Here is a 233,290-nt window from a genome sequence, read left to right on the forward strand (position 1 = left end):
GATACTTTTAATGTTTGTCAGAATGGGTAAGAACTATGCCATCAATTTTTCAGCCACAGCAGCCAGAGGAGTTTGCAGATGTCAAAGAAATTCAGGGATGCAGTATGCTCACCCCCAGATTAGATACAAAGCAGAAAAAAGCAGGGAAGAAGTTGCAACATGTGGCACAAAGGATGAAATTTCTAATTTTATTGGATTAAATGACACCTAAAATTTGTATAGCACCTAGGAGAGCATCATCCAATTAACTCTGCAATCTTCATTTACATTTTAAGATTAGAACTATTTGAAGCATCCATCAGTCAAAAGTCATCAGGCAATTATTCTGTCTTTTGGTTGCTGTCAATAAAATGAAGGAAATAGTGGGAAAACAATGGGAGACATTACAAGAAAGACAGTATTATCTGAACCGAATCAAATTATGTGAAAAAGCTAGGATTGTTTGCTCAATAATAGTCTTATCTAGAAGCAGCCTGTGATCAGATTAATATACTGGGATTTCAACAGCAAATTTACCTTGTTTTCCTTCTCTCCTCATCCTTTGCATTTATTATTGAGTTTGGTAAAGCTTTATGAAGACCTGGAAGCTTGCTTAGTATTCTGCAATCAGCCAAATAATTTTACAAATTTTTACAAACTTAAGGAGGGGCTTATATTGTCTGAGGAGCTGTGGTGGCGTAGTAGTTAGAATGCAACATTTCAGGCTAACTCTGACCACAGCCAGGAGTTTGATCCTGACCAGAAAAGGTTGACTTGAGGTTGGTAAAATGAGAACCCAGATTGTTGGGGGCAATATGCTGACTTTGTAAACTGTTAGAGAGTGCTGTAAAGCGCTATGAAGTGGTATAAAAGTCTAATGCTACTGATGCCCTCGCCGTGATGTCCCGGTGCCTGGAGGCGGTCCAGGTCTGGATGGGGAGAAACAGGCTTCGTCTCAATCCCGCCAAGACTGAGTGGCTGTGCATATCGGCATCTCGGGTCAACCAGACTATTCCATCTCTAACGATGGGGGGTGAGGTGTTACCCCCCGTTGATAGGGCTCGCAACTTGGGCGTCCTCCTGGATTCACGACTCAATTTTGAAGACCACATAGGAGCCGTGACCAGGGGGGCTTTTGCCCAGGTTCGCCTGGTGCGCCAGTTGCGTCCCTATCTGGACCGAGATGCCCTACGCACAGTTACTCATGCGCTCGTGACCTCCCGTTTGGACTACTGCAACGCTCTCTACATGGGGCTGCCCTTGAGGACCACTTGGAGGCTTCAACTGGTGCAGAATGCGGCCGCGCGAGTTGTAATGGGGGTCTCCCGATACTCCCATGTAACACCTCTACTCCGCGAGCTGCATTGGCTTCCGGTTGCCCTCCGGGTGAAATTCAAGGTGCTGGTCATTACCTATAAAGCCCTACACGGCTTGGGTCCGGGGTATTTGAGGGAACACCTGCTGCCAGCATCAAATGCCCTTCGTCCAGTGCGCTCCCACAGGGAGGGTCTGCTCAGGGTCCCACCGGTAAGAGATTGCCGGCGGGTAACACCCAGGGATAGGGCCTTCTCAGTGGGGGCGCCTGCCCTCTGGAACCAGCTGCCAGTGGAGCTGAGGACTGCCCCCGACCTCCGTTCATTCCGCCGGGGCCTGAAGACCTGGCTCTTCGAGCTCTCTGGCCCAGGCTGAGGAGTAATTTATTTTAATTGGGGTTTTAATTGCACAGGGTTAAGTTTAATCTTTTTTAAATTGGTTTTAACTTTTGTATTGTTGGTTTTTAATTCCCTGTAAACCGCCCTGAGTCCTCAGGGAAAGGGCGGTATATAAATGTAATAAAATAAAATAAAAATAAATAAATATATTTGATATATTTGGATGTTCATTATCCAGTGGTAATATCTCTCTTTAAAAGAACCCATTAGATCAGATATAAAAGTGAGATACTAATAATGTTATATTTTGTACATTAAAACCATGTATGTAAAGTCACAGATCATTCACTTGAGTCAATAAACATATTTGAAAATGTGTGTTTGTGACGGAGATAGTTATCAAACTGGGCTAGATTAATAAAAAAAAATCAATTCAAAAGAAGAGAAAATGTCCTATCACTTTTCACTGATTCTCTAAGACACTAGTGCCTACTATTCCAGTTTCCCTTTGTATTCTTTTCTGGACAGGTATATCTAAGCAAAACATTTGAGCTGCACTACAGTAATTCTCGACTTATGATCACAGTTAGGACCAAATGTTTTGTTGCTTAGCAAGGAAATTATTAAGTAGATCACACATTTTTGCCATGGTTCTTATGTGAATAAATGCAGTTGTTAAGTGAATAATGCATAATAATGCATAATAATGATAAGCTGTTATCCATTTGAGGCACTTTCACCATAATATTCCTTGGGGAGATTATATGTTTTATAGTAGGATCTTTAGACATTTTTATGAATGGCTAAACATGTTTCCTAAAAAGAATTAGTCCAAGACCAAATGCTGAATTGGAAAAAAAAAGATAGACACCATTGATAAAATTCTCCATCCTATGAGTTTATGCTCCCCTGCCCATTCTACTAGCTAATTTTGCTAAAGCAATAGACCTTAGATCTGTCAGGTTTTCTCTTTATGTTCAATGTTGCAGAAAATGCAGGATGGCTCCTCTCCTTGAAATTAAGCAACAGCTCAATTATCTATTACCTTGATTACAAGGAGCTTATAAAAAAAAAGTGACCAGTCAAAGATGAAATCTAGTTTAATTGCACTGTGGGAGAGATCATTAAAGTGGCAACATTGGGGAAAGTGGATGGTGCAGACAGAGGAGCACTAAAAAAAAAGAAAAAAAGGAACAGTTTATATGCACTGATCACATAGAGAGGCACACTTGCAAATGTTGAATGTCTCCTCTGGGCCCAGTTCTGACATATACAAATATTGTTACACAGAGATATAGGAAATGTTAACTAGGTGCATTTCATAAAGAGGACAAGCTGAACAAATTTCTCCATGATCTGTACAAAAAAGTCCAGTTTGTGGACTGCTAGAATTTTACTGTTAGAAGGTGTTATCTATTTTTCCAGATGGTCACTCACCAGCAGAATCTAAATTTTTGTTCAGTTAATGAATCCAAAATAAAGCATTTCTGATTTTGTGGTGCAAGAAAACTCCTGAAATATAAAATAGAATTGAACTGTCCAATTATTTTCATATTACAAATTCAGCAGAGTTAAACTGAGATACACAATGTTCTTGGAATGTAAAACCAACATTAAGAGCCTTGGTGGAGCAGTAGGCTAATGCCTCCGTAAGTAACACCAGCTGCCTGCAATTAGTGCAGGTTCACATCCCACCAGGCTCAAGGTTGACTCAACCTTCCATCCTTCCGAGGTAGGTAAAATGAGGACCCAGATTGTTGGGGGCAATAAGCTGACTTTGTAATAATGCTGCTTGGCGGGGGCCGAAAGCCCTAATAAGCAGGCATATACATAGAATGAAGGCTATTGCTAAGCACATTGGTTTGTGCTTAAATTGTAAGCCGCCCTGAGTCTTCGGAGAAGGGCGGGATATAAATGGGATTAAAATAAATAAAAATAAAATTAAAAATATTCCATAAAAAGAATTTCCTTTCAATTGGATGGTATAAAAAGTTTGGTCCTGGTTGCTTTTTCCAGAGAAGGGGAATCTGTGGAAGGCATGTGTATCTCTAAAAATCAAGACTAGATGTGAATGTGCAACACCAGACCTTTTAAGTGTACATTGCATGCGTTGCACAAACATGAAAAATGGCGGAGTTTCATTGTGTGGTTGCATCTGCCATCTTGACTTTTTGAATCCCCCTGCAGATGTCACTGCATGATAAACGCAAAAATATATGGCTAAACAGCTTATTATACCTCTGGAATTATAATAAAGTAGAAGTGCTTATAGAGAATTTTTTCTTTTATTCAACTCCTCTGCCCTTTTAATAGTCCTAATATAATAATATAGTTGTTAAAACAATGATAAAGGTTTTATTAGTTAAGGAGGTTCAGCTAATAATCTGGACATACTTCTTTTTAGAACTGGATTGTCACAATACAAATTTATGCCCAAAGTCCTACTAAATTAAATAGCCATATGTACAGTACATGTAAAAAATGGGATAAATGTTCACCTATAAATCACAGTTACACAGATAAGCTTGCATTTTTCCTAGCAGGCTTGCACCACAGTTGTATCAGGGCTGTGAGTTTGCTTATGCATTCTGTCAGATGTGATTTAGACTTTCCTCCATTCTCTTCTTGAAGAAGCAGGGAAAGCGTGTGAATTTGGCTAAACTGTGAAATATGCAAGAAATCCAACAATTGTTTCTTACTATGGACTGAATCAGCAGCAAAGCATTTCTCAACCTTGATAACATTAAGATGTGTGCACTTAAACTCCCAAAATTCCCCATCCAGCATGCTGGCTGGGGAGTTCTGGACGTTGAACTCCCCACATCTTAACATCATTGCCAAGACTGAGAAACACTGAACTAGATAATACCCCTAGATACAGCCTTAGGAGGTTGCTGGAATATAAGAAAATTGCTCATAATTAAACAGAGTTCCACTGGAACTACTGGATAGTATTGTAATCCCTGCAGGCCATCCAACACTGATTTGGTCCTTTGGAGAAGCTCTTTGTGGCTACAGAGACTTATAATGAGAAAGAAGTGCTAGATCCTTTTTTTATAAGAGGTGCCAAGTCATTAAAAAAAATCACAGAGTAAATGGATTATCAGTGTAAGAGAGAAGAAACCAATTAGGTAGAAGGCTAAGACAGAATGCAAGAATTCAACACACTGGGAAATATTAACTTAGCTTTTCCAGCTTAGAAGTAGACACAAAGGAGCCGAAAGCAAAGTGAGGTCCTGAACCATGCTAATGAGGTTGAGTAGATGCTCACAGTTTATCCCAACAGAATTCAGAAAGTATGTGCATTAAAAGCACCCTGCATGCGTCTGTTCACCAGTATCAGCTAAAGTTTTACTTGACTTACTTGTGGGTGCTCACATTCTCCTTTATTTCCACTCCGTGATTGAGTTTCTTTCAACCGTCTTTAGTTTTTGCTCTTTTGATTTTTCCCCTTATCAATTGTTTTGGAGACAACGGAAAAAAGCGTGACTACATTAAGACTGCTGCTTCCTTCTTTTTGGGGGACTAGGAAACAGAAGAACACAAGCACACAAACTGTGAATACTCAGGGCTCTTTATAGTAACAAAAAATATCTGGTGACTATTAAAACTATTGCGATCACTTGCCTGGTGCTGAAAAAAAACACAAAAGGCAGCTGTTTATAGGAACTTTTTGTGGAAGGTATTCAGAACATTGCCTCCAAAAATTGGCTTACAAGGCAAATTGGACTGATTAGGTGTGAGATGCAGAAATTTCTGAATGAATGCTAGATGACAAATGTCCATGGAGATTCTCAGTCATCCAGGTCATAGTCATAGTCTTCAAAGAAAAACAACTAAGTCCAGTTGCCTTGTGAAAAAGCATCCTTGGGATGCTAGATGGCAGCTAAGATACATACACTAATTCTTTGCTGCTATACAGATAATCATCAAGTTACAACCATTCATTTAGCAACGGTTCAAAGTTATAATAACACTGAAAAAAGTGACTTAGGACTGGTCCTTGCACTTACAACCATCAGAGCATCCTCATGGTCATATGATCAAAATTTAGTTGCTTGGCAGCTGGGAAATCAATTTTTGCTTCCCAGATGTAATGACACAGAAGAAAGGATATGGCCAGGACATGCTGTTCATGGTCAAGTGCAAGTGGAAAAAAGCCTTTGGGGACATAATCGAAGAATGATAGGGTTGGAAGGGACCTTGGAGGTCTTCTAATCCAACCCATTGCCCAAGGTAGAAAAAGATGATGATGATGATGATGATGATGATGATGATGATGATGATGATAATAATAATAATAATAATAATAATAATAATAATAATAATAATAATAATAATAATAATAATAGGAAATGTTTTAACCTTTGGAATGCTTGACTTTGTTCTAGCCTTGGAATGCTTTAATGGCTAAGAGACATAATTTTGTTTCCTCAATGCTCATTTTAAAGAGGATGCAGGAAGTATGTGTGTCTATTTGGGCTGTTTACTATCCAATTCCTGCTACCTGATTGATAAGATGAATAAATCACCCCTGCATGTACAGCTTGTAGTCTTCCTAATATCACAACTAAAGCCATTAACTGCTTATCTATTTATGGAATAAGGCCTGTTTATCTGAGGGACTAACTGTCTACCTATAGTGTCTGTCTCTCCTGTTCAATCCAACCAAGTTGATATCTTTTGATTACTCATTGATTAAACATTCCTATTTAGTGGGACTCAGGAAATAGGCCTTTTCCTGCACTGGTCTTCTGGTAATCCAGAGAGTTGCATTGCTTCTATTTGGGGCTTGTTCAAAGCTCTTTTGTTTGGGTTAAGTTGGGTGATGAACTCCTGTGGAAAAAAATGTTGTGGTTGAAATGATTATTTTCTCTGGTTATTTACTTTTTTGATTCTGTTATTGCTGTTAATTTGTGTTTAATATTGTATACTGCCCCAAACTGCTAAGGGGTTTGTGAGGCCTTACACACATGATTAATAGTAGATAGACAGACAGAGGATCTAAGCCCTTTAGAGTTTAGTAAATTAAATGTGTACTCATCTAGTAACAACAGGAGGAAGTGGAAGAGAAATCACTGTTGGCTTTTCCTCTAATAGCATCACTGGAGAAATAAAGTGAAAGAAGCAGAAAGCTTTTGTGAAGGAAGAACTCAGTATTTGCTTAAATGAGATTAGATGAAAGGGACAGACTGTTGCTAAGGAGAAAGAAGGGAATTGTGTGCAGTAAAATCCTGCTTTGCAGATTTCCAGAGACCAACAGCCAATGTAGGGATCCTGCTGTCTCTGTTCCATTTGCTTATTTTCTATTTTCCCTGCCTGTAGTGACGTTTCTGACATGCTGGGAAGTAACTAAGAGGTGCTTCTTTAGCTATCTAACTAGTGAGGGGAAAAAGGGAGTTCATCTCTTAAGCACAAATTAAAAAAAAACAACCTGTTTTTAGACCCAGAGACATAATCTTCTCCAAAAAAATTTAATCATTATTTCCTGCAAACAGTTGCTACATCACATGACTTTAATTCTGATTTTATTGTATTGAGCAATCCATGTGGCAGGTTATTACGTTTTGGCATTTTAAATTACAGACTTACAATTTGGTATGCTTACTTGCTGGATTGTTTATGATGTATGATGAATTATGAGTAGAAATATTTGTATGCTGTTTACTCATTCAAGTGTGGCTTAATCTGCAACCTTGGTTAAATAAACTGTGGCTTAGTGCAGTGTGTAAGACCATTTTGCCATATATTAATTGAATTCAGAAGCCAGTATTCAGTGCCATCTTGGCAATGGTGACAAAACACTGACGGAACTCCTTTGGGCATTTTTTTTTGGCAGTGACTTTTGAAGCACACCACGTAGAAGGTCCTTCATTCCAGAAGATGTGCCCAATATCTGAGCCACCCAGAAAGGGCCTTTCCAGTGATGAGGGCATTTTATACTCTTTAATGTTACTGCTATGCTTTCTTTTTCTCACAATTGTTTGTTTTGCTCTTTTTGTTCCTTTAATTGTTGATCTACTTTTATTTCCTATTTTTCTTCTTTTTGCTTATCTTGCTGGTAATCACCCTGGGAAGCAAGTGACTGATGAGATACATACAGAAAGTATATACATTGTGTGAAAGAAACAGTCAATTTTCACTATTTAATACCATCCTAAGCCTGCTGCCATGGCATTGTCCACATCTCTTTTCTTCTAGATCTCCCATTGTGATCAAAGCTGGAAACATACAACTAGCGTTTTCCAACTGAGCAATTTCCAGATGTGTTAGAGTTAGACTATAATTCCCAGCCCCACTCTGAGATATAACAAATTAAGGAAGCTGCTTGTGATAATCCATTTTCAAGGATCAATGAAAGGGATGTCCTTCCTGTTATCTTTCATTATGATTCTAAAGGTTGTTTCGGTCATGTTTTGTTCTGACTGCTTAACAGAGAAATGCCTTTTCTTTTTTCTTTAGTTTTCCAATAGAAAATAATTTCTTAAAATAATTTGAGAATGTTTGCTTTCATGTTTGGCTGCATGTTCAGGTCACATCTGCAGCCTTTCTGGATAGATAGGTTTATTCAGTAAAAACGTGTACATAAAGAAATTGTGGTGACTGGCATAGAGGCAAAGTGTTTTTCTTAAAAAAAGGCATATATATATATATAAAGGTAAAGGTTCCCCCGCACATGCGTGCTAGTCGTTGCCAACTCTAGGGGCCGGTGCTCATCTCCGTTTCAAAGCCGAAGAGCCAGCGCTTGTCTGAGGACGTCTCTGTGGTCATGTGGCCGGCATGACTAGACGCCAAAGGCGCACGGAACGCTGTTACCTTCCCACCGTAGTGGTCCCTATTTTTCTACTTGCATTTTTTACATGCTTTCAAACTGCTAGGTTGGCAGAAGCTGGGACGAGTAACAGGCGCTCACTCTGCTACGCAGCACTCAGGATTCGACCCGCCAAACTGCTGATCTTATATATATATATATATATATATATATATATATATATATATATATATATATATATATATAATGGTGTATATGTCGAAATATGCATGACAAATTAATATCAAACTATATGTGTCTAAATCACATTATTTTTAAATATATAATGCATGAATGCCATTAGCAAAGCCATTTTAGAGTGGAAACTCTAAAGTACTTGTTGATGGACATTGTTATTGTATTTTATTTGCATATCTGACTCCCTCCCGGTTAATTTCTGCTTGGTGAGAGTCAGTAGAGTAGATGCTAAGCTAAATGAATTTTATCCAGAGGGAATTTGTGTCATTTCTGGGCATAGAAACTGAACAAGTGAAAACGGAGAAGTTCTCCTACAAACCTGGGAATTTTCGTGGTAATGGTGGCTGTGAAGATGAACTTGAAGTCATGGAAAAACTGCCTGTTACAAAACTGCTTGTGGTGAATTTCCTAAAAACAATCACAACCAAATTCATGGTTATCACTTACTATTTGTTTAGTGCTTTATATGCATTATCTAGTTATAACCCTTACAACAATCCTGTAAGTCAAAATCATTATCCCCTGTAAGTTATACTGCAGGGATATACACAAGAGGAAAAATGGCTTGCCAAAGGTTAGTGAGTCCCTCAACATAGGTGAGATCTGAATTTAGCGTATTTGCAGTGTTTATATGCAGCACAAATAAAAAACAAGTGAAGGTATCTTCAACTTTTGACCTCACATGGTGGGCACCCCTATATGAACCAAGGATAAGGATCATATTTGGGCTGCAAAAACTGGGTCAACATAGTAGGGAGGACTAGATGTTTTAGTTATCCCTTATTGTCTTCTAGAACGGGGTGCACAACTATGGTAACTTTACAACCTGTGGACCTCAACTCCCAGAATTCCTGAGCTAGTCAGAAAGATCCAGGAAAGTTGTACATAGAAAGCTGCCTTATGTGAGCTTAGAGAATATATATCAGACTAATCTAGAATTTTTACTTTAAGCTGCAATTGCAGTAGTCCAGGCAACTGTACTACTGTACAGTGGTACAGGCAATTGCAGCATTAATTTCCAGAGATTCTTTTAACTGGAACTTGTTTTTCTGTCAATCAGAAACTTGTGGTATCTCTGCATGGCCAGTTTCTGATTTAGCAAGCTTATTTGATTCTAAGTTGGCAGACAGTGTTTCAAATGAAATCCTGCCACTTTTGTACCTGTTATGTTGCAGCTTGTATAACATGGGTTCAAAATTCAATTAAAACTCACACAAGCTTGTAAGCCGCCCTGAGTCTTCGGAGAAGGGCAGGATATAAATGGAATTAAAATAAAATAAAAAAATAAAAAATAAAAATGTGAAAAGCAGAGGGTCTTGCCCTGAGATCGTGGAACATAGTTTAGCACAGGCTATGTTGCCTGCCTGAGCTGAGGTTGGAATTTGTCTGAACCTTTTCTGTAGCGAGTAGCACTTTTCATCTAAGTTTCAGGGAACAGTCTCCAACGAAAGTAATTTTTAGGGTTAAGGTAAGTAAAAAATAATTACATTGCTGCCAATCCCCTCCACATACATTTTGAAATATTGTGCTTTTCTTGATTACTTACGATTGTAATTGAGCCCGGAATTATGGTTGCAAATTATGTCATTTGTTAATTGAATCGTCATGTGACCACATTTGATTCTAAGAACATTTTTTGTGGCCGTCGTTAAATAAACATCAGGGTTGTTAAGTAAACCCATTTTCTGCAATGGGTATTTTTTTTGCCAGAAACAAGAAGTAATTGCCAGTTTCTGGCAAAAATGTAATAAATCATGCTCATGTGGGCATAGGATGCTGCAAAACAGACGTAAATGCAGGCCACTTGCTGAGTGTCCAAAATGCAATATCTTGACGGGGCTGGGTGGTGATGGGGAACAGTCATAAGAACTTCAAATCCGACTTGTAAGTTTGTGTAACTTCAAACAGTTAAGTCATAAATTGAGGACCACCTGTACTGATTTATCCCATGTTTTCCTTATAGCAAGCCACACTCCCACTTAAGAGCTCCTATCTGCAATGGGCAGTTAAAACACATCTTAGATAACCTTACAGGTTTATTGTAAGTTTTCCAACAAGATAATTTTGTGAAGTGCTATACAAATGTTAAGTTCTTTTGTAGGACTTGCCACTGATTTTCAAATCCAGATATTGCAAGTATCTCAATGAAAAATTCTCTTTCTCCCAGTGTTGCTTTTTAAATGCAAAGAACAGAAGCTTGCTAATAGACGTCACCAAATGGACAACGTTGTGGCTATTGTACTGAACATAAAAGAGAATGTGAACATCCTTACTGAATTTGTCAGAACTTTTTTATACCACACTAAACTAACAGACTGAAATTTAATTGCATTAAAGTTCAAGTAAGTAATTTAATTTCATATAGGGCATTCACGCTAAACTGCAGTCTATTGATTATTGTTTTAGTACCAGGTTGGTTTATGGTTTTTTAAATGTTCTACAGGGCAATCTTACTGTAATATGTTTGCTTAATAATCCTGCTCTTCTTAGTAGAGCTTAGTTTAATATTTCCTTAGTACAGTGTTCATCAGTCTGATCCCCTCCAGATTTACTGGAATTTCAATTCCCATGCTTCCCAGCCAGAGTGAAGCACATTAAATTAGTAAACTTTGTCTTTAAGAACTCCAGTCTCTCGTATTTTTTTATTTATGTAAAACTACATTCCCTCCACGACAAAGAAGGCTAAAATGATATAGCTTCCTTCCCTCCTACTCTACACCCCCCACCTCTTTAGAGTAACTTTATCAGCCATATATGTCTGCAGAGATGTCTTCCGGCTGTCAACATCAGCCACGACAAGAAAAAGTCCAAATTCCATTGAATGAGAAATGGCATTTTGTCCCTTTTTGTTACAGCAACCAAACCATATTAAATTGATTTAAGGAATGTGAGAAAAGACTGCTGATTTCTAGAGTTACTAGGTCCATCTGAACTGGTCAATTTTATTTACCAAAGGTTTTTTTTTTTTGCAAATGTGTCCAAATGAGCTATTGGTGACCCAGCTGCAGAGTTGAAGGCAATTATAGCTTAGCTATAGCTTTTTGTTACTGTAATAAATAAAAGCTGACTGCTTCCCATGAAGCTTTGCTTAGTAAACTGCAATGAACATGCTTTGTGTTGGTCTAAAGACAAATACTATGCTTGACAATATTGAGGGAAATAAAAGAAAGGCATGGCACCAAATATATGGATGAACAGGATCAGGGAGGTCACTGGAATGTCCTTGGCAGAGCTACAGATTATTGCTTGGAAAAATCAAGTTGATGGTCCATAGAGCCTCCATAGATCCAACAGGATTCAATGATATTTTACTTTCAGTACTTTGGACAAGTCTACCAAGCCAAACTACGATACTCAGATTCCCATGCTTACCCATTTTTACAAAGCCACTCAAATGAAATCAGCATGAAACCAATATTTCTAGGTAGTCATTAATTTCTTCCCATTTCATCACCCTCAGATTCTCAACACTTGCTGGAGGGGACACATGCCACAAGAAAAGACAAACATGGGAACTTCAAAGTTTCAATAGAAGAGAGTATATGTAGCTCAGGACTGAACTATAGAGTCCTTGGTGCTTTCTGAGCTTATGCTGCACTGATAATGTTACCTACTCAGGTAATGAAATGTCTGCAAGCAAATAAAAATCTCAGAGAACACCAAGGACTCCACACTTCCATGTTTGTAGGATGAAATGACCCTGTTCAGGTAGAATGTCTTCTGTGGTTTCATTCCCAATTCCAAGCAGACACCCTGTATGCTTAGTCACTGAGCATGTTCATATCTCAAGACTCTGTTCAGTGATTTCCTCTCTTTTAAAAAGGCGATTACTTCCTCTTTTGTATACTACTGTGGTGGTTCTACACCACAACCATAATCCAGAGGATATGTCTGGTGTACAGAGTGATGATTTATATAGCACCCCTGAGTAGTCAGTGCTTGAGATATACTGCTTTATCTTGTTATCCTTTCAACAACCCTGTAAGGTAGATTATTGTTTCTCTTCCCATGCTGACTCTAAGTGGCTTTCCTAAAACCATCTGTATAGATGAAAGCATAGCTAGCAATTGAACTGAGAACCTTTGAGATCATTGTTTAACCAGCCCTTGGCACTTCTGTTTAAAATCCAACATTTTTTCCCACCAGTTAACAGTATTTGTGAAAAATGAATGAATCAGCTCTTCATCTTGAAGAGCTCTGAAATTCAACTGACTGAAGTTTTGAGTGGATTTTAATTGACAAGTAACCAGTATGCATTTGCAGCCAGTGTGCTAAAATAGCTAGAGGTAATCTTTGGTGCCTCACATATGAGCCTAATGATTTCATATAATAATCCTAATCAGATCAAATGAAGATTAAACATACTAAAAACATTTGCAAACCCTAGTTATTATCAAACTAGGCTAGGGTATTTTTCGTGGTTTAGCATATTGTGGAAACCTAAGTCATTTAGTTAATATTTAGTTCTTAGTATCATGCAAAACTAAAAATTAACCAGAATTACTTCAGTAATGCAACTATGGTATAATAAATTTCTCCCTATCATTTGTAAGATGAATATTTTTATATGGAGAAAACTGGTTGCGTATGTTGTTCTAATATCCAGATAGAAAATTTTGACTTTTTTCTCCTTCCTGGACTATCAAAGTACTATCAAAGAATAGTAAGATCTTCTTCACTACAGGATTTGGCAGGATGATCCATATGACCAATTTACCAAATGTCTACAGATGCTTCCATTCTTCTCCAGGCTTACCTGGAAGTTCTTGGAGTTTCACCCTTATAGGTCTCAAAGCTCTCTGATTTCAGAAAATCCTTCATTTCACTATAGGTCATTTTAGGTTTCTTCTCAAGTCTTTGCCGCTCATCCTCAGTATATTCTTCATCAGGGAAAACCAAGCTCTGACGAGACATTTTTGTGGTCTCTGGCAAGCGCACTCTTGATTTTTGCTTTGGTTCCTTCTGTTTTTGTTCTTGCGCCTTTGAAAATGGAGAATCTTTAACATCTTTATGGAATCTTTCCTGGAATCCTTCTTGGGATGTTTTTGGGACTTCTTCTTGTAATCCTTTTGAGGATCCTTCTTGGAATGTTTTTGGGAATCCCTCTTGGAATCCTTTTGAGAACCCTTCTTGCAATTCCTTTGGGAATCCTTCTTGCAATCCTTCTGGAAACCCTTCTTGAAATCTTTCTGGGAATCCTTCTTTATATCCATTTTTGCATTCTTGCTGGAGTTCTTCCTGGAAATTGAGGAAATAAATAAGAAATAAAAAGATCGTTACATCTACCAGAAAAGACTGGAGTGATCTATACTGCTAGAGAATTGCTAACCTGCCTACTCTAGTAAGCCTTCATGAAAGAATCCTAGCTGGAATTTCCTTGGGGGATTTATTAATGAATTTCACATACTTAATAAAACCAAAATTGAATGTGAACATTATCAGAGGTGTGTTATAGTGCAAGCCCCCCCCGGCACTTACAAGACTGGTTCCAGCAACTGGCATCAGCAAGTAGAGAGGGCCAGTTTCTCAATATACCAAATAATATGTGCTTCTGCCTTGCTACAAGGAAATTATAGACAATTATTTATTGTACTGCCCTACTTTCACTTAAGCAAGTGGAAAATGTCTGGAGCCCCTCCTTATATGAAAATCTTTTTAGCATTATTTATATAAAATTGAATATCTAATGAATTTAGACGTGGAAATTAGTAAGCTTTGCACATGCTCCTGCTAAACAGAAATAATATTTTATCAAAAGATCCTGATTTTTTTCTTATATTTTACTTGCGGTAATAATGCCAGAAATTCTGGCGACATTGTGGCCAACAAATTTGGAGAATCAATATGCATATCAACTCAGAAGAAAAGAGATTTAACAGTGATCAAACTGTTGCACAATATTCTTAATTTCATGTGCTAAGAAAATAAATGTCTAGGATTGTCCAATGCAAATTAGAGCCCTATATGGAAAAGGAGATGCCAGATGGTCAAGTTAGTTTTAGAAACCACAAGGAAAATGAAATATTATAGCTGATGCATGCTGGGTAATGGAGAAATTACCCAGCATTACAAAAGTGCAAAGAATTCCAAAACAAAGTCAGTATATGTTTCATTGACTGTAGAAAGGTCTTTGACTGTGTTAGCCATGTCAAGTTGTGGAATGTCCTTAGAAAAGTAGGAACCCAAGAAGATCTCATTCACCTCATGTGGATTCTACATAAAGGGCATGAATCCAAGCATGGATCGATAACAGAGAAACAGATTGACTCCAGCCTGGCAAAGGACTAAGACAATATACTCTCCACTTATTTAACATATGCATTTATTTATTCAACTTATATGCAGAGTATATATTGAGGGAAGCTGGATTGGAAGAAGTATGGTTTTAAAACTGCAGGAAAAATAATGAACAACCCTGGCTGGGCTGATAATTCTGTTCTGATAGCTGTAAATGCAGATCATCTGCAAACTTTAATAATGGAAATAAAAATGTACAGTGGAAAAATGTGAAAAAGACATTTTTAACACAACTGATCTTGAAGATATCGAAGTGGTGGACACTTTTGGCCTTTTATGTAAATAGTAAAGGATTCAGCAAAAAATCAAGAAATACACTTCAAAATAGCATTTGGTGGAGTAATTAAAAAACATCCAGAAAATACTGATGGTTTTGAACTTTAGTATTGGAAAGGACTCCTGAGAATGCCATACAAATAAATAGATCGTTGAACAAACCAACCTAAACTTCTCACTTGAGGCACAAATGACCAAACTCAAATATTATGTACCTCGGAGGCATTGTGTGAAGATGTGATGTAGCTCTGGAGAAGTCTTGGAAAGGTGGAAAGAAAGAGAAGAAGAGAATGACCAGCAACAAAATATTGGACTCATTTACAACAATAATGGGTGTGCTTTTGTAGATCTGAAGAATCAGGTTGCAGATAGTGAAATATTCTTTAGGAGAAAATTTATATAGCAATAGCACTTAGACTTATATACTACTTCACAGTGCTTTACAGCCCTCTGTAAGCAGTTTACAGAGTCAGCATATTGCTTCCCAAAATCTGGCTCCTCATTTTACTGATCTCGGAAGGATGGAAGGCTGAGTCATCCTTGAGCCGATGAGAATCGAACTGCCGAACTGCTGGCAGCTGGCAGCCAGCAGAAGTAGCCTGCAGTACTGCATTCTAACCACTGCGCCACCATAGCTCATTTATGTGGTCACTAGAAGTTGACTCTAGCTTGATGGCACAACCTTACCCCCTACTATAATAGTACAAAAAATGGAAGAGGGCTGTGCTCATTTGAAAGTAAATAATTCTTGTGTTGTAACTTTCAACTCTTTTCTAATAAATATTATCAATCAGAACGTTGTAACATTTCCTTGGCTCAACTGTGCCCTGTCTAGATTGATAGGAAGAAAGAGTGATGATCAACTGGACATTATTCTTTCTACAGAAAGGGCTTTTTCCTATTCCATGCCCACACAATACTGTAACATTGCAGCCTCATTGGAGCTATGATAAAATTGCTTTGATTTTTAAACAGATGTTGGAACATTTTTAAGCCAGCCTTCTAAATTATTTTAATGTTCCATTTTTAATTCCTAATTTTCTCATTTTTAAATGTAATTTAAAAGGTTCGAGTACTTTTAAATGGAGTGAGTTTTAATGAAGAAGTAGTCTATTTTTTAAAAGTTAAATAAATTTTAAATAGTTTGTTGAGTGGCTCTCCAATAATTCAGCCAGATAGAGATAATTAATTTAAGATTCCTCTGCTGGAAACATTGTGAACTAAATCCAGGCTTTTGTTTAATTCTTGACCCAGTTGTAAGACGTTGTTCTCAGAACTCAGCATCCCACCATATTTCCATTGCCAATACAAGAAAATATTTTTAGCTCAGGGTTTTAACAGTGGGGTCTTTAGTACTCTCTGAGTTTGGCTGTTTTCCTTCCTTCCTTCCTTCCTTCCTTCCTTCCTTCCTTCCTTCCTTCCTTCCTTCCTTCCTTCCTTCCTTCCTTCCTTCCTTCCTTTTTCTTTCTTTTTGCAGATGTTTCATTACCAGACTAGAAAACATAATCAGACTAGCCCTGATTTGGTAATGAAATGTCTGCAATAAAACAACCAATCTGAGAGAGCATGAAAGATCCCATATTTTCATTGCCTTATGACTAAGAGGCCAAATTATGTAAGTCCATGTTTGTTCTTACAATTTCCTCCTCACTTGGGATGATTTGAATGCTTAGGCTATCAGTTACTGAGCAGGAGATGGGCTGAGCTGTGAAATAGCATGATGGAGGATGATGAAGAAGATAGACTAGTGATAACCAGCGTTCAAACAGAGCCTCTTCTTCCTTAGTAGATGCCTGAAACTGTAGGTAATAAGAGCGTCCATTGATCAGCTGGATTTTGATGAGTTGCTTCTTGGGATTGTAGATGGAGATCCGCACAAACTTCAAAGGGAGGAGTCTGAAATTATACCAAAGCAATAAATGCATAGAACTTTCAGTCTAAGCACTCAAAGAACTGTAGATGTATTTGCCCTTCATTTAAAATATTGGTCCAAACAAATGAACAATCAAAATATGTCAAATTCATCTATGCTATGCCATTAACAACCATATTACAATGAGCCTTGGTGGAGCAGTGGGCTAATGCCTCCTTAAGTAACACCAGCTGCCTGCAATTAGTGCAGGTTCGAGTCCCACCAGGCTCAAGGTTGACTCAGCCTTCCATCCTTCCGAGGTAGGTAAAATGAGGACCCAGATTGTTGGGGGCAATTAAGCTGACTTTGTAATAATGCCGCTTGGGTGTATGTGTGTGAAAGCCCTAACAAGCAGGCATATACATAGAATGAAGGCTACTGCTAAGCTTGTAAGCCGCCCTGAGTCTTCGGAGAAGGGCGGGATATAAATGGAATTAAAATAAAAACAAAAATAAATATTGTCTGAATGAGCAACATTGTATACAGTTCATGAATATTTCAAAAGTGAAATTTTATAATTTTTTAATGTTGGCAGATGAAAGTGGCTGGAAATTGCCATTGATTGAAAATGTGGTGCCCTAATTACTAACTAATGCAACATACATGGGTTACATGATGCCCTTACTGAAAGCCCTGCCCACTGAACAGAATTTAAAGGGCTGGGATTAGGGATTAGTGCCTACATATCTGTAGGTCCACCTCTCCTGCAGATCATTTTGATCAGCAGGACAGGCTCGTTAAAAATGCCACCCCCACTATATAGCTTCTCCTTTGTGTAAAGGAATTTACAACAATCTGGTACCCTTAATGGTCATAAAACATCCTTTTCTCAATAACATTTAATAATTACTTTGGTGGTGGTAAAGCTAGGTACAATATCTAATTATGCATATTTGGATCAATATCTGGGGCACTTTATGTTATATTATAACTCCTATCTTCTCCCAATCAGCATGTGATCGGCTATAATTCAATAGATCTAGGAGGGTCCAGTCTACAGAAGACTATAAAATGGTAATCTCTTTATTTCCTTTTCTCTCTAGCACTATAATCCTGTTACTTTTTATCCAGCTATTAGCAAATACAGACTTTAAATAGGTGCAGTTGGATGACTTCTGTAACTTACCTGGTGAGTGTCAGTTCCTCTGCTTGGGAGCCTGGCGAGGAGACCTGTTCAGCAACAGGACGAGCAATAAACATCACATTGGGCAATGGCAACTTGCTGTTGGTGGAGGCAATACCTATTATGGCTTCATTGGAGGAGTTGTGGATGAAGACATGTCTGCCTCTTCTTGTGACCTGGGATGAGGGAAACCAAAAGCATATTAAGGAGAGATTTTTTTCAAGGAAGAACATAAACAAAGGATATATGTGTGAGAAGGGATAATTAACAGCACCACTGAAGTAATTTGTTCTTCACTACTGCTATTGAGATGTATGCTATATATCATTTCTTTTGCATCATCAGAAGATCTAAAGAGATGGGTTTATTCTCTTGCTAAACTTTAAAGCTGGGTTTATAACATATAATTGCTAAGTTCTTCTAATGTGCTGTACCCAGCAATTTAAATACATTATAACTTAAATGTAATGGCCTGTTTTGTACAATATGTTAAGTCAGTGGCTGAAGCCCTACAATACTACTTTAATCTACTACAGAAAATTACATGGACCCAACCAACATTTTACCTGATTTATGGTGGTACATTTTTTTTCCATATGACATCCTCTGAGTGGGAGGATGTCATTGTGAAGTTAGGTAACTATTCTTGCCAATGCAAATTTTTCATGTAGATATTATTAAATTAGATTTAGCTACTGGTGGCTGCAGTATATTTGCCATCTTGACTTGTCTTTAGCAATAATTCAAAACTCTTTCAAGGTCTTTTCTGTAATTCCTTTGATCAAGCTAACCACATTCATTATCTTCACTTCCTTTTACTTCTCTAATATCTTGCTAAATATAGTCATTTGATTTAATCCATTATCAGCTTGCATCACATGAACAAAACAAGTGAGTTTCTGCTTGCTGGACTTTGCTTCAGAGGAACAGCAAGCCTTTATTTGTTATACAATTGATTAGTTGGTTATTCAAGTCTTCAGTAGTGGTAGTAATTATCTCCAAATCCATAATATGGACCATCCTCTTTTGCTTTTGTCAGTGTCCAATATTCACAGCCATGTTACTACAGAGAGTCTATTGCTTTCACTATAATGGCCTTTCTAAAGACTCACTTATTTTCCAGTTCTGAAGTATTTTGCTTCTCCATATTTAGTTTTTACGTAGGTTCTTGTTCATTATAAAGATTCCTCAGAAAAATAATCTGTACTGCTATATTCATTAGCCTGTTTTACATTCAAAAGCTGTGCTATACTAGATGAGCAAATATAAACCTGTTGTTATTAGCTGCGAAGTCGTGTCCGACCCATCGCGACCCTATGGACAATGTTCCTCCAGGCCTTCCTGTCCTCTACCATCTGCTGGAGTCCATTTAAGCTCACACCTACTGCTTCAGTGACTCCATCCAGCCACCTCATTCTCTGTCGTCCCCTTCTTCTATTGCCCTCAATCTTTCCCAGCATTAGGCTCTTCTCCAGTGAGTCCTTCCTTCTCATTAGGTGGCCAAAGTATTTGAGTTTTAGCTTCAGGATCTGGCCTTCTAAAGAGCAGTCAGGGTTGATCTCCTCTAGGACTGACTGGTTTGATCGCCTTGCAGTCCAAGGGACTCACAGGAGTCTTCTCCAGCACCATAGTTCAAAGGCCTCAATTCTTTGGCGCTCAGCCTTTCTTATGGTCCAACTTTCACTGCCATACATTGCAACTTGGAAGACCATAGCCCTGACTATACGCACTTTTGTTGACAGGGTGATGTCTCTGCTTTTTAGTGTGCTGTCTAGATTTGCCATGGCTTTCCTCCCCAGGAGCAAGCATCTTTTAATTTCTTGGCTACAGTCCCCATCTGCAGTGATCTTGGAGCCCAGGAAAATAAAATCTGTCACTACCTCCATTTCTTCCCCATCTATTTGCCAGGAATTGAGAGGGCCGGATGCCATGATCTTGGTTTTCTTAATGTTAAGTTTCAACCCAAGTTTTGCACTCTCCTTCTTCACACGTAACATGAGGCTCTTTAGTTCTTCTTCACTTTCTGCCATTAGAGTGGTATCATCTGCATATCTTAGGTTGTTGATATTTTTCCCGGCAATCTTAATTCCAACTTTTGATTCATCTAGCCCTGCCTTTCTCATGATGTGCTCTGCATATAAGTTAAATAGGCAGGGTGACAGTATACAGCCTTGCTGGACTCCTTTCCCAATTTTGAACCAATCAGTGGTTCCGTGTCCAGTTCTCACTGTTGCTTCTTGGCCCACATATAGGTTTCTCAAGAGACAAATAAGATGGTCTGGTACTCCCATCTCTTTAAGAACTTGCCACAGTTTGTTATGATCCACACAATCAAAGGCTTTAGCATAGTCAATGAAGCAAAAGTAGATGTTTTTCTGGAACTCTCTAGCTTTCTCCATGATCCAGCATATGTTGGCAATTTGATCTCTAGTTCCTCTGCCTCTTCGAAATCCTGCCTGCACTTCTGGTAGTTCTCGATCCACATACTGCTGAAGTCTAGCTTGTAGGATTTTAAGCATGACTTTACTAGCATGTGAAATGAGTGCAATGGTGCGATAGTTTGAACATTCTTTGGCACTGCCTTGCTTTGGAATTGGAATGTATGGTTGCAGTGTCCTGAGGTCATGTCATCACCTTTTACAATCTTCTGATAAGCCACGTCAATGGGGAAGCCAGATTCACTTAACAATTGTGTTACTAACTTAAAAACTGCAGTATTTCACTTAACAGCTGTGGCAAGAAAGGTCACAAAATGGGGCAAAACTCACTTAACAAATGTCTCAGCAACAGAAATTTTGGGCTCAATTTTGATTGTAAGTTGAGGACTACCTATAATCTTAGTATGTGAAAAAAAAACCTTAAATCTAATATGTTACTTCGATGCCTGGTGTAATGACTATTAAAAGGTTGGGTTTAGCTTCAAACATGTCTATAATCTTAACAAGATTTTTAGGAAGATAAAAAGGAGATTCATATACATTGCCTGAGTTCATTTGAATTATAAACATACTGTAGTATCCAAGTGATTAACCGTCTATTAAACCAAGTCAAGGATATATCTGCCAATGTATCCACTGTTCAGATTCACCTAGCATCTATTTATATTTCACTAATTTCCTTCCACGGGACATGGTGGCTCAGTGGGTTAGGATGCTGAGCTTGTCGATCAGAAGGTCGGCAGTTTGGTGGGTCGAATCCCGAGTGCCGCGTAACAGAGTGAGCACCTGTTACTCGTCCCAGCTTCTGCCAACCTAGCAGTTCGAAAGCATGTAAAAATGCAAGTAGAAAAATAGGGACCACTACGGTGGGAAGGTAACAGCATTCCATGCGCCTTTGGCGTCTAGTCATGCCGGCCACATGACCACGGAGACGTCCTCAGACAAGCGCTGGTTCTTCGGCTTTGAAACGGAGATGAGCACCGGCCCCTAGAGTCGGAAACGACTAGCACGCATGTGTGGGGGAACCTTTACCTTTTTCCTTCCAAGTGGCAGTACATCATGAAGGACCTGTAGATTTTGGAGGACTCTTCTTCCCCATTATGCTCTCACTTAGGTGTATTATACTTCAGGTCCTACCCCCAACTAGTCCCATTGGATGGGGATTGTGGAAATTGCAATAGTACACACCCAGAGGATCCCAGAGTGGGAGAAGTTGGCTAGTTCTTACCTGGACAAAACTGCTTTCAAACATGGCAATAGACTGAAATGAAGGGTATTCTCCTTTTTCAAGGTATTTCTGCAGAACTGCCTTGCCATGGGCGTGGCCCACAGAAGTAAAATCCGTACTCTGCTCAGTCCTGGGAAAGAGATCCAGGACCAGACCATCTGCAAATGAGACATAAGGGCCTGAAAGAATCATCTCACATACAAATATTCTACTTACCAAGCTAAACACAGAGGTTTTGTCCATACTCTTTTTGTTTTTAATATACAACAAGCATAGTACTAGTATATGATGTTAAGAGAGAGTATTTGACCAGTCTACTCTATAGTTCTGAAGAATCTGATTATCTTTAATAACATTTATAAAAGAATGGCATGTATTATAAAACCTTTTTGGGTCAGTGTATCTTTTAAAACAAGGGACGCGGTGGCTCAGTGGGTTAGGACGCTGAGCTTGTCGATCAGAAGGTTGGCAGTTTGGCGGGTCGAATCAAGAGTGCCGCGTAACAGAGTGAGCGCCTGTTACTCGTCCCAGCTTCTGCCAACCTAGCAGTTCGAAAGCACGTAAAAAATGCAAGTAGAAAAATAGGGACCACTACTGTGGGAAGGTAACAGCGTTCCGTGCGCCTTTGGCGTCCAGTCATGCCGGCCACATGACCACAGAGACGTCCTTGGACAAACGCTGGCTCTTCGGCTTTGAAACGGAGATGAGCACTGGCCCCTAGAGTTGGAAACGACTAGCACGCACGTGCGGGGGAACCTTTACCTTTACCTTTACCTTTATCTTTTAAAACACTTTATTTTACTTATTTTTTCTATAGATAGAATTTACCATGTTTTAGTTTACTATATGCCAAGTGATGTGAGTGGGTTGGGAATCTGATTTCCAGCACTGAATGATTGTCAATCTGACAGATACAAGCAGAGTAATTAGCAGGTCTATTGATGTCTAACTAGCAAGTCTAACTAGGCTTAGAACAGATAGAGAACAAATACAATTTTAATTCTGCTGCAAATGGTTTAAAGATAATACAGCTACTTTCCTCACTCGATTTATTGTAGAAATTTTTATTTTATTTTAAGTATTCCTAACAAATAGATCTTTTTTGTCCAGAGCCTTTTCAGTTTAGGATTTCAGTAAATTTCTGTGAATTTATTAAGATGTATTTGTCAGGTCCCAAAACCAAAACGGTCACATAATGAATCTTCAAAGCAGATTTTTTTTATTGTTCTTCCCTGATAAACAGAATTTAACACCCCCATAAGGCCTATAGGTAAAGGCTCCCCCGCACATGCGTGCTAGTCGTTTCCAACTCTAGGGGCCGGTGCTCATCTCCGTTTCAAAGCTGAAGAGCCAGCGCTTGTCCGAGGACGTCTCCGTGGTCATGTGGCTGGCATGACTAGACGCCAAAGGCGCACGGAACGCTGTTACCTTCCCACCGTAGTGCTCCCTATTTTTCTACTTGCATTTTTACGTGCTTTCAAACTGCTAGGTTGGCAGAAGCTGGGACGAGTAACAGGTGCTCACTCTGTTACACGGCACTTGGGATTCAACCCACCAAACTGCCGACCTTCTGATCGACAAGCTCAGTGTCCTAACCCACTGAGCCACCACGTCCCTATAAGGCCTATACTCTGGGAAGAATTATTTGGGAGGAATCATCTTCATCTCTGTTTTTCACACAAACTATCTGAACTCATTTGTCTCTTGCACCTCAGAAATGCAGTGTCTCTCTCCTGGGAATCCATTTCCTTACTACATAGGTAGTCCTCAATTTATGACCACAATTGAGCCCAAAATTTCTGTTGCTAAGTGAGACATTTGTTAAGTGAATTTTGCCCCAATTGATGACCTTTCTTGCAACAGTTGTTAAGTGAATCACTGCATTGTTAGATTAGTAACACGGTTGTTAAATGAATCTGGCTTCCCCATTGACTTTGCTTGCCAGATGATCGCAAAAGGTGATGACATGACCGTGGGACATTGCAACTGTCATAAATATGAATCAGTGTCCAAGTGGTTGAATTTTGATCACCTGATCATGGGGATGCTGCAATGGTTGTAAGTGTGAAAAATGAGCATAAATCACATTTTTCAGTGCTGTTGTAATTTTGAATGGTCACTAATTGAACTGTGGTAGGTCAAGGACTACCTGTATTACGATACTGGAGTGTAATGGCATTGATGTATTAGAATTTATAAGAAAACACTCTAATAAATGTAGGAAGAGTTTAGAAAGTTTTTATCTGTCATATTCCTTCCCACGTGCACCAGTCTACCGTTTCTTTGAGATTTGCCTCCCAAATTTATTTAACAGTTTCTTAAGGATGATGTACTGTTGTATTAAGGAACATTTAAATTTTAAGAACTGGTCCTCTTAGATTAGTTAAGATTTAATTTTCTGATGGCTATTTCACCCATCCTAGGAGAAGCAATTTAAAAAAAAAGAATTCTGAAACCCCCAAAGTAGGTATCTCATTTTTTCTATTAATTTTGTTTCAAAGCTTTATTTCCAATGCAGACATTTCATAGACTATATACATGTTTACATTGCCATTTTTTATTGTTCAGGTAACAAACATACCTTGCAAATAGGAATAGCTTCACAATGGAATTAAAAAAAGATACTGTAAGAATTAAAATTTTAGGCCACCTATTTGAGATTTTCAATGAATAATTAATAATTGTGTTATCAGTTGTAAAACTGTTATTTTTTAAAGGGGAAAAATATATTTTGAACACAAAATCTCCATTTCAAGGCCATTGAGCCAGTGCTGTCCGAAGACATTTCTGCAGTCATGTGGCCAGCATGATGCCATGGAATATTGTTACCTTCCCACTGAAGTGATACTTATTAATCTAATTGCATTTGCATGCTTTTGAACTGTTTGATGGGCAAGGACCTGGGGCAAGGACTGGAGTTCATCTCATCACATGGGACTGGGGTCTTGAACCTGGGCCGTTGCTTTCCAGCCAACTAGCCCAGCATCTTAACCACTGAGCCACCATAGTGCCCCTGCCATGTTCAGACAGAATAGAAATCCAAAAATGTAGCCATGAATTGGAAGTTAGACTTCTGTCTCTTAATATTATAGGAAAAAAATCAAAGCAATCATGCTATGTATAAATATTATTCATTTTTTATTTAGAACACCTGTAGAGTTGCCCATCTTAAATCAAACTCTGGGTGGTTTACAACCAAAAGTAAAACAACATACAGGTAGTCCTTGACTTATGACCACAAGAAGAACTGGTCCTAAGATTAAAAGAGTGGAGATCTCTTTCATCTCTTTGGGGAGAATGTCGCCTAGGGCAGAGATTGCAATGGAAAAGCCATGCTTCTGAGGAGCCACAAGATGGCAGTGTTTAAGGGAAGGGACATGGAGTGTGGCTACTTTATTTGTTCTGATGGGATAAGCAGGTATCCTCAGAGAGTGGTGGTCCATATATAACCTGGTTCTGCAGAATGTAGGGGCTTAAAGGTGATACCAAGTAGCAATAGCACTTACATGTCATGGTAGTTTACAGTTTACAGAGTCAGCGTATTGCCCCCGAACAATCTGGGTCCTCATTTTACTGACCTCGGAAGGATGGAAGGCTGAGTCAACTTTGAGCCAGTTCGGATTGAACTGCCAGAAGTCGGCAGAGTTAGACTGTAATACTGCATTCTAACCACTGTGCCACCACGGCTCAGTATTGCATCCAGAAAAAAACTGGGAGCCATAGCAGCTCATGCAATAGGGATGTAATATGACAAACCTAGGGGCTGCCCAACAGTGTTGTGCTGCTACTTTCTGGACTAGTTAAAATTCTTGGATGGTCTTCAAGGGCAGCCTCACATAGGCCATGTTGCAAGAATTCAGTTGGGAAGTGAACAAGGTGTGAGTGATTGTGAGTAAGGCTTCCTGGTCCAGGAAATGGTACAATTAGCAAATAAGACACATCTGTGCACATAAGACATGTCTGTGCAAAGTCTCTCTCTCCCCCCCCCAGCCACAGCTGCCACTTGCTCATCAGCAGCCATGAGTCTAGGACAGGGGTAGGCAACCTTGGTTCTGAGCAGCTGGCTCAGGAATTCTGGGACTTGAAGTCCGTGAGTCATAAAAGAGCCAAGATTGCTTACCCCTGGTCTAGGAGGACCTCCAAATTGTACATAATTTCTGTCTGGGGGAATGCTACCCTTTCTGGAGTTAAAGATGGAAGTCACCAAACCCCGAGGGGCTAAAACCCCACTCCATCTTGCCAGGCTTAAATTGAAGATGGTTCCTCAACATCCAGCCCCTTAGAGTTTCCAGGCTTTCAGTTAGTACCACAATAGTATTACCTACCCAGCCAGGGGTAGAAGTGTATAACTGGGTACTATCAGCTTACTGGTGATACTGCACCCCCTGCTGGTGAATGAGCTCACCCAGTGGTTTTATGTACAGTGAATGTTAACGAGAAGAGAGAGAACTGAGCCTTGGAGGCAGCCCACATAGCAGGGGCTTAGGGATCAACCTCTCTCCCTTCCAGAACAATTGAAACCAGCCATGGAGAAAGGAGGAACACAGCAAATCAATGCTTCCCACTCGAGTCCCTGAAGGTGATTCAAAAGGATACCATGGTTAATGGTATCAAAAGCTGCTGAGAGATCCAGGAGGGCCAGGTTGGTTGTACCATCCCCATCATGAACCATCTAGAAGCCATCTGCAAGCATAATCATTACCATCTTGGATGTGTATGCTGGCCTAAATCTATACTGAAAGATAATCTACTTTATCTGTAGCTGAGCACCTGCAATCTTTTCAAGAAAGGGAAGATTGGAGACTGGACAAGCTGCCTAAAATAGTTGAATCCAAAGATGGCTTCTTGAGAAAGGACACACTGTTAACTCCTTCAAGGTAGGCCTCAAATATCTGGATGAGCACAGCAAACGTATCTACGCTCTTAATGGCAATATTGGTGTTGTGCCTTGTTAATAGTCAGGCTGGTTTCTAAAAAGCCTTTCGGTTGCTACCAAAGAACTACAATGGAGATCAAAAACAGTTAAACTGCCTTGCTAATATAGATGACCCCAGACGTTATTTATGAGACTGTTTTCCTCTATTACTGCTTGTTGGACTAGATCTGATAAGGTAAGCATGCTCCAAGTCTCATTTATTAAGCAGTGTCATCTGGTAGAAACTTTTTGTGTAACAGCACCTGCCCTTTGGAAAAACCATATCCCCCAAAATTTGTTTAGCCATATCCCAGCTGGTGTTCCATAAATTCTCAAAAAAACTGGATTTTTTTCCAGGCTTGGGGTCTGTAATATGGTTGATCCCATCACTCTAGTTTCTTTGACGTGACTGACTGTGTGACTCAGGTTTGATTGCCCTCTTTGCCATTGTGCTATCATTGTGTTATTGTTCTTTATAATTATTATGTAATATTTTGTTGCTTTTAATCCTGTATTCAATATCTTGAGCCACTACTGTGAGATGAGTGGCTATAGAGATTAATTCAATAAATAAGTTAAATAAACTGCATTTATAGTTATGTCACACTATGCAAAGATTTTCATACTGAGCATTTTGGCATAATGTGCTGCATTATTTATAATGACTCTATAGCTTGTTATTAGAAATCCTATTTTTGTCTCTTGGAGATAACTGGCTATCATTGACTGTCTTGAGTAGCTAGTGAGATCTCAAAAATATATGTTATCCTATTTGATCTGGTCTGAATATTGAGATTTTCACTTCAAGCTTTTCTCTACCTTTAGGATTCTCTACAACAGGTTGCCAATTCCATTATCTTTCTGTGCTTAGACCTTCATGAGTCAATACGTTGCATGTTTTAGACCTATCCTTAACATTATTCTAAGCTATAGTTAATTAAATAAACTATACTTATCTGGAATTATACAAGTTGCTAAGCCGTAAATCAAGATTTACAGAGGCCCAGTTTCTACAATATGCTAAGCCAAAATCCAGCAAATTGCATTTTGGCTTAGTGAAATATGAGATCCCATCCTTAGATACGGACTGATGGTTTTATCTGGGTTATAAACACATTTTATTGCTCTTTTTATTTTCATTCTGTTCATCTACACTGTTTTTTTTAAAATATGTAACGATTAAAAATATGAGGGTATGCCTACATCTGAAAGAGTTTCATGAATGCTAAAACTAGTTAGGTCCATCAATAACATAGTTTATTGGATTAGCTCCACGATTAAACAAAGTGAGATGATTAATCTGGCCAACAGATTTAAAATAATTGGAAGGGTTGGCAAACAGTGAGCTATAAAATTTGATCTTATTGTTTTAATACTGCCAGGGCTGGAGGGATTTTTCCATCCAATGGGCCAAAATAACTTATCTGGTTTTGGGTATGCAGCAGTTTGCTTCTAAATTGGGGTGATAGGTGATTATGAGAAAGAAATTTGCTTGTACTGTTACCAATTGTTACTGCATTTTAATAGACATATTCCCTAAAAGAAAGGATTGCAGCTTAAGTTCTCTGGATGGATGGAGCATCCTTTTGACTCACCTGAAAGACCTTGATGATGATGACCTTTTTTTTTCTTGTGAACTTCTCTGTCTGGTACAGATTCACTGCTGGAACTCTTCTGAAAGCTCAGGACAAAATTTTGTCTTTTGATCCATGTCAAAAATCCCATCTATCCAATAGATAAGTCAGATCAGATCTAGTTAGCTTGATTGTTTAAGCTAACTAGAGGTTTTTTATCCTTGTCAAAGTTAATCAGAGTACATGAAAATTGGAGTGATGGAATGAATACAAAGTTTAATTGTGATGGGCCTGCTTTCAAGCCCTACCTTACTTGATCTACTATAACAGATCTCTGTTTTTTCTCTGCCAAACATTATAGGTTTTATTATGAAACTAAAGCAGCTGTCCTATATATGTGTACTGGAATCCCAATGAGCTCAGTGCAGCAAGTAAATGCCTTTGCCATGGAAACATAAAATCACAGACTTGGAAGGGACCATAGAGCTCATTTAATTCAACTACCTGTTCAGGAGCCATTAGACCATCCAGCTTTGTTTGGCGTCCCGTCATGATAGAAAATCCACCATGTGATATGGCAACCTGCTTCACTGGTGGATGGCATAGGAAGATCCTTTTTATGTTTGAACTGCTTTATTGTATATAATCCATTAGACCCTCTGCTTCTGTCCTCTGGGACAATCAGAATAAGTTCACTTCCTCTTTGGGGAGACAGCTTTTTAGGTTTTTAAGCTTACCATCCCATTTCCCCTCAGTTATCGTTTTTTTAAAAAATCCCATTTATATCCCGCCCTTCTCCGAAGACTCAGGGCGGCTTACAATCTAAAGCACAAATCAATGTGCTTCGCAACAGCCCTTGTTCTATGTATATGCCTGCTTATTAGGGCTTTCGCCCCCCACCCCAAGTGGCATTATTACAAAGTCAGCTTATTGCCCCCAACAATCTGGGTCCTCATTTTACCTACCTCGGAAGGATGGAAGGCTGAGTCAACCTTGAGCCTGGTGGGACTCAAGCCTGCACTAATTGCAGGCAGCTGGTGTTACTTAAGGAGGCATTAGCCCACTGCTCCACCAAGGCTCTTTATACACTAAATGTACCCAGATCCTTTAAGCATTCCTCATAGGACTTGGTTTCCAGAACCTTCACTATCTTGGTAGCCCTTCTGTGAACTTATTCCACATTATTGCTGTCCTTTTTGAACTACGTTGCTCAATATCGGATACTGTACTCCAAACGGAGTCTAACCAGAACAGAGTAGAATGGAACAGGAACTTCCCACAGTCTGGATTCCATATTCCTGTTAACGCAGCTCAAAATAACATTTGTCTTTTCAGAAGTTGCACCACACTGCTGGCTCATGTTTAATTTGTGGTCAACAGGGATGTCCAGATCCTTTTCATAGGTACTACTGTCAAGCCCACTTTTTCTCTATCCTATGTTTGTATGTTACATTTTCCCTATCCAGTTGTAGAACTTCAAATTTCAGCTTACTGCTCAAAGATGTCTGGAACTTTTTGAATATTCCTGTATTTGCCATCCTATCTGTTTTATTTTAAAACTAGTGAAGTTATTGGAAAAATAGGAATTGTGGTCTTTTTACTGACCTTTTGTCTCTGGGTTTAATTTCACCATGACATGCAGCAATGTGGCAGGTGAAGGATTTTTTTTTCTCCTTTTCCTGGCCCAGAGATATGAAAAGAGAAGCAATGATAGAATTCTTTTAGTCCAGTAGGCTTGGCACAGGGACCCACTTGGCCAGCAGAAAGTGTGGGGACCCACTTTGATAAGCAGCTATTCAAAAGAGACATGATTTTCGCTCAAGAATGGCTGAAAACAACCATTTTGTTGTGTTTTTTTTTAAAAAAGAGTTGTTCCAGTTGGGATGGGATAAAATGGCCAGATTAATGAACAGACCATCCACCAGGTCATTGCCTAGAGGAGTGTTTCTCAACCATGGTAATGTGTGGACTTCAGCTCCCAGAATTCTGGGTTTATAAATTCATGTAATATTACTATGAATTCAAAATTCAAAGTTCTGGGAACTGAAGTCTACATATCTTTAAAAAATTAAAAGTTGAGAAACACTAGCCTATATATTCAAACATATTTTTTTTCAACAGGACTTCACCTTGATCAGTGTTAACTTCCTCAGTGGAATCATCCCCAAATGTAATTGGCTACCTTTCCCCTCCTAGCACAGCTAACAGCAGGAAAACTTCTAGTTGGAATGGATGAGCAATCTTTTCATGTCTGAGTACTACAGTTAACTAATTTTGGATAGCCAGAAGCTACAATGTAAATTACTGTAGTGGTGCAAAGTAGGTAGATGGCTCAATATTTTCTGGAGAATTTTTCTTAAAAGGGAAGGGGCAGTCACACACTAAAGAGGGGAAGGCTTTGATCACATGGTTATGGCCTACATCTGGGTATTTTGAACCATGGATGGGGGATGGATTATGAGTTTGTTTATTAAAAATATATTAACCCTTATTTTGGGGTAGAGCTGCACATATTCTGGGGATTGAGGTTGCACATACTGTGGCTGGCAAATGCTGATACATATTTACCTTTAAGATAGATTCCAACTCTTTGAACCACTCACATCAGGGATTAGATCCATTCACAGAAAAGTGAGGCAGATTGTATTTTTTGTGTCTCCACAGTGAAACAAAATCTCCAGTTGAGAAGGTCATAAACACTTTTCTGGATATGCTGAACGCTCCTATTTGTTGAGGATACAGTATACTCTTAATCTGGTACTCTTACTTGATTGAATCTCACAGTAGCAGCGCTAATTATGGGATAGGAAAAATAGAATTTTCCAGAAACACCTAGCTGAAAACCACATGTTAGACCAAATAGCCTTTGACTTTGATTAAGATACAGGAATATTTTTATAAAAAGGTAACTAGCATGCCTGGAGGTTGAAGTCCTTTCTTGGAATTAGCACAATGCCAGGTGAGTGGGCTTCTTTTCAGCTCAACAGTTGTAGATGAGATGTTGTTATTGAGGTATCTTATAGTCTGTTCTTCTTATAAATGCAGGCAAACTGGTTATGTAAAACAACTCTGAGGTGGCAGGACATTGCCCCCAGCCTGTTATGATCCAGCCTTATGATGTCATTTCCCTGCTTGCATCACTGCATTCTAATCTATACTTGTTAGCATCTTATTCTGAGACAGTTCAAATTTTTGTTCATCATTTTTATTGTTCCCTGAATGTTGGACAGTCTTTCATCTGTGTACCTGCTAATCATTATAAAATTACAATAGCCCCCCCTTTTTTGAAGATCTCACTCACACACACACACACACACACACACACACACACAAACACACACACACACACACAGAGGTACATAAGAGTACTAATTGTAAGATATAGCACAAGCAACTTTGCAGAGAAATGCAACCAATGTTTTATGCATTCTGCTAAACTCATTGAGTAATCTGCATTTGCCCATTGGCTTTATTATATGTTAATAAAAGACTGTTTGAAAATAGACAATGATATGATGTCTTTGATGTGGGGCACTGAACATCCGTCCTTCTGTAGTCCACTTTGTATGTACTGTGGTCCAGGATACGGTAAGTTGAAGGGAATTCTGAACAAAAGAGTTCAGAGTTCCTAACTCTCCTTTCTATTTAAAAGCAAGATGCTAATCCTCATGATTCTATCCGATTTAAAAAGTATTGGCAAATGACACCAGAGCTCAAAAATTGTTGCTTCTATGGGATGCACAGTGTTTAAGAAGCTAAAAAGATGCTCTTGGTCCATTGTGTTTATTTATTTATTAAATAAAGTATATATCTGCTCATCTCCTCCAAAGGAAACTAAGATTTCCTTGCTGCACCTGGCATAGCTCTCCGGGCAGAAATAATTCATTTCATACCTGTCTTTCATTAATGAGAAACTTGGACTTTCTGCACACAAAGGAATGCTTAGCCACTGAGATCAGAATAAATTGGTCCTTGGGTTGCGCTGACAGAATGACTGCATTTTTAGAGATATTCCTTTCCACTTGCCTTTGCTAGGCTGTGTTTGTCATTTTGTAATGTGGGCTGTGGAAATAGCTGGAGCTTCCCACAGTCCAGCCATCTCCTTCTTGGGTCTCATTATCAGACCTTTCACCTCATAGCTCAGCCCAGACTGATACTGCTAATTGCAGGCAAATTCTCCCTACCTTAAGGAACAGCAGGGACTCCCTTCCATGGGGGATCATTTACATGGGTTGAATTTTTGTGCTTCTGCAATGAAGATTAATTATTCTTTGAACTACTTGCTGTGCAAAATCTGTGTGAGACAGACGTTTCTACACTTAGGTCCTCTGACCCAGGTTGAATTTTAAATATATTTTATGATGAAAAATGTCAATCTAAATTCAGTTAGACTGCTTCAAGAAGAATGGGTGTAGCTATTAGAGTCAATTCTGTGATTAGTTTGTGAGAGCAAAGTGTTGGCAAATAATGTTATTACAGGAGGGCGAAAAGTTTGCACTGTATTATCAATACAGGTACTTATTGTTTAACTGTTTACATTACTAATAAAACTGCATTTGTCATTTTTTTTCTGGCAATAGTTTAATCTGTCTACGTATTTATTCAGATGAAGAGATTTTGACAACTTTGTTCTATATTCCAGTAGCCAAGTCTGTTGTCCAAACAAGATCTTCCTTCCTTCCTTCCTTCCTTCCTTCCTTCCTTCCTTCCTTCCTTCCTTCCTTCCTTCCTTCCTTCCTTCCTTCCTTCCTTCCTTCCTTCCTTCCTGCCTGCCTGCCTGCCTGCCTGCCTGCCTGCCTGCCTTCCCCACTTCTTTGTTGAGAAGTGAAGCAGATTAAATTTCATGGGAGGAGAATGTATGTACATTAACCTTTTAGTGTTTTGGAATACTTCAAATTCTGATGTTTGAATTGGCCATTCAAAACACAGGATGCAGTCACACAAGCTTGGTGAATGTGAGGACTGATTAGGTTTACTATGGCAACACAGCTTGTTTCTTATTGGTTAGTTTAGATTTCAATGTATTGCATGCATTTAAAAAGGTTTAATTAAATAGCCAGATTAAGCAAATTGTGGAAAGCTGTCTGGGTTTGGATTGAAACAATTGACAATTAAATAGTGCACCAATTAATACAGTGCACTAGTGCTAAGTCTCATAAAGTTTTTAATTTTCTCTTGCGAGAGGAAATAAAGTTTTATACTGTTTGAAGCTGATTGTATCCACTGAATAACTTGCTAAAGCTATCCAATTTGGATTCTGTTGATTTTTTTTAAAACAAAATCTGATGTCCCATATGACATTATCTCCAATTTCATTAATATAAAAAGTAAATTTCCATCACCCACCTTCTTGGTTTTCTCTTTCCAGGAAAACTTTGTTTTATTAAGAATGGAGGTAACTTTAACTCCAGGTAGATTTCATGTTTTCAGAAATGAAAGAAGAGTCATGGTTCCTTGGCTTTTTTATCTTTACGGGTTTAAGTACCCTCTAGGGCAGGGGTCAGCAACCTGAAACAGTGAAAGAGCCACTCGGAACTGGTTCCCTCACAAAAGGAAAAACTGGGAGCCACAAAAAATGTGTGCACATGCGCGCATGCGCAGAACAGGGTTTGACTGAAGAGTGGAGCCAAGGCGAGATATGCACCTACCCTGCATATTTGAATTGATTGGTTGAACTTTTTTAGTCCCACTTTTTTTTTTTGGACTGCACATGGCAGAGGACTGGGAGCCGCGGGAGACGGCTGAAAGAGCCGCATACGGCTCCGGAGTCGCGGGTTGCAGACCTGTGCTCTAGAGAAAGATACAACCAAGGCCCATTTTGGTGGTATTTATTTAGTGATCCTGAAGGAAACTAGACATCACATGCATAAACAGAACATGGATAATATTCTTATTGGAGAGGGTAAGATTTGAATGATCATTCATCTGAACCTATAGGGCTATGGGACTTGTTCACTGCCCCTTCTACTCCATGTTCCTTAACTGAATAAACAGCTCCTATTAAGAACCTGTTAACCGGGGTATTTGCAGAGGGGTCAAAAAAGTCAAGCGAAAGCCTGCAACCACATATCTGAACCTCTGCAACACATTTTTAAAAAGGATGAGGTTTTCACTACATGGTCGTTGACATCATCTGATAAACACTGCTCTTCAACTCTTTCATTCAGTGCCATACCCAAAGAAATGTGATGCACCCTGTGTGGAAATGAGCAACAGCAAGTATAAGGAGGAAAACAATAGGAAAAAGTGAGGGATGGGATTCTACACCTTCTGAGGGAGAAGTGATAAAACCCTGTACATTCTGTTGTGGATGAAATCAAAATGCCATAGCATAAGGTAGACCATAACGTCAATGTCTCTCACAAGTGGACAAATAAATGAAAACCTGGCAGTTTGAATATCAGCTACTCATTTTTTCTTCTGCCCTAACTTCTAGATTGTTGGGTTTGCTGATTCCTTGCCAAAAGGTAATAACATTGCTCTGTCTACCATCAAACTTCCCTCCCTTGGAGTGGACTATCTTCTGCATCTCTCGGTAGATGACATAGCTGCCATCAGATTCCAGTAAGCCACCAATTTAAGAACTGACTAAGATAAAATGTTATGATTAACTCATCTTGCTATTATCCCACAATGCCTGCCTGCAGGAGATAACTTCTAATAAATATCTGTGAAGAGGACAACAGTTGCCAACTCTTTATAATCGAGTTTTTAATCTTGGTTTGTCCTTTTTTGACATTTGTAATAGAGCATTTCCTCTGGGATGGATATAATCCTTTCTCCCAAACCCAGGAGATTAAAAAAAGGATGTTAGTAATGAAATATAGAATATAGTTTTATGATTGTGTAAAGATTACCTGGTCCAGGTAACTTGAGGGTTATCTCTCTCTGTGTGTGCTCTCTCTCTGTGTGTCTGTGTGTGTGTGCGTGTGTGTGTGTGTGTGAGAGAGAAAGAGACATAGACAGACAGACAGTGACAGAAAGAAAGAGACAGAGAGAGATTTGGCTCATGTTTGCAATCATCACACTATATCACCATAAGAATTATTTCTACTATATGCCTGGATTTTTAAAATACTTTTCTTATTATACTATTATAAGTGATTATTTTGTTGTGCCAATTACATCTTAATACAGTAAGATAGAGTAGTCTGTCTGGTACTATCCTTCCCAGCTTGGTGTCCTATAGAGATATTGGTTGATGACTTTCAAAATTCCCACCCAACTCATTGCCAAGCATTCTGAGTATTGAAGTCCTATACTGCCATTTTGAGAACAATGTACTGTATTATGGGAGAAGTGTACTGTTTTGCTGGGAAAATGGGAGTTGAAAGAAAAACAGGCGCTTTTTTTTGCAGTTTTCTATATAAGCAACCCAGGAGAGCACAAGAAAACTGCATGGATGCAGCCTACAGGGGTTCAGTTTTACTTGAGGCAACCTAACTTTCCATAGCAGAGGGTGGGAAAAACTACTTGGTGCAATTTAACCCATTTATATTTGGAAGTAGGTCCCACTGTGTTCAATGGGGTTTCTTCCTTATTCAGTAAATTTAAAATGTGAGCCAAAATTCTTCAGCTGGCTATAAACAAGGAGATCCGCAAGTATGCACTATTGCTTTCGGAAAGACTTAAGTTAGCCGTAGAGCAATAGCAAAAGAGCTGCACTCATATAATGTGCTACATCCAAAAAATAAGCTGTAACTTGATATGATTCATACAACATGCTAAGATAATGGATGACTATTCCAATTTACCCAACCCCATTTTAATCTAATCTAGCAGGCTGTACAAATCTAGTCAAACTGTTTGAGAACTACAATTACCTGCTTCCTTGACTAAGTTCCCTTAATTTTTGTTTTCTATAATTGTAAATTAAGTAGAGAAAACTGTAGCTGTCCAGATACCAAATATTATTGAATTACAGCTCTCAACTTCCCTAGTAAACATGCCCAATAATAAAAAAATATTGCAGTTTTAATTTAGCAACAGTAAGTGGGTCACAAAATATCTATTTTAGCAATAAATTTCAATGCATATAATTTAAAGCAGACCAAACTCCTTCCACTTAGAAAATACGGTCCTAGGCATGCCTACTTCATATGAAAATCTTATTAACTTCAAGAGTCTGTAGTGAACTCCAGAGAAGTGAAACATAATTTTAATTGGTTGTAATAACTGTATTGCAACTAATTATATGCAGGTGTCCTGTTCCCATAGCATGCCAGTCAGCAGAGATTCAGTCAAATCTCTGTATTTTAGCATATAATTACTTTAACCAGTCAAAAAAAATCATCATTTGGGACACACAAAGTTCTCACTTAAGTGCTCCCATAACACAATCAATGAATGGTGGTAATTTAACTTGTTTTGAAATTAACTTTTGTAGCCTCTTTTCAGGTTGGCACATTTTATTAAAAGAAAAACGCTTTTGTTAGCTGGAAAATGTGCTACCAAACTTCTGACTTTTTTGTCACCATGGACTAACACTTCCTTCTACAATGTCTAATCCTTGGGAATTAATTGTCTAGGTTAATTGATCCATTTTTAGTATTTTCATGATGTCCTAGCTCCTTCCTTAACCCTGGTAGGCATATTTTCAAAATAGAGCTAGAACGTTGGGTTTGACTCAGAAGAGATTCAGTTCCCACATTAATATGTACTGTCAGATGCAGCTGCATATGTTGGGAGAGTGGGAGGAGGGATGAATTTTGGCAATAAAAAGGTTGGAATGGGAATATACTTGTAAACAAAAGAAAGAGATAGTAATAGAATATTAAAGTAAAAGCTCAGAAAAGAGCAGAAGATTGAAGTATCTTAACATGAACCCGTCTATAAAGAAAAATTTACATAATGATACATATTTGCATTAGCAAATGGGCTTACCTCAGACAATTTACTTTGTAAACAAAAAACATAATTGAAGACGAGACTGAAAGGAGATGTAATAGTATATAGGAATGACCCTGAGAGACAGGAAAAAGAGCTGCAGCCTAGACAATAATACATGAATTTTGAGGGGTAGGGTGGGGTAAGAGGGGTAGGGTGGAGATTGTATCTCAGAAGGGGTTCTCCTTAGTTTTTGGAGAGTAAAAGTAAGGGATGGGAGCAGTACATTCAAGCATGCATGAGTCTTTTAATGCAACCAGCCAGCAGTGTGCAGCAGCCGCCAAAAAAGCTAATCCTGGGTTGTATAAACAGAGGCATAGAATCAAGATCATGCAAAGTATTTGTACTGCTTTATAAAACCCTAGTGAGACCACACCCAGAATACTGCAACCAATTTGGGTCACCATACTACAAAAAAGTTGTTGAGACCTTGGATAAAGTTCAGAGAAGAGCAACTCAGATGATCCAAGGCCTGCAGACTAAAACATATGAAGAATGGCTGCAGGACTGGGGTTTGGCTAGTCTAAAGAAAAGAAGAAATAGGGGAGACATGATAGCAGTATTCCAGTATTTGAGAGGCTGCCACAAAGAAGAAAGAGTCACATTATTCTCCAAAGCACCAGAGGGCAGGACAAGAAACAATGGTTGGAAACTGATCACAGAGAGAAGCAACCTGGAATTAAGGAGAAACTTCCTAACAGTGAGGATAATTAACCAGTGGAATAGCTTGCCTTCAGAAACCGTGGGCGCTCCATCATTGGAGGTTTTTAAGAAGAGACTGGACAGTCACTTGTCTGAGATGGTATAGGTTCTCCTGCTTGAATGGGGGGCTGGACTAGAAGACCTCCAAGGTCCCTTCCAGCTCTATTCTATTCTAACCTTGTAATAAAAATAGAGACATTCATTGTTGTGCTTCTTGTCTATTCTATTTTAAAGAGCTAACAAAAGTTCATTCTACCTGCATACATAATACTCAAGAAGTAGACCGGCTCCTGGTGCAATCAATTCAAACCTATATTATTGATGGGATCCCAAGGGTGGCAATGAATCAGAAAAAAAGGAGAATAAACTACCAAGCAAGAATGACAGCCCCCTCGGGCTTATTTTGTTGGCTTGAAAATTGTTTTTTGTTCAGAAATGATGGAGAGCTGGACCTCAAATGGGTGCTATCTGTGAAATAGTTTTCTGGTAACTTTCCACAAACTGTTGACCTCAAATATGCAAGGCTACATCTCATTGAATTCCTAATTACCACCAATTTACTAGGTAGGATATTGGAAGTTCAGTACCTTTGGTGAGCATCAAATTAACGAAAGTTTTTTTTTTTTTTAGTTATGGGCTGCAAAAACCTAGATGACTTCTAAATGGCAATATTTTCCTCTCTTTACTACCATCTAGTGGTCCTCCAGATTTTTGCAGTCTAAATATGGCCCAGATTTTAGCATTGGAAACTCATATTTTTATCAGCTGTGCAACTGAAGCTTTAAGTCGTGATGAGAAAGCATGCAGCCATTGAAGCCGTGTCGATCACAATGCTACAGTAGAAATAGAAAACTAATTTATTAATCTTTTCTTTTTCTTTTTGCTATGTACAAGTTTAATGGAGAAATCTTTGTGCCTGAAATCAAAAGAACAGAATTTGTTTCCCCTTTTTAGATATTTAACATTCAATAATTAACAGAGGAAAAGTACCCAAGCCAGCTACATCATTTCTTTATCGATCATGCGTCTTGTCTGAAAATTGGTAGCAGGCGTCAGTGATGAAGAATTCACTTGCTCCTGGTCCTGGCAATGAATAAAACACATCTTTGAAAATGACAGCATGGAGACAGCAGGCTTGACAAAATACATGCCATGGAGAGAAAAAGAAAATGGGAAAATGATAATAAAAATCCACAAGTACTGCACTGCCAGATCAAAGTTGTCAACCCCACTGGGAAGCATATCAGGGATTGTTTTTTATTCTAGGTAAATCTCAGTTCTAAAAAAACCCTGAAGCCATAAACCTGGAGTTAGAATCTGGTTTCATATCCAGTTTTCCTAAGTGGTCAAAAACATCCCAAGGATAAATGCAAAGCAGCAAAACTTGGTCTTCTTTCTAAGGAATAGGCTGGTAGGATTGTGAACTGGACCCATGGAAACTGCTGGCGAGAATGAAGGCTGCATTTTTTGAAAGCCTACTTCCCCGATGGAAATTATTTTTTCCTAAACATAGAAAGGTAATATAACAGAAGGAAAGAGTTACCATTACCTGCTCTCTAACATGTTATCATACTAAATGTAGATATTTTTTTAAATTTTATTCGTATAAATGTAAAAATTGTGAAATATTATTACACAAAGCAATTCTGAATTTTATTTCAAAGAAAATAGACTTCCCTTCAGATGCTAAGATTGGTTGGCTGATCATTGACAAAACGGAATAGTACGAATGGGGGTTGGCTTCTTTGGCCATGGCAGCTCTGAAATCAATTCACAACATGTTTATAATCTGAGAAGGAAACGACAACGACAACAACGACAACAATCCAGGAAATGTCCATTTGTTTAAATCTCATTCTGTTCCTTCAGGTCATCGGCCAAGTCATCGTAGTCAACGGAACGTGGGGACATCCCCAGATACTGCTTCAGGAATTCACTGAACCTTTTCTGGTTGTGCCATTTCCGGGCTGATTTCCGAACACCAATGAAGCCTCCAAATCGTTTTTGGAGCTCTTGCACCTCAGGTTCTTCCATCTGCCCATAGTTGAATGGGCCACTCAGGAAATCACCTGCCCTCTTGGGAATCTTGAGCTGATCACGTAAATCCCCAGGTGGAGTTTGGCTTCCATCACTTGTGTCATCTTCTGCCTTTCGCTGACGGATGCGATCACTCAATTTGGATAGTTGCTCATCTTCCCCATTGCTGAGATCCACCATTCTGGTCAGGTCACCATGATGTTTTAGGTTACTTCTGCCTCCTTTCAGGCTGCCATCCCACATCTCCAGTGGCCATTTCATTTCTTCCAGGCTACTATGGTCTAGGGACAAAGAACCTTTTCCACTGATGGCTTTATGGCAGAGTCCCCAGGTAGCGCTGGAAAACAGTTTCCCTTCACACTCCATTACACAGATCTGTAGGGAGGAAACAAGGACAGTTAGTAATATGCCTCACTTTTTGAAGGAGAGGAAAGGTACAAATCATAATCTTTGTTGAAGAAAGTCAAAAGAATATATTACAGAAAATTATGTTTTAAATAATTCCGTTTCTGCTTTTTGTTAGACATATGGCTTAATTTACAAAGAATGAGTTTCAGAATCCCAAGCTGCAATAGAGATGGCAATTAAAATATGTTATATTCCTTCTGATTTCCTTTCTTGGAAATTCTTTATGGCTTTCTTTAAATCCTACAGGTTTACAGACTAATTCAGAAATCAAGACATCTGTTTGGATTTGGTCTTCGCTATAAATTGAAAGTGATAATCCAATAGTAGTAGTGGTAGAAACAGAAGACAGTTTCAAATCAGTCTCCTGTTATATGAATAGTGGCCACTGAAGACTGATCAGAACTTGCATTCAAAATGGAATTGTTCAATTGCTTCCTAGGATCTTGGGGAGCAAATGTCATCAATCTTTCAATATGCTACGGCTTTTAATTTTTGTTCTGGTCCTGTTCTGAAGTGTTAAAATTGTTGTTTTTTGGCTTAGTTCTGCTCATTCTTCTGTGGATTTAATTATGGAGAAGAAGATCTATATGCAGAGTTCTTGGAAGCCAGATGTTCAGGCTGTGTTGTTGTTGAATCAGCAGATCTGTCAGAAATTAGGAGTCTGTTCTCTGATAGTGATTATTAATAAGAACAGCCACCCCAGGATGCCTTCAAGAATTTTCAAATCTAGTTGTGTGCCCAGTCATATGGGATTGTGAAAACTACAGTCCAGCAATAGCAATAGCATAGCATTTAGACTTATATACCACTTCACAGTGCTTTACAGCACTCTCTTAAGAGATTTACAGAGTCAGCATATTGCCCCCAACAGTCTGGATCCTCATATTACCGACCTCGGAAAGATGGAATGCTGAGTCAACCTTGAGCTGGTCAGAATCAAATTCCTGGCAGTGGGCAGAATCAGCCTGCAATACTGCATTCTAACCACTGCACCATCTGCACAACTCTGTAAAATAGATGGAGGATATCAGTTTGTCTAATTTGAATTAAAATAGTTTTCTTTCTTTCTTAAAAGTTTGAAGAGACATAAAACATTCAATTCAGGGGAATGATGAGGTGGTAAAGTCTACTTGTCACTAATGGCATTGTTTCCTGAGGAGATATCTTGAAAAACTAAACCACGGTAATCTTTGCAACCATTTGAAACCAGTGTTCAAGTCTGTGCTCCTATAAACATTGTTGAATGCTGATTGTACCCGGTCCTGGCTACGCATTGGAGGATTGTTTCTCAGAATCAATCCCACATTAGTACTTCTCTCCATTAGTGTCTACAAGGAAACATGTATTTTCTTTGGTACTGATTCTCCAAGCGTTCACACATACAATAAGAATCCATATCTGAAATGCTTATTACCTCTCTAAAACAAAAATAGGGTTTCTGCTGTTTGTACCACTTTACCCAATAAAGAATTCTAGAGAACTCAGAAGCATGTATGTTCAAAAAAAGTGCTGTCAAATGATGGATTTTTCAGTATCCTTATTTTTTTTAAAAAATAATTATTTATGTATATTCATTATGTATATACCACCAATTTCAGAAGGAATTTTAACAAAGTTATGTAAAGGCACTATAAATACTCTTCTAAATGAGTGCATCAAATCAAATAAAATCTTAGGATTATCTGCCACTCTGGATAGGTTGTTTATCTAAACTCATGTCTGTGGAAATACAACCCCCCCACCCACCCAAAACATGATGAAAACAATAGCTTGTGTACTGTGAAAAGGCAGTTATACCAACTGCTAACAGAGAAAACAATTGCTTTTAGAAATACTAGCATAGTTGCAAATGTTCAGCAATCTGGGCATGGAAAAGGAAAGTGGGGTCGATCACACTTGGCTTTTAATAACCTCTTACTGTGAATTCAATTCCCTTTGAATGAAAGGGAAGTGCCAGCCCTGGTTGCCATCTCATAATTGGTTTCTGTTAGATACTAACAACCTCTTTAAATGACTATTTGTGATGAATTAGCTCTGTAGTGAAAAGATGCTCGAACAATATGGTTAGAGTCAGAAAAGGTCTACTCTGTCGCCATTACGAGAAATAACAGGCCTTATTTTTGAACTGGGATTTTCTGGAGTATGTATTAAGTGTCACCTGAGTGACACTTGAGTGAATGTCAATAACTGAGGGCATTTGTGCACCATGATCTTTTTCACTTCGTGATCTCTCAGATAGAGTTGAAAATTATCAGCAATTGTCTTTACTTCTTGGAGTTAAACAACAAGGAATGACCATCACTTCCTGAACCTGGGCTGTCTCAGATAAAGGATTGGAGAAAGAGAGAAAAAAAAAGATCTATAAAAAGGGAAAGAACAAGCAAAGCAACCTGGCCCTTTGTAATTCCTGGTCCTTTGTCAAAGGAAAGGAGCAAACTGTCAACCTCACCCACTTTATTTCATCAGGACTATTGAAGAGTAGAAATTATTAAGCCAATTTATTGCTTTTAAAGGTCTTGTTAGGAATGGGAGGTGGGTAACAGTTCCTTTCAAAAAAGGGAAACATTTCAAAACCTTACAGAAGCTTGCAATGTTTTTCGACTATTCTGTTGTCATCATGTGGTGACAGAAATCAGGAGCTGCTTTTAAACTAGCTCCCAAAGCATCAGTGGGAAGTGTCTTCAGGATTTCAAGCTCTTCATCCTCAACCTGTGTAGATTATACCTATGTCTGCACCGTGAACTCTTTATTCTGCCTTAGGCCGTGTCCTAATGCCACATACACAGAATAATTAGGATGTTCTTATAGGATTTATGGTTCTTCCAGAAGAGCACTACACAAGTCTTCAGAAATAGTCCAATTGTTATAAGCCAGACATGTCAAACACAAGGCCCGGGGGCCGGATCCGGCCCACGAAGTGGTTTCATGTGGCCCGCGAAGGGATCCTGGAAACAGTGAGGGAACGGCCCCCACTGCCTTGGCCCTGGCCCAGAGACCCTCCTTCTGCCAGAGACCCTCAGATCTGTCCCACTCCTGCCCAGGCCCCCATAGGCACCCTTGATGCAAAGGATGTAGAGCTGGCCATGCCCACCCAGTAGGCCATACGCACTCTAGCCACACCCACCCAGTAGGCCACGCCCACCCTGGCCATACCCACCCGGCCCCTTGAGGGCAACCGCAATGCTGATGCGGCCGTCAATGAAATTGAGTTTGACACCCCTGTTATAAGGGCTGTGAGGACCACTGGGAGAGATCCCTATCCTCTCATTTCAGCCCACTCCCATCTACATGATCTGTCTGGTGAATGTGGAATGATGTGAGAGGGAGCAATCAATAGATACTGCAGGAGAAATCAATTCTGAGGTTCATTTTAAGCTATAATATGGATTATTTACTGTATGTGGGCATAGCATGTTTTGTGACTACAACAGTACTAAGTGCTTAGAGTGTGGTGTAATCCCTGCCTCAGTTAGCACTGAAGGAGCTTCTCAGATGAGAATGTCTATGGAGATTCTCAGTCATCCAGGTCATGGTTGTCCCAAAGGTGCTTTCTTTCAAAAGGCAAGTGGACTTTCTTGTTTTGCTTGAAGTCATTTCACTTCTCATCCAAGAAACCTCTTCAGTTCTCCACCATCCAGTCAGAACTGAAGAAGCTTCTTATAACAATAACAATAACAAGTTGGAAGGGACCTTGGAGGTCATCTAGTCCAACCCCCTGCTAAGGCAGGAAACCCTATACCATTTCAGACAAATGGCTGTCCAGTGTTGGAGCATTCACCACTTCTGGAGGCAGGTTGTTCCACTGGTTAATTGTTCTAACTGTCAGGAAGTTTCTCCTTAGTTCTAGGTTGCTTCTCTCCTTGACTAGTTTCCATCCATTGCTTCTTGTCCTGCTTTCAGGTGCTTTGGAGAATAGCTTGGCTCCCTCTTCTTTGTGGCGGCCCCTGAGATATTGGAACACTGCTATCATGTCACCCCTCACCCTTCTCTTCATTAAACTACACATACCCAATTCCAGCAACCGTTCCCTATATGTTTTAGCCTCCAGTCCCCCAATCATCTTTGTTGCTCTTCTCTGTACTCTTTCTAGAGTCTCAACATCTTTTTTACATCGTGGTGACCAAAACTGGATGCAGTATTCCAGGTGTGGCCTTACCAAGGCATTGTAAAGTGGTATTAGTACTTCACGTGATCTTAATTCTATCCCTGTTAATGCAGCCTAGCACTGTGTTGGCTTTTTTGGCAGCTGCAGCACACTGCTGGCTCATATTTAAGTGATTGTCCACTAGGACTCCGAGATCCCTCTCACAGTTACTACTATCGAGCAAGGTACCACCTATACTATACCTGTGCATTTGATTTTTCCTGCCTAAATGCAGAACCTTACTTTTTTCACAATTGAATTTCATTTTGTTAGATAGTGCCCAGTGTTCGAGTCTGTCCAGATCCTCCTGTATCTTAAGCCTATCTTCTGGAGTATTGGCTATTCCTGCCAGCTTGGTGTCATCTGCAAATTTCATGAGTTCCCCATTCTTGGATGAGAAGCAAAATGTCTTCAAGAAAAACAAGAAGATCCAGTTGCCTTTTGAAAGAAAGAACCTTTGGGACAGGCTTAGATGAGAAACAAAATGTTTTCAAAGAAAAAACAACAGCCAAAAAGCACCTTTGAGGCTCTGCCTCTGTGGTGATATACAAATATTTGGGGAATTAGCAAGATTTGCTTGCATCTTTGCCCTCCCCTACATAGCTTGACCTGTAGTTGTGGGCAGTCTAAAAGCAAAGAATTCCTCTCATCCTCCCCCCCCAAAAAAATAAATTCAAGGAAACCAGTGCTCATCCTCAAAGGTTTTCTTGTGGATTTTGTGCACCAAAAGGTTGAAAAATAGAAGCTATTTTATGTTATTTTATTTTATGCTCAGAGGTGAAATTGAAACAGTAACATTTTCTAGATTATCTAGGAAAAAATCTCTTGTTGTTGGTAGGCTTTCAAAGAGAACCTGCCTTAAGATGTAGTTGCCTCCTCTAATCTACTGATCATCATCCACACTCAAATCAATAAAGATCAGGTATTTCTACCTCATCTAACGTGGTCCTCGTGTCTTTATTCTCTTGGGGACAGCAGCAATGGACAGCTTGCAAAAGGTCTGTTCCTTCTGCAGTGCCCTTGGAAGTTGACTCAAGGTGGAGCCAATCATGCAAATTTGTTATTGCTGTATAATGAGGAGGCCATGCGGCATGACACAGAGCAGAAAGGCTATTCAAATGAATATTAATGATCTGTCAATTGCATTTTCTAATTGTAAAGAGGTTCTACTGCCAGCAGGATGGAGAATGCTCTAGTTAGCCAGCTTTCTTCATTCATTCTGACTCTTAAACTGCCCAGCCATGTCAGTAGTTAGAAAATCAGCAATTGAAGTTACAGATGAAAGGCTACATTTCTTAATGTTGAGAACAACATTAATGACAACATTCTTACATCTTACTGATGTTAGCCTGAACTACAAGTAATGAATCAAAAGAACAATCGTAGTAGTCATATCTCAAGCCGCTTGCTAAAGGCACACAATATCTGCCTATCTGTCCATCTGTCCATCCATTTATCCATCTTGCAAATTATGGCTTTGGTGGCTAACATAAACTTAAAAACACAAACAAGATTAACATTAAATATAAACACCATGAAAGCAAAATATAAAGTAGCACAAATTTAGACGCTGAGCTTGTTGATCGGAAGGTTGGCAGTTTGGCGGGTCGAATCCCGAGTGCCACGTAACGGAGTGAGCACCTGTTACTTGTCCCAGCTTCTACCAATATAGCAGTTCGAAAGCATGTAAAAAATGCAAGTAGAAAAATAGGGACCACTACGGTGGGAAGGTAACAGCGTTCCGTGCGCCTTTGGCATCTAGTCATGCCGGCCACATGACCACAGAGACGTCCTCGGACAAGTGCTGGCTCTTCGGCTTTGAAACGGAGATGAGCACCAGCCCCTAGAGTCGGAAACGACTAGCACGCATGTGCGGGGGAACCTTTACCTTTACCTTATAATATATTCAACAACTCAGTTTACTGATTGGGCTCACTCTAAAGTCTGGCCCAGAACCTGAACAAAACAAAACTAAGCTAAAAAGGCCCTCAGGAAGAATAACAGGGTTGGGACATCTGAATCTCATGGATATGCTATTTCTGGAGGTAAAGGCAATCCTCCAGAATCCCATTAGATAACATTGTTTTTATTGAGTAGTGGGCTTCAGTAGGCAAGGAGCAGGCCAGCATAGTTACAACATTATTTATTGACTCAAACTAAAACTGGAGAACTGCAGGCAACTGCCTGTAATTTATACTCTGAACTCACAGGGTCTTAACCAATCATAATACTTGAAAAACCTGCCCAAATATGAATGTTCAAAGTTTCCCTCCAAAACAGTTGGAGTTAACAGTCAGGGTCATCTAAAGCAGGGGTGTCAAACTCAATTTCATTGAGGGCCGCATCAGCATTGCGGTTGCCCTCAGGGGGCCGGGTGGGTATGGCCTGGGTGGGCGTGGCCTACTGGGTGGGCGTGGCTAGAGTGCGTGTGGCCTACTGGGTGGGCATGGCCAGCTCTACATCATTGGCATCAAGGGTGCCTATGGGGGCCTGGGCAGGAGTGGGACAGATCTGAGGGTCTCTGGCAGAAGGAGGGTCTTTGGGCCAGGGCCAAGGCAGTGGGGGCCGTTACCTCACTGTTTCCAGGATGGCTTCACGGGCCGCATGAAACCACTTCGTGGGCCGGATCTGGCCCCGGGCCTTGTGCTTGACATGTCTGATCTAAAGGTTAGTTTCATTTTAGCTTCACAAGCAGTTGGAGTTAAGTTAGTTTCACTTTAGCAGGGATTAACACAACTTTATATATATTCAATACATAACAGTTTTATAAAAGAAACCTAATGCATGTCTACTCTCTCAGATATTATAGGACAGGTAGACACCTTTTATTGGGTGCAGAATAAGCCTATTTAATGGAAAGCCCCTCCCTCCCTTGAATTGACAAGAGTTCAGTCAGTTTACCTTCCCAGCCCAACCATGGGAAGTTTTCTTCACTTTTTTTTAAAAAAAACGATCCAACACTAGATAGGAAGGTGTCAATGATGTGGTGGAATCAACAGATGGATGTCATAAAAGGAATTTTAGGGGGGGCATATAATCATGGACCTGTCCACAGAAAAGAAGGCAATAGGAATTTCTTGTTGTGTTATTTAAGAATAGGAGAATCCACCAAAGCACAGTCCAGGCCATCGGGCATGGTGGAGTTGAAATCTGGAAATGGATGATTTAAGATGGTTTCATTCCAGTCAGGCATGAGAGTCAAAGAGGTGTAATGCTGCAGTGTAGAAAAACCTCACATCTTCCTAGATTATCCCTGGCTTCCCAGATTATCTCTTGGTTGTGTGTCTCATTTTTGATCGCAGTATTTAATTGATTGTGACAATATTATAGACAAATCTTTATTTCAGCAAAGGATTTAATAAAGTGCCCATAATCACACAGTACACCACTACCCTAATTAATTATGGCTTGCTGGCATGAATACAAGTCAATATATGAATGAGATGCCACAGGATTTGATGCATGGATCCTTTATTGTTCAACATTTAGGTGAGAAATTAAATCACCTTGGAGGACATATATAGGGTTCCCCTAACCAACTTGTTCAGACTGAAGAATCTACTTAAACAGCAAAATATTTCAAACCAAAAAGAAAAGCCTAGTTACCATGATTCAACTTCCAGATTACAACTTTCATGATGAAGTGGAGGGAGTGCTTATCAAATTTTGTGATACAACATTGGATAGGCAGCTAATATTGTAGAACAGTGTTTCTTAAACTTTTTTTCTGTAAAGACCCTTTCCCACTTTTAAAAATTATGGAGGACCCCCAAAGTGCTTTTATTTATATGGATTATATTTATCAATATTAACTATATTAAAAATTAAAATGGACACATTTGCTATCACTTCCCACAATTGTTTAATGGGATTCTAATATTGTATTATTTTTCAGCATAGGGTGGCAAATAATTTTGATTTTCTGGATCCCTGAGTGGGTCTTGGAGAACTCCCAGAGTACTAGGACCATATTCCAAGAAACAGTGCTGTAGAAGATAGAAATAGAATTCAAATCATCTTGATAGGTGAGGCACCCTTGAAAGAATGTTGCTTAGAAGAATGTCAAGCTTTCTATCATTTCAAAACACAGGACATGGAATAAAGGATTTAAATTATAGGAAAGCAGATTCCAATTGAACGTTAAACTTCTTCATAGTAAGGACAGTTTCACAATGAGGTCAATTATTCATAGAAGGTGATTGCCATATTGGATAAAAAATGGGGTTTGATGGCCTGGCTCTCTTTTCATTTCTACAAATCAGGATCCCCCTAGAAAGGTAAAAAATATTGATCGTATCTTTTCTGTGACATCACTTAGTGTCAATCCCTATGGCCCTTGGAGCTACATTAAGAAAAACAACAACCTTACAAAAAACTAGCCTAATTTAGCAGGGTTCTTCTTAAATTCCTAACCTTGTGTCTTCCCTTGATTTTTTTTTATAGATGATTAGGTGTACTCTGTATCCGGGAGAGGGTGCAAGTTGCTTCTGCTAGAATGCTTTTTCTAGGTGGTGATGTGAATAAAAAGAATTATACAGAAATTCATCTTTTGGGGTCTATTCAATATGAGCTGTGGTGGTGCAGTGGTAGAATGTAATTTTGCAGGCTAACTCTGCCCACTGCCAGTAGTTCGATCCTGATTGGCACAAGGTTGACTCAACCTTCTTTCAAGGTCAGTAAAATGAGGACCCAGATTGTTGGGAACATTGTGTTGTCTCTGTAGACCCCTTAGAGAGGGCTGTAAAGCACTATGAAGTCTATATAAGTCTATGTGCTATGTGCTATTGCTAAAACAAGCAAAACAGGGAATAGAAATGATCATCAAAAAGGAAGGGTGATCATAATAACAGAGAAAGAAAACACCTTTACCAAAATACTTCTGCTTTTAAGAAATTGAGGAGGAAGATATAATAATGTTTAGCTTTCCAGACAGAGGTCAACTGAATGATTTACCTTATTGGAAGAATATTAAATGGCTGTGGGGCATTAAATATGCATTTAGATAAATCCCTTTATTTACTCTGATGGGAAAGTTACACTGCTATGCCTACATCTTCAGCACTGTCTTCCCCAATAAGCTGGAGCCTTGTGGGGAACATCTGTGGTGGAAATTAATCAAAAGCAGAGTGTGAGGTTAAGAGTGTGAGCAAAGGGACCAGGGGAGGAAGGTTGTACATTTTCAAGCCTTCCTGCATCAATGGTAATTATTGTGCAGGAAAGTGTTAGCTCAAATGATGCCAGAGCCAAAATCAAAGGGTTCTGTGGGGGTGGGGGGGCAAGTCTCTGATGATGGCAAACAAGGGTGAATTACATATCTATGCCAGAGGGTCACAATGTCATGAAGATGTCATGTTGTAAGTTGTTACCATTTTGATATCATTGTGATTTGTTGACCACATGAAAGCCAGTTGGCTATAGTGGTGAAGGCACCAGGTTAGAATATGGGAGACTGTGAGTTCTAGTCCTGTCATAGGCACAAAACAGCTGGGTGACCCAATTATTCTCTCTTAGCCCTAGGAAATAGGCAATGGCAAACCATTTCCAAAATCTTGCAAAAAAACTGCATGAACTTCTTCATGTAATCACCAGGAGCCGAGACTGATTTGAAGGAACATTTTTTGTTGGAGGACAGAACACAGGAATATTTCAGAATTACCACAATGGAAAGCACCCAGTTACAATGTCATTTGTTCAATGAAGGGCAGGAGAGTTATCTTAACTTGCAACCAGGATGATATCCCTGTCTGGAAGAAACCCTAGTCTTTGGGATTTTTTTTGGGGGGGGAAATGTATACTGAGACCAAACTAGCTGCATTTCAAAAAAGGTTGCACTGCAGGTAGGACATATACAGAGCATGAACATGTAACATGTAAGCCAGGAATGGGGAACTATGGCCATTTTATGATCTGTGGACTTCAACTCTCAGAATTCCTGAGCCAGAATTCTGGGAGATGAAGTAGTGGTGGGATTCAGCCAGTTCGCACCAGTTTGGCAGAACCGGTAGTAAATTTTTTGTTGCCCAGGCCCAGAATCGACTTCCGGAAGCAGCATCCACACAGAGAACTGGTTGTTCACATATTTGAATCCCACCACTGAGATGAAGTCCACAAGTCATAAAGGGGCCATAGTTCCCACCCCTGATGTAAGCAAAGACAATTGCTGGGATTACTCACCAGAAGGCTGAAGTCGTCTTGGTGGCTGTACAGATGTCTATGGCAGTTCAGACAGTCCTTCCGGCAGTCACCGAGGGCATAGGCCAGCAAGCAGAATGACATGATCTCCCACAGTAGCATCCTCATGATGTCACGTCAGAAGCTACATGAGAAAAAATTAGAGAATGGTTATTGCCAATAAAAAAAGGCTTGGCAATGTGCTATCATAGGCAGCAACAGGGCTAACAGCCACCTTCCTGGATGCCTTCAAGGCAACTTGCTTTCTAGTTTTTATTGTTTTCATTAAAATATGAAAATAATAAAGACACTGGCCTGTAACTAAGTTAGGAACTATCCTTGAGCATCTTCTCTAGTTCAAAAAATGCTGCTGGTTCCACACAAAACATAGCATTTTTAGAAAATAAAAAAGTTGATAGTTACCAGAAAGTGTTTTGTTTAGAACTATGCCCACCACCTCAGAAAGAAATCCCTCAAAGTAAGCAGGAAGTGAAAACAACCATCTTGGGGGATTTCAGAAAATGACAGGATATAAACTCACAGGTTTACTTCCTCAGTAGCTATTTTGTGAACAGTCAAGTCTCTCTCCCCATAACCCCCAGAAACCATTTTGTAAGGGCAACCATCACCTGCTCTTAAAATTCCAGCTATATCTAGGAGGACCATCAAAAGTAAAGACATACTTCAGCTCCTTTGAAGTGAACTGAAAGCAAAAAAGAACTGAGATGTGTGTTTTGCTTCATCATTTGTCATTTTTCTGCTCAGGTTTGTTTCTACACTACTGAGAAAAAATGTGAGCACAAAATAATGATATATACTGGCTCATTCATATGATCTGATTATTGAATTAATCTATTTTTTCAGGGATTGCACAAACACTGAATGTTAAACTAATTTCCCTGTGTGCATGCCCATGTGCACATGCATGCTTTAAGTCCTAATGGAGGTTACCATGCTGGCCAAATTTATCTCCTAAGTGTTGATTAAGTGTTGATTTGATTAAGAGTATTGTGGGAATACTGGCAGAAAGTGAAGAAGAACTAAAGAGCCTCTTGTTGCGGGTGAAGGAGAGTGCAAAACCTGGGTTGAAACTTAACATTAAGAAAACCAAGATCATGGCATCCGGCCCTCTCAATTCTTGGCAAATAGATGGGGAAGAAATGGAGGTAGTGACAGATTTTGTTTTCCTGGGCTCCAAGATCACTGCAGATGGGGACTGTAGCCAAGAAATTAAAAGACGCTTGCTCCTCGGGAGGAAAGCCATGGCAAATCTAGACAGCACACTAAAAAGCAGAGACATCACCCTGTCAACAAAAGTGCGTATAGTCAAGGCTATGGTCTTCCCAGTTGCAATGTATGGCAGTGAAAGCTGGACCATAAGAAAGGCTGAGCGCCAAAGAATTGAAGCCTTTGAACTATGGTGCTGGAGAAGACTCCTGCGAGTTCCTTGGACTGCAAGGCAATCAAACCGGTCAGTCCTAGAGGAGATCAACCCTGACTGCTCTTTAGAAGGCCAGATCCTGAAGCTAAAACTCAAATACTTTGGCCACCTAATGAGAAGGAAGGACTCACTGGAGAAGAGCCTAATGCTGGGAAAGATTGAGGGCAATAGAAGAAGGGGACGATAGAGAATGAGGTGGCTGGATGGAGTCACTGAAGCAGTAGGCGTGAGCTTAGATGGACTCCAGAAGATGGTAGAGGACAGGAAGGCCTGGAGGAACGTTGTCCATAGGGTCGCGATGGGTCGGACACGACTTCGCAACTAACAACAATTGTGGGAATGCAAGGATTTGTTCATGCCTAAAAGGCACTGCTTTATAAATATATGTAAATATACATTCAAAACAAGTCTATTAATGTCTTATAAAACAGCATGACTCTAAACAAAAAAATAAAGGTAAATTTATCCTATTAGGGAGCTTTATAACTCATAATATTGAATTACTGTGTTTGCATAACAATTAGTTTTATTTAGAAATCTATTCCCATGGACTATTCTAAACAAATATTTTTCAAAACTGGTTAATTTTAAGTATGTGATGTTTAAATCAAAATGGTGCATTCTTAAATCTGTCAGTTAATAATATATTTCTAATTCAAACTCTATAAAATCACTTATTAGGATAAACATGATACAAAAAGTTGTTTTTGTACTTTTGTACATTGAAAAGTTAGTAATAAGCACCCAGATGTGTCAGACTATAAATCCCATCCTTCCTAACTAGCATGGATTGATTGTTTGTCACATAGCCAGCCCTATGTTCATTTTTATCTATCTATCAAGTTCTTCCCAAGGATCTTGGACAGGCAGATGTTGATGTTTGATGGTGTTACAGGTATTGATATATATCAAATTCTTCTTGATCATTATGTTACAGTCCAAACTGAGCTCTTAAATGCTGTCTGTCTGTCTGTCTGTTTGTTTGTTTATTGGCCACCCATTTTACCATAGCGTAACCCTCGTCGGCTTACATCTATCTTTATCATCTAGTTACAGCCATTCAGGAGCTCAAGACTCTGTGGTTCTTTTCCTTTCTCTCATTTTATATATGCACATGAATATGTTGTGCAAAACTTTTGAAATATTTGAAAAAGATACTAGAACCAAACGTAGCCCTTCCCTGCACCTGCTGTGTGACCCGGGAAACAAAGCAGCTGATTTAAAAGGGGCAGAGGGTTGTTACAATTGCACTTCATATGTTCCAAATCACCTTCTTAGAAACTACTGTGAAACATTACACATTATCGTTAGATTTTTCAATATCTTATTGGCTGCAATTGCAATAGCTGTATTGCAAAGATGTAATCTTGAAAGCAATTAAGATACTATAAAATACACTGGCAATGACATATAGAAACAGAAGTAAAAGAGATTAGCCCCTAGGAGTTTATAATTTATATTTTATAGAAAATAAGTCTGTAGACTGCCCTAAAATGGAACTGTGCATATTTTTGTATGAGTGATCTATAAATACTAGGTATAATAGATAAATGGAATGTTATTATGTAGTCACAGTATACCTCTCTATTCCAGAGGGAAAAGGAATTATTTTCACCTTAATATCATGTTAGTTATTTTTATTTTTTATAGTGTAAAATGCTCATATCTAACTGGGAATCAGGTGGCCTTAAATCTAATAAAATCAACCAGTTTCACTATTAATTTCTCAAAGGCCACATGGCTATCAGATTTGGGTTTGAGCAAGCAGACCTTTTCAGTTTCAGAAGACCCAGCAACTGCTCATGAACAGACCCCTTTTACAGCTTTCTACAAGCATCTCTTTTGCCACACCTGTGTGATGAAAAGGTTGACAACTAGAACATCAAGCTCTGTTTTATTGGTCAGCTGACTTTGGTCTGGGGACTCAAAACTTAAGCCAGAAAATTTTAGATAAGGCATCCTGTGAGGATGGATCTGAAGGATAAGAGAGATGTCAGCATTACTGCAAGCACAAGCAATCTGTGAGTAAGCTGTGCAAAGACTAACATTAAAATGGATGAATTGTATCCACTGTTAGGGAAAGCCTACCATGGGTGCTGAGGAGTGGAAGATGCTTTCCCTCCCTACTTGTTTCATTTGTATAACAATCCAGGAAGAAAGTGCTATGCAATTATACATTCACTTAATCTAGCAGAATACCCCCAGGCAATCCTTCCACCAAGACTGTTAAAAAGGCTAAATTGTGTCAAGTATTCATGAGAATCTGCTCTTTTCATTTCTCTCTCTGTCTCCTTGTCTCTCTCTGTCTTTTGTGAAACTTCTCCTCTGTGGTTCATTGAATAAGAGAACAATGACTCCCAACTAGGTTCAGGACCTTTTGACAGAAGACTGAAAAATGGTGCTGCCTAGAAGCAAGGAAATTCTTCTGATAATCCACAGATGATTTATAAACTCTTCATAATCCTACCTCTCTGCTGCTAAAGCTTTGAAGTGAACATTGTGTAAAGCAGCATGCAAATAACAGCAATGTTATTTGCTCATCTCCAGGGAAAGAGATGTTAACACTATTTTCTGAATACATCAGGAAATGTGCATTTTTAATAATATTCCTGGTAGATGATGGAGACATTTGAAACTAATTTTCTAACATAGCTGACTGCGTATCAGATATTCTTGTTCCAAAATTCATATTAGAACAATGACTGCATTAGGCCAACTAATGAAAGGTTGCATAAATGTGCAAGTTCTTGAAATGTACAAATCTGTTCATCAGGCAATATTCTGCAAAAAATCAAGTTGCAATGGGGAAAGATTTGGGAAAAAGTAGGCTTAAGGAAAAAAACCCCTATATTTTAAATGGAGATAAGAGATGGGGTTTTTTTTATAAGTATGGTAGTTCTATGGGAGAGAAAAAATTAGCCAAAAAATAAAAATAAAAATTGGAAAAAAGGTAAGATTACCAGAGACTGAAAACAGACAGAGGTCAACCCAAAGAAAAATAAACCAACAAACAAGATAGTTCTGCATAATTCTAGAAATCTAGCCAACCTGGTCAGACTTTATCTAGTTACTGAGAAAACTACAGGGACGCATCCTTGAGTCACCAGAAGCTGAGCTCACTTGAAGGAATCTTTATCTCCTTTATGGGGCCCGGAGGCCTTTCTGTAAATAAAGGCAATGCTTCATGTGGCTGTTTCTAGCAGGCATTCCATTAGTATTAGCTCTGCTGTCTGGACCAACACAGGGCAGACCTGTCCATCTTCTGAGGGATAGCCCTTCAGATATTAAGAAAATGCTATCACCTCCCTCTTTAAATCTCTCAAGAACGGTGTGATGTTCTTGAGATATTAAAAAAGGCTTAGTTGTTGAATATTACTGTGCCAATTACTGTGTTTGGCATAGCTTAGCCCTGGATATATATGGAGTTTATGGCACATTTTCAAACCACTGACATAAACATAAAAAAGCAGCAGTGTGATAAAACATAACACCAGGTTATCAGTGGCAGCAATATGTCCAATGAGATGTGTAAGCCGTTGAATGCTACTAAAGTATGCAATCATTAAAAATCATTAAATTATGTACAAAGTGTATACACATATACTGGGAAAGGATGAAATTCTCCTTCAGCTCAATCATTCAATCAATCAATCAATCAATCAATCAGTCAGTCAGTCAGTCAGTCAGTCAGTGAAAAGCACCACCAGGATGCCCTGCTTTCTGTATTACAAAATCTACCCATTTGTTCGTTTATTTTTACAGCAAACAGCGTGATCTCCTAATGTATTGATGTGGTACCATCAGAGCGTTAAAAAGGGTTGTTTGGGCCATTAAATTCAACCTTCTGGTCAGTGCAGGAATCCACATGAAAGCAGTCCTGATAGATGGCTGTCAGGTCTCTGTTTAAACCCATCTGGAGAAGAGAAATCTACTAACTCTGTGGGTAACTAACTGTGTTCCACCATCAAATTGCCATTATCATTAGGATGTTTTTCCAGATACTCATAACTGCCTTCCTGTGACTTGACTATTATTTTTTGCCCTGCAGCCAGGATGGCAGAGCAAGTCAACAGTTCGCATCTTGAGAAAGCAAACCATATACTTAGGATTTTTTTTTTTAGAGCTAACATTAATTGTGTTAAAATAGCCCATATAAATATCTTGCTTAAGCATATACTGTAACCATCACATGGACTTTTATTACTTCCAAAATTTGGGTTTCTCTTCACATAAGTCTTTAAAACATTAGAACTTATTTTATTATCACAAGAATGGACTTTTTAAATTTGATAACAGTTCCTACTAATTGTCTACTATGAATAATGATTCTTATTATGTTTGTCCAAGTGTGACCAATTACTCATTAAACTGATTTCAAGAACAATTTAAGACCATCCTATATGACGTTATTTTGAATATTCTTATTCAATTTTACACAGCTTATAAATCTTTTTATTCTTTTTTTTCTTTTTTGCTTGTCCTTTGTGTGCCATATGAATATAGCTGGTCATTCCACTCTAGCTCCTAATGTTTTGATTAATGACAATGTCAATTGTCATTATGATTTGGCCCAAGGCACTGTAATTAGTAAACTATGCCAGTTGCTCTGTAGTATATAAACTGGCCATGTTCAATTAATACAAAACATAGCTGAGTGTGATGGCATTAAGACAATGGCTTCTATGTCATAGAAAGTTAGGTATCATCAAGATCTTTTATTTCAGTCCATTTGAGGGTGCCTAACTCTCTGCTGGACAGTAAATTTTGCACTGGGTAGTAACATGCTGCTATTTCAAAGAATACTATTCAACCATTGGCTGCCTCTTAGCAACTTTTTTTTTTGCAATTGCTGGGAAGGAGCCTTGAGAGAGACAAGGTAGGATGAAAATTGCTCATAGTTGATTAGGAGCCATGAATTCACAGCCCTTTACTCCTACTTGAACTTCTTGATTTTAAGCAAACTTGTTCAATCATGCCATGAAAAGATGACTAAAGACTCCCTTTGGTTTATAGTGAATAGCCCAAACATATATTTGGTGGGGTTGATTAACAGCTTGATTAGGTGAAAACAGCAGGTGAATGACAGATGATAACGCATAGTGCAGCAGGCAATGGGGCCCTAATTTGGAAAACGAATTCAAGAGCTCATGGCTGGAATGCTCAAAGGTGCAAGCATGAAATGGAAGCTTTTATTGTTCTGTCAATCATGGGTGTAGGTGATTTAGCTTTGGAGATGATGGGTCACTGGTTGCAAGATTGGGTGACGATTATTGTCGCACACAGAGGAGTTGCCACTTAACTATGGTGGGATATGGGTGGCTCAAGGAGAAGGTTATCTTGGTGATATGAGAAATAGCACAATGGGCAACTTGTACAATACTTTTGGGCTGATGGGGGAGAGAAAAGTTGCCAATTTCTCTTTCTTCTCCATGTGAATTTATTTCAGTTTCTTTATGTATTGATTATGAAATACCTGCAGTTGTTCCTCCAACAAATTAGAAAGAAATTCTCAGCTTTTTGCATTGGTCAAATTCAATGGTTGTAGTTAAGGTATTTGTGTAGGACCAGAGAGATTGAAATTCAAATCCCCCCCACCTCCCGGTCATGGAAGCTCACTGGATGATTGTCCAAACTAGCCCGTGGAGTGCTTGTTAGGGGGGGGGAAATGGCAGAGTATAATCCTGAAAAGAGGAGGAAGAGAATCATCATGCTCATCATTGCCCCTCCCCACCATCCTAGGACATTCACATGAGATTTGGTAGCTTTTCTATTCAATCAGCAACATTTCGCAAGTTCACGTTCACAGTACAACTGGTTGTTCACTATCTAGAAAGGCTGCACCCATTCAGGGTGGTGCCAATCCAAATAGAAGAATATTATCAATTTTATAGAAAAGTTCCCAAGCCAGACTACAAACGAGGAGGCTGTGTGTTCTAGTTCCACATTAGTCATGAAAACTGATTGGGTGACTTTGGGACAGACACTCTCTTGCAGCCCAACTCACCTAACAGGGTTGTTGTTGTGGGGAAAATAGGAGGAGGAAGGAGTATTAGGTATGTTCTTCTCCTTGAATTATTTATAACAATAATAAGGTGGGGGGACAATAAGTTTTAGTCATGGATTGAAACATAGGATCTTCTGATTCCAGACTCTCTCCTGTCTACCCACTTTGAGAAGTGTAGAACCATTACAGCTCTGAATATTTTGTGGATAGTTAGTAGTACAGAAATAGTGGGCAGAGCAGAAGCACCACCCTCAGAAACATTAGCCCCATTTTATAATTCTAGCTCAAGTTAATTATTTTAAATCCCCATCAAGGAGACCTAATGCATCTACCTTTTTTTCCTGTATAATCTCAATGTGTAGAACATAGAATAATATCCAGGAAAGGAAAATATCTTTAGCTCAAGGTTAAACTGTGGAGTTTGGGGCAATCTGGTTTGCAGACATTTCATTATCCATATAGGTAACATATGAACAATCATTTTCTGTCTGTTTATATGCAGTAGCTTGCCCTGCCAGTTTGGGTGGTGGTAAATTCCACATTCCCTAGCATTGATGATATTACCAAATTGGATAATGAAATTTTCAAGCAAAAAACACAACCAAGGTCAGGGAGTACTCAGAACCCCATAATAGAATAATATATTTATTTCAGAAGGCAGTTTTTAGCCGAATGTTAGGAAAACCTTTACAAATCTGGAAGGCTGTCTTTCCACTTAATAAGACGGAGAGCAGGTTCCCCATGGTGGATATGTTTAAACAGATAGCTTGGAATGTTTTACTTGGAATTTCTGCACTGAGCAGGGGCTTGGACTTAGTGGCCTAAATGATCTCTTCCAAAAATATGATTTCATGACTCTGTTCCGTTGAATGTTTGCATCTTTAAAGAATCCACATTCCCAGTTTCTAAAACTGAATCTAGGAAGGTGTGCTTTGCTATTCAGATTAAAAAAAAAAGAAAGCACCTGATTGTGGGATGCTGTTGTGTAGCAGTGCTCCGTGTTCCTTCTGTAGCAGTGGCCTATTGTTTTTGTCAAGGAACACTCTTCCCTATTGGACAATATATATCCTGACAGCAAAGGACAAATGGTTTTTGAGCCATAGGATCATACTGACTGAGTCACGCTCATTTTGTGACCTGCTGTCCTGTCAAATCACTTCTCTGCAGTGCTGCTGTTTGGCCAATTAACCCCTTAATGCTATGTGTGTGCATTTCTTTCTCCTTTATTTCCTGCCTGCAACTCCATATATTCCTATCTCCTGAGTTCCATTTATGGCTCAGCATCTATAAGCACAGTGGGTAATGTTGCAAAGATATTTGACGGCAGGAGATATATTTGTTCAGCCTTGTAGTTTTTCATTTGATATATTGATTTGACGAAAGTGTTAAGTAAAGATACTGCAACTGCGTAATCTCCTGGAGGTACAGGATGGCTGGTTTGGTAATTTGAACAATCAACAGGAGACGAGAAACTATCCAGTTAGTGCTGAACTATAACTCCCAGCAACTCCAGCCTATAGAGAATACTGGGAATTGTAGTTCAGGGATACCTGTATAGCTTAATATTGATAACCTTTCTCCTACTTTGCTTCCATCTCTCCATTTCCTTTGTTTATGGATTGCAAGAAGATCCTTGAAAGCAAGTCCAGGAAGAACAGAAAAAGCCATCACAGGTTAGGTCAGGCTGTAGCCCAATATTCCCTACTCTAACTGTATCCCAAGTTTGAGTGATCAGGAATCACCATATTGGCAAGTAAGCTGAGGGCCTCAGTAGACTAATTTTGCATCTTATGATATAAAGTAGTTGGAACCTGGGTTTATTTTGGAGGTGGGTGAGTGAGGGTTCTTTTTGTCTTCTTTAATTGTGTATTTATTTAATTTATTAATCATATTTATATAGCTGCCCATCTAGGCAATGAAATTCTGGATGAAGAGCAAAGAAAAAGACAATCAAGAAAGCCAACACAGAAATCAAGTTGAGGTTCCTTCATCATAAATATTTTAGAGTACATATGTCACATACATCCACACCAAAGCTCCAGCAAGTGACATCATAGCTCCAAGGTCTGGAGAAGACCTAGCCCTTCAAAAGAGCTATAGGGTTGGGACTGTCCATATCTCTAGAAGTTTCTTCCATAAGCCTTGACAGAGAAGGCATGCTTCCTAGGACCCACCAGATAAAATAGTGCTTAACTCATCCCCGCTCTGCCAGATCTGCTGGGACAGGTGGAAATAAATGGGGATAGGTGGTCCCACAAGTATTCTAGCTCTGTGCCATGTAAGACTTTGAAGGTCACAATCAGCACCCTAAATTGCAGCTCTGAAGTGCATTCAGGAGGTGATTAAGGCGCGAGTGATTATGAGCAGCACCTCCTGATCTAGGAACAGCTACAATTGGTGCACTAGATGTATTTGTGCAAAGACCCTTCGGCCATTAGTTGCCACCTGCTCATTGACTAGGAGCTATGAATCTAGGACAAGCCCCAGATTGTGTGCCAACTCTGCTTTGCAGTATTTAAGTCTGTTTTAGAGTTTAAATTTCAGTTGTAGTGTATTTATTAACTCAGAATTGTGGGAATGGTGAGTAGCCTCCACAGCTCCCATAATGATTTGCTTGGCTTAAGAACTTGCATAATGGAACTATAGTCACAACTAGGTTGTGCCCCCAAAATATATTTATCTTTTTAAATCCCAAGAACAGTATAAAACCAATAAAAACATACTTATGCCAAATAAAATTAAAGACTAAGCCAGTCACACATTCATCTTCAACAGTGACCAGCAGGATTTTAGGTATTTATTATATATCCCACTATTTTTCTGGAAGTTCATGGTGGGTTCACCTTTTATTCGATCTCATAACAACAATCTTGGGCTGAGCTAAGAGAGAGTAACTAGTCTAAAATCGTCTTTTGAATTTCCATGGGTGAATATGGACTTGAACTTGGCTTTCCTTGCACCTGAGGACAATAACATCTTATTATTCCTTAACCTAGTTCCTTAACAACTAGTATGGAGAGGCATACTACTTCTGTCCCTGGAGTGAAGATATAGCCATTGTAATGTGATGCTGTTGATAATAGGACACAAATGGTCCTTAAATATTCACTATCAGATCTGTAGGCAAAGAAATTGGGTAGATGACTTCTCTCAACTTCTCCTGGAGAAGCATGGAAAGAGTTTCCTTATGACGGCTTCACTTGGGATTGAATTAAAGCATGAGAATCCTGATTGCTAGAAAGAAAGAAAAATACAATCTGGCCACATTGTAAATAAATTGCTTAAAAACTTCACATTGAATTCTTCTTTTTTTTCCTATGGAGGAATTTTAAAAGAAAATTATTTTTCACCAAAAAAAGTACTGATGTCTTGATTTGAGAATCACCATTGGGAGACATCAGAGAGAGGGCCACCTTATAAAATTGTCTACATTGGATAGATTTGATAAGGATTGCAAAGTCTACATTCTTTTTCTAATTAATATCTGTTGTTCCACTCCTATCCACTTTCTCTATGATACACTGTTTTGTACATTTCATTCTCCTTCCACTTCATTAAAATTCAGCATTACTCATAAGCTAAACCTTTTCTAAGAAAGAATCAATTGTATCTCCCACTTATGTGCCAAAAGAAATAATTGTTTTGACAACAACTGGAATGATCCAGAGAGGCAAAGCAATTTGTAAATGGGAGATCAAGTAAAGGATTAATTATAAATGAGAATATTGACAATCTGTGTTCTGGCTGATTTTAATCATCATCATCATCTTCATCATTTGCTGCTTGTGAGTTAAAGCAAAGTTTTGGGCACATGGGAAAATGTTTAAATGGCGAACAATAAAAAAACAACTAAAATATACACAATTCCCTTTAACTGCATTATCATGCAAAGAGATAATAAGCAAGACTATTATCTGCTGATAAATGAAAAAGATAATATTTCCAAGGAGGTTCATAGAAGTGAACATGTGTAAAAGGTCCTAATAGATAATTTAATTCTCAACAATGGGATACTTTATATATCCAAATTCCCTTCCTCATGGGGGTCTCCGTTCAACTCTCCATAGATTTCCTTTGAAGTGTTGCAGAATGTATTTATAATAAAACTTATCTCCAGCATTCCTAAAAGGTAACATCCACTGGTGTATTTTGACATGACCTCAAAGCATCCCACGAGGAGCAACTTATAGAATTTAGTATCTAAGCACCCCCTGCAATTATAAATACAGATAAGCATAGACTCATAGACTGCATGTCCTTCCAAAACTGTCTAGAATCCTCTGCCAAAATCTGGTGGCAATATGCCATAATTCAGTGACCTGATTTTTCAATTTTTTTTAACCAAAATAAGAAACAGAATAAGTGTGGAAAGAAAATTATCTCCCCTGCTCTCCTTTTTTTTTTAAAAAAAAATCAGGTTTGGAATATTCTTTTTCTGAAGACTTGAAATTTTTCAGTAATAGTTTAAGTGACATTGAACATTTTGGTAGATAGCAGGGAGAATGTTATGGTGAAACCAGTTTTCCTATATAGCCAGTTTCTTTTCTTTTTTTTCTTGGTTATGCTGCCTAGGGCACTCTAAGATTTATTATTCCAACATATCTGGAAACCATCAGATTGGAATCAGGCAAGGCTACCATGCTTGTACTGCAACATTTGGCAGCTTACTAAATGCCAGCAAAAAGATACAAAAATTAACTCCTTGATGTCATTGGATGGTTTTTCTGGACTTTTGCAGTCGAGTGGGTTATTTAATCATTAGTGATTAGGCTATCACAATCCTTTGCTTATCCCAAACCTTTGGGCTAAGGGAGGTACATAATAGGAAAGGTTAGTTGGATAGATTTGATTAAAATAGATTAGAAAGTAGTTATTGGGAGTAGTTATTGAATTTACTTTATTGCAGTTAATGTAATGAGGGGGGAGAATAAATGCCAAATGGATAAAGATCAATAACTTTGCTAGAGATGCTGAAGAATCCAGGAAACGCCCCATGTGGTCATGCATTTGGAGTCCACCAGATGCATTCGATTTTGCCACCTTTCTTACTGACAGAATTCCCATGTCTTTAATACAAAAAGTCAACAGCTGCAGCCTGCTATTATGATCCACTGAGATCATGATAACTACTCCTAAGGTATATTAAGTTTGATTTTTCTGAAGTCCTTTGTTGCTTTAAAATTCTGCTTTTGCAAATTGCCTTGAGGACCTTCTGTAGCAGCCATTCCCAGAAGTATTATAAAACCATTCCTTAGCATGATGGCCATCGTAATCTAACATATCAGAAGGACACCGGGTTGGGAACAGATTCCTATAGAACCCTATTATTGAGAAGTGTTTGGAGTTGGCTGGGATATTCCCATGATTGGAAGGTATCAACAAAAATATATAATATATTCACAAGACTTAGAAGCAAAAGAAATGGAGAAGGAACAGCTTCACATGTTAAAAATAGCTGTTCCTACTCAGAAAGCAAAATGAACAAATCTGGCAGATAGCATTTGGGTGAAAAATTAGTGCAGAAACAAGTCAAATCAATATTGTTGTTGGGATCTACTTCTGTCTACCCAATAAAGAGAAAAATGTGGACTTACAAAAAGAAACGGCAGATATTTCCAAGAGGCATGAGATTAGAGTGCAGGGAGGCATTTATAAGTAGATAAACTACCAAAAATGGACCTTCCAAGAAAGTCCAGACTTGTCATGTGGACACATTTCTCCTTCAGAGAGTGGAAGAGGCACAAAAGCAAAACAAAACAAAAACCAACCTCCCCCCTCCCATATCTAAAGATATAACAGGTACTTTGAATTATGCCTAGAAGCTTATCAGTAGCCAATGCAACTACCTCAAGATGGCCATAATATTGCAGTATAAGTCTAATTGTGGCATTTTGTATCATAGCAACTTCCAGGTCATCTTCAAAAGCAACCCCACACAAAACTCGTTTTCACTACTCAATCTGCAAGGTTAATAGCGCATATGTTACTGTTGCTAGAGCACTCTGATCCAGGTAGGGCAAAACTAGACAAATGTATTGTGGGCTATGGCCTCCACTTGCTGCTCAGGCAGGAACTCTGATTCCAGGAAGACTTTGCAGGTCACAGACCAGAGGAGTAGCCATACCTTATCAAAATTAATTATTAATTCTGACACCAACTAAGATGATTAAAGGCCTGGAGACTAAAACATATGAAGAACATTTGCAGGATTTGGGTTTGGCTAGTCCAAAGAAAAGAAGGACTAGCGGGGACATGATAGCAGTATTCCAGTATTTGAGAAGCTGTCACAAGGAGGAGGGGGTCAATTTATTTTCCAAAGCACCAGAGGGCAGGACCAAAAACAATGGATTGAAACTAATCAAGGAGAGAAGCAACCTGGAATTAAGGAGAAACTTCCTAACAGTGAGGACAATTAACCAATGGAAGAGTTTGCCTTCAGATGTTGTGAATGCTTCATCTCTGGAGGTTTTTAAGAAGAGACTGGACAGTCGCTTGTCTGAAATGGTGTAGGATGTCCAGCTTGAGCAGGGGGCTGGAGGTCTCTTCCAGCTCTACTCTACTGTCAAGGTGATGATTTAAGAGCTGACCAGCTGATGCAATGATGGGAATGTGTCAGCAGGGTCTTTGGCTGTTGTCTCTTTAAGAGCCTGTGTAAAAAAGGGGAGGCTTTGCTGGTGTGTTTTTTGTTCTTTTCCCTTTCCTGCTGTATCTGCTGTTTGTTGGATTCTGCTACGTCGCACATGTATGTATATTGTTCCTAGTGATACTTGAATAGCATTGTAGATATTGTAGATAAACCACCATTTGTTACAAACCACTGTTTGCTGTGTCTGCTCCTGGTTTGTCACAAGAGATAGGACTGTGCGCGCTCTGACATCTACTCTATGTTCCCTATCAGCTAACCCTGACATCTATAGATGTACAACAATTTTCTCTTGCAAGGGTTTAGTATGAGCTTCTTTTTTCCCTCTGGTCCCTCAAAGTCTCCAGACAGTTATAACAGCTGGGCAACTCTAATACAGTGCTACTGATCCCTGTGAGAATTTTTCACACAATCATAGCTACCTCTCCTGCCCATTGCATCATGGTGCTGGAGGACCTGAAATCCAGGGAGGCAGATTTCTCACAGGACAATATTGCCATCACTGCCCAAGCAAGGAGTACATCTGTTTTCCCTTAGACTGGGAGAGGGGGCATATGTTCACAGTTAGCTATATATTTTATTTATTTATTTATTTTATTACATTTATATACCGCCCTTTCCCGAAGGACTCAGGGCGGTTTACAGGGTGATTAAAAACAAAAATACAAAAGTTAAAAACAATTTAAAAATTATATCCATCCCTGAACAAATAAAACCACAGTTAAAATTAAAATTAAAATTAAAATTCTCAGCCTGGGCCAGAGAGCTCGAAGAGCCAGGTCTTCAGGTCCTGGCGGAATGAACGGAGGTTGGGGGCAGTCCTAAGCTCCACTGGCAGCTGGTTCCAAAGGGCAGGCGCACCCACTGAGAAGGCCCTATCCCTGGGTGTCGTCCGCCGGCAATCTCTTACCGGTGGCACCCTGAGAAGACCCTCCCTGTGGGAGCGCACTGGACGAAGGGAGCTTGATGCCGGCAGCAGGTGTTCCCTCAGATATCCCGGACCCAAGCCATTTAGGGCTTTATAGGTCATCACCAGCACCTATATATATGCTATACATGGCCATTTAACCTGCAAATAGCAGCTGTGGGTGGCTAGCATTGGGTTAAAAAATTCAAAACAAAATAACCAAAGACAAAAACACAGAAACATGTCACAATATAGCACAACCAAGGCCAAGCCACAGGCATATTCCAATCCCAAAACCATGACAGTACAAGCCCATCAATGCTCTAATCTTGTAGGAGAAGAGCAGGCAGACCTGACCGGGGGTGGGGGTAGAGTTAAATGCATCATCAGTTTAGAATTGTGTTCTCAGAAGCACTCCAAATCTGTTGACCCTTATCTGGTGCCATTTTGATGTTGAACTTTAGTTAGCCAGATTCTTGTGTCTAGGCTGGAATAAATAAGTCCAATGCTGGGGGAATAACCAGGTTTTCAAGTCTTTATGGGAAGCCAACAATACTAGCTGTATCGCCAAAGCGCATGTACTGTGACAGAGAATAATGATACTGATGTAACTGCTTCTCAGAGCCATGTAGGAAAAAGTGTACATCACAGAGCACTGACAGGTCACTTTAGAAAGATCCTGGGCTATTACCTTCTTTATCAATCTGCTGGTACTTTGATGATAGCAGACAAAGCAGAACTCTAATTTCTTAAAGCAGTGCCAAGGCCCTAGAGAAAGCTACACAGCAAGGCTCCTCAGACAGATAGGTTGTTATAGTGACATCCTAGTCTACCACTTCTTCTAGAGATAGTGGCCTTGTTTCTCTCCAGGTGTTATCTCATTCCAGCAGAAACAAAAAAGGTTGTACAGGGAAGTTGCAGTGTCTGATCAGCTGTGTTCACAGCAGTGAAAATAGCCAATAGGAGCTGGGCAGATTCCAGCCTCTGCAGCAATTGCTGTTAAACTGACAAAAATTGTATAGATGATATGACTTACAACAGGGAAAGATGGAAAAGACTAATTCTACTATGTCATATTGGAAAAACCCAGTTAGGCTAGGCTAAGACTGAGAAAAAGGTGCATAATTACTTGCTTAATGTCTACTCATTCAGCAACAGTGTTACAATGGCACTGAATGAGGAGACTTACAAAGGAATAATATGCATAGCTAGTTCAGAACTGTAGAACTGTTGTCAAGAAAGTTCAGATTGAGATAAGTTAGAAAATGATGCTAGGAATAACAAAAATGGCTTATTTAGATGTGTTCAAGAGAAAAACAATCTAGTGAATAAAAATGGAAAAATACTATCAAGCATAGAAGAAAAGGCAGAGCTATTCTACTCCATTTGTGGTTCTGTCATCTCCAACAAAAAGTTATGTGTTGCATCAAGAAATTGTGACAAGCAAAATGAAGGGCTGGATTGAGATGGGAACAAACAGAGTCAAAGATTATTTTTTTACTTCAAGCATCTCAAAGTTAATTTTATAACCTTCTTATGTAAATTTCTTTTAAAAAATCTTGGCACCATCTGGGGAACAAATGTCCCTATCTTTAAATGTCCACAGCAGCATCCATTGGGCGGGGAGAGTCAGACTGATGAAAGTGTAATTGCATCATTGTGATGCAAGCCCCACGCCTTTTCTAAGTGTATCACGATGTGCTTCAAAGAAGTGGAAATTGCACTATTACACTATGATACTGTTTATTGTGATGAAAGCATTGAGAGCCTTCAGAAGCTGAATGCCACCTAGGTTCAAAATGGAGGGAAACAAAAGATCCATCAAACTAAGCAGCCGACATCAATGTCTGGGTAGATTTTGGAGCAGATTATAATGAGATTTTATAAATAAGCACCTTGAAGAAAATTACTGGAAGTCAGCAGAGATTTGTCAAGAACAAATCTTGCAAGATCAATGTTATCTCCTGTGTGGTCAGGTATCATTTATTTAGCAGCATTTTTATATCACCCTATCTAAAAGAATCTGGGTTGTGTACAAAATCAATATAATTCTCTCATACACCTGCACACACAATATCTTGACTTCAATAAAGCATCTGACAAGGTATCCCATTACATTCTGATTAGCAGTTATGGGTAGGATGGTATGACAAATGTACACACCGCTGGCACAAAAATTGCATTCAGAATGCTCTTCAAGGATTTCACATCAGATTGAAGACTCAAAGAGAGCACCCCAAGATCAGCCAAGGTTCTCTATTATATTTTTATTGATGACTTGGATAAAAAGTTTTGTGTCACCACTTTCATGGTGACACAAAACTGAGTGGGATAACTAATACCTTAGGAAAACATGAATAGTACTCATAATATTCTTCACAGCTTCGAGAAATGGGCTTTGTTCATTTCGCCGGGACCTGAAGACCTGGCTCTTCGAGCTCTCCGGCCCAGGCTGAGAATTTTAATTTTAATTGGGGTTTTTATTTTTTTCAGGGATTACCGGTAATTTAATCTTTTTAAATTGTTTTTAATTTTTGTATCGATCTTTGTTTTAAATACCCTGTAAATCGCCCTGGGTCCTTCAGGAAAGGGCGGTATATAAATCCAAATAAATAAATAAATAAATAAATAATAAAACAATAGCATGAAATGTAACAGAGAAGTTTGAAGTTCTATACTTAGAAAACAACAAATACACAGGTATTTGTACACAGAGATACAAATATCTGGCTTGCTAAAACTTTGTGAAAAATGTTTTGGGATAATAGTTGACTGTAAGTTGAATATGAGATACTGATGTGAGAGAGTGGGGAAGAAAATACTGTATATGCAATTTTAGAATGCATCAGCAGAAGCATAATTTCCAAATTGAAAGAAATAATTGCATTTATCAGAACTTATCTTGAGAAGTGGGTTCAGTCTTGGGACCAAGAATTTTTTAAAAAAATTGGAGAAATTATGTAGGATCAGAAAATGGCAACTAGCATAATCAGGGGATTAGAAATGACATAGTATGATAAGAAATGGAAGGAAATTAGTATAACCTTGAGGAAAGATGATAAAGGTGAATTTAATAGCACTCTTCAAACTCCTAAAATTGTGTCATATAGAAGAAAATGAACATTCATTTTTTTCCTATTCCAGGGTGCATGACATGGAATAATGGATTTAAGTTACGTAAACACAAATTCTGATAAAATACTAGAGAAAAAAAAACTATTTAGTTTTTCAGTTCTTCTTTGGATATGCTCAGATAAAGGCTGAATGTTACATGCTTCCTATCATAGAAATATATCAAGAACACCATCATCATCAGCCACCGGGATTATTGCACCACCTGATTTTGAGAAAGAAAACTGGCAATTTGCACATCAAAACAATATCGCCTAGTGCCATTTTTATTTTGATTTGTTTACATGTATCAATTTTCTGTCTGCTTTTGGAAACAGCACGGATTTCTGTAAATTTCTTTGAAACTTCCCTAGGGCTTATTTTGTTACTCTTGTGGTCTAAATCTTCAATCTGAACCTCTTCAGAAGGTGCTGAACTCCAAGTTTGTGTAACCTCTGGAAGTGAGCATGACAAATAGTTAAAAAGCTGGAGGTTGCAGTTCTGCTCAGCATGATCTGGAGGCTCACAGGCTCCTCATACATGGCCAGTATGGTATCCAATTTTGTCTTTCTTTGAAGGCTTCCACTTGATCACACTTATGTCTCGAACTGATCTAGATCCTAGAAGGTGCCACCTCCCATGTTTTCATAAAATCCAACACCCAACTTTTCCAACCAACAAACATTCTATTTATTCTATTGGAGCTTAAATACAAGTAATTTTGACCTAGCCACATACTTTTCTCCTGTTTATCCCCAGCATTCCATTTCAATTTGCCTATTTTGGATTATAAACCCTTTGGGGTATTATATTTTCAGTTCATTGAAAACTGCCACGAACACTAAGGTCCGCCTGGTCCTCCAGCAGCAGATGGATTTTTGCTATTTGTTCCACATATCTGACATAAAAGCTTACAACGCAAGGTGAGAGTGCCCATGAAGCTTGATAGAGATTGTCATAAGGACATGCCAACCCATGTTTACCTTCAATTAATTTACCTAATATAATTGCTTGAATTTTTCACAGCACACCAAACCCTAAATTAGCTATAATTGTTGGATTTTGATAAACTACACTAAAATATTGGTGTAGGATGGTCAATCACAGGGATTGTGAAATGCTACAGTGAGACAACCCGTCCCCAACTGTTCTGGTCCCAGAAAGTTATTATCTTTGAATTCTGCTGAACTGAATGGGAGCATTTATTTGTTCAATGGAGCTGATGTAGGAATGACCATGCAGATTGGGCTAGGTCCATAGAGTAGATCTAATTTAATGCATTCTTCTCACCAATTCCATGCAAATCTCCCAATCACATTAAAATTTCTTACTTACATGTATAATATTTCATGGATCATGAAAATAATACCTTTTTAGAAAATATAGGTGTAAAATATAATATGGCTCTCCACAGCCCAGCCCTCCCTTACATTTATGAAATACGTTGCCTACTATTCATGGACTTCTTCAAATACATTTCAGCAGACAAGTTAATGTTGGCAGTGTAACAGTGAGGAGACTGGAATCGCAGCTCAGTTATTCACAGTCCTCTACTTAAGAAAAATAATTGGACACCCCTCCCTGCTGCCCCCAGGTTTGGCTGTACCAGTGCAGATTTTCTGGGAATAATTTTCATGGTTCTGCATCTCCATTTGTCAGCTACTTCGGAAATAACTATGCCACTGTAATTAGTCTGAAATTGAAGTATTGCTTTCCACTTGGGATTCTACAATCTGAGAAGACTATTTAACTGACAGGAAATATCTGAGGAACTGGGCTATTGCCTCTGCCTCTGCTTGAAACTGGCCCCTACCCTTTGAAGGTAGATGGCCGTCTGTGTCTATGCTATGAGGCTGTGTTTCTGCGGCATGTTTAGCTATGCTTAACTGAACCTCACATTACCAGCTAACTCGATTTTCTGGGTTGGTGCCAGACCCTGAACTATAAGCTAGCCATGGTTGGCTGGGCTAGGTCGGGAAGATTCCCCCAACACCCAAGCCTCAAATGTGGCTACTTAATTTGTGTTTTGGCATGTCATGCAAGCATGGCAAATAAAATATGATGAAACTGCACTGCAGTGCTATCTCATCCCGTTTTATGTGCAGCTTATTAACATTCTGCAATGGCTTAGCCAGTTGTTTGAGCACAGATAAACCTTATCTGCTGCCAGATTTCTATCCTCTGTAAGCCTAAACAACCCTTATTTCTGACTAGACTTATGGAGGCTTAGACTCCTTATTGCAATCCAATGCACTTACTTGGGAATAAGTCCTGTTGAAATAGATGACCAAAAAAAAATGCAATCACAAAAATGGCTATCCAGAACTGTGATCTTCAGCACTCTTGCTTTCAATAATGCCCTCTGGGTTTATGTAGAGTTGAGTAATCGTGATCAATGAACACATGTTCTTCCTAGAGCATTTTTCTGTATTTTTGTCCACAGTGACTTAACTATTTTTGTATTATTGCCAAGAAAATTGGATGGTTGTGTTCATGTAGATGGAACAAGATGACTACCAACTGAGAGTAAATTTATCTTTTCCTCCAAGAGCTCAAGTTGGGCTGGGATGCCTTGCGTACGGTCACTCATGTGCTCGTGACCTCTCGTTTAGACTACTGCAATGCTCTCTACATGGGGCTGCCCTTGAGGACTACTCGGAGGCTTCAGCTGGTGCAGAATGTGGCCGCGCAAGTGGTGGTGGGGGCTTCCCGATACTCCCATGTAACACCTCTACTCTGTGAGCTGCATTGGCTTCTGGTTGCCCTCCGGGTGAGATTCAAGGTGCTGGTAATGACCTATAAAGCCCTAAATGGCATGGGTTCGGACTACCTACGGGAGCACCTGCTGCCGGCATCAACTTCCCTTCGTCCAGTGCACTCCCACAAAGAGGGCCTCCTCAGGGTGCCGTCGGTCAAAGAGTGTCGACTGGCGGCCCCCAGGGGGAGGGCGTTCTCTGTGGGCGCGCCAGACCATTGGAACCATTTACCGGTTGAGCTCCGGATGGCTCCTGACCTTCGCTCCTTCCGCCGTGACCTAAAAACTTACTTATTTGTACAAGCCGGCTTGGTCTGATGGGTGTGGGGTATTTTAATATTAATTTTATTAATTTTTATTGTAATTTGGGGCTACACTATTTAATTCTTTCTTAAATTTTGTACATTGTATTTTTTATTGTATTGCCCTGTACACTGCCCTGAGTCCTTCGGGAGAAGGGCGGTATAGAAATTAAATAATAATAATAATAATAATAATAATAATAATAATAATAATAATAATAATAATAATAATAATAATTATTATTATTATTATTATTATTATTATTATTATTATTATTATTATTATTATTATTATTATTATTATTATTATTATTTTCATGACATTTCTTCCTCCTCCAATTAAGCTTTACAACAAATGCCCTGTTAGGTAGGTTTGACCAAAAGAAAAAGACTGATCTACAGTCATCCAGTGAGCAGCCATAGCTGAAGATTGATTTGAACCGGAATTTTCTCAGCCCCAGTTCAGTGCAGTGTATTGCATGAATCTCTACAAGCCTTTCCTTTATAGCAGCAGTCTCCAACCTTTTTGACACTAGGGACAAGTTTCATGGAAGACAATTTTTCCAGACCGAGGGATGGGATGGTTTCAGTTTTGCTTGCTCACCCACTGCTCACTTTCAGCTGTGCAGCCTGATTCTTAACAGGCCATGGATTGGTACCGGTCCATGGCTGGACCCTTGGGGACCCCTGCTTTATAGGGAAGCTTTTTGACTATGGATTTGCACACACACAAAAATTGACCCGGACTGCACAAACTGAAATCTCTCCTCCCCTGGAGCATGCAAAGTTAGCATGCTTGTTATCATAATTGGTAATGTTATAAACATAATTATGGATGAGAAGCATGGCTTTTTTATATCAGAGTGGATATACATATCAGTTGTATCATCGCAAAAGACAATTTTGGGTACTTTTGTAGATACACTTCTGTAGTTATCTTGGCAGCAGCACAAGATGGTTTGCTGGTTTGGCTTTGTTTGAACGTCTCTATTTAGTGTATGTCCCAGGGATTTCTGGGTGGTCTTCTATCCATGAATTATGCAGTTCCAACTTGCTTTGCCTTTTTAGCTACTTGCTGCCATGTAATATTTTTTTCTTAATTTAAGAATAAACTAATATGTATACATTGCAACATAAAGTACAATCCAAGAGCCCATTTTAAGAAGAGACCCCCCTTCCCAAAATGAGGTCTGAGAGCAATAACATTTGTAGGAACACTGTTTTGCCATTCCCATTGATCAGCTCAGGTTTAGGTTACTAAGGCTGTGTAAAGAGTTTTCCAGAGAAGATAAAATGGAGCTTAACCAATCTGTTTACTCTTCAACAGATGTTCTTCAAACACCCTTCTTTCTAAGTCTTCAAAAAACAACACTTCATTTCTACCCCTGTGCTATAATCTCTTCCTTTACTTAGAAAACATTAACAAAATCTGTTTATAATGTGTAATGCCTCATCCTGAAATCACCGAGCAAATTATGATTGTAGCAATTAAATCTTCATCTCATCTTATCTGCGATCACCATAGGACCGCCCTGGAATAAAAATAGTACAAGCTGCAAATCTAAACACATTTAAGAGAGAGAGAGAGAGAGAGAGAGAGAGAGAGAGAGAGAGAGAGAGAGAGAGAGAGAGAGAGAGAGAGAGAGAGAGAGAGAGAGAGAGAGAGAGAGAGAGAGAGAGAGAGAGAGAGAGAGAATCCTTTAGCATATCAGTAGGACTTTAGGTTTCACTTCCTAGTAAAAGTATGCAAAAGTATGCAAGACTACAGTTGCTATGCTACTTCATGAAGAGGAAGCCCAGTCTCTGGTTTGGGCAAATCTCCAAGGACAGATCATTTGTTTCTAACAGATCAATTGAATTCCAATTCAGCTTGTAAGTAAATGCTTTAGAAGAATAGAAACAGCTTACTTGGTTAGTGCTTTTGATCATCTCCACTCCTTTTATTTCCCCAGGAATACAAGGAAGTTTAAAGCATATGAAGTAAATAAACTTGAACGGTCTGAATCTACATTCACAACAATTGCCTTGCAAGTACCAAATGCTATTCTAACCCCTTTCAACACTTGCATTCATCTTCAGTCTAATTGCCAGCATTTAATAAATTGAGTTGAGTGACCTCCTGGGGGCCCCCTCTAAAATGCTAAAAGCATTGCCTTTTCTGTCAATCATTTTTTACCTCTCAAAGTCCACTTTCGCAAAATTATTTCCAATCACCTCAAACCTTTAGCTGATTCTTGAGCCCCATTTTTCTGACCTTCATTATAGACACAGCAGGACAAAGTACAAACGAAAAAGGAATTGCCAAAGCAGGGGTTGAGTCTGATATTTGCATTAAACATACAATTAATTGTGTACTGATTTTTCCACGTGAAAATAGTTCTCTTGTGATTATTCTCACTGGAGGGTGTATCACATTTCCCAGTTGTTAGGTGCTCAGGCAGTTTGCAACAAGACTTTTGAAAAACCATGCAAAGCAGCATATAAAAAAATCAGCTAAGCTTGTGAAGGAACAAACATGCACTCAGAGTAAAAAAGTCTGGAGTAAAAGCACAGTTTATGTGTCATGCAAAAATGGAGACTGAACAAAGAATTTTATTTCTATTGGATGACTAAAGTCTGAGTGGAACAAAATAGGAACAAATGAATTCCAAAATCTGGGGCCAACACAGCAAAAGGCCATGTTTGTAAAGGATAACTAGAGCATGGCACTGAAACCTTACAAGGATACAAGTGTATATATACGGCAGAAACCATGTATTAAATAGTCACACTCAAGCTGTTTTAAGACACTGAATGTCAAAATCTGAGTTGGGCATAGAGACTGGCTGACAATTTTTAGCACTCACATGGAACCACTTTCAGGCCTTCAGTAGTGCATGTTTGGGAAAGCCAATTAACACTTGTCAAGCATTGTGAACAAAGTACTATCCAGATCCTCAGTTCTCTGTAATGGATGCCAATGGAGCATCAATTAAAGTCCAAAGTAAGACTGTTCCTTCATTGCAGTTCTTGTCTAGAACCCTTGAAACTTAAGGGAGGAGGAAGACCTATGATTTTGCACCCATTTCTCAGCAATGAATCCTCCTTCATGATGTTTACTTCTCTTCCATTTCATTCCACACAGCTAGATTGTAACCTGTCCTTTTAAGATGGTTGGTGAGTCAGATTCTTGAACCATGCCTAGGAAGGTCTTAGCCAGGTAGTTTACAGTTTGGACAAATTAGACAGAACAAAGGGGCACTGCTGCCTTTGTTTCTTTGTCCAGACTTTTGGGGCACCCCAAATTTATGTCAAACAATAAAAAGGGGCATTGAAATGATACTTGATAGTAGCCATATCCTCAGTTTGCAGCCAAGCAATTTTTGCTTTTGTAGCAGCTCAGGCCACTGCATTATCTAGGAAATGTGACTGTTGCTCAGATGCTGATCTTACAACTGTCAACCAGCTATTGCAGATGTATGTCCATAATCATAGCTAACACATGTCTTAAGTGATTAGGTAGGAAATTGCTTTAATACTAATTCTATTTATTCCACATATCAAACTATTATTTGCTTAGCCATGACTTACTAAAGAAATCACTATTGACTAGGTTCACATAGTACATTAAGCTATTGAACATGACTTACTTACCAGGAATGGAGAATTCACACTAAGTGAAAACTAAGCATACCATGTGTTGCAGGAATCCTGCTAGGAAGTAGAGTAGTGACTAAGAGCTTGGTGTTGGAAACAGGAAGCCCCTGGTATGACTCCTACTTATTCCAAACTCACTTCGTACAAGTTAGTCTCTTAGTCTCACTTTCCATCTGCAGTGTAGAGTATAATAATACCATCTGATTGACCTTACAGGGTTGTAAGTGCTTTGCATGTTCTGAATATATGTAAATGCTATGCAAATATTAAGGGGTGGAGGAGCATCCATAACTGGAGAATTTATTGAACTGACCCAGAGGTACTAGAAACAAACATTTATTCCAAGAACTAAGGAGAATAGAATAGAATAGAATGGGCTTCCGGAAGCGGCATCCACACAGAGAACAGGTTGTTCACATATTTGAATCGTACCACTGAGGAGAAACTATACCGTCTCAGACAAGTGACTGTCCAGTCTCTTCTTTAAAACTTCCAGTGATGGAGCACCCAATATTTCTGAAGGCAACCTGTTCCACTGGTTAAAGTCCAGTTCTTAAGGTGAACCCAGCTATGGAGGAGAGGAATAATGCTTTATTTTGTCCTTAACATGATCTTTCCTGGTTCCACTTTGGCTCTGCCTCACCCAACAATTTGAAAACTGCTTTAAACCAAGTCAAACCTGGTTTATCTAACCTGGAGATTTAGACTGGAATCTTTACTAGCCTTATTTAGGAATATTTCAGGTTTGAGCTAGAGATACGAATTGAATTGGCATTAACAGCCCCTTTCACTGTTATGAATTCAGATCCTAAGGGTAAATGTCTCTCTTTGTCTTTGTTCATGGTTTGTATAGTAGGAATAACAGGAACTCTTAATGGAATTAGTAAAGCACACCAATAACTTTGCATATAAAAACAGCAAGGTGGTGGTAGGGGTTCAATTGCATGAACCCAACATCTTGCCTTCACCTCCTCCCCAATGTATGGCCCTGAAAATAATAGTAAGACTGTGTGTTAAAATTGTTAGTCACTTTGGTGAGAGCAGCTTTTCATAATTTGGTGCCCTCTAGGTTAGTTGGATTTCAAATGTCTAAATTTTCAGCCCATACAACAGCATTTTTCCCAGTATCCAAGGGAAACGTTGATTAGTGTAAGATTTCTTTTCCTCTTAAGGAACTCAGTGTAACTTAGAAATGTGCTTTGTTTCTTTCACTCACATCTGTTCACTCATCCTCAAAGAAGCAGCCTCTAAATTATTTTTGGCCCTTTCTTTTAAAACTTTTTTGTCTCTGAAAAGTGCCTACAGCTGAAGGCATAATACCAAAAAAAGGCATAATTTTCTTTATAAGACCGGAAGAGAGATACTGAGGTTTTGGTTTCTTTTTTACATTTTTCCTATAATTATATACAGTATATTTTTTGAGCAAGACAGGTGCACATAATTTTTATTATACATATAGTTCATTTACATACATTACATTTTGTAGAGACTCAAGACTAGTCCTTAACTAGGGTATAATGGTTAAAGAGTTAGACCAGGATGGAAACCATGGTTCAACTCTTTGCTAAGCCAGGAAGTTTTCTGTGTGTTCCTGAGCAAGGGATGTTATCTCTCTCTGTCTCTCTGTCTCTCATTCTCTCTCTCTCTTTCTCTGTCTGTCTCTCTCTCTGTCTCTCTCTGTCTCTCTCTCTCACACACACAGACACAGACATCCCTAACCTACTACATAGGGCTATTTTGAAGATGACACTGGAGATGTAGGGGACCACACTGACCTCTTTGGAAAAAGGGATCACAAACCAAATCAATACCAATTTGTTTGAGTAGGTGGGAAAAGCTTCAGAGAGAGGGAAGGAAAATTAAACAAGCATCAACTGAAAGAATTACGTCTTTGGTTCAATTACACATCCCTTTAGCAAGTGATGAAGGTGACATGGTTGTACCAAAATATCTTGAAATGACAAGAGATAACATGGGGGTGCTTAGCAAGTGATTGCAGGTGTAAGGGGGCAATAAGGAAGAATGGGCAGAGACAACTAAAGGAGTAGGAGACCTGTGGATGGCTGATGTTGTATAAAGAATGTGAGAGGAGCTGAACTGGATTATGAGATTGAAGAAGTAATAAAGTGACAGGGTGAGAATTCCCCCTTTCCTGGAAGTGAATGTTTCACCATAAAGACACTCATTTTTAAGGATATACAAGGCTGTTTGTCAAAACTGGCTGCATGTAGCCTCAGTCCTTTGGGTTTTTTTTAAATTGGATATGGGCTGCAAAAATCCAGAGGACCATTAGCCAAGACATAAAGAAGACAATGTGTCATGTGTTAAATGACCTGGTTAAGTGCATTGTCTCAACATTGCCACAGTGGGCAAATATAGAGATAACCATTTAAGAACATGGGAAATTCCCTTATACTCCAAAGTCTCAAGCAGTTAATTTGCCCATTGCCTTCTGCCTGATCCTATTTTATTTATTGTATACATCAGAGTTCTGCACCCTGGGTGATCCTTACAGATAGATTAGGCTTAAGTCCCCAGAATTCTCATCAATGGCCATGTTGCCTGGATAATTCTGGAAGTTGAGGTCCAGGCATCTTGGAGGATGCCCAGGTTAGAGCAGTTTGGTGGGACATTCTATATAGTCCTAGTCTGATGAGAACCTGCCTCTTTGACTTTCATGATTTTTGATTAAGTGCAAAAATGTGTGACAGCATTCTCCTCTTTCATTGGCAGGATAGTCAAAACACAAAGCCTGCATGCATGGCAGGTGCAATTAAATGGTTAGGCATGTCAAAATTTGTACCAATGATGCATAATTTCAACTGATGCTTAAAATAATTCTGGGTGCTTGCCTGCTCTTGGATGCAATGTTGTCAAATTAATTTGTCTTCTACAGGTGTAAATTATGCAGAAAAAGCACATAACATGGAAATAGTGGGAAAGAGAACATTTTTCTATCACCTTAATTCATAAGTGTATAACTTGAACCAATAAAGGTGGTGGCAGGGGGATTCAGGAAAAACCAAACAGTTTTCCCTCATCCAATGCATAGCTGGCTTATGGAATTTGCTGGCATGGAAAATTGGTAGTAAAAGGAATAAGATGATGAATTCAGCAACAGCATGATGCGTGCACTGTTGGAAGATTAGAAATACCAAGTTAGGGACAAATCATATAGATGCTAAAATCTATATGGATGCTAAAATATCACATAATCAGTCAATTCAAAAAAGGGATAAGACTGTTTTTGCTGGAAGAGTCCATCAGTAGCTACTAATGATAAGTGCAACATCCTGGATCAGAAGCAACATACTGTCAAAGAATTTATAGATGACTTGATATGAAAAAACTCTTGAGAAAGGATTTGGATAAGTTATTCCACAATCCAGAGGTTGAAGCAAGCGTGTGAATGAAACTCAGAATAACCCCTTCTTAATTTTGTTACATAAGAGGAGACAGAGAGAAACTTAGAAAAGCTTTCAAAATTCTATTTTTTTTTTTTGCCCTGCCACAATATAGTAGTTTTCCTGGAATCCCTGCAGTGCCTGCCTTGTGACCTGGCCTACCTTGAAGGGCTAGTAAAACTAATTATAAGGGAGGTCAGGAAGCAGCATGAAAGGAACTTTTCCTCCAGAACGCTAAAGTACTTTGAATTTATGGAAGAACTCAGCATGTAGTTTATCCTGCTAAAAGACTCAATTTGATCTAGATTAGGTTTTTTTCTTAGCACAGGAACTCCCCCCCCCCCCATGCAGTCTGAACATGAGATGCTTGGAAATAAATCATTCTACCTTCAGTCATATTGGAGTGCATTTGAAAAATAATCCTGCAATCTAGAATTATGTGTTTCTCCTCTCCTATGAACAATATATCAAAGTCTTTTGAAATATACATATTGTATTCATTCCATTTATATGCCAAATAACTGGAAGATAGAACTAGAACTTCCTTGGAAAAGAAATTAGATATTTTTGTCAGTAGGTGGGCATGATCCAACAATGTTGTTCAGAATAGATGATGCCAGTTAAATCCTCACCATGTTTAATCTCTCTCTCCGTTCTGTGCAACTGCAATTAGCTTTCCTGTCTGTCAGAGAATCAGGCTATCAACATGTCAAATGTCAATGTGTTTATTTGCAAGTTGGTGATGATGATTTCCTAGATGCTACACTGAGATGCCCTCAAAAATTGCAGATTGCAGATTCTGTTAAAAATTCATAGCAATTCAGATTTTTGTTTATATGTATATGGGGCTGGGAAGGTTTATTGGCTTCAGAGTATAATAAATGTGAGCTGCATTTCACTGTAAGGGCATTGAAACTTTTATGGTATTTTAATGCAATTCAGGAATGTGAGGATTCATCCTGCGCTGAAATTTGGGCAGGTACGGCATTCTTTGCATTCTTTTACAACAGAAAAAAAAACTCTGAATCTGTATTTGCCACACATTTCTCTAGAAACCAACAGAAATTTAAGCAACCCAAGGCTCACTGTGTTGTGAAACTGATAATAATGGCTTATATTACATATTGCAGAGAAAGTTGCAAGCCAGGATCAGAGACTGAGATATAGGGAAAAAAACCTCTTCCAGAAAACCAGAGGTGAGAAAGGGACACAAATGAAGTTTTGCTTTGCCTTGTAGACACCGCTGAGGGTCTGATTCTCTGGTTCATTTTACAGTATCTTCAAGCAGCAATCTCTTCTCTTTGGAGTTTTCTTTTGTTTTTGTTTTTTTTAAAAAAAGCTGTGTTCCTAGTTAAATCACTTCTTGGAATACAGCTTTAGTATCCATCCTAAAGTTTCAAAGTTTTGAGAAGAGAGGAAGGTAATAGTTTATATGTAGAATATAAACATTTGCTGTAGGAAAATGATAATATTGAAAAACTAAAGGAATCTATATCGAAGAGAGATTAGTAAATAACAAATCTACAATGGCATCTTTCTGGGGGCATTATAATCCCTTTTCAAGAGAAAGAAGCGAGGCAAAAGGGACCCAGAAAGCCAGCAAGCATCGCACATTTTCTCTGATCAGTTCAAAACAGATTTTCAGTATCAAATGTTTTGTAAAACAAATAGCTTAGTAGGAGCCGAGAAGAAAAGAGCAACAGAAAAGTAAAAGGTGGCTGAGGCAAGATAAATACACTTACTGAAAAAAGCACAACAAACATCTTCTTAGCAAATGCCTGCCACTACTTCATACATTTCAGTGCACACAGGGAGATTTTTTTCCCCCACTCTGAATTGATGAAATTTCTCTATAGAGATCCCCTATCCCGGTCCCTACTTTTCTTTTGAAAGGAAACACTGATTTGTCAAAGAGAAATTCTTTTTGAACCATCTTGGGCAGAACACATTCAGCTAGCCAGCTTTCTTTCAACTCTATTCTCAGACTAAAATATCTTGAAGAGGCTTAACTCCACGAAACAAGGATTTGGACACAGGAGGAAGTCATTTTAAAAAACCCAAAAGTGCACCCCCCCTCCCCAACAAATACCCTCTTTCCAGTCCGTCCCATTGAAATCTCCCAGTTGCAAAGAGCTGGGTTAGGGAAACAAGGCTCCTGCAGTGCTAGAAACTCATTTCCCAAGCTGTTAAAAGACACCCCAAGACAAAGAGAACACAGCAGCATGCTGGCAGTTTGGCTGAACAGCCACCTACCTGCCGGTGCACTCCGAATGCCAAGATTTCTTCCGATGTCCGAACCTTGCACTGCTTCTCTGTCAGCGTGGCCCTTATATATGTACAGGGAAGGCACACAGAGAGAGACACACAGACACCTCCCCAGCCCATTAACATGTGTATCGGTGAGTCCAACCCTCTGAAGAAGCCACCTGACTTACACACTGCCTAACAGCTGGATACCCCTTGGCACCCTCCAATGAAACCTTCCCAAAAAGGGTTTGTCACACTTCAAGCAACTGAAACAATGGCACATGTGCACACACACACACGCACATGCACACACACAAACACACACATCAATCTCATGCCAGCCCTATAGTCATATGGGCTGCCCTAAAGCAAGGCTTTTGCTGCACGCTTTGTTTGAGAGATAACACGCTCACACCTCTGACTGCAAGGATAATAACAGAGTGGCTCACTCAAGCATCCCTGATGAGATATCTGCCAGAATTTGATGCTTCCCGACCCCTTGGAAGCTGCCCTAGACCAGCCACATGGTTTCTTAAGCTAGACTGGGGCAGGCAATTTTTCAGAGCCCAAGGATTTACCCTTGTTTAAATCGTTGCAGGCAAAGGTTGCATTCAACAATCAAAAAGGTGACTGTGATTGTGGGTGTGGCTCTGACATGAAAATGGACACGATTAAGAAATAGTAAGAAGTATTTTCCCCACTTCATTCTCAAAGTCTTAAAACAGTGAAAGAATAAGAACAAAACATAATTATTAAAAGGGTCATTCATAGCTAAATTCTAGCAGCAAACAAACTTCTGAATTTCTGTGGCATGGTCTGGAGGCACTCCAAGGATGTGAGATGGCAGGCTGGGTGACCCCCTATGTGCTCTCTCCATTCCTGCATTGTCACAAGAGGGGCAAAATCCCTTCCTATAATCAGCTACACACACACACACACACACACACACACACACACACACACACAAACACACACACACACAAACACACACACACACACACACACACACACACACACACATATAACTGGAGACCCCAGGAACTGAGAGCTGGCATCTTCTGCATCCAAAGGATGTGTTATAGGAACCCTTATCCACTGAGGACAACAGAGTGGAAACTCTCTGAGCACAAAGAAAAACTACCTAATTCACCTATTAATAAGTGATCTCAGGCATATTCGATACCTCAGTTCTAACCATATACTGCAAAAAGAAAACGTTCCTGTTTTTTTCTGTTACCAGTTTAGTCCATTAACTATCCTTCCTTCCTTCCTTCCTTCCTTCCTTCCTTCCTTCCTTCCTTCCTTCCTTCCTTCCTTCCTTCATTCTATTCTATTCTATTCTATTCTATTCTATTCTATTCTATTCTATTCTATTCTATTCTATTCTATTCTATTCTATTCTATTCTATTCTATTCTATTCTATTCTATTCTATTCTATTCTATTCTTTCTGCCTTTGAGTTCATCTTGATTCCTGACAACTACATGGACAAAATCTTCTTGGGAAGATTTTCAGAAGTAGTTTGCCATTGCCTCCTTCCTAGGGTTGAGAGAGAATGACTGGCCCAAGGTCACTCAACTGGCAGGACAAGAACTTTTGGTCTCTCTGTTTTACCCTGATGCTTTAACCACTACTCCAGATTAGCTCATTCTTCTGTTGCTAGCATGTATTAACTCATCATACTTGTAATGTATTTTCCATATTGATCTTATCCTCCCCTTCATTTTCTCTTCTGCCTTGTTTTGCATTATACAATATAGCCTCCCAAAGTGAGCAGGCACACTTTGATAGTATTCATCTGGTCAAGGGATCTATTTTATTTATTTTTGCACCAGAAGGCCACATTGGATGTAACAGTAACAGAGTGAAGCCACAGCTGGAATGGAACAGAAATGTTCAGACTGGTGGGTTGTCCACTTTTAGAAAGAGGGACTTTGAGTTTTTTCAAATTAAAAATCAAGACATCGAGACAAATGAGAAATATAGTATTAAAGGCCTCTTTAAGGAAAAGGTGGAAGAGTCAGGATCAGAAAAAGGAAAGAAGGCGAGGTTGTCAGAATACAAGCTAACTTGAGGGCTAATCCACATGGAGCCCCATTTCCATCTGTCCTGCTTGCCATCGTTCACTCCCTAGAGACTAAAATGGACCATGTGAAATTTGAGCGGGCCCCGAACAAGGAGTATATATCGGAGGTGGTGACCCTTTGAGAGCTGTACGCAACGAAATTTCATTTTGATGTATGCCGATTGGTGTACATTCAAAGTGACAATAAAGTTATCATTAAATATCATTAAATATTTATCTTAGGGATCACAACTTTTTAAAAAATCCAACAAAACTTTGCCATTTTACTGTTAAATTCTGACAGCTCAGTCTGAAGTAGCTGTAGGGGTTACAAAAATAGTCAGGGGTCTTTTAGGTTTCCAGTGATGGGTTCACTGATGGGAAACTAGAAGTGCACCATGAGATAAATGGCAGTGTTCCTAATTTTCTTCCTTCCAGGAGTACTCAAGTCAGTGTTCTGAGTTCCCTTTGGCAGAGAAGCCTGGAAACAATCCCAACAGAAGGTCAGGACCATGGACAGATAGCTGAAGGGGGGTAGATTTGTTTGCTTTAGCTTCTTCGATTTGGTGCCTCCAGCAGTTTTGGACTACTATTCCCATCGATCATGTCAGTTATCTAAAATATTTGGTATGAAACAATCGAGGAAAGCTAGAGGCTTTACTTTGTGTGAAGCATTATTTATTTTTATTTATTTTATTTATCATATTAAATTTATTGTATTTAAGAAGTCCCCATCTCCCTCGGAGAAAAACATACTGGTTGTACTCTGGAAATACTGAACATCTGAAGTAGAAATGTGAACCTGTATAGAAGGGTCCAGTGATTTATAACTAAACCCCAATATAGAACATACAGTAGAATCACAGGGCTGTAAGGGACATCAGAGGTCTTCTAGTCTAACCCTGTGCTCAAGACAGAAGACTTCATACCATCCTGGTCAAATGATTGTGCAATCCAATTTTGAAAATCTGCAATGATGGAGCACCCATAACTCTGGGAGGCAATCTAGTTCATTAGCAATACAAATAACACTTAGATTTATATACCACTTCATAGTGTTTTGCAGCACTCTCTATTTACAAGCGATTTACAAATATCAGCAGATTTCCCCCAGCAATCTGGGTCCTTATTTTACTGACCTCAGAAGGATAGAAGGCTGAGCCAACCTTCAGCCGGTCAGGATTGAACTTCTAACAGTGAGCAGAGTCAGCCTGCAATGGTTCATTCTAATCACTGCGCCACCAAGGCTCATTGATTAATTATTCTTACTGTCAGGAAATTTCTCCTTATTTCTAGGTTGGATTTATCTTTAACAAGCTTCCAACCTTTCCTTTTTTCCAGCCCTCTGGTGCTTTGGAGAATAAGTCAATCCCTTCTAGATTTCTCCCCAGTTTCTGGCCAATATTGGGGTGATAAAGTTGGGGCAAAAGATTATCTAAAAATACTCTTCACGGTGGCATGTTTGTGGAATCAGTTTGCAATTAGAGTAGTCCCAAATAATTGTCAAGGGTTTTAGGAGGTAAAAAAGGTACACTTTGGCTTCTCTGGTGGGGTTTTTGAAATTCAACATTTGCAGCTATGAACATGGATTCCAAATGTCATTATCCCCACACAGAAAATTGAGCTGACAGAGTATTGCTAGAGCTTCTGCCAAAGTAAGCTCTGAGCCACTACTCTTTTAGAGCTCTTGGTTTCTTAGAATGTCTACAGGTATCTGAACAGAGGTGGAAATTGTTTACTTGGACTTTCAAAAATCTTACAACAATTTTTTTTACAAAGACTATAGTGCAAACTGAGGTTATGCACTAAGAAAGGTCCTTTAATTGAAAAAGAGATAACAGAGAAGAAAAACCAGTATGAGATAATGATTAAAATATTGGATTAGAACTGGGAAAATTTAAACTGAAGATCACAATCAGTTGTGCAAACTGATTGATTGACTTCAGACTTGTCATAATACCTTTATACAAATTTGTAGTGCAATGACTTTTAGATTGACATACCCAAGTCTGATTGACACCATTTACAAAGAATACTGCAGAACTGGAAAATATGTAGAAATTTGCAAGAGGGGAGGGGAGGGCCTGTTAGAGATGTAGACATTCTGGATAGGGGGTTCTCTCTTAGAACATGAGAACTCGGTGTAATCAGGAATGTATACTGTACATATGTACATGTAAATTTAGTTCCGGATAGTGTTTGATACAAAGAGCTGAAAACAAACAAAAAACCCAGGACTATGATTAAAAATATCTTTTTAAATGTAAAAGACTACAAAGCAAAAGTAACTGAATAGCCCCCATTTGCACTGTGTAGTAGATAAAACAGTGTTTATATGCGCTTTCCGTAAAAAGAACTTATGAAAGTGATGTCTGAGTGTTTAAAAAAAGGTGCATCATCATTAGATTTGGAAGGGACCTTGGAGGTCTTCTTCTTTCTTTCTTTCTTTCTTTCTTTCTTTCTTTCTTTCTTTCTTTCTTTCTTTCTTTCTTTCTTTCTTTCTTTCTTTCTTTCTTTCTTTCTTTCTTTCTTTTCCCCTTTCCTTTCCTTTCTTTCATAGGCAGTAGTCACTTGTTACTTTTATTTACTAAGAATGCCAGTGGGGATAATGGAAGTCCCCGGGGATTGACATTTTCTTGTCTGGCATTCCTTTTTTTCTTTCCTTCTTGGAAGATTCTTAAAAATTAAGAAGTCCATGGATGCATTATTGTTACTAAAATTAGGATAGGAATGCTATCTTTCAATTCATGCCATTCTGTTTATTCATTTCAGGAGAGAAAAATCCCTTTTCCTGCTTTGGATGCTACCAGAAAGAGCCTGATTCTGATTTATCTCTTTTAACCAGTTGTTCTCCAGCTTCAACTCTCTGAATTTCCTCTCTCATTCACATTTCACTGAATCAAATGGATGACTTCTGCACATCCCTTCCTTTGGATTAGTCTTTTTTGGGAGTATTTTTAAGAGACCATTTTCATTTTGTACTTTATCACCGTCATTTATTTACATGGTTTCCTATTTAGACAATCACATGTCGCTTTTATGGGAAATCATCATGTAGTATGCTTTAGAATCTTCATAATCCTTGAGAACCTTCAAACATTTTATTAATTTTTAATTCATTTTTTCTTTCTGAGTTTCTAAAGAGGTTGCAATGGCTAAGCTCAGGTTAAGACACAATGCCTGTATTCCTGTATAAAATGATATGCACACACAAATACATTGTACTGCTCCTTAAGCTAATCACTTGTTCAATACAACACACAAAGACCATGGGTCATTCTCTGTAAATCATTTGCTGTGTCCATGCAACTGTTATCATTGTGGATTTGCAACACTGGGCACTGGTGGATTTGTCCTGTAGTATCCTCAAGACTATGAAAAAGTTGGAGAACCACAGCATATCAATTATGTCGACTGGTGGCCCCCAGGGGGAGGGCCTTCTCTGTGGGCGCTCCGGCTTTGTGGAATCAGCTGCCGGTTGAGCTCCGGATGGCACCGGATCTCCGCTCCTTCCGGCGCGGGTTAAAGACCCATTTATTTGAACAAGCTGGCCTGGCCTGATGGGGAATTACTTAGGGTTTTAATATTTATATATATATTTTATTGTTTTTATTGTGGGCAATAATTTAATTCTTTTTTAACTTTTGTACTTTTGTAGTTTTAAGATATGCCCTGTTCACCGCCCTGAGTCCTTCGGGAGAAGGGCGGTATAAAAATTTAATTAATTAAATAAATAAATAAATATGTCTGTTCCAATAATTTTCCCAGGCTTTCTAGCTATGTTATGTGATTCAGTTGGCAGGTCTCCCATATAATATGTGGTCTCAGGAAACACAGGAGAACTATGTTTAAAAATCAAACACAGAAAAGTTATTTTATGTCTCTCTTTAATGCAGTATCAAGCTTCTGGTTGGAACAAAGTGTGTAGAAGGAAACACCCTGCTGCTAGAATTGTGTTGAGATATCCTATAAGCTGCAAAACAGAAATACTCTTATTGTTAGAATATTCAGTTGGTCAACTAATATGGCTTTCTGTAACTTGGTACCCTCTAGGTGTGTTATAATCAGAGCTTATGTCCACAGCATACTTTTTTTAAAAGCAAAAATGCCAGCTTTGATCACAGAACTGCAGACACCATCTTGACTTTTTGGACCCAACCTGTGGATCCCCTTGATTGAATTTAAAGCCTCTAACATTTTCAGCTATCTGGGCCATATTTATTGAGAGTTCTAGAAATTGTATTCCCCAAACTGAAATAATCCAAACTGAGAAATGCTTATCTAAAGTTTTTGAGTAACTTTCTTTAACAGCTAACAGACTGAAATCTTTATGTTCTTATCTTGCAGGGACTCTTTTTAGAAATAAGGAAGAAATGTGTGAGTCCATTTTTCATTGTCACCAGCCACAATGAGGTGTCCACAAAAGTCTGCTGGAAATTAACTGTCTATTAAAAACTTTGCACTGCTTTTTCAAAAATAACAACAATCAATCTCAAAACTTTCATTTGTTTCAAAGGGCCCATGACTTCCATTGACAGCAAAAGTACCTTCTTTGCCTCAACAAGTGAAATTGCACAATAAAACTGCTGGTAGCCGAGAGATTTTTATCTCTATAATTTCTTGGAACAATACCCAGAGAAAGTGTAGGTGTATAGGTTTTGCAAGCCTTTGAGATGTTATTTTGTTTTTGCTGCTGTATAAGTGATCACACCTTGACTGATTTTTGGTCATTAAGTCTTTTCCAAGAAGATGGAGTTTATCAACTTCTGTTTTGGGAGGGAGAAATAATAGAATTGTGGAGAGCTACAAATAGACTTGGACGTTCACTAGAAAAGCCATAACTATGAATTGCCTTCTTAGTTTTGCACCTGCCAGGAAAAGACCAGCAGGCATCAATCTGCCAATGTTCTCCCTAGCCATAACTTTGCTGGTCATTGGAAAGTTTACCACTCTTGACACAGAAGAAAAATGGAAATTTATCTGAAGGAATCACTACTAGTGAATCATGGAGAGAAAACTATGGGGAGTAGAGTGGAGGTTTTAAGTGACTAAACATGCACTATGATACCACAAATGAAACCCTGCAACTTATGGTTTTACATCAGATGTTGGGATACAAAGATGCAATATCCTTATGGGTGTGTCATGATCTCCCTGTGTGCAAAATGTCATATTTTCATTATTGTGACTAGCCGTGGATGCCTATGCCTAGCGCTTGCTTAACCTGGGGAGAGAAATATGTATAACCTCATTACTGCATATTTTAAAAGGAAACTCTGAAGATGTTCTTCTTCCAGCTGCTTTTAAATTATATTGTACCTGAGGCATATTTTAGCTGCTGTCTTTTTAATGCAATGCTTTCCGAGGTTGAAATAGGAATAATTGCATTTTAAACGTTGTGGGTGCTTTGAAAGGCTAATTAGAAATTTAATCTTTCTGTTCTCCACTATACTCCTGGCCTTCAGGCATTATCCATTTCCACTTACTGCCTGAGAACCAGTCTTAGCTGGAGGTGGCTGATCGTAAGCTCTATGAGACTTAAATGAGTGACCTGATCTAACACATTGCTGCTTCTGATTGGCAGAGATTTTCCAAGATGAGGCAAAGAAAAACATTTTCTGGGCTATAGCTTGTGGCATTTATTTTATTTTATTTTATTTATTTAAAACATTTATATAGCTGTTCACCATTCACCCAACTCTGGGCGGCTCCCATCAAAGACTAAAAGACACATAAACTAATTTTAAAAACCATAAAATACAACCATTTAAAATATAAAACCTTAAAAACAACAAAAACCTGGTGTGAATCCATGCTAACATGCTATTATCTAATCTTCTCCCAACACCTGGGGGAAAAGCCAGGCTTTAAAAGCCTTATGGAAGGCTAAAAGGATGGAGGCCAGCCAAACTTCAGGAGACAAGATGTTCCATAGGGCAGGGGCTACCACGGAAAAAGCATGCTTCCTCGTTCCCATTAGCTGACAATATTTGGAGGAAGGGATCAGGCACATGTGCCCACCTTATTTGACCTGGAAAGACTGGTAGATGTCCTTAGGAAAAGGCGATCCTGCAAATCGCCTGGTCCGGTGCCATATAGGACTTTAAAGGTGATAACCAATAACTGACATTGCTGGGATTTGAATGCAGTATCTTCTGCAGGCAGGTTACTTGAGGGACAGTCTCACCCCACTGGGATTGGCCTGTCCCACTCGTGCCGGCAGAGGAGGCACGCTGCATGTCCCGTCAGCCCAATTATTCTGTCTGGCAGGGTCCAGGAAGAAGGCCTTCTCTGCTGCTGCTCATGCCCTCTGGTACATCTTGCCCCCAGATGTGAGGTTGGCCCCAACCCTCCTAGCTTTTTGTAAGGGCCTAAAGATGTCGGTTTTGGGCCCCAGTCAGGGAACAGCAAAATGGAGGTGGTTGATTGAGTAATAACAGATTCCTCCCTCGACCCCTCTCCACCCCCACCCTCCCTATGTGTCTTTGGTTTTAATGTTTGATTTTAACTTTTTATCTTTTAACTTAGATGTAACTGTTGCCCAGAGTTACCCTATGGCAGGGGTAGGCAAACTTGGCTCTTTTATGACTCGTGGACTTCAACTCCCAGAATTCCTGAGCCAGCATAACTGGCTCAGGAATTCTGGGAGTTGAAGTCCACAAGTCATAAAGGAGCCAAGGCGGCCAATAAATTTTATGAATAAATAAATAGGCAAAGCAAATGCTCTGCCACTGAACTGTACCTCCAGCTAAATCTACAGAGTTCCTGCCAAAGTCTGTAGTCCTCTATCCTGATCACAGATTTGAAGATTACTTCACTGAGGGTCGTTCAGTCTCAGCAGTAGCAAATCTCGAGTGCCTCAGATCTTTTTCAGCTTTGCTACCTGGTGCCTTTTAACTGGACCAAGTAGATGGGGCAGAGTTGTGTGCATATATTCATTTCTCATCCCTCCCTGGTTGTGAATGGTTTTTGCGTGTCTGTTGCTATTTTCAAAAATGTAATAAAAATAAAGTCATCAGTAACGGCTCTGAGAAAACAATGATTTCAACAGCTTCACCTCGTTCCACTCCACTCCCTACTTCTCATTCATTTCCCATTATTCCTCATTCCTGTTTCCCAATAGCTGATGAGTCATATACATTCTGATAAATATCAGGGTCTGCAGTTAATGGGAGCCAATGATTAGAATAACCCACTAAGAAAAATAAATCAACCTTATTAGAGGGCAAATATTCTTCCTACCTCCCCGTCTTCTTTTCTATGAGTATTTTAGCAACAGATTAGGTGACAATCAAAGCCCTATTTACTCTTCTGAAGTTCAGCTGACGCTATAGCAAGTGAGTGGAAAAGAACAGAATCTTACAGTCGTATGGTATGGGTTATCTTTTATAATCATGTTAGTCACAGACAGCCAAGGAGACCCTTTAAAATGCAGAGTGGATGTGCTTTAGCAGAGCACAAATGGTATGAACATTATTCAGTTTGGAGGTCAAGGTGACTTTGATGCTTTTTGCAAATTTTGTGGACATGAGCTTCGTTTGAATGGGCTCGTGCCTAAGGCACCAGGCTGGAAAGCAGGTGAGTGTGAGTTGAAGCCCACCTTAGCCATGAGAGCCAGGTGGGGGATGCTGGGCCAGTCACTCTCTCTCAGCCCGACACACCTCAAAGGAGAGAAAGTTGGACTGGATATGTTCACTTCTTAAGTTATTTGTAAAAACAATAAAAGTAGTATACAAATAAATAAAATTTAAAATCTAATTTAAATGGTATAAGTAGCCTACAGCAGTACAATTCCAGAAATTATTTTTCATATCAGAAGCAGTGTCAAAAGCACATTTCTTCTGCCATAATTTATAAGACATGTATCCCAAGAACATCATGACAATTTCATCAGTGTTATTTAAAAGCAAGTTCTGAAGCAAGTTCTTTTTCTTCTAATTGAATAAGAACTGGTAGAAAACACATGCAATATTTTTTAATCTAGTATTAGAATCTTAGTTCACGTTAGGAGATGTTTGTGATTACAGAGGGCCCATAGTCTTGATGATTTTTCTCACATCAACAGCCATGTTTTAATTTATTGTGATGGAGTTCTGGCATTGCATCAGAAGATCCAAGCCCACTTAGCCAGGAGATAATGGAATGCTCTGCCTCAGATGAAGTTCTAAAGAAGACTGACTACCAAGTTTGCAATCCTTTGTAGAAGGGGTCCCCAACTCCTGGGCTGCAAACCATTACTGGTCTGTGCCTGTTAGGAACTGGGCCACGCATATGAGGAAACTTCATCTGCACATGTGCAGGATCTAGGTAGTGTGCGAAACCATTTCCAACCCTCACTCCCCCATCACTGCTGCCAGTCTGTGGAAAAATTGTTTTTCCCAAAAGCAGTCCCTGGTTAAAAAAAAAAAAAAGTTGGGGGCCACTGCTTCATAGGACAAATAATTAGGCAGAATTTTAGGAGCTGTGGAATGTTGTTTCTTTAGCATTTCTTAAAATTCCAGACTAAACCGCAGGCTACTCAGCCCCAACATCTTTCAGATTGTGTGACTACCTGCCTTGAAATAAAAGTACTCAAGCTAGCGTAATGTGGGCTGTTATTCCTGCACTCTTGCAAATGACACAGCAAGAGTGCAGGAATAGCAGTCCCCATTACACTATGACACACTAAAAGTTAGGAACTATTATTTGTTCTTCAAATCTTGTCTATATTGAAATCAACCTACTAATGAAATTGCTGCAAAACAGGCAGTCGCAAAAATTGAATGAATAAATGAATACATTTTAGTAAACTAAGGTGCTACATTCACACAACAACCTATGCCAAAGGTTTGAATGCCACTATCTTACTACTTGTGTTATGTCAGACTTTAACAAATGTTAAAGCAGCTTATTATACTGTAAACAGGCCAATGGAATTGCTATTTCAGGTTTATACAATTAGCATTTCTAACCTTTTTTTTAAAAATGGCTTGCAAAATCTAATTTTGCACAAACCATACTGGCAGCCTTCAGCAGGGTTCCAAGCCACCCAATCAAACTGTTTCCCTATTTGTGGGGTTGCTAGCTCAGAAAATCTTTTTGTAATGAGAGTGAGAGAAAATCCTTTTGTAATGTAGGAAAGGAGTCCTTTCTGCATCATGTAGTTAAAGCAAGTGAATAAAAAATCTCTTTATCTTCTCCCTTTTCCAAAGATATAATATGTTATCATCTACTTAGGGCCATAAAATAGTGTCTCCTGGAGCCATTGGACATGTTGCGGGCTGAGGTTCAACATGTTTGATAGTTCTGTTTTGTGGGAGCTCGATAGAGTTATTCCACTTCTAAATAAGCTACCACTTTTATAATATAGCAGCTCTGTGCCTCGGAATCTGGACCATAGTGAAAATGGAGGTGGGGGAAAGAATCCAATTTGTTCCCAAAGGTGGAGGTGGCTACAAATTAGAAGGTTAGGGGAGGGACTGATTCAGAGCTGGGATGCCATGCTCTATCACAGTGTTTCTGAACCTTGGTGACGCTAAGATATGTGGACTTTAATTCCCACAATTCTTCAGCCAGCATGGATTCTCCTACTAATGTAGGAGCATGACTTGCACTGGGCATGACTTGCACTGGAAAAGCCTGAGCAGAATCAGAGAGGTTGCGCCAAACACACAGAGTACTAAATCTTGTAAGGTAGAGCAATGGGTCTAAAGCACAAGTGTCAAACTTGCCACATCACGTCACATGTCTTGACGTAGCGTGACTTTTTTCACATTGCCAGAGCTGGGGTGGGTGCAGCCTCCGCATGATGCAACCGGCCCACAGGCTGGCAGTTTGACACCCCTGGCTTTGGAGATTAGTCCCTCCTTAATGCAGGTTTGCTTTCCACCCAACATCCTCTGAGCCACAGATGACTGAAAATGCCTGCACTCATGGGATGTGGCCTGCCTTTGCCTGTGGATCAAACTAAGAGGCCCAAAGGCACATGGAAAGTCAAATGGGGGCAAACCAGGCATTGTTTCCACACAGAGATATTTGACCCATTCATACTGTAGCTGGTGCAAATAAGAAAAAATTATGGCCCCAGGACAGTGATGGCGAACCTTTTAGAGACCAAGTGCCCAAACTGCAACCCAAACCCCACTTATTTATCGCAAAGTGCCAGGGGTGCATCAGCATTGTGGTGCCCTTGGGGGGGGGGCAGGGAGGTGCCTCTGAGTGCTGCCTTTGGCACGCAAAAACCAGGGGTGCAAAAATGGGCCAACCTGCTGCAAGGCGCAAATACGGCCGCCATGGCACCGCAGGGTGCAGATACAAGGCGCTGCACCTTGCAAGAATGAGGCAGGGCAAGTGAGTATCATGCAGGCACTATCCCTGCCCCATTTGCAGCACGTGCATGCTCACAGCCCCGTGCGTGCACACATGCATGTAAAATGCTTCCGCCTCCCTTTTCTTCCAGTCCGCCAATCGACAATGGTTGGTGACTTCTGCTCTACCACCCCTACTCAAGGTTGCTAGTCGGCCGCTTCGCCTCCTTTGTGCTGGGCAGGGCTCCTGCTCCAGGTGGCGGTAGCGGCCTGAGGGTCTTGCTGCTGGTGGCGGCACATGTGCCAACAGAGAGGGCTCTGAGTACCGCCTCTGGCATACGTGCCATAGATTCGCCACCACTGCCCCAGGATCTCTTCCTCCAAAGCTGCACCTTCTAACAAAGATACACTGCCCAAAGGCCACTTACAGTATGCAAGCAAGTATGCAGCCTTGGTATTCCTCTGAGGTGGGAAGTATACAGATCGACACAATAAATGCAATATTTTATGTTAGCTTTGCTCTGATGGTTTTTAGCCAATTGGTATTCTTCTATTGCAAAACAAGAAAATAACTTGTCAAATATAGAAGTATAGAAGTGCAATCAAACTGAAATTCTAAAAACAACAGAATAATCTTCAGTTTACATCTGCTGAAATGAAATGATCATAAAGTGAGATTGTTTAGCAAAAACCTGTTTTCCTTCACTTTCTTTCCAGCAAGGGGCCTTCATTCAGCTTTGCGGTTTCCAACAGGACCAAGTCAATTAGCTTCTGAAAGTTTACAATCAGAATAGGAAGGGCTTCATGTTTGTTGTTTCCGCCTTTGAGAAGACAGTCAAAGACCTAAGCTGGTCCTAAGCGAATGAGGAAACCACATTCACTTAACAATCATGTTACTAACTTAACAACTGCAGTGATTCTCTTAACAACCATAGTAAGAAAAGTCATAAAATGGGGCACAACTTAACTGTCTTGTTTAGCAACAGAAATTTTGGGCTCAGTTGTGGTCTTAAGTCTGTATGGAGTACAAGTAGTCCCCAGGTTACATCCATTTGTTTAATGACTGTTCCAAGTTAAAACAGCATTGAAAAAAATGAACTTACAACTGGTCCTCATACATACAACCATTGTCGTACAGTCTCAGAGGGCACGTGATCAAAATTCAAGTACTTGGTGACTGGTTCAAATTTACAACCATGGCAGAGTCCCATGGTCATATTTGTTCTGTACCAGCCTGCTACCAGCCTTGCAGAAAAGGCAACCCCTTTACAAACGGCAAGAGGCTGGAATGACGTCTGCCAAATTTATTACAAAAACAAACAAGACACGAACCAAGATACAGGAGCTTTGAAACACTATCTGAGCGGTTGCTTTCAGCAAACCAGCCCTCCCCACACAAGTCCTTTATAAAGAGTTCAGGGCGTGGCTTCTCTCTCCCTCCTTCCGAGAAGCCCCATTGCCTTCCTCTGTTTACTCCTACTTGACTGCCTCCTGCGTCGGGCGTCCTTGAACAGGGCCAGCTGTGGGTCATCTTCATCCACACTGTCAGGCTCACACAGCTGGGTCTCCATGGTGACCAAGTGGGAGGGGCCTGCCTGAGGGCTATCATCAGCAAGGTCTTCAACACCCCCCTCCTCCTCTGAGTCGTCCGACCCAACTGCCGAACCCACAGGCTGACCCTGAATCACAACAATATTTTTCTGCCTTGTACAAATTGCCTTCAACAATTCCCTTTCTACAAGGATCATGCATATCTCTGAACTGATTTTTTTTTATTTTGCAGAGCAAGAATCAATCTTTTATGTTCATACTGTAGTGGATTTCTATATTTGTGACTATTCTCAATTGTGAATCAGGGATGTGATGCAGAATACTCCTCTCCCCCTCCTTCTCAAAAACTACACTTTGCCTATGTGTAGAAATATTTAATCAAAGTGTGAGGTTTGGCTTTTAGTGATTTTAAGAAGGGTAACCCAAAGGCAAATTGTCAGTAGCATTAGAAATTTTCTGCTGCTTCTCCAAAAAATTACTTTTACTATTTCTGAGGATTGGCCAAGAATATTAGAATTGTCAAACTGATCAGACAATGATTTGAGAATCAGTTTCATGCCATGCATCCGGGTTACAAAAGTCCCCCAGGTGGGATAGAAGTAGATGTAGTTACAGGCATTTCCATTCTGTCTTAGGAAGCCCTCGGCAATTCTTGCTTTAATGGGCAAGTAAAGTGCAGGATATAAATTAATGTTATTCCATAAAAATAGGAATAATATTTTCTTGATATTTTCCTGATGCTTAGGACCTGGTTGGCCAGGACCTGGTTGGTCAGGATCTTCAACATCAATTATAAAATCAAATGTAGGAAGTTGTTTTTCTTTTAAAACACTGCCTCTAGCATTTTGCTGTTCCTTTGTTGCTGGCCCCAATCTTTTACTCTTCAGCAGCTCCTAAGGCACCATGACTTTCCGGCTGTATCGTCACAGAGCTAGATGAGAAACAGCTCCACCTTGATTTTGGAAAGGAAAGCAGGAAGTCACAGGGGAGTTGCTCTGTGTGAAGGTCTCCCATTTAGCTGAGCAAGGGATCATTGCTAACCCTGACACAGAATTATGGAAATGATTCTGGAAAAGAGGACGTACACATGACTCTGAAGGTGACGTTCCTTGAAAGTCTCTGTAGTCTCTACAGATGAGTGAGTGGGTTTGTAAATGTGGAATGGAATTTCAGACTCAGCCTGCATTTCAAATGCCTAATAAAGAAAACAGGGGCAATGGAGTCCCATCTCAGTGACATGCCTCAGTTGCCTTCTGTTATTCACTAGAAATGAGACATACCATGTTGAGCTAGCCTTTAGAAGCTGGATCTCTGTTGGGGTTAGATGGTAAATTCCCACATATTGTACAGTGCCTATTACACTGTCTCGTAATGTTACAGAGGCAGATAGAGCAGAACTCCATTTCATGTTCTGTACTACTTTATCCTGAGAGTCCAAAAATTTTGCTCTCAAAATTACGCAACATAACATCCTTCATTTCTGCATCACTTAATTGTAGTTGCTCCTGTTGAATGTGGAATTTCAAACCAGAATAGTGTAGCAGCATGCTCAAATTAGCCATATACTGAATAGTTGCCAGGGCTGAGGGATGGGGAGGAGCAGGGCTGCTGTTTTCTAATTAGAAGCAGTAATAAGCATCCCATTAATCTGAAAATGCAACTGAGTGCCTCAGGAGGTAATGGTTAATCCATCACTGCAGGTCTTTAAGACTGAGCTCAAAAGGATAGGCAATTTTCACCCGGGCTTTTGGTGAGGATAACTGAAGTCGCCTTTTAGCCTAGCTTGTTTTCTTTAGTTTCCGCTCAGTTTGTTATTCTTCCAGCTCTACCATTATTTTGTTTTGGATGAGTTTCCCCCCCCAATCATTTTTTTAATCCCATTTACATCCCGCCCTTCTCCGAAGACTCAGGGCGTCTTACAATCTAAAGCACAAATCAATGTGCTTAGCAATAGCCTTCATTCTATGTATATGCCTGCTTATTAGGGCTTTCACACACACCCCAAGCGGCATTATTACAAAGTCAGCTTAATTGCCTCCAACAATCTGGGTCCTCATTTTACCTACCTCGGAAGGATGGAAGGCTGAGTCAACCTTGAGCCTGGTGGGACTCGAACCTGCACTAATTGCAGGCAGCTGGTGTTACTTAAGGAGGCATTAGCCCACTGCTCCACCAAGGCTCATTTGGAAACGGCCCAGAATTTCTGGGAGTCAGGTAGTATATAAATTTAAATAATATAAATAATATTTTAGAGAAGGACGTTTGGAGAGTCTGTTAGTGTGTTCTTGTAAAATAGCTCCTCTGGTGAATGCCAAGTGTTGCATGGTTATGTGATGACTTTACAACCACATCACTTAGTGACAGACTCCCCATTGCCATTGTAGCTTGAGGACTACCTGCAATACAAGCACACTCAGAAAGGTGAGGCTAGAGACTGGATTTTACTTTGTAGCACAGTGGCTTAATTAATTAAAAGGGCTTATATAATAAGAGCAGCAATAAAGGTAAAGGTAAAGGTTCCCCTGCACATGCGTGCTAGTCGTTTCCAACTCTAGGGGCTGGTGCTCATCTCCGTTTCAAAGACGAAGAGCCAGCGCTTGTCCGAGGACATCTCCATGGTCATGTGGCCGGCATGACTAGACGCCAAAGGCGCATGGAACACTGTTACCTTCCCACCGTAGTGGTCCCTATTTTTCTACTTGCATTTTTACATGCTTTCCAACTGCTAGGTTGGCAGAAGCTGGGATGAGTAACAGGAGCTCACTCTGCTATGCGGCACTCGAGATTCAACCCGCCAAACTGCCGACTTTCTGATCGACAAGCTCAGCGTCCTAACCCACTGAGCCACCGCATCAATAACAATGCACTAATGATAGCTGTTTTAATTGGTATAGCAGGCGGACTCTCTTTTATCAATTCTAAAAGAGTTCAGTTGATTCTTAATTCACTTCTGAGCCCTGTTCAAGCTGCTGGTGCATACCTATTATACTAAATTATTTGAGTCCTAGTTAAGTGGTTCTTACAGGAAATTGTTTCAAAGGAAAGTACATTTGGTTGAAATAAGTGTAAATTGTGGCACTTTGACTTGTGACAGGAGTTTGGATGTAACTCCAATGCCAGACTTTTGGGCCCAGGGCCAAAGCATCCACACTTCCCAGACATTATAAATGGGGCACTATATTTTAACCTGCTTTGTTGTTTAAACGGTTGTTTAACTAGCTCTCAGCCAACAGGTATTAGCCTTTCACTCACCACAAAATGCAGCTAACAGAGAGAGTCAATGAACTGTCTGAATCAATGAACTGTCTGACATTTCTGATTCAAGATACGCCTATTCCCCCCAGAGAAATTTTGAAATGAGCAAGCTTACTTTTATTTTTAAAAATTAAAGTCAGTTTTGAATGCAAGCTTTGGATAGAACGGCTGAGTGTTTTATAATCCTCACTTTTGTCCATTGAAAGGTGTTGTGAAATGGGAAGGGGATAATTTAAAACCTCCCTGGTAGAGGTTTTCCAAGAGCTCCATCAGAAAAGTAATTACAATTGGTTGCCGTCAATTAGACTGAACTTTCTGACATGTTCTGCACTTCTGCATTCAGCACACTGTGTGAAAAATATGGGGGAAGATACTTTGCAACTTTCTGTCCCAAGCCAGCAACACAGGAGTTATTTGTTTAAGATTTGTATCTTATGCCAATTCTGGAACACAAATGCTAGCTTCAGAATTGTGCATACAGGTAGTCCTTGATTTATGAACACAAGTGAGCCCAAAATTTCTGTTACTAAGAGAGACAGTTCTTAAGTGAATTTTGCCCTGCTTTGCAACCTTTCTTGCCTCAGTTGTTAAATGAATCGCTGCAGTTGTTAAGGTAGTAACACGGTTTTTAAGTGAATCTGGCTTCCCCATTGACTTTGCTTGTTAGAAGGTTGCAAAAGGTGATCACACGACCCTAGGATATTGCAATCATCATAAATATGAATCAGTTGTCAAGCATCTGAATTTTGATCACATGACCATAGGGACACTACAACAGTCATGTATGAAAAATGGTTGCTTTTTTCAGTGCTGTTGTAATTTCAAAGGGTCATTAAATGAACTATTGTAAGTCTAGGACTTGCACACAGGAAAGTCATGATTTTTTTTAGTTAAAAATTTCCTTTTTAAGTCAATGAAGCTAAATCTACCTTCTTTCCTTCTTTCTTTTAAAAAAGGTTACACACAAAATCACAGCAATAATTCCAAATTTGATCATTATTGTCAGCCTGGCTAAATTACTGAGTTATAATTTATTAAGATCTTGGATTTCAGCACATGTTCAGAACTTATTGCAAAAGAGAATGGATGGAGAATCAGCTTCTAGATCAGATTAGCCAACAAGTCAGAAAATTATTGTGGTAATTATGAAATCTGGAGCCACCTGGATCCAGTCAGTTTCCTCTTTTGGTTCTGGATCGCATCACACTATCCAGGCAGAATCATGCAGAGTTTGGATATCTTCCTAGACAGATGTCTTAAAGAGCAGATGGACTTTGACCAAATCAATCTGGATCACCAACTGCACTTATTCCTGGACAGTCCTTCTCAGGACCTTATTACTGGAATGGACTCTACATGAGCATACATATCCCTGAAGGCTACTGCAGGTCCACAATGCAGCAGCATGAGTAGTTATGGGTGCACCTAGCCATAGCTATATAGCAGTTCTGTTCAGTGGCGTAGCGTGGGGGGTGCAGGGGGGGGCCGGCCGCACCGGGTGCAACATCCGGGGGGGGCGCGCTCGCACTCGCAGCTCTCTGCCCCTGCCTGGCTCACTCACTCTCTCACTGCAGTGCTGGCTGTGCGAATCCAAGCCGAGCCGCCGGGTCGCCGCCCACTGTGGAGGGGGGGTGCCAGGCGTGCGGTGCGGTGCTAAAATCCATGAGTTAGGGGGTGCAAATTGCCTTGCCCCGGGTGCTGACAACCCACGCTACGCCACTGGTTCTGTTTCATGAGCTGCACTGGTTACCAGTAGTCTTCCAGGGGGGCAATTGAAAGCACTGGTTGTGGCCTATAAAGCACTTACTGGTCCAGAGCCTTGTTTCTACAGGACCTCTTTTCTGTAATTATTTCTGCCCTTGGCAGAAGAGTGCATGGGTTCCAAGTCCCATCACTTATGCGTTGACATCAGATGAGATCCCACAGATATGCTTCTCTGTCAACATCCCCGTTTTATAGAACAGCAGTCCCTGTGAGATTTGGATGGCCCCAATTATACCTGCTTTTTCAGAGACCTGGCTTTGCTCCCAAGAATTGGCTTAGGAGGTTTTGTGCCTACCTTAATTGTTTTTGTTGTTGTGGAGTTACTGCTAGTAACTCCTCAAATTGTCCTTTTTAATTAGTTTATAATATAAAATACAAAAACACAAAAACAAATAATAGGAAAAATAGGGGAGGGGAAAGGGAAGGAAAGAGTGTATAAAAGAAGGGGAAAAGAAAAAAAAAGGTGTTGACTTCTGATTCCCTTTGGTGCAGTAGAACCTCAGCTTTTTATTTTTACATAATAGTATAAACTAGACATTTCTATATCAACAAATCTATCTAATCGGTAAAACCTAAAATCAAATTTCTTTTTTTTCCACTTCAAGCACAAAGTCCATAAGCATTTTCCAAGTAGAAGCAGTCAATTTAACCATCTCTGCTAACTCCATCAACTTTTCTAGCCATTCATCCATTCTGGGGATCGAAATGTCCTTCCATTTTTGTGCCTATAGTGATCTTGCTGCAATCAACATATTTAACATCAAAGTTCAAAAAAATAAAATAAATTCCAAGTCTTTTTCCATTAAACCCAAAAGAAAAGTTTCTGGTTTTATCTTTATATTCACTTTAAGAATCTTCTGTATTAGAATATGAATCCTACTCCAATATTTCCTTGCTTTATCATATGTCCACCACAAATGATAAAGAGTCCCTTATTTACATTTGTATTTTCCACATTCATGTGAAGTACCTTTATACATTCTTGATAACTTATCTGATGTTAAATGCCAATGATACATCTTTTTAAAAAATTTCTTTTAAATTGTAATTAATGTAAATTTAAAACTTTCATCCACAAATTTTCCCATTGTTCAAGCTTTACATTATATCCAAAGTTTCTTGCCCACTGAATCATACAATGCTTTATATATTCACTTTCCAAATTCAAATTCAATAATGTTTTATAGACCTTAGCAATACGTTAATCTCTACCACAGTAGAATTTCCAATTCAAACCCATAACTCTTTTTGTCTAATTTAAATCTTTCTTTCAATTGTAAATATGTAAGCCAATGGCAGACATGTCGTTCTGATCCTAACTCCTCCTTAAACTTGAGGATAGGATCACCAAGATTGAAAAATATTATTTTACCATAGGTCCACCAGTCTGGCTTTGCCACCATTTCTTTTCTGAAAAATGCTTCCTGAAGGGACAGAGAAGCATCTTCCTAGAAAACCATGTTTTATAATAATTCCAAACTCTTAGAATAGCTTATCTAACCTACCTTGATTGCTTTTTGATTATATCTGCTTGTACCAATTTCACTCTGACATAATATATTTCATTATACTGTAACATCTTTGATGATGATGTGTTGTTTTGATCTGTTGATTGAGCAACTCTATAAATAAATCAACAGCTAACTCTTAAATGATTATAGATGTTTTAATATAACTATGGTGTAGGTATATAGTAGTACATAAGTAATATGATAGTCTTTCTACATCATGATATACAAGGAGATAGACAGGTGTATGTGCGCCTGAGTGTACAGAATGGTCTGGACATTTAATAAAATAAAACAATTCAACAACTTAGAATGAATTTTAAAAGCTGAACAACATTTTGGTGGGGAAAAACTACATACATTGCTTTGAGCTCCTGTGGAAAAAGATAGGATATGAATCAGATAAATAAACAAACTCACAAAAATAGTGACTTGATTGTTTGAAAGTCCTCTTCCTTGTACATTTTTTAAAGATTTGCTGACAATATATGTATCAGCAATATATTGCTGTAATAAATCATAAGTATTGGTTTTCCAAAGATGTTTAATAATTTTTGGCCATCTTAATTTACAAAAAAATCAATTGTTGATAATTTCAAATATTGATGATATGAGGATTGATCTTACAGTTGCTTTTTCATCACTGTCAAAACTGTGAATGGTCACCAAATGAGGAAGTCACTTAATGAGGACTACCTGTACTATAATGTCAACATTAACTTCCACAGGGACAAAATGAAATTGCAAGCCACTTTTTGTGGCTTAGTATTATACAATATTGCCTAAGGGACAATTTGGCCCTATCAAAAGCCAGATCACAAATCTGTCGAAATTTCTCCATATCAACAGACCAGGGCAACTTTTCCCCAGAATTATTATAGTCCTGCCCCCTGACCAACTGTGTGTATTTTCTATATGGTTAACAACACACACTCCTAGTGATTTTCTGGGCACTCAGTCCACTTCTGCAGAGGGAAATAATTAAAGGACGGGCTCTCTAATTTTCTTTTAGATTGTTTGATTTATTGAAAACCTTTCTAACTGTCAAGGGTTGCTTGCTTGATGATTTCAAGCTTATTCTGAAAATGGGTCAAATTCCTCATAGAAAATATTGCCTTCTAGAATTTATCCAGCTTCCTTTTTTTCCTTTTTTGGCTAATTTTCCATCCTCTCCAAAATCTTTTGATAAGAGAGTTTGGAAGTTTCCAGATCCATTGAAATAGCCAAAAGTGTCCAATTCCAGTCAGAAAATAATTTCTGAGAGACTATTTGGTTACTAGCCTCTATAACAGTGGTGGCAAACCTTTTAGAGACTGAATGCCCAAACTGCAACCCAAAACCCACTTATGTATCACTGGGTGCCTGGTGGGCCTGGCCCGCTAGGTAGGCATGGCTACGGTGGTCATGCTGGATGTTGCTCCTGGGGAGGGATGCCTGTGGGGGCCAGGCAGGGTTGGGGGAGATCCAGGGGGGTTCTGGTGGGTGGGGCAGTGGGCAGGAGGGCGTCTTGCTCAGCTGATGGCTTGGGGGGGGCAGCTACACCCCCTCCCAAACACTGCCATCTCACGAAAGCAGGATGAAAACTCCCAAAAGCGATAAGGAATAAAACAGAAGAGTGTCTCATGATGGTTTTCTTCCGGGGGGGGCATGGGGGGAGGCTCCTTTGCCCTGCAGCTCTTCTGAGGGAGGGGAGGAGAGTGGGGAGGAGCTGTGCTGGGATTGGGGCTCCTCGTGCCTTCAGCTGCCCGCCTGCACTCTTCTGCCGCAAATGCCATGGCTCCACTTGCCTGGCTGGGTGGGGGCGCACTCGCACATGGGGACGTACATGGGGCTGCTGCCTTGCTTTCCGTGCCATGCTGGGGCTGGGTTGGCGTGGACTGAGCGCGGAGCGTCCTCGCCGCTTCTTCCCCCGCGGACATCAGGAGCACCCAGCCCGCCTCCTTTTGGGCTCCCTCAGCTCCTCCCCCTCTAGGCTGGGGTTGGTCAAATTCCCCCCTTGGGCAGTGCTACGCCCATCCCTGGCCAGCCCTCCTCCTCCATCCTCCTCCTCCTTCTGCAGGAGGACCGCGGCTTACTCCCCGCATGTGTCGTGAGGCGAGGAGCTGAGCAGCCATGGCTCCCGCTCCCCTCTGGCCTCCATCTGCTCAAGGCCCGAGCTTGGTGCGCCCAGCTTGCCAGCAACAGGCTGTAGAGCGCGGGACATCAACAGCTGTCCTGGGATGAGGTTTAGGTGGGGTGGATGCTCCCAATGTCCGCAGGGGAAGAAGCAGAGGCTCCATGCCCAGTCCAGCCCAGCCCTGGCATGGCATGTGAAGCAGCAGCCCCACATGCATCCCCATGCACGAATGCGCCCCTGCCCTTCCAGGCAAGCAGAGCCGTGGCATCTGCGGCAGAAGAGGATGCATGTGGGGAGAGGCACTGCCTGGCTTGGTAAGCCACGGTCCACCCGCAGAAGGAGGAAGAGGATCAAGGAGGGCTGGCCAGGGATGAGCATAGTGCTACCCAAGGAGGGAATCTGACCAGCTCCAGCTTGGAGGGGGGGAGAGGCTGAGGGAGCCTGAAGGGAGGCAGATGTGCTTGGGGATAGCCGCTCTCCTCCCTCCCCCCACCAAAGGGCTGGCTGGCTTGGGCGTCACCTGGGCAGGCTTGGCTGCACATCTGCCCAGCGGCGCTGGTGGGCCCAGCCTTCCTTTCTTTGTTTCTTCCTTTCCTTTCTTCCTTCCTCTTTCTCGCTGCCTTTCTCCAAAGTCCAAACTTATGTGTCTTCCTTCCCCCACTAGTCTTCTGCAAAGCACAAACGAAAACCGCGTCCTACTTGTCTTCTCCAAACTCACACCCACCATTGCTTCCAAAGGCCGTCTGCTCGCTCACTCGCGTTCTCGCTGCACTCCCGCCCAAACCTGCTTTTATAGGTTCCCTCTCCCCACCCTGCTCTCATAGCTGTTTCCCTGCCCTCTCCAGTTCCCACAAGTCCGGTGCATGTGGAGAGGGGGAGGGGAGTGTCCCTCTGGTGTGCATGCCGACAGAAAGGGCTGTGTGCCCAGTCTGGCACGTGTGCCATAGGTTCGCCACCACAGCTCTATAATTCATTCTTTGGGCAAAGGTGATTGAAATAGGCTAACTTACAAACAAAGGCCATTCCAGTTTTCTCAAGCAGTAGAATCATTCCACTTTAATTATATTGACTGTCATTTTGTTATAAAAATCTAATAAACTGGATTAGGCAACAAAGAGTGACTGTGAAATTAAATGGTGTTTGAGTCTTGCATTCTAGTTACTCCACCTCATGCTCTGTAGGGATAGCTGGCAAACCATAGTCTCCTAATGGTCACTAATAAAACAGATCTGACGTTAATTGAAGCAAGCAGAACTGTGCTTACGTAAACCTACCTGGAACTAAGTCCCATTAATTTAATAAGGCTCACTTCTGAATGGACAGAGATCTTTTTCATATGATGCATGCACTTTGTGTACAGATTTTTGAGAAAAATGAAACAGTAAAGGATTATTAATATAGCTTACAGCATCTATTGTCTCCATCCAGCATGGCTGATGTTGGAACTATAGCCTCAAGCATCTAAATGTTTTTTTTTCCTAGTTACATAAAGAAGAGCAGATACCTACATTCCAAAGGAGTAACTGCAAATCTGGAAGCAATGCTATTTTTAAATGTTTGGCCAGCAATTGTACAAGATATTAAAGAGAAAGGTGACTATTCTCAGAGAACAAAACACATATGTGTGCACGTTTACTTACAGGGACCCACAAAGAGCATTTAACACTCTGCAGTGTTATTAAAAAAGGATAATTCATTCAGCACCTGCTGCTTTGAGATAAGAGCTCCTGTGCATCCTTAACCATTTCCAAGAGAGATCAGTCACTTCATCTGCCAAAAAACACTCCTCTCTGGGTCAAGCAATTGGCAAAGCAAACTTCCCCAATTATTCTTCTGAGTGTTTGTGCAAACTGTTTAACGGAAGCAAATTTACATTTCTCTCCCTTTTTACAGTATAAGGAGAAGGATAGAGCCAGCACAGATATTAAAATAGGTTAAATGGGATTTAACGTCTTTGTCCATCAACGCTTGAATTTAAAACACCTGTACAAATAATGATTCTACCATTTTCAGTTGCATTTAGGGAAAACAAGAGGAGGCAAAAAAACATTTACTCTTCTTTGGTTGATCACATAAGCCAATTTAAGGACGAAATTCCCAAAGACAGAGCTGTGTAATCCAGTCAGCTTCTTGTCTAAACATGTCAGGCTTACATTCATCAAGAAGACATAGCAGGATCAGGGGAGAGAGCTCTTTTGTTTCATTTAGTTAAGCTGTGCTCAAAAATAATAAGAAGAAAAAAGTCCTGACAGTAAGATCAGTGTAAGAGTGGAATAATCTACTTTATCTATGGTATAAAGAAGCTACTTTACCAAATCTGGACATTTTTAAGAAGAGCCCAGTAAGACACCTATCGTATTTTTAACTTGATATTTTATTATTAAAATGGTAAAATACAGGCAAATAAGAAAAATAATTATTAAATTTTAATTAAAGGCATTGTGAAGACTTTTTTTTTCCCCCAACACCTCCTCCCCCTCCTTTCTGATTGTGTCTTGAATTGCTAACCGCAGTTAAGCTATCTGCATTTTACCTTAAGCATCAAAAATTGTTACTGGTTTCTAACTAAATGCTGGATGCCATATTCCAAATATTTGAAACCAGCCTTCCTTTGTAAAGTGCTGAATAGAGGGGAGCCATTCCTGCTTGGATTTGGTTCTTGTGAATGGTTTAATTGGTTTTCCTACACAATGCAGCACTAGCTCGTCCTTGTGGTTCCTTTCATTCTGACATTCTCTAAGAACTGTTGTACAGGATCTGATTTTGTTTCTAACAATGACTGATTACTGTATTCCATTTTATAGCAGGAAGGACTATTAGCTAATGATTACTATTCAAGATGCCAGTACGGTGCTGTAATGGGCTATAATAATCTTGGGAGACAGGAGGAAGATTCACAGCCTAGACCAGGGATAGGCAACCTCGGCTCTTTTATGACTCATGGACTTCAACTCCCAGAATTCCTGGGAGCTGAAGTCCATGAGTCATAAAAGAGCCGAGGTTGCCTACCCCTGGCCTAGACAAAGATCTGATAAGAAATATCCAAGTCCAAAGTAGGAAAGTGAAATGCAGGAGCATCTCAGAAGGGATCCTTCCTGCTTTTCTGGAAAGTAAAGGCAGGGAATGGGGGAGTGCTTTAGCTTCATGGCTGGGGTACCTCTGATAGGCTGATGAGATACCCATGGATTCAGAGGGGGAAAACATGCATTTCTGTCCTGCTTCTCAGCTGTGACTTGAGTTTTTATAGCAACCTGTTCAGCTTCCTGTAAATACTAGCATTGAATTTACAGTGTGAGTTCTCAATGTACCAAGTGATTTGCTCCGTACATTGCTTAAAATAATACTGCTTAAAATAATACTACACAAACATTAGCTGTTGTCATGTTTTAATAGAACATAAGATGGAAACATTCACAGTGCAGGGTGGAAAAAGTATGTGAACCCCTAGCCTAATGACTTACTTCTCCAAGAGCTAATTGGAGCCAGGAGTGAGCCAACCTTGACTCCAACCAGTGTGATGATATTGGATGTGTTGCTGACAGCTGTCCTGCCCTTTAAAAACACACACCTGTTTTGGGTTTACTGGTCTCAAGAAGCACTGTCTGATGTGAACCATGCCTCGCAGAAAAGAGCTCTCAGAAGACCTACGATCAAGAATTGTTGACTTGCATGAGGCTGGAAAGGGTTACAAAAGTATCTCCAAAAGCCTTGATGTTCATGTGTCCACGGTAAGACAGACTGTCTACAAATGGAGAAAGTTTAGCACTGTTGCTATTCTCCCTAGGTGTGGTCGTCCTGTAAAAATGACTGCAAGAGCACAGCGCATAATGCTTAATGAGGTAAAGAAGAATCCTAGAGTGTCAGCTAAAGACCTACAGAAATCTCTGGCACATGCTAACATTTTTGTTGACACATCTACAATAAGGAAAACATTAAACAAGAATGGAGCACATGGGAGGACACCACGGAAGAAGCCATTGCTGTCCAAAAAAAAATATTGCAGCACGTTTGAAGTTTGCAAAAGAGCACCTGGATGTTCCACAGCACTACTGGCAAAATATACTGTGGACAGATGAAACCAAAATTGAGTTGTTTGGGAAAAACACACAACACTATGTGTGGAGAAAAAAAGGCACAGCACACCAACATCAAAACCTCATCCCCACTGTAAAACATGGCGGAGAGAGCATCATGGTTTGGGGCTGCTTTGCTGCCTCAGGGCCTGGACGGATTGTTCTCATTGATGGGAAAATGAATTCCAGAGTTTATCAGGACATTTTGCAGGAAAACGTACGACCATCTGTCTGCCAACTGAAGTTCCGCAGAGGATGGGTGATGCAACAGGACAATGACCCAAAGCATACAAGTAATTCAACAAAACAATGGCTTCAACAGAACAGAATACGCCTTCTGGAGTGGCCCAGTCAGAGTCCTGACCTCAGCCCAATTGAAATGCTGTGGCATGACCTTAAGAGAGCGATTCACACCAGACATCCCAAGAATATTGATACACTGAAACAGTTTTGTGCAGAGGAGTGGTCCAAAATTACTCCAGATCGTTGTGCAAGTCTGATCTGCAACTACAGGAAACGTTTGGTTGAGGTTATTGCTGCCAAAGGAGGGTCAACCAGTTATTAAGTCCAAAGGTTCACATACTTTTTCCACCCTGCCCTGTGAATGTTTCCATCTTATGTTCAATTAAAACATGACAACAGCTAATGTTTGTGTAGTATTATTTTAAGCAGACTGTACTTTTCTATTGTTGTGACTTCCATGACGTTTAGAGCGCATTTTATGGCCAATTCATGCAAAACTCCATGTAATCCCAAAGGGTTCACATACTTTTCCTTGCAACTGTAACTGGAACCAGTTGCCCCTTTCAAGCTTCAGGAGGACATAATTAACTAAAGCCAAGACCTTATCAGCCCATTACATACAACTACAGGACAGTCCTGGAAGTGTGCATGTAATGCCTTAAAACAGGGGTGTCAAAGTGCCGGCCCGCAGACCAGATGCATCACAAGGAAACCACGCCCACTGCATTGCCAGCAATGGGGAAAAAGTTCCGACTTCACGTGATGTTGTGAGTTTGACATCTCTGCCTTAAAATGTAGGAAGGGGGAGAGTAAGAACAATAGGAAGCTGTAGGATGATGATATCCTAAAGCTCTTCTTTTTCTTATTTATGATCTGTGGGAGGATAGACCTTAGGTATCTGCTCTGTCCGTATAGTCCCCATCCTGACCCCTTAGAGAAGTATGACCCTGGCAGAACTATCTTTCTTCAGGAAAGGAGACCTGGAAACAGAACGGTACATAAATGTATAACATAAATAAACAATATGGGGCAGGCATTGTACAAAGGAAGACACGCCAAGCATTTAATTAAAAAACAGCAGCATCCCAAGACTTTTTGGCCTGGCAGGCTCCACACCTACCTGGAGGAACTGAATTTTCATAACCTTGGCATCTGGTCTAGCCCCTTTTCTGAATTGTGCTAATCATTTCTTGCTCTACACTACGCACTCAGTTCTGAACCTCTTTCTTTTTAAAATTAAGGTCCAGGTTGAAAGGCCATTATCTTGACTGGATATTATAGACTACCGGGCTTTAGCACAGAAAAAAAAGCAGAAATTGTAACAAGTAGCAAATCATGAATTGTTTCATTCTCAGCCCTGTGAGGCAAATCATACACAGCTAGAAGAAAACACTTCTTGTTGCAGCTTTTTATGAAACCTGGCAGGTGGCGCTTTAAATTACACAAGCAGGTGCCCTGTGCCTTGCTCCAAGGCTGACAGAAGAAGACTAGTCATTGCTGGTATTTTGAAAAGTTGAGAGCTATTTGGCTGGTTCAGGCATGCTTTAATTTTCTCCAATCTTTGTTGGTCCTACTGAAGCTTCTGCTTCCTACTGGGGTTCTTTTATGGATAGCTGGGAAGAGAAAGGCATTAATTGTTTGCCACTGCAGACAGTGGTTTGAAGTAGGATTATAAGAATTTCAGGATTTGCATGTAGTCATGGCAATTCTTTAAATCCTTATTAGCTAAAATAATTCTGCAGGCAACTACAACTTTGTAGCAAAGATATTTGTATTGTGCTTTCAAGCTCAACATTTAACTCAATACATTTTGGTCTGGATTTAAGAAAGACCAAATTCCATCCAGTATAATTTATGGAATTTTAAAGCACTTGAATGATTGTTCATTTAATCATAATCATAATAGTAAAGTTGGAAGGGGCCTTGGAGGTCATCTAGTCCAACCCCCTGCTCAGGCAGGAAATCCTATACCTTTTCAGACAAATGGCTGTCCAGTCTCTTCTTAAATACTTCCAGTGTTGGAGCATTCACAGCTTCTGGAGGCAGGTTGTTCCACTGGTTAATTGTTCCAACTGTCAGGAAGTTTCTCCTTAGTTCTAGGTTGCTTCTCTCCTTGACTAGTTTCCATCCGTTGCTTCTTGTCCTGCTTTCAGGTGCTTTGGAGAATAGCTTGACTCCCTCTTCTTTGTGGCAGCCCCTGAGATATTGGAACACTGCTATCATGTCCCCCCTCACCCTTCTCTTCGTTAAACTAGACATACCCAGTTCCAGCAGCTGTTCCTTAGATGTTTTAGCCTCCAGACCTCTAATTTTACATAATTCATTCAAGATTTTGGCTACTCATAGAGAAAATCTGTATCAATATTGGTATTTTATCAAATGCAAATTGATTAAATGCAAAGATCTTCCCTCTCACTGCTGCAAAGTTTACTCAGCAACCTTTGCTCACATAGTTTCAAATATCTCTGATTTTTTCATGTGGTTTATAAGAAATTTAACTCCGTGTCCACCACTTCCACATTTGCAAAATGGTCACAACTGAAAGTTGTATCAGTTGAACTTAAACAAGGGAATTTGGGGATTTTCACTTTGTTTAGGCACAGAATCAAGATTTGGGTTCTCTATTGGATGTTTTATCTTAAGGCAGTGTTTCTCAACCTTGGGGACTTTAAGATCTGTCGATTTCAACTCTCTGAATTCTGGGAGTTAAAGTCCATAGATCTTAAAGGTTGTGGAACTCTGCTGTAAGGGATCCTGTCTTGTTCCATAAGCACAGAGAGGAGCACACACATCATTCATCATACAAGCTCCCTACCAAAATGCTATCTCTGGCTTTGACTGAGATAGGTCCTTCACTTCAAACTTCCTTTGAATCCAACTTGATTCCTGGTGACTTCATGACCAGGTTAATGTGCTCTTCTTGACACTACAGCTGAAATTTGTACTGTCTCCTTTCCTTTTCTTTCCCCAACCCCAGAAAAACAAAAAAAATTCATTAGTGGTGACAGTGATGAAAATGGGAGCTTTTTAAAATTTATATTTGGCAACATGATCAAACCCTTTAAGGAACTGCTGGGTGAGACTGTGAGGAAATGCCTCATCTTTGCTCACCTACTCCCAACGCATGGCCTCACTCCACTGCCTTGAACCAAATGGCAACCTCGACATTCTGTAGGGAAGGAAAAGGATGCTTTCCTCTCGGCTGACTCCTCAATGGCAAACAGGTCAAAGCCCCATATCAATTACGCTGCAGATAAAGCCTTTTTCTTTATCAAGAAATTAGAAATAAATCAGGAAGGTGTTAGCTCTGGAGAAGCAAGAAGTAGGGGAAATGCAAGTCAGTTTCTTTCAGGGACTCAAGTATCTCCACTGAAGTTCTTCTAATGACCCTAGTATTTTTACTCAATTTATTGAGTAAATGTACAATAAACTCAATTTACTGGAGTTATTGGAAAGATCCTAGTGGAGATACTTGAGTCCCTAAAAGAAACTTGTTCCAGGGCCAGGTACCCACACATATGGCAGGCTATGGACACATCTGATGGTTTCTGAGAGGGAGTTAGATCTTTGGTCCATCAACCTTCCCAACCAGATATTCCACAGGAATTCTGGGAGATATGACTGCATCATAACTGGAGGACAACAGGATGGTAGAAATGTTGCTTGCAATATCATGGTGACCTCCAAGGTCTTAACAGAGAGGCCTTTCCCAGTCCATTGACCTGTCTTTCAGATTAAATATACTGCCAAGGACTAAACTCAAACTCTCCATGCAATTATTTTGAGGGAGAATCTTATCCTAACCAAAGCAAAGCCAAAGCAGTGAAAATCTGACATATTTTAGAATATTGACTCAAAGTTGAATTTTTGAATAGTTTACAGTAATTTCTCCTCATTAAGATAAATCCACCTTGATTCTGAAAAGATTTTTTAATATTTATTTGATTTTTATGCTGCTCATCTTGTCTAGAGGCTAATAGACTGTTCATTTATCTATTATTCCCTCCACTGGATTTTAAATACAGTTTAATGACTCTATAGTTTAATGCAGCATGGTGGACTTAAACGTTTGTGAACCACACTAGTGCGTAGATACCAGAGTGGTGGCAGATGCCAAAATAAGCAGTGAATTCAAAATCTGTGTTTAATTGGCAGGAGCAATTTTACTTTGTAGAAGGGATGTTGCCTTTTCTCGTGTATCTGCAACTAGGAGTATAAACTTTATCTATAAAGCCAGATATACTTTGAGAGTATCAAGTAAACAACTGAAGGTCAGGCTAACACTGCAGATACTAAAAGTGGCAAGTTTAATTTTGCACAAGAGCCAATTGTCACTTAACATTAGACTAAACCAAAAGAAAGCCCAATGCTATTTGTTAAAAATAGCTGCAGCTGATATAAAAGCAGTCTATGTTGCAGACACCTTATGACGCCATAGGTCTGAAACCCTGAAGGTTTCCAGGCTGTTACCCATTTGTAAACGATAATCAACCCTTTTCTTTGCTTGTTATGGAAAGGCCAACAAAATTCATTAGATGGATTTGAATGTGACACTCAAGAGAAATGTCTCTTTGATATCAAGTGATCTAAATGGACCTTGTTCTGCTAGTTCAGACAATGTTTGAAGTAGGGCCATGGCATCTCCATTCTGCTCTGGCCTTAATGGACAAATGTAAAGCCTCAGCAATTCTTCACTAAATGTCAGTCCAGTCTTTTCACCATATAGGGCCCTTCTAGTCCATAGCCCATCTTCCTGTAGTAATCTCTGGTACCCACACCTGCAAGGAAAAACAGAAAGACTCAGTCAAGAAACAACTTATGGAGAAGAATATGCCAATAGCCAGTCTTACTGGAAGATGCTTTGAAACTTATTTCAAATTACCCCTATTACATCTATTATCAGCAGCGAAGTATGTTTACTTTGAAATAATACAGCATCTGAATGTCTTCATATCTGTCTGCACACGACACCAAATAAGCTTGCTTCATCTTGCCTCATGCTTCTGTCCTCGGCTTATTCATCCCCAGTTCCCATGTTACAGGGACCCTCTTCTTTTTAGAGCAGAGGTCCCCAACCTTGGCTGCTTTAAGACTTGTGGACTTCAACTCCCAGAATTCCTCAGCCAGGCATGCTGTTTTAGAGTAGCATGTTCTTCCATTGATTCCCTCAGACGGGAAAACTTGCAGCTCTTGGGCTAATTTCATTCAGGATTAATTTTTAAAAACCTTACATAAACTCAAATTATTGATAAGAGTCATCTGTCCTTTATCTGCTGAGATGTTATGAAGAGGAAAATTTGGGTACCGGAGAGGTTCCCTCCTCAATGCACTTCCATCACGTTATTCAAGGGAATGGGGTTCTTGATGGGTTGCAAATCTGTGACTTAGACCAACCCTCCATTTCAGCTGCAGAGCTTTTTACTTATTCTGTGACCACTCTTTCCACACGATTAACTAAAACGTTCATGACTATTCTGTGACATTTGCTACATAATGATATTGTTGACAGTCAAAACATTTTTTTGTTTGTATTTATGATTATTAAACTGATCTAAAGCATTTTTCCCAGGTGCAGAACTATAACCCAGAGCATATGGTTTCCTCAAATGTATCTTGTGGAGACAAGAGAGAGACCATTAGCATATCTCCTTCTATTTTGCTGCTGGAAAATAAAGTTCTTAATCAGTGATTCAGCGAGGGGTGGAAGGTGCTGAATGAAAACAAGGAAATAGATGTGTGCAAGCTATAGATTTTTCTGCCAGATGGCTGGCCTACATGTTCCATTATTTTGAATAATGTGTGGGCTTTATGAAAATCATATCCTTTTTTACATCAGGCTCTCTTGCCAATCCAGAAGATCAAATATGAAAATTCTAGATCAAATATACATAAAAGATAAGATTTATAAGTTCTGAAAGACATACTTTTAAAATAAGAAAGGTGAACATTGAATCACCACTTTTACTTCTGACTGATATGTAGGATAACTACATACATAAACTGGAACAATATACAGAAACTCTTATTTGCCTAGTTGCAAAGGAAAAACAGATGGAGTAATAATACTTTTGGTAGATCAGGAACTATTTTATCAGATACTTGAAATATTATGCTGGGGAATGGGAAATGAAACACAGGCAGTACAAATAAGCTTATTAATACTGAATAACAAAATAACAGTTGGAAGGGACCGTGGAGGTCTTCTAGTCCAACCCCCTAATCAAGCAGGAAACCCAGCCTATGCCATTTCAGACAAATGGTTGTCCAAACTGTTCTTACAAAACTCCAGTGTTGGAGCATCCACCACTTCTGGAGGCAAATTCTTCTACTGATTAATTAACTGTCAAGAAATTTCTCCTAGGTTGGTTCTCTTCTTCATTTGTCTCTATCCATTGCTTTTGTCCTGCCTTCATATGCTTTGGAAAATATGTTGACCCCCTCTTCTTTGTGGCAGCCCCTTAGATAGTAGAACATTTCTATCATATCACTCCTCATTCTTCATTAAACTAGACATACTCAATTCCTGCAACTGTTCTTCCAGTCCCCTAATCACCTTTGATGTTCTTCTCTGCACTCTTTCTAAACATCTTTTTTATATCGAGGTGACCAAAACTGGATGTAATATTTCAAGTGTGGCCTTACCAAGGCATTATAAAGTGGTATTAATACTTCATATAATCTTGATTCTATACCTCTGTTAATGCTATGTTGGGCTACATTGGCTTCTTTGGCAGCTGCAGCAAACTGCTGGCTCATATTTAAGTGATTGTCCGCTAGAACTCCAAGATTCCTCTCCGCAATTACTACTATTGAGCCAGGTACCACCTATTCTATACCTCTGCATTTGGTTTTTTTGTGCCTAAATGTAGAACTTAACTTTTTTGCCACCGATTTCATTTTGTTAGATAGAGCCCAGCGTCCCAGTCTGTCAAGATCCTTCTGTATCTTGAGCCTATCTTCTGGAGTACTGGCTATTCCAGCCAGCTTGATGTCATCCACAAATTTGATGAATTCCCCTTCTATCCCCTTGTCTAAATCATTGATGAAAATATTGAAGAGTATCTGGTCATTCACAAAACAATTACCAATTATTAGCATACATTAAAACATGGAATATGCTACTCCTATATGGAATGCAGAAAGGTATTTCTAGCAGATGTTGGTATACATAATACTGGAGGATGGGGAAGTGAGCAAATGCTCTATATTCTTGGTGACCTTATATTGTCCGATAATAGCACTGCCACAAACTCTTCCTGGTTAAAAGATGGAGTTGGTATTTAGCTCTTTTGCAATTTCTGTTTCTTGGTTATTGTTCTGTCTGTTACAAGTTTCTGGTTGCTTCTGGGGGTAGTTGGCACTCATAACTACGGTAAGTACAGGGTTCCCACCCACAGGCTTGGAGAGGCAAATGATACAATTTAGGATGGGCTGTCCGTCACTTGTTATACTTTGAAATGACTTTAAATGGGACTTGCAAGTGGCAATAAACAAAACACTATTATTTTCTCTTCAAGGCTGGTCCTGTCATCTATTATTCTCAGCTATCTCCCCACTCCCTTTTCAGCTTGTTGAATGAGCATTGTTTGAAACTAAGCTGATGTAAATTCTTAAGTCAGAACTAGCAACCTGATGCTTTCTAAATATTTTAGACCATAGCTCTTATAAGCCTCAGCCAACATAGCAAGAGCTTTAAGAACTACAAAATGTTATGATCAGGACACAACTATGTTTTTGAATCAAATGCGTGGTATTGAAATTGTCAAGAAGCCAATTGTGACCACATGACCAGAGGCCCTTGAATGCAATTACACTTTATTTAAGTATACTTAACATATTCCCTTGTAAATAAGTAGAAGAAATTACCTTGATGAACAGGAAGAAGAACTGCTACCAAGAAAATGGTCAGATAAAAGAAACTGACTCTGGGGCAGAACTGTAATCTGAGAAAGCATCTCAGACAAACCCCTCCATAATTCTCATGAAGAAAAAGAGCAGGGAGGGAAGCACATCTACACTTGCAAGATTCTGTTATTATAACCTTATGTTAAAAGTAGTGTTAACCTATATGACTGTGATTTCCTTGCCTGATCAACTGTAAATGCAGATACACCTAAGTAGCCATTGCATATACAGTATACTGGAAGGTTTGTTCTTCAGCCTATAAAGTGTTCAGTCATCAGCATCTCATTTATTTTATTTATATCCTGCCTTTATAATTTTTTTACAAACAATCCAAGGAGGCAAACATACCTAGTAATTCTTTTTCCTCCTATTTTCCCTTGTGAGGTGAATTGGGCTGAGAAAGCATGACTGAACCAAGTTGGTTTTCATGGCTGGCTTTCATTTTCCAACCCATGCTATACCATTATAATTAGGCAGAGAGACTGTGAGTAACTCCCAAGTCACCTAACTGAACAATGTGATGAATGAACCATTTGTATCCAAGTTTTTAATTTCTCAAGCACTGCCTCACTGTAGCCCACCGAGAATTACCTTTTGCAGATGGATTTAATAATGGACTTATTAATTCATGTGATACTTAAATTCCTCTCTTTTGTTGTACATTTTTCTGTTTCTAACTAGAACTATGTTGAGGGTTGATTCTGCTTTTTTGATTTTGAGGATTAGTTCTTATTAAGGATAGGAAAATTTTCTACCACTTCTATCAATAAAATATACTGTTCAGTTCCTAACCGCTAAAACAAGGAAAGCCCAGATGATGCTTAGAAGTGAGTTGTTTTATGCCACCATCAACCCCTGCTGATGAGCACTGGTCATAAGTAAAGAATGATGAGGAAAAGCTATGTAAAAATGTTTAGAAGTGTCCAACCTCATAATCACAACAAAAGCAATCTCTGGTTCAAATCAAGCCCTAATAATTATTGAAAGATAATTTTTAAGTTCCAGCTGGAAAGCCAGCAGCCCATGTTTGAACCTGAGTGCCACACAACAGGGTGAGCTCCTGTCCTTGGCCCAGCTCCTGCCAACCTAGCAGCTTGAAAGCATGCAAACATGAGTGAATAAATAGGTATCACTATGATGGGAAGGTAACAATGCTGTGACATCACACTGGTCACATGACCATGGAAATGTGTTCAGACAGCGCTGGCTCAATGGCCTTGAAATGGGCATGAGCATTACCCCTTATAGACAGCAGTAACTAAGGGGGTAAAATCCTCAGTGATTCCTTTACCTTTAATTTTTTTAAAATAATAAAAACAATTGTGGGCACAAGTTATAGATAAACATATACCGGTAAGTATGTGCCAATTTTTAAAATTGTTTTCGCTTCTTTTTAAACATTGACTCCCACCGTGTGTTTTTTTGGGGGAGGGGACTACAGCTGAGGTTGAGGCAGAGCTGAAGTGCCATTAATGAAATATTGCCATCTCTGCAGGAGCTCAATGAGATATAATCACTCCATCTGGAAGGTCTGTGATAGTTCTGAGTCTGGTTTTAATCGCCCAAAGAAAAGCCTTCAGTCTAAAGGAGCTGGGACCTGCATTCACAATGATGGAATTGACAGATTTATCTACCACCAAATATTATTGTCATTATGTTCAGTCATAAGAAAGTAGAACATTCAAGGATAGTTTATTATTTCAAAATCTATATAACATGACATTTTTGTCATTAGCTCCTCTTGATGTCATATTGAGCTCGTGTGAATTTTTCTGCCACAGAAAAACATTTCTCAAGATTGTAGTAATCTTAGTATCTTGTCTGACTTTACAAACTTTACCTCTAGTACCTGATATACAAACTGTAAGTCAGCTTTCACCCCTTTTATATGGAAAGCAAAACTTTCCATATAATTATCTATGGAATACTGCACAAATCTCAAGGATTGGTTTTGGAAATGTAGAGCTGTGGGCTGCCTGAACAGGGTCAATACTGTACGTAATAAACTGCCCAGTAGATGGAGAATTAATGGAGCCCAAAACTTGGTAGTCAGTCACCAGGTTTGCATATAAAAAGTTTTAAAATTGGTCTCTGACATCATCAATTAAAAAAGGATCCGATGAATATGAAGATTCCTGCTGAGTCAAACTAAAAGTTCACCTAATACAGTATTTTCTTATCCAACTGGTCAATCGATACTGTTGGGAAATCCAAAAGGCAACATCTCCCACCCACAATTACTAATGACCAATATGCAAACAAGAAGTGATTACAAGAAGTATACATATATCCAGTATGACTAGTATCTGTGAAAAACTTATTATTCATAAGTATTCCTCATTCTTTAAACTCATTCTAAGTTGTGGCATCTTCTGGTAATGACTTCCTTAAGCTAAGTATGTGCTATGCAAATTGCTTACTTTTATCTGTCCTGACCCTCCCATCCTTAGTTACTTTTAATGCCTCCAAAATAAGCAAGAAAACTCTTTTTCTTACCACTGAGATAATGAAACATCATTCCAATCTAAGCCAACAAATTTGTGCTAGATGGAGAAACAACAGGCAGCTTCTTACACAGAATCTACAGGAAGGTGTAATGGGGATTTAAGAACGGACATCATGGGAGAATTTAATATAGAGAGACTGCTGATTTCCCAATGCAGCTTTTTTATCAGTTCATTCAGGCTATCAAATAATCCCAGTTTATACCTATGGAATAAAAATGGAGGACAACATTTTCCTGATTGAAATGAACCTGTGCCTCTTTCTTTCAGAGACTGGTATAAATGAATGTTCCCCTAGCTTTATTTATTCATTTTTTGAAAGGATTTTCCAAACTCATGAGTGAGGAAGGGAACTGAGCCCTCTATGCTGCTGCCAAAGGCCACTTTTGTCTTTTGCTTCTTACAGGCTACTGTGACGGGTCCGGCCAACTTGGATGCCATCAGTTCCCAGAAATGCCCCTCATCTCCTTCTACAGGCACTTCGGCAGCCGTGTGCGCTCAGGCATGCAACATTTCTGGCCTGTGTCCATGTTAATTTTCTACTTGATGGCACACAAATCGAAATCTGGTCTGGGGGAAAGCTGATCAACTCACTACATGGTAATTAATTCACTGCAAAGACAGGCCGTTCTGCAAGGTGTCACTGCCCCTCCCCTTCTCCCTCCCCTCCCCTCCCCTCCCCTCCCCACGCACCATCCTGCAGCAGAGATGTCATCATAACGTAAGAGATGTAAATTTGGGGCATTCTTGGCTACCTCCAAATTTACACACACAATAAAAATGCAATTCTTCCAAACAGAGCTGGCCTCGAGTTCCCTACAAGGGCATGAAGGTGTTTACAAACTGGATGAAAATCTCAGAGCCCCCTAAATTTCCTTTCAATGGTGAAAGGGGGGGGGCAGACAGGAGAACATTGCCTGATAACAGAAAAACCTACATTTTTTACTACATAGTTCTATATATTCGTGCTCTGAGGCTGGATAAATACCATGAAGAATGTTATCTTTAATCTTTTCAAGAAGACAGAGGTTTGGTGAAAGTGGATTTGGGAGATAAATTAGGTGAGCAAGGAGACAAGAAAAAATGAGATTGCTCCTACAAAGCTCCTCCAACTTACCCCAGTTTACTTGCTGGAGGGAATCTAGTTCCAGATAAAAAGTTAATAAAAAGAGTTTCAGATTCTGGAAATAGACTTTAAACTCTCAGATATTATTTAGCTATCTATAAAACTAATAGAAATAGAAAAGCATGCCTAATCCAACACAAACTTGTTTTTTTCTCTCAGTTTATGCAATGTTTCTGAAATATTCCGTACAGCTAAAACAAAGGATTTTTTAATTTTATTTAAGTGGCACTTTCCTTCTTGATTTTCTACGAAAAGTCAGAAACTGCCATTTTAGACACCCAAATGTTTGGAAACAGAAATTAATTTTGCTACCCGCAAAGGTCAAAAACAAAGCAATTCCCCCTGCCATGCTGGTACGTCACTCAATCTTGGAAGATCAAGCAACCCACTCCATTTATGTTCAGCTTTTGGAGACAAATTGCTAAGGAAGGAGAAGGAAAAGGGGACAGAGTGGGGAGGGATGGCTTTGGTTCCCAAGAACATACAACCCACCCTTGCAAATGAGAACAATAGAGGACTGATTGGCCAAACATGAAAGACTGAACAAGCATCTAGAATGTAAAATTGGAAAAAAAAATCTTTAGAAAATTGTTTAAATTGAGTCAGGGCTGCTCAGTAAGCTGCCTGCTGCCACAACAGCTTTCTCCTGTTCCTTCCACCATTACAGTCTACAAATGGTTCAGCCGCTGCCCAGGGTGCTGATTAATGGTCCAAGACCTCGCTTGTGTATGTATAGATAGATACAATATATTTGGGAGAAAGTTGTATGTACGTTCTGGAAGAACTGCAGTAGCAGCTTTTGCCAACCAGATGCCCTCCAGATAGGCCGGCATCACAATTTTAAGGCTTTCCAGTCAAATGTACTAGCCATCCTGGCTGAAGATTCTGTGAACTATGCTCATAGCATAACTGGACAACACCCAGATTAAGAAAGGCTAGTGACGCTAGTCTATAAGCAAAACCATGAGTTGACACAACTCTTCCCTTTCACAGTGCCCTTCAGATGTAGTCTAGCATCATGTTTCCCAGAGGGAGCAACTAGAAGTATTGGAAAGCCTACAAAGGAACTCCCAAAACGCTTCTCCTGTTGATGTTCCCAAGAAGTTGTCCTTCTCAGAATATAAAGGTTACACCTCATCATCACAGAGAGAGGACTTGGGACCTCAGTCTCCCTCATGTCAATCTTTCTCACAGAGCTGTTCTTGTGGGCATAAAGCTAGGGGAGACCATCAATATGCCACCTTCACATCTCAGAAAAAGAGGATATGAAGGTACAAGATTTAAGGTTTTCTTCTCTGAATGTGATTATTTTCTTTTCAAAGATATCAAAGTTAATAATACCCTTTGCATCTATCAGCAGAAAGTTATAATTACTAGCTGTGCAAAGAAAGGCTTCTGTCCTGAATATTCTGCCAATCACTTCAATGGATGAACCCCAAATTCTATAACCATATCTTATATAGGAGTAATGGTGATACAATTGTTAGAATGCAGTATTGCAGGCTGACTCTGCCCACAATCAGGAGTTCAATCTGACCGGCTCGAAGTTGACTCAGCCTTCTATCCTTCCGAGGTTGGTAAAATGAGGACTCAAACTGTTGGGGGCAATATGCTGACATTTGTAAACTGCTCAGAGAGTGCTGTAAAGCACTATGGAGCAGTATATAAGTCCAGGTGCTATTGCTATTATATTACTGTATGATAAGATGAAAAAGCCTTTTCTCCGGCCATTATAAAGCTCCATATTTCAGATGTCATATAAAACCTCATCTTTTTATTAGCTTCCATTGCCCATTTACTCCTCTTAATATTTTTAATCAGCTGCCTTTTTAATGATTATTGCTAACTGCTTTATAATTGGTGATGATGAGAAATGATATATACTATAAATACTTTTAATAAATAAATGTTGAGAATGCTGGAATATCATGTTAGCCTTTATGGACATATCTGCAGCTTTAAAGAGAGCAGCTACTGAAACTGCATAAAGATTATTTCAGTAGGAACCACCATCCGGAAGTTTTGGCTGTATCTGTGAAAAGCCCAATTCATACGCTCTCAAGATTCCTTGGTGGAGCAGTGGGCTAATGCCTCCTTAAGTAACACCAGCTGCCTGCAATCAGTGCAGGTTCGCATCCCACCAGGCTCAAGGTTGACTCAGCCTTCCATCCTTCTGAGGTAGGTAAAATGAGGACCCAGATTGTTGGGGGCAATTAAGCTGACTTTGTAATAATGCCGCTTGGGGGGTGTATGAAAGCCCTAATAAGCAGGCATATACATAGAATGAAGGCTACTGCTAAGCTTGTAAGCCGCCCTGAGTCTTCGGAGAAGGGCGGGATATAAATGGAATAAAAAATAATAATAATGGCAGAAGCAGGGTGATGTAGCGGTTAAGGTGTTGGACTAGAAGTAGGAAGGCCCAGCTTCTAGACTATGGTTTCAGTCCGCTAATTGGTGTCCTGAAGATTAATAATCTCATGCAGGCTCCCCACCTATGTGACAAAGAATGCTTCCAAAAGAGGAGGACTGGTTTTGGTTTTTTAAAGGGAAATACAGTTTTCTGCCAGATCACCTTAATTCTGCTTCAGTCTTTCACTGATGGTGATTCCATTTGAAGTCACATTCTCAAAAAATGGTCAGTAGGAAATATGGATACCAAAATGAGTTTGTGGATGAGCCCCATTCTCCAGGCATAATTAGAATTGGGAGAAGCCCAAGAAAAGAGAGAATTAAGAGTAATCTGAGAAGCTAAACATACATTGCAATTTGTGTATAATTTTATTACCTGATGCTTGTTATTTTTGACATTCCATTAAACATAATGTATCAAGAGTTTTGAGATTCTTTTAATGTAATGTTCTAACCTCACAAAACAGGTTAGATTTTCTTTTCCAAATGAAACAGTATAGCCTAAATACTCTCCTGTCCCCATCAACCACGCAATATCTTCTAAACACCAATCTTTAGAAGTAGCATCTGTGGACTCATTAAACAAAAGCTGCTCTAAAAAAAATAGCTCTAGTTGCTGGCAAATAAATTCAGCCTTTGTAAAGCTGACACGCAGGTGTGAAACCAGGCAGGTTACCATTTCCTGTGACCAATTCATTTAGGGTAGATAAAAAGGAAAACACCAGCAACTAAATGTGGGGAACAGCAAACCCAAAGAGAATATCCTGCACCATCAATTTTATAGAAGACTAGTCCACAGTGGACAGAGAAAGTTGCACTTTAGGTCCACAGCCAGCCAAAAGATATAAACGTGGGTGGGAATCAAAGTACAGTGACTTGTTCAATTTATTCTAAGCGTACATTTTTCTTAGCACAGACTCTTAAGAACCCAAACTGCAGCTGCATGGCAGGTGGCACAGACAGCGGCAAGATTTCATCAGTGACTGCCAGAAGCTTCCATCAGAGTGCCTGTGCTTAACTATCTTCTGATTTGATTCATTTCAAGCTCTGTTAGTGAGGTGGCAGGGCTATAATGTACTCAGTTGCTCCTTCGTGGCAGGATTCCTTAAGATCTTGTCTGTTCATGTTTCTCTCTCCCCTCCACACCCCAGACGATCTTGTCTGCGAGACTTGAGGAAATTTTAGACAGGTTTCTTGCCATCACCAGTGTAAGGGTTTGGGTGGGTGTGCTCCGGAATAGGAAGGGAGTTTAAGATGACATTGTTAAGGGCCTAATCTTGCATTATTTTAAAATGAGCTTATGGTCCAGTGAAGAAAACTATGGGAAGGTGAGCTTGATGGTGGATTGGGAGAGAAGAATTGCTTACATAAGAGGCAAAGGAGGAGGAGGAAGTCATTTACTAGCCCAGAATGTTCTGTCTCCTCTCCCCACCTTCTCAGGATGAGGGGGGGGGGGGGCGCTTCCCTGAAATATCAGAATCAGAATAGAACTGAAAGGGACCTTGGAGGTCTTCTAGTTCAGTCCCCTGCTCAAGCAGGAGTCTCTATATCATTTCAGACAAGTGGCTGTCCCGTCTCTTCTTAAAAACCTCAAGTGATGAAGCACCCACCACATCTGAAGGCAAGCTGTTCCACTGGTTAATTTCCCTCACTGTTAGGAAGTTTCTCTTAATTCCAGGTTGCTTCTCTCCTTGATTAGTTTCCATCTGTTATTTCTTGTCTTGCCTTCTGATGCTTTGGAAAATAAATTGACCCCCTCCTCCTTGTGGTAGCCTCTCAAATACTGGAATACTACTATCATGTCCCCCCTACTCCTTCTTTTCTCTAGATTGGCCATACCCAAATCCTGCAACCATTCTTCATATGTTTTAGTCTGCAGGCCTTTAATCTTAGTTGCTCTTCTTTGCACTTTTTCCAAAGACTCAACATCTTTTTTGTATGTGTTTACCAAAACTGGATGCACTATTCCAGTTGTGGCCTTATTAAGGCTTTATAAAGCAGTACTAATACTTCATGTGATTTTGATTCTATGCCTCTGTTTATACAACCAAGGATTGTATTAGCTTTTTTGGCTGCCGACGCACACTGCTAACTCATTTTTAAGTGATCATCCACTAGGACTCCAAAGGCCCTCTCACAGTTACTGTTTTTGAGCCAGATACACAACAGAATCAAATACCAATTTCTCCTTTACCTGGGTTGACAAGTGACTGCCAAGGAAGAGTACTAGATTGGTACAGAATGAAGTTTTAAGCAGTCAATGCATTTTTCAGCTAGCTTGTCAATTTTTATTTGCCTTTTTTAGGTATACAAAATATAGATATGCAATGGGCTGACAGAAAAGCTTACAGTCTTGTTGAGAAATAGATGTGGGTGAGGGAAGCATCAAAAGACAACTCTTTAAAGTGCATTTTGATTTCTGTTACATTTGTAACTATGGGTAGGCTACTTTAATGAATAGCAAAGGAGTGTGGCGCTCACATGAAGTCCAAAGTATTTCTTTTAAATCCTTTATGAAGTATGAAGAATTCTTTACTTCTACTTTACTATTAAATAGTAAAAAGTAATATGGTAACATAGAATTAAAGAGGAGAGTCCTGCATCCTCTATTTTTTTTGCAAGAGCAGAAAAATAGTAGTTATCCATCTAATAATATCATTAAGCTTAAAAAATCAAAACACACTGCTAGAGGTGTAAATGTTGAATAGTATGGTTGTGCATTCTTTCAAAATTATTTGGAAGAAATGTCAGCTGAGAATTACGGAGGTTGCAATCAAAGTGCACTTAGAAAATTTCAGGAGGGGAATGTGTTTAGTGGGATCTCGAGGCAGACATGACCGGGGCTTTTTTTGTCATAGAACGCCCAGAACAGAGTTCTGGCACCTTTTTTGGATGAAACCTTGTAGGGTAGGCAAGGCAGGTTGTATGACATGTGTGAGTTCTGGCACCTTTTTATTTTTTAAAAAAGCACTGGTTACATGTATTTTAATAGTCAGAGGTTGCCACTTTCCTTTCTTCTTTTGCTATTCTGGTTTTCATGGTTGTTTCATTGGTGAAAAGTTGTTTCCACCATCTATGGTGCCTCCATATCTGGAAATTCTCCATATTATGGGAGAAGGCAAGAATGGTGATATGGCACTAGGTAACACATCAACCCATCTGTCCCTCCTTCTTACAAAGACAAAGACGGAATTGATAACTCAGGGATTATAAAAGGGGAAGGATGGGGAAAAATTAACATTATCATTACTCAATAGAAAGAAGGGTGGAAAGCATAACTGTATATTTTTTTGTTTATTTTTTCACTTCCTTTCTTTTTATCTTACTTTCTCTTTTTTGCTTTGCATACTTTTATTATTATTTTTGCGTGAGAGAGCGAGAGAGAACGGGAGAGAGAGAGTTTTCATCTTGTCTGCAGCAAGAATCATTCCCAACTGAGGTAAAAGTGAGAGTCTGTATCTTCTAAAGTACATCTAGCTTTCCAAAGATTGCTTGGAGACTTCTCCACAATATCATCTCATGCTTTTCATGCTGGTTTAAAATGTGCTCTTAAACTGTCTTTAAGTGCTTCTTCTCTTTTGCTTCTTTGTAATGAAAATGAGAATAATCAACCAAAAAATAGCATTTCTTTGGTATATCTTAAAGAGTTTGAGGGTGAGTGAAAATGCGACCAAGAAAAAGTGGGACAAGTTGATAAAGGAAGTTCAGGTGGCCCAACCTGAGATCAGCAAAACATCTCTGACGGCTATTTATGCATGACGTTTCTTATCTGTGTCATGGACAAATAACTGGTCTACCTGAAAAGGCCAGGATGGAGAACTTGTCTGAAGCTGCTGGGGACTGTAGCTTAAAAGTTTCCTAGACTCCACACTCCAATTCCATGAAACCAAGAGTTTGACTTCCAAGACTGTAATAGTTTTCTCTCTAAGGGAGAAAACATTGCCAGATATATGCTTCCCTCCTTTCTTCCCAGTTCAAAACACCACCGTCCCTCCTGTGTTCTTGTAATGCCTCCCCAAACAAGGGCAGCAAAATTGCTGCATTCACATGAGGGCTGTGACTGTTGGAGGCTGCTGTGGAAGAAGCACTGAGGTGAAGGCAGGGCAGGGAGGCAAAACCTGTCTCTCTTAAGTTTTTTCTCTTTCCCAGCAAGATTCTACAGCTATTGGAGAAAGAAAAAACCAAGTAGCGGAGGTGACTGACTGGAATAACAATTCTCCTGAATTAATTTAAAGGAAGTTGCTATTTGTAATTGAAAAGAAAACGGATCTACAAATAAATACGTAAAACCTTTGGTGGTTGTTATTCATTTATTTAAATTGATTGGCTGCCCAATTCCAGTGGATTGCAGTGGTTACTGAGGATATTTTGTCCTTTCCAGTAACAAAGAGAAATGGCCTCAGAGATATAAACTCGCAAGATGGGGTAGGAGGGGACATATCTCAACAGGTCAACTGGAGTCTTGTAAGTTACTGACTCCCCCCAAACTCTCTTCCAGGTGAATCAGAAAGTTTGCATGGAGTTATATTTTATATATTTTACAATTGAATACACCATTTTACTGCTGATACATTTCAATTGGTTTCAGTCTGCCCAGTGGTATGCTGGTATTAAGATGGAGACTTCAGAGGGGATAAATGTAGAGAAAAGAGTAAGGAAGTGTTCTAGTTTGTTTTGGGACAACTTCAGTTCACCTCTGTTTGCATTTGCAGACAAGAGAGCCTTCTTTTGAAAACTGAAAACAGCAGCCTTAAAAGCATTATATTCCATTTGCAATACTTTTAATGTAAACGTAAGTTTAGAGTGCAATAGAAGGGAAGCACTCTGCTCTTATTTGTCTTTTGCTTTTTAAATGTGCAAGACATGTCCTGTACCATACGAACTACCATGAATAAGAATTAAACTTCTTCCTTGATCTCTTTATTGGGCCATCAGAGAAACCCCAGTTTTCTCACTTACTGCAATGCAACAAAGGCTGGTTGCTTGGACAAGATTGGCAATCAGATTTCTTTTTAAAAAAATATTGTGTCTTTATTATTTTTATAAATAAACTCAAGATGGCAAACATACCTAATACTGCTTCCTCCTCCTATTTTTCCCCGTGGCAATCCTGTGAGATGGGTTGGGTTGAGACAGTAACTGGCCCAAAGTCACTTAGCCAGTTTTCACGACTAAGGTGGGACTACAACTCACAGTCTCCTGGCTTCTAGCCTGGTGGCTTTACCACTAGACAAAACTGGCTCTTTTTAAAATATCATTTTTCCCTTCCCAAAGTTAAACTCCTGAAACATCCAGAAACTGATTAATAGAGAAAAGTACTACTGCCTATACTTTTTTGTTCAGGCCTTTTCCTGCTATCTTATTCTGATAGATTTAATTTTATTCTGGAATTTCCCCTGAGAGTATTAACCCTTAGGTTGAATTTATGAATAGATGAACACTACAATGCACTTATAATGGGGGGTCCCTTTCCTCTCCTTCCTTCTGCAACCCTCTTTTCAATTTGACTTTGAAGAGTTCACCACCATCTCCAGCAGACTGTGACTACTGTGTGTAAATTTATGATTGTATCAGCACTTTCAGTTTAGTGCAGAACTAGGAGTGAATATCAATTTTATTTCTATGCAAAGTACAGGATTTCCTCAGAATTAGGAGGATACAGTATATGGTCCTTAGACATAATACTTCTCTCTTTAGAAAATAAGCATGCACATCAGGAGTATGTCACACGTAGTCAAACAAAATATTACTAGAGAGCAATTCCCATAATCCTTCCCTACTGTTTTGGGGCTATTAATTTTATTTTATTTTAATTTGTACATTGCACTGTTTTAATTTGCCCTGAGTTCTTTGGGAAAAGGGCGGTATATAAATATAAATATAAATATAAATATAAATATAAATATAAATATAAATATAAATATAAATAAATGTATGTATGTATGTATGTATGTATGTATGTATGTATGTATGTATGTATATGTCCAATCCGTCCTACCGGAGGTTTTTGGGCAGGCTGGATTGCGTGCCTGCTCCCCCCCGCCTTTCCTGCTGCTGGTGCCGCCGCGGCGAAGTGGCCTGAACGTTAAGAGAGCTGGGGTCTGAGGCAAGCAGAGGCTGCCTACTTTCTATCCTTGCCCTGGATTGGGGAATCCAGCAGGTAGGTGGGGGTGGGGACTGGCTGGGGCCTCAACCAGCAGCTTCTCTCCTTCACCCTCAGCCTGAAGCAGGCTCTGAAGGGAGCCTGCATTGCCCCGTGGGCTTTGCTGGCTTTCTCTTCCTCTGAGGAAGGGCGAGAAAGAAAGCTGGGCATCCCAAGACGTCCCACTCTGGGAGGCGATTCAGGTTTCCCTTGGTGGGGGAGTAAGGCTTTGGAGACTGCCTTTTCATTTACATTCATCATCAAGGCTCCAGGAGCTGCAGGGATCCACACGCTGGTTTTGGCACCACGTCAGTGTGTGCGTCTGCCTTGCTGTTTGAGGCAGTGCTTCGGATCAGCTGCAGTGTGCCGTGGACAGGATGGCTGAGGTTTGAGGGATGTTCTATTCCCATTCCTAGCATGGCCGCTGTCCAATCACTGTGTCGCCTCTCGGGAGGGCAGCGTCAGCTGCCAATGCAGCGGCGGGGAAGGCGGAAGGCAATCCCGCCCACCAGATCAGCCTGGTTGGGGTGGGATGGGAAACCAAGTGGCACCGGAAACAGCGCTAGGAGCCTCCAGGAACTGCAGGGATCCACACGCGCCCTTTGCAGTTGTCCTCCTGCAATGCGCAGCCTCTCCCTGTAAACTCGGCCAGGGTCAGGTTGGCCGTCAAGGGAGGATCGTCCCGCATGTGCGGCGGAGCTGGAGGACGGGGATGGGCCACACCTCCGGCGACAGCCAACCTGACCCCGGGCAAGCTGGATTGTTTCAGCTGCGAGGAGACTGGCCTAAGGTTTCCATCGCCTAGGCTTCCTGAAGCTGACAGGAACTGCGGCCTGCTGCATCTGAAGAGTTTGGCTGAGCCACAAAGTTGAACGTTCACATAAAGCGGTGGTGCGCCCTGAGCAAGGAGGTAGCATGAGCTTTGAGGGTGAGAGTGTCTGCTTTTCCGTGGCTCATGCACAGAATTCACACCATGCCTTCCCATTGGTGATCAAGGAGGCTAATTGTGATAAACACAAATCATTTTTTTAAAAAAATAAAGGGACGGATTACAATATTAATGATGAATGTAAATGAAAAGGCAGTTTCCAAAGCCTTCCTCCCCCACCGAGGGAAATCTGAATCGCCTGGTGGGGCGGGGCACCGGCCATGCTGGGCCTTGTGGTGAAAAAAAATAAGACAGCCTCCAAAAATAAGCCCTAATGGGTCTTTTGGACTGAAATTAAATATAAGACCCTGGCTTATTTTTGGGGAAACACGGTACATAGTTGCTAGTAGTGTATTACCTGAAATGACAGCTATCTTCCATGAGCCATGCTCTTCTTTGGCGATTCTCTCTGCCTCCTCCATAAGCAGCATCCCAAATCCCTGGAGAAAAAAAATAGTACAAAGGCAGGAAATGTTCAGTTTCCAGAATACAGGGAGCTTATAATTTAGAGATTAGCTGGCAGAACACTTAGAAGGTAATATAGCAAACTATGGAAAGGCAGATAGGATTGAGGAAAAGGAAAAAAATGATTGAAAATAACTCAAGCATTTCCTTGTTTTTAACAAATACACCAGCTCTTATGGGATAGCTGCACGGATCTGTTACAGGAAAAAACAAACAAACAAATGAGAATAAAAAACAGAAAGGAGAACGTTGGGACATCCTTTATCAGTAGAACATATGTCCCTCTGAACTAGTACATGAATGCCCACCACGTTGGCTTGTAAGATTGTCTCTAGAGCTCCTACCTTGCATAGAAAGAATAATGGGAGCTTGATTGGATAACATTGGCACCTACAGAACACGAGCAATTGAAATAGATACAATATTTAGCATTAGCAAATAATGCTGCCTACAGCACTGCTATGACTCAGGCTCATAATCTAGTCTGTATTTTCTCTATCTTTCTAAAATGACAGCCTGAAAGCCTCATTTGAACAAAGCCATAATGGATGTCAGAAGGTCAGGATCTATAGGCAGTATGGCAGAGTGAGATGCCCCGATTGGGAAAGAAATGTCAAGTAATCTGAAAGTTAAAGCTTTTTCCCTACATGCTAAACCCTTCAAAGTGCCACATCAACCCTAGAAGCAACTTAATTAAATGCCTGAGACCAGGCATGTCTAAGTTTTAGTGAAAAGGCAGGGCACTTGCACCACATCCTTGAGTGCCCTCTATGACCCCTGCAATTCCTCTCCTGCACCCCTATGCACTCTGCTTGACTTGCATCACATCTCTGTGTCCCCTTCCCTACCCATGCCATCTCTCCCACCCCCACCTGTCCCCAACCCTGCTGCAGTCCCATACACCTTCCTGACTATTGTGCAACACCTCGCACATACCATTCCCAACTTGGGCTCCACCCACAAACATCCTCCCCAATCCCTACAGCACCTCTTGAGCACCCTTCCTAACCCACCCAGCACATCTCATACAATCGTAAGTATGCCCTTGCACCCTTCCAGATCTGTGCTGCACAGGTGAGCGAGAGACACCGCATGGGTCAGGAAAGTGCAAAAGAGGTGCTGTGCAGGTTGGGGAGGGTATGTGGAGGTGGGCAAGAGACACTGCATAGGTCGGAGAGGTTACATAGGGATGTGGCATGGATTGCCATAACAGTGCTGATCCAGCAGGTCACATGAGATTTTAGTAATAAACATTACTGTAGTTTAGAGAAAAATAATATATGTGTATTTCTGCAGGAGTGTGGGTGGCTAGAAAATTTCGTTCCTTCCTCCAAACCTATGACAGGCAGACACACCCACTAGCAATGTTAAGGCCACACTAGTGAAATTCAGGACATATGGAACCATATAACTTTTTAAAAGCAGTAAAAGTGAAGAATGTGACTTAACGAATGAAATGAAGAAATAAAAATAGACTAAATGCTTGATTTAACAGACTAATTGCAAATCTGTTAAAGCCTAGTGTCCATTAATGGGATTTTATGCATGAGTAAAATGTACATAGAGTCTGTAAACTGTACACTATGTACATAAAACTTAGATAATGTATGTGCATTGTTCAGATTGATTTGCAAACAATAAAGTGTAACCTTAGATTTTTGCCTGTTACATTTGAAATCAAAGTCCATAAACTGAAGGTTGACTGTGGATATGTTAAGTGTTTGTGGAACTAAAAGGGAAAAGATATAATTAGACTTGAATAAAAGTGGTCCAATCTTGCAAAGTCGAAATATATACATAAGGAAATGAATAAGGGAACTAAAATCTATGTCAGAAAATATGAATTGATATTATCCATGACTTTGTGGCTGTGTCTCAAAGTAAGAATTCATAGTTTGATGAAAGCATGTTTTGATGAATAATATGATAATGGAAGGACCAAGCATGAGTTTTGGGGGAAAATTGGACAACATTTTAAATCAATGCAATCCAAAGGTAAGTATTATTCTGTTAGATGAAATGAATGGATGGGTGGAAACAATCTAAAAACAAATTGTGCCATCTTGAAATACAAGAATGGATGAGAATGTGATGGCTTGGTGATGGCTCAGAGAAAGATATTGTTTCAAATATGTTATTTACACATTAGTCAGTTTTGCAAATGGAAAATAAATTAATAGAAAATATTATTGATATGTTTGCTTATAATGAAAGACGAAACATCAATGAAAGCTACATTGGTAATGAGATATTCTGGATATGGGACAGACCATTTTTTTTTGGTAAAGTCAGGAATATTTCTGGGAAAATAGACATGGAAGGAAAAGAAAGATGTGAAAACAGGAGTGAAAGCAGAATGCATGCAGAAAGAGGAAATATTAATCATAATGTATAAAAACTATTAAAAATATTTTTTAAATTTCCTGACAAAACGTAGAAAGAGGGTGTGGTACCCACTTGGAACAGAGTAGAAGGGATTATTTTATAGAATATCAGACAGTTGTCTGCAGAAAAATGAACAAAGATCTTTGTTGGCCTGCAGAAATAAAAAGGTTCTGGAAATGCAATTACTGTAAGGGAATATTAATGCAAAAAATGAGAATGAAAAATATTGCATGTCAATAGAGGATAAAATATAGTTTCAAGGGATAGTGAAAGAACAAGAAATAAGATTAAGAAGCAGAGAAAAGGCAGAGTGATTTTAATGGAAATAATAATTTAGGTGATGGGGACTAAACAATGAGCCTCCAACATAGTGAAAGGAATTAAAAATAATAGAAATCAAATGATGTGGAAGGAAGATGAAATAAGAGAATGATGAAGGAGTATTTTAGGGATTTATATGGGAATGAAATAAGTATGTTGAAATACAAACTGAAGTGAATATTGTATTAAGTGTCCAGGAAAAAAAAGAGATGAAGAACAAAGGCAATGAAAATGCTGAAGAATAGTAAGCCTGCAAGTGTAGATGGGGCAATTAGAAAAATATTTAAAAAATGGATATGGTTTGGTCATGGAGTGGCTGTGCAACTTGTTTAATATAAGCCAGGGTGGAGCAATTGTTAGAATGTAGTATTGAAGGCTAATTCTGCAATATGCTGACATTTGTAAACTACTCAGAATGCTGTAAAGCAGGGGTCCCCAAACCCTGGTCCATGGACCAGTACTGCAGCGTGGCATGCTTGCAACTTGTCTGCACAAACAAGGAAAGCCCCATCTACAGGATGCAGGGAGCACACAAAACCATGCCCCCTCTGGTCTGCGGAAAAATCTCTCTCCACATAACCGGTCCCTGGTGCCCAAATGTTGGGGACCTCTGTTGTAAAGCCCTATGAAATGGTGTATACCGTAAGTGCTATTGCTATATGATTGTGAAGACTACATCTATGTATGACAACTGGAAGAATACCTTGACTCTTCCCATATACACAAGAAAAGATAACAGCATTGAATGCAAACCTGAGAGGTAACTTGCTATGTCTGCTGGGAAAGTGTTTGAGAAAAATCTAACGGAAAGAGTATAAGAGTGAAAATGAGCAAAACTTGGGAAATGCAGTGTGGGCTTTATGCTGTGTGGAGTAGGTAGTGACCAGATTTTGGCACTTTAGTAACTCACTGAGAAAGTATGAATGGGAGAAAGTTTACTGCAGGCTTAATGGTTTAGAGAAAGCAAATGATGAAATGAAAATAACAGTTTGAGATTAATTGCTGAATATTTATTTATTTCTAAGTTTAATTTGCCACCCACCTTTTATCCAACGACTCTAATATGGTGAAATGAAATGCTTAATTAGATGTTCAGTTTTTGATTGGGGAATAAGACAAAGATATGTGATCTCATGCTGTTTTTAAAATATATTTATGGACAAATACATAAATTGTAATTTTCACCCATGTAACGGAAGCAAGGTTGGTTAACAAGGACAGAAATGCGTGGAAAGGTACAGTGAATGCTCTTGGTATAAACTAGATTCATATAATTTTTCTTCCCTGTCTTTCTTTGTCTATTGCTTCTTACTGTTTTTCTGCATTGTGGATAACCCTATCCACAATGTTGCCTACCCCAACAGTGAATGGTATATATGTACAGAGTTAGTTTTGCCTCAATTATGCTAGAAGCCTTGTAATTAATTAAATTTCAGGACTGCCTAAGGTGCAAACATGCTATATACAGTATACTACTGAAATCCTATTATCTATTATCTAAATACTTTTGCCCACTATACTAAACAATGTACTTCCAGATTCCTGGAATATAGCAGAAACTATTTAACTATTATCAGGAGCAGAAGAAAAGAGTTTCCCCAGGCTGCGAACCACTACCGTTGTCTTCTGAAGGAGTACAAGAGGTCCTCTAGGATATGTAAATGTAGATTCTATGCCTAACCAAAATTTTCATTTGACTGAAAAAGTTACTTGGATGAATAGTGAAACGTCTCAGTTTAATAAGCGTTGGGCCAGTTGTCACGATTTAACCTTTTTACAAATCCTCTGTGGATGTGGTAACGTCACATGGAGGAGCAGGGGGCTGAGATTTTTTTTATGGCCTTTGGGCAGTTGTTTCAGGTTTTTTTAATTTTAGGTAAGAACAGGAAACTTCTGAGAAGCAAACCAATTCCATCTTTGGTTATTTTATCACTTAATTTTGGCAGTATGATATTCTCTCTGTGTGTGTTGTGGCTGTTATCTGCCCACCCATGAAGAAGAGATTCACAGCAATTTACATTGGATTTTTCTCAAACTGCCATATCCAGCCAGTGAACTGGAAAAAAAACCTGATCAGCAAGTCCAGGCTGGTCCGCTAGAATAACCCACTATAGGAGAGATTTAGAAAACAAAATGACAGAACATCACTTGTTCCATCTAGCTCTCAACTAAAACCCAATTCAGACATATGAGATTCAACTCAGCCTGGAACTAAACCCTTTCCAATCTTAATGATAAGCCTGTACTTTCTTAGAGACAATTGTCCAATCCCAAATGATAACATATTAACAATACACACATCTAAGAAAGATGCAGAACAAACAAATGCTGTAAGAAAAGCAATTTTCCACTAGTGGCATCCTCTTGTACACTGGTATCCTTGTTGCAGGATCCAGTAATGTCAATGTACACTACTGGGCTTCATTTGTTTCATTCATAATATTACATATGATTCAACTGCCAGTCACACAATTCACTTTGTATAGGAAACCAAACCACGCTCCGTTCAAAACAATTAATGCACACAAAATTGGTATTTATCAATAGCCACTATGAACAGAATTACCATTTCGTTTTCCTACAGTGTTGTCGTGTTATTCCTGTCTATCTAACCAACCCCAAATAGCTTCAGCTCAGGAAGGATCTGAAATGGTCTAAGGAATTGATTTTTGTGATTTTATCTTCAAGTTTAAGATGGGCAGTCCAACTTAAAAATAAAAGGAATGGCATCTAAAGAGCATTGTAGAAGAATATCTTAGCTCTTAAATGTACCTTGTTATAAATAGGATCAATTATTTTCTGCAACTGACTTATCAGATAAGGAAGCCTTTTAAAAGGCAATACAGTTACAATCATCATGTTATGTTTATGAACATATAATGTGGCTCCAAAAATAAAACTATTTTTTACAAAGCTCCCTCAAGCCTTTTCACCATGACAACCATGTCAATTAAATGAGAAATCATGACAGGGGAACACCTATGGTCATGAAAGGTTCTATTTCTGGGTAAAACTGCATAATTTCACATGCTTTAAGATGAAAAGAAAAAGGGACAGGTAAAATTAGTTATATTTGTGCCCATCTTTCTTTCTAGAACTCTCACGAAGGTGTACAGGTAGTCCTCAACTTACAACCATCTGTTTAATGCCCATTCAAAGTTAAAACAGCACTGAAAAAAATGACTTGCAACCGGTCCTCATACTTACGACCATCGTAGCATCATGTTCACATGATCAAAGTTTGGGCACTTGACAACTGGCATGTATTTATGATGGTTGCAGCATCCCAGGGTCATATAGTCACCATTTGCAAGCTTCACTTAACAATCATGTGATTCGCTTAACAACAATAGTAAAAAAGGTTGTTAAGGCTTAGCAACAGAAATTCTGGTCTCAGTTGTGGTGGTAAGTCAAAGACTACTCATATACAGTATTCTATCCTCCATTTCCCCCCTTTTGATCTAAAGTCTTGCGCAACAGATTGGACTGGACCAAGGGGTGGATTTAAATCTAAATCTCCCTAATCATTGTTATTTCCCTTTATCAACTAAGAGAAAAGGCAAGTATACTGGAGTAGAATCTTTGGTGGGAGATTTATGTTTTTCATTCTTCCTATTGGTGTATTAAGCTATGCAGAGGACATTACATCTTCAAGTTCTTAAAGTAGCATCTTTTGAAACATGGGGCAACTAGAATGAGAGAATTACGTTTTCTGATATTGTCCTTCATTTTAAGAAATGCTTGGAAATGTTGCTAATAAGACAGCTTGATTTCCCACCTGCCTAAATCATGACACATCAGAGTATTATTTGCATTATTTACTAAATACAAAGAAGAGAGCAAAACACTGTTTGGCTCACAAAGGGATTACTTGTTTTATTTAAACTAAACCAGCTTTAACAATGGCCTGACATATATCCAAAAATGCCTAATTGTGTAGGAATTGACTTTCTCAACAACTGTAGAGCACATGATGGCACAGCTGGCTGAAAAACAGACAGACTATTTAAGGGTACGAAGGGAGCAGGATCCAAACATTTGGGTATATTTGTTGATTTCACATTGAGATTTTGATTAATGTAAAATGAGATAGCAGAGAGTTATGTCAACTTTATAAATGGGTGGTGACTTGGCAGCAGAGCAGTAGCCAAAATGGCTGGTCATGGCAGCCTAGGAAGAATAGTGAAGTTGAACCAATTCTGCTCAACATGTTTTTCTGTTGCTTAGTTGTACCAGCAGGAATAGATCAATATAGAGAAAAAGAGTTAGAGCAGACATGTCAAATTCGCAACATCACGTGACGTCGTGTGATGGATCTGAGCTTTTTCCCCATTGCCGGCAATGGGGTGGGCGTGGTTTCATCATGACGGGCCGGCAGTTTGACACCCCTGAGTTAGAGGAAAGAATCCAGTCCATTTTTCCAAGAAGATCTATCCATAAATTGGTACAGCTTTACATGACCTATGTGCTATGAAATGTTCTATGTGTTCTATGAATGTCAAGGGTGGGAGGAGAAGAAAATAGTGTAATTTCTGGGGTATTGCAGCTACATTCCTCCAGTCCATCTTTGTGCGTCATGCACCTAGGACCTCGTTTCCAGTCTATTTCACTTCATTAGTGCTAGCTTTATTCAATTGATTTTTCTCTCTCCTGTCTTCCATGTGCGTCAACCCCTTTTTCCACTCCTGGCTTTTGAAATTTCACTTTCGGGAAATAAGAATTCATTTTCTGCTCCTTCCCCCTACTCTCTATTGCTACTGCCTCATTGCCCAGGGTTATTACCATCAAACAGAAGTCACATTCTAATGCACATACAGCGGGGAAAAAAATCTACTTCAAAACACCTCTTTTTAAATCATAATGATTTGAACCTAACACATTAGGTATATAAAGTGCATGCTGATAATTTCTCTATTCTGGCTAAAAGCTCAAAGGTGGTGAACTAATGATCACATCCAAGAGACACTTAATTTAGTATTTACTTAATTGTATTCCATTTATTGAGAGAAAAAAGGCAATGATGGGAAGCAGCTGCACAGCCCACACGGCACAAAATTGAGGTAAAGGAAAGGAAATGCACTATAAACACATTGTGAAAACACACATTTAATACAGAAAGGCAATAGCAATAGTACTTAGACTTATATACCGCTTCACAGTACTTTATAGCCCTCTCTAAAGAGTTTACAGAGTCAGTGTATTGTCCCCAACCATCTGGGTCCTCATTTTACCAACCTCGGAAGAATGGAAAGCTGAGTCAACCTTGAGCCGGTGAGAATCAAACTGCTGGCAGTCAACAGAATTAGGCTTCCGGTTTGCCACGCAGCCGCTATGGACAGCTGGGAGACCTGCTCTCTCTCCCCTGTCCCAAGGAGGGGTGCTTGCTGGATCACAGGAGACCTGCAACTCTCCCGTTAGGTCTGGCGATCCCTCCAAACCAGCAGATGAAAGGACCAGCCATTATGGCTTGTCACTAGGCTGTGAACAGCTGAAGTCACATTTTCCAGGCAACTCTTAAAGCAGTGCAGAAGAGACTGGGTGAGATCTACCTCTTTTACACCCTAATTACTTTCTGTACCTCCTTAAGCTGCTAAGCATTTTCCCCCTTGCGGTGAGGGAAGGGGGACTTTAGCCCTCCCTCTGGAAAGAGCGGTGACTAAATACCCAGGGCCGTTTTAAACATTGAAAAAGTAACTGAATCCCAATTGGAACTTTATTTCTCAAAGCATGTAGACTGAAAGATTTTTTATTTCTTATTTTTCATTGCCTACTTCTGTTGGAAATCTGGATTCTTTCTTATGAAAAAAGAAAAGAAAAACTGAAAAGATTAAGACATCTTTGGGACTCAAAGGGAAACTTTAAAAGGGGCCTGGCTGACTGCCCAGGGAAATAGATAAGATACATAATCTTGAGAACTTTGAAACAACAGCTGTGAAAGACTTTGTGTTCCCTGCCTAGAAAAAAAATTCTCTCTTTTGGATTTTCTAAGTGTAAAGCCTTTAGCTTAAAATACCAATATGGAAAAAGACCAGGAACAAAATTTATTTATGGATGAAGATCAACAAACTCTCGCTATGTTGAAAACACTAATCCAAATTCTTACCACAACCAATGAAATACTAAGGATATGGGAAGGAACAAGAAGACAGCCTAGATACGAAAGCCCAAACTTTGACCATAACTAAAGAACCATCTATACAAAATACAATAGAAAAAAATGAAACATTCAAATACGATGACAGAAGAATCTACTATTAAACAAATATTGATATTTGAAAATCCAGAAAAGACATTGACAACTTGGAAAAAGAAAAAGGTTTCTTATACAACTCAGAAGGAACTAGAGGATCTAGAAAAAGAACAGTTGGATGAGAAGACAAACAATTCAGAACAACCACGTCAATATGGAAGAATAAAGAGATGACCCACTAGACCTACAAGTCCTCTAAAAAATGGTGACCGGATGGTTTTGCCAATATCAATTAATATACATGATATTACAAGGAGATTGGTTCGATGACCCAAAAACAAGGACATGGAAGATGATTTGGCAAAGGAAAAAAGGCAGAATAAGACTCAAGAAGAATGGAGTTTTGACCATCTTATTGAAAAATGAAACAGAATGTACTTAAATAGATAAGATGTGTATATTGAACACAAGACATTGTTCTGAACTGAGATAAAGAAAAAAAATTTAGTCATTAAAATTTAGCAGTATAAATACTAATAGCTAATTTGAATATTGATTTATGCATAAAGGTCATGTAAAGGTGAATAATGTAGATAAGCTAAAAGCTTATTGTTGAAAGTAATAAATAGGTCTATATGGAATGTTAAAAACAAAAATTATCAGTTTAAGCAAGAGATAGCAGATACAAAGAGGAAGTATGAAATACTGAAATAAAAAATAAATTTTGATTACTACTTAAAAAAACCCTGAAAATTAGCAAAAAGGATATCATATTGTATCCTTAATTTGTTGACATAGAGGGTGAGAAGTTAAGTAAATGGGATGTGTATTTTGAATATTAGATTTTGTGAGAAATAGTGATAGATGAATAAAAAACTTGGGAATGATAAATATCAAACGTTAAATCTAAATGTTAGTGGAAATTAAAATTGAAAAATCTATTAGGTCATTGTCTAAAAGATTGTATGTTAAAACAATTACCGTATATACTTGAGTATAAGCCGACTCGAGTATAAGCCGAGACCCCCAATTTCACCCCCAAAAACTGGAAAAAGTTATTGACTCGAGTATAAGCCGATCCGCCGTTCTGCAAGCCTGAATACACAGGAATACCCTGTGTGGCCGCGGCTCGTCGGCAGGTCTCCGTTCCTCCTGCCGACCTTTGGGGAGGTTTGGGCGCCTCCCCAAACCTCCCCAAACCTCGGCAGGTCTCCGTTCCTCCTGCCGACCTTTGGGGAGGTTTGGGCGCCTCCCCAAACCTCCCCAAACCTCGGCAGGTCTCCGTTCCTCCTGCCGACCTTTGGGGAGGTTTGGGCGCCTCCCCAAACCTCCCCAAACCTCGGCAGGTCTCCGTTCCTCCTGCCGACCTTTGGGGAGGTTTGGGCGCCTCCCCAAACCTCGGCAGGTCTCCGTTCCTCCTGCCGACCTTTGGGGAGGTTTGGGCGCCTCCCCAAACCTCGGCAGGTCTCCGTTCCTCCTGCCGACCTTTGGGGAGGTTTGGGCGCCTCCCCAAACCTCCCCAGGTCTCCGTTCCTCCTGCCGACCTTTGGGGAGGTTTGGGCGCCTCCCCAAACCTCGGCAGGTCTCCGTTCCTCCTGCCGACCTTTGGGGAGGTTTGGGCGCCTCCCCAAACCTCGGCAGGTCTCCGTTCCTCCTGCCGACCTTTGGGGAGGTTTGGGCGCCTCCCCAAACCTCCCCAAACCTCGGCAGGTCTCCGTTCCTCCTGCCGACCTTTGGGGAGGTTTGGGCGCCTCCCCAAACCTCCCCAAACCTCGGCAGGTCTCCGTTCCTCCTGCCGACCTTTGGGGAGGTTTGGGCGCCTCCCCAAACCTCGGCAGGTCTCCGTTCCTCCTGCCGACCTTTGGGGAGGTTTGGGCGCCTCCCCAAACCTCGGCAGGTCTCCGTTCCTCCTGCCGACCTTTGGGGAGGTTTGGGCGCCTCCCCAAACCTCCCCAGGTCTCCGTTCCTCCTGCCGACCTTTGGGGAGGTTTGGGCGCCTCCCCAAACCTCGGCAGGTCTCCGTTCCTCCTGCCGACCTTTGGGGAGGTTTGGGCGCCTCCCCAAACCTCCCCAAACCTCGGCAGGTCTCCGTTCCTCCTGCCGACCTTTGGGGAGGTTTGGGCGCCTCCCCAAACCTCGGCAGGTCTCCGTTCCTCCGCGCAGACCTGCCGACCTTTGGGGAGGTTTGGGCGCCTCCCCAAACGTCCCCAAACCTCGGCAGGTCTCCGTTCCTGTTTGGGGAGGTTTGGGCGCCTCCCCAAACCTCCCCAAACCTCGGCAGGTCTCCGTTCCTCCGCGCAGACCTGCCGACGTTTGGGGAGGTTTGGGCGCCTCCCCAAACCTCCCCAAACCTCGGCAGGTCTCCGTTCCTGTTTGGGGAGGTTTGGGCGCCTCCCCAAACCTCCCCAAACCTCGGCAGGTCTCCGTTCCTCCGCGCAGACCTGCCGACCTTTGGGGAGGTTTGGGCGCCTCCCCAAACGTCCCCAAACCTCGGCAGGTCTCCGTTCCTGTTTGGGGAGGTTTGGGCGCCTCCCCAAACCTCCCCAAACCTCGGCAGGTGTCCGTTCCTCCGCGCAGACCTGCCAACGTTTGGGGAGGTTTGGGCGCCTCCCCAAACGTCCCCAAACCTCGGCAGGTCTCCGTTCCTGTTTGGGGAGGTTTGGGCGCCTCCCCAAACCTCCCCAAACCTCGGCAGGTCTCCGTTCCTCCGCGCAGACCTGCCGACCTTTGGGGAGGTTTGGGCGCCTCCCCAAACCTCCCCAAACCTCGGCAGGTCTCCGTTCCTGTTTGGGGAGGTTTGGGCGCCTCCCCAAACCTCGGCAGGTCTCCGTTCCTCCGCGCAGACCTGCCGACGTTTGGGGAGGTTTGGGGAGGCGCCCAAACCTCCCCAAAGGTCGGCAGGAAGAACGGAGACCTGCCGAGGTTTGGGGAGGTTTGGGGAGGCGCCCAAACCTCCCCAAAGGTCGGCAGGTCTGCGCGGAGGAACGGAGACCTGCCGAGGTTTGGGGACGTTTGGGGAGGCGCCCAAACCTCCCCAAACAGGAACGGAGACCTGCCGAGGTTTGGGGACGTTTGGGGAGGCGCCCAAACCTCCCCAAAGGTCGGCAGGTCTGCGCGGAGGAACGGAGACCTGCCGAGGTTTGGGGAGGTTTGGGGAGGCGCCCAAACCTCCCCAAACAGGAACGGAGACCTGCCGAGGTTTGGGGACGTTTGGGGAGGCGCCCAAACCTCCCCAAAGGTCGGCAGGTCTGCGCGGAGGAACGGAGACCTGCCGAGGTTTGGGGAGGTTTGGGGAGGCGCCCAAACCTCCCCAAACAGGAACGGAGACCTGCCGAGGTTTGGGGACGTTTGGGGAGGCGCCCAAACCTCCCCAAAGGTCGGCAGGTCTGCGCGGAGGAACGGAGACCTGCCGAGGTTTGGGGAGGTTTGGGGAGGCGCCCAAACCTCCCCAAACAGGAACGGAGACCTGCCGAGGTTTGGGGACGTTTGGGGAGGCACCCAAACCTCCCCAAAGGTCGGCAGGTCTGCGCGGAGGAACGGAGACCTGCCGAGGTTTGGGGAGGCGCCCAAACCTCCCCAAACAGGAACGGAGACCTGCCGAGGTTTGGGGACGTTTGGGGAGGCGCCCAAACCTCCCCAAAGGTCGGCAGGTCTGCGCGGAGGAACGGAGACCTGCCGAGGTTTGGGGAGGTTTGGGGAGGCGCCCAAACCTCCCCAAACAGGAACGGAGACCTGCCGAGGTTTGGGGAGGCGCCCAAACCTCCCCAAAGGTCGGCAGGAGGAACGGAGACCTGCCGAGGTTTGGGGAGGCGCCCAAACCTCCCCAAAGGTCGGCAGGAGGAACGGAGACCTGGGGAGGTTTGGGGAGGCGCCCAAACCTCCCCAAAGGTCGGCAGGAGGAACGGAGACCTGGGGAGGTTTGGGGAGGCGCCCAAACCTCCCCAAAGGTCGGCAGGAGGAACGGAGACCTGCCGAGGTTTGGGGAGGCGCCCAAACCTCCCCAAAGGTCGGCAGGAGGAACGGAGACCTGCCGAGGTTTGGGGAGGCGCCCAAACCTCCCCAAAGGTCGGCAGGAGGAACGGAGACCTGCCGAGGTTTGGGGAGGCGCCCAAACCTCCCCAAAGGTCGGCAGGAGGAACGGAGACCTGCCGAGGTTTGGGGAGGCGCCCAAACCTCCCCAAAGGTCGGCAGGAGGAACGGAGACCTGCCGAGGTTTGGGGAGGCGCCCAAACCTCCCCAAAGGTCGGCAGGAGGAACGGAGACCTGCCGAGGTTTGGGGAGGCGCCCAAACCTCCCCAAACGTCGGCAGGTCTGCGCGGAGGAACGGAGACCTGCCGAGGTTTGGGGAGGCGCCCAAACCTCCCCAAACGTCGGCAAGTCTCCGTTCCTCCGCGCCCTGCCTGCCTGCTTCTTTCCGCTGCAGAAAGAAGCAGGCAGGCAAGGCGCGGAGTTTGGGGAGGTGCGCGCGCACCTCCCCAAACCTCCCCAAACTTCGGCAGGTCTCGGACGGCGGTGGCTTGGGAGAGGTGCGGGCGATCCCGGAAGCACCAAAGCCTCGGCCGCGCACAAGTCCTCGGTAAGTTTTTTTTGTTGACTGGAGTATAAGCCGAAGTGGAATTTTTCAGCCCAAAAAGTGGGCTGAAAAATTCGGCTTATACTCAAGTATATACGGTAGAATATGTGTAAACTAAAAACTATGGCTATATGTAAGAAAGTTATTTTCTATGTGATTGATAGGATAAAACCTGTCTTTAAATTTACAAATAGACAGTATATATGAAGGGAAAAAGAGAGGAAATGTTTATGGTAGCAATTTGAAATCTGTACTTATGATATCTGTATGTAATTGAATTACTACTACCCAGCCACCACGCTGTTTTTCAAATATTAGAATATGTAATGTTAGAAAATCAATAAAATTTGAAAAAAATAGAATTAGCCTGCAATACTGCATTCTAACCACTTCACCACCACGGCTGATAAGGCGAGAACTTATTCCATGGATGTTATCATATCTGGGCTTGACATAGGCAATCTGGGTCTTACCAACATAGTGTAAGTGAAGGCTCCCCTAGGGTTGAATGAACCAATAAGCAAAAAGAAATTTCCGCTACCCAGAAAAACAGAGCGTCATGGAGAAAGTCAAGCTGGAAATATCCTTGCCAATATACTAGTTTTAGTGCCATAACAAAAATGTAAATAGTGAAGATCATCTCCACAAAGTCTATCTATAGATGTAATGGAATGTGTCTGCTAAAGGGAAGGGGGGAGTGTGATGGACTAGAATGAAAGGGTTAAGGTTTGTCATGAAGAAGGGAGTACATTCCAAGCAGAGGCGATGAGACAAGAGACAACACAACCCAGAGCTGGATCAGAGAAAGAGAATAAGGATAGCTACCATCTCCCAGAGTATATGCATTAGGATTAGAGTAGCATAGGTTAAGTATGGTAAGATTCTGTCTATTTGGTATAAGCAAATAAAGAACTGAGCTTTAGCTGGATCGTTCTATGTCATTATTTGGTTGCACCTGATATCAATCCAGAAATAGATAAGGTAAGAACTCACCTTAGCGAAGCCAAATTATAGAAAAAGAGAGCCAGTTTGGCGTAATGGTTAAGGCACCATCCTGGAAAATGGGACGCTTTGAGTTCTAGTCCTGTCTTAGGCACAAAGCCAGTAGATGAACTAGTCACTTTCTCTCAGCCCTAGGACGAAAGGAATAGCAAACCACTTCCAAAATATTTATTTATTTATTATTTATTAATTGAATTTCTATACCGCCCTTCTCCCGAAGGACTCAGGGCGGTGTACAGGGCAGTAAAAGCATTACATACAAAAGTTAAAATAAAATTAAATTAATTAAGCCCTAACAATAAATAATTAAAAATACCCCAAACCCTTAAACCAGGCCGGCCTGTTCAAATAAATAGGTTTTCAGATCACGGCAGAAAGAGCGAAGGTCAGGAGCCATCCGGAGCTCAACCGGTAATTGATTCCAAAGGGCTGGCGCGCCCACAGAGAATGCTCTCCCCCTGGGGGCCGCAAGCCGACACTCTCTGACTGACGGCACCCTGAGGAGGCCCTCTCTGTGGGAGCGCACAGGACGAAGGGAAGATGACGCCGGCAGCAGGTGCTCCCGTAAGTAATCCGGACCCATGCCATTTAGGGCTTTATAGGTCATCACCAGCACCTTGAATCTCACCCGGAGGGCAACTGGAAACCAATGCAGCTCGCGGAGAAGAGGTGTTACATGGGAGTATCAGGAGACCCCCATCACAATTCGCGCAGCCGCATTCTGCACCAGCTGAAGCCTCCGAGTGGTCCTCAAGGGCAGCCCCATGTACAGAGCATTGCAGTAGTCTATACGAGAGGTCACGAGCGCATGAGTGACTGTACGCAGGGCATCCCAGTCCAGATAGGGTCGCAACTGGCGCACTAGGTGAACCTGGGCAAAAGCCCCCCTGGTCACAGCTCCTCCATGGTCTTCCAAACTGAGCTGTGAATCCAGGAGGACACCCAAGTTGCGAGCCCTATCTATGGGGGGTAACACCTCACCCCCATGGTTAAAGATGGAATGGACTGAATTTCCCGAGATGCCGGAATGTACAAACACTCGGTCTTGTCGGGATTGAGCTGAAGCCTGTTCCTCCCCATCCAGACCCGAACCGCCTCTAGGCAATGGGACATCACATCGAGGGCATCACTGGAGTGGTTTGGGGTAGAGATGAAAAGCTGGGTATCATCGGCGTACTGATGATACCCCACTCCAAAACCACGAATGATCTCACCCAGCGGCTTCATATAGATGTTGAACAGGAGAGGCGAGAGGACCAACCCGAGGAACTCCACAAACGAGAGGCCTCGAGGCCGACCTCTGCCCTCCTGTCAGCAGCAACTGCGAACGTCCCAGGAGGTAGGAGGAGAACCACTGGAGAACAGTGCCCCCCACTCCCAACCCCCTGAGGCGCCGCAGTAAGATACCATGGTCGATGGTATCGAAAGCCGCTGAGAGGTCTAATAGGACTAGGACAGAGGAACAACCCGTCCCGAGCCCGCCAGAGATCATTCACCAGCGCGACCAATGCCGTCTCCGTGCTGTACCCAGGCCTAAAGCCCGATTGGTACGGGTCCAGATAATCCGCTTCCTCCAGGAACAGAGGGAGCTGATGCGCCACCACGCTCTCAACAACCTTCGCAAGAAAGCAAAGGTTGGAGACCGGACGATAGTTATTCAAAATAGCCGGGTCCAGGGCAGGCTTCTTGAGGAGGGGCCTCACCACCGCCTCCTTCAAGGCGGCAGGAAAGCTACCCTTACTCAAAGAAGCAGTTATCACTGCCTGGAGCCAGCCTCGTGTCCCCTCCCGAGCTGCATAGACCAGCCAGGAGAGGCATGGGTCCAATAAACACGTGGTGGAGCTCAGCTTCCCCATGATCCTGTCCACATCTTCCGGAGTCACAGGGTCGAACTCTTCCCAGATAACATCACCAAGACCGCTCGTGTCACCTCCGTCAGACTCTGGAGCGATTTTGTCCGACAGATGTAGGCTAAACTCCTCGGCACGACCCTGCAAGGGCTCCTCCCTCACCTCCTGATTAAGAAGGGAGCGGGTCACCCTGAACAGGGCGGCCGGGCGGTTATCTGCAGACGCGATATTGCCAGGAAAACTGCAGGGGCTTGTGAAGGGAATCATTAGGAGTAAATACTGACTCAAAGATGCACGCACACGCACACACACACACACAAAAATATATATATAATCTAGTCTTCTCTCACGTATGGAAGAAAATTATGGCAGTTGTAGTTGATGAAGACACATGGAAAATATCAAATTAGAAGACAATGGAATAGATCCATAAGAAACAATGACACATGTCAATCAGATGCTCCAACAATTAATTCTATTGGTATTAGTAATTAATAGCAATTTTACACAAAGTCTCTAGCAAGGAAGTGGTTGACCACTGGTGTCAAAGATAATTCAGAGTTATTTAAAAAAATTTTAGTCACATGAGGCATAAAAATTAATAAATAAAGTTCACTGGGATTTACTGCAAAATATGCCAGTAAAGAACATCTTTCTGATTCCTGTAGAAAAAAACTGCTAATATACCAATATTAGAGAAAGCAAGTATACATAAAGGTAAAGGTAAAGGTTCCCCCGCACATGCGTGCTAGTTGTTTCCAACTCTTGGGGCCGGTACTCATCTCCGTTTCAAAGCCGAAGAGCCAGCGCTTGTCCGAGGACGTCTCTGTGGTCATGTGGCCTGGACACCAAAGGCGCACGGAACGCTGTTACCTTCCCACCGTAGTGGTCCCTATTTTTCTACTTGCATTTTTACGTGCTTTCGAACTGCTAGGGTGGCAGAAGCTGGGACGAGTAACAGGCACTCACTCTGCTACGCAGCACTCGAATATACAGGAATTATTGTTCAAACAATGAGGAAACTGCTACTGAGAAACATTTACATTACATAGCCTGTTTAAAACGTGTTATAAAAGGCATTTTTCTCAACCCAAGGGGAAAAAAATATTAATTCTTATATACTTCACGTGAAGTACTAATACCAGTTTACAATGCCTTGGTAAGGCCACACCTGTAATACTGTATCCAGTTTGGGTCACCACGATGTAAAAAAGATGTTGAGACTCTAGAAAGGGTACAGAGAAGGGCAACAAAGATGATTGGGGGACTGGAGGCTAAAACATATAGGGAACAGTTGCTGGAATTGGGTATGTGTAGTTTAACGAAGAGAAGGGTGAGGGGTGACATGATAGCAGTGTTCCAATATCTCAGGGGCTGCCACAAAGAAGAGGGAGTCAAGCTATTCTCCAAAGCACCTGAAAGCAGGACAAGAAGCAACGGATGGAAACTAATTAAGGAGAGAAGCAACCTAGAACTAAGGAGAAACTTCCTGACAGTTAGAACAATTAACCAGTGGAACAACCTGCCTCCAGAAGTGGTGAATGCTCCAACACTGGAAGTTTTTAAGAAGAGACTGGCCAGCCACTTGTCCAAAATGGTATAGGGTTTCCTGCTTGAGCAGGGGGTTGGACTAGATGACCTCCAAGGTCCTTTCCAACTTCTTCTTTTTCTTTTTCTTCTTCTTCTTCTTCTTCTTCTTCTTCTTCTTCTTCTTCTTCTTCTTCTTCTTCTTCTTCTTCATTATTATTACTACTACTATTATTATTATTATTACTATTACTGTTATTATTATTATTATTATTATTATTATTATTATTATTATTATTATTATTATTAAAGAATTATGAAATATTTTTATATCTAATTTCTGATTTTTCCACCATAACCCTTGACAAAATAAAAAAGAGGAAAATGTTTTCTTCATACTTTTATAAAAAAAATCTCACTCCAGGAGCCACCATTTGTCTACATCTGGCAACTAACTGCTAGCATCTCACCTGTATGCACTGTACAAGGAAGTATATGCAGTCTTTCAAAAGAAACTGTAGCAGTGGAGACTAGCATCTGAGTAGACAAAGGAAGTAGCACTGAAAGGATACAGGCTATAGGAATTCATTAGTCGGAATCATGACACATTATTGAAATAACATGTATGTCATTGATTGGAGTAAAAATAATGCTACAGTTAAAAAGTCCTAATTAGGTGCTAGTATGTAGCCAGTCTTGGCTGATTTCAAAAACCTAAACAGAAGTAGTCTTAATTTTTATTTTGATATGAAACCACCAGGAAATATCATAGGAATTTGAAAAAGTATCCTTAGAATGAATGTAGTGACCAACTACATCCATCTTATTGCCAAGAGAATTACCTAATCAAGATCATCTGGAGTTCAGCCTTACTCAAAGGAGACTTTACTTTCTTTTACATTTATCATAAAATGATACCCTATTCAAAAGGTCAAAAATCAATTCTCCATCAAAGTCAAATGGATTAATTCTACATGTTGCTGCTACTGTTTACTTTAATAAGCTGCAGTTACCTGATGCTGGAATTTAGAGGGATCTCGGCTGCTGACAGGAACCACGCTTCCATAGACATGGAGTTCCCGGACAATGGAAACACCACCCTTCAGCTCAGGTCTGAATGTGTCCTCCGAACACTTCCGCAAACGTAAAAGTCCAATCAGAATGTCCTGTTGAGGATCTTCATAAGCAAGAAAAGTCTCCCAACCACCATTGGCCACATAGTCTCTCCGGACCAGTTCAACCTGGTCAAAAGTGAAAGAAGAGCCAAAAGGTTGATAAATGATATTAGACAGTAAACACTCTAAAAACTGGGCAGCACTCAAAAGAGACCAAAGCCAATTTCATGGTGATGCAGGCAATTCTCTGTGCAGGAGAAAAACAGCATGAAATATTTTCACTATGTGCAGGTCACAATAGATGGATTTTTAACAACCCAGATAAGAGTCAAAAAGTGTGATTATTGTCTTTTCACAGAAGTTAAAATGTTTAATGAAAACATCTTTTGTAGAAAATCACAAGAACACTTCTCAGAAGAGACCTAAGCATTTGTGGCCTGTCAACACTTTCTGCTGAGAATCTATGAAGAAGCATTGTGTTTAGCCACAATATATACATTTTTTTGCTTATGGCTGGCCACAAAATGGGAACAAAATATTACAAAAAATAGGATGCTTGTCTAATCAAAGTCTCTTCTTAGGCTCTTAGTACTCCAGAAGTAAAAAGAGATAGGTTTTGAACACTTCTGCACTACATGCAATGTAGAAACAAATAGGTCTAGGCCAGCTCAAATTTGGGACTGAAGAGATGGTTCTGACTCCTGATACTGTGAAGTTTCTGGAGGTTTTCACAAGATGAAGTTATTAATTGTTGATTGGTTATGGTTGGGTTAGTTCAGTTGCTGCTCTCAGGGAAACACTTGAAGATAGCCCTACAGTATCTCCTTAGGAATTTTGTTAAGAACTCCTGCCTTGTCCCATCTCCCAAATAGCCTCTCTTCTTCAAGAGGTCCAGGAGCTCTCTTTCTGATCCAGCTCTGATAAGCTATGATACTATCTAGGCAGAGGCCAGGAGCTTCCATTTTATAAACCTCTGCTTGAGAGAATTCAAACACAATGTCAGTGGCAGCTTGTTCTTCTATGTAGCTATGCTTGCCGAGACTGCCCAAATTTCTTCACCTTGTTCCTGCTTTGTTGCTCAAATTCCTGAACATCTATTGGTACTGGACTTTGAATTCTAGACTCAACCTTGCTTCTGCTAATCTATTATAAAATCTTCTTGTTGCTTCTGATAATCAGGTTATATAACTGGCCAAGCTACATAAATCTTGATACAGAAGATGATGTGATGTACTTGGGTTATTTCATATAAACTGAGGATTTTCTAGAGTGTTGGGAATAATAATAGCACTTAGACTTATATACTGCTCCATAGTGCTTTACAGCTGTCTCTATGCAGTTTACAAAGTCAGCGTATCACCCCCAACAATCTGGGTCCTCATTTTACCAACTTCAAAAGGATGGAAGGCTGAGACAACCATGAACCAGTCAGGATCGAACTCCTGGCAGTGAGCTGAATTAGCCTGCAATACTGCAGTCTAACCATTCTGCCACCATGGCTCTCATATGCTATGGCTTTCTCAAGTTTAACGTTTTAAGCATAAACTAGGGCTTAAAGATTTTAATTTTGTTTCCTACCAACATCTAATGGAAAATAACCCTGCTGCTTTTAATTAACGTAATCCATTTGCTATAATATCCTATGATAGAATCCCCCAATCAACGTGAGCTAATAGCAAAATAGAACTGTTTTAATTTCCTTTCAAAATGCAAGTAGAGTTGGGACCATACATACTTCCCGGGGAAGCTTGAGAAAGCAGGGATACCACAGAGAAGATTCATCTATACCCTGTATTTCTCACCTGGAAGAGGAGCTCTCAGGGGCTTTCTATAGATTACTAGACTGGAGAGGCAGATTTAATTCCAAAAAGGAGTTGTGTGATGAATCCTGGTGTTGTGCTATATAGGAATTTAATGATAACCATCAGCTCTTTGCAAATGTTCCAGATACCGATTTATAATCAATGAACTGATTTAATACAGATAATTTGTACATCAATGAAGTTCTACCACTAACTTTTTATACGAACTGCATTTTTTTGTGGAGATTTGTAACCAAATCACAGCAGCAGGACAGACAGTTCCGGGGGCAACATGCAATTTGAGTTGTTTACCCTCAACTTTAATCTTCTTCCAAGGTCTAAATATGAAATAAACACTTGCAGTTTAAACCAGCTTCCAATACACTGGCAACTAGTTCAGCTGGTGCTGTCTGTCTGTCATAAAGTCTGATAGTTGTATCACTAGTATTCAAATGGGCACATTTTCAGTTCTGCAAGTTTTCTTCAAAGGCGGTTTCATCACAAGCATCTTGAAATTTTAACCTGCCACTAGTGCAGATTGGCTCTCTTCCCTTGCAACCAGTTTACTGGTCGAGTTATTAAGATTCATTCCAGAGTTCTGCTGCCACCTGAGCCTCCTCACTCAGAACAGAATGAACACCTCCATGCAGAAAGATCATCTTCCATAGCCGTAGCCTCTAATCTGGATTGATCTTCACTTTGTTTGACCTTGTGCACTTCTAAACTACCTCCAGGAACTAGAGTTCCATGGTGGATTATTATATTGCTGGAATACGTAACTAGAAACAAAAGGTATTGTAATTATCATCCACAGTTGATTATACTGTAATATATTTTATAATTTCAATACGTATTTGTGTGCTGTCTCGTTGAAAGATTTTAGGCAGCTTTCATCTCATAAAAACATACCACAAAGCAATATCATGGAGCCACAATAAATTAGAAACCTCCCCCCCCCCAAAAAAACGCCCCCACTTTCCTCCAATTAAATAGCATTGTTTGCCCTGGAGGGCTCTCTGTAAAAGCAGTGTTTTCACAGCTTTCTGGAATGTTAACAAAATGTTAATAGAATGTTTTCTATCACAGACCCAATTATGGATAAGGATGCTTTTTGAACTGGAAAATAATTTTCTGAGCCTAAATTGGCTGAGATGTTTGGTAACATGTTTATTTGACTTATGATAATTTTATTTGCTGAAGTGATTTTTTTACCCCCAAGTAAACATATTTTTTTTAAAACTGAATAATTTTTTGTTAATAAAGTAAGCAAGATCAATGATTCTCAACCTTTTATACCTATAACTGCATCTGCCAAAGAACCTAGATCTTTCCAGAAATAAAGATATGGAAAAAAAGAATTGGATAAAGGGCTCTCAGGTTAACTATTTCTTGTTCCATTCTCAGATACTAAAAAAAATGGCTTTAGGATAACTATGATGGATGAGACGGAAATTCAGCAAGCACTACTTCTCCTACTATTGGCTGCTAAGAGGGAAATTTCTACCAAGAAGACAGCTGTTAAAATGAAAGGAAAAAAATCAATGCCCAATAAATCTTTGCAATAGTCAAAGCCGCCCTGTGGGAAAGGAGACAATTTGGATTCCTGTCAATGGGCATACATGGGCCAATGCCAATATCAGTGCCTAACAGAAATTATAAAAGAAAGGAGAAGAGTTATGGGATAGATGTGGGACAACCCAGTTGGCTTGCAGAGAGGAATGACACATTGCCTTTCACTTCTGATGGCTTCTGTTGCTCCTAAGAGCCAAGTGGCAATTGTTCAACTCCCTAGTCTAGCAATAGACACTATGGCCATTGCAACCCACAACAGCATCATTTCAAGTTCTGGCAGATGCCATAATTTTTCTTCTTCCAGGAATTTTAAAACTGATGAGGATCCACAAGAGTAGAAGTGGATGTGTTAGACAGAAAGCTGGATGAACCACGGTCAGCAGTGTGAATCAGGAGATGCAGTTGTGCCTTTTTCTCCTTAGATGGACATTTAAGCATATTCTGCATCCCACCTAATTTGGTTCAATTTTACTTTCTATTGATGGTATCACCAATTGAGAATCACTAGCTGAGATGTTTTATTCAACACATATTCACTGTTATTTAGACTACTGATTTGGTTTGATAAAGAGGCAGATTCCTTTTGTTACTTTGGGAACAAAGACAAGCATTTCTGCTGTCTCAACCTCTATTAAAGGGTGTCAAGTTCACTTTTTAAACACTCAGACGCAGAAAAAACAAAACTCACCTGGTAGGGTCTGACTTTGTGATGTATTTCTTGTATTCCAACTTCTCTTGTTCTCACATCACGGCACTAGATGGGAAGATAAAGTGACAAAGCTTCAAATAAGAAGAGACAGACAAGAATTGCAACAGGAAAAATATTTATATATAAAAATATACTGCTAAGCTTGTAAGCCGCCCTGAGTCTTCGGAGAAGGGCGGGATATAAATGGAATTAAAATAAATAAAATAAATAAATTTAGGCTAAGGAACAGTGCCCTCATCATCACCACTGCTTCCTCCAGGGTTTAAAATTAAATTAAAATAGACAAGATGATAATTTGAATGGAAGATTTCAAAATAAAAATACTTACTTATCCATTCCTAATACATCTCTAGGCAAAAAGAAAGGAAAAGCCTAGTATATAAAATAAAAGTCCATCCATTGCATATATTAGCAGACACTAGTTTTCTTGAGCAATCTTCTAGTCCAATCCCCTTCTCAGGCAGGAAGCCCTATACCATTTCAGACAAGTGGCTGGCCAGTCTCTTCTTTAAAACTTCCAGTGTTGGAGCATTCACCACTTCTGGAGGCAGGTTGTTCCACTGATTAATTGTTCTAATTGTCAGGAAATTTCTCCTTAGTTCTAGGGTGCTTCTCTCCTTGACTAGTTTCCATCCATTGCTTCTTGTCCTGCCTTCAGGTGCTTTGGAGAATAGCTTGACTCCCTCTTCTTTGTGGCAGCCCCTGATATATTGGAACACTGCTATCCTGTCACCCCTCATCCTTCTCTTGGTTAAACTAGACATACCCAATTCCAGCAACCGTTTTAGTCTCCAGTCCCCTAATCATCTTTGTTGCTCTTCTCTGTACTCTTCCTAAAGTCTTTTTTGCATCGTGGTGAGCAAAACTAGATACAGTATTCCAAGTGTGGCCTTACCAAGGTGTTATAAAGTGGTATTAACACTTCACGTGATCACAAAATAAGACACCAATGTTAACTGTATTTTGCATTGGATATATGAATACTGAAGCAGAGATGGTGATCATTCTAATTTAAAGCTGTGCAGGTAGAGAAACTCCTGAAAAATTTGTCAGAAATGTAGAGTGTACTTTCCATGAAGGATTAGGGACAGAAACTTGCCATGCTTCTCTAAGAAAGGCTTAGGGGCAAGAATCTTTCAAATATGATGAAAAATATATTGTTTATTCTGGGTGAGATTACATTAAAACAAGACAAGCAACATATGTTTATCTCCTATCAAGCATAGCAGAATGACTCGGATGACAGTTTAAGAAAACTGTAATCCAAAACTTTTTAGAAGGCAACATGTGATCTGATCTATAAATCATCTAGTTCTTAACTCAAGAGTTTCAAGTAGTGTTGACCCCTGATTGTCGATGTACAAGTGACATAAATGGCACAAAGTATCCAAAGTATGACAAGTTCAGTGTGGTATAACAATTGTGATCATTCTTTATGGGGAAAGAGGGAGAGGAAAAGAATGTGACTTCTAGATATTGTAAAATGGTGATTACCAAGGACCGAGATAAAGCTGGTGTACTACCTCATATCTTGACTGCCTTGAAAACAGTCTAGAAGTCTGATGCAATGCTTGAAAGAACCAAAAAAATCTGAGCACAGCAGACTCTATTCTTCTTCAAGGAATTTTCAGTGGAAGTAACAGCAATACTGCTTATCATTTTTCTTCTGTACTAGTAAGGTTGCTGTGAATCCTGAATATCTTTAGGTGCCATGCAAATCTTGATCTACCCAAGGTATTCATCTTAATTCTGGCTAATTTAGACTAATAATTGTCAACATTTTTCTTCTGCTACTGCAAATCACTCAGAATGCCAGCCTCTCAGCTGAGTACACAGAGTAAAATGTGACATTTTCCTCTGCAGCAGGGAATGGATGAAAGTGCTCCTGGGCACCAAAACACTTCCCAACTTTTTCTCTTCTACGCTCCCTATGCTACCAACATTTTTTTTTAAAAAAGTAGGATCCTGGCATGCTGCAAAGCACCAACTTCAATAAACGTAATTGATTTGAAGCAATGCCTTTGGGCTTCACAAAGTCTCACTTGTATGTTAAACAACTTGTCTCTATGTGACTGGCCACATCTACTATAGCAGTCTCCTATTACAGTCTTCCTTGGAGGATGCATCCACCATATGCTCTCAATGTTCCAAATGTACTTTTAGTCCAAACAGTTATTTATTTCTATCCTATATAAATACATTAAGTATACCAAGGGAGGACAAGCAACAATGTGTTTTGCTCAACAGGAAAAAAAAAGTTTTAAAAGCCTGTTTCCATGAACAATAATTGGTGGCACTTCAAATCCTTTTAATTCTAAGAGCATATAAATTATCTTTGTATAGCTCAAGGCGTAAAGAAGACACATCTACTCTAAATAGAAGATTTTTTTAAAAAAAATATACCTTGCTAACCCAGAATAGCCTTTTATAAATCAACTATATCAGGGCTCCCCAACCCTCCGGGTCATGGCCCAGTACTGGGTTGTGGCCCATTTAGAACAGGGACATGCAAGCGGCAGACATGTACGCTTGTGCACACAGCTCTATTTGCACGAGCAACGGGCACTCATGCATGCACGTGAAGTTCCATTTGTGCGAGGTGCCCGCCGTTCGCACAAATGGCGCTTCAGGCATGTGCGAGAGTTCCTGCCACTTGTGCAAATGGAGCTGTGCATACAAGCATGCGCACCTGCTGCCCCCACAAAATCATTTCCTCTCCCTCCCCCTCTCCGGTCCACAAAGCCGGAAAGGTTGTGGACCACTGAATTATATGGTTACCATAGAGTGAAATTGCCACATTCAGGCCAGGTCCTGTGTTTGGCTGACTCTAGACAGCCTTTTCATATCTAGAATGAACTATTCTTTGTGTGTGTTCATAAGGAATCCTGATAACTGTCCCATTCACCTCCCCCTCCCACTTATCTGAATAAGGATTATTTAGATAGGAAAAAACCCAAAATCAGAAGCATACGTCTCCTCCATGTTAGTTCTGTACATCTGAAAAAAGTCAGCACGATGGAGTGTATTTATCCATCATCACAATGAACAGAATAATAACCTTAATGCAACTAATCTGTGATGAGGCGATTGTTTTGAAGAACTTCCGGCTGCCTATTATGTACCTTTCCAGAAAAACAAGATTTCACTATTTGTAAGCTATTCCTTCTTCAATGATCTTTATGGCTGTACTCAGGCCTACATGCAAGGAAAATACTTAATAAATTTGTGTGCTGCCCATCTCTCTACCGAATGATTTTGGGCAGATCTTGCAAACCAAAACAATTATACTTAGTACTGATAAGGATAGTCTGGTAGATGTAAGAAATACTGAATACAATTATGTGTTGTACCTCTGTTCCTAAGTCCTTCATCCTAGCCAAAGCCAATTCTCTCAAGTTACCATGTTCCACTCCAGAAGTGACTAAAGGCATTGGGATATCCCTGCAAGAAACAGACCCTCCATCAAACAAAAACATAACTTCAAAGAAATAACCATCAACGCTTTAAATATAAAACACAACAGTTCTTTGTTTGTTACTATTTAGTTGAATCAAATCCAGCAGGACTTCATCCCTGTGTTGTTCTGGTGCTGTTCTTGATACCTGATTAAGAATTTGCTGTCTTTGCCATTGCTTTGACTTATGACCATTCATGCAATAACTATTCAAAGTTACAACAGCACAGAACAAAGTGACTTATGACCGGTCCTCACACTAACAATTGTCATAGTGTCCCTGTAGTCACACAATCAGAATTCAGGTGACATGCAACCAGTAGGTATTTACAATGATTGCAGAATCCCAGGATCACATGACTGCTGTTGTGACCTTCCCAGGGGGCATATGACAAGCAAAGTCAACGAGGGGAGCTAGATTTGCTTGGATTTGCGATGGTTTGTTTAGCAATCATAGCAAAAAAAGGTTGCTAAAATAATAATTCAGATAAATGTGGAATAATTCCAAATATGATACATTTGTTCTTTTGGAGAAGAATTAATAAATAATAATAATAATAATAATAATAATAATAATAATAATAATAATAATAATAATAATAATAATAATGATGTTGGAAGGGACCTTGGAGGTCATCTAGTCCAACCCCCTGCTTGTTTGTTTAAAATGATACTGTTGCTTCTTCTGCTGTCATCTATTTCCTGTCCACATACATTGTGTTTTGATTTACTCTGGCACTTGTCCAGCTCTTATGGAATTTTTTTGCCTCAGAATATGAAATAATCTTCAACTTTATTTGTATGAGGGTTAAGCACATAATTGAACTATGAACATTAGGAATAGCGCTGCTGATTTAGAACACAGATCCACTGAATCAATGTTTGGTTCCCAAAATGTCCAAATAAATGCTTCCACAAAATTTAGAAATATCCTACCCCATTGTTTATCTCTATTAGCTAGACCAGTGTTTACAACTTTGGCAAACTTCGCCAGGGAATCCTGGGAGTTAAAGCCCACATATCTTACAGTTGACAAGGTTGAGAAACACTGAGCTAGATTTCAGAAAGGCATTGCCTCCGGACATAGAAATATCACACTGTCATAATTATTAGCAACTATTTAACAGGCTTGAGATCAGCGGTGGGATTTAAATACCTGAACAACCAGTTCTCTACACGGACGCCACTTCCGGAAGTCCATTCTGAGCGGGGCCTCTGAGGCTCAGAACAGACTTTTGGAAGTGGCATCTGCGCACTTCCGGTGGGCTGTTCTGGGCCCTGAGAAAAAGGGCTAAGGCATCAGCCGGTTCACTGAAATCCAACAAAAAATTAGCTATCGGTTCTACTGAACTGATGCAAACTGGCACGAACTGGCTGAATCCCACCACAGCTTGAGATTCAAGAATTTGCTTAACCCTCATATAAATAAAGTTGAAGATTAGTTCATATTTTGAGACAAAAAATTCCATAACCACTGGACAGGCCCTAGAGACACAGATAATAGTTCTATATAATAATTTGGGTATTATACTTGGACCAAGAACCAGGTTCAAATCCTCAGCCCTATAAAAGAGGTCATTTGTTCTCAACCCAACACGCTTCACAAGGATCAAGTGACGGAATACCTTTCCCATCCTGGTATTCTGCTTTGAGGTTTTGGAGAAAAGGCAAGCCATAATAAATAATATAAGACGTTGAACTGAAAACTAAACATAAACTTTGATCAAATAGAAGATGGCTGGTCTAGCAGAGAGAGAAAACTGAAAAGGAAAACGTGATATGGTGCAATCATTAAGAGGAGGCCACCCAGTGACATCTAACAGTGGGTCATATGTCCCAATTCACTGCCATTTTATTGGGGGGGAAAGCGAAGGGAATTACACTTTTGCAATATAATTATATGGGTGGGATGGTGAAGAAATATAAAATATAAATAAAAGAGTGGGAGATAGGAAACCCCTTACTTGATCTAAAACATCCTTCCAGGAAAATTAGTATGGACTAGAGACATAAACATTTTATTGGGCATATGCCATGTCTACTTGGGGTTTTTTTGGGCTGGAGATAAGAACTATGGGGTCATGCCAAATATTGACCTGAGAGAGAGGGATGTTAGAAGGTTTTTTTTTTGAGGGGAAGACATGGCATATGTTTAAGAGAGTAAAGTATAAGAGAAAGCGAAGCTAAAAAGACAACGCTTCTGAAACTTAAAAGTTCCAATATGTCTGGGTGAAAACAGCTATCTTGTTGCAAGGAAAATGAAAAAAGATCAGGGGACTACAAAAGTTGGGAATGTAAGAAGAAAAAAGAGGCTTGATGGTGATAGGATAAAGCAGATTATCACAACATTCTTCACCCACTGGCACACTGGGGCGTAATTTCCTCACCCCCTGCTCTTTTCTACATCAACCACCTATCCTTTCCTCTCTCCAGAAGACAGTAATAATTAGCTCACTCATTAATTTATTCAGCTGGGTCCTGGGAGTAAATACAACCTCATCTAGTCAACAGACATTAACAGTCTTCAGGCAGTAACAGTTAAGAGTTAATAAGCACCTCCCTGCGCCAGCTAAAAGATACACTGGAGGAGAATGCAATTTCCATCTAGGCACGTTAGAACAGAGGCAGCCATCAGAGAGCTGTGCTTCTTTCCAATTACCAAAATACTGAGGAAAGCCAGGCTGTGTTGCACGATTCACCACAGGGATGTCAATAAAACCATTCTTGCACCCTGGCACGTAGCCTACATAGCAGTATCCACTGACAAGTCTATCACATCTCTGGAACAGTGACACAGTATACTGGCACGCCCAAAGGCACTGGGTGGCCATCTGCTGGGAAACATCTTTTTGTTTCTGCATTAGGAGAGGATATGACTCAAGATCAACATACACACATATGCAAATTTGGCAAATTTTAAGAGTGTAAAGTCAAATCTCAATTCTCTCTCTCCACTGATGTCAAAGGTTTAAGATGTCCTCGCTGGATTTTCCAGCAGCAAAGACAGCTTGGGATGTTTGCTGAAGTTTACCTGCCCAAAGATTCCTCTAATAATAATTGAGTATGGCAGTATTACAAATGAACATTTTTAAGAGTAGAGCCCTCCTTCAATTACTATATAAACTGGGAATTTTAGCTGGTAAAGGGCAGCTGTTATGTCAAAAAAAAAGAGAGGGGAAAAAAACTAAGAGAATCTTTATCGTTGAGGCTTCCCTATACATGCATTTCAAGCTATCACTACTAATGTAGTGTAATCTAATACAACCAAAAAGGTCAGGTTGAGGAAACATGTTGCACAATACCACCATGAGGTGTTCTTCTGATTGTCTAGAGTCCCACTGGTTCTTTTAACGGTAGCCAAGCTTTGAAGACTATATCTTTAAAAAAATTACATTCCTGGTAAATGGTTTCAATCAAGTGACAGGCAAAGACAAATTACTTGATAATTACATTGCTTCTTATTAATTCCCATCCTTAAGCAGACCAGCTGTTATCAGAAGCATTCTGTGCTGACAATTACAAATGGGATACCCTTCCCTCACTAGGTGAAAATCGGTGATGATAAACATGGGATTAATAGTCTGAAATGTTTATCAGCATTTGCCAATATCTTGACTAAAAAAAGGCAATGTATTCCTTCTTTTGCCTAAAACAAGTTATGCAAATAGTTCAGCATATGACTGGCTGTCATATGCATAGCAATCATTCAAATGTATAGTAGAATAAGAATTGACAATGTGTGATCTTCCAAATATTCTGAGGCTGCTATTCCTCTCATCGTATAACACTGCTCACATTGGATGGGCTGCAGTGGATTGCAATTTAGCAATATATTTCCTCTAGAACATTTCCTTTTTCTGGCTACTCCAGGAAAATGCCCTCATTTATTCACTCTTTCACCACATAGTACTTTAACACTAATACTGTTCTCTATTGCCCAATGTGCTCTTCTGTTGCGTGTGTCCTTCATCCCTTATTGCCTAGGGGCCAATCCACATTTGCTGAATAGCTACAGATCATCACTGCTTACCCTTTCCCCAGCTTGGTTTCTATTTTCAAAGCTCATTTGCAAGTATCTGTCTAAGATGCAAGTGGCCACAATCTATAGTGACTCATCAGAGATGAGCTTTAGTATTATGCAGATGAGCTATCAAGCACAGGCCACAATTATCATAACATTAGCCTAGTGCGTGGATTCATCCTGAATCACATGTAATGGCTTGATATTTGTGATGAGAATTTGAATGACAGAGCAGGAGAAGTATAACATTGCCAGTTACTTTCAGGGAAGTGAGGGATGGTTAAAGGATTCAGATTTCCAGAAACATTTATTCTGAGAGGATAATAAAGTCAGAAATAGATGCTGCATGAGGAAATCAAGCTGTTTTGTTATCTCAGCCCCACTGATGCACTACCATATTTTGTGAAGACTTAGCATGAGCAAGGCAAATGTTACCTTTGTACTCTGTACACTCGAGTCCAGGGAGGCACGAGGGCAAGAATTCTCGCCACCAAATCCACAAGGGTGCTTGGAGGATAGCTTTTGTACCTCCCAGTTTTCCAGAGTTCATAGAGGCCAGTGCCACGGATCACAAGTGTTGGGTATAGCTTCATGCCATCTGGGCGAAAGGCAGGATTCTCAAAAAACTCCTGCAGAAGAAGCAACATGTAAGAGAAATTAGTGCAATGGCTCACAACAGCTGGACAGTTCAATAAGTCATCATTCTGACAGGTACATGGGAGTGGGGAGTTTGCATGGTCCAGTAATAGGAAGATTTCATTGCAAAACCTCACCATGCCAGTAGATAGGCATTGAAGGGTTGTATGATTCGGTGGGAGGGAGAGGCACTCATTGAGACATAATTCTGCATAAAGTTTATAAAAATTATTTCCCGTTTCGTGGGCTGTTAGGCTTTTGAACGGGAAATAATTTTTATAAACTTTATGCAGAATTGACTTGCAAGGCCGGTGCGTGGTGCAATTAGTTCACATGGTATAATAAGATGGAGGGTTTGTTGTCACTGTGAGTTGGGGGGTGGGAGCACGAAGGGAGGCTCAGCTAATCTCAATGTATACATGGTTGTACTTTGACAATAAAAGTTCATTCATTTAGAAGCTTTTCTGTCATTCACTTAAAAACCCTCCTCCATGTGCCTACCAGCTGAAACTCCTACTGGACCACACCACTCATGAGATGTCCTAAGGCTATTTTTAAACCATGGGATGAATGCTATTTCAGAAGAGTATTAAATCTTTTTAAAAATAGCTGCCTCAGCAATTGACAGGTAGTTCTCCCTCAGTGCACTATGCAGCATTCCATTAGGTCAGCTGATTTTAAACATGGGTTTAACGTTATCTGGGTTGCTTGCCAACTGAAGTTGGCAACCCCAATCACTACCTGTGTAGTTATGTGTTTCTTCCGCGCAAAACAGACCAATTCTTTACACAACGTTGATGGATAAAGTGTGTTGCACAAGTTACCAAGATAGCTACTATCTCAAAATGCCTTTAAATGGCGGTTAAAGAGGTTTGATAGTTCTTCATAACGATTATCTAAAATCTCCATGTTCAGATACAGAAGTATATAAGTAAATTGCTATGGAAGAACAGCAGGAGAAGGAATACAGTTGCAAGAAAGAGTATGTGAACCCTTTGGGATTATGTGGAGTTTTGCATGAATTGGCCATAAAATCTGCTCTAAACGTCATGTAATAGACGTTTAGACAATAGAAAAACACAGTCTGCTTAAAATAATACTACAATAGACAATAGACGTAATAGACGTTTAGACAATAGAAAAACACAGTCTGCTTAAAATAATACTACACAAACATTAGCTGTTGTCATGTTTTAATTGAACATAAGATGGAAACATTCACAGTGCAGGGTGGAAAAAGTATGTGAACCCCTAGCCTAATGACTTCTCCAAGAGCTAATTGGAGCCAGGAGTGAGCCAACCTTGACTTCAACCAGTGTGATGATATTGGATGTGTTGCTGACAGCTGTCCTGCCCTTTAAAAACACACACCTGTTTTGGGTTTACTGGTCTCAAGAAGCACTGTCTGATGTGAATCATGCCTCGCAGAAAAGAGCTCTCAGAAGACCTACGATCAAGAATTGTTGACTTGCATGAAGCTGGAAAGGGTTACAAAAGTATCTCCAAAAGCCTTGATGTTCATGTGTCCACGGTAAGACAGACTGTCTACAAATGGAGAAAGTTTAGCACTGTTGCTACTCTCCCTAGGCGTGGTCGTCCTGTAAAAATGACTGCAAGAGCACAGCGCATAATGCTTAATGAGGTAAAGAAGAATCCTAGAGTGTCAGCTAAAGACCTACAGAAATCTCTGGCACATGCTAACATTTTTGTTGACACATCTACAATAAGGAAAACATTAAATAAGAATGGAGTACATGGGAGGACACCATGGAGGAAGCCATTGCTGTCCAAAAAAAATATTGCAGCACGTTTGAAGTTTGCAAAAGAGCACCTGGATGTTCCACAGCACTACTGGCAAAATATACTGTGGACAGATGAAACCAAAATTGAGTTGTTTAGGAAAAACACACAACACTGTGTGTGGAGAAAAAAAGGCACAGCACACCAACATCAAAACCTCATCCCCACTGTAAAACATGGCGGAGGGAGCATCATGGTTTGGGGCTGCTTTGCTGCCTCGGCCTGGACGGATTGTTGTCATTGATGGGAAAATGAATTCCAGAGTTTATCAGGACATTTTGCAGGAAAATGTGCGACCATCTGTCCGCCAACTGAAGCTCCGCAGAGGATGGGTGATGCAACAGGACAATGACCCAAAGCATACAAGTAATTCAACAAAACAATGGCTTCAACAGAACAGAATACGCCTTCTGGAGTGGCCCAGTCAGAGTCCTGACCTCAACCCGATTGAAATGCTGTGGCATGACCTTAAGAGAGCGATTCACACCAGACATCCCAAGAATATTGATACACTGAAACAGTTTTGTGCAGAGGAGTGGTCCAAAATTACTCCAGATCGTTGTGCAGGTCTGATCCGCAACTACAGGAAACGTTTGGTTGAGGTTATTGCTGCCAAAGGAGGGTCAACCAGTTATTAAGTCCAAAGGTTCACATACTTTTTCCACCCTGCACTGTGAATGTTTCCATCTTATGTTCAATTAAAACATGACAAAAGCTAATGTTTTTGTAGTATTATTTTAAGCAGACTGTGTTTTTCTATTGTTGTGACTTACATGATGTTTAGAGCGCATTTTATGGCCAATTCATGCAAAACTCCACGTAATCCCAAAGGGTTTACATACTTTTTTTTGCAACTGTATGTGGTTTTCAGGAAGCCCACAGGTAGATCTAACAAACATTAGTTTGGAATCTTGGGAAGCAAGATGATAGAAACATATTTAGTCAATAACAATTTTCACACTCTAATAGAACAGAACAGCTTTGTAATGGCTACTGATCATACTTGGGAGAAACCACATACAGATATACCATAACATTTCCTTAGGTCAGGGGTAGGCAACCTCGGCTCTTTTATGACTCATGGACTTCAACTCCCAGAATTCCTGAGTCAGCTGACTCAGGAATTCTTGGAGTTGAAGTCCATGAGTCATAAAAGAGCCGAGGTTGTCTACCCCTGGCTTAGGTCAATGTATTTAAAGTCCAATGCATACAAATTCTGTACTACCGTAGAGTCATTTTATGAACAAAGCTTCTGGAGATGGAATTGTATATTTTGATCTCTAAATGGTTAGGTTTGAAATGTGTTGGTCCAAAACAAGCAGTGCTGCTATGTTTCAAAGAGCTTACTTTATCAAAAAGAAATCAGTAAACCCCGCAGCAGCATAGGTTTTCAGGATACAAGTCAGGCCTGCTAGCCATGACACAGATATTCTATAAGGGTCATGACTGATTTTGCCAGCACAAGTCCATTTATTTTAATTTTTCCCAAAACCCTCTTCCACTATTATTATCACTAATGACATCAACAGACCTCATTCATTCACACCCTTGTAAACCTGCTAGCATAAATAAGCAGGATGCAAACTGTACAAATTAGTAACTTTGATGCCAAAAAACTGCTGTTTTTCCATTATTGTGAGGATGCCTACTCAGCTGTGCAGCTGCAGCTTTTCTTTCTAGGGGCCAGACAAAGAGGTGATTATCTTGCCTTGGCAGGATAAATATCTATAGAATTGGTTTACTGCTCACTCTGAGTAACTAAACAGAACAAAGAAAAAGTCAAATGGATGAGAAAGTGACAGTATTCCAGAAGATGGATCTCTGTCCCATTGTTATGTGAAGAGTAGGCAGGCAGGTAGAAAAAGCAGAAGCTTTCAGGAGCGTTAGGAGTTAAAATTGCAGAAGACCACAAAGGGCTTCTCCCAACCCTTTTATTTCAACAGGCTTTTAAACACTAAACAAGCTACTGTTTATTGATTGATTTAAATTTGTTGCCCTTTAATGTTGCTAGTTCTAGTATTTCATGCAATGTTTTCTCCCATATATTGATGCATTATGCATGGGGGCGAGGTGGGGATTAGGCAGATGATGTGCAGGGGTTCAGTATAGACACTCCCACTTAACCTTTTTACCCAGTTGTTGGAATTACAGTACTCCAAAGTAGAATTCCAGTTTTTGGACACCAGCACTAGCTTCATTTTTCTGATATATGTGATAGTAATTTTTTTTTAAAATGCTAGGTAGCTACAGGTCAGAATTTCATGGTGTCCTGTGTCCAGGAAAACTTTGAAGCTAGTAATGATAAGAAAGATTCAGATAAAAGCTGGCAGTCTAGGAATGACAGTTCAGTGGAGAAGTCTGAGAGGGACAGGAAACTCTCTCTCTCTCTCTCTCTCTTTGTGTGTGTGTGTGTGTGTGTGTGTGTGTGTGTGTGTGTGTGTGTGTGTGTGTGTGTGAGAGAGAGAGAGAGAGAGAGAGAGAGAGAGAGAGAGAGAGAGAGAAAAACAGAGAGAGAGAAAAAGACAGAGAATGCCAGGAGGCAGAAAAGGGCACTATGAAGAGAAACTGTCCATTCAATAAAAAATTTATAACCCTTCTTACAAACAAAAGGAAAGTATTCCCAGTACTTTGTGGCTGGTTACACCCACTGCCATGACAATTTTTGTGGCAACAAGGACACAATGCAAAATTTCAAATTGGGCCTAAAAGCTTGAAAATGTGTAGTAGTCTCCTGTATATGAAAGTCTATCGTATTGTTTTTCAACCTTGCCACTTCAAGATGGGTGGACTTCAACTCCCAGCATTCCTGGGAATTGAAGTCCATCCATTTTAAAGTGGCCAAGGTTGAGAAAAACTGATCTATCACATTAAAATTATCTTTGTTGCTACTGTGTCTCTCCATGGTTCCCTCCAATTACTACTTTTTTCTCTTCTCTGGATGAGATGTGGGAGATCCTAACTGATCAAGGATTACTAATGAAAGAGTTAAATTCGCTACAATAACTAGTTAATCATAACTGACTGGAAGTCAGTGTTACTGAGAATATGTTCTGATGGTCTTCGGAGAAGGGCGGGATATAAATGGAATTAAAATAAATAAATAATAAAAATATCAATTGAGAGACAGAAACATAGGACACTGAAAAAATGATCAGGTAAAAAGGGCGTTTTTTAATTTTTAAAGAAAATCTTCAAGAAAACAATAAAAAAACATACCGGTAATAATAATGCTCTGAAGAGGGTTGGATTTTTTGGTCCAGCTCTAATCGGCCTAGCATCTACCCAGGCAAGTATTCCTGCCATGGTGATTGTACAGGTTAGATATAACAGGGAGCAGCTTAATGTTATGCTCCTCATTCAGGAAGATGAAAGACTCTTTCATGCAGCCATCCTTATCTATGCCTGCATTCCTGACAAAATAATGAACTGTTGGCCTTGGAATAATACATCAAACAACCAAGACTGATTTTTGTTGAATGACTCCAAGTTGCCAGGACATAAAAGCAGTCACTTGACATTTAAATGTACAGATGTAATAAACTGTTTACTTTCTCATGAGACTTTATGCTAAGTCTGCTAGAGGTTAGACTTCTTTCCTTCCCCAACTGGCTCCTGCCCCCTCCAAATCAAATGAGGTCATTTTTTTTTTCATTCCCTTTCCTTTATACAGATAGTCCTTGACTTACAACCATTTGCTTAACAACCATTCAAAGTTACAACAGCATTTAATAAGTGACCAATGACAGGTTGATGCATTTATGACCGTTGCAATGTCCTCATGGACATGGGATTGTGATTCCAGCACTTCGGAAACTGGCATGTATTTATCATGTTTGCAGCATCTCAAGGTCACCTGATTGCCATTTACAACCTTCCTTGGGGCTTCTGACAAGCAAAGTCAATGGGGAAAGCCTGATTTGCTTTAGCACAGTATGATTTGCCTAACAGCCATGTCAAAAAAGGTCATAAAGTCAGCACGACTCATTTAACAACTTCACTAATAATAATAATAACAACAACAACAATAATAATGTTGAAAGGGACCTTGGAGGTCATCTAGTTAATTGTTCTAACTGTCAGGAAGTTTCTCCTTAGTTCTAGGTTGCTTCTCTCCTTGATTAGTTTCCATCCGTTGCTTCTTGTCCTGCTTTCAGGTGCTTTGGAGAGTAGCTTGACTCCCTCTTCTTTGTGGCAGCCCCTGAGATATTGGAATACTGCTATCCTGTCACCCCTCGTCCTTCTCTTGGTTAAACTAGACATACCCAATTCCAGCAGCCATTCCTTATATATTTTAGCCTCCAGACCTCTAATCATCTTTGACAGAAGTTCCAGTCCCAATTGGGGTTGTAAGTTGAGCACTACCTGTATATGCCTAAGCACATACACATACATAAAAACTTTGTTATTGTAAGAAATACTGTGAAAGACAGTAAACATCTTGGAATAGGGAGGCCAAAAGCATGTTTTCAATGCTTGCATATGTCACAGATATACAACAAACACCTCAAAATGCTTGTTGTACATTTCACGTACAACAGAACAGGCCTGCCATCAAAAATAGCACATCAGTATATTCAGAAATTAGGAAGATGTTTAGATGCAAAAAAACCAACAACAACCCACAGAAAGGAATGTAATCAGTATACCACAATTGCAACAAAGTTAAAATGGAAAAGTTGAAAAATCTAAATACAGAATTGTCTATACTCTTTGCCACCTTTTCAAGGTCATCTACATATTTGCAGCCTATATCTTGGAGTCCTAATCTTTCTCAACCCATCCTGAAATTCAAAACAGGCTAGCTAAGCCTCCTGCATAAAAAAAAACCCCATTTGACTTCAGGGATCCCAAGACAGGCCCACCTTTTGGGGCTGAAGATCGTCCCATGTCATTTTGAGAGAAGCATTACAAAACTGTAACACAACTCTCCCAATAGATTTAATATAGTTAAAACACATGCATGCACATACACACACTTTCCAGAATATTCCAACTAAGCCTGGGGAAGAACAAGAAAAATCCCACTAATATTATGTGATAAAGTTCCCATCACTTTGCATCCTTGTCCCATAAAAGTATGGTAATTTCAAAGTTGTATGTAGGCCATCTCTACACCTCCTAGTTTTGTGTAGTGTTCTAAAATCTTCAGGGATGAAACTGTGGAGATCATACCACCCAACAACACATAAAACCATCAGAAGAGTTTTAATCAGTCTGAAAATATAGCAAAATTTTATTTCCCATTGGTGAATTAAATACCTCTGAAATACATACCGTCTATGGATGCTCCCTCATTCTTGCTCCTTGATATTCATTAACATTCCAGATTTTTATTTGTGAGGCACTTTACACTGAGATTAATTCAACAGACCTCTTTTCTTTTCTGTGTTTTTAAAAATTGCTTTTCAAAACTACCTAGGTCAGGAGCTATCATTAAATAACAGCAGCCTCTTTCAGTATAAAGTGTGTGGATTACCATCTGGGTACCAAGGATAACATTTTTAAACATCAACAAATGGTATCAAAATATTGGGTATTAGAATGTATATCTAAATGTGGATGCAAAGTGGGAAACACCAGAATTCCTTACACACATAGTACATCCTTGAAATAAAAAAAACCCAAGTTTAAAGCAAAAATTAACATTATTTTGAGATACAGCTTGTATAAAAAAATGGTTGGGACAGCCTAAAGTCAGTGCTTTACCTACATTTATATAAAGGAATGTGGAGATTATAGACAGAGATTCTACAGTCTGGGGAAGAGGTCAGCTTAGGGGGGAACATGACTGACAGTCTTAAATCTGGTTATGGTTATTTGAGAATTCTTCACTATCATTTATACTACAATGTTTACTATTACTAGAGTAATAATGTACACATTAACTCTGCTAGCAAAAAAACAACAGTCTTTCAACAAGTTGGGTGATTCCTTGGAAAGGCAAATGAGTTCCTGAACTAGAGAATCTGATACAGCTGACTTTTTCCTCTGCAGTTATTTCAGAGATTTTAAAATGTCAGTGATGTTACAGCAACAATTAATCCAAAGGCAGAGCAGAGGGGAGGATAGCAAAGGTTTATCATTCAACTCTCAAAATTGCCCTGCACATTTTCAGTTGATGAGTCATAAGCAGCCCAAGGGGGGGGGGGAACAGTTTTACCATTCATCAGCTGGAAAAGAAATTAAGGTGCAAGAGAAAAACGGCAAACTGCTCATACTTGTTCGCAGAGTTTTTTTTAACACAGGAGGCTGCCCCACGTAGTTCATGACAAAAGCAGATGTACCCAGCACATGTTCACAGTTTGTTTCCCTTGTGCTATTCACTGAGTGCCAAAGATAAGAGATCTGAGCACATGGGGCAGAACAGAACATTAGCTGTTGATACAAAAATTAATACATTTTCCATGCTATATGGAATTTAAATGCCATTCCCAATCAACAATTCTGGGTGGTTTAAATCCAAGTCTGTAGCTTTTTTTGAACCAAGAAAGGAACCAGCAAAACGTTACCTACTGCAGAGGTCCTCAATCTTTTGGGCACCAGGGACCGGTTCTGTGGAGAGAGGTTTTTTCACGGACCAGGGGGGAATGGTTTTGCATACTGCCTGCATCCTACGGATGGGACTTTACTTGTTTGCACGGACAGGTTTCTGGCATACCACGGACCGGTGCCGGTCCATGGACCGGGGGTTGGGGACCTCTGACCTACTGTATAGTCCTACAACTGCAATTGTGCATGGAAAAGTTGAAGCTGTACTATGCGCTAAAACATGTTCTTTTAAATGATGCTTTGTGGTATAAACCAGGGCTTCTCAAACCCTGGGCTGTGGTCCACTACCAAGCTGTGGCCTATTTGCAACCAGGGGTGCGAGTGGTGGGCTGGCATGCACCTATGTGTGTACAGCTAAGTTTGTGTGAGTGGTGGGCTGCCGCATGTGCACACACGTGCTGCCTAACTTGTACAAGTCAAGCTGTATGTGTATACGTGTGCGCACTAGCCCACCACTTGCATAAATTGAGCAATGCGCACGTGTGAGCACTGGCTTGCTGCTTGTGTGGCCTGGTTCCCCTCTCTCCACCTGCTCAGCTGCCAAACTGCAAAGGTTGGGGATCACTGGTATAAACTGCAACTGTTGGAGCTCACTCATTTTAAGATATAAGCCACAATTCACCTGATGTGCTAAACCAAAGCCAAAGAAAATCTATTAAGACTTTATGTCTTTGACTTGGTTTAGCATGTCAGGTGACTTGTGGCTTATATCTTGGACACTACCAGGATGGTCATATATTTCTATTTTAAAAGAATGTACAATCTCTAAGGTCAAGGAAAAACATGAAGTCCAAAAACATTCAGTGCTTTGCTGCCCAAACGCTTATTTATCACAGGAAAGAAACAACAAGTTTTAGAAGACTCAAAGAGATATTCTCAGCCACTGTCTAGAGATTATGCTCATAGGGTGCACAGTGGGATTCCCCCTCCCCCCAGCAGCCCATTTCCACACTACTCCTTTTTGTTGTATTAGCTTTTCCTGCCAAACCATATTTTCTTTGGTTTGGGAGAGCCTTTCTGCTAATGGATGGACGGACAGATGGACAGGCATAGGGCTGAGTCCCTTTACATTATTTCTTTCCAAGATTTCATTGTGCCGGAAACAATAAAAATGTAGACTATTAAACTGTTCAGAGTTTAACTGAGTGCAATTTGTTTGCAATTAAAGTTATTATTTCAGGCATTTATGGATTGCTGAATAAAGCTCTTGTAAATATTTTTTCAAGGCACTGCTGCCGAACCACCTTGTATCCTGCCTCTGCTAATCTAAGAGTGAAAAAGGTAAAAGGATCTTTTTTGTAGAATTATTCCTTCTGCAAAAATGGCAAGTTTTTAAGGGGATGTTTGTCAGTTTCCCAAGTCTTTAAGAGATTTTAAGAGATTTTCCCTGCATGTACAATAATGGGAAAAATACCTTTCCTCTCCTCATCCCTTTTATTTATTTTTGGAGGTCTATAGCTTAAGGCCTACGAAGTATTGTTGTAGCATTGTTGTATGGAGATACTTCTTTGTGTTCTAGACTTACTGAAAAAGTAGTTATGCCTCCATGAGTTAAGTACTTATGATGGGGATAGGGCAGTGGTGAGATTCAAATATGTAAGCAACCGGTTCTCTGTGTGGATGCTCCTTCTGGAAGTCCATTCTGGGCCTGGGCAACAAAAAAAGTAGCTACCGGTTCTGCCAAAGTGGTGTGAACTGGCTGAATCCCACCACTGGGATAGGGGTGGAAATGACAGAGGTAACCATTACTAATTATGGTGTGGAAAAACAGGATGAAGTGAAATTCCTTTTTTCTCTTGCATAATACTACAAATTTCAACACTATATTTACTATTTGTTTATATTGTAGATGATCTTGTCTCAGTTTATCCTCATAATTTTTTAACTTATTGTAATTGGGTTTTTAATCAGAGTTATAGGGGTTTTAGATTTTAATTAAGGAAAATTTAATCTATTTTAATTGCTATTAATTTTTGTATTGTAATGTTGTTTTAATTGCCTTGTGAACCGCCCTGGGTCCTACGGGAGAAGGGCGGTATATAAGTTTAATAAATATAAATATAACAATCCTATGGCATTAATTAGTCGCAAGAGATAACATTAGGATTAAATAACTGAGCGGACCTCATGGCTAATTAGAAATCTGAACCTGGATTTTCCTAATCTTAGTTTAGAACTTGAACCACTCAACTTCATTTGTTATCCAGGTATGAAAATCTAGGTCATTTAATGACTAGGAATCATTGATGGTTAGGATCAGGGCTTTTTTTCTCATAGAACGCTCAGAACGGCGTTCCGGCACCTTTTTTTTTTTTTTTACAAAAAAAAGCTCCCTCTGAAAGCCTATTGCACTAGGTAAGTAAGAGAGGACAAGGAGTGGGAGGTGGGTTCTGCAGAGTCCATGTGCACTCCTTCCTTGTGCTCACCCGTGTCAGCCAGGCTGGTGGCCAACCTGGTGCTGGACCTGTGCCACCGTCGCCTCACCCTGCATGCCTAAGTGGCTGCCCTGCATCGCCTGGCCCGCCTTGCCTCCACTGCCCACACCGCACAGCCCCACCATATAGAGCGGGCCCTGCTGCTCTCACAGCACCAGCCATGCTGGCTCTGGCCCTGGGGGGAAGCCCACCACCAATACCCCTCGCACCCATGACTGCAGCAGCACCGCCGCCCCCCCCCGCCTCCTGCGCCCACCAAGATGAGAGTTCCAGCACCTTTTTTTTTTAGAAAAAAAACACTGGTTAGGATACTAAACAAAAGAAAGAAAAACTTTTTCACAACTTCACAGTTAACTATGGAATCTGCTTTCAAAAGATCTAGTAATAGATTACTAGATTACTAGTAATCTAGTAGGAGATTACTCTCTAGGAGATTACTTTAAACCTTTAAACAAAATCATGAAGGTCACTAATTAGGTTACTAATGGCTACATTTTTTTGCAATATATCTTCCTTGTTCCCTCCTCATATCATGGTCAGCTCATCTCTTAATACCAGTTTTGGGAATGCGAATATTGCATTCATGTTCTTCTTACTATAAAAAGAGAATGCTGGACTAGAAAGGTCCTTAGACTGATTCATTATGGTTCTTCTTTGATAAAGCTAGATACATATATCTAAATTTCATGAGGATTTCATGCGGGACTTTCTATTGCTAGCAAACATCATGGGTACATCTATTGAGATTTCTAAATTCTGAAGAGAGAATTTCAAAAGCAACTTTTTGTTTACAGTATAATAATAAATTGTACACATAAGCAACACATAATTCACAACACTGTTCCAGAACTTCTACTGTAAACAATTAACATCAATAGGGCCAAAATTAGAGGAAACTAGAGAAACAGAACGCATATCCCTTCAAGTGCCGCAGATTCAGCAGGGGAGTTTATAACATGATCAGATTAATAGCTGGCATAAATCAACTGCTCACCAAAATTAATGAGGTTTTTAACACAGCCAGCATTTCAAGACTACATTAGGCAATAAAAAGCACACGTGTGTTGTCACAATACAAGAAAAATGAGGTGACCTGGGGGGAAAATGGAAGGGGGGTGGTGTCATGAATCAACCATGCTGTCAAAACAGCATTGAAAAAAGTAATAGAAGTGGAAAATGCACACTTGGGATTCCTCTTTCTGCTGCTTTGTCGTGTATTAACTACAAACTATCCTTTTTCTTAGACTTGTCTTCATTTTAATATAACGAAATTTCATTTGATCGGATGTTAATGGAAAGACTTTACATGAAGCAAAGCAAAGCAAATCTCCACTGTGATTTATACTACTTGCATAAAAAAGTAATTACCTGAATGATACAAATATGTCATTTACATTTTCATTGATATAATATCAACATTATGCAAATGTCAGAAATGAATGTAAATTTATTTATGTAAAATTTACATGATGTCATCAGACAAATGATGTAAGTCCAATGATAACCTACTCTGGTTCCTCCTGCATTATATTCAATCAGTCTATTAAAATGAGGTTTTGCTGAAATAAAATAAAACACTTCAGGCATGGAACTATGTGACCTATTAAAATACAACTGCCAATTCAAATTCTCTAACCAATGTTCTAATTGTATCCTGGAGCTTGCTGGTGATGGTGGTGTGTGAAAATGGGACATGCCTGGTCGCTGCTGCCTCTTTGCCCCCAGTCCCACCCACTGCCACCGCCGAATAGCCCGAATACTGCCGCTGCTGAATGGTCCACGGTGGCAAGGGATATGAAAATGGGAAGCCCCCAGCCACTGCCGCTGTTCTGCCCACCCGCTCACTCACCCTCGCAGCTCTCCCTCCAGCCACCCGCAGTGAGTTGTCCCTGTGGCAAATTGGCTGTGTTAAGTTATCCAGAGGCAACTTGGTGATGGTGAGTTGGCAGAGGTGACTTGGTGGTGGCGAGCTGGTGGCAGTGAGCTGGCCACACCTAGTAGTCCTAGACCCCTTTGACTGCTTGGCCTTTAATACCTAGTAATATAATGCTACCTTTCAACATTGGGTATCCTGTTAAATTATTGTAATTATATTTATGAAATGCAGCTGGGTTCACATACTATACTGAGCCTTAAATATGCTTTGTTTGATTTGGTATGTTTTGCAAACCTAGAGAGTATTTCTAAATGATAGCTGATGGCATAGTATGTTATTTGTTCTTCTTTATTTGTCACCCACCTTGTGGTACAAGGTGACTCTTGTTTGATGGTTAATGGTACAGAGTATTGTTTGAACCCTGCCAATTAAGGTTTAGACCACAAAGACTTGACAAGCAACCAATGGCTTACCAAAATATGTGAATTAAATTATACCTTTATAGTATCAAGCTTTTAAAATTACCACTGGACATAGCAGCCAGTGTTGCAAAAATATTAGTTGTGAACAAAATAATAATTTGTCTAGCTGTAGTAAGTTTGATAAAATATTCCTTTAGCTTCTCTTGAACCTATGGTCCTGAGCAGTTGTATTAGTATTAAGGGAAATAGTATAATAATGTTATGAAAAATGCCCTTGATATACAGGAGCTACTATATCTCCAACCTATGCTCTCTTTCTTTCTTTCTTTTGCTAACGTGAACTCTGATTCAGCTCTGAACTTGCTAAGCATGGATTTCTGCATAGGTTACTTAGTTCACAGCTTTGTATTATCTCTTTGTCCACAGAATCATCAGTGCTTTGTCCAACATTTGACTTTTAAGAAATAATTACGAATATTTTTTGTGTCAAATAGTCAAGCATCTGATGAAAAGGCTTGGTAATAAAAGGATATTCAAAAGAAAGATCATGCTTTCATTGGTTGCTTTATTCCTTCTCCTTCTCCAGGCCCTGATGTCTCATGAGTCCAAGGGAGCAATAATCAGAGAGAAATAAAAAAGTAAATTCTTACCACAAACTGGTTGATGTCTCTCTCAAGTCCCATGTTGGGGAGATCTGGCATCATATGTGCTACCACCTTGAACCCAGCATCTTTGGCTAAGTGGAACGATTCACACACAGCCTTTACTGTATGGCCCCTGGAGTAAGGAAATTGTTGAGAAACTTACATATACATATTCAAAAATTATATTCCCCATGATGAAAACCTCTTGAGTAAGCATTTTAGAGTATCTGTATCCAAAACCCTTTACCTTCTAAATATTATGAAAACTAATAAAATCTATAAATAACATTAAAAAAATCAACATAACCACAAAATTAATAAGCATGGCAATAAAAAAGGACAGAGAAAGGTCTGGAAACTACGTTCTAGATAAAATAACTCTAAACATGTGGAGCATATTGGTTAAAGTCTTTATGTCCCATTATCAAAAAAGTAATTCAAATGTTAATAAACATATAAAAATTAATTGCTACAATTCTGGTATAGTTTTTTTTTTCCTTCTAGTGTCACACAATTTTTTTAGACAAACCCTGTGCCCATAATTTTTGATTCCAACAGATTTCAAATACTAAAGCTACAATCAAGAAGAACATATGTATCATTAATATAAACAAGCCTGTCACTCTCAACAAAAGCTAGACAGAACCATGTTCAAATGAAACATTGATGGAATGTATATTTAATAACATTCTTTCAAGAAACCTCATTTTCTACCCATATTCTATTACATGTTGCTATATCTGTTAATTTTTCTAACTTCAACTGAGTTAATGTAGGGATCAAGGAGACGCCGCAGACCAGCTTTTACGACGGTAGCGGCAGCAACGAAGACGCGGGCGGTGAGACAGCTTCTCTGGGCCCCGGTGGACCGTCCTCCGAGGGGCCTTGACAGAGGCGCTAGCAGCAGCGGTGTGGCGTCTCCGGCCCGCCCCCTGAACCGATGCAGTCATCTTGAGTGGGGCTGGTGCCTTGTTCTTCCTCGACCACCTTGGGCTGCTCCTAGGCGGCGGTGCCTCTGAAACATCCACACCAAAGGAGACGCTGGGCAATGGAGGCGATGGCGGCGTGGGCCACAGCAGCAGCGAAAGCTTCTCCAGGCCCCGGCCGACCACTCTCACCAGGATCCTTCGACGCCGGCAAAAATGGACACGGCGTAGCGTCTCCGGCCTGCACTCTGAGCCGTTTGCAGCCGCCCCGAATGGGTGCCAACGACTTCTCTATGCCCTGTACGGCGGAAGCGGCGGCAACGAAGGCGAGGGCGGCGGTGACAGCCTCTCCGGGCCCCGGTCGACCGTTTTTGCCCAGGGGCCTCTGACAGCGGCGGTAGCGGCGGCGGCGAGGCATCTACGGCCCACACCCTGAGCCACCTCTTCGAGGCACCTTGAACGGAGACGGCAACAGCAGCGACATGACACCAGGGACTCCCATACCTCTGGGAGGCCACGCTCCGGATGGTCCCCAACCAATAGGGGCCTATGGAGCTGCGGCCGGGAACAACGCCCAGAGGATCAGGGAGGAAACTGTTTGGGCGGCTGAACCACCAAAGCTGACGCCAGTTAATGAATCCCTCCACCTTGCCTTCTGCCCACTCTCAACCATCCTTGCCCATTCTCTCCCCACAGGACATAACGGGCCTGGGTGCAAGCCACGGTGGCAGAGTGGCTTGGCCTTACACCTGCAACCCCATAGAGGTGAGAGCTCTATGGGGTATGCTTCACCCAGAGTACGTTCTGGACCACCTCCGGAAGCAGAGACACAACCCATCGTGAGAGGATGAGGAGTGGCCTGCTTCTGGGGGTTCGCCCGGCCAAGTGGCAGTGGCAGGGTGACGATCCAGAAACCCACCTACCCGACTCGACCCTCCTGCAAATTCACCATCCAGGGGACTGCCTTCCCGGAACCCCTTGTGACTATGCTCCTTCAATACTCCAGCACAGTACTGCACGCCCTCAGGGGTTCCCCCCTCTCCTGGGTGCGACCCGCCTGCACTACATCCAATCTCGATGACGGGCCCGACCACTGGGCCTCTGAGAGATGGCCGGGCAGGGTCAGGGGCCTCCAGCATAAGCCCAACAAAAGGCCCCTGATTAAGTTCTTAGTTAAGTTTTTTGTGGGGTTAGGGAGGGGGGTGGGAGAAGACTATGGTTGCGCCTTCCAGCCACCATAACGCATGCCAGGCCTACGACCATTCGCGACGGTGTACAACGAGGACCAGTCGCCGATAATACCCAGTGGTGTACTGACAAACAGCCCATTCCCAGGATGGTGGGGAACGGCAGAAGGTGCACAGACAGAGGGCCGTATCGTCACCGGGAGTGTCATCTCCGCTCTGTACAAGCGGTGAGACGCTCCGACCCTCTGTACTCCCCCGGAGGACCCGGGAGCGAAGGTGTGCAGCCTCCCATGCTAAGGCTGGTCTACCTGAATGCAAGGTCCGTAGCTAACAAAGCTCACCTCATTCGTGACCTAGTGGAGAGCGAGCATGCGGACCTGGCTTGCATCACGGAAACCTGGCTGGGCCCAGAGGGTGGTGTCCCTCTGGTTGACCTCTGCCCGCCAGGTTTCCAGGTGCTGCACCAGCCTCGGACCCATGGGAGGGGCAGGGGAGTGGCAGTTATCATCAGGGAATCCCTTAGCCCGCGAGAGACCACCGTCCCTCAGATGGTCGGGTGTGAGTCTCTCCTACTGAGATACGGCCCAGGGGCGCAGTTGGGCCTGCTGCTGGCGTACCTACCACCTAATCGTGCAGCGGCGGCCCTGCCCGAGCTACTCGATGTCCTCTCAGGGTTGGTGGTTGAATTCCCAAAACTCATGGTCTTGGGCGACTTTAACCTACCGTCCCTGGGAGGATCGTCCGAACTGGCTCGGGAGTTCATGGCTTCCATGGCGGCCATGGACCTGTCGCAAATAATTTCTGGACCGACTCATGAGAGAGGCCACACCCCAGACTTGGTGTTCTTGTCTGGACGGTGGCGTGATGATATCGGTGGGGGTGCCACGATTGTTACGCCCCTGTCATGGACCGATCACCACCTCCTGCGGCTAGACTTCCCCTTTGCCACCCCCCACCGTGGGTGCACGGTGCCAGTCAGATGGTACCGCCCTAGGCGCCTAATGGACCCTGATAAGTTCCAGGCAGCGCTTAGGGACACACATGCACTCCCTGCTCACAGCTCGGCGGATGCCTTAGTGGAAGCCTGGGAAAAGGCAGCCACGGAGGCTCTGGACCGAGTTGTACCCTTGCGGCCTCTGACCCGGCGCAGATCCCAGCGAGCCCCATGGTTCACCGCGGAGCTCCGGGAGATGAAGCGTCGGAGACGGGGCCTAGAGAGCCGTTGGAGATCCAGTCGATCCGAATCCGACCGATTGCGATTAAGAATCCTCACCAGGTCTTATCTCGCTGCGATAAGGGTGGCAAAATCCAACTACTTTTCCACCCTCATCGCGTCCGCAGATAATCGCCCGGCTGCCTTGTTCAGGGTGACTCGCTCCCTATTGAACCAAGAGGTGAGGGAAGAACCCTTGCAGGGTCGAGCCGAGGAATTCGGTCAATATCTGCTGGATAAAATTGCTCGGATTCGAACTGGCCTGGACTCCAACTGGGCTGAGCTGGAAGAACAAGACATGGACAGTCTTGTCGACGTCATCTGGGAGGAATTTGATCCTGTGACTCCTAAGGAAGTGGACAGGATTATGAGAAGGTTGAGCGCCTCCACATGCTTACTGGACCCGTGCCCTTCCTGGCTGGCCTATGCAGCTCGAGAGGGGACACGAGGCTGGTTCCTAGCGGTCATCTCTGCTTCTCTGAGTGAGGGTCACTTCCCCACCGCCTTGAAGGAGGCGGTGGTGAGACCTCTCCTCAAGAAGCCCACCTTGGACCCATCCTCTTTGAATAACTTTCGTCCTGTCTCCAATCTTCGCTTCCTTGCGAAGGTTGTTGAGAGCGTGGTGGCGCACCAACTTCCTCAGATCCTGGATGAAGCGGTTTATCTAGACCCGTACCAATCGGGTTTCAGGCCGGGCTACAGCACGGAGACGGCATTGGTCGCTCTGATGAATGATCTCTGGAGAGCCCGGGACAGGGGCCATTCCTCTGTCCTAGTCTTATTAGACCTCTCGGCGGCTTTCGATACCATCGACCATGGTATCTTGCTGCGACGCCTCAGGGGACTGGGAGTGGGAGGCACGGTTCTGCGTTGGTTCTCCTCCTTTCTCCAGGGTCGCTCGCAGTCGGTGCTGGCAGGGGGACAGAGGTCGACCCCGAGGCCTCTCGCTTGCGGAGTCCCTCAGGGGTCGGTCCTCTCGCCTCTCCTGTTCAACATCTACATGAAACCGCTGGGTGAGATCATTCGCAGCTTTGGAGTAGGGTACCATCAGTATGCTGATGACACCCAGCTTTTCATCTCAACTCCAAACAATATCAGTGATGCCCTCGACGTGATGTCCCGCTGCCTGAAAGCGGTCTGGGAATGGATGGGGAGGAACAGGCTTCAACTGAACCCAGACAAGACTGAATGGCTGTACGTACCGGCAAGCCAGGATATTCAGAACGTCCCATCCCTTAACATCGGGGACAAGTTACTACCCCCTGTTGATAGGGCCCGCAACCTGGGTGTCCTCCTAGACTCGCAGCTCTCCCTGGAAGATCACATAGGAGCTGTGACCAAGGGGGCCTTCTCCCGGGTTCGACTAGTTCGCCAACTACGGCCTTATCTGGACCTGGATGCCTTACGTACAGTCACCCATGCCCTTGTGACCTCTCGCCTAGACTACTGTAACGCTCTCTACATGGGGCTGCCCTTGAGATCCACTCGGAAGCTTCAACTGGTGCAAAGTGCAGCGGCACGGACACTCTTGGGAGCCTCCCGATACTCCCATATCACACCTCTCCTCCGTGCGCTGCACTGGCTTCCGGTTGCCTTCCGTGTGAAGTTCAAGGTGCTAACAATGACATACAAAGCCCTACATGGCATGGGTCCGGACTACCTACGGGAGCACCTTCTGCCAATGTCAGCACCCCACCGTCCTGTGCGCTCCCACAGAGAGGGCCTCCTCAGGGTGCCACCGCTCAAGGAATGTCGGCTGGTGGCCCCCAGGGGGAGGGCATTCTCAGTGGGTGAGCCAGCCCTCTGGAATAGCTTACCAACCGAAATCCGGATGGCCCCCGACCTCCGCACCTTCCGGCGCGACTTAAAAACCTTCCTGTTCCAGCAGTCCGGCCTGGCCTGATAGCTTTAATTGGGGTCCCAGTTTGTTTTTACTATTGTTTTTTATTGTTCAATCTGTATACCTACCTTACTCTGTACACCGCCCCGAGTCCCTCGGGAGAAGGGCGGTTTATAAAAACAAACAAACAAACAAACAAATAAATAAATAAATAAATAAATAAATAAATAAAAATCAGACTGGATATTATATTTATTTGAATACGGAAGGTCTACCTTCCATACTGTAATATCCTCTATGTTCAAGTATTCATATATCTGTGAAAGACAAAAGGACTTTTAAAAGCAGCTACCTGAGATAAGCATGAAAATATCTTCACCTTCTTTGCAGCTGAAAGAACTCCTTGGAGGAAGGGTAATAAATTACATACTTGGGATTATTGGGGCAAGAGTGCTAAATACACATAAGCAAATCCACAATATAGGAGGCAAATATTGGATAGGAAAATAAAGCATTCTGTTGGCAGAACTGATATGCAGTTCCGTTGATGAAGCATTGTGCTTAATCCAATTAATCATGATGATATGGAACTGCATATCAGTTCTGCCAACAGAATTTATTCTCCCTTCGGCCTCCAGAATTATAGAACCTTGTATAGAATCTTCTAAATTGCATCTAGGTTGTTCATGATGGGGAAAACAGATGAAGGAGACTCCTACTGCACAGGCAGAAACTCATGAGCACTATGCTGGATGATTTGTTGCAATCACCAATTTCAAGAGTTTTAATGAAGGCTATGAATCTCTCATTCTGTTCCTTCCCAAATGTTTTATTAATTCCCTTTACTTTGTAGGATCTTCCTTTATATATTTTATATACATTGTTTACAATATTGCCACACAATAAAATTTCAAAAATTATACTTCTATCTCTATTTCTATCACAAGCAAAGAACTATCTCGTCCTGCTAAGGCAAGACCCTGCTACTTGTGCCAGCAGAGAAGGCCTGTTGCAGATTCTGTCAGTCAAGAAACTCCGACTGGCAGGATCCAGAATTGCCTTCTCTGCTGTATTGCCGGCCTTCTGGAACATCCTGCTCCTCCTTGTGGATTGAGGTTTGCTCTCACCCTCCTATCCTTCTGCAAGGGCCTGAAGACCTGACTCTACTGGTTGACCTGGGGACCCAATATGGGAGTACCACATTGGAGGTGGCTACTGGACTAATTAGCTGACCCTCCACCTCCCCTCTGCACTTTCTTCTCCCCCTCTTGTTCAATTGCTTTGCTATTGTTATGTTTACATTTTTAAAATTATTTTTTCCTTTTTCCATTTTACTCTTGTAAGTCACCCAGAATAGCCCCAATAAACTTAACAACTACAGTAAATGTATATATGTGTATATGTATAAATCTAAATGTATTTTAGATGCCTAGTGATGAGAAAAAAAGTAGTGAGCCATTTAGACTGTTATTTACACTGTGAACTAAGCTTTATCTAAGCCCTATTAATACATAAAGAGATTCTGATTAAACAATAAGTATCAATGTTTAACAACAAACAATAAGTATGAAGGTGTGAGCCTAAATGGACTCCAGAAGATGGTAGAGGACAGGAAGGCCTGGAGGAATGTTGTCCATGGGGTCGCAATGGGTCGAACACGACTTTGCAACTAACAACAATGACGTTTAACTAAATAATGATGATGATGATAACTTTATTGTCACTTTGAATGTACACCAATCGGCATACATCAAAATGAAATTTCGTTGCATACAGCTCTCAAAGGGTCACCACCTCCGATATATACTTCTTGTTCATGGCCCGCTCAAATTTCACATTGTCCATTTTAGTCTCTAGGGAGTGAACGATGGCACACAGGACAGATGGAAATGGGGCTCCATGTGGATTAGCCCTCAAATTTGCTTGTATTCTGACAACAATGTATGGTATCACAACTTTATTGAACGCACTAAACAGAAATTCACTGTGTTTTATTTTCTTCAAGTATAACATTTCTCATTAATACCAAAAATACAATTTAAGCGGGGTTCATCTGTCTATACAGCATTGTTCTAATAATAGTCTAATAAATAATCTAAGTAGTATTTGAAATAATTGAGATGGGTCGCAATGTTTCTTCTAGAGAGAAGTGATTTCTTCCTTCTTCTTTCATAAAGGCTACTCTTGTTCAGTGTGAAAACACCAGGCAATGCAAAAGTAGCCTGAAGATCCTTTACTGCAATAATAGGGTCCTGTGATCTCCTGGAGAAGTGTATGCCTTGCTTTGGTGATGATTTTTTTTATTGGACAACCACTCTTGGGAAGAGTAACAAAGGGGGTTGCCTTGAATTGATAGAAGTCAGTCTGTAGCAATGGTTGTGTAGCTCCTTCAGCCCTTTTGTGATATCTGTAGAAAACTGGTAAGTGCATGACCCGTATCATTAAGAGCAACTCCCACAGTGGAGTTGTGTATGTGTATGTGTATATGTGTGATCTCAGGGATGGGTCCCCAAGCTTATGCCACATTGTTATCTCATTGAGTGGAAGTCAACTTCATTCCCTAAAAAAACTGATAGTTCAAGGGCTTCATTATTCTATTTCCAACAAAGACAGTGGATGTTACCTCAATGTGTTTAATAGATATGATGCAGTGCACAATTTTGATTGTTGTTGATTTAAGAAGAATCTTTTTCTTTTGAAAATAATGTGATTATGCTCTGGTTACACAATAAGTCAAAGAACAGTAGGATTTCAAACAGTTCTAAAGAGTTCACAAATGTTATCTTTTCTTCTTGATCTGCATTTGATCCTTCCATTAGAATACTGTATGATGATTAAACAGCAGTATTAATAAAGAGGAACAGAGTAAATTGCTTCATAATTTTTTAAAAAAATTATCACTGGAAAAATCCAAGCTGTAGTCATGATCTCAAGTTTAGAGGAAAATTAACTGAGGCAATCTTGTCTACATACAAGTACACAAGGGCACCATCCAACCTGACTCCCAGGTATACAGAGAAACATGTTAAGAATTTCTCTTGAATACACTTTATGAGACAGAGGAAAAAAATAACTTAGAGCAATAGATGAACATTACAATACTAGACAGCTCCCAAAAGAAGTAGGGTCCTAACGATAAATAGAGTTTAATTCCCTAGCACGGATTCTCTTATTGGTTGAGATGACTGAAGATTTGTGTATATTTTCTATTGCAGTGGTGCTGATAGAAATTAATAATCTTGTTCCTTTATTTTACCAATATCTCACTAAATCTCTAAAGACTGAACCAAAACTTAATTGTAACATACTTGATTCAGAAATGGGCATGCAATCACTCATTCCATTTTTATTAGTACAATTATTCTAATTAATATAAAGATCCTGCTCCCTCCACTGAATCCTTTCCTGAACATTCCATTGGTTCTCATGCACTGTACTTAATGATGCACTGCTCTTGTTGCATTTAGCAACCAATATTGGACTCAGTATTTGTGCTAATCAAGTCAAGTCTATTCTCTTTATCATACTCTTTCACTAAATCAGCAAATGCGCAAAAAATCTTTCTCAAATTCATACCCTTTTTATTCCACCTTTATTGTTTGTATAGAAAAGTCAAGTCATACTTAATATTCTTTCCTCTTCTATTTTCTCCATAACAATCAGCCTGTGAGGTGAGGTGGGCTGAGAGAGAGAGAGAGAGTGATTGGTCGAAAGTTACCCAGCCCACTTTCATGCCTAAGGCAGGGCTAAGCAAAAATCTGATCTGCGCATTCCTTACCTGGCTTACAGCTGTTTGCTAAATTGTCATTTCCTGTATTATTTCAATCAGTATTCTGCCATACTTTTCCAGATATGCTTGACAATCTACCCCCACCCCACCCCTACGATATTTCTGCATTCAATTGTTACCTTCCCTTTTTTTTACATAGGAATAATGACATGCTAGGGATGCGGTGGCTCAGTGGGTTAGGACGCTGAGCTTGTCGATCAGGTGGTCAGCAGTTTGGCGGGTCGAATCCCGAATGCCGCGTAACAGAGTGAGCGCGTCTGTTACTCGTCCCAGCTTCTGCCAACCTAGCAGTTCGAAAGCATGTAAAAATGCAAGTAGAAAAATAGGGACCACTACGGTGGGAAGGTAACAGCATTCCGTGCACCTTTGGTGTCTAGTCATGCCGGCGCCACATGACCACGGAGATGTCCTCGGACAAATGCTGGCTCTTCGGTTTTGAAACGGAGATGAGCACCGGCCCCTAGAGTTGGAAAGGACTAGCACACATGTGCGGGGGAACCTTTACCTTTAAATGACATGCTTACAATACTGAAATGTTACCACAGTTAGTCCATACCTAACTATGGTAACATTTCAATATTCCGATAGCATTAATGCTTCTCTTTCATTACTTTTTGAAGGCAAAACTAATGTTTTTTGGCATTTCAACAGCACTCTGATATATTGCCATCACTTCCATACAGTTCTGTAAAATATATTCATTACAGCATTTTTTAAAGTTCACTTTTATCGCAAATAATTTATTTTATTTTATTTTATTCACTTTTATTCCTAATTCTATTAGATCTTCTGGAGGTTCCAAAGACCAAGGTAAGTCAAGTTCATTCAGGTCAGGAACGAATGCACTGCAGAAGCCTCTGAAACTGTATTTTACTGTTGTTGGATACAATAGTAGAATTTTGAAAGCCTGACAGAGTCAGTCAGTCAGTCCATCCATCCAACAATCAGTCATTTATATTTTGCATTTCTTAGCTACCCATCTCACTCAGAAAGGGGCTTTGAGCAGTCTTCCTCTTACTCCTCTTTAAATTATACAAGATGGAGTTATTCTGATTCTCTTTCTCATGCTCCCTCCTTCCCCAAGGCTAAGCAGACATTTACTTTCTCCTTTATTATCCCTTAATGATACTGCTAATGGTTCTTACATTCCTGTCGCCAACATTATCTCTGCAATCATCTACAGGCTCCTTGCTTAAGTCCATTTTACTCAGCCAGAAAACAATTCCACGCCAGTGAATTTTTTAGTATTGCTGTCTTTTGAGCCTTTTACCTTTTAATAGAAAGCTGACCTACCTAAGAAATGTTTATGATTCCATATTGCAAGGAAGAAAGTGAAAAGTGAAGGTGAAACATTTTAAAAGTGAAAAGTTAGTACCAGGTAAGAATGCTTGAATGGACCTCTTCAAGGCTAATTCACATACTGCATTGTTATATTCTTAAATGCTTACAGATATGAATGCAAAATGAGATGATAAAAGTGTGAAGTTACAGATAATGGTAACTGGAATGTAGCAATTGGCAGCCACTTTTTTGTTGAATATTCAGCATCAAATTTTGTTTCTGCAAGTACCAGCTAGGGTAAATGCATATACAATACAGACATTTGGCATTATATATTAATATACATATATTTACATAAATTAAAAATAAAAAGATATAACTATATCAGATTTCTTGAAAATATCTGTAATAAAACTCACATTTCTACAATATAACTCTCATATTTCTGCTATCATGTGTGTAAACATTATATGCAAGTTGGTGCATTTTTGTTATTTATTTTGCTTGCACACTGCCTCTTTCCAAAGGCTCTAGGAGGCTAACAATGTCACCATATAAAATAATACTCCCAGAAAACCCTCAGTACATATAAAAATAAAACGATCAAGAAAGATAAAGCCCCCAAAATACAAATGCCATACACCCATAACCCTGCCTTCCAATTACAGCACACCCTCCTCCCATGTACGGTGGAATATGTAGGTATATCAGAGTTTTCCTAAAGCCAAAGAAGGACTAAGTTGAATAAATCTCTGCTCAAAGGGAATTCCAAAAAGCAGGGCAACATTTGCTCAAGCACACTTTCTTGGGTACAGAGTGTAAAGAAATTGCTGTTGATTTCTTCACTCAATTTCCAAGCCTTTCCTGCATCCCAGGAGAGCATCTGACACATGGAAAGCCAATCTTTTGTGGTTTACTAAAATAATTTTTTTTTTGCCCATAAAATCTCTCGTGAGAGCTTTAGTCCTGGAATTTGGGCAAATGTGCAGCAGAATTGGTTTAATTTAGAATTACTTACGATGACTAAGACTTTCTACAATCATAGTGTGGTATAAATCTGAACTTCTTTCAACTCTGGATCCCAGGCCCTAATATTCATAAGCCTATCAAGTCCAGGAAAGTGACTCATCTCAAAGGTAAACTTTGATGTACTTTCTTAAACATACAGTCAATTCTACATATGAACCCCTTAAAACTGGTTCATCCCAAAATTATCAAATCAGGATGATTCTTTTTCATTAACTTGGAGAAAAACCAGCAAACATTTTGTTTACTACTATGATTTATTTAAATTTATTGGCCACCCAATTCCAGTGGACCAGTTGTACTCAGCTGTACTTTTGTTGTACATACAGAAAGGGGATAGGAAATTAACATATTGCCAGTATCAAAAAATACTACTGGATTAAGGCTACAGACTGATATAGACTTGAATGCTGCTCTCAGAATGTCTAATTCTGTTAGTATCTAGCAAGCTGGAGCATGTCTTATCATTTAAGCATTTAAGTGAACTTCTCTGGAGTCAGAAGGGTAAGCAGGGCTGAGTTTGGTTAGTGTTTACATGGGAGACCTCCAGGAATACCAACGCTGTCAATTAGACCAGGATAAAACATTCCAGAAACAAGCAATGACAAACCTTTTCTGTTCCACGGCCAAGAAAACCTCATGGATATTTGAAATACCAGGACTTGAATTCATATGGAAAGAAAATAATTGGTACACTAGAGGACATAATCTCTGGCCTAGTGCTGCCAAACGGCACAAATGACTTGTAAACTATTTGCCGATATTCTTTTTTTTTTGTCTATTGCCAATTAGATTTGCTCTCTGGCCAAAAGATTATCATTATAAGGGAGCAGAGAAGGTATTTTTCTCCTTGCCCATTTATTTCAAACCATGGTAAGCCTTGATGACTTTCATATATGCCAAGCCATAGGGTAGACACCAAACTAAGAGGCCCTAAATGTGTTCCTGCTGTGAAGATGTTGTGACAATTTGATCATTTTGCCTGCATCTTATATATTAAAACCCAACTCTGCAAGATGGTGTTTTAAAGTGGAGTAACTCAAGAAGCAATCAGTTACCTTAAATTGTGAGATGAATTATTATAGAATAACAGAGTTGGATGGGACCCTGAAGGTCTTCTAGTCCAACCCCCCCCCCCGCTCAGGCAGGAAGTCCTATACCATTTCAGACAAATGGTTGTCCAATTTTATAGTTCACAGATTGTCAAAGGAGTAAATAAAAAACTCCTTATCAGAGGTCGATGAACCGTGGTTCATTTGACGCATGGTGCTTCCAGGTAAAAGAAAGAAAACCCGAAACATATTCTACTGTAAAAACTTTAATCAGAAAATGAAAACACTCTTAACTGACTACATGCTCAGCACAGAGAGAAAGAAAAAGAAACCTTTGTTTGGACATGCGCACACAATAGTAGAACCAGACATGAAACCAAAACATGGTTGAACATGTGACACTCACCATGGTTACAATGATAAGATAACAGCACATCTGGCAAAGAGCAGACTGCAACGTGCATTACTGACAAACACATAAAAACGCAGTGACACAGATTACATTTTATGAGTTGATGCTCACACATGATGACTGTGAGTGGCATGGCTATTTACAAATCACTTGTTTGCTACTTGCTTCCCCATCATTCCCTTCAATGCCCTAAAGATAATACCTACCATCTCAATTTAAGGGCTAGGCACATTCCACATATAACACTGAGCTCCAAGCAATCACCATTTTTCACAGACTGTCAGATATATGCCTCTCGAATACCTTCTTAGAAGTAAAGGTCAGGGTAAGGTGACTTATATTTTGTGGTGCAGTACACTGGCTTCCCACTTATTTTAAATTTTAAAAAGAAGAGCGAAAATTAAAGCAGCCTGCTGGTCAAGAGAATCTGATAGGCATGCTTGGCTATCCTGCCTACATAATGCAAAATTGCAGTCAGGAATTTTGGAAGCAGGAAACACTGAAAATATAGGCATCTTTCCATGGAAGCTTCTGTCAGAGTCTCATTTCTAAATTTGTATAATTTTCCTCTAAAAACTTCTAACTCCTTTCTTCTCTTTGGCCCCCAGGTCTTACCTGTTAGTATCTCTGGCCACATCTTCATAAATGCTTTGTACTCCAATTTCCAGCCTTGTGCATCCATAAGACAACATGTCACTCAAATGCCGTTTTAGGCAATAATCTGGCCTGGTCTCTATAGTAATCCCAATGCACTTTGTAAGGCTTCGCTCAGAGTACCTGTAGAAAGGAGTAGTAGGGAAAGTGAAGTGAAAAAGAGTTGCAAATGAGGTGGGTTAAATTTAACCAAGATCATCCATGCTATGGTCTACAGGTTACATCCATCTAAGACAGCTTACCTCATTACAGTCACTGGCTTCAGAGAATATCTTAGTGCATTCAGTCCCTAAATCTCTGTAGTCTGCTACTAAAATATTCTGTAAACTAGAATCATTTGCTAAAGGATGGTCTGGAGCTGATCTCACTTGTGCTTATTCCCTGCATTGAAAAACTATGCTGCCTCATGTAATAGCTTTGGAGAAAAAGGACATTTGCTTGAATGTTTCTCTTTTCAGGACACTATTTGCTTCCAACATGTTTCAACATGAACTACTAGTATAAAGAAGTGTTAATTTTACTTCCAGTATTAGGGGTAAAAAAGCAGTCTTTTTCCTTGTATGAAAAGAAGCAGAGTACAACTTCAGTGGGTTTCTGGTATTCACAAATGCAAGATTTTTTCACAACTCTATGATAGACAAACCAAAATGTGAACTGTTTGAAAAATGTTCCTGAAGCTCACCTTAGAATAGCCCACTATGCTTCAAAGAACTGCGCCTTGACTTCAGTGCATGCGTGTGCATATTGTCTTACTATTTAATGGGACTGATTTACAGATACACAGATATTTACAGATATACTGATGAGCCACCTCATTCAAGCCTAGAACAAATTAAGAACTGTCTACCCCAAATGAAAACTTGTGAGTCTCAGTAGTTAAATGTTTTCAGATTGCATGTTATGGAAGTGCTGATCTGAAATATCTCAATCAGAAAAAGCAATCAATAGTAGTGTGTATTTCTAAACATCCTTTATTTTTCAGTTAAAGTTATCATTATTTTACACTAGCTTTTGGGAGCAATATTGCTTTATTAAACATGTTCTTTTGCTGCTGTTTCTGCTGGTGTGAGAGTTGTGCCACAGACTACTATGTGGCAAGGTATCAACAAAGGCCTTGGAAAAGATATTCAGATGCTGTGGTATGTCTGCCCTTACAAAGATCACAACTGTACAGGCAGTGCTTTTCCCTGTGATGAAAATGCTAAAGTTTGAGTTTAAACACAAAGTATAGAAGTATAGAAAAAGCAATGATGCTTCTGAACTCGAGAATACAATAACAATTAAAACAAATAAATGGATCACAGAACAATAAATCAAGAGTTCTCACTTGAGATGCAAATGATCTGGTTCTATTATATTTTGGACACAGTATGTGAAGTCCATAATGCTGAGAAAGGTGGAAGGAAATAAAAGTAGTAGTTGACCAGCAGCAAGGTCAATATGGGATAGGTGGTGGTGGTAGTGATAGGTACTTAGTTGGAGGACCTAAAAAACTAGATTGACAACAGATGGTCCTCAAGAAGGTCTATCTAAGAACTGAGAATGGTATAATGGTACATGATCAAGCAGTTGATCAATTCCAGCAGATACATTTTTGCATTGTATTTTATTACTTCCATTGGATTTTAATCCCTTAATCCATTTGAATCTGCCTTGAGAAGAAAGAATAGTACTGTTCATCAGCCTTTCCCAAGTTACTGAACTCTGGATGCTGAAGGAGTCCATTGCTGATATCTTCTGGAAGCAAAATTTAGCTCCTGTTGGAGAAAATATAATTATACTTTCTAGAGAGCCTTCAGAAAACCCTCATGCTCTGGTCTGCCAACTTCCTCATAATTGCTGTGAAGCTTTTACTTTCAGCCACATCCCACGCTGCAAGGAAAAAAAGTAGTTTTCAGAAGCCTGTTTTCAATGAATGAACGGTGGAACACAAATTTTCCGCTGATGACTAATATATAGTGCACTGTTGCAAAACACAATTTGGCAAATAAAATCAAAGGTAATATATCTTGATTCTAAAGTAACCCTTCTACTTTGAAGTTGTAGAAAAAGCATTTTAAAGAGGAAGGACATAATTAAATATAAAAAGAGGTAGAAATTATGTTATTAACTATATTTCTTACTTACAGTCAGGGGATTATTTGCTCACTGCTAAAACGCTGCATTGCAGTAGCTACAGTTATTTGTCATAGCCATAGTATGCAGCAAGTTAAATCTAGAAATTAACTTATACAAATGTATTTCTTGAAATGTTCAAATACTACAACTAGATTAGATTGCAATATAACTTGGCATCATATTCATTCTGTAGTAAGGCAACATATATAACAATGTATAGATTAGTAAGCACTATATCCTATTAAGTCCAGACAAGTAATAGTTACTATGAAGAAAATGAAGGAGCTCATTAGAAGGTTCACAATGGAGGCAGGCCACCAGAATGGAACTTAGAAAAATATAGACAAAACAGAGTTGCATAATCCATAATTTACCCATACTACAAAGTGTATTCATAGACCAGAGGGGCAAACAAGGTAAGACAGCCAAGAAGTCAATTCATGTTCCTACCAGGGACCAGGAGGTGAAAAAGCAAGTGATGTAGTTTAGGAATCAGCTACAGTATGGGACATCATGATGGAATCAATCAAGCCATTTAGGTTCAAGAGGTCCAAGAATGACCAATGTTCCTTCCCGCACTGTATAGGGAATTTGATGCTGAAAGTTGCCAATTCACCCATACCTTTATCAAGCTACCTAGTGCTCAATGAACCTATTCTAAATAAGTAGCAGTTAAGGTGTATCCAATCTATACTGACTATCTCTACACTAAAACAGGTAAATGAATTACAACAATAACTTACAAAAAGGACAGCCAGTGATATTAGAGGGAGAAGGAATATTCTTCGCCCTTTCTGGAATTGTTTTGCTGATGTTTTAAATATGGTTTGTTGTTTTTATTTTATTTATTATATTTATAAGACTTTCCATCTCACAAGAAGCGACTCTGGGTGGCATACAGCAAAACAAGACATAAAACAATAAATGTAACAAACCTAGTCATATTAAACAAGTTAGAAAAAGAAGCGCACACAAGAGATCGTACAGGTTCCCTGAAACCTCCAAGCATGATGACAAAGCCAGATCTTGAGGGACTTCTGAAAAATAAGGGTGTATGGAGCTGACCTCATTTCCGGATGGAGAATGTTCCATAAACAGAGAAGGTCCACCTCCTCAAGCCTGCCAAGTGTAGTTCTCTGAGAGACAGGACACGCAGCATGGCTATCTTGCCAGATCTGATGGGGCAAACAAATGTAAAAGGGAAGAGATGGTCCTTCAAATAACCTAGCCCCATGCCACCAAGTGCTTTAAAGATAGAAACCAGCAACCTAAATGGCCTTGAATGGCTTAGAACAGGGGTGTCAAACTCAATTTCATTGAGGGCCGCATCAGCATTGTGGTTGCCCTCCGGGGGCCGGGTGGGTATGGCCAGGGTGGGCATGGCCTACTGTGTAGGCGTGGCTAGAGTGCGAATGGCCTACTGGGTGGGCGTGGCCAGCTCTACATCGTTCGCATCAAGGGGGGCTATGGGGGCCTGGGCAGGAGTGGGACAGATCTGAGGGTCTCTGGCAGAAGGAGGGTCTCTGGGCCAGGGCCAAGGCAGTGGGGGCCGTTCCCTCACTGTTTCCAGGATGGCTTCGCGGGCCACATGAAACCACTTTGTGGGCTGGATCTGGCCCCCGGGCCTTGTGTTTGACATGTCTGGCTTAGAAGGAGACAGGCAACCAATGCATCTCACAGAACGGAGAAGTAACATGTGCTGTTTTAGAAGCACACATACCTTCCTGTGCTGCTGCATTTTGCACCAGTGGAAACTTCCAGATATTCTTCCATGGCAGCCCCACATACAGCACATTGCAATAATCCACTCAGAAGGTGACTAGAGAATGAATGACTGTCAGCAGAGCCACAAGGTCCAGGAACCTGTGTAACTGGTGCACAAACATTTATCTCTATAATTGTTCATTTTGACTTTTAATCTTTCTGTACTCTAATCAATGTGAGTTCAGCAATGTATTATTGAGGCTGGATCCATATGGAGAGTTTGGAACTTGTAGGAGATAATTCAGGCATTGTGCTGTGGCCCATACATATGTATATATACATAATTTATAGGGCATCTGATTCCCTACAAGTCTGGGAGGTCCTATGCAACAAAGGACTTTATAGGTAAAATCAATATCTTAAATGGCATCTGGAAGCCAAACAGTAACTAGAGCAGCTTGCAGAACAATGGTGTCACATGGCCATAACAAGAAATGTCCATCACTGTACCATTGTATTCTGGAATACCTGTAGATTCTGAGCAGATTTCAAAAGCAGCCCCATAGAAAGCCTATTATGGCAATCAATTTGTGAGCTGACTAAGATGAATGACTAAAGTGCTTCTTGGTTCCAGGAACAAATGTATCTGGTGCAAAGGCACTCCTGACCACAGCTGCTACCTGCTCTTTGAGTGCAATGAACCCATACTGTAGGTGTAATGAGGTGCCATGAATCTATAAGGATTCTCCAAATAGCACATCAGTCTTGAATAAGGAACTGCAATCCCATCCAAGACGAAAGACTGGAGTTCCCAAAGCCAGGCCTCCAAAATATCCACAGCCACTCAATCTTTTCAGGATTGAACCCGAGTCTATTCCTTCCCATCAGACCTGCACGGTCTTCAGATACTAGACTAGGACCTTGACAGCATCATTTTGTTGATCTGGGATTGAGATGTATAATTGGATATCATTAGATAACTTTCTCATATTTTCTATAGTATAGTCTGAGTTCTTTCATAAGAATAGCCAACTCTGAACTGTAAGCAATTCTTCAAGGATTCCCCCCAGCCTCACACACACGCTAATAGGATTTTTGAATAAACTATAGCACATTAGAAATCTTATTGTAGTGACTGGGCTATCATTTAACTGCTCTTAGCAAACAGCTCTGCAGCTACCATCTGCTAGCAGAACAATTCTTGCTACTGAATTACTTACTGACAAATAATCCCTTCCCTTCCGGGGCACATTTTATTGCTTTTATTAATTATAGGAATGCTTTTGTGAATTCAGATTCATTACAACGTTTTATTGTATCTTAATATTTTTATACACTGAAGCTATCTTTAGGGTTATTTTAATAAGCACTTTAGAAATACTTTACAAATAAATAAAGTTCACTCCCTATAACTAATGTCAGAGGACATAAACATGTAGTTTAAAGGGATAGATCATGAAACACAGTCAGCATTTCAGCCAAAGCTGGATGAAACAGAACTTGTTTTATTCTGGTCTAAGCAAGCCAAACATTAAATGGCCTGAAATTGTTATTTTTGGATAGAAGAGAATCAGGAAAGAAGCCACAAAAGCTTATGTGGCAAGTAGGAAGAAAATTTCAAACTCAAACCTACATGGATGCATGCAAGATTTACAAAATAAAATTATTAATCACAAGTTGGATTTTTTTCTAAAAAAATGGAAAAGATATTGTCTTCATGTTTTTGTCTCGTGTCAAATGTGATTATTTGAGAGATATGAAATAAATGAAATGGAATTATTAAACAGCAAGATTCTACATTAAGGAAAAGGATTTCATGCTAAGGAAGGGCTATTATTTTCTGAGAGTATATTTTCTCCCTCTATTATTATTCTACTTGCTTTAGCTTTTATAGACTCTAGTTTATACAGATGTGCAAACTGTACATGTAAGAAATAAATCACAGAAATGGAAGGCATAATTTATAAAATGCTTGTCTTTCAACTAATATTCATTCATTAAAAGAAACACAAACTCACCCCTTCCTATAATTTTTAAATTTTTCACCATTTATACATAACTGTATAAAGATTCACTCCATTTTCAATATTAAACACAGCGAATTTGGTGTTTGATACGTATCCTATGAAAAAGTGCGAACATGCTTTCTGAAATACAGGTATTCCTCCACAATTGACCCCAACATTTATGTTGTTAAGTGAAACATTTGTTAAGTGAGTTTGCCCCATTTTACAATTTTTTTGCCACAGTTGTTAAGTGAATCACTGCAGTTGTTAAGTTAGTAACACGGTTGTTCAGTGAATCTGGCTTCCGCATTGACATTGCTTGTCAAAAGGTCACAAAAGGTGATCACATGACCCTGGGATACTGCAACTGTCATAAATATTGATGAATTTTGATTATGTGACCCTGGGGATGCTACAATGATTGTAAGAGTGAAAAATGGTCATAAGCCACTTTTTTTTAGTGCCATTGCAACTCTGAATGGTCACTAAATGAACTGTTGTAAGTCGAGGACTACCTGTACTTATGATACCTAGATATGTGTCCAAGGCAGAGCTGAGATTAGAAGAAGAGAGCTTTAGGAAGGAGGCTAGGATCTGGCAAGCAACTTTTGATTTATAGGACTCAAGATTAACTTGGCCCCAATCAGTTTGATTTTAGATTGTGTTAGTGGATGCATAAGATAAGTAAAATACTGTCTGTTGCCTAGGGTACTTTGATTTGGGGTCTGAATAAGGCCAAGGAAATAATTAGGCAATTATTGAAGATATGCTGTTTGGCAAAGTCTTTTGACCACTAAGAAAATACACCTGCAAAATATTTGTATTCTGTCTTCTAGCTTCATTATAGGTGAGTATTTTCCAGAGCTTGCTTTAATGGTCTCTGATCAGTCATCCTGTGGGGCAAGTTTCCGAATATTCTAGCAGAGGCTATGAGCATGTAGCCAGGCAAGATTGAATCCATGGAGCATATGCTTTTGGGCTGCATTTTTTTTCCTGGTATATAATACTGCAGATGCTCCAATAATTTTTAAAAAACATGGCTCATACTGAACGTTTCGTTAGCTACATTATCAAGGCCGATCCTGCTTAACAACTGCCCTGCTTAGCAATTGTTCAAAGCTATGATGATGCTGAAAAGGTAAATTTATGACCAGTTCTCGCATTTATGATCATCACAGCTTCCCCATGGTCACAATCAGCAGTTGAACACATCTCAACCTGCAGAAATTTACAATCATCACAGCTTCCTATGGTCACTTGATTACTATTTGCATGCTTCACAACCAGTTTCAGACAAGAAGCCAAATGACAAGTGAGCAGTAAATTCACAAGTCATGGTCATGCGATGTCTCCCTTAATGACCCATAGTGACTCACTTAACAACCAATTGGGAAATGATGTCATGATGTGGGTCATGCTGTATGCTGTGGCCTATGAGATGCAGGAAACAGCCAGCCTGTGAGTTATCTGGATCAGGAGGAATGTTAATTATTTTTAGCATCCCTGTCACTCCTAAAAGTTTTTTGGTCTAGATCAGGGGTGTCAAACTGCCAGCCCACGGGCCGGATGCATCATAGCGAAACTGCGCCCACCCCATTGCCAGCAATGGGAAAAAAGTCATGATACATCGTGACATGTCACGTGACATTGCGAATTTGATACCCCTGGTCTAGATGATAAAGTATATGGTCACTCTAACTTTAGAGTAGAAATTATGAAAGATTTTTAAGCATTCGTTATAACTTGAACAAATCAATCCACAGTGGCTTTCATAAAGCAATGAATACATGAATGTTAGGGGCTTCTTGGAGCCTGACATAGATATAAAACATTGTTAGCCTGGAACATCTGCACAGTTGTCCTGTCTTGTTAGCAAAAGAATTAAGAAATCACCACCCTAGTGTATTTGGAAAGTAACATATTTTGCTAAATATCCACTTTTCAAGAACCTTTTCTCTAACCTTTTAATAAGTCTGATTAAAGATGACTTTGAGAGAATCTTAACAACAACAACAACCTGTGACTGGGCCTGGACAGCTATCAGGCACGGTCCCTATGGTTCTGGGATTACTAGTCTTTGGATTGGTAGTGGCTTAGCCACCATGAACCAACCCAGGTACCTCCCAACACCAATGATGAGAAGAAATAAAAAAAAATCCATACCAGACCGGTCGTCGCCCGGGTCAAAAAGGACCGCGTCAGATGCTATGGCTCTGGACATCTGTTGAAAAATGGGCCACAGGGCTCAGTTGTTACTGCTGGGGAACCAGAGCGTACAACTGTAAAGCAACTGGAACAAAAGCGCAAAACCTGGACAACCGAAGCAAATCGAGAAATCATCCAATGCTACTACCAGGCAGAACCAACAGCCAGGGGATTTCAAAACAGAATGATGCAACTGTGGAAGGAAAAGCATCCAGAAAGTGACGCAACCGAACGATTACGATCAAAGACGTTTCATCATCCATAAAAATGTTTTTACAGATGTGGAAATTCAACATCTAGGAACATTGGCTAAAAAGAAAACAACAAGCAATGATGATGAACAGGCTGAAGAAATTGTTCCAATACCTGAACAAATTGACCAACAAACTGACCAACCAACAGAAGAAGCCGCCATACAGGATGAAGACTCCCCTGTGCAACAGCTCGAAAGTGTAGAGCTAAGTAATCTAGCAAAAATGCTGAAAGAAAAGATTGAAAACCACATCAAAGAAAACACAGAAAGAAAAAGACTGCTGGCCATCCGTAAGGTGCATAGCAAACGAGTGAAAGATCTACTAAATGCTGTGAACAACATTTTAACTTCCATCCCATCCAGCACACTATATGAAACAAACCAACTAATGTACAGTACAGCTGCCATTCTAACTGCAGAATTGGGTTATAAAATGCCAAAAAAGAAACCCACTGGAACACCAAAGTGGAAAATTCGATTTGAAAATAAAACAAAAAAACTACGAGGAGATGTAAGCAAATTGAAATACTGGAAAGAAGGAAAACTAAAGAACGAAAAACTGAAAAAAGTATATACAAAAAAAACTTGGAGGAAAAAACAATAACGGAAATCATGGAAAACCTAAAACAGTGCATAATAGCAACAGTAAAGAAAATTGAGAGATATGAAAGACAAATAAAACAATATCGTGAAAACATCCAGTTCAGAAGAAACCAGCACCTCTTCTATCGGTCACTTGACGAAAATAAAGTCTAAACTACTGTTCTACCATGTAAAGAAAAAACCTTAAACTTTTGGAAAGAACTATGGGAAAACCCAATGGAACATGCCTCCTGGATCAAAGATATCCAAAAACAAGCAACACAAAATAAAATGGAGAATATTGTAATAACCACTGATATGGTTGCAAAACAAGTAAAGAAGGTCAAGAACTGGAGTGCACCTGGCTTGGACGAGCTGCATGGATACTGGTTGAAACACCTCACCAGCCTCCATCACCACATAGCCACTCAGTTTGATGAAATGCTTCAAAATGCCACAAGTTAATGGTTAACAGCTGGTCGAACATACTTGATAATGAAAGACCCTGAAAAGAGCACAGAACCAAGCAACTACCGCCCAATTACTTGTCTGCCAACAACTTTCAAACTTTTTACAAGAATACTGGCAAATTCAGTATTCAATCATCTGATGGAAAACAATTTGTATGCGGCAGAACAAAAAAGGAATTATAAAAAATCAAGAGGAACAAATGATCAGCTGCTCATTGATAAAATGGTACTTAAAAATACAAAATGATGAAAAACAAATTTAAATATGGCGTGGATTGATTACAAGAAAGCATTTGACTCATTACCCCACAGTTGGATTAATGCGTGTTTGGAAAACTTTGGAATCAGCAAAAACATCTGTACATTTTTGAAAGCAAATATGCAACAGTGGAAAACAAATGGGGAGAACATTGGTGAAATCAACATCAGACGAGGAATCTTCCAAGGGGACTCACAGCGACATCAGAATGGACTTTGGACTTGGAAAATGTGCTATATTATCCATGCAGCGAGGAAAAACGGGAAAAATAGAAGGAATAGAACTGGGAAATGGAAGCATTATGAAAGCACTAGCAAAGGATGACGGTTACAAATACCTAGGCATATTGGAAGCAGATAACATCTTGAATGGAAAAGTCAAAGAGTCAACACAAAAGGAATACATCAGGAGAGTCCGCAAAATACTAAAATCAAAGCTGAATGCTGGAAATATAATTAAAGCCATTAATACATGGGCAATCCCAGTGATATGCTACCCAGCTGGAATTATCAACTGGAGTTTGGTTGAACTGGAACACCCAGACTGGAAAATGCGTAAACCTTTGAATATGCACCACGCTCTACATCCACGAAGTGACATCGACAGGTTGTACCTGCCAAGAAGAATAGGGGGCAGAGGGCTACTGCAAATCCACCAAACTTTAGAAGAAGAAAAACGAAGTTTTAATGACTATGTGAATCAAAGTACAGAAAAATTGTGGCAGGCTGTGAAAACAGAGCATTATAAAAATAACAGAAACAAAGGCAGAATATAAGGAAAAACGGCTGGATGACAGATTAAATAGATGGAAAACCAAAGCTCTGCATGGACAGCATTTGAAAAATATTGAAGGAAAATGTGATAACAACTTGACATGGGCATGGCTCAAGATGGGAACCATCAAGAAAGATACAGAAGGCTTAATACTGGCTGCCTCAAGAACAAGCACTACAAACTAATGCCATGAAAGCGAAGATACAAAAAACTGCTGACAATCCAAATTGCAACGACAAAGTTGAAACTGTTTCACATTTAATATGTGAGTGCAGCAAAATCGCGCAAACTGATTACAAAGCTAGACATGACTGAGTTGCTAAACTACTGTAATCCACTGGGCATTGTGTAAAAAATACAAACTGCCTGTGCCCAAAAAGTCATGGGAACATAGGATGGAAAAAGTTGTCGAGAATGAGAGGGTGAAGATCTTGTGGGACTTCCGAATACAGACAGATAGCCATTTGGAACACAACACGCCAGATATCGCAGTCATAGAGAACCAAAGCGTAGAGTTGATTGATATTGCTGTACCAGGAGATGCCAGAGTCGAAGAAAAAGAACTGGAAAAAATTACGAAATACCGTGATCTGGCATCAAAACTGCACGATTATGAATGAAACATGTAACAGTGATATCCATTGTCATCGGGGCACTGGGAACTATGTCCAAAAACTTTGCAAAATACATCAAGAAATTGCAGCTTCCTGCAATAACTCCAGCAAAGCTACAAAAAACTGCGCTACTCGGAACATCTTACATTTTAAGCAGATACCTGGTTGATACCTAGGATGCTGGCAGCAACCCGTGTCAACCATTAGTGCCAGTCAATTTGAGTGTTCAATTGACTGAGTTTCATGTTTTATCAATAAAAGTTTTATAATAATAATAATAATAGTAATAGTAATAAAGTTGGAAGGGACCTTGGAGGTCATCTAGTCCAACCCGCTGCTCAGGCAGGAAACCCTATACCATTTCAGACAAATGGCTGTCCAGTCTCTTCTTAAAAACTTCCAGTGTTGGAGCATTCACATCTTCTGGAGGCAGGTTGTTCCACTGGTTAATTGTTCTGTCAGGAAGTTTCTCCTTAGTTCTAGGTTGCTTCTCTCCTTGACTCGTTCCCATCCGTTGCTTCTTGTCCTGCCTTCAGGTGCTCTGGAGAATAGCTTGACTCCCTCTTCTTTGTGGCAGCCCCTGAGATATTGGAACACTGCTATCATGTCACCCCTCGCCCTTCTCTTCATTAAACTACACATACCCAATTCCAGCAACTGTTCCTTATATGTTTTAGCCTCGTCTCCTGTTTTCTGTTGCTAAGCATATATTGTGATTGAACTATATAAAGCAAGCATTGGGAGTGAAAGAAAAAACAAAATAAACCACTGTTCTCTTTCTTGACTGAAACAATTATAACAAAATGGTATTGTTTTTCCTATTAAGGATAGTCAGGCTAAAGAATACAATGGCTACAAGTTCATCAATCAACTTTTAAAAACTTTTATCTGTTACTATATAAAACTCACTCAACTGTAACTGAGGAAGAAACCAATCAATTCTTATGTAAGATTACACATGATCAAGCTTCCTATCTAGCTGTACCTTTATTTCGTCAGGAAATAACAGATTCCATTAAAATCATAAAAAGAAAAAAAAAGCTCCAGTCCTGATGGTTACTCCATTGAGTAATACATAACACATTGATTTTTTTTGTCTGTCTCCTGACATCCAGTTTTTACTCATTATATTGGAAAATTAATCTTCTAATACTTTTTCATATAGGATATGTACTTTCTCTTCCCACAGTCATCATACTTTTTCTCTTGTTTCTTTCACTGCTTTTTCTTTTATTCCCATTTTTACCAAGATATTTCATGCATTAAATCATATGGGGAAATTGAAAAATATCTCACAAGACAATGAAAAATCTAAGATTCACACTCGGGAAACATCAAGATTCTAGAATATTATTTAATCTTGTGTTTATCCAAATAAATGCTCATCTCCCTACTGAATTTCATTTAACAAGAGGGCTATTTATTTTACTAGGGAAAGAAACAGATCTGAGCTAGTATCTGAGTTTGGTATTTCCAAAAAATGGAGAATTAAGATTTCTTTTACTTATCTATTTTCCAGAACTTTGGGAGAATCCATAGGACAAACTAAGACCAAATCATTATATTGTGAGAAACTTCTCCCACAACCTACCTTAAACTGTATACAAATGTATACGTGATTTGAACACGTTACATTCATGCTCCTCTCACACAGACTTTTAACTACCTTATGTGATGAAACCTTCTTGAAAACATCCATCCATCCATCCATCCATCCACCCACCCACCCACCCACCCATCCTCAAGTCTGTCAAAAACTCCTGTAAGTTTACAATATTTTGTTAAATTGGTCCTAAAATATATTGTTCATTGTTTATTTATATTTATTGGCACCCAACTCCTATGGACTCATATGCTTTCTGAATCTTCTTAAGAGTCAATGTGACTACTAGTTTTTCTAGGGTTCATTTTAAACTGAAAACAGAAACCTTGTAGAATGGAGATAGATATAGCCATCTCTGGATAAAAATTCTGGGGAAAGATAGGGAAAGAGAAATTGGTGTCCGTCAAAGAGAACACAGCATCAAGTATCAAAATGTAAAATTAGTTAACTGGTGGTGTCTTGACTGAAAGATCTTTTAACAAATAAGCCTGTTTAAAAAGCCTTAAAAACAGATAACATTATCACCAGACAAGTAAATAGGAAACCACCTTATTATTAAATATACTGCCTGCTTTGAATTATCTGCCTTGACCCAAAGAGGCATTCCAAGTCTAAGGCAAGGTTTCTACAGGGTCCCAGCAGATGGTACCAATAAATATCCTTTAACAACTGCAGATGCCAGAGATTGAATCCAAGATAATCTGGATGCAGGGCAAAAGCTTTATTCTTGAGATATGCTTCCTCCCTGCATATCAGATGCCATAGCAAACATCAATATGCAAAAGTCACAACTACTGTGTCATAAGGGTTCAACAGGCTTAATGTTGGGTGGGTTTAGAAGAAGGATATTGACTGGGATCTGGTTCATTGGCCAATACTTACATATTTAATCACATGGAAGTATAATATGCATTTTGCATTTATTTTTATTTCAAATCCATTACTAAGCAGGCACACTGACCAAAAAAATCTTATTCACCTGAAAACATTTTAGTAAAGAGCTAGAAAGCACAAAATATCGACATATTTGGATACCTATGTAACCTTTTTGGATACCTATGTTGATTTCTATGTTGGTACAGATGAAGAACTACTAAATGACATCTCTCTTCCTACATGTTCATTTTTATGTATTCATTGGTCATTTGTGCTTCTCAGCTGAGTGTTTCATCTAAGATAAAATCCATGATTTTTTTAACTAAATCCCACTGCTTTTGAAATCAAAGAGAATGTTTCAGTTCTTTCAAAAATTCAAGGATAAACCAAGATGAAAATTCAGACTTTCATTTTAGCACTGAATCATTGTATGTTGCATTAAAAAAATCTTTATCTAACTGTATATCAATAATGGTTTAGCAGATATATTTACAGTGAGGTGTGCTTACCTCAAAGCAGTAATATAGAAATAAATACAATGGAAAACCCACTGAATCCTAGTGGGAGTAACGTGTAATATGACATTCAACTCTTCTCCAGTTTCATAGTTGAGGAAGTAATACTGAGCACAACTACACCGCCAAGAAAGTTCTCTGCTAATTTATGCTTTCAGGAAATTTAATAGCACCTCCTTGCCACCTAATATGGTTCAATGAAAGACAAAGATGCCCATGAGGAAATTGCTAGGCTCATTGATTAAATTCTTTTAAATATTTGTTTTAGAAAATCATATGAGAAATTAGTCTACTACAGTGTATCATATTTATTTAGAAGGATGTGGGCTGGGCTCCACTATTCATAAAATAGGGATTTGCTTTGCTTGGACATGTACAGTACACAGCTGTTCTACCATGTCCAAAGTGAATCTGAGTCATCTGAAGCAGGGGTCCCTAACCTCTGGGTCATGGCCTGGTACTGGGCCGTAGCCTGTTGGGAACTGGGCTGCACAAGTGGCAGGCAAGCACGCAAAGCTGCATTTGTGCAAGTGATGCATGTGCGCAAAATCATCCCCGCTCCCCTCCCCACCACTGTTCCACAGACCTCGAAAGGTTGGGGACCACTAATCTAAAGCATTCTGAAGGTTAGAAAGGATGGTAAATTTACTGTTTTGTTTTCTGATAAATGCCTATTTTTAAACAATCAGGTAGCAACTTTATAAAGAGGTTAGATCAGGTTAACCCAATTTCTACATCATCCTGGGAGAAACTCTTCATAGTTTCCCACTTCCAGGAAAAGAAAAGGACTGAAGCCAGGAGGCACTGCTTTTCAATGCCACTGCTTCAGAACAGACTTATCACAGAGTTCAGAAGTAGCCTCATTCTTGATGGCTTTCAGAATGTTAAAGATGTTCCTACTCTGTTAAATGAACTTTATCATCTTTGTCACCTCTTATTGTTTAAAATTTTTACTGTTGGTATTTATATTGCCAAATTTTGGTTGGTTTTTATGATACATTTGGTTTACATTAAAAAAAGTGTATGTTTTAATGTCTTCAAATGGTGAATTTACAAGATTGTGGTTGGATTTAACAGGCAAGCATTCTGGAAGAGTTAAGAAATATTCTCAAAATTTTAAATGGATCCACTGACTCAGAAACATTGCTTGCCTCTGGCAATAAAAACTGAATTAATTCATCAATGATAAGCTTACTACTTTAAGAATATGTTCATGCACACAAAATGGGGGGACTTGAGTCTTACACCTGCAGTGATTTCTGATCTTCTTCCAACCTATTTAAATTTATCCCTGTGTTAAAAAAATAAGAGCTAGACACAAGTTCAAGCAGTTACTGCCCCAGAATTAGTGATTCTGAGAGAGCTGTTAGCCATATTGGTTGAAGAATGATGGGGACTGCTATTCAGTGCTCTTGGGAAGAGTCATTTGATAGAAAACTCTGTCGAAGACAGAAGCTGGAAAAAGATTAAGTTATGACTTGTTGGGCTTTAAGGGAACTGCGAATACTTTAGTAACACAGAAACTTGAAACTTCATTTCACCATGTTGTTGGATACCTCAACAATTCACTCTTCCTTTGAACAGAAAGCCTTCATGTGTCTAATTTTCACAAATATAGCAAGAATCTGCAAAAACTAATCACATATGAAGTGTTGGAATGATAAGCCCTTTGAGGTAGGCCATACCAGAAAACCCTCTTCATGGATTACTGCCTTGTCGTGGTGAAGGGGCTTGCGTAATTCAATGAAGCTATGAGCTATGCTGTGCAGGGCCACCCAAGACGGACAGGTCATAGCACAGAGTTCTGACAAAACATGATCCACTGGAGAAGGAAATGGCAACCCACTCCAGTATCTTTGCCATGAAAACCCTATGGACAGTACCAAAAGGCAAAACGATATGACGCTGAAAGGTGAGCCCCTCAAGTCAGAAGGTGTCCAATATGCTACTGGGGAAGAGTAGAGGGCTAGTACTAGTAGCGCCAGAAAGAATGAAGCGACTGGGCCAAAGCCGAAAGGACGCTCAGCGGTGGATGTATCTGGTGGTAAAAGGAAAGTCCGATGCTGTAAAGATTTTTTTCTCCATAGGAACCAGGAATGTAAGATCCATGAATCAAGGGAAGCTGGATGTCGTCAAACAAGAGATGACAAGATTGAATATCGACATCTTAGGAATCAGCAAACTAAAATGGACAGGAATGAGTGAATTTAATTCAGATGACCATCAGTTATACTACTATGGGCAAGAATCCCTCAGAAGAAATGGAGTAGCCTTCATAGTCAATAAGAGTAGGAAAAGCAATAGGGGATACAATCCCCAAAATGACAGAATGATCTCAGTGCGAATCCAAGGCAAACCATTCAATATCACAGTAGTCCAAGTCTATGCCCCAACCAACGGTGCTGAAGAGGATGAAATTGACCTATGAAGCCCTATAGCACCTTATAGAACTAACACCAAAAAATGATGTCCTTATCATCATAGGGCAGGGGTCGGCAACCTAAAAAAAGAAAAGAGCCACCGGGAACCGGTTCCATCACAAATTAAAAAAACTGGGAGCCGCGTGCGTGTGTCCATGCACGCGCATGCGCAAAAAACATTTTGCGCATGCGCAAAGCGGTTTTTTGCGCATGCGCGAACGCACGCGGTTGCCATTTTTTTAAAAAGTGAGATGGAACCGGTTCCCGGTTGCCCGACGGCGACGGCCCGTCTGCAAAGCTGCCGCTTTCGGCAGCTTTGCAGACGGGCCGCGGCAGCTTCCTCAAAGAGCGGCACCGCTGCCCGTTCGCCCGGAGGTACGCGTGCACCTCTCCAAAGGTTTGGGGAGGTGCGCGCGCACCTCCGGTCGTTCGGAGAGGTGCGCGCGCAGCTCCGCCCATTCGGAGAGGTGCGCGCGCACCTCTCGGAACGGGCCGCGGCATCGCTCTTTGAGGAAGCTGCCGTGGCCCATCTGCAAAGCTGCCGCTTTCGGCAGCTTTGCAGACGGGCCGCGGCAGCTTCCTCAAAGAGCGACGCCGCGGCCCGTTCGCGCGGAGGTACGCGCGCACCTCTCCAAAGGTTTGGGGAGGTGCGCGCGCAGCTCCGCCCATTCGGGGAGGTGCGCGCGCACCTCTCGGAACGGGCCGCGGCGTCGCTCTTTGAGGAAGCTGCCGTGGCCCATTTGCAAAGCTGCCGCTTTCGGCAGCTTTGCAGACGGGCCGCGGCAGCTTCCTCAAAGAGCGACGCCGCGGCCCGTTCGCGCGGAGGTACGTGCGCACCTCTCCAAAGGTTTGGGGAGGTGCGCGCGCAGCTCCGCCCATTCGGGGAGGTGCGCGCGCACCTCTCGGAACGGGCCGCGGCGTCGCTCTTTGAGGAAGCTGCCGTGGCCCATCTGCAAAGCTGCCGCTTTCGGCAGCTTTGCAGACGGGCCGCGGCAGCTTCCTCAAAGAGCGACGCCGCGGCCCGTTCGCGCGGAGGTACGCGCACACCTCTCCAAAGGTTTGGGGAGGTGCGCGCGCACCTCCGCCCATTCAGGGAGGTGCGCGCGCACCTCTCCAAACGGGCGGTGCCACTCTCCATTTGGAGAGGTGCGCGCGCACCACTGCCCGTTCGAAGAGGTGCGCGCGCACCGGGCGGCTGGGAGCCGCAGAAGACGGCTCAAAGAGCCGCATGCGGCTCCGGAGCCGCGGGTTGCCGACCCGTGTCATAGGGGATTGCAATGCTAAAGTAGGAAGCCAAAAGATAATCGGAATAAATAACAGGCAACTTTGGCCTTGAAGTACAAAATGAAGCAGGGCACAGGCTGACAGAATTTTGTCAAGAGAATACGATGGTCATAGCAAACAATCTTTTCCAACAACCCAAGAGACGGCTCTACAAATGGACATCACCAGACGGTCAACACAGAAATCAGATTGACTATGTGCTCTGCAGCCAAAGATGGAGAAGCTCTATACAGTCAGTAAAAACAAGACCAGGAGCTGACTGTGGCTTAGACCATGAGCTTCTCGTTGCAAAATTTAGGCTTAAACTGAAGAAAGTAGGGAAAAGCATTAGGCCACTCAGGTATGAATTAAATCATATCCTTGTTGAATATACAGTAGAGGTGACAAATAGATTTAAGGAATTAGATCTGATTGACAGAGTGCCTAAAGAACTATGGACAGAGGTTCGCAACGTTGTACAAAAGGTAGCAACTAAAACCATCCCAAAGAAAAAGAAATGCAAGAAAGCAAAATGGCTGTCTGAGGAAGCTTTGCAAATAGCTGAGGAAAGGAGGGAAGTGAAAGGCAAGAGAAAAAGAAAGATACACCCAATTGAATGCAGAATTCCAGAGAATAGCTAGAAGAGATAAGAATGCCTTCTTAAATGAACAGTGCAAAGAAATAGAAGAAAACAATAGAATAGGGAGGACCAGAGATCTTTTCAAGAAAATTGGAGAGATGAAGGGAACGTTTCATGCAAAAATGGGCATGATAAAGGACCAAAATGACAGGGATCTAACAGAGGCAGAAGAGATTAAGAAGAGGTGGCAAAATTACACAGAAGAACTATACAAGAACGAGCTTAACGTCCCTGATAACCACGATGAGGTGGTCACTGACCTCAAGCCAGACATCCTAGAATGTGAAGTGAAGTGGGCCTTAGAAAAGCTGAGCAACAACAAAGCTAGTGGAGGTGACAGTATTCCAGCTGAGCTATTCAAAATCTTAAAAGAAGATGCAGTAAAAGTGCTACACTCAATTTGCCAGCAAATTTGGAAAACTCAACAGTGGCCACAGGATTGGAAAAGATCAGTTTACATTCCAATTCCAAAGAAAGGCAGTGCCAAAGAATGTTCAAACTATCGCACCATTGCACTCATTTCTCATGCTAGTAAAGTTATGCTTAAAATCCTACAAGCTAGACTCCAGCAGTATGTGGATTGAGAACTACCAGAAGTACAGGCAGGACTTCGAAGAGGCAGAGGAACTAGAGATCAAATTGCCAACATATGCTGGATCATGGAGAAAGCTAGGGAGTTCCAGAAAAACATCTACTTCTGCTTCATTGACTGTGCGGATCACAACAATCTGTGGCAAGTTCTTAAAGAGATGGGAGTACCAGACCATCTTATTTGTCTCTTGAGAAACCTATATGCGGGTCAAGAAGCAAAAGTGAGAACTGGACATGGAACTACTGATTGGTTCAAAATTGGGAAAGGAGTCCGCCAAGGCTGTATACTGTCGCCCTGCCTGTTTAACTTATATGCAGAGCACATCATGAGAAAGGCAAGGGCTAGATGAATAAAAAGTTGAAATTAAGATTGCCAAGATATGCAGATAAGATATGCAGATGATACCACTCTAATGGCAGAAAGTGAAGAGGAACTAAAGAGCCTCTTATTGGGATGAAGAAGGAGAGTACAAAAGTTGGGTTGAAACTTAACATTAAAAAAACCAAGATCATGGCATCCGGCCCTCTCAATTCCTGGCAAATAGATGGGGAAGAAATGGAGGTAGTGACAGATTTTATTTTCCTGGGCTCCAAGATCACTGCAGATGGGGACTATAGCCAAGAAATTAAAAGACGCTTGCTCCTGGGGAGGAAAGCCATGGCAAATCTAGACAGCACACTAAAAAGCAGAGACATCACCCTGTCAACAAAAGTGCATATAGTCAAGGCTATGGTCTTCCCAGTTGCAATGTATGGCTGTGAAAGTTGGACCATAAGAAAGGCTGAGTGCCAAAGAATTGAAGCCTTTGAACTATGGTGCTGGAGAAGATTCCTGCGAGTCCCTTGGACTGCAAGGCGATCAAACCGGTCAGTCCTAGAGGAGATTAACCCTGAGTGCTCTTTAGAAGGCCAGATCCTGAAGTTGAAACTCAAATACTTTGGCCACCTAATGAGAAGGAAGGACTCACTGGAGAAGAGCCTCATGCTGGGAAAGATTGAGGGCAATAGAAGAATGGGACGACAGAGAATGAGGTGGCTGGATGGAGTCACTGAAGCAGTAGGCGTGAGCTTAAATGCACTCCAGAAGAGGAATGTTGTCCATGGGGTCACGATGGGTCGGACACGACTTCGCAGCTAACAACAACAGCAATACCAGGAAACAGACAAGAATTACAGTAATTACTTTACTGTTGGAATAAAAACCTGAAAGCCTGTCGATGTTTCTTCCTACCCTCTCTTATATAAAAAAAGACTCAAGGTGGAGTTATTTTCAGTTTCTTTCTCTCACCTTCTCCTTTTCCAGGATTTCCTCTATTTTGCCTTAACTGATTCTCATCTCTTCTTTAAGGATATATATATGTATATTCACAGTATGAATTTTATTTTCCAAATAAAAATAACTGACGACATTATGTGCATAAAGTTGCACAATGCAAAATTAAATCTCTGGCAGGTAAAACGAGAACCCAGCACTCTTCCCATTGGCAGGATAAGGATAAAAGCACACACACACCCATCTGTCTTCTGCCAACTTGCCTCTGCTCCAATTTGTTTAAAATTCTTTAAGCCTGTTCAAAAGACATATAATTAAAGGTCTTATCTACCTCTTTTCTCCGCCAAAAGTTATTAAAAACTTCATGGCCAAGTTAAACTTTCTTGGACTTCACTCAAGTTTTTAAATCATGAGTCAGAACTGGATAGGTTTTGGCAAACATTTCCTCCATCCCCTAAATGAGTCAGAAGAAAAAGTAAGATAAAGAAAATCCAGTTTATTTCCATCTAAAAAGTCAAGTTCATCTATGTGCTCCTGTTCAAATCACTTTCTCTTCCCCTCCTCCCAGTTTCCTCCAGAATTCTGTGTTTCAATGCCTAGAAGTGAAACCCTTTCTCTAAACAACAAAGTCAGGTCACAACAGAATGATGATTGCCATGCAGACAGCTGTGATGTGATGCCCTCTGCCTTATCCACGTAATCATTAAATCCCCAGATAGGCTTTGTTTGATAGGGATCTGGAAAGCCTACTGAAATCCCTTTAGTGGCCTCATGTTCTCAAGAGATAAAATTAAAAAACTTCCCATTAGCCGTGCCAGGCATTCTTTAGAAAGAGAAAAGCCCTTGTCATTAGGTCAGTGGCTGGTCCTGTTATCCCAAACACTGAGGCTCCTTCATGCAATGCCTTCTTGAAAACACACTTCTGCTGGATTTTTTCTGTAAAGGCCAGCAATATGTGGGCTTGTAGGAACCCCATGGACTATTTTTTTTATTGTGGGCACAGAACATAACTCTATAAGGAGCTGGATTATCAGGAGAATTTCCAGTTCCATTCAGTGTAGTAGACAACTGATTGGCCATTCATTGGAGACAATGTACATTTAAAGGCTTGAATACGAGGTGCAAATAGGACTTCCAGAAGTTGCTTTAATGCTGTCTAGAATAGTCTTCTCCTCAAAGCTTCTCTCCAGCTGCGTTGACTCACAACCCTCATCATCCCTAACTGTGCTAAAAGGAAGGTGAAAGAAATATTAGTTAAATGCAGGTGAAGGTGGAGAGGTGGGCAAAGGCTGCTCTTCTCCTTTGATGCCATTCTAAAAATCCTATTGTGCTCTTATACTACCACCTGAGATCCAATCTGCCAAAATAATTTTTAAAAATGTCTAAAAAATATTTGTTTAAATTACTCAAGCTTCTGTGAATGTTTAAAAAAAATTATCATGAAAACTGTGTATATGTGTGGTGTGTGTGTGTGTGTGTGTGTGTGTGTGTGTGTGTGTGACACAGAGAAGTGCTTACGTTGTCTGATACATTATTTTTAATAGGCATACATTAAGCAATTTCCTTGCTTAATGCCAGTCTTGTTAATTCCAGTTGTAAACTTTTATACCATGTTAAGTACAGTATTTCAGAAAAGTATTTCTAGCAATCAGGATGACATTTATGCTTTATGAATTAGTTAAGATAATAATGAAATAGAAGTTTGCTGCCCTTATATAATATGTTACGAAAAAGCAGAGCAGTGCACTTCATTGCTATACAGGTAGTCTTTGAGTTATAAGCATTTAACAAACGTTCAAAGTTATGACTGCGATGAAAGAAATGATGTACGACTGTCGTAGAGTCCCTATGGTCGCATAATTGCAATTGGGGTGCTTGGCAACCAGCATGTTTTTATGATGATTGCAGTGTCCCGGGCTCCTGTCATCATGATTTGCAAACTTCCCAGCTGGCTTCTGAAAAGCAAAATCAATGGAGGAAGATGGATTTGCTTAACACCCCATGGTTTGCTTAATTACTATGGCAAATAAATAAGTAAGTAAGTAAGTAAGATCAAGTGGGGTCACCCGATCACTTACTTAATGATTGCATCACTTAGTGATGGAAGTTCCAGTCCCAATTATGACCAGAACCGAGGACCACCTCTACACACTCTATGGATTCTTCAGGAGAACAAAGTAAGGCATACCAGCTAAACCAGTGATGGTGAACCTTTTAGCTAAGCATGTCAAAAATTTATAAAATATCTAACTTGACATTGCTGGCATGTCTCTCTCTCTCTTTCTCTCTCACACACACATACACACATACACACACATATCAACAAAGGAGAAACAATTCTCTATTCCCCCATCTGAAATCTAGGCCACGCTGAACAGTGGCAGTCAACAGCAGCCCTGAGGCTGGGTCTGAGGTCAAGGTTGGAGCTTCGACTTTGGCCCTAGCATCACCGATGTCACTCAAAACGTGTACAATCCTTTTGGATCGGTACAACTGCCCCAGGGTCCAGCACTCCCCACTTATATTCAGATGGTGTTCTCTTTTTGTTGACAGGTCTCTGCGGCCTACTACCTGAGGTTCCTCTGGGGTTGCACAAGGCCTTTGTTCTTGATGTAGCTTCATAGACTGCTTTTTTTATGACCTCCGCAATTGTTCTCCTGCAATTTTGGGAGGGTTCAGAGGCTGCCCCAGAACACAGCCTATTCTCACGTGCTCTCCGCAGCCTCTGAAAAACATGCCCCATTCTCACATATCCAATTCTTGTACAATTTTTGAGGCACCGGTGCCCACATGACAGCATATCCCGTTCTCTTGCAGCCTCCAAAAATCACACGAGAATGGGGCATGCTTTCAAAAAATAGTTGTTGGGTGTTGGTGAATACTGGCATGTCACCCAAAATGTTGTAGCATGTCATCTTTGACACATGTGTCATAGGTTTGCCATCACTGAACTAAACAGACACTGCCCGCTCTGGAAAAACTCACTACCCCTTCATCTAAACTAGGCTTGAAGTTTCTCCAAGAAATATATGCCTCTTCCCTATTATTGCATTGGTCCCAAGTGGCATTTTTAAAGCATTCTGAAAGCATCTTAAATTACTTTCAATCAGCTAGCCTTATAAACTAAATTAATGATTAAAGACATTTAAACAAAATGTTTCCTCAACTCTGTCCTCCAGAATAGCTCTTTGAACATGAAAACACAACGCAGTATATATGGGAAAGTCTCTCCAAATTTAATCTTTGCAACAATTCAATGTGATGTGTTGAAAAAGTCACCACTGACCTCTGCAACTGAGTGGGCAATTGATCTATCTCCAATGCCTTAACTATTATACTACACTGACAATCTGTGCTGTATATGTGATATTTAAAGTACGTTTAAAGGAGCCACGTTGAGAAAAGCTGTGGGACTTCCTTTTGGCAGTTACCAATGTAACAATCTCTTTGTATTGCTAGGATATTTTGATCAATGAAGGGATCAGATATCATAGGAAGAGTCTATGGTATTAGTCTATGGTAGGCCAATATCAGAAGAAAGCTAGAAGCACCTTTCAGATTAACGAATTGTATTAAGAGATTTAAGCTTTTGTAAGCTATGACTCTCTTCATCAGATGCAATATAATGAAAGGGTGATAATACACAAGCAATTTTTCACCCAATTGATCAGCAATACCCCTCTGACTCATTCCAATTTAAATCTGACATCAGTCTAGCCACTCCATTGCATCTGATGAAGTGAGCTATAGCTCACAAATCTTATGCTTCAATAACATGAGAAAACCTTTGTTTGAAAATGTACTACCAGATCCCTGCTTATTGAAGGGATCAAGCTATATAGGACTTATTCAATTTAATTAATAATGACTCCTTCAGCACTTTGGACTAACTTTGTTTAACCATGGTAGGTTGAATAATATGTAATTAAAAAGGTAAAGGTAAAGGTTCCCCCGCACATGCGTGCTAGTCGTTTCCGACTCTAGGGGCCGGTGCTCATCTCCGTTTCAAAGCCGAAGAGCCAGCGCTTGTCCGAGGATGTCTCCGTGGTCATGTGGCCGGCATGACTAGACGCCAAAGGCGCACGGAACGCTGTTACCTTCCCACCGGAGTGGTCCCTATTTTTCTACTTGCATTTTTACGTGCTTTCGAACTGCTAGGTTGGCAGAAGCTGGGACGAGTAACAGGCGCTCACTCTGTTACGCAGCACTCGGGATTTGACCCGCCAAACTGCCGACCTTCTGATCGACAAGCTCAGCGTCCTAACCCACTGAGCCACCACGTCCCTTAATATGTAATTAGGTACATTCAAATTCTATAATATAATAAACCAAACACCCTTCCAGGATTATAGCTTGCCAGTAAGTCTTAATGTCTTGCATTAAAAGAGGACATGTCAATCATGATTAATACATTCTTCATACATCTATTTTAATCACTACCTGCTGTCTGCCTTTCCTCCATTGGGGTTTCAGCTGTAAGCTGACAACTATGTTTCTGACTAACGGTTTTCTTATGTATACATATGCACACATCTCTACAAAAGAGTATGGATTTTAAAATATAAGAAAAGCAACTACAAAACAATGTAAAATAGCATAAAATAATCATTTGATAACTGAAATGCAGGAATACTGCATAGGAAACTGAACTATTCTAGCTAGCTTGCTATTATCAATAGAAGAGAAAATTTGTAGCTCAGGATTGTATTGTGAGGTCCTTGGTGTTTTCTGAGCTTGGTTGTTTTCTTGCAGACACTTCATTATCAAACTAGGTAACATCATCAGTGCTAAAAGGGAGAGGGGTTTGTTCTTATTTTATATGCTAGTGGCTTGCTCTGTCAGCGTTCGTGGAAGTGGTCTTTGTGGTTCCTTGACTGGGCTGTTGTTCACCGTTAGCTTGTTTGTCTGAGTTAGTAGTTTCTTGATTAAGGTATTGTTTTTATGTATGGTTATGCCAACATAGATTGTTTAGGCATTGTGGAAGATGTGATCCAACAAATCCAGAGGCACTAAATTGGAGAAACCTAGTCTATGTTAATAAGAACTGACTGTGGTGACCTTCATACTCATACTTGAACATGCGAGAGTTGATCATGGGAACATACTGCATGCAACAGGTGCACCACACATCTACAGCTTTTCTCTGTATAGCTGTCTGAATACATGTACACACAAACTGTCAATTTGAGTGTTTCAAGCAACTGCCTTCAAGAAAGATTAATGAATATCAGACCCCTGTTGGCAGCATGCCAGCTCAATAGTCTGAGAAGGAGCTAAATATATGGATTCCTGCCCATATAATATTTTTTATATTTAACTTATGACAGTCAAATTACACCTGAAGAGCAACTGTGGGAAATTAAGTGGGGGGAAAATTCTAACAAACTATTTTAAGTATGTGCTGCCCTCCAGAGGAAAGAAATTGTTAAGATTCTAGAATGAACACTGTATCTGCTTCACATGGTTTTACAGTCCTTTTTTCACAAAAGTCTGTTTTAGAATATGACAATAATATTTATTTCACTTCAAAGGCAGAGACCTAAATTCTTCTCATCTTGTCTGTGAATCTCACTAATATCCACAAACTTATTATCTGCTCAATGATAAAAGGAGAGATGTTTTATGTCCCGCCCAAATTATATGAAAGATTGGAATGCTTAGACTTTCTAGGGATTTTTCAGAATTTCTTAAATGTTTTATATTTTAATTAGGTAACTCCAAACAACATCAGTGATGCCCTCGACGTGATGTCTCGCTGCCTGAAAGCGGTCCGGGAATGGATGGGGAGGAACAGGCTTCAACTGAACCCGGACAAGACTGAATGGCTGTACGTACCAGCAAGCCAGGATACTCAGAACATCCCATCCCTTAACATCGGGGACAAGTTACTACCCCCTGTTGATAGGGCCCGCAACCTGGGTGTCCTCCTTGACTCGCAGCTCTCCCTGGAAGATCACATAGGAGCTGTGACCAAGGGGGCCTTCTCCCGGGTTCGACTAGTTCGCCAATTACGGCCTTATCTGGACCTGTATGCCTTACGTACAGTCACCCATGCTCTTGTGACCTCTCGCTTAGACTACTGTAACGCTCTCTACTTGGGGCTGCCCTTGAGATCCACTCGGAAGCTTCAACTGGTGCAAAGTGCAGCGGCACGGACACTCTTGGGAGCCTCCCGATACTCCCATATCACACCTCTCCTCCGTGCACTGCACTGGCTTCCAGTTGCCTTCCGTGTGAAGTTCAAGGTGCTAACAATGACTTACAAAGCCCTACATGGCATGGGTCCGGACTACCTACGGGAGCACCTTCTGCCAATGTCAGCACCCCACCGTCCTGTGCGCTCCCACAGAGAGGGCCTCCTCCGGGTGCCACCGCTCAAGGAATGTCGGCTGGTGGCCCCCAGGGGGAGGGCATTCTCAGTGGGTGCGCCAGCCCTCTGGAACAGCTTACCAACCGAAATCCGGATGGCCCCCGACCTCCGCACCTTCCGGCGCGAATTAAAAACTTATCTGTTCCAGCAGTCCGGTCTGGCCTGAATAGATATTTATAGCTCTAATCTGGGGTCGCAGTTTGTATTTTACTATTGTTTGTTTTTCACTATTGTTCATTCTGTATGCCTACCTTATTCTGTACACCGCCCCGAGTCCCTCGGGAGAAGGGCGATTTATAAAAACAAATAAATAAATAAAAATAAATAAACATTAACCAACTGGACTGCACCACTACTCACCATCAACTCCACATCACTTAACAACTACTTAAAACCCAACCACCCCTTTTTAAAAATGTTCCTCAGCAACAAAAATCAATAAATTTTATCTATTTAGTCTATAATTTGCTACTTTAGTCTATTGTTATTCCATAGATATATTCCAGGAAGGTTACATTTAATCAGAAGTACTTGGTGAAAGAGTTAACCAAAAGCAATTCCAGGCGGCTGGTTTGCTTTACCTTTGCAAAACATCTTCAACAGATGTTAGCTTTAGTTACTAAAGCTAATGCTGCTTTCTACCAATTTTCCTAAGATAAAAATCACTCAAGATGGCCTTCAATTAATTCAATTTCCCCATGGTCTTATTTTAAAATGAGCAATACATTGGTTACTTTTTAACTGTTGAGGTTGATGCTGGTAGCAAGTTCCACATTTTTGTTATATTATCATAAAGGACATATTTTTCTTGGGCAGATGCTATCCTGACTTAATTATTTGGCAATTTTTATCTGTTCATAATTCATAAAACATTTCATTTCCCCAACTTTTGCCTTGATTCTCATTCTCTCTCTTGAATAAGCAAGAGTAGAGACAAGAAAATTGAATTAATCAGCAGGAACAGACTTCGGTATAAGCTTTTGATCCTTTTTTAGTAGTCTTTGATTCATTAACAGTACAACAGCTTCCATACAGTCACTGTATCACTGTTGGTCTTAATGATTTTTACAATATTTTTTCAAAATATTTTAAACCTCACCAGAAAATTTTAAAGACATCAGGCTAATTTTAATTGTGAACATCCATATGATGCAACTCTCAGGTACAATAAACAGATTAACATAGAAAACTAATCAATACACCAAAGTATCTGCTGCATAAGGTACTTACTTGACTGCTTCTGCTACATTGTTAGAAGTATGACCTGATAAAGCATCATGCAAATTACGGATAAAGTAATCTCTGTATTCTTCTGGAAGAGCCATGAATGTTCCACCCATCACAATGAATTCCACTTTGTCGATGCTGTGGCCCAGCTGCTTCAGCTGTAAAAATAAGATCAGTCTTTTGAACCATGCCAAAACCTACCACATATTTTAAGTCTGCTTAAAATATATAAAATATTATATGTATATATATACATATACATATACATATATATATACACATATACATATACATATACATATACATATACATATATATATTAAAACACTGCCTGATATATAATCAGCCCAGGTTCGAATCTCAGATAAAGGGTATGACTAACTGATGAGAACATAAAGAGTTCGAAATGATCATCTTAGCCTCCCAAATTCTTTATTAGCAATTTGAATAATTTGCACAAATAATGAGCTGTCATAAGTTGACTATGTCCTGTGGATAAGCCCTGAGTCGGGCCAAAACAGGAATGAAAGAGTTAATTAGCAAGGTCCATTCAAAAAGCCTTGACAAATACTTAAATATATATATATATATATATATATATATATATATATATATATATATATATATATATATATATATATATATATATATATATATATATATAAAAGATATTTCAAGTGAGGTTACTTCACAGCTTTGTATAAAACAAGCATTGTAGTATTAGCAGTTTTATTTTAGATTCCTCACTGAGTGTCCTTTAACAACAAACAACAAAGTTATATTGAGCTATCCATTTAATTCACAAACCTTCTTTCTTAACAGCCCCTGAAGTTTGGAATTCTCTTCCCTGGAGTTCTACTAATGCTTATGTTATGCCTCTCCTTAATCTCTAGCCATTAATGTTCTAGGATATTCCAAGAATATGGAAGGATAGGGTAGAATATTTAGAGTATTCTTGCTTTCCTCACCCCAAGGTTTTCATAAAAAATTATATTTATTCATTTATTTATTTTGAATAGTATTTGGAAACTTGTAGAGGAAGATTACTTTCTCAACCTGTAAGGGAGTTGTTGGCAGATGATATAAATAATCTTTGGCTAAAAAAGTAAATGGTCTTATTCAGTGTAAGATAACTTTATGAATAAAATAACATGGTGGAGAATGATTAACATCTGGCGCAAGAGCTCTGCAGATCACCATTCAAGAAGTTAACTTATAAAGTCCAAGCAGCATAGGTCATATTACTGGGATCTCTTTCCCTCTTGAAAATTGTAATCTTTTCAATGAAAAAGGTTCAGAGTTTGGTGCACATTTTTAATCTAGCCCAAATAATTTGCTGCAGTAGCTGAGTAATTGTCAGGACTGCCATCCGGCTACAGCCATGCTTTGCCAGATGCCAGTCTGCCATAGGCAATGGAGGGAGGAATCTGTGAGGAGGTAGAAGGGAGGCTGGGATAAGGAAGAATCAAAACTACTCTTTGGGCCATCCTGTGAGAGCCGCTGGCAGTTCCAAGGTCATGAAATGGAATGTGATGCCATCCAGCTTGCCAAGTCGGGGATTGTTACAACAATTTGCTTGAATGTAATTGAACAGTTAAAAGATAAGTTGGAAGAAGGGAAACATTTATCAGATGCTTTGGGTGTGAAACTTCAGATCCAGCTTTGCCTTACTGTAATCATTTGGCATTTAGCATATTTTTCTTTTGGTTCAGTTTTCGTTTTTACTGATGCTTTTCTATGTGAAAGAATCTTTTGTCAATTGGTTAATCTCCATGAATGCTAAATTGGTTTTAATAAATATATTTATTTAATATCATGGACACAATTGAAGACCAAGCTTCACATTTAGCTACCAAAGAACTAAATTGCTTTATTTTTATCCCACCATCATCCCATTCTCCCACCATAATAAATCCTTACTTGTTCAACTCTGTGTCTGGTCTGGAGATAAGGATCATATCTGGCACGTATGGCTCTCATAGATGTTGGCTACAAGAAATCAAAACAATATTCCTTAGAAAACCACTAGCAAGTTTGTTTTAAAGCGTCTATACTTCAAACTCCTTTCACTTCAGGTACAAATGATCAAGATCAAATTACCTTATAGTACTTCAGACCAATTATATAAGGATTTAGCTGTATGTAGAACAGGGGTGTCAAGCTGCCGGCCTGCAAGCCAGGTGCTTCATGGTGAAACCGTGCCCATCCCATTGCCGGCAATGGGAAAAAAGTCGTGACACGTCACGTTGCGAGTTTGACACCCCTGATGTAGAAGATTCTAATGCTGACCCATTAGAAGGAAAAAGAAGAGAACAACCATTAGCAAGTTGGATGGACTCACTCACAGTGGCAAATGGTACTCTGTGAAGACTTGGAACTCTTGGGTTATGGACAGATTGAGAAAATCTACAGTATGTGTTTGTTAAGAGTCGATATTGACTTGATGGCAAATAATACATCAAATCCAAAGTCTGAATTGTACTGTACTATTAAATTTTATTTTTGTTAGATCAGGAGTGTTGAGCTTTTGGTGTACTGAGGATAATACAATCTTGCTCAAAAATAGTGCTCAGCATATTAAAAAAAAGTTAACAGATTCAGTACATAAACTAAAATTTATGTAATATAAATTACATGTTGCAAAGATGACCATTCTTCTATTTAATAATTAATTCTATTACATTAAATTTGACACTTAAGTAGCAATGTCCAGAAGAGTTCTAGAAACCTGACCAAATGGGATTTTATAAATAACTCTCCATCTAATAGAGTAATTATAGAATAATTATATAAAATCTCCATTTTCAAAGCAATCCAAAGTATGTGGTGTGGATAGATTAAGGAGTTAAGGGAACAGGGATCTGATTCAATGTAATTTCTTAAACAGTTGCTTCTAGTTCATATATCAGACTTCAGCAAATCGCCAGACTGAGTCAGCTATCAATAAAAAACTAAGTGTCTTTTTAAAAACAGACACCTCTCTTAGTGGCTATATTACATGAAGATAAGGGGAGGTGTAATGGCACACTTTTGGAGCCACAATTTGAAAAAGTCTTAGTATATTAATATACTACTTCACAAATGTAGTTCTTTTAACTATTTTCTTGAACTTAAGTCCTCCACATGCATTGTCTATTCTGGATGAGAATTAGGGGAGATGAAATCCAACATACTCCAGAAGACCAGTAGGTTGGGGAAACTGTTGTAACAATCTAACAGTGTTACTACAACAATGTAGAAAGCATACTTATCTGTACCCACAACCATCTCTTCAATTCTAACTGTGTTTTGGATACTTCATATATTATATCAAGAATGACCATCTCACACTTCTTGCACTTGAGACTAATAATTACCAGAAAAGAACTCCAGTTGTGAAATATTGAAAGAAAGGGGAAAAAATCCAAAGCCACCACTATTCTATGAATGTAAAATAAACTGGTCCTCCCCTAATATTTCTGATATTCTGGTTTATAGTAAATGTATTGGTTTTTCCCCTGAAATAGGAGCAACAGGTCCATGATAGCAGTACCTCATATCCAGTGTAAGATTGTGTTGAATATTCAAAGTCAGAATCTGGCCCTCCAGGACAGTATCTACATTTTCAAGAAAAAAATGAAATCATAGCTGGAGGTTGAGTATATTATTAAAGGCAAGGGTTGGCAACCTATAGGCTGTGTACATTTAAATGAATAGCAGATGTTTGAAGGCAAAAGAACTGTTTCAATGAACGTTCAAAGTGACCCCTGTAGGAAGCAGGCTACTGACCTAAATACATCCAACCCCTAGGAAGCAGGAGGAGGAAAGGAATTCGATTTAGGCTCCTGATCTACTTCAAGACAGTAGAAAGAACTGAACCAGAAACATTCCAATTTAAAGAGTGGTTTAGATGTACTAGAAAAACCAACCCTAGCCTTGTTTCATGAAAGGCTAAGTTGATAATGAGGATTACTAGAAAAATCCATGGCTGTATAATGCTAAAGCATAATGCAGTTTCTTTGGCACTGGCTCAGAGTGTTATGTGCAATAACCATTATAAACCATAGTTAACTGTTTATTAGGAAAACCATTGTTTAATATAATATGCAAAGCAAATCTATACGTAAATTGTTCCCAACTCCACAAAGCAAGGTTGAAGTCCCAGGCCCATATTACTATTAAAAAAAACACATCCTGGAAAAATCCATCACCTGAGCACACTTACAAAAAAAAGCACTGAATTGCAGTTACTCAGTACTTTTGTTTCCTAAAATATGGCTGAAGTCGCTTCAGGTTTGAAAATTGACATGAAAATAAGGTTACATTTAGGCTATATCTTCTTTTTAGAATACTATTGTTACAACTATCAAATGCCAAGTTTAGCCATTCGCCTGAAAAAAGTTGTGCATCTATATCTTAAAGCAGGGGTCCCCAACCCCTGGTCCATGGACCGGCATTAGGCAGCAGCATGCCAGGAACTGGTCTGCGCAAACAAGCGAAGCCCCATCCGTGGGATGCAGGCAGCATGTGAAACCACACCCCCTCCGTTCCATGGGAAAACCTCTCCCCACGGAACCGGTCCCTGATGCCCAAAAGGTTGTCTTAAAGAACAGGCACCATAGTTATAGAAAAATAATAACATATCCATGCAAGCTTCATTTTAGATGAGTCTAAAAAAGATGTTTACAATTATTAGGAATTTATTTTTAAATGAAGCTGAATGCATTCCTTCAGATTTATTTTTTACTCCAGTACAAAAGATTCTAAACAAGAAAAAGTGAAAAAACAAGCCAACAAGAAAATCTATGTTTTGGCTAGGTATTTAAGATATTCTGACATGTTATTAGGCATACTCACACGCATATGTTTCCTGTGAAATTAATATGTGGACATCTATGTGGTTTGCACATTACTGCTACAACAGCAATCTGAAAGAAAGGAATATTGCAGAGAAGTTATTAAATATGTGGTCTTTTTGTATACAGCAAATACATCAATCCTCAACAGTTGTAGGAATGGTTAAAACAACTGTTCTGTTTAGAACATCCTGAAGCTATTCCCTAATCACTTTAACTTTTCCTGAAAATCACTAAAGGAAGCTGTAACCATTTAATTTTTCAACTTCACAAGCATTGTTTTTCAAAGTACATTACCTTAGACTCAATAGAACTAATTTTTGAAAAGATATGTACAGTATAGAATAGCACTGTGCCTACTCTCTATCGATTATTTTTATTATTTATTGCTTTACCATTGGATGACAAATTACAGCATTTAGCAAGCCTTGACTGATCTCATAAAGCTAACGAGGATTGGTTAGTATATGAATGAGATACCAGTTCCAGGGCAGTAACAATCAGAAATCCTTTGCATATGTTCTCAAGAACATTATATAGAGCTGGAGCAAAGTTCAGTTTGAGGAGGTTTCTCATTTATCCTTTATAGGCAGATACCCTTCTGAAATCAAATCCCTTCATAGATGGGCAGCAAACTAAATTAACTGCTGCAACAAAACCTTAATCTCAAATAGTAATTAATTAAAATAGACAAACTCTGCCATTCTCTCAATCTTTTAAGCAACATCCAAGCTAAGACGTGCATTCAGCAAGATAGTGAAGGGGGTTGGAAAGCAGGTGAGGATATTTTTTTAAACATATATAAACTATTTAGCTAATATTCCTCAGATGATAGTTTTCATACACTGAAAACAAACTTCACTGAGGGTATTTATCAGTTGAATTTATTCAGCTGATAAAACAAGAGCAAGTGGAAATTCTTTCCTGCACTTCCAAAATCTACTCCCAAACTTCTCTGAAGCTACTACACAAATAAATATTGGGGATACAAAATGGCCAAGGAAGAAAATCAGTGTGTGACTATAACTGCTTGAACAACCATTACTTTCACCTAAAGAGAAAATTCTTTTCTTTCCCTGTAAGTGTGGCAGGCAAAGCTGTGGTCTGTCAATAATGATTTTGCAAAATCTAATAATTTTAGATTGAAAAGTTCAATCTATTTATAGGGAAAGAGGGGGACTCAAGGCGCTGAATTTGAAATTGTATTATGATGCAGTTGCCTTGATGTGGGTTAGTGATTGGCTTAATTTAACTAATAAGAGAATACTTCATCTTGAGGGATGGGATTTGGTATATGGATGGCATGCATATTTGCTTTACGATAAGAAGGTGGACAGGGCTTTTAAATCCCATATTCTTAGAAGTGCTTTATTGCGTGTCTGGAAAAAGTATTATTATAAGTTAAATTATAAAATACCGATTTGGGGAATTCCTGGACACGCGATAGAGGGCGTATCTATGGGAGTAAGTTTGGATATGGTTTCTTATAAGGAACTACTTAGATTGCAAGGGAATGATTGGCAACTTAAATCATTAGATGAGTTAAGACAAGAAAACATAAGTTACTCTTGGTTTCAATATACCCAATTGAAAGCTAGGTGGAAGTTAGACCAAAAGGTTGGCATCACAATTACAGATCAAAATTTAGTAAAACAAATTAGAGATTTAAATTGTGCACATATAAAGAGGATATATAATGCTTTAATTGAATTGGATTCGGAAACGGAATTAGTTAAAGATTGTATGATAAAGTGGGCACAAAATATTCAGGAACCAATTTTGTTGGACACTTGGGAGATAATTTGGGTCAGAAATGTTAAATTTACTCAGGCTCAAAACTTAAGAGAAAATTTTTATAAAATGTTTTATAGATGGCATCTGGATCCCAAGAAGTTGTCTAACATGTATCCTAATTTACAGTCTAAATGTTGGAGATGTGGTAGTTTAGAAGCCACCTATTTTCACATGTGGTGGACTTGTAGAAATATAAAAGCTTTTTGGATTAAAATTTGGTGGAACATTCAAAAGATTTTTAAGAGAAAGATAAAGTTTTCTCCGCAATTGTTTTTATTGGGTATTGTTGTAGATTGTGATGTTAAAGAAACTAATTTGATGTTGAATATGATAACAGCAGCACGGTTACTGGTGGGACAATATTGGAAGAAGGATAGTTTGCCCACTGTAGAAGAATGGGTGTTTAAAGTTTCGAATCTTGCAGAAATGTCTAAGATTTCTGCTTACTTGAAAGATCATTCACAGGAAAGATATATTTCAGTTTGGAGGAGATGGATAGATTATATTCAGAACAAATATGGGACTAAAAAGTTCCATTTAGCTTATGAGTAGATGTTAGTGGGATATTGTTATTGGTACTTTGTATGTAGTTATGTTAAAGGGGAGTTAAAGCACATTATGAATTTGGTTAATTGTATATTATGCATAATTTTTATTTAGAATATGATTATTATAACTATAATCCTGTATTTAGCTCTAGGAAGTGGGGGGGGGGTTTGGGGGGGGGATTTGGGGATATATTGTAAAATTTTGTTTTTGTAAAACTCTTTAATAAAAAAAGAAGAAGTTCAATCTATTTGAGTTTCTCCATGCAATATTGCTGCAAGTACTAAAAAGGCTGCAATGATAACTTTTTAACTGTAAATAAGTGCAAATAGAAACAAAAACTTGCAAATAATTTTGCACTTAAAGAGAGGCATTTTGTGATAGGTGTTTTTAATTTAAAAGGATTTGAATTCAAAAAATATGTACATATCTGTGATGATTTGACAATTACATCTATTGGTCAAGCCAGAACAGTAACTGGAAAAGATTAACTAGTTTACCTAGGAAAAATATAAAAGTAAGGAAACGTAACATTCCTAGAGCAGAAAGTTGAAGTTGCCTCAATACAGGCCAGAGTCAGACCACTAGCCCATCTATTTTCATACGGTACTTTAGGAATGGCAAATTCAGAATATTCTAGTAGATTTTTTGTCACACAGCAACAAATGTTCATTGCAACAACAAAATTACTTCTTCTCTACACATTAAAGTTGTTTAAGGCAACACAAAATGAATTAACTTTTCATTCTTAGCAATTTCATGTGCTCAGCAGCTGTTCAAAGTCATTGTATTCTTTAATTCTAAGTATATAGTTTATTTTTATGTTTATGCATATCTTGCAAACAGTTCCAAGTGGGGAATATCAGATTTTAAGAAAAAACAAATGAATTCTGCAATGTTCAGATCTCCCAAGATCTCAGATATAGTACTGATTTTTTTCAAGTGGAAATTCTTATCACAAACTCTGGGACCTTATGAATGAAAAAGACTCTTAAGACTTACCCCACTAGCAGTTCGGATGGGTTTTGCTTTCAACTTAGGAACCAGCACTTTGCGGTACTGAGGGGGGACAGCAGCAATGATGTCAACCAGGCGTGGCTGTGCTGAAAGGCCATATTTGGCAGCCGTCCTTGTTTTAATCCTGAAATTGAAAGCTGTGCAATTTAGAGGCTATATAACAGGGAGAGGCAACCTGGTGCTTTCCAGATTATTTGGATTTCAACTCATGTCAGTTCATATCAATATTTGAACTTGCCTTGATAAGAGATTGTTAATGCTATGGTTAATAATAACCAAAAAGCTTCAGGTTCCTTCTATTATATATATTTTTCTTCAATACAATTACATTGGAGTATGCTATAACAAATACAAAAAAAGTTAGTACTAAAAGGAGGGAAGAGCTCCAGCCCTATATTCTTGTCTTTGGATGGAGTCTTATGATTTAATTTATTCTCTCTCTGATCCTATTCAATATCTACATGAAGCCATTGAGTGAGGCTGTCTATTAGCAAGGGGTTAGATATCAGTTATTGCACTTATTTAATCTTTGGGCTGGCCAAATGATGCTCTTAAGCTTCTATCTCAGCATCTTAGGTTCTGGATAGAGAGGAACAAACTTAAGCTCAAACTAGCAAGACTGAGTGGCTAAGGATTTAGGGACTGCCTAGATCTGAAAATCTATTTTTGGTTCTGGATCGGATGGCATTGCTCCATATATGGGGCTGTCTGTGAGATTAACTCAGAAGCTATAGTTGGTCTAGAATTCAGTATCACAAGTAATGATGTGATACTAAATGCATAAACAACCAGTATTCCACGAGCTGCTTTGGTTGTCAGTGGGTTTTTGAAGGTGTTGATGATCAACTAAAGAGCTGCTCATGGCATAGAGACCTATCTCCAATTACCTTTTGCTATTCACTAAAATCTGATACACCAACATTCTATCCAACCTAGGTTTGCTATAATAAGCTCTCTAGAACTTCAGATACAAACCTTTTACAGGGCACAGCCTTTCCCATTAAAGTGGGGAAGACAGAAACAGTAAAATGATGAAGAGCAAAGAAGAAATAGAAGGCAACTCACTTGTTTAAGTTCACATCTTTGCCCTCGTCGTGGGCATCAATGAGTTGTTTGATGACATCAGCTATAGTCATCATCATAAGCTCTGCTCGGCTGAGATCTCCTAAAACAGAAGGGTTATGAAAGAATCTGTGCAAGTATACAAATGTAAACTTACTTGTGCTCTCAGACATCATCATCAAGTTGGAAGGGACCTTGGAGGTCATCTAGTCCAACCCCCTGCTCAGGCAGGAAACCCTATACCATTTCAGACAAATGGCTGTCCAGTCAGTGTTGGAGCATTCACCACTTCTGGAGGCAGGTTGTTCCACTGGTTAATTGTTCTAACTGCCAGGAAGTTTCTCCTTAGTTCTAGGTTGCTTCTCTCCTTGATTAGTTTCCATCCGTTGCTTCTTGTCCTGCCTTCTTTGTGGCAACCCCTGAGATATTGGAATACTGGAATACTGCTATCATGTCACCCCAGTCCATCTTTTCATTAAACTAGACATAAAGAGCCTTGGTGGAGCAGTGGGCTGATGCCTCCTTAAGTAACACCAGCTGCCTGCAATTAGTGCAGGTTCGCATCCCACCAGGCTCAAGGTTGACTCAGCCTTCCATCCTTCCGAGGTAGGTAAAATGAGGACCCAGATTGATGGGGGCAATTAAGCTGACTTTGTAATAATGCCGCTTGGGGTGTGTGTGAAAGCCCTAGCAAGCAGGCATATACATAGAATGAAGGCTACTGCTAAGCTTGTAAGCCGCCCTGAGTCTTCTGAGAAGGGCGGGATATAAATGTAATAAAAATAAATAAAAAAATACTCAATTCCAGCAACAGTTCCTGATATGTTTTAGCCTCCAGTCCCCTAATCATCTTTGTTGCTCTTATCTGCACTCTTTCTAGAATCTCAACAACTTTTTTACATCGTGGTGACCAAAACTGGATGCAGTATTCCAAGTGTGGCCTTACCAAGGCATTGTAAACTGGTATTAATACTTCATGTGATCTTGATTCTATCCCTCTGTTAATGCAGCCTAGCACTGTGTTGGATTTGGCAGCTGCAGCACACTGCTGGCTCATATTTGACTGTCCACTAGGACTCCAAGATCCCTCTCAGTTACTATTATTGAGCAAGGTACCACCTATACTATACCTGTACATTTGGTTTTTCTTGCCTAAATGTAGAACCTTACTTTTTTCACCACTGAATTTCATTTTGTTAGATAGTGCCCAGTGTTCAAGTCTGTCCGGATCCTCCTGTATCTTAAGCCTATCTTCTGGAGTATTGGCTATTCCTGCCAGCTTGGTGTCGCCTGCAAATTTGATGAGTTCCCCATCCCCTCGTCCAAATCGTTGATGAAGATGTTGAAGAGCACTGGGCCCAGAACAGAGCCCTGGGGCACCCCACTACACACTTCCCTCCATGTAGATGCAGTTCCATTGAGGACCACACACTGAGTGTGGCCGGTCAGCCAGCTACGAATCCATCTGGTGGTGATGCTATCTAACCCACATTTTTCTATATTATCAAGTAGTAGGTTGTGATCTACTTTATCAAATGCCTTACTGAAGTCCAAGTAAATTATATCCACAGCATTCCTCTGATCCACTAATTTTGCCACTTGGTCAAAGAATGCAATAAGATTTGTCTGGCATGATTTGTTTTTGACAAACCCATGTTGGCTTTTAGTAATGACTTTGTTTGCCTCTAGATGTTTGCTGATTCGTTGTTTGATTATCTTTTCCAGAATCTTCCCAGGTATTGAGGTCAGGCTGATAGTTTCCCTGGATCTATTTTTTCCCTTTTTTGAAGATGGGAACTACATCAGCTCTCTTCCAGTCCTCCGATAGTTCCCCAGTGTTCCAGGATCTTTGAAAAATATAGTTCAGTGTTCTGAGATCACATCTGCCAGTTCCTTGAGAACCTTGGGTTGTAATTCATCTGGTCCTGATGATTTCAACTCATGTAGGCTGGACAGGTGCTCACTTACCATTTTCTTGCCTATCTTGTGTTTCTATTGTTTTTTATGGCACTGTTTTTGATAGGTTAGACTGTTTTTCCCTTTGTGTAAAGACAGATGCAAAAAATGAGTTAAATAGTTCCCCCCAAGGTTCCTGTGGCTTCAACACCTTCTATCATTTCATCTCTGTTAGTGAGGATTAGATCCAATATGTCTAATCCCCTAGTTCCCTTCTCTACTTTTTGGGAGACAAAGTTGTCTGCTAGGTTTGTCAGGAATTAGTTTGATCTTCCACTTGGTGCAGAGTTTGTCTCCCAGTTGATATCAGGGTAATTAAAGTCCCCCATTACTTTTGTGATGTGCTTCCTACAATACCTTAGTTACAATACTAGCAAAAAAGATCATCTATTTCCTGTTTGGTTGGGCGGCCTATAGCAATGTCACTTCCCCCCCTTTTATATTGACCCAAATGCATTCAAGACAGTTTTCATCAGGGGTCTTCAAACTTGGCCCTTTTATGAATTGTGGACTTCAACTCCTAGAATTCCTCAGCCAGCATGCCTGGCTGAGGAATTCTGGGAGTTGAAGTCCACAAGTCATAAAAGGGCCAAGTTTGAAGACCCCTGGTTTTCATCGTTGTTGTGCTCTATTTCTGTAGAGATGTAGTTATTTCTTATATAGAGAGCAACTCCACCTCCTCTTTTGTTTGGTCTGTTTCTTTTAAATAATTTAAATCCCTCTAGCTGTGTGTTCCATTTGTGAGTTTCATCCCACCATAGTCTTTCTCTTCTGTCAAAGCCCAAAGTCTATTCACCTGAATCACAGAACACAAGTACCTTTAGTACTAATCAATGTGGCCTCTACACTGCTCTGTGGTAGATGATGAGAGCTGAGGAAATGCTGCCTTCAGATAATAGGCAAGATAACTGTAGTACATACTGTAGTGGACAAAGTGAAAATGATTAGGTCACCCCTAGTTAACTTTCCTCAAGGATGTTTGAAGACTCAAAAAGGAAGGTAATAGTGAAAGAGTTCTTGGAGGAATTATATTTTTTCCTAAAGCAACAATTTGTTCTTTTCTAAGGAACAGTTATTCACACAGAATAATCATGGACTGGAGGATATGATAATTACTGTAAGTAGACACCTAGCTTATTTGAAAATCATACTCAAAAAGCATTTATTAATATTTTATCAAACTAAACGAACATTTAGTTGAGTACCAAGGAGTTCAATCTTTTCAATACTTTCAGTAATGCCATGGAGAAGATGCAAGAAATGCATATCAAATTTGAGATGGGATAATACCTAGAAGACTAAAAGGAAATTTAAAATAGCCTTGTATTTTACAGAAATGGACCAAAAGTTACAGAATTAAATTTAATAGAGGCAAGTTCTTCTCTTAAAGGAAAAAAATCAAATGCACAGATAGCAACGGTGATATTTGTCCTACTAATAATGTTTGTGAAAAAGGCCAAGGAATAGATTACAAACTAAACTAGCAATGTAACTGGTCGGAAAAATAATATAAATGCAATTTTAGGCTGCATCAGCATAAGTATAATTTCCAAATGACAGAAAGTAGCCATTCCATTTTGCTTTGGTCAGATCCTACCATCATTACTATGTTTGGGACACCACATAGTATGGATTAAGACAAAGAGGAACAGGTTAGAGAAAAGCAGCAAGAATGATTAGAAGATTAGTAAGAAGAGAGTTTAGTGTAGTGGTTAAGGCAGTAGGCAAAAACCGGGAGACCATGAGTTCTAATACTACCTTAGGCACAAAGTCAGCTGAGTGACCTTGAGCCAATTATTCTCAGCCCTAAGAAACAAGGAATGGAAAGCCACTTTTGAAATTCTTAGCCCAGAAAACTGCAGGGACTTATCCAGGCAGTCATCAGGAGTCAGTGCTGACTTGAAAGAGGCACATGCACAGACACATTATGAAGAGAGACGGAAGGAACTGGGAATAAGTCTTGAGTAAGGAAACCTTTCGAGTTTAGCAGAGCAAAACAGGATATACTAGCATTGTTAAACACCTGAAAGGGGTCCAGCAGATTCTCTATTGCCCCGGACAGCAGGTTACGGGGAAATGGATTTAAATTACGGAAGGGCAGATTGTGATGTGGTGGTTTCCCCTTCAATGGATGTGTTCAGGTGGAAGACAAAGTCAGTTCTCTCCTTGGGATACTTTAATCTGGATTCCTACGCTGAACAGAGGGAAACCGTTCAAGTCTCTGAACACTCAACCAGCATTTTCAGACACGTTTCTCATGATGAAATTACTCCTTTTTGTACTAATGATGCCGATCATATTTAAAAGCCATCTCAGTCGCAACTTCCTATCGGTGAACATGAGACTGTCCTACAGCGTTCGAGCTGTAGTGGGACTACATTTCCCAGAATACCCAAATAGCGAGGTCCCACACCCAGTCCAATGCATCTGGAGGGCGTCTTTTTTAGAAGGCTTCATACCAATATCCCTTCTGTCCCGTCCCCCCCCCCCCGCCCCTTCTACCTTTCTTTTTCTGCCTCATGGCGAAGGTCTCCCTGACGACAGCGAAACGATTTCACAAGTCCTCCCCTCCCCGTTTTTTCTTTCCGGCCGTCAAGCAGGACCTTCTGTTGTGCCGCTCTAGGCTAATCTTTTTTTTTCTTCACGACAGTGCCGCAAAACAAAAATACGGGGAACCGAGTAGGAACAGAAGGCAGGTTTTTTTTTTCTGAGCGAGATTGACAGAGTCGAGCGCGCCCACGAGGAGAAGGGATTGGTAAAGCGCGAGGCGTCCCCCCTCTTCGAACTGACCATATTCCGCTGCAACCGGAGCTAGGGCGCGTATTGATGCTTAATGGCAGGGTGGAGAACGGTTGCCGTTTATGACTTTTGGACTTCAACTCCCAGAATTCTTGAGCAAACTATGCTGGCTCAGGAATTCTGGGAGTTGAAGTCCACAAGTCATAAAGGAGCCATCGTTCTCTATCTCTGCCTTGTGGAGTTTACGCGTGGCCACAACTGCAAAATCCGGAGGCCGAATAGAGGAGGAAGCAGAAAGTTGTAATTTTGTTGTCATCTAGGAATTTTAAGGGGGTTTTGCAGCTCGGATTTGGTAGCTTTTCAGATTGCGTAAGCATGTAGAGAACCGCCGTTTTACGTTAGCATAAATCAGCCCTCTTGCCTTCAAAGAGATTAATTTCTACGATCACAGGCGGTTGCTTTCTTTCCAGCAAGGCTATTGGTTCGCTACTTTTAGTAGACACGGTTTGCTATCACAATAAGTTTTCATGTTTTATTTAACCATTACTAAAAATCGACAATGTTTGGAATTCTCGTCATAACAACGTATGACTAATAAACATTTAATAAATTGTGCTTACGTTGCCTCGTGGTGGTGTCCCAAAGATGCTTTTCAAGAGGCAGCTGGACTTTCTTTGTTTTTCCTTGACCTTTTGCTTCTCATCCAAGAAGCTTCTTGGATGAGAAGCGAAACATTTTGAAGGAAAAACAAAGAAAGTCCAGTTGCCTCTTGAAAAAGCACCTTTGGGACAACCATGACTTGGATGACTGAGAATCGTGGTGGTGGTGATGGTGGTCCTGGCAGGACTGAGCAAAGAATGCTGGGAATGTATGCCAATAGTACATAAAATCCCAGAAGGGTCACTTGAGTCATGAAGGTCATCCCAGCTGCCCATCTAAAACGAGGCACCTATATTGGACAGCAATGATATTGGAAAACGTTGAAGGCAGATGATCGTTTTACTGATAGTGACAAAGTTCATTTCATACTTCACAGGAGAAGGCAATTGTGAGCCACTCATATTTTACCAAAAACAAAAACATGGATAAAAATATGACGTGATTGATGACAGGGCTGGATGATGGGCCCTCAGATACATTCATGCTACTCAGGAAGATTAAGTATCTTTTTGGAGTACTAATGGTATTTATGACATGGTTAGATTAAAAAGGCCTGGTTCTCTAGTTGCTGATGTGGCCATGTAGGAAAAAAACCAATCCAAACCTCTACAAAGACTGAATTACAGTGGGAACATGGAACAGGAAGCATGAACAAAGGAAAGCTCAACATGGTGAGACATGAAATGCATCAACTATAATCTGAAGTGCGGGCTTTCTCCCCATCTCTTCTGCCCGCCAAATTTCTATCAACTCTGGACCTAATAACCTTGCCTTCCCACGGCTAAGTTATTATTGTTATAACTAGCTGGACTCTCATCCACATTCCCCCTCCCAGCATGAATGAACTCTAAAAGCGATAGAGAAAAGATGGCTACATTTCCATCTGTTGTCAAAGCAAGAAGATCAGATGTTAGCAGTGTTGACACTAGGTTTATGCTTCAACCACTGATGCATAAGATAAGATTGATAGGTTTTTGAAGTTCAATCTGAAATTAAATGTACAGCATGCAAGCAAGATGTTCTACTTATGGTTGGAGATTAATGCCAAAGCCAGAGCTAGACTGAATGGCCTATGAAACAGAAATGAAATAAAAAAGGATATCATCCTGTCAGTTTCTGCCAATCTGTTGATTTCTTCATTGCTAACAGTGTTCCAGCAATCAAAGCAACACCTATATACATGCACATAATTTATATACTGTATACTGTCGCCCTGCCTATTTAACTTATATGCAGAGCACATCATGAGAAAGGCAGGGCTAGATGAATCAAAAGTTGGAATTAAGATTGCCGGAAGAAATATCAACAACCTAAGATACGCAGATGATACCACTCTAATGGCAGAAAGTGAAGAAGAACTAAAGAGCCTCTTGTTGCGGGTGAAGAAGGAGAGTGCAAAACTTGGGTTGAAACTTAACATTAAGAAAACCAAGATCATGGCATCTGGCCCTCTCAATTCCTGGCAAATAGATGGGGAAGAAATGGAGGTAGTGACAGATTTTGTTTTCCTGGGCTCCAAGATCACTGCAGATGGGGACTGTAGCCAAGAAATTAAAAGACGCTTGCTCCTGGGAAGGAAAGCCATGGCAAATCTAGACAGCACACTAAAAAGCAGAGACATCACCCTGTCAACAAAAGTGCGTATAGTCAAGGCTATGGTCTTCCCAGTTGCAATGTATGGCAGTGAAAGTTGGACCATAAGAAAGGCTGAGCGCCAAAGAATTGAGGCCTTTGAACTGTGGTGCTGGAGAAGACTCCTGCGAGTCCCTTGGACTGCAAGGCGATCAAACCGGTCAGTCCTAGAGGAGATCAATCCTGACTGCTCTTTAGAAGGCCAGATCCTGAAGCTAAAACTCAAATACTTTGGCCACCTAATGAGAAGGAAGGACTCACTGGAGAAGAGCCTAATGCTGGGAAAGATCGAGGGTAATAGAAGAAAGGGACGACAGAGAATGAGGTGGCTGGATGGAGTGACTGAAGCAGTAGGCGTGAGCTTAAATGGACTCCAGAAGATGGTAGAAGACAGGAAGGCCTGGAGGAATGTTGTCCATAGGGTCGCGATGAGTCGGACACGACTTCGCAGCTAACAACAACAACAATTTATATACATAGATGTCACAGACAAATCAACTATATTATTGATATAGAGGTGGAATATCAAGGATGTGGCTAACTGCTGATTGTGGAATAGATCATAAACTGTTTATGTGCAAGCTCCAAGTCCATCTAATGCAGAACCAATGTCTTTGATACAATTTTGAGCATATAATCTTAATTTTCAGAAATTGCTGTGAAATCAAAAGATGCAAAAAATCAGTATTTTTGTGTTTTTAACTGTTAATTGTATATTTCAATATTATGAGTCACCTAGGGCCTTCTGCAATGAGCAGGTATAATACCCGTGTTTTCCCAAAAATAAGACCAGGGCTTTTTTTCCCCCTCAAAAAGAGGCACTAGGTCTTATTTTCAGGGGGTGCCTTTTATACTCAACTATGGCACTGACAGCCCTGCCCAGCCAGCCCACTTCTTCTAACCGAAGGAGCAGCTTCATTCTGCAGCTGCATTCCAGCCTGCATTTTGCAGTTAGGCCTTTCTGGAAGGCCTATGCAGACGAGTACCAAGTTATGGATTCAATCCACAGCTTAGTTCTCGGCTGCAATGGCCTTCCAGAAAGGCCTGTTACTGAGATGCAGGCCTGGCTGCAGAAGATGCCACAGAAGAAGTGGGCTAGCAAGGAGAGGCCTGGCTGTAAGGTGAGTGGGTGTGGGGTACGTGGGGCAGCTCCACACTCCCACCCCTGCCCTAGCTTGATTTTTAGATATGTGCCTCACCCCCAAACTAGGACTTATTTGGGGGGTATGGCTTATATTAGGCCCACCCCAAAAAATCAAGCTAGGGTTTATTTTTGGGGTAGGCCTTACTTTTGGGGAAATGGGTAAATACAAATTAATACGTGCAGTCTCAGGAGATGGAAAATAGGACTAGCTGGGAATTTCAGTACTCAACTTACTACCCCAATTGGGAGACAGAATTTCCATTGCTAGACAAGGCAATTGTTAAGTAAGTCACACCCAATTATATAACCTTTTTTGCCAGTGTTATTAAGTGAATTA

At 40.3% G+C, this 233,290-nt stretch overlaps 1 protein-coding gene across 3 annotated transcripts; it reads right to left on the reverse strand.

Annotated features, from left to right (window-relative positions):
• Positions 1 to 40,365: 40,365 nt before the first annotated feature.
• On the reverse strand, positions 40,366 to 229,366 carry ELP3 (elongator acetyltransferase complex subunit 3). 3 transcript variants are annotated; one of them, XM_081345107.1, is made up of 18 exons: positions 229,281 to 229,366; positions 224,826 to 224,925; positions 223,746 to 223,884; positions 220,405 to 220,475; positions 219,101 to 219,164; positions 217,489 to 217,557; positions 215,572 to 215,726; positions 187,767 to 187,928; positions 174,431 to 174,557; positions 160,498 to 160,691; positions 155,938 to 156,028; positions 152,567 to 152,632; positions 148,403 to 148,630; positions 129,886 to 129,931; positions 129,435 to 129,516; positions 112,659 to 112,840; positions 50,755 to 50,896; positions 40,366 to 40,403 (listed from the first exon to the last, which is right to left on the reverse strand). In XM_081345107.1, the coding sequence occupies exons 1-17, from the start codon at positions 229,297 to 229,299 to the stop codon at positions 50,877 to 50,879; spliced, it is 1,815 nt and encodes a 604-aa protein (XP_081201233.1). In that variant the 5' UTR covers positions 229,300 to 229,366; the 3' UTR covers positions 40,366 to 40,403; positions 50,755 to 50,876. The 3 variants fall into 3 exon arrangements, with proteins under 3 accessions (XP_081201233.1, XP_081201234.1, XP_081201235.1); XM_081345108.1 differs by lacking the exons at positions 40,366 to 40,403; positions 50,755 to 50,896; positions 129,886 to 129,931 and having other exon boundaries at positions 108,482 to 112,840; XM_081345109.1 differs by lacking the exons at positions 40,366 to 40,403; positions 50,755 to 50,896; positions 112,659 to 112,840; positions 129,886 to 129,931 and adding an exon at positions 124,867 to 125,590.
• Between the last annotated feature and the right edge of the window lie 3,924 nt (positions 229,367 to 233,290).

The sequence above is a fragment of the Vipera berus genome, assembly GCF_964194415.1.
Source record: "Vipera berus genome assembly, chromosome: 1".
NCBI classification, from domain to species: Eukaryota; Metazoa; Chordata; class Lepidosauria; order Squamata; family Viperidae; genus Vipera; species Vipera berus.

What these genes read in the sequence shown, in the direction of transcription:
- ELP3 (XM_081345107.1), bottom strand. An exon ending in CCAGACACAGAGTTGAACAA is followed by an intron (nt 215,727 to 217,488) that starts GTAAGGATTTAT and finishes TTATTTTTACAG; the next exon opens with CTGAAGCAGCTGGGCCACAG. An exon ending in GAGACATCAACCAGTTTGTG is followed by an intron (nt 160,692 to 174,430) that starts GTAAGAATTTAC and finishes CTTCTTCTGCAG; the next exon opens with GAGTTTTTTGAGAATCCTGC.